The following is a 267,264-nucleotide window of genomic DNA, read 5'->3' as shown; positions in this document are numbered from 1 at the left end:
GACGCCGCACGGGATATCCGCAGATTAAAATAAATGTTTGTTCAGATGAGGGTTCAAGAAAAGCTGACTTACGTATGAGGTCAACAAGTTTGTGCCCAGTGAATGCGGTGTTTGGGGGACAAAGGCTGTGTCTGGTGGATATAATTGTCCAGAAATAAAGTGAAACCATGATGTAAGAACAATAAGAATTCAAAGTGTTCTCTCCTTGCATGGGTGAAATCCACAGCTTTCCAAAACAGCACATTTCAAAAAAAAAAAAAAAAGGATACTAAATCCAGACAAGGGCAAGGAGGTGGGGCAGGAGAAAGAATCTCATCTCCTAGGAGAATTTAGGTATAACTCTGGAAGAAAGAGACAGGGAGAGAAGATTCCAGAAGGATGAGGATCTAGGTGGACATAACTGAAGGGCTGTCATATGGAGAGGGCTTAATTGCATTCTAATTACAGAAAGCAGAAGGCAGCAGTAACGGGGCAAAGTAGCAAGAAGAAAGTTTCTGCAGAGTGTCCCGCACAACTGCTTTGGGAAGTAGCTAGTGATTTCCCAAGACGGGAGGTGATTCAAATCCAGGGGTATGTGGTAGAAGGATTCCTGCCCCGCCAAGGGAGAACAGCAAAATGATCTTGATGATGTGTCCTTTCCAGTGATAAAACCTGTATATTTGTTCATTTACAGGATTCCATTGGTGCAAAAAGGGCAATTATTTCACTCAAGGGCCAGAAGTAAGTTCGTGTCACCATTAAGCTCTTAAATTACACAGCTGATAGGACTCTACAAGATTTTTATTGGAAATATTGTAATAAATATATAGGTGCCAGGTGGGTACTTGAAAGATTGGGGAGACCACTTTCTAAAGTATATAATCGTCTAACCACTATGCTGTACACCTAAAACTTATACAAAATAATATTGAATGTAAACTGTAACTGGAAAATAATAATAAAGATGATTTTTCAAATAATTTTTTTAAAAAAATGGAAAGTGGTGCATTGTATTGCTCACTTAGCTACGCTCAAAGCACAAGTAGCATATTAAGAAATCTGAGACATCCTTCAATAATAAAATCTCCTTTTCTTTCTTTAATCAGAATTTCAAATTTTTGTTTCCAGGAATCAAGCCAGAAAATCAGATGTTTGCTGAGCGAACTGGTGAGGGCAGAACTTCTTCGGCAGCATGATGCTGGAGGCAGAGCCCTAGGAGAATGTTCAGTTTCACCGTGAGCAAAGAGAAATCACAAACTCAAAACAATAACAAGGGTAGTGAGGGCTTTGCCCTGAGAAACTGCACCATTCAGTGCCTGTTGTGTGGAACCAGAAGCATCCAAAAGAGGATTTGTGAAACATGAACAAAAGAAATGAAATTAGATTATGACTGAATATACAGTATTTTTTATCTGCTTCTCAGTGAGAAGGGTTTGATACTTATGTATTTACTAGAGGGGGGTCCCTCAGCCTGGCCTGCCCCCTCTCACAGTCTGGGAGCCCTCGGGGGTGGGAGGTGACCCAGCAATCAGGGGAAGGGGAGCCCCATCACACCTCTGTTGCTGCCGCTGCTGCCGGCAGTGCAAGCCTCAGCTGGCCCTGGTTACCTGAGCCCCGGGTGGCCCTGGGCGGCTGGGCAGCCACCATCCGAGGCTTGTCTGCACCTCAGGTCAGCCCTAGGCAGCTGGGGGCCTGAGGGGAGGGGGACTCCGGAGGCAGTCACGTGGGGCGGGCCCAGCCTTGCCATGCACCTGCGTCAATTAGCATATTCCCTCCTTATTGGCTGCAGGTGCCACCATCTTTGAGGGCAAAACTTAATCTGGGATATTTACATAATATAAATATCTGTGTTTTCCAACGGTCTTAGGTGACCCTGCTAGTGGTTCTCACCCTGTGGGTCACGACCCACAGGGTGAGAACCGCTGCTGTAGAGCCTAAGACCATCGGAAAACACAGATATTTACATTACGATTCATTAACAGTAGCAAAATTACAGTTATGAAGTAGCAATGAAAATAATTTTATGGTTGGGGGTCACCACAACATGAGGAACTGTATTAAAGGGTCGTGGCATTAGAAAGATTGAGAACCACTGATTTAGGGACTAGAGGCCCGGTACACGAAATTTGTGCACTGGGGGGGGGGGGGGGAGGGAGGGGTGTATCCCTCAGCCCAGCCTGCACCCTCTCCAATCTGGGACCCCTCAAGGGATGTCCGACTGTGGTTTAGGCCCCATCCCGGATTGGGCCTAAACCAGCAGTCAGACATCCCTCTAACAATCCAGGACTGCTGGTTCCCAACCACTCGCCTGCCTGCCTGCCTGATTGACACTAACCGCTTCTGCCTGCCAGCCTGATCACCCCCTAACCACTCCCCTGCCGGCCCGGTCCCCCCCATCTGCCCTCCCCTGCAGGCCCAGTCGCCCCCAACTCCCCTCCCCTGCAGGCCTGGTTGCCCCCAACTGCCCTCCCCTGCAGGCCTGGTCGTCCTCAACTGCCCTCTCCTGCCGGCCATCTTGTGGTGGCCATCTTTGACCACATGGGGCGGCCATCTTGTGTGAAGGCATGAGGGTCAATTTGCATATTACCTCTTTATTATATAGGACAGTGGTCAGCAAACTCATTAGTCAACAGAGCCAAATGATTGAAATTTCTTTTGAGAGCCAAATTTTTTTAAACTTAAACTTCTTCTAACGCCACTTCTTTAAAATAGACTCACCCAGGCCATGGTATTTTGTGGAAGAGCCACACTCAAGGGGCCAAAGAGCCACATGCAGTTTGCCGACCACGGATATAGGATATTCATATACCCTGCTAGCTTCTGATTGGTCCCTTCAAAGAATTCTGGCAATATCCAATTATTTCAAAGCTCAGGTTCCCACCTAGCTGGGTCTAGTTCTAGGTCCTCTGTTTGTCTCCACGTCTGCAAAGCTCTACTTCCCTTCTCCTCTGTCCCCCTCCCCTTGGTCCCTGCCCCTGACTGACTGGTCCTTGTCCCTGACTGACTGCCTGGCCCTCTTTTTCTATCTCCTCAAATAGAAAGGGCATTTAATCTCAAATGTTACCTTTTCTAATAGCTTCCAACGTTTCTCAATCCAAATCTTTTGTTACTATTGCAAATATGAAGCAAATTGGCCTCTTAAACTTTCCCATGCATTCAATTCCTGTGGAAGGACTAATAAGTAAATCTACAAGGTGGCATGTCTCTTACCTTCTTCCTCTTCCTTTCCCTTTTCTCCCTTCCAGTCCTAAAGCCCTTAGCGGGGGCATGGCACAACAAATATATCTGTGCAGAGGGCATCAGAGTGGCCCAATGAAGGGTGTTGGATTCTGAACCAGGGAAGAAGGCTATCCAAGTAAGAGGGAAACTTAATCCAGGCAGTTACAGACCAAGCAGGGTGACAAAGGTGTACAGATTGTGGGAGGGAACATGGAAAACCACCCCTACATTCCTAATGAGGTAAGACTGTGTGCATGCACCCCAGCACAGAATGTCAGCACCCACCTGTGACAAGGGGAGCACACTTCCCCGCCTGGTTCGTCAGACCTCAAGCTGGAGGAAGAGGGAGTCCCTGCAAAGCAAAGCTTTGATGTGGAGTGAAGACTGGAGGGCATCCATGAGTCCAGAGTGAAGAGAGACAGCCTGGTGTGAAGAGTCAGGCATCCCTGTGAGGTGGTGACTCTGCACAGAATAGACAAGGGTGAGGAGGAAGACCCTGCTGAGGTACCCGAGTCTGGTCAGTGCGCATCATAGCAACCGGTACAGGGAGGAGGACATCTGTCCAGGAGGAGGGTGTGATAGCGAGATTTAAATAGGAAATAGACATTTGGTCTTCATGCAGTTGCTGGCACACAGCTAACACCCTTGGAATTTCCTAAGTGAAAAAAGAGTTAAAAGGTGTCTCTTGTCATGTTAATGAGGTGACTTTTGGACAGATCAGAGGATGGGAGCTGGAAAACCAACCACGCAATTAGAGGGTTAGAAATGTCAGTCCCATTCTCCCACCCCCAGCCCTCCAGCCTGGCCTCGGGAACGAAAGAGGGGCTGGAGGTTAACTAACTCACCAATGGCAAATGTTTCAACCAGCCACGCCCGTGTAACAAAGCCTCCATGAAAACCCAAAGAAGAGTATGTGCAGAGATTCTCGGAGAGCAATCAGAGAATCCATGGAACTCCATGCTTTTTCACCATACCTTGTCCTGGGCACCTCCTCCATCTGGCTATTCCTCAGTCACATCCTTTTATAATAAACCAGAGATATAGTATAAGTAAAGTGTTTCTCTTGGTTCTGTGCATCGTTGGAATCTCCCATCTATAATCAACCAGTCAGAAGCATAAGTGACAGCCTGGACCTTGTGGCTGGCGTTTGAAGGGAAAGGCCGCCTTTCTTGGGGGACTGAACCCTTGAACTGGGATCTGATGCTACCTCCAGAGGGGCAGTTTCAGAACCGAGTTCAACTGGAGGACAGCCAGCTGGTGTGTGAGACTTGCCTTATGCATGTGGAAACCTCCCCACATATTGAAATCTGGGTGCAGAAAAAAATGAGTATCAGCAGCCAAGGAGGAGAAAGGGGGAATCAAGGCAGAAGGAGATGGGATCAAAACTAGATGTGCTTTACACAGGGGATTCATTAAATACATAAATATATTCTAGATAATAGTAGTCAGTTTTCTCACGGTCTGGGAAGGTTATCGCAAACATGGAGAGGGAGAAACGAACTAGAAAACTAGAATGAACTCATGGTGTTAGGTTGGAATTGGTGATATCAGTGTAAGTACGTGGTTTTCTGTATATTAACTGATAAAAATAAATATAGCTATAAATAATCCCAGCACTGTCCACTGGGAGGGCCTGGGAACAGCGAGACCCTAACAACAATGAGCATACGAAGGGCCCTGAGTTTGGCTTCCAAAAACTATTCCCCACTAAGAACCAGGGCTCCTTAGAGAAAAGGTTGATCCCAGGACTGGGCAGACAAAGAACAAGATGAACCTGGAAACTCTTGTGCCTGAAAGCAAGAAAGTGATCAAAGAATGAAGGGAATACATATTAAAATATGCTAAGATAATGGGGCATCAGAGCAGAAACTTACCCTCAAACGGTTCCAAGGAAAGGTCTTTGTTCTGTGCATCTCTTCTGTAAGTTTGTAATTGCTTCAAATTTTAAAAAAATAAAACATTGAGTTTTAATAAAAGAGAAAGTTCTGGCAACAAATTACATGGAAATTAAAAATAAAATTTTGCTAAAATTTCAACCTATTTTTAACTTTCGGGTCACAGTCCATGCTGTCAGGGAATACTCATGTGAGAAGATGGATTTCATTTTACCATTAAGAAGCTTGTAGTTGAGGTTAGAAGTGGGATGGTTGCTATAATGAAGATTTTAAAGGAGCACCTATGTCTGCAGAAGATGCTGAGAAATTAATTGACAGAGCAGGTAACCCTTGAGCTTGAAGGATAACTAGGAGTTTGACAGAAAGACACATTCCAGGATGAGAAATAATAAAAAAATAATAAAAATAAAATCCTGGGAGACCTGGAAGAGCGAGAACTACAACAGGGTCTTTGGAACTGGAGAGTCTGGAGCAGGTAGGCAGAATCTGACAGAATGAAAAACAATCTCAAAGTTCTATAACTGGACAACCAAGGGGTCTGGGCTGCCTGTCACTACTTGAGCCAATTAAGCAGAGACAGGGTTGAATCATTTATGAGTGCTCATTCCAATACTGCTGGCAGTATGGGAGAGCAGCAGGTCACCCACAAAAATCTGCTCTGCCTCTCCCTATAAGCCAGCTGCTTATATTGGGTAGAAGAGCAAAGATTATGTGGGAAAGTAGGAATTACAGGCACGGGAAAGTAGGCAAGGTATAATGGCTACAGGCAATAGGGGCTGGGGGTTGCAAAGGGCAGGTGCCTCCAGGACTAGATTATTTCAGCCTCGAAGTTGTACATCTTTCCATAATGATAGGCAGTTCTTGGGAAAGGAGGATGGACTGCATTCCAATGTTATCTCCCATGTCCCAAGGTGTACAACTCCCAGCCAGGTTAGAATGTGCTTTCTCTAATCAGAACAGAACCATCACAGTTAGCAGAGCATGATTAATATTTCTTATAATTGTAGCTGGTCCCCAGTATTCTATTTCTGCCCCTAACAGTTCCACTGGATCAAAAATATCTTTATCTAGCGATGTGCCAGAAGATTCTTTATGTTCATCTGCGGTAAAAATCTCCTTGGTGAATTTAAACCTCCTTTTTCCTGTATTACAAATACCAACTAATATTCATTCCTTATTATTACAAATATGCCACACATAAAACTCTCAAATAAGAGCAAGATGGTGACTCTATCCAAATCATATATGTCTATTCAGCCATCAATGCTACAGATGATGCCGGTAGGAATCACATTTGTGCAAGTCCACACTGTACTTAATCCCTAATCTATAAAATGGGGATTAAAGTAATATCTGCTCAATCGACAGAGCTGAAAAACTAAAAATCAGATGTGATAAGGTGTGTGAAAAGTCTTTATAACCTGGAAAACAGAAGGGCAGTATTATAAGCTAAAATGGTAGGGTAATGTGACCTGTGTAATCAGCCTAGTGAACTGCCATTGAGCAATGACAAGAACAACCAAGAATGCCCTGGGACAAAGACTACTTTATGCCTAACAACATTCTTGAGGTTGTTGTCCAGGAAATTAAAACAGACATGGGAAAAACTGAAGATATCATCGAGTCTAATCTAGTCATTTTTGAGTAAGGAAAGGAAAGCTCAGGGGAGTTTAGTGAAGTACACATTAAAGTACACATTTAGACTGGAACAAGATGAACCTGGAAACTCTTGGATCTGCCTCTTTCCATTATACCAGCAAAAACAATACCTGGTCAATGTTTTGAGAACAATAGTATGTGACTTTAATTGGATTGAGTAAATCAAACTGGAAACTACATTAGCCCATGTTCTTCTGAGGGCTTTTTCCTCCTTTCTTGTTAGCACTTTTCTAATGCACCCATATCCCCAGGTCTTTTGCTCCCATTCAGCTCAGCACACCCAGCATGACCTCACTATGGTTTCTGTGCTTCATAATTCCATACATTTTTTAACATATTCTTAGAATTTTTGTAAAATGTAGATGTCTAACATGGAAAGATGTTAAATAAATTAATGAAAAAAAGTAACAGCAGACTATGCTGTAAGACTACATAAACAACATGCATGCACCCATATGCGCACACTTAACATGAACACATTTTAATGGGGGAATATGCACCAAGCTATCTACATTGTTTTCCTCCTAAGGAAATGTATGTTTTTCTTTACACATTTATTTGGCATTTGAATTTTTCAAAAGGTGTGTCTTACTTTTATAATTAAAGGAATAAAAACTTACCAAAATGTAGAAGTCTGGGCAGCTCTAAAATGGGGAGTTAGAATCAGTCAGTGTGTCTTCATGTGCTCAGTGATGAGAATCCGGTGTGTCTGGCATGATTCTGTATCGGAAAGCTAACAAAAATAGCATAGGTTTATTAAAATAGCCCTGAAAGGCATCTAACTCCTCTCACTCTGTTGAATCTTGACTAACCAGAGTCTTTGATGGCCAAGGGGCTAAGTGGGGCAACCAGCATAAACACTTCTCCTTTAAAGTGTACTTGCCATATCTCAACTCTCCCAACACTTGAGGGTAGAGTCCCAGTGCTTGAGTGAAATTGACCAGCTGGGAAATATAATTATGTGAGAACAAGAAAGAATTTTGTTTTCAAGGTAAGAGCTTAGCAACAAAGCCAAGCCTTAGACAAATAAGTGGAATGAAAATATGACAAGAAGTTCTTTTCAGGGTTCTCAACTCCTCAGTACCTGGGACCCACATTGCTTCCCTTGCCTTCCCTTCCTGTTTTTAGTTTTTTCATTATTAACAGTTAAAAAGCAAAACAGAGCAAGTGTTTTCTCCTCAGTGCCTGCAGGATTAGGAGTTTAAATCTCCATATGAATTCTCTTGACCAGATTCACGTCTAGTCCTTTTCATGCACACCATATTCTTGAGGCAGGAGTACTCTCCCTACAGTGAGAGGAGGCAGTCGCCTGGGACTCCTGGGAAGTAAGGAGCCCTGTTTGAAAGAGCTGCCAGGTCTCTAAGGAATGCAGCATAGACTGACTCCTCCAAGCCCAGTCTCCTGGCAGCACAGCACAGAGGAAAGAACGATGGGATGGGCATCAGAAGACTCGAGTTCTCCTTCTAACTGAAGGTATGTAAACAGTTTTGTCATATTTGTAGTTTCAATCCCTTAGCTTTTCCATGTATCTCATGGGGTTGTTATGAGAGGTCAAAGAGACAACACAAATTAAAGTATTTTATAACTGCAAAGCCAAGGAAAACTAACACTTCAAACTAGTCAAACCAGATCTTGATGTCATTTTGAGCCTGGTTTACGCACTGTGACACTACTTGTCTGTCGGGCACACAGAACATCAAACAGGTGAGGTAGCCATTTCTGGCTCAGAAACTGACTTCTCTGTTGGGCTGAACCTAATCCAGAGAGGCCGCTTTAGAAAATGCTGCTTGCTTTCTTTCTTTCTTCTTTTTTTTAAATTTAGATGGAATTTGTAATTTTGTTGAAACTGTAACATTTTCTAGTTCTATTTCTTGTTCGGATGCCTGTGTTGGGTATGTCTCAGAAGGAGGAAAATTATTCTTGGCACACACACCTGAAAAAAACAAACTTTAGTACCTGTGCCTTTACGCATGGGAAGGTCTTAATGTAGATAAATGTACTTGGAGTAAAATATGACTTACTCAAAAATAATATAAAAGCAGGGTAAATATGGGAACCAAGGGGTCCAGGCTGCCTGTCACTACTTGAGCCAATTAAGCAGAGACAGGGTTGAATCATATATGAATGTTTATTCCAATAATGCCGGCAGCATGGGAGAGCAGCAGGTCACCCACGAAAATCTGCTCTACCATTCCCCATAAACCAGCTGCTTATATGGGGTACAAGGACAAAGATTACATGGGGAAGTAGACAGAAGGAATAAGAATGGGTATGCAAAATAAAAATGGGTATGCAAGCATGGGGAGGCAGGCAAAAAGGAATAAACATAGGTATAATGTTTACAAATTACAGGCAATGGGGACTTGGGGCTTGCAAAGGGCTGGTGCCTCTGGTTTCAGAAACAAGGTTGTTAATCTTTCCATGATAATAGGCAGCTCCCTGATGAGGAGGATGCGCTGAATTTCCAGGTAAGCTCCCAGGTCCCTCGTACAACTCCCAGCCAGGTTAGAATGTGCTTTTTTTTTTTTTTTAATAAGAAAAAAAATCACTGTTAACAGAGCATGATTAATATTTCCCATAATTATAGCTAGTCCTCAATATTCTATTTCTGCCCCTAACAATATTACAGGGAAAGACAATGATTTGAATACACAGGAAACTTACTTCCCCAAATAACATATCCTAACACCCTAAGAACTGTAGGGAAGAGTTCAACGTGTATTTGTGATAGAGGAAAGATTCCTTAGACATCAAGTCTGGTGACACTAAGAAAATAACAGATTTACAAATGTCCAGGATATTTTATGTTCCAAGCACAATTTCTAGAAATGCCTTATCTGTTAGATGTGTATTTCTCCAAGTTTGTGGACAACGAATGAGCCCTGGTTGTCTTCAGGGGATCCTGTAACATAGTTCTCAATTCAAATGACCTAAAACATGTTTGTTCTTTTTTGCAAGTGAAAATATATTTTCCATTGCAGTTTGGGAGCCAAAATCTATATGAAAAAATTTTCATGTTAAAAGAAGCCCAAATATTTATGCAAACAAAAGCACCAGGGGTCTTTTCAAGGTTGATATAAGCAAAAGAAAGTAAATGCTTTATTCCAATGTCCCATAACTGTCACCTAGATTTCTAAAAGAAGAATTGCTATAATGAGATTAATTCAGAAAAATACTGAATACATATAGATTCCTTTTCAATCTTTTATTATCTATCATTTGTGACCTTGAGGCAAGGAGGACGAAGGATGGGAGAAGTAAATGGTATGGTTTTGATAACGTGATAAGACAGGATTTGGGGACTGGAACATGTGGTGTTCCCCTGGGCAGGATGGCTTCCCTGGATTCTTCGTCCGTTGGAGTCAAAGAATGAAACCACGGATGGAAGGTGGGATAGCAAAGGTGGAAATTTATTGAAGATCAAGCACAGACTCCCACGTGGGGCGGGAGAAAGAATCTCACAGCACAGACTCCCATTTGGAGAGGGGGAAAGAGTCCCACCAAGTTTCTTTTACCCCAGTTTATAAAGGCTGCAGTTTTTGTGCCTTGATATCCCCTCTGATTGGCCACTATTCTCCTTTGATTTGGTCACTATAGCAACTCCTGAACTCAAAGGTCAAACCTCACATGGACCCTGTGAGACCCTCCTTCTTTATTTTGTAAATATAGACCTTTGGCTACTCCCAGTTCCCTTATCTTAAGGAAATGTAACTTCTGCTGGCTCCCTGCTCCCTTGTCTTATGGAAATGTACCCTTTTGCAACTCTGTAGCCCTGTGTTTTTTTCCCCATGAACCCCCAAGTCTAAAAATTCCCTAAACCTGCCTATTTCACCCCTAAAAATTCCTATTTCAGTGAGTTTCACATGTTAAGTGTTTATTTCGTTTCATATTTTTCAATTAGTTTTATTCTTTAAGATGGAATTGAATCTCCAAACTGTAATTTTTACATTGTTTTATTTTCAAACTAATGTTAGGGTTTATCATATATTTGAGCTCTCATCCTACTACAGTTGTCCTTTCAATACAGTTTTCATTATTTTAAATGTCATAGGAAAGTGTTGCTGATATAATCTTAATTTTTTTAAATGAGCTTGAATTCATTTTTGTATGAAATGTGCTTAGAGAAAAAGAATTGAGTGCACAAAATTATCAATGCTGATCATATCCGAATGTGGAAATGTAAACATTTTTTTCTGATTTTTTATATTTTCTAAACTTCTGTAAAAATTATTTCACAATTAAGTTTTTAGTATTAATTTTAAAATAGCAACAACAATGAAGTAAAAATGTTAGAGAGTTAAGTAGAATAAACACCTTTTTATTGAAAAGCCAGTGTTGAGCGTGGAGAAACTTTCCCATTCTGGATTTCATGTGATTTTCTTTAATTTGAGGAAAGAACCCTGCTTTCTCCTGTCTACGGGGTGAATTACAGATTCACATTAAGAACAAGGACTGAGTCTGCAAATAATATTTAGCAAGGAAAAATACCCCAAGGCCAGAATTTTATGCTTCATAAGGCTTTCCAACTATAACTGTACCCTCCCACATGTAAAGGAAAAGACAGACTGAAACTTTAAAATCCAAATGATTAAAATACAATAGAGGGTCCAATAAATTCCAGGTAGCTACCACTGTGTCAGCTTTGATCTAAAATATTGGATAGGAATAATAATTACTTCAGAGAGTTTTCATGTAAAATATAACTATCTAAACATTAAAACATCTAAAGAAAACTAAAAATTTAATCAAAAATAGAATAATCTAAAATATTTTACTCAAAATAAGTGTAACCTCTCTAAGTTGTTTCTTCCTACTTAATCTATTAAAAGTCAACTCAGCCCTAATCAGTTTGGCTCAGTGGATAGAGCGTCTGCCTGCGGACTGAAGGGTTCCACTTTCCATTCCAGTCAAGGGCATGTACCTTGGTTGCGGGGATGTGCAGGAGGCAGCTGATCGATGTTTCTCTCTCATTGATGTTTCTAACTCTCTATCCCTCTCCCTTCCTCTCTGGAAAAATCAATAAAATATTTTTTTAAAAAGTCAACTCAAAGCAAGTTTTTAGCAATATTATATTCAAGTTTTTGATCTTTATAATGCAAAGTCATCTCTATTAGATCACTGCCTATCTTATTCTCCATCATTTTTTAATTCTAAGATTTGAATTTTTAAAGACCTCAGAAAAATCTTGGAATAAACTTGGAGCCAAAATAAATTTGTCATCCAGATAATGTAGAATGAAAATTAAAGCTCATAAGCTTTACTGTCCTTTATGCTTTTTATCTTGAAAAGGGTTCTTCATGCTCCATCTTGGCCAAGGCTGGAGAGTAAGATTAGCAAAATGACTGGATCAGACAAGGAAGAGGTATGCATAGCATTAGTGTCTGCATGCACTGTGCATGGGCTCTGCTGTAGCTATAGCACCAAAGACTGGGGTTGGGTGCCCTCAGAGACCAGATCATATCAAAATCTTTTGTAGAGTAGGTATAGAGATGTCTGGCTTTTATTCATTTATTTTTAAATATGTTTTCCATTGATTTTTAGAGAGAAAGAGAAAAGGAGAGGGAGAGAGAAAAAAAATCCATCAGCTACCTCCTGCACACCCCCTACTGGGGATCAAGCTGAAACCCAGGCATATACCCTGATCAGGAATTGAACCTGTGACCTCTCTGGGAGTGGGATGACCCTCAACCTACTGAGCCACACCGGCCAGGGCCAGAGATGCCTGACTTTTAATATAATTAGAGAATATTTATATTCCTGTCATTTTTTTATTCATCTACGCTCCTGCTGACATTATAGAAGTCAATATTTATGACTATAGCTCCAATTCCATCAACAAAAATAATATCTCTACACTCTAATCTATAGCTAGTATGAAAACATAATCTGGGACAATTTGGTCTATGGGGCAGGTCTGATCGAAGCCTACACTGAAGATAACAGTGTTTTCACTATATCATCCAGATTCACATGTAGTTGGCTAAATGCCATCATGTCCTTACAGATGTTATTTGTGTCATATAACCTTTGCTTGAATTATTATCTGACATTTAAATTCTAGTGTGTGAACATTTGGAAAATCAACTCATTGCCTTAACCAGACAAGAACGCTTCACATATAATTTATATTCTTAAATGTTAGGAGTGATGTTAAGTCAAAGATAGCCAAAATACAGAAAAGTAAATTGGTTTTAAACGTTGACTCATTTAGAAGACCAACAATAAAGAGCAGTATACATTTCAAATTCCTAAACTTCTGTTGATATAAAGATTGATAAGCATGGAAAAGACCTCTGCTAACAAACTGATCTGTGCTTGAAAAGTAAAAACAAAGAGACAATGCTTTCTGAGGGGGCTGTGCGCAAAGAAGCCTCCCTAAAGTACAAAGGGCCATTGGTGTTTGATCAGCTGGTGAAGTTGGTCACTGCAAAACCAAAAGTCTCAGTGCATTTGTACTTGCCGCCTTTTAACAGCTGTTTAAATGGGTTTTGTTTGGGGGTGGGGGTTTTTTTGGGGGGGAGTAGCATTTCTTTTCTTGGCCTGGATTCTTTTAACAAGTAATTATTATCCAAAATACATAATAAAAAAACTAATATGAAGGTCCCTAAAGGTTTAAATGACAAGAGATTTTTTGTTTCGTTGTTTTAGGCTACTTGGTTTCTTTCTTTTATAGCACATGACTCATATTGATAAGCAGTGATATTAATAAGATGATTTGTTTCTTGGTAAATAGTTACTAATTGATTTTTAATCTATACCTTAAATATTTCTTTAAAAATATTTTTTTAAACTCTATTCTTCTCAGCTTTGTACTGACTAATCACAAAGTTCAAAGTGTTGGTGGTGAGAATGGGACCAGGTGTTAGACCAGTGAAGTCAAACCTGACCTTGGTTCAGCAACCTCAGTACTTGAGTTGTGGTTAAGAAAGAATTCAGAGTCAAAACTCTTTTTATTTTTTTAATATATTTTATTGATTTCAGAGAGAAATGGAGAGGGAGAGGGAGAGAGAAACATCAATAATGAGATCGAGTCATTGATCGGCTGCCTCCTTCACACCCCACACTGGGCATGTGCCTTGATGGGGATTTGAACTGTGACCTCCTGGTTCATAGGTCGAAGCTCCACCACTGAACCACACTAGCTGGGCAAGACTCTTTTTTTCTTTTACCTTTCAGTTTATACTTTAATATGTATGTTTGAAAACATTTAAGATAACCACTAAAAAGTGATAGACAAATATGTAACTTTAAAACCAACAGGAAGAAAAAGAAAGATGATTTTAAAAATAACAATTTCGTAAAAGGCAGGGTAAATAAAGTTTGTCGGTTCAAAGCACAAAATAGTGAAAATATATACAAATACAAGACTCACACTACAAGAGGAAGTTTGTTTAGAAGGTCACAGAGGTAGAGGTAGTCAACTGTAGAAGAAACAGGTTCAGGAAACAAGTTAGAGAGGCAAAAGAAGGGCCCTTGGAGCTTAGGAGAGAGAATGGTAAAGGTAACACACCTGGGAGAAAAAGGAGGAGAAAGCGGAAGGCTCAGGCGTGCTCCCAGGAAGGGGAACTGCCCAGGGTCCTCTGTCTTCAGGTTATCTATAAGAAGGTCTCAGGAAGGCTTTTAGCAGAATAGTCACCAGTTGTCTCTGTGTGCTCTTTCCGGGTCCTGGTCTCCACTGATTGGTCAGTACCAGGGCAGGGGGTCATTAGTCAGTGTAGCTGGTCCTGAGGTCAGCCAAGGCATCGCTTGTCCGGTTTTGCTGCTTTTCTGGGCCTGGAGCTGAAACACAACTGAGGCCTAGACGTTATCTCTAGGGTTTAATGTTTAAGGGAGTGGTCATGCAAGGGCCCCCGTGGTAGTCACATGAAGCCACTCTACAGCCCCTTGTTCCTCCTCCAAGGGGATCTACTGCATGACTAGCAACATGCCAGGGGAGGAAAGGTCAGGGGAGGGTCCAAACCACATGACCAGTGATATGGAAAGTCAGGACCAGCAATATGCTCGGGGAGGAAAGGTTTCCCTGGGGGCAAGGTCCTTGTTTTCTCAGTTTTGCCCGTTGTTAGGCACCTGGGGCTTTCTGCCCTGGTGACTTTCTGTGCCTGGCCCATCCTCCCCGCTCTGCTCAGGTCTGCCTACCTGCCTACAACCAAAGGCCCCACTGACATGGCCATGTGCTAATAGCTAAACCTCTGGACTGCTATGTGAACATTTTTAACACTGAACCCAACCATTATGGTATGTGGAGAAAAAGGTCCTTTCACCAAAAAATACCTGTGCCAAATGTTATAAAGATTAAAGTAAATAATATACTTAAAGTATCTACTATAAAGGTTTATGTGTGTTTCAAGTATACCTTCATATATTTCTTTCTTTTTCCAATATGTACCACAATTCCCTAAAACAATATTAATTGTGATGATAACATTGATCTGAGTTTCAAATCAGAAACATTTGTTTCTTTTTTCACTGAGGAAATATAAACACTCAGAAGAGAAATTATTTTTTCCACCATCAAATCTACAGCCCACCCTTATCTTAACTCTTAAACCCTGCCTTCTCTCCTGTTATTGCAAATAAACTTTTCAAGCTTTTTTTCCCCAAGACCACTGGTATAATGCATTTCTCTTGTTCATCCAAGGTCTTTGTTCCCATGATTATACCTTCTCTCTCTCACTATATCATCAGTTTTCCCCTCTGCCCTAGATCATTCCCGTGAGCAGAAAACATTGTCTGTTAGACTTACAAGTTCCTATCACCCTACCCATCTCTCAAGCTATCACTGTATATGTTATGGAATGAATTGTGTCCCTAAAAAGACTATATGTTGGATTTCTAGCCCTCAGTAACTGAGAATGTGACCTGGTTTGGAAATAAAGTTGTTACAGATTGAATTAGTTGGGATGAGATCATAGGGTGGGCTTCTGATCCAATGTGACGAGTGTCCTTACAGAAAATGGACTTGTGGAGACAGAGACACTCAGGGAGAACATCGTGGAACAGAAATTGGAGCTATGCAGCTCCAAGCCAAGGAATACCAAAGATTGCTGGCAAACCACCAGAAACCAGGAAGATGCAAGGCAGGACTCCCCTACAGGTTCCAGCGGAAGTATGACCCTGCCAACAACTTGATTTCAGACTTCTAGCCTCCAGAATTGTGTGTGAGACAGTATATTTCTGTTGTTCTAAGCCATCAAGTGTGGCACTTCATTATGTCAGCCCTACGAAACTAATAAATTATTTCACTCTGTACTACATTATTCCCATGAGCAGAAAACATTCTCTCTTAGAAGTTCCTTTGATCTGCCCTGGGAAGTGTGACTCATTTGTAACTGGAACCCAAGTTTCGCTGCCTATCACCACAAAAACCAAACTCATGAGACAGAAGCTGGTGAAAAGGAAAAGTGGTTTCTTCAAGTGCCGGATACCTGAAAGATGGGGACTCCAATCGCAAAGTCCATCTCAACATCTCAGTGCAGACAGGTTTTTAAAGGAGGGAGACATTCAGCAGAACAAAGAAGTCAAGGGGAGGGAGTTGAAAAGTTCTCCACATGCAGTCCAGCACAGGCCATTCTAATAAAGATCTTGAAACTGGTCAAGTGATCATTTGGTGTGTGTCATCCTGGTCTTCGTCATCCTCTTTCTAAGTCATCCCAGTTCTATGGTTTTATAGTTCCGGGAGTCAGCAAATCTCCTGGAACTATAAAACCTCAATATAAGGGCCTAATTTGAGTGAGGGGGTGTCCATTAACCCTTTGCACTCGCTTGCTTTTTTCTCGATTCCTTTATTCTACTCAGGATTTAATTTTTTAAATACCCCAGATTTTACAAAGCACGGCAGTAGAATAAAAAACTGGAGTTTCGCCGAAACCGGTTTGGCTCAGTGGATAGAGCGTCGGCCTGCAGACTCAAGGGTCCCGGGTTCGATTCCGGTCAAGGGCATGTACCTTGGTTGCAGGCACATCCCCAGTAGGGGGTGTGCAGGAGGCAGCTGATGGATGTTTCTCTCTCATCGATGTTTCTAACTTTCTATCCCTCTCTCTTCCTCTCTGTAAAAAATCAATAAAATATATTTTAAAAAAAACAAAAAAAAACTGGAGTTTCTTTTCATACAAACTTATTTATTTGGATTTTTTTATATTTCAAATTATTGATACATTCAAAGAGTATAAAAAGAGCTGCTACCAATGCTAACCGTGTCGAGTCACACTCGACATCCGAGTGCAAAAGGTTAAAGCTGGACATCCTATATAATAAAATAGTAATATGTAAATTAGCCATCACTCTGCTACAAAATGGCGGCGCCCATAGCAGACGCTGGAGGCATCGCTCCGGCAACGGGATCCCAGCATTTGCTCGTTGGCCGTGAAGGGGTCTCTGGCCAGAGGACTGGGAGCTCATGTCTGCGCCATGGCTGTGCTGCGGCAGAGAAGGGGCCTCTGGGGCAGCGAGCCCATGTCCCCGCCCCCGGCCGGCCGTGCGGCGGGAGTGAACGGGCCTGTGGGGCCCAGAGCTCAGCATCCGCGCGGCAGGGGAGGAACCAGAAAAATGGATCTTTCCAATTCCTGATGCTGACAGCCCTATGGGTGCCGGGGTCCTCCACCTGCAGCCCCCAGTCGCAGCCCATCAGCCCAGGTCACAGACTGGAAGCCCCCTGCCAGCAGTCCAGACGGGACCAGTGTGGCGCCGCGGTGGTGGGTGTCAGCGGGCGTGCTACAGACATCAAATCACTGCCACCGAGGCCATCCCCACACACACACTCACAAGTAGTATGGTCCAAGGGGGTGACTCCTAAGGCAAGGCTCCCATGGCAGCTGATGCTCACCATGCCAGGTGAGGAAGCCAGACCTGAAAGCCCAAGCCCCCGAGTACCCGAGCTGCATGGCATCGTGGGCCAGGGCCCTGAGGAGGCCCCAGGACAAGCATCTTCCCAGAGGCTGTGCAGAAGGAGGGGAGGAACCTCTGGCTAGAGGCTGGGGTGAGGGATGCTGGCATCTTTGCAGGCCAAGACAGGGCTGAGGGACAACCCTCCCCCCCCCCACCGCTGCACCCCCATGCATGAATTTCGTGCACTGGGCCTCTAGTCCATATATAATAAAATAGTTTTTTCAAATGTGTATGTTAAAAAATTGACTAATTAGTTAACCTGTTTTTATTGTGTAGACACATTTGTGTAATTAAAATGAAGTATGGCCCAGCCAATGTGGCTCAGTTGGTTGAGCATTATCCCTTGCACCAGGGGGTTGCCAGTTCGATTCTTGGTGAGGGCACATGCCCTGGTTGTGGGATCAATCCCCAGTATGGAGTGTACAGAAGGCGGCTGGTCCATGTTTCTCTCTCATTGATATTTCTCTCTCATCAATGTTTCTATCTCTCCCTTTCCCTTCTCTCTGAAATCAATAAAAACATATTTAAAAAATTAAGTATGTATGAAAAGTTTGATGTCACATAAACGTTTTCTATTTGAATTACAGTAATTTTAAATTTATACCGAATAGGTCTAGTAAATGCGTGCATTCACCAGTCATTGCAAGTAAACTAATGCACATGGTTGAGCATGACTTAGAGCACATCAGAACATCAGCCCACACCATAAAAAACTGCTGCAGAAAGTCACACCATGCGACAACAGAAACAATTACCACTCACCATGCAGTGAGATAAAATGCTAGGCATTTGCCAAACATTGTTTATAAGCTGTGACTCTTGGATTCAAATATGTAGACTATAGTTGCAGATATGTAATATTTGTTTATGTTGGTGATATTAATACAGTAGTTTTTCCAACATATGACCTATTTGCTAACATTTGTTTAAAAAACAGTGAAGTAAAAACAAGAAAAATAACCTGTTAATTTAATTATAAGCAAATCTTGGTTAAAAGCATTTTTAAATTAATAGGGTGTTAATTTTAACATATGAGATTATTATATTATAGACCAGAAATTTTGTCCATTAAATCTGAAGTCCATTAAATAGAGGTCTGAAAAATCGAGGTTTTACTGAATCTTCTGATTAGTTCCTATGATTCTTATATAAACACTAGAGGCCTGGTGCACAAAATTCACGCATGGGTAAGGTCCCTAGACCTGACCAGTGATCAGGGCAGATCGGGGCCTTCCGGCTACCGGCTGGGGCCTCCCTTCATTCCACGCCACCCCCTGGTGGTCAGTGCACGTCATAGCGAGCAACCAAACACCCATTCTCTGGGTCAATATGCATATTAGGCTTTTATACATATAGATGTTGTTTATAAGCTACATATTAGTCAGAGTTAGCATTTACAGAAACATGTTAGAAGAAGGGTGGGATGGGTTGCAATCCCCACTGTTATAGGTTGAGCATGGTCCCAGGCACCAAAAGGTCACCAGTTCAACTCCCAGTCAGGAAACATACCTATGTTGCAGGTTCCACAAGCCAGAGAGACACTAATCTGGGCATGAAGGCCCAGTCTCTAGACTTCCAAGGGACACTTCTGGGGGGCTTGCAACGTGGTTCCTCAGAGGATATCCCACAAGATTGTGCCCGAGTTTTGTACAGCAATAAACAGCTCAGCAATGCACAATGATTGGGTTTTCTTCTTCCTTAAACTGGCTTTCCTCCTTTCCTGACTCATTCCCTTCATTCCCTCATTCTTACTTCCTGGGGTCACCTCTAAAACAAACCTCTTGAACCACAGTCCTTTTCTCAGACTTGCCTTTAGGGGGAACCCAGACTCAGATAGTTAATGTCATTCTCTCTATCCTTTATCCATTTTACCTGGCCATTTATTATTCCACCATGGCTTTCAAATTAATCTACTCTCTCCAAGATCACTGTCTCTATCCTGGATTTAGGCCACCATCAACTCTTACTTGGACCATGCTACAGTCTTCTAACTGATCTGCTTGCCTTGTAAATTGCCCCTCACCAAATTGTTCTCCACAGGGAAGTCAGTGTGTGCTTTCTAAATCAACTGTCTGATCTTACTTTCTCACTCATAAAAACCTTCAAGTATTCCTCATTGTTTCAGGTACAACTTCCTTCACATGATTTGCAAGGTCTTTTAGACATAGTTTTCCTCCCCAACATTATCTCTTTCTTCTTACTTGATAGACTGGTCATACTAAGCTGCTTTCAGCCACACAATCTCTTACCTCAGGGTCTTTGCCCAAATTAATAAATAAAGTAAAAATTGTTAATAATGTTACTAAAATTTTTTAACAACAAAAAAGTGCCAAATAAGTTTTCAAATCATATAGAAAGTGTTGAAGCAAAACAGAAGGAAGATTAATAAATAGAAACTCTATAAAAATCTAGGACAAAATTCTATCTTCAGAAATCTTTGATATCATTATGAGGTAACCATCGATACAGCCCACTCAGATGTTTTAAAAATCCATTACTTAGAAAGCAATTTTTTAAATATATTTTATTAATTTCAGAGAGGAAGGAAGAGGGAGAGATAGATCAAAACATCAATGATGAGAGAGAATCATTGATTGGCTGCCTCCTGCACACCCCACACTGGGGATCGAGCCTGCAACCTGGGCATGTGCCCTTGACCGGAATCAAACCTGGGACTCTTTAGTCCTCAGGTCAACACTCTGTCCACTGAGCCAAACCGGCTAGTTCAAGAAAGCAATTGTTTTCAAGTTTGTAATACAAAGAAGGCATTTTTAAATGGAAAATTAAATCAATACCATAAATTAGCAAATTTCTTAAGTAACTTTTTAATGAAATGCATCTGCCCTACCCAGTTTGACTGAAATTTTTACCTCATTCAATGGGATAAGATGCTGACTAGGATTAACCTTTGAGTAAGACTGAGCTATAAGTAAAATCTGTTCCAGGCTTTTCACTCCATAACTTCTCATTCAGACAGTGCTCTTTCCCCTCTCCTGCCTCCACCCCAGGTCCTTGCTCTAAAATCCGAGGCTCCCTATGTCTGCCCACTGCCATGGGGAACTTATCTTCCCGCCACCAGCCATCTAAGCAGCATGTAGTCACCGCCACTCCTCATGTGGCACTTGGTTGGACACAAACAAATGCCAGCACTTGAGTGCACAATTGGGAACTTCATGTCAGCTAAGGTTGAGAACGAGGTTGATTTCCGGGGCCACCTACAGAGACTGTGTGGAGGCATAGCCTCGAAGAATCACACCAGTTGCTCTAAGTGGTTCCCATCCAGGAATCCTGGAGAAGTTCTTCCTAGCAGGGACCCTATCATCAGGATGTCACTGCCACCAGGTAAACTTGTTTCCAGTGTAATCCAGATAATGTTGCTCTGCCCCAGACAAAGCTCTTCTAGTAACCCTCACCAGCCTCTTAGCCATCATTCTCAAGAGAAGGAGCCGGACAGGCAGCATGTCACTGCAAAATTCTCGAGTGGTAGAGCTATTCTCATCACTGGCTCTGTGAGAAAGCCACTGCAGGAACCCGTTCCTTAAAAGCACTGCATTTGCCCTCGCCGGTTTGGCTCAGTGGATAGACCGTAGGCCTGAGTTGGACTCCGGTCAAGGGCACATATCTCAGTTGCAGGCTCCTCCCCAACCCCAGCCCTAGTCAAGGCACGTGCAGGAGGCAACCAATCGATATGTTTCTCTCACATCGATGTTTCTCTCTTTCCCTCCCTCTTTCATCTTTCTCTAAAAATCAATGGAAAAATATCCTCGGGTGAAGATTAAAAAAAGAAGAAGAAGAAGCACTGCATTTGAAGACTTGGTCCTCAAGTTAGCAGGCAATAACTTTCACCACAAGTAAGTTCTGTGTTGATTCTAAGGAGTAGCTAAGGAAATCATACATATTTCAAAAATACAACTTTGTCATTTATTCAACAAATGTTTTTGGAGAGCTTGTTATGTGCCAGCCAGGCACTCTTCTATGTACTAAAGGATCATCAGTGATCAAAACAGACTAATATCCTTGCCTTCTTAGAGATTGTATTTCAGTAGTAGTAGAATGAAAAAATATGCACAGTGCATTTTTTAAAACATTATACAATGAACCACTGTATAATTTTTAAATATCACCTTCCCAAATAATTAAATTTAAATATTTGAAAATATGTACACAATGTTAAGTGTGAGAAACTAGGATATAAAATATTATATTTTACACATACAGGATATATAAGTATGATATAACTATATATGTATGATTTCCAAACTTATAAAAATAAATTGGTGCATGTGTACACATAGATATAGCTTCCAGACTGATATAACTAGATATAAATTTAGGGGGAAAAAAGAAATTATAGATACACATTCACAGTTACTAGTGTTATCTTTGAAGTGAGATTGTTAATAATATTTCTTTTCTTTTTTATGTTTCTTGTACTTTCTAAAATTTTATAATGAATATCCTTTCAAGAGTAGCAGAAGAATACTACATTGTGTATTTTTAACTGTAAAAAGAAGGCTAAGATGAAACTTTATTCATAATTGCCAAAAGTTGGAGACATCTAAGAGGTCTGATGATAGGTAAACAAACTGACAATGAAATATTGTTCAGTGATTTAAAAGAAAGGAGCTATCAAGCCACAAAAGACACGGAAGAGACTTAAGTACAAATGATAAGTGAAAAAAGCCAATGTGAAAAGGCTACATATTGTATGACTCCAACTATATGATATTCTGGAAAGGATAAAACTATGGAAACAGTGGTTGTCAGGGTTTTGGGCAGAGGAAAGGAGGAATAGGCAGAACAGGGAGGATTTTTAGAGCAATAAAACCAAACTGGGTGATACTCTAATGGTGGGTACATGTCATTATATATATTGTCAAAACCCATAGACTGTCCAACACAAAGAGTGAACCCTAATGTAAACTATGGGCTTTAGTTAATAATAACATATCAATGTTGGCTCATCAATTGTAACATTATACCACACACTAAGGCAAGACGTTAATAATAGTGAAAATGGGAAATAGGAGGGAGTTCATGAAAATTTTCTGTACTTTCCAATGGTTTTTCTGTAAACCTAAAGTTGTTCTAAAATAAGTTTATTTTTATAATAAATAGGCTAAAATGAACTCTATTTTTTTGACCTTCTGGTGGTATAGTATCCAAACCACTATACAAAATAGTGGCTCCCTGATCTTGAAATTTCAGGGACTAGTAAATTTCCCAAAGAGTCAGAAAAAGACAAAGTGTTTTTTACTTTTTCTTTGTGGAGTAAGTACGTTAAATATACACATGTGTACACACATAAACACACACATATACGCACTTACTCTCTCCATTGTTTTAAAAAGGAAGGGCATTGTATCAACTAAAATGTAAAAGCATAAAATAGTAAGTCCTTTAAAGGCAATACACTTGGCCTTACAAAAAACCTACCCCAATTTGTCACTTGACTCATTTCACTATGCCCTGTGAACACCTGGACTTGTAGGGTGGGAATCACCGGTACGTGGCCCAGTGTTTTAACCAGCTGCAGCCCAGGAATGAGAAGAATGTGTTACAAAAGACAGGACTCTTCAGCCTGATCTCACACAGGTTGGAGAGGCAATCTCCTGAGGTTAGCCGTTCTTGAGCAGTTGGATGGTTGCATGTTCCACACTCTTCTTTATTACTTATCACTAGAGGCCCAGTGCATGAAACTCGTGCACTGGAGTGGGGCCAAGAGGGTCCCTCAGCCCAGCCTGCCCCCTCTCACAGTCCGGGAGCCCTCGGGATGTCCTACTGATGGCTTAGGCCCATTCCCTTGGGCTAAGCCACAGTCTGGCCTCCCTCTGTGGGAGGTGACCAAGCTGATCAGGGGAAGGCACCACCCCCATCACTCCACTGCTGCTGCCACTGCCAGCCGCCGCAGCCGCCAAGGTGTTTTCATCAACATGGACTCCAGTCCCTTCATCACAAAAAAATTACAACTTTCTTTAGGCATTTTCAAGATGTGTCTTTCATAGGATATCACATTTATTTATTTATTTATTTATTTATTTATTTATTTATTTATTTATTCCTCACCTGAGGATATTTTTCCATTGATTTTTAGAGAGTGTGGAAGAGAGAGGGAAAGACAGAGGAAAACATCAATGTGAGAGGGACACTTCAATTAGTTGCCTCCTGCATGAGCCCTGACCTGGGCCCTGGCCAGGGAGGAGCCTGCAACCTAGGTACATGCCCTTGATCAGAATCAAACCCAGATCCTGTGGTCTGCAGGCCGAGGCTCTATCCACTGAGCCAAACCGGCTAGGGAAGGATATGACATTTCTTAGCCCCTCCAGAGCGAACCTTCATTTTTCCCTCCAGGAGTGAAGTGGAAAACCCTAAATCACCTTCTTGGATTCTTATTACCCAAGTTACCGAGAACACTGTGAGTGGCATACAGGGAGCTTAGCCAATGAGCAGTCAGAAAAGGTGTTTCCTCTGCAGCTCACACACAGAGGTGGGACTGCTGGTGCACCACAGTGTGTCCGCTCTGGGCCTGCTCCAGCCATGCCACAGCGACTGGGGCAGGCCCCCTTATGTGTGTGTGTGTCCGCTCCGGGCCTGTTCCATCCGCGCCGTGGTGGCTGGGGCGGACCCCCTGTGTGTGTGTCTGCTCCGGGCCTGCACAGGTGTGTGTCTGCTTCAGGCCTGCACCCTCTGTGGCTTGCCTCACCGTGCATGCAGACGCCTCCTGCCCATCTGTGCGCGCAGCCTCCTCCTGAGCCGGTCGTGACTATTACAGCATCCCAACTAATTTGCATATTACCTCTTTATATATATACTAGAGGCCAAAATTCATGCACGGAGGGGGTGTCCCTCAGCCCAGCCTGCACCCTTTCCAATCTGGGACCCCTTGAAGAATGTCCTACTGCTGGTTTACAGGGATTGGGCCTCAACCGGTGGTCGGACATCCCTCTCGCAATCTGGGACTGCTGGATCCTAACTGCTCACCTGACTGCCTGCCTACCTGATTACCCCTAACCACTCTGTCTGCCAGCTTGTTCGCCCCCAAAATGCCCCCCCCTCCAGCCTGATCACCCACAACTGCTATCCCATCCTGGCCTGATCACCCATCACTGCCCTCCCCTCTTGGCCTCTAACCACCTCTACCTCGGCCCTGCCACCATGGCTTTGTCCAGAATAATGTCCAGAAGGTCTCCTAGAAGGTATCCCAGTGTAATTAGCATATTACCCTTTTATTAATATAGATAGAGGCCTGGTGCCCAGGTGGGGGCCAGCTGGTTTGCCCTGAAGGGTGTCCCGGATCAGGGTGGGGGTTCCCTTGGGGTGTGGGGCAGCCTGGGCAAGGGGCCTGTGGTGGTTTGAAGGCTGGCCACGACCCCATAGGGTAAGAGTCCTCACAGGGGGGGCATGGCCAGCCTGGGTGAGAGGCTGATGGCTGTTTGAAGGCTGGCCACAGCCCCTTCAGGGTGGGGTGTCCCGCTGGGGTGCCTGGCCAGCCTGGGTGAGGGGCTGAGGGCTGTTTTCAGGCTGGCCACACCCCCTTCAGGGTGGGGGTCCAAACTGGGGTGCTTGGCCAGCCTAGGTGAGGGGCTGATGGCTGTTTGCAGACTGGCCAAGCCCCTCAGTGGGGACCCTCACCCCATGGGAGTGTGGTCAGCCTAGGTGAGGAGCAGAGGGCTGTTTTCAGGCTGGCCACACCCCCCAGTGATCCAGACTCCCAGCCCCTCCTTTTTTTCTTTATTTCTTTTTTTTTTTTAGCGCTTCCTTGAGCAGAGGCCAGGGTTGGCTGGAAGCAGGTAACTGGGATATTTTACCTTCTATAATTGAAACTTTGTAGCCTTGAGCAGAGGCCAGGGCCAGCCAGGGTGGGCAGAAAGCTTGGTTTCTTCAATCACCAGGGCAACCCACACCTCCTGCTAGCTCCAGCTCTGTGGCCACCACCATATTTGTTGGGTTAATTTACATACTCGCTCCTGATTGGCTGGTGGGTGTAGAGGAGTGATGGTCAATATGCATGTTTCTCTTTTATTAGTGTAGATATATATATTATTGTGAAATCATATGAAAATGCTATCATTGTGTAGCACCTAATGTGGTCATTTTGTTTGCTTATATCCTTGAAGTTCTCAGACCTGTTCCAGTGGAACAGAACTGGAAGTATATGTTCACAGAGAAGATTCACTGGTAAAACCTTAGAGTACAGTTCACTCCAGAATCAATGAGGCGATGATCGAGTACTGAAAGAGGGGGCGGGTGTTGTTACTCACCAAGGATTTCAAATGGGTATCCCGTGCCCCTCACCTGGAAGAAGCACAGAACTTCCAGATCCAGTACTGCAGTCCATTGCTTCCTCTGCAGGCTCTGGTCTCCGCCCCAGACCTGCCGCCTTGCCAGGTGTGGCTTACACAGCATTTACCTCTTCTCTGAGAGTAGTGGAGTGAGGAGCATCTGTGTTGAGGGGCAGGGGTCACAGCCATCTGTTAGTCATGCCTTATTTTACATGATGATTGGACATGGCTAAGTTTTTTTAGGGCATAACATTCAGGGGCATTCCTGATCCTACAGCCCAACTAAATTCTCTTTCTCTGAGTGTAAGCCACGAGGGGACTCCTGCACTAATGCAGGGCTCTAATGGCAAAGTCACTGGAGGTGGGAGGGAGTCACACACACCTGTCTCTTCTTCAATCTCAGGCAGGTAAGAACAGATCCACATTCTCCCTCTCTCCACATTCTCTCTCTCTCTCTCTCTCTCTCTCTCTCTCTCTCTCTCTCTCTCTCTCTCTCTCTCCCCAGAGATTAGAAATACTTTGAACTTTGTGCTGGGCTTCTCCTCGGGTACTTGAGTGATTATTATTCTTGGAAGAAAGCAGTATGGTCATATTTTCATCTGACTCCTCTAGAAATTGATAAATAGAAAATGGGTGAACTCCTCTGGTTATTCTGGCCCCACAGAATTCCAAACAAAGGAAAAGTCTCTCTTTTTCTTGGGCCCAAAAACACTTCAAATAATGTGTAATGCCTCTATGGATTAAATAAGAGAAAAATGATCTTTCTTCTAAGGGTATTGGTTCTTCCAGAGAAAAGCAGTCTTATGCAACTGATGAGAGGTCAGGGATATGATAAAATGTAATATATACATTGTGGTGCATTTAAATTTTCTTTACTTCATATACTGAGTGCTGTTTGTGTTACATTCATACCTCAAGTTTGAGGGTGAAATTGTCATAGTCTACATACAGACCTGGTGCAAATAACCCTGCAGTGTTAGTAAGTGACACCTCTGCCCAGACAAAATCATGTTGGCCCAGAACATCCCAACATGGTGATGAAATTCAAGCTGGCCACCTGAGATGCTCACAAAAAAGGAGAAAGACCTTCTACACACACACACACACACACACACACACACACACACACACACACACACATTTTGGTATGTGCTCTTTTTCCCATATGCTTTTTTTCCCCCCAATCTATAGACCCAGTAGGAGAACAATGACTGCCTGATAATACCATTGATGACCTTTGAAGCAGTTTTCTTAATTTGTGTATTGATTTGTTTGGACAGATTATTCTAGTGGGATTGAGTTTTGGCAACAAAAGGTAAGGATCCAGACTAGGCAATTTGCCTAAACCTGAAGACCAGAGTTTATTATGGTCCATTGACACCTCTTGCTTAAAAGAGATAATCACACCACACTCCCCTCCTTTCCGGGTAATTCCAGGCCACTCCCTTCCCTGTCTTCCATCTTCCAGCAGCACTGGTTAATACCTTATCTGCAGAGTTAACAAATGATGCATGATTGCTCTGTTTCCCAATCCTGGTTTAACCTTCTTCTGGATTCATTCCTCCTCATTCAGAGAATGAACTGCTAAGGTCTTTTCTTTTTCTTCTTTACCTACCTATCTAGCTAGCTAGCTAGCTATCTGTATGTATATATGTATGTATATACACCTGTATATATACATATGTACTGTATATATACATATATATTTATTTTATTGATTTCAGAGAGGAAGGGAGAGAGAGAGTTAGAAATATTAACAATGAGAGAGAATCATTGATCTACTGCCTCCTGCACACCCCCTCCTCAGGGTCAAGCCTGAAACCTGGGCATGTGCCCTGACCGGGAATCGAACGATGACCTCCTGATTCATAGGTCACCATTCAACCACTGAGTCATGCTGGCCAGACGCTAAGGTCGTTTCTAGCAGTAAATATTCATTTTCTTTTGGGCCAGCTGTAGTTACCTTTAGGTAAAATGGTAACACTTCTCTCTCAGCACCTTTCTCACCATTGTTCCATTTCAGGCACACATTTCAGGCTCCTGCATTTCTCTATTCTCCCCTCTAACACACTGGCTTTCCAGAAAAATTAATAAATCATTGACTTTAAGGCATAATATTAGCAAAGTTGAGGCCCCTTTCCAAAGACATTTGCTTTAACAGAGAATCAAAATCTTGATTTCCAATGCTAGAAATGCAACATCAGTAAAAGGAATTGGGAAGTGATACCTTGTGATCTGTCTTAAATCATATTCCTTAGTATTCAAATTGGGGATAACTCACTTACTGAGTTAAGACCAGGTTATTTTGAAATAAAATAGAAATTGAAGGAAATAGAAATATCAAATGAAGGAAATAGAACAATCAGAGTAAAAGTAAATATTGCTTCTTAGAATTTTCAATTCTTTTATACATATACTAGTGGCCCAGTGCAAGAATTCATGCACCAGTGGGGTCCCTTGGCCTGGCCTGTGGGATTGGGCAAAAACCAGCTCTCCAACATCCTCCAAGGGGTCCCAGATTGTGAGAGGGTGCAGGCCAGGCCAAGGGACCCCACCACTGCATGATCAGGGCCAGGGAGGGATGCAGGAGGTTGTCCAGCTGGGTAAGGTTCCAGGGCATGTCCAGCCTGTTTCACTCAGTCCCGATCAGCCAGACCCCAGCAGCAAGCTAACCTACTGGTCAGAGTGTCTGCCCCCTCGTAGTCAGTGCACTTCATAGTGAGCAGTTGAGTGGCCTTAGCATATCATCAGCATATTATGCTTTGATTGGTTGAACGGTCAACCAGACACTTAGCATATTAGGTTTTTATTACATAGGATGTATTTATATATGAAATATGCAAATGCATTTTATAGTGATTATCAAAAGTTTGAGATTTGCCTATCCCTTGCCTCTAAGTCAGCAAATTCTTTTGATTCTTCTTGTATGACTTCACTAATATCCATCCCCACTTTTTATTTCCACCACTATCAACATAGCTAAGATTTTTTGTTTTAATTCTGAAGTTCTGCAATAATCTCAGAGTCTACATAACTGAAGTCTCTTTTGTTCTTCTGGGTGTTAGCAGTTTCCTCTTCAAACACATTCTTTAACTCTCACAACTTTACAGGACAAAAATCTGCGTTTCTTAGCCTGGCCCTCACCATCTAGCCCATTTTGACCTTGTCAGTACTGTCTCCTGCAGACACTCCAGGGGGTGCTGAACTTCACCATAAGGATGCAATCATAAAAGTCCAGGCTGCGAGACACATTGTATGTTAAGTGGCCCAGATTGTTCAACTGATAAACTGTAAGGCAACCCAAGTGCCCATCAACAGATGAGTTGATAAAAAGTTGTGGTATATATACACAATGGAGTACTACTCAGTCATAATAAAGAATGAAATCTTAGCTTTTGAGACAACATGGATGGTCCTAGAGGGCATTATGTAAAGTGAAATAAGTCAGCAAAAGACAAATAACATATATTTCATTTATATGTTGAATCAAAAGAACAAAATAAAAATAAAAAAATAGGAACAGGCTCATAGATACAGAGAACAGACTGCTGATTGCCAGAGAGGAAACTAGGTAAAAAGGTGAAGAGATTAAGAAGTACAAATTGGCAGTTACAAAATAATCACTGGGGTGTAAAACAGAGCATAAGGAATATAGTCAATAATATTACAATAACTAGAGACCCAGTGCACAAATTCATGCATGGGTGGGGCCCCTCTGGGTGGCCTGTGGGGATTGGGTCAAAACCCACAATCCAACACCACCTGCAGCTCCTACCTGCCACCCCCACTCATCCCAGCCCCACTGCACCTGCCACAAGCTCGCACCCAATCAATCCCGATCAGAAGAGGCTGGCATCGCAGCAGCGCTCACCAGCCATGAGCTCTGAATCAGGCGCCCTCCCAAGGGGAGTGGCCTGCGGGATCAGGTCGAAACTGGCTCTGCGATATCCCTTGAGGGATTCCGGATTGAGAGAGGGCTCAGGCCAGGCCGAGGGACCCCACCAGTGCACAATCGATCAGGGCCGGGGAGGAACCACAGGAGGACTCCAGGGTGTATCCGGCCCGTCTCGCTCAGTCCCTACTAGCCGGACCCCAGCAGCAAGCTAACTTACCAGTCAGAGTGTCTGCCCACTGGTGGTCAGTGCACATCATAGTGAGCAGTTGAGTGGCCTTAGCATATCATTAGCATATTATGCTTTGATTAGTTGAACGGATTACACTTAGCATATTAGGCTTTTATTACATAGGATTATGTATGGTGCCAGGTGGGCACTGAAAATTTGGTAAGGACCACTTTGTAAAGTATATGATTGTCTAACCATTATGCTATACACGTAAAACTAATACATAATAATATTGAATATAAGCTGTAATTAAGGAATTAACCATTTTTTAAAAAGAATGGAATGGAGGATGCCATATCAAATTTTTAAATAGACAAAATCAACTATAGTATCTAATAAAGTATATACTCAAGCAGTAAAATAATAAGAAGGAAGTGATTACCATAAAAGTCAGGGCAGTGTTTACCTTTGGAGGAGGGAATGCTCTGGTTGGGACAGGTTGCCTGGAGGGGCTTCTGGATGGCTGGCAAAACTTTATTCTTTGGCCTGGGTGATAGTAAAGAGACCATTCATCTCATAATAATTAGAAGTTATACAATTCTTTCGTGTGGCTTTTCTAAATCTGTGTTTTATTTTTTAATAGAAAAGAAAAATCTACAAGCTTCATGATTTAAAAAAAAAAGGAAAATTAATACAGCTTTGCTTGATACCTCATCATTCACATGGAAAATGCCACCGAGGCTCACGGGATTTTCTGCGTGATTTACAGGTATTACCTTCTCTAAAATGAAAAACTCTTTCCTGTAAGTAGAACTTGGATTTTAATCTCTCCCATATCTCCAAAGTACACAGCTGCAGTCAGCCCTGTGGTTATAGCATTCTGAGTCAGATATCAGCTTTACTAGCAATTAAAAATCATATGATTTTAACTTGGTATGATTACAGTAAATCAGCTTTACTAGCAATTAAAAATCATATGATTTTTAAGTTGATATGATTACAGTAAATCATACAATTTTGTTGTACATTTACAGAGATATAACGAACACATAGATTCTGGCTATAGGCTATGACAATATACTGGCTTCCTGGCTTAGTATATTATTCCTGTCCCCTTAACAATCTTCAGATAACAACCAGAATGATTGTGTTTAAAAACTAACTAAGGACGATACATGCACTTTAGGAAAAGTCAGCTAGTTTCCTGTAAAACAAAACTTACCTATTTTATGACCCATTAATTCTACTCCAGATATTTGCCTAAGAGAAACAAAAAGTATATGTTACTAAAAGATTTGTGCAACAATTCTAATCACAGCTTTAATGGTAATTGCCACACACTGCAGACAGCCAAGATGTTCATTGTAAAATGAATAAACTATAAAATGAATACAATGGAATACTACTCCACAACAAAAAGGAATAAATTATGGATGCTTATTCAACACATGGGTGAATTTCAAAAGGAATGTCTTGAGTGAAAGACACTTGACACAAAAGAGCACACGCTATATGAATAGTATATTTATATGAAGTTTTCCAACAGGTTTCATTAATCTATGGTGGAAATAAATGAGTATAGTAGTGGCTTCTGGGGCAGTGATTATTATTAACTGGGAAAAAGCACAAGGTTTCTAGTGTGATGGTAATGGTCTATATTTCAATAGGGTTTGTTTTGCACAGGTGGAAATATTTATAGAATGTCATCAATTTACACATTGTTATGTAAATTTTTCATCAAAATAAAAAGAACCACCCAAAACTTTAGGTAACAATATATATAACTGAATTAATTAGAGGTAAATGTACTGGGGTCTATAAATCATAAAATACATAAAAATCTGATAGATTAATGGATGGATAGGTGAATAGGGATAAGGATAAAACAAGTTTGATAAAATGATAATAGTAGAATTGATTTGTCGTGTTCACTGTAAAATTCATCCAACTTTGTTGTATGTTTAAAATTATCATAATAAAATATTGGTCAGGGGAGCAAATGAGATCATTGCATTCCTTATTTAGAAACCTAAGGAAGATTACCAGCTCATCCTATCTAATAAAAGAGTAATATGCAAATTGACCATCACTCCAACACACAATATGGCTGCCCCCATGTGGTCAAAGATGGATGCCACAAGATGGCCAGCAGAGGAGGGCAGTTGGGAGGGACCAGGCCTGCAAGGGAGGGCAGTTGGGGGCGATCAAGCCTGCAGGGGAGGGCAGTTAGGGGTGACCAGGCTGCAGAGGAGGGAAGTTGGGGGCGACTGGGCCTGCAAGGAAGGGCAGTTGGGAGGATCCAGGCCTGCAGGGGAGGGCAGTTAGGGGTGACCAGGCCTGTAGGGGAGGGCAGTTAGGGACAAACAGGCTGGCAGGGGAAGTTAGTCATCAATCAGGCTGGCAGAGGAGTGGTTAGGGGGTGATCAGGCTGGCAGGCAGAAGTGGTTAGGGGCAATCAGGAAGGCAGGCAGGCGAGCAGTTGGGAGCCAGTAGTCCTGGATTGTGAGAGGGATGTCCAACTGCCCGTTTAGGCCCGATCCCAGTAGGGATCTTGGATCGGGCCTAAACGGGCAGTTGGACATCCCTCGAGGGGTCCCAGATTGGAGCAGGTGCAGGCTGGGCTGAGGGACACCCCCCCATGCATGAATTTCATGCACCAGGCCTCTAGTTCAGAATAAAAGACAAACTCCTAATGCATAGTTTACAAGACCCTGTATAATCTGGGCTCTACCTATCTCTCTGTTCTCACCCAGTATCTCTCCAGCACTCCATCATCCGGCTCCAATGACCTTGGCCTTCTGCCTATTCTTCAAGTATATACCAAGCATATTTGTCCTCATCTTCCAGATCTGCTCATTGTTGCTCTTTCTTAGTTTACTCTCCCCTCCACTGAACCAGTTGATGCTAGCATACCAAACATTCCTGTATTCACACTATCACATCAGCCTGATTTATTTTTTGCATACCATTTGCCTTCCCTAAAATTATTTATTCATTGGGAACTGCCTAAGATCTAGTGTTTTTTCCAGACAAATAGCTGATACACCCAGAGAAATACTAGCTAATTGCCTACACAACTAATCACATAAGAAATACAACCAACATAAAAGAAAAAAATCAAAATGAGAATAACCTACCACATGAAGAGAATTTTAAAGTAATCGTAATACATTTCTTCAATGACATACAGAGGATGTTAATAATATGAATGGGGGAAAAGAAATCTTTGAATTTGAATATAATTGAACTAAGACATAATAAATTAGATAAATAGGTTGGATACTACTGAAGAATAAATCAATAAACTGGAAGATAAATTGAAGGAACCTCTTTTAGAAAGTATCAAAAAGGTTTAAGGGAATAAAAACAAATCTAAGAGACACAGGAACAGAAGTAGAAATACCAACATCTTGAAAATACAATCCCAGAAAGAGAGAAAATAAGAATTGCAGGTGAGAAATTATTTCCCTAGAAAAATAATTTTCAGACTCTATGAGAAAACATTTTAAAAGATCTGAATAAATGAAGCAATATTCTATGCTATTGGATGAGACAACCTAGTTTTATATAGTTGTCAATTTTCATCAAATTAATCTATGATGTCAAAATTATGCCAATAACAATGCCAACCAGATTTTATTAGGGACTGTGTGAAGTAATTATAAAACTTATATGGAAAGAATAAATGCCCCCAAATAATTAAAACAACTTTGGAAAAAAAGAGCTAATGAGAGGATCTTCTTGCCAGTTATTAAAATATATTATCATGGAAGAAAATACACTATTGTGCAAGAATAGAAAGTGGAACAATGTATCAGAACAGACAACTCAGTAACATGTCATTACTTACATGGGGATTTAATATACAAATAAAACACCACAAATTAAGGGGACAAGAAGAACTATTGCAGTGGTATCTGTGGAAAAGTGAGTCACTGTGGATAGAAGATCTAACACCACATGCAACATGAAATTATAGATGAATTAAAGGCCCAAAAGTGAATAACAAAATGATATACTTTAGAAAGGCTTATATAAGAGTGTTTCTTCATGAGAAAAAAAGGACTTCTTAAGTAAAATTCCAATAGCACAAACCATAAAATAAAATTTGATTAATTTAATTAAATCAAAAATAAAAATGTCTTTCCAGCAAATGACAATGTTGACAGAGTAAGCAAATGTGAGGCAGACTGAGAGAAAAATGTAAAATTTACAAGGCTCTAACATCTGGAATGAACAAGGGTTCTTTCAAAAACAAAAAGAATACAAGGCTTAAGTTATGAACAGCCTATTCAAAGAAGAAACCAATGTTTCCCCCAATGAATTTAATTTTTAAAAAATGATGTGGTTTACCATGGAAGATCTAACTTGTTAAATAATAATTTTCACCACTTAGAAACTTCACATAGGTGAAATCAGGGTTATTTAATTAGGAAAAAAAGGCTTGCTTTTCTTCTTGATAGATCAGGCTTTCAACAAATGCTCCTCAGTCCCTTCTCCTGTACCAAAGTACTAAGGAAGAACTCCTTGACGTCATCTCGGCTTTGACTGACTGACAGTTTTAGAGATAGAGATTTTAACTGGGACCAAATGACTCTTTTGGTTTCGAGGAGCAAAAGCCCAATTCAAATTGTCTTAAGCGAACAAAAGAATGTAATGGATCAAACAGTGATGAAGTTCAGGAATGCAACACGATTTCAAGCAAAAATTGATCTGGGCGTGAGGATGTCATCAGGAAGCTCTCTTCATCTCTTGACTACATGGATAGGCAGCCTTTTCCTAAACTGTAATAAAGGCCATCTTTGGGGGCATTTGGCCACGGCAGTGCCACATTTAAATCCTACTAGTTTAGCAGCCCCAGCAGAGAGAACCTCTTTCCTGAGGCTCCATGGATGCCCAGTGGCTCTCATTAGCCAGGCCTGAGTCCAGGCCCACCCTGGAGTCAGAGAGTAAAGTTAGCCCCACAACTGGTGATGGTCAGAGACAAATAACAGTGCAATGGGGCCTCTCCCAAAAGGAAGAAATAGTACAGGCAGTCCTGGGGTTGCTTCAGACTCATTGTACATCGTTTCATGGTTACGTCGCCATCTCCCATTTATTTATTTAAAAAAAAAAAAAGTTCCATCACTTCGATAAATGTTCATATGTGCTTTATTTTTTTCTTATTTACTGTATTTACCAAAAGTAAAGGTCAGGGATTGTTATCTTTCTTCTAAATTTTTTTACTGTTTCACTTCATTACTGCTGTGTGTGTGCTCCAAGTGAGTGACGTAGGTGCTTATGTAGGTGGGTTCCGACTTACGGGGAAAATCGCGTTACGTCGCTGTAGGAACGGATCTCCGACGGAACCCAAGGACCTACAGTACTAGTCATCGGGCCCGGAGGGCCAGCTTTCTGCCTCATTCATAGGGAACACCCTTCCTTGAGGACAGGGACCTTCTTGCTGCCATCCAGAGTCTGGACCACAGGAAGGTGGGGCGTTTGTGTCCTCTTGTGACCCTCCTCCACATTCAGGTGGCCCCACTGCCTTACCCACAGGACCAGTTCTGGCTGGTCACCTGGCACCACCCCCCTGTTCACTTAAGCACTTCCGGCTGTTCACCTGGACCCTGTTTACCTGACCACTTCCGACAGGTCACCTGGGCCAGCCCTCTTTTTCCCGAGACCCTGCCCCCTTGTTAACCTGACCACTGAGCCACACTGGACGGGCTGCTTGCTCCTCACGCAGAGGGTGGGCTTCCCAATCTCTGGAAGTTGGGTTAAGTGCCTAACACCCACAGCCCCAGATCACCTTGTGGTCATAGGCTGCCCCACTACCCAGCGTAGAAGGCACAAGACAGGGGACGCCAAGCCCCTTTAAGATAGCCGTGGGGGTCCGTGAGCCTAGAGACCACAAATAGCCCCCACCATGGGGGCATCTCACAATGGACTGTCCTGTGACCCTGACAGCCCTGCCGGTGTGCTTTGAAATCAGGGAAAGAACTGTGTTAAGACCCTGAAAACCAATTTGATTCTGGGAGCTCCCTCTCCCTGCCCCCCACTCCCCCCCCACCCCCGCCAGAGTTACTTACTAGTCGTTGGGCCCTGAGGGCCAGCTTTCGGCCTCAATCACCGGAAATGCCCTTCCTTAAAGATAGGGACTTCTTGCTGCCATCCAGAGTCTGGACCACAGGAAGGTGTGGCGTTTGCGTCCTCTTGTGACCCTCCTCTGCATTCAGGTGGCCCCACTGCCTCACACAGAGGGATGGATTTCCCAATCTCTGGAAGTTGGGTTAAGTGCTTAATACCCACAGCCCCAGATCACCTTCTGGTCCTAGGCTGCCTCCTAACCATTGGTGAGGGCGGCAAGATGGGGACGCCAAGCCCCTTTAAGACAGCCATGGGGGTCCATGAGCCTAGAGACCACACATAGTCTCCACCATGGGGGAATCTCACCCTGACAGCCCTGCCTGTGGGCTTTGAAATCAGGGAAAGAGGTGTTTTAAGCCCTGAAAACCCATTCCATTCTGGGAGCTCTGCCCTGCACCCTCCATAGTCACTTACAAGCAGTCCTTGGGTTACTTTGGACTCATTGTATGTCTTTTCATGGTTACATCGCCATCTTCCATTTATTTATTTTAAAAAAAAAAAGTTCCGTCATTTCGACGTACGTACATATGTACTTTATGTTTTTTATTATTTATTTACCACAAGTAAAGGTCAGGAATTGTCATCTTTCTTTTAAATTTTTTTTTTTTACTGTTTCACTTCATTACTGCTGTGTATGTGCTCCATGTGAGTGACGTAGGTGCTTATGTAGGTGGGTTCCGACTCACAGTGAAAATCGGATCTTCTACATAACCTGAGGACCTACTGTATACTGAGGAAGCCAAAACAACAAATATCCTATCTAATAAAAGAGTAATATGCAAATTGACCATCACTCCAACACACAAGATGGCTGCCCCCATGTGGTCAAAGATAGCTGCCCCCATGTGGACACAAGATGGCCACCACAAGATGGCCAGCAGGGGAAGGCAGTTAGGAGGGACCAGGCCTTCAAGGGAGGGGAGTTGGGGGTGATCAAGCCTGCAGGGGAGGGCAGTTAGGGGTGACCAGGCTGGCAGAGGAGGGAAGTTGGGGGCAACCAGGCCTGCAGGGAAGGGCAGTTAGGGGTAACCAGGCCTGCAGGGGAGGGCAGTTAGGGGTAACCAGGCCTGCAGGGGAGGGCAGTTAGGGGTGACCAGGCCTGCAGGGGAGGGCAGTTAGGGGCAGTCAGGCTGGCAGGGGAGCAGTTAGGCATCAATCAGGCTGGCAGGGGAGTGGTTAGGGGGTGATCAGGCTGGCAGGCAGAAGTGGATAGGGGCAATCAGGAAGGCAGGCAGGTGAGCAGTTGGGAGCCAGCAGTCCTGGACTGTGAGAGGGATGTCCAACTGCCTGTTTAGGCCCGATCCTCGACATCCCTCAAGGGGTCCCAGATTGGAGAGGGTGCAGGCTGGGCTGAGGGACACACACCTCCGTGCACGAATTTTGTGCACTGGACCTCTAGTCCATTATAATATGGATATTACATGTGATACTTTATAAAACAAACAAACTATTTTCAATGCACCAGAATGATTTGATGAAGGCAGACTTTTAGGGACTTAGATATCTTGACTTCTTATTCAGCGTATAGCTTCTAATTAGTCATATGACTTTTCCAAATAACATCCTTTCAGAACATGTATTTCATATATGTTAAATAAGAGAATTTGACTAGAAACTCTAACTTTTTCTTCAGGCCTCAATGCAATGATTCCATAGTAATGGCTATAAAGTAACACAATCTATACTTGAGTTTCTAAAACAACAAGACAATATAAACGGCTTTTTAAAATATCATTAGCACTGATCGTTTTTCTTCAGGTTCCATCCTTTCTGATTTCCTTCATCCTCTGGGCTGGCCAGGGCCCACACGAGGGTCCCAGAAAGCAGTCTAGCAGAGTTCCAAGTCCATACAAGAAGGACGTCTGAGTAGGACGGGGCCCATGCAAGGAGAGTGTCCCAATGGGGTGGCAGCCTATTGAAGTCAAGAGGTTAATGATATTCAGAGAGATTGAGAAAATGAACAAACATGCTGAGGGTGATGGGAGCAACTCTTTCTCAATGTCAGAAAAGAAATATAAAAATGTTTTAAAAGGAGGAAAGCTAGAATATATCTCATGGTACTGAACTGAAATGGGAGGCATTAATGTGAACTCATGTCTTTCAATATATAGAGATAGTCATAGAAATAAATATAGATGTAAATGTGTATATATATGTTTTTTTCTGATACTGTCCACTGAAAGAGTGTGGAGAAACAATATCTCAGTAGCAATAAGCACACCTATCACCCAGATCTTTGGCTTTTGTATATCACTTTTCACTAAATGGAACTGAGATACCTGGAAAAAGTGGCTAATTCCAGGATTTGAACAGGGAAAGAACAAGATGAGCTAGAAGATATTAAATAAATGATAGGAACAAGTCAAACAGACTCAAAAGACCAGTTTGAAAAGCTCTTACTAGACATAACTTGAACAATTTGAGCATCAAAATAAGTAATAATAGTAATGAATCATAACATGTTTATTAAAACCAGGGACAATGGATATTAATAAATATATGAGTAAAAATGGGAGAAAAGAGAATTCCTTTTTTATAGTAGAACACCAACTCATCAATGTAAAATGAATGTTGAAATTAGAAAATCACAATCTGGCAATCATCATAGTAATAATTTTTACAGCTATAATCAATAGATGCTAAAACTGATGGGGGAAGATAGGATGGAACAAAATTTGCCTCATCTCAAGGTGTCTCCTCACAAATATTTATTAATTGGGATGAAAAGAAAACTTCACAGCAGAAAAAACATGTAGTCACATCTTGATAAAGTAATCCATATTAACTCCACTGGTAATGGGACAAATGTCATAGTGTGTTCCTGATAGGATACAAGGGGAAGAACACAGAATTACTTCTGTGAAATTCTGCAAAAATGCAAAACATGGCTCTAAATCATGAGGATACGGTGGGAAAATCCAGATGAAAGAAATCTACAAAGTTATGTGCAAGAACATCAAGGACTTCAAAGTGAAGAACATATCAAGGAGTTGTTCTAGATTGAAGTAGACTAGAGAGATGACACTGAGTACAATGCATGGTCCTGAATAGGACCCTTTTGCTGTGAAAGCTACTGTTATGATAACGGGTAACTTACATGGGGTATCTGGACAAAAGTATATGCACGTTCTTTGTAATATTGTAGCAACTTTTCTGTAAATTTAAAATTACTTCAAAATTATGATAGATAGGTACTTCTTCAGACTGTTTTACCTTGCTTAAGCATCATTCATTTCTGTACATGATTAGTATTGGGTATAAATGTGTCTACTTATTGAACATTTTGAAGCTTAAAAATAAATTAATAAGTAAGTGACATTTGAATTTTTCTTACTATAAAAGTAATATAGGGGATTCCATGGTGGCTGCAGAGTAGCTGGAAGTTGCGCCCACTTGCTCCCAGCCCTAAATGGAATTTACAGCTAAATTACAGAGCAATCAACCTGAAAAGCCAACTGAAGCCCGGCTGATCTGAAACATTATACCAAGGAGTACAGAAGCAGCCACAGAGCCTGCTAAGGACTGAGAAGAAAGGGAGAGCCCCTCACACAAGCTGGAGGGATACCGTGGCTGCAGCACTCCCTCCCCCTAGGACTGTGGGCGTCTCAACTCCACTCAGGGATCCCCAACCCAGAGCAACAGAGATGGGAAAGGAGCCCGCATGGTCTCTGGCAGTGGGAGTCAGTGAGGACTGGGCCCACCTGGGAGTCTCGGATGGCACCCTCCCAGGAAAGAGCACTCCTAAAGTGACGGCCCCAGCCGGGGGAGTTCACTCCGGACTCCGACTGTGGTAGAGGCCATGCTGCCCTAGTCAGTCCTACACAGGGATCTGCTGGCTACAGGGGCCCTCTAGGGAGGCTTTTTTAAAAAATATTTTTTTTATTGATTTCAGAGAGGAAGGGAGAGAGGAGAGAGAGAGAGATTCATCTGTTACAGAATTTGCCAGGCGACCGAAAAATACATAGGGAGTACTCGGAGATCCAGGATAAACCCATTTGTTTTCAGATGTTTCAGATGTACTAGTACAGTGACTCAGGGGGTCATTTCTCCAAATCCCTGAGTGAGTCAATATGGAGGAAGCTTGTCCTTTATACCCTTTGGTTTCTTTGTTTTCTGTCTGTTTCCTAACTACCAGGCTTCTGTGGCGGGCTTCCACAGCCCCTCCTGAGTCAGAATGGGGAAGTTAGATTGTATCTACATAAACGCCTGGTCTGGGTGGTGCTAGTGACCTCCCCTGTAGCTAAGCTGTTACCTTCTTTGTTTATGGCCCCTTTGTAAATTGGGAGTAATTAGGTAAACAGGTCTTGTAAGACCAGATTGTGGAGAAAGGGGCAGTGACTTAATTATAGGCTATCAAGAATGTACATTAGGTTACTGGCACAGATTCAGATTACTATCCCCCCAAAAATGTCTTATACTAGTACTAGTGTAATTCATGCACAGGGGGTTCCCTCAGCCCAGCCTGTACCCTCTCCAATCGGGGACCCTTTGCGGGATGTCCTACTGACAGCTTAGGGGAGCAGGGAGCGGGCCTAAGCCGCAGTCTGGCCTCCCTCTGCGGGAGGTGACCGGTGGGCCCATCAGGATGGTGTGGGCAGCAAGCGGCCAGCCCCACCCCCAATTGCGCCACGGCCACTGGTGGCCTCCCTCTGTGGGAGTCAACCCCAGCAGGCCTATCTGGGGATGGTGCTTGGTGGCCCTGCCCCAAATCGCCCCACCGCTGCTACCCCCCATGGCCTCCCTCTGTGGGAGGCGACCAGTTGGGGGATCAAGGGGTGATGCCAGCCACCATCACCCCACCGCAGCTGGTTGCTGCCAACCCCCTCCCACACCCACCCCATCGCCGTCCCCTCCTTCTGCCTGCTGGCATGAGCCTTGGCTGGCCTGGCGACCCCTGCTCACCAGCCCCGCCCCCCACTGACCGGTTGTTCTGCTGTTCAGTTGATTTGCATATTACACTTTTATTATATAGGATTGCTTTACTTGGAGGGAGATTTATCCACCAAAATGAGCTCTAGAAGGAGTGTTTTTCAAGGTGTGGTCCTACATTTTAACAGGCAACCCAGATGAGTGTTATGCATTGTATTATTTGAGAGGATCTCCTTTGAAGTGTGACACTTCAGTAAAGAGACATTGGCTCATTAAAATTATGCCTCTGGCCAAAACCGGTTTGGCTCAGTGGATAGAGCGTCGGTCCGCGGACTGAAAGGTCCCAGGTTCGATTCCGGTCAAGGGCATGTACCTTGGTTGTGGGCACATCCCCAGTGGGGGATGTGCAGGAGGCAGCTGGTCGATGTTTCTCTCTCATCGACATTTCTAACTCTCTATCCCTCTCCCTTCCTCTCTGTAAAAAATCAATAAAATATATATTAAAAAAAAAATTATGCCTCTGGCATAACCACATTCAGTATCTGATTTTTATTGTTAAAAACTGAGCACCCAATATCTCTTCATCAATCTACATAGGCTCATAATGTTTCCACATCTTGAAAGTCCCCATACTCACAGAGCATTGAATGACTTTGATAAGTATTTTTAAGGGATCATGCAGGAAAGCTAATTTAGGTGATAGGAATGTGTAGTAGATAGATAATATCCTAGATTAGGAGAAAAGATGGCACATTAGCCTTACATGGTGGTGGCTGAAGGCAGAAAAACAAACGTTGCAGCAAAAAAAGAGCACTAAGTCTGTCTTCTGTCCTAATTGTTTGGCTATTGCTGAACTAAGCCAGCTCCCTTACACTGTTCCTTTTCCTCGATACCTTCTCCCAATTATTAGAATCACCCATTCAACCTGGGCTAATACCATTTGCTTTGTCTGCTTTCATCCCTGTGTAATCAGCCAAATAGTTCCATCAGGTTTCCTCATAAATATGTCTCTGATCCACTGCCTCTGTCTAGTCCTAGTTCCCAACATCAGTCTCTCTTTTTCTTGGGCCCAAAAACACTGCAGCTGTCTAAACTGATCCTTCCCACAGCCACCAGAATGGTTCACTTAAAATGAAAGCAAGACCAGGATGCTTCCATGCTCGACATTCTTCACTTTTCCTCCTTCTGTGGAATAAAATCTAAGCTCCCTGCTATGGTATATAAGACCCTCAGTGGTCTGTCCTCTGCCTACTTCTCAGGCCGCGCAGAAGTCAGGCCTGACTGGCGCCACGGGCGGCTGGGACCCAGGTATTGACTTGCACAGCGCCAGCTGCCGGGGACCCGGGCCTGACTACCACTGCTGACACCCGGGCCTGACTTCCACCCCAGGCCTTCCCTGCCCCCTGCCTGTGTCCACTCAGGCAGGCCCCCCCGTCTCTGTCTCTGTCTCCTCTCTGGGCCTCATCTGCACATGCAACCTCCTCCTGACTGGTCATGACAGTTATGGTGTCCTGGCCTAATTTGCATATTACCTCTTTATATATATAGATTCCTCATCACATCAAGGATAAGAGAGAATCATTGATTGCTGCCTCCTGCCCCCTACTGGGTATCAAGACTGTAACCTGGGCATTTGGCCTCACCAGGAATCAAACTATGACCTCCTGGTTCATAGGTTGACACTAAACCACTGAGCCACGCCAGTGGAGCTGAGGAGGCTTTAGATGAAGACCCTGGCAGTGACTAAACTGCATGGCTTGGGAAGAAGGAACCATCTCCCCCACCTCAAGCGCACAGCCGGCATCCCTCTCCCAACCTGTTAGGCTGCTCAGCCTGCCCATCCTGCTGGGTTTGGTGGTGCAGGGAAGCCAGACTTTTGTCCACGTCTTGTTGAGACCAGCCGTATGGAAAGATCAGAGTGTCATGCAAGTCTGACCTTCCGCTTGTCCTGCTTGGTTCAGTGGCACAGGATTGGGGAGAAGGAAAGAGGGCGGTGTCGGGAGCTGCACAGAGCTGGGAGTTCTGGACTGTGTCTCTAGGACAGGATTCTGTGTAGGAGCCAGATGGGCAGGAGTGGGGGGCTGTGTGGCTGCATTGCGGGAAGGCAAATCCAGGCTCCCCTGCAAGCTCAGCCTGCACTACCCAGGGAAAGAGAAGAAGTGCCCGCCCCTCTCCTTCATGCTGCAGGCACCACCCTCAATGGGAGACTGTTTGGATCAGCCCTGCCAGGTCCTGGATACCACCACTGGCACAGCTCCATAGGGAAAAGGGAGACAGGCTCAGAGCAGAGAGCTCAAAGTGTGAGACCCTCAGAGGCCATTGTCTGGGACCTGGAGGAAGTTCTTAGCCCCCTCCTGGGGACTGGGCTAGCATCATTCTCCATGGGAGACTCTTTTGATCTAGGCCCTGAGCCCAGGGTGGCTGAGCTTGCTCCTGCAGAGGGGATGGTTGGCTGTACAAATGCAGAATGGTGCAAACAGTGTGGCGTTTCCTCAGAAAATTAAAAATGGAACTGTCTTTGACCCAGTGATCCCACTTCTGGGAATATATCTTAAGAATCCTGAAACACCAATCAGAAAGAACGTATGCACCCCTATGTTCACAGCAGCATTATTTACAATAGCCAAGATCTGGAAACAGCCCATCACTAGATGAGTGGACAAAAAGGTATGGCACATTTACGCAATGGGTTACTACATGGCTGTAAAAAAGAAGGAACTCTTAACTTTTGTGACAACATGGATGGCCCTGGAGATTATTATGCTAACTCAAATAAGCCAGTCAGAGAAAGACAAATACCACATGACCTCACCTGTATGTGGAATCCAATGAACAAAATAAACTAATGGACAAAATAGAACCAAAAGCATGGATACGCGGAACAGATTGATAGATTTCCGAGGGAAGGGGGACTTGACGAAAGAAGGTAAGGGGATTAGCCAAAGAACATACGTGCATGACCCATAGACACAGACAACTGTGAGGTGATGGCCAGAGGGAAGGTGAGGGTGGAGTGGGGGCTGGGTGGAGGTGGGCAAAGGGTGCAGGGGAAATGGAGACATCTGTAATAGTGTCAAATAAAAATAAAGTTTAAAAACGGTTAATAATGTAAGTTTTATGTGTATTTTACCACAATTAAAAGAAGTAATATATGGTTTTATAGAAAATACATATAAGCATCAAGAAAAAAATGATAGCCCAGCTGGTGTGGCTCAGTGGTTGAGCGTCAATCATAGGGAAATGGTTCAATTCCCAGTCAGGGCTCAATCCCCAGTGTGGGTCGTGCAGGAGGCAGCCGATTGATGATTCTTGATTCTCTCTCATCATTGATGTTTCTAAGTCTTTCTCCTTCTCCCTTCCTCTCTGAGATCAATAAAAATATATTTTTTAAAAAAAGAAGAAAATAATCACCAAAGCTCTCTCTCTCTCCTCTCTCTCTCTCTCTCTCTCTCTCTCTCTCTCTCTCTCGCTCTCTCTCTCTCTCCCTCTCTCTCTCTCCCTCCCTACCCTACACATATACCACAGAATATTAAATTGGAAGTCTCTATTAAAGACCCAAGGTAAAAAATCTATCAGCTATAAAATTGAGTTCTGAGACAGACCACCAAGATACAAATTTTAAAGGGAATATTCAAGCACTGGCCCCCTTCCTGGATCACAAGGTGCAGCGTTTGAGAGCAAGCTGTGAGGAAGGTTGTTTTGGAGAGAGTTCCTCAGACAAGAGGCCACAGTGAGCCCAGGTACAAGGGCGGGTGCTCAGAGCCCTGGCCGGCATCACTCACTCCTGCTTCAGGCATGTTGAAGGCCCACAGAGGAATTACGACCTGTAATTATAGCCCCAATCCCGAACCCCTGGATTTAGTGCCTTCTTTAATTGAAGAGCGTGTCTGGGCCAGCCTAAAAAACGGCCACAGCTTCACAGTGACAGCTATTCAGACACTCATTGTGTCCTGAGTTCAGCCTCTATCATCCTTCATCCCCACAGAGGTAAATTGCTCATGTCTGGTGTGGGGTTTTGCTTTTGTCAGTTGTGTTTTATTTGTTCCTGTTTGGGGTTTTGTGGTGGTGGTGCACTGTGAAGAAGAGAGAGACTTGTCAACCCCATCTGCTCTTTCCTTGATTAGTAGATTGACCACTGGCAAGCTCAGAGCTGGGTCCCACGGTAATGTGCTAGGTAGGTGATTGCAGTAGCTTGTACTGTACAGAACTCAGCCGTCACCGTGGCTATCTTTGCTAGTGCACTATTTTCTCCATTTGGTAAAAATGAGAATAGATGCTTTCTCCTGCAGGAAGCAAAGAAAGAAGCAAGAGTCTTTATTGAAAACTTCTCCAGGAAGGTTCAGATTCCAGTTCACTCCATGGTGTAAGTTCCTGGCAAATACTTGTGACACATTTATCTACTCTGCAGCCTAATACTGGGACTCATTACCTGCCTTGCTTTTCTTTGACTATTGATTGTTTTCCCTAGTTTGAAGCTATAGTTCAAAACTCTCTTCAAAGAGAATATCAGTCAACACACAAGTTCAAAATTGACAGAGCTAGTCTATTAGATGGATATAGTCAAAGGCCCTTTAGAGATTAGATACAGATCATACTTATTGGATTCCTAAGTCACCACTGACCCTGAGGAATCTGGCCTTACTACCAGTTCCCTAGAAGGTATGTCCTTTTTTCAAATTAAAAGTCTTGCTGCACCATAAGATTCTGGCTTACAAGTTTGCAGTCCTCAGGATGGAACTTTTATCTCACAGCAGCCTGTTGAGCTCTTGTCCAGAAATACTCACTTCATTCTTAACTCCTCACATTAGCCACTTTCTACCTCATCCTGAAACCCACTAAAGAGGCCCCTGGCCTGCCTCCTTGTATAGTGTACATGGTGTCACTCTACATTTTAAGCATGTATTGTCCCCTAACCCCCAATTTTAGGCCTCCTCTTATATCTATGCCCAAAATACAATAATAAAAATAAAACCTATTGTCTCTTAAATAAATGAAAATTAAATGATCCAGAGCTGAACATCTTTTTCATGATTAATTATTGTGATACTGCACCTACATTTGCATTTTATTACACACAAACACATTTCTTGAAGAAGGAGATAATTTTGATATGGGCAGAGTCTGGGCACTTGAAGTAAAGGACAAGGAAATCAACATTTGAAAAATGCTACTGTGTGCCAGCTTTATAAATGGCGTGCTTACTCTTCAGTCCTCACGGCAGCAGTGTGTGGCAGACAGAGCAGTGTTACCGAGGCCTGGCATACAGTGGAACAACAACCGGCTGTTAAGTCCAGAAGGCCTGGCTTAGCCACTCACTCATTATGATTTCAGGTGTATTATTTAATCATTTTGTACTAATTTCCTCCTCTATTACATAGAAAATAGTTCTTGATCTGGCCAGATAGCTCAGTTGGTTGGAGTATCGTCCCCATATGCCAAAGTTGAAGGTTCAACCCAAGGTCAGAGCACATACAAGAACACAGGAGTCAACCAAGGAATGCATAGATGGGTGGAGCAGCAGATTGATGTTTCTCTCTCTCTCTCCCTTTCTCTCTCTCTAAATTAATTTATTTTTTGAAGAAGGATAATTGCCAAGTTGGGAGGGGCACTTGGCAATGCATCCTTCAGAGAAAACAGTTCTTAGTTTATAAGGTTGTTTGAAGAACAAAAATAATAAATGTGAAACACCTGGCACATGCCCAATAAGGCATAGCTATTATTGTCTTCATTTTACAGAGAAGGAAACTGAGGCTTAAAAGAATATAAACTGAGGCCATATGAATCCTTAATTTAAAATACAGTTATTCGACATGCAGTCACCTTTTGATTGATACACCTGTGCTTGATTTTGCTTTTTGAAGCAAGATATTCCAAGTACGGTGTTTCAGGGGTCAGGATAGGCCAGGCCATAGGCCAGGAAAAATATTGTCTGGATTAGGAGATAGTTGTCTTTAATACCTCCCATTTCTCATCATCTTCCTCTATTCTCCTCTCTCCTGGAGCTAAAACACCCTTCACAGTTACAAAATTTGTAGCCCAGTTACCACTATGTACTTTGCTCTTAATTCACTTACTTGGAGTCTCTCAAGTCTTCTACACTGCCTATTTTAAATGTATCACTGGATATAGGTAAGGATAAACAATGTCCATTTAACAAGATATCACTCCAATAAAAATGATTTATAAGCCCTGGCCAGCTAGCTCAGTTAGTTAGAGTATCATCCTGATATGTCAAGGTTGTGGGTTTGATCCCAGTCAGGGCACATACAAGAAGCAACCAATGGATGCATAAATGAGTGGAACAACAAATCTCTCTCTCTCTCTCTCTCTCTCTCTCTCTCTCTCTCTCTCTCTCTCTCTCTAATAAATTTTAATAAAAGAATTAATTTATACCTAATAGTGGGGTGGGTGTAAGGAAATCACGTTTCTAAGTCACTAATGTTCATTTCAGATCATCTTTGAATAAAACAGCACTTACTGAAAGTCTTATGATAAAGGACTTTTCTATCTTTCATCAATTGGTTCTTTCTTCTTGTAAGGTGTTTTTTTTCTTCTTCTTCTTCAGTCATCTCAGTTTTGGGAAATATAATAGGTGTTGTCGGAAAATGCCTGGATCAGATTCAGAACTTGTGCAAGCTTCAAAATACTTAGTTTATCCAGGATGTGGAGTTTCCTCTATTGCTTAATATTCTTTTCAAATTCCTTAGAGATCTGCAAATCTGAAACCAATCAGAGATGGTTAATTTATTTTGTTCAGTCCCAAGTGCCAAAAATTTCTTTTTCCTTCTTGGAAAATTCAAGCTCTCTTATACTCCAAGCCAGGTCAACGCATAATCGACACCCCCACACTCACGCTTTATGGGCATCTGTAGCCTTCCTCCCTTCTTTACCAGAAATGGCCCTGCTTCCTCCTGAGCTCCAGGAAGTCTGCACAGAAGCTATGACATCTACCTCCTCAAAACACAAAAAACGCCACTTGGAAAAAAATAACAGAAGCCTGACTTTACTTAGTGAGACATTAACAGAAAAGATCCATAGATGTTTAATATAGATCTCAACGGGAGGACAGATGTGACAATAAAAACACGAAGAATGTCACAAAGGTCCCTAGTCCTCACAGTTCTCAATACCTGTCCCTCTCCCTCTCCACCACCTCCCTTTCCTCTTTTGCACACACAGCCCCTCCACTTTACGCCCACATAGAGGTAGGAACCAAATCAGGAAAGCAATTCTAGCTAAAGTGCTTTCTAGATTCATGGAGTACAAGACACATAGAGGTAAAGGGAGCTGCCCAAGGTCAAGTAAGAAGGTGGTTGAAGAATCAATATTTAAACCCTGACTGGCCTGACTTCAAATCTTAGACTTTTTCTATAAGACACTGATGAGAAATGTGATAAGAAGGAAGGACCAAGAAGTCAGCTCGTGTCTGGACATGGTGTAGTTCCAAAGTTAAAGAAGCAAGTGCTGTTTACTTACAAACCTCAGCAAAGCAGCCATGCTCTTCTCAGATCCTCCTGTATTAGATCTGGACCCTGGAGGTGCAAAAACTTCACCCACCCACCAGCCAACAATTATAAGCAAAAATAATTGCTTCATAGTTGAGGTGAGTCTTAAAAATGAGTCAACATCTATCAGACAGAGGGGAAAGAATGTTTCAGACATAGCACCTTCAGTTAATAGAGGACTTTCTGAATATTACTGCCTTTAATACCCCCCCAAAAAAAAAGCAAAAGAAAAGAAAGCCAGTTGTGAGATAGGTGGGACTGTTATTATACCCAATTTAAAGATTAAGAAACTGAGGATCAGGTAGGCTGAGTTAGCAAACTTTACATCCTCAGTAGCTTACATAGAACATATTGGAGAGGAAAACTTTTTGGTGTGTGCATAGTGCTAAACATGACTAAAAAGGACAATTTGGGTAATGCAAATTTTACTTAACACTTCATAAAGCAGGCAGTCTCCATATCCTAGGACTCAGAGAGCTGCAAAATGGGGTGGAAAGTAGGAAGCTTTTATAGGATGAAAAATAAGGAACAAGAAAAAGAAAAACAGAAAATGAATAAGAAACAAGGAAGTAAGTATGGAGCCCAGAGTTGGCTTGGCATTAGGAATTGGTTAACTGAATATACTATGTTTCTGGTGAAGCGAAATGTTTACTGGGACATGAAAGTTGTCTACGTTTAAGTGTACTGACTTGGCTCTCTAGTCAGGAGGGGCTCCATCTTAGGCCTAGAAATTTATTTCAACAATGAGGTCTGAAGCGGGGTATTCCCTAAGCTGATAGGACTGATGTTCCTATAAGAAGAGGGAGAGAGACACCAGGGATGCAGAGAAAATGTCATATGAAGATACAAAAATTCAGCTATCTATAAGCCAGGAAGAGAGCTCTCACCAGAAACCAACCCTGACAGCACCTTGATCTTGGGCTTCAGCCTCCACAACTATGAAAAATAAATTTCTGTTGTTGAAGCCATCCAGTCTGTGATATTTAATGATGGCTTCCCTAGCAGACTAAGACACTGTCTAGTTGAATATCCAAAGCTAGCCTAGGATATGGAGCAACAGATCAATTATGGTTGCATGATCCAAAGAGAAATCAGATCATAAAACAGTGATTGCTCTTGGCCTTGCATTTAAGGTATGGTACTATTCCTGGAGCTTCTACCATAACTTTGGAAGGCACTTGGTGAGGAAAATTGAGCCCAGTTATTTAACTTGTACTTATTGAGCTCCCACAATGAGCTAGATGTGGGGAAGGTAGAGTATAATTGAACAAGATGTACCTGTTAACAAAGAAATGTGATGCCAGACAACAAGGGCTTAAATGAAGGCAGAGATGACAGAACATGGAATTGAAACCAGGTTAATCTGTCTTTGAATTACAGCTCTACTATTTACTCTAACATCATGAACTGGGGCAAATCACCTAGCCTCTTTCTCCAAGCCTTGATTTTTTTAAAATGAATTGGATACATACAACCCATAAAACTGTTGTGAGAATACATGAGCTGTTTTTCTGTAAAGCAAATTTAAAGTATATTGCACATAGTAGATATTCAATAAAGTGTGTATATTGTCATTATTGTCATTATGTACAGAGTCTATCAAGGGCAATCATAAAAGATCTATCACCTCAACATGGAAATATCAAAGAAGACTTCCCAGAATCTTTAAAATGAGTAAAAGTTTACCTGGCTGGTCAAGAAAATGTATTTGAAAATACAGTTCAGGTACAGGGAACAGCATGGGTAAAGGTAAGAAGACTTAAAAAATACATTGCAAGTTCAACGAACTGAATTTAATTCAATATGGTTGACCAAGAAGTTGGGGGTGGGGAGAGGGGTGGTGGTATATGGCACAGGCTTTATATGACAGAGACACAAAGTAGTAGTGGCTTAAATTTGATAGTTTATTCCTCTCTCACATAAAAATCGAAACAGGTATGTTACCTCTGCTATATAGAATCATCAAGGTCTCTGGTTTCTTTTATCTTTGTCTTCATCCACATGGTCCAAGCTAGCTCACCATCACCTCTACAATCATCCAGTGGGAAGAAAGACTCAGGGAAGAGGAGGGAAGCCCCATTCTTTTCCAGAACAGAAGCTGGAAGTTGTATACATATCTTCTATTCACATCCTCTTCACCAGAAATGAATTACATGGACACGCCAAGCTGCAATGGAGTCAAGAAAACACAGTGTGGCCCTAACTGGTTTGGCTCAGTGGATAGAGCGTCAGCCTGCAGACTGAAGGGTCCCAGGTTCAATTCCGGTCAAGGGCATGTACCTTGGTTGCGGGCACATCCCCGGTAGGGGGTGTGCAGGAGGCAGCTGATCGATGTTTCTCTCTCATCGATGTTTCTAACTCTCTATCCCTCTCCCTTCCTCCCTGTAAAAAATCAATAAAATAAATTTTTTTAAAAAAAGAAAAAGAAAACACAGTGTGAAGATGCCATTTTCTGATGTCAACATCTTACTCGCAGATTGTTACATTTGTTCTGAAACTGTGAAACGTTCACTGTAAGAACTATGTTTGATCAGTAGTATTTCTGATGAGGTTGGCTACCTTCAATACACCACAAAGTGTATCACTAATTACTGGTTCCCCAAAAACTAACTGGAGCTGGACTCTGATCTGTGCACTCAGCAGTCTGCCCCTGTGTGTGTGCTCTCTAATCTCATGCTTACTGTCAGGACAGGAGAATTGTATCTCATTTTAACTTGAGTAAGAAGAGAAATTTCCAGATTGTGTGTCTGAACAGAAGTGAATTCCTTATTGAAGAGAAACACAATAATATAATAAATGACCTTTTCAAATGTTCTTCCTAGGTCAGGAGTTTATTGTGTGACAGTTTCATATCTACTCTATGGGAGTTGCAATTATAATTTAAAGCCTATGAAGTATGTTAAAATAGGTAATTTACATGTGTCATAATCCTATATAATAAAAAGGCTAATGTGCAAATCGACTGAACAAGCAGAACGACCGGTCACTATGATGTGCACTGACCACCAGGGGGCAGATGCTCAATGCCAGAGCTGCCTCCTAGTGGTCAGTGCACTCCCACAGGGGGAGCATCGCTCAGCCAGAAGCCAGGCTCATGGCTGGCGAGTGAAGCAGTGGTGGCGGGAACCTCTCCCACTTCCACAGCAGCACTAAGGAGCAGCGAGCAAGTGGGTGGTAAGGAGCAAGGGGTCCCGAACTGTGAGAGGGATGTCCTACTGCTGGCTTAGGAGAGCAGGCCTAAGCTGGCAGGTGGACATCCCCTGAGGGAGTCCCAGACTGCGAGAGGGTGAGCTGAGGGACCCCCTGGCCCCCGTGCATGAATTGCGTTAATTTATAAAACTACCTAACTAAAACTAGGAGAAGCTGATAAGAAAAAGAAATCAGGTTTTCAAAGTCAAAATGGGATTTTGCCCATAAAAAGATGAATTAGATTTCAGCAAGTAAAATCAAGAATCCAAAATGTATAAAGCTAAATATAGAAACAACTAAATCCATTATGTCTCAGAAAAAGACCCCTTTTTAATTTGGGAAAGAAATTCAATTAATAAATGAAAGAATTGTCTCAATTTAATTGACACAGAATATCACCCATGATATTGAACTAGGTGATTGAGCCAAATGATAAGTCCATTCATTAAAGAAATATTTAATCTAGCATATTCAAGACTCAGTGCCCAGTGATAGATGTTATGCGGAATAATAGGGGGGGGGACGTATATGACTATTTTTCTCTTCTGTGTGCCAAGAAAATTCTGTTGTTGTTTTTTTCTTATTATAGAACTTAACACAATGTAAGTCTATCTGCCTAACTCAGTGGTTCTCAATCTGTTTGCCCAATGGAATCACCTTGAAAGCTCTAATATATATATATATATATATATATATATATATATATATATACACACACACACACACATATATGTATATATACATATATATACACATATATATATGCATATATATATGATATATATGCCAATATATATAATATATATATAATATATATATACTAATAATAGAGAAATATGCAAATTATCCATTATAGTGTCACATCATGACTGGATCAGCAGGCTGTGTCCCCACCCTCTGCTCAGGCAGCTGCAAGGCCCAGGGCAGGATAGGATATGCTAGAAGGGGATAAGAAAGGAGAGGGAGAGGGAGGCAGACCTGCATGCAGACAGGCCCAGAGGAGAAACAGAAATACAGAAAGGGAAGAAGAAAAAGACACAGGAATGGAAAAGGGAAGGAAACGCGGGGCTGCACTTGGGAGGGGCGGGGCCGGAGCCCCGCCAAGATGCAGGATGAGGGCGGTGGCCCCTGGCACAAGCCGTTGGCGGGGAGGCGCCCACGGGTCCGGGACAGAGTGGTGGATGGTCTGAGTCCTTCTGGATGGAGGCGCTCCTGCTTCGGGGCAGCAGCAGTGCCCCAGCTGCGCGCGCGCTCGGCCTCAGCCACCCTCACTGGGCCAGGTGTCTCTGGCAGGGAATGGGAGCAGGATGGCAGCAGGGAGGCTGGGGAAGGGGGAGTGGTGAACACCTGGCCAGGGCTGAGCCCTGGGCTGGGGGTTAACGCCCCCCACCAATGGAAGCTTTAAGAAGGGAGGGAGGGAAGAACTTTATAAAGGAGTCGGTAGAGAGCAGAGTTAAAAAAGGGAAGAGGATGTATGAGTGAACTGTAGGAGCTATAATGAAAATCAAGTATAGTTGTGTACTGGGGAAATATTTTAAAAGTAGGAGACAGAAAAGAAAAAAGATAAATGATAGTGAATAATTAAGCAAGTAGATAGATAGATATTAAAACAGTAGAAGTAAGTAGAGAAGAGTGTATGGGAAAGGTAGGATGAGAGAGAAAGAGGGAGGGAAGAAAAGTTTTAAAGGGGAGCCAGTAGAGCTTAAAAGGAGAATGGGAAGAAGGAAGAAATGGGGGAGGGAGCAAAGCAGGTCCGAGGGAGGAAGTGAAGAAAAAAATTAAGGTGGGAAGGAAGAAAAAGAGGAGGGAGGGCAGGGTAAAGATAAAGGAAAGAAGGAATGTGGGGAGAGAGGGAGGGTAGGAGAAAGATGGGAAGAAGGATGATGGAACAAAAGTAGGAAATAAGGAGGAAAGAATAGTTTATAAATGATGAGTCAGCAGGAAAAAGTGTTACATAAAAGAGAGAGAAAAATTGTGTGAGAGGGAGAAGCCAATAAGGAAGTCAAATACAATTGTGTGTGAAGGGGATAAGATTTTTTTAAAAAAAGTTAATAGAGGCAACCAGGCCGGCAGGGGAGGGCAGTTAGGGGGATCAGGCCGTCAGGGGAGGGCAGTTAGGGGGATCAGGCAGGCAGGCAGAGTGGTTAGGGCAGGCAGGCAGGTGAGCGGTTAGGAGCCAGAGGTCCCAGATTGCGAGAGGGATGTCCAACTGCCAGTTTAGGCCCTATCCCAGGCCTAAACTGGCAGTTGGACATCTCCCGAGGGCTCCCAGATTGGAGAGGGTGCAGGTCGGGCTGAGGGACCCCCCCCCCTCCCCGTGCACGAATTTTGTGCACCAATACCCAGACCACACTCTACTACAATGAGAACAGACTTCCTGAAAGTGGAGCCAGCAACTCAGGTGATTATTATATGCAGCCACAGCTGGGAACCTCTGGTCTAACTGAACTAAAAGATCTTTGAGAGAAAGGCTATATCATGTTCATTCCAAAGTTCATCACAGTGCCTGACACATAGATGCTCAAATGTCCAATAAGTAGATGATGAACAAATGGATGGATGGACAGAGGGATGAAAAGCTAGTGTTTCCTGCTCTCGAGGTACTTATTATCAGGTAAGAAAAATACAACTTGTACACAGCTGAGTAGATACAAATCAGTAGAGGTTGCGTGATTGCCACTGGATTTCACAAAAGAGATTCTGATCTGAAAGAAACCCTAGTTAAATGCATATAATGGAGTGCTTTCATTTATAAGCCAAACAGGAAAGGCTTCAATTACACTGCTGATGAACACCTGATTTTAAAAAGAAAGAAGGAGTCATCACATAGATTGTATCGCTTGAAAGGAATAAAAAATGAAAATGCTATTAACAATGAAGGGGAGCAGAGACTAAATCTTGGAAGTGAATTTCGGGCCCCCTTAAACTGTGTCCCAATATCACCTTCTCTAGGGCAAACTAAGTGTTTGGTTTCACTTGGCTTGGTTTATTTCATGGTGACTTTCTTCCCTGTTATGATTATTTACAGGTCACCTGGCTACTACTCTCTTCTAATATACAAGCAGTGCTTTCATTCAGCTTTATAATCTGGTCTTTGGATATTAATCCTTGTAGGGCACTCAGCCAGCATCACTCAACCTAACCCACCACACCCCAGTAAGTGTCCCTTAGCATCTAGACTGGGCCCAGATCCTTTGATACCAAGCACTGCTCACAAGGGACTGTGCAAATTAAATGACTCATTTTAAACTATTGGAATTTATAATTAATACTAGAGGCCTGGTGCATGAAATTTGTGCATTGGGGGGGGGGGTCCCCTCAGGCCAGCCTGCACCCTCTCCAATCTGGGGCCCCTCGAGGGATGTCTGACTGCCCGTTTAGGCCCGATCCTACCGAGGACTGCTGACTCCCAACTGGTTGCCTGCCTGCCTTCCTGATTGCTCCTAACTGCTTCTGCCTGCCAGCCTGATCACCCCCTAACCACTCCCCTGCCAGCCTGATTGCCCCTAACTGCCCTCCCCTGCAGGCCTGGTCCCCCCAACTGCCCTTCCCTGCAGGCCCAGTTGCCCCCAATTTCCCTCCTCTGCCAACCTGGTCACCCCTAACTGCCCTCCCCTGCAGGCTTGATTGCCCCCAACTGCCCTCCCTTACAGGCCTGGTCCCTCCCAACTGCTCTCCCCTGCTGGCCTGATTGCCCACAACTGCCCTCCCTTGGCGTGTGAGGTGGCCTGGGTGAGGGGCCTGTGGTGGTTTGCAGGCCAGCCACACCCCCCAGCAACCCAAGCGGAGGCCCTGGTATCTGGGATTTATTTATCTTCTATACTTGAAACTTTGTAGCTTTGAGTGGAGGCCAGAGCAGGCCAGGGCAGGCAGAAAGCTTGGCTTCCTCCATCGCCGGGGAAACCCAAACCTCCTGCTAGCTCCATGGCTGCAGCCATTTTTGTTGGGATTTATTTATCTTCTATAATTGAAACTTTGTAGCCTTGAGTGGAGTCCTGGGTGTTCAAGAAGCTTGGCTTCCTCCATTGCTGGGGAAACCCAAGCCTCCTGCTCACTCTGTGGCCGCAGCATCTTGGTTGGGTTAATTTTCATACTCACTCCTGATTGGCTGGTGGGCATGGCTTGTGGGTGTGGCAGAGGTACTGTCAATTTTCATATTACTCTTTTATTAGATAGGATATTTCCCAATGTAAATTAAATGAATAAACAATGAAAACAAATGACATTCGGACAAAAATCTCCTCTCAGGCCAGCTTGTGTTACGTTTGATGAGGAAAGATAATATTCTTTTTTTTTTTTTAATATATCTCTATTGATTTCAGAGAGGAAGAGAGAGGGAGAGAAAGATAGAAACATCCATGATGAGAGAGAATCATGGATAGGCTGCCTCCATCATGCCCCACACTGGGGATGGAGCCCACAATCCTGGGCATGTGCCCTTGACTGGAATTGAACCTGGGACCCATCGGTCCGTAGGCCAACGCTCTATCCACTGAACCACACTGACCAGGGCGAAAGATAATATTCTTATCATTTTCTTGGCGAAGAGGTTATTAGAACAACCTGAAATATTTTTTATCACAAAATTATATAACTTGTCTACTCAAAAGCATCTTTAAACAACAGAAAATAAAAAGTGATATTCAACCAAATGCATCGGGCAAATGAAATTCAGGCACAGAAATAGGAAAATAGGCTTAAAGCTAAAACTAAAGTGCTGTTATCTCCTAAGATGCAGAGATGATGTCTCCCAGGTTTTTCAACTCTTGGTAAGTGACGAATCAAGTTTCTAGAGTACTCTTTTTCTTGGAAGTGAGACCAATATGGGAAGTGCTCTAACTTCATTCTGACTCCTGGCTGGCAAGAACTAAAGGGAGGGCCAGAACCCACACAGGACATCACCTCTGGTGCAACCATCAGTGGCAGAAAGGCTGACAGCTGACCTTCCCTCGTCTTTGTCAACACTTGCCTCAGATACTCATAGAACTTTGGTCAAAAACAAAGTAACACTCCTCATCTATTTGACCTCTCCTCTACTGTAGGAGACTAATTTTGCTGGTTCTTTTCCTGCTTCACTGATTCTTAATCTTTGTTGACTTTTTTCTCCTCATTTCTCAAATATGTGTTTAATTTTCTGTCAATTTGCCTATTTCATGATCTCCAAATATGGGTCTCTGGTCCATCATCTCTCCCTTTTTAAATTCAGATCAAAGTCTCCAACTGCCTTCTGCTTGTCTTCACTTGGATAAGGATGTATCCGAAACAAAACTTGGTACCATCTTACAAAATCTGCTCCTTTCCCTTCTTTTTTTCATCTTAGATTCACAATCTTACTATCTGTCAAGAGTTCCATATTAATGAGGTGCCAAGAGTTCTTGATTCCACCTCAAAATTCTACTGCAGAACTAACCTCTGCTCTCTGCCCCCTCTTTTTCATCTCTTCAAATGGGCTTTCATTAGTTCTAATCTAGGCTGATGTGAGAGTCTCCTAACAGATCTTGTCTTTTCCTCACTCCTACGACCTTCCTCCTGAGTTTATCTTCCTAAAGAACAACAAGTCTGATTTTGTCCCAACCCTGCTTATAAATGTTTGCTGACTTTTCCCTGCCTACAGTATTAAGTCCAAACTTTATCAGAAGGGCCCTACAAGGCTTCCCAATATGACCCCAATCTACTTCTCTAACTTCACTTGCTGATATGCCTTACTACACTGTCAAATGAATCTCTCTGTCTCCCAAACTGACCACGCCATTTCTATTTTTTTGTATGTGTTATACCCTCTGTCTGAAATGTCTGATCTTCTCCACTCTTCCATCACCCCAATCTGGAAATTTTCTAATTTTTCATTTAAAAAAAAAAATAGATCAGCCCTAACCGGTTTTGCTCAGTGGATAGAGCATCGGCCTGCAGACTGAAGGGTCCCAGGTTTGATTCTGGTCAAGGGCACATCCCCAGTAGGGGGTGTTGCAGGAGGCAGCTGATCGATGTTTCCCTCTCATTGATGTTTCTAACTTTCTATCCCTCTCCCTTCCTCTCTGTAAAAAATCAATAAAATATATTTTTTAAAAATAGATCAAATGTCACCAGGCTAGAAAGGCTTCCCTGACTTTCTCAGGGTTGAAACCACCCCATATTTGACTAAGCCAGGAACATAATCCCAAGAGTGTAGGAGGCAATACTAAGAAGAAACTCCTTGCAACAGGTAGGAACTGTCCCTAACTGGCTCATCATTGCATCCCCAGCAGCTAATATTTTCCCCAGCATATAGTCACTGTTCTGTTTATATATATCTTAAGGAATGAATCTATTGCCCTCAGGCTTTGGAGCACAGAGACAAACAACAGGATTGAGACAGGCTATTAGGGGGAGGGGAAGTGTTAGAGAAAGAAACTAAAATCCAAGTTAGTTATTAAAGCAAAAACTCTAGGCAGAAGGGAAAACTGGGTTTGAAGTCTATCAAAGAGACAGCCTAGAAGGCCAGATAAAAGAGAAACTTCAAAGGCTCAGGTGCAACAGGGAGGGAGTAGTTACAGGTGCTAATCATGTATAAACACCCAGGCAGATCATTCCCCTCTGAGAGTATATGGCATTTACAAGTAACGTCTTGTGTTGCAATTTATCTGTTTGCATGCCTGAAAGACCCACCCGACTGTGTGTTCTTTGAAGGCAAACCACTCTGTCCATCTTTATATCTGAGCACCACCTGGCACTATGTGCCTACCACTTAGTCATGGTTTTACTGTAAACTTCTTGCTGCATCATAAAACCTTAGATATCCTTTATAATAAAAGGCTAATATGCAAATTGACTGAATGGTGGAATGACTGGTCACTATGACGTGCACCAACCACTAGGGGGCAGATGCTCAATGCAGGAGCTGCCCCCTGGTGGTCATTGCACTCCCACAGGGGGAGCACCACTCAGCCAGAAGCAGGCTCATGGCTGGCGAGTGCAGTGGCAGTGGTGGGAGCCTCTCCCACCTCCATGGCAGCGCTAAGGATGTCCGACTGCCAGCTTAGGAGAGCGGGCCTAAGCAATCAGTTGGACATCCCTCGAGAGCTCCCATACTGTGAAAGGGCGCAGGCCGGGCTGAGGGGCTTCCCCTGCTCCTGCCACCCCCTCTTCCCGCTCCCCCCCCCCCCCCCCCCCCAGTGCACGGGACCTCTAGTAATTAATAATTGTGTAGGTCCTGAGTTTTACTGTTGGAACTACTAATGAAGGCAGACTTGGAGATAAAGAATTCAACAATATCATTACGCTGAGTGCAATTATGAAAGTTCCAATCATTTGTGACACCTGAGAAGCTTGCTTTTCTCTGCTTTATTTTTAGGGCAATGACCCTGAACTTTGTGACCAGGCCTAGTTCTAACTCAGTCCCAATAAATTTTTCACCTTCAAAAGAGCTGATGAACAGCTCAAACTAAATGAAGAATTTTTGTTATGACTTAGTCAATGTCCTCTTGACAGGATGACTTTGACATTTATAATCTCTGTTGGTGCTTATTATCTCTAAGAATATGGTCTGGCCTGATTAGACTCAGAATGTAGTCGGTCTTATTTCTAAAAGAGCAACACAAAATTATTGACCTGTTACTTTTCTATATGCCGCTTAGATACAATTCAAATATGAGCTTCTCATATAAATATTTCACGTGAGGACTCTTTGGGAGTGGCCACAAATTCTGTACCTGTCCTCTCATCAAGGGGTTGAGTCCATGTGTCCATCCCTTAAATTTGGGCAGGCTTGTGACTCTTTTGACTGATAGGGTACATAGGAGGAAATACCATGTAATTTCTAAGGTGAAATCATAAAAAAATCATGCAGCTTCTGCTTTGCTCACCCGTGGAACCACTTGAGATGCCACAGAAGTCCTGAGACCACCATGCTGAAAAGGGTACAGACAGAACCTCCATGAACAATCCCAGTTGAGCTGGTTCTTCACCCATCGCAGCCTAGGAGAGATGTACAAGTGAAGAGGCTGCCTTGGAAGTAGATTTCCAGCCCCAAACATTGAAGTCACCCTCAGCCACCTGGGTCATCCTAACTAAGATCCCAGAGCTCTGTTATGCTCTGTCCAAGTTTCTTACTAAACCCATTTCAGAGCCTAGACTGTTAATAGCAACTACCTGGTGTCCATGAGAAAAAAGTGAGTCCAAGTCCAGGTAAATTGGAAGAGTGGAGAAGCAGAAATCAAGACCCAAGGTATTTCACTGTATGTGTATGTTTGTGAAGGAATGATCAGGTTGTCAACATTTGTCACTTGTAAGGACCCAGGACATGGGAAGTGGGGAGTAAGAGGGGGTAGGGAAAATTATTCATTGCCCATTTTTTTTGCTTTATCTTTGTACTATTTCACTCATTGTACTAAACTCACATTTCCTTTACATTTTTTAAGAGAAATTAAAGGGAGAAAGTTATTTTTATGTTTTTAAGCCTTAGACCATGTCAACTTTCTTTTTCCTTCTCCCACCCCCACCACCCCCCAGTTATATTTGTTGATCTACTCCTAGAATTCTACATGCCATGCCATATGAGTTAGAATTTGAAATGTTAAATAAAGAAGATGTGAGGGCATTGGTAGAGGACAGGAGCCATTTTTAAGTGACTGAGTTTTATTTCTTTATACACAAGTTCAGTTACTGAGAGCTCCTCTAACACGTAAAATTTTGGTCCATTGCTAGTATGTAGAAATTAAGAAGGCCTCCGAGTACTTGTTTTAATTACCCATCTTTCTTGGGCATTGTTTGTAAAATTTTAACAATTACAGTTTGTTAATAACTTGTAGACAAATATCCAGTTAAAAGCAATTTCATTAAGACTATCAGAAGCTGAAAGAAACCAATCTCAATTATATAACCCAAGTCCAATTCCCCTTGCAAGGAAGCTAAAAAGAGAACTATTTTGTGATAGTACTGGGCTCAATACACAATATTCCTACCATGTCAGAAAGAGTTCACTTAAGGTCAATAATCTATAAACACATATTCACATTTGGGGCAGATGTCCTCCAAGGTTTAATTGGTTTATAACCAGCAACTCTAAACAGCATGTCAATCATTATTAGTAGTATGGGGTACATTTCACAAGCAATTTTCCCCATAAGGTTCACTAGGAAGCTCTCAAACTCAGGCATTTCAAATGGATTTTTAAAAATTTTTATGGGTAATTCTGCTTGGAAAATTTCCAGGCTAAAACTTCCAAAGCCATCGTCTACAACATAGAACTTTGGAACCTTGTTTATTGATTTGCTCTATCCTGGAACAGACCCAGAATTGTTTTCTGAGAAAAATCTTTATAATGTCTACAGTGCTCCCCAGGCCTCCTCTATGCAGAGGTGGGCCAGTGCTTACTCAAGGCAAAGTCTATCAAGATAAACTCTAGGTTAGGCATCTTAAAATTCATAAGGGGACATTCACTTTTATTCTCTTTGCTCAGTTGATTTTTTTAAACAAGTTATTTGTTAATAACCTGTAGACAAATACCCAGTTAACAGCAATTTCATTAAGACTATCAGAAGCTGAAAAGAAACAATCTCAACTTTATAATCCATGTCCAGTTCTTCTTGCAAGGAAACCAGAAAAAGAACTATTCTGTGATAGTTTATGAGTTCTGTGAACTATTCTTTTTGAAATATACAAGTTCTAAAAATACATGTATTTCAATAGGTAAAGCCAAATAATTACTCTGAGGCATTAGTCAGATAATAAAATGCCTGTCACTATCCAGCTTTATCAAAAGTCAAAGTGCAAAAAGTAACATTCATAAATTACTAATTAAACGGTATAGAGTCCATCCAACCCAATAAATAGTTTAGATTTTTATCGCTGGATCATTCCAGACATTAAGAAAGCTTATTTCATTTTTTTGTTTTGTCTTGTTTTTCTGTTTGTACTACACACTTATAGAAAATTGTATTTATTACATTGTGGTTTGACCTTATGCCCTCAACTTACATTGAAGGGAAATAGCTACACAAAGCTAGTTATTTTGATTTAAGAATGTTGTTGCTAATATTGTTCATTCCAGGATTCTGTGTCCTGCTCTTAAGCATTGCATGTCCTATTCTTAAGCATCAAAAATATTAGATATAAGGAGAAATTTTTCTTAAATTTTATAACTAGAAAAATATTAGCTTTTGTAGTTTTATCTGCATTTATTCTTTTTAATTATTATTAATAATTGTATTATATTATTTTATTATTTATTTATTATTATTTGTTTTATCTGCATTATGATTATTGTTGTTGTTGTTACAGCATGACTCTTTATTGATAATATTGACATTTTGGCTTTGGCTAACAGAAATTTGGAACTCAGTATAAATATGTAGTTCTCTTTCAACAGCTGTGGTAGATCTTGGGGCATATATATTTCTGTGTTATTAACTTTTTCCTTCATTATATGTCACCATTCTAAATTTATTTTCTCTGTAAACAAAGTTTTTAAATTTTTGTGATGTATTATGCATGATTTAATAAGATTTCAAGTCTTTGTTAAAACAAAGTAGGCTATAACTTCATAAATGTTCATAATCCTGTGATAAGGAAGCTTCCTAGGTATTTGTACAGTGGGGAGGATTTGGTAAGAGGAAGAATAGAGAATGCTGATAAAAACTACTTCTGTGTTGATCATAATAGAAATCTCTGAAGGTATCACATGTTTCTAAATAAGTGGACAAGTACTAAAAGCCATGATCTGATTTATATGAAAACAATAATATATAGTATCTTAATATTAAAAGGAAACCAATTTATAGTTTTAGGAAAATGTGTCTTATTGATATAAGAGAAAAGCAGTTAGTTACCTACAAGGGTGCACCCATATGACTGTCAGCTGATTTCTCAACAGAAACTTTGCAAGCCAGAAGGGAGTGGCAAGAATTATTTAAAGTGATGAATAGCAAGGACCTACAACCAAGATTACTCTACTCAGAAAAGCTATCATTTAGAATTGAAGGTCAAATAAACAGCTTCACAGACAAGAAAAAACTAAAGGAGTTAATCACCACCAAACCAGTATTGCATGAAATTTTGAAGTGTCTTCTTTAAGAAGAAGAAGAGGAGAAGAAGGAGGAGAAAAAGATACAAAATATGAACAATAAAATGGCAATAAATACATATCAACAACTGAATATAAAAAATCAAAATAAACTAACAAGAAATCTAAAGAATAAAATAAACTGATGAATAAAATAGAATCAGATGCATGGAAACATGGAACAGACTGACAAATCTCAGAGGGAAAGGGGAAGTGGAGAAGGAAAGAGATTAACCAAAGATCTTATATGCATACTAGAGGCCCAGTGCATGAAATTTGTGCACTCTGGGAGTGGGGGTGGGGGGGTCCCTCAGCCTGGATTGCAAGAGGGTGCAGGCCAGGCCAAGGGACCTCACCAGTGCACAATTGGGGCCGGGAAAGGACACGGGAGGTTGGGCAGCCAGGGAGGGACATCAGGAGGGCTCCAGGGCTTGTTTGGCCCATCTCGCTCAGTCCCGATTGGCCAGACCCGAGCAGCAAGCTAACCTACCGGTCAGAGCATCTGCCCTCTGGTGGTCAGTGCACGTCATAGTGACTGGTTGACCAGTCAACTTTCTGCCCCCTGGTGGTCAGTGAGCATCATAGCGACTGGTCGACTGTCTGCCCCCTGGTGGTCAGTGCACACCATAGCGAGAGGTTGAGTGGCCTTAGCATATCATTAGCATATTACACTGTGGTCGACCAGTCACTTAGCATATTAGGATTTTATTATATAGGATATGCATTACTGTGGACACCGACAATAGGGTGATGAAGGCCTGGGGTGGGGTGGCACTGAGTGGAAGGGGGCAATGAGGAGAAAAAAAGGGGACATCTGTAATACTCTCAACAATGAAGATTAAGAAAAAAAGTCCTAATTCTGGGTAAGGGAAACAGGTGCCACTTAAGATTTGTTTTACCTTAGACCTTATTATAAAAACAAAACCTGCAAAAGAACGAAACAAAAAATCCACCAAAGTTTCTTTATCTGTACCCAGTTTCAATTGTGTAACACTGACAGTTAAGTAATCTTTTCTGAAATTTTAGAAGAAAACAATGGAAAGGAAAGTGAGAGACAACAAATGTTTCTTGCTATGTAACAAGAAAAATATACCAACTTTTAACAATACTAAATTAATAATAAGGAGACAAACATCATGTTCTTTTTTTTTAACGCATTGATTTTTAAAAGCCACTTGACTTTTTATGAATAACAAAATGCCACAGGATGATACATTGTATGAACTGGAACTTCAGGAAAACATATAATCATATAGTGGTGAAAGTATTTATTACTAGGTTGCTGAGATGTAATTACAAGGATGAAATCAGCCTCAGAGAATAAATAACACTTAAAATAACTAGTAAAGCTTTAAGGAGTGCATCATGTGTCACATAAGGTAATAAGTTTTTAATGCTAAACACCAGCTCACTATACCATTTTAATTACTTTATGAGCAATTATAATGACCATTTGATCTATACATTCAAACCAAAAAATCCTATTTGTAATTAGGTATTGAGGGATTAAACATGATTCATCAAACAAAGCACTATAGAGATGTGCAGATTTCAGTTCAGAGTATGAAACCCCTCTATCCTTGTTAAAACTTTCCCATGGTTACTTTCACAATATTAATTCATAAATAAATAAGATAATCCTACAATTAGATGAAAAGACGATCAAAGAGCCCATGCTAAGTATTTTCCACAAGGTTGCAGCCTATGGTGGGAAAATAAGAAGTCATTAAAATTATACTTTTGAAGGATATTTAATAATACAATGCCTAAAAATAAGTAGACTCTACTTTGATTCCACTTTTGCTAACAATGTTTCTCTGTACATGATATATATGATATGTCTTTGAATACTCACACATACACACGTGCATATATCTGGAAAAAAAATCCCAAGATGTGTACAGTGTACATCTCTGGTTATAGGAATTATTTATAATTTTTATTCTTTTTTATTTTTAATTTCAGCATTTTTTAATATTCTGCAAAGAACATAAAATGCTTTTTAAGTGAGAGAAAAATTTATTCAAAAATAAGTGAAACACCACAACAATATCAATAAATAATATAGAGTAGTTTTCTGTAGAGGATAGAGGCACCTTAGATTCCAGCCAATGATATTTTCCTAATGAGTTACCAAAACACTTTATTGTAAAATTCCACTTTAAAAAATGTATTTTTTATTGCTATAAGAGAGGGAGAGAGAGAGATAGAAACATCAATGATGAGAAAGAATCATTGATTGGCTGCCTCCTGCATGCCCCACACTGGGGATTAAGCCTGCCAGCCAGGCTGTAAAATTTCACTTTTAACATGTGTGCCCTAATGACTTTAAGCTTTAGTTGCACTAATTGTGTAACCTCGTTTAGCCATATAGTATCCCTTTTCTTAGTTTTTTCCTCTCAAAGTGACACAATTGCGTTGCCTAATTTCTCAAGTACTTAAGTGATGTCATATCTTATGCACTGAAAGAAATATTTTAAATTTTCCATTAGCAGGACACCCCATATTACAATATTCTATATATTTATTGACGCCACAGTTCAATAAGAATTTAAATTGAAAGGAAAATGATTAAGTGCCTGGGGAAAGAGCCCATGATGTGATATCAAACTGGCTAAGATTATTAAAGTTAGCCAGCTATTTATGCCTAATTTTGGGCTAATCCTGCTGGAGTGATGTGATAGCAACACATCACAGCTGCATTCTATTGAAGCCTTTCAAATCACTTAAACACAGATTATCTCATTTGATTCTCATAATAACCCTGCTGGATAATTAAGGCAAAGATTACCATCCCCATTTTTCAGATGGAAAAACTGAAAAAAAAAATTACATGTGGCAATTAAATCTCTGGAATCCAAATTAAAAGAGTGACAAGCTATCAAGTTAAAACAGAAGACTACGTATATAACTCTACTTATTAAGCAGTTTTTATGGTTATAGTTTTTCTGTATTTCTGTTGAAGTTAAAAAAAAAAACACAGCCAAAATCCTAACCAAATGGTGAGAGTAATTTGCTGCCTATAAAGGTTAGCTTCCTATCTAATAATAGATCATACAAGCCTTGCTTTTCATATACTATAAAATGATGTTGAATTACTTGGTCAGAGGTTATGACCTGAAGAATAATGAATGAATTCAGGACAAATTTTATTTGACCTGCAGAATCTTGGCTCACAGAAAATTTTACATTAAAAAGTTAGGGATTTTCATTTTCTCTTAAAATCAGGAAAAAGGTGGCTACATTTGACCCACATTTGTGCATGGTAGCAATCACATGGGGTTGAGTTGTGGCTTCCCCATTTTGTTAGGGCATGTACTTCTCAATTTCCCATGATCAATACCACTCCCTAAACTGCTTCATTTACTTGCACTGTGGCTTGAGTCTTGTATACACTGAGTGGCCAGATTATTATGATCTCTGAATGCATAATAATCTGGCCACTCAGTGTATAGCCTATATAATAAAAGGCTAATATGCAAATTGTCCCCTCGACCAGGAGTTCGACCAGCAGGCAGGCCAGCCAACCACCCATGTTCCCTCCCCATGGCCAAGCTGGCCAGACCCCCACCCATGCACGAATTCATGCACTGGGCTCTCTAATATATATATATATAATCTGGCCACTCAGTATGATATATATAATTATCAGAGATCATTATATATATATATATATATATATATATATATATATATATATATATATATATCAGAGATCATAATAATCTGGCCACTCAGTGTATATTTGACTTGGTGACCTCTGTTTAGTATCACCTATTTCAGTTCATCCATCCATTCACTCATTCATTTTATTCAACAAGCATTTATTAAACAAAACTTATGCACACATTATACAAGGTACTTAAAAGGGCGACTAAACATAGCCCAGGAGCTCAAGAGTCTCATCATTTGGTGGGGACACAGATACATAAACAGATTATTACTACATAGGTGCTTAGGACTCCTTTGTCATTCAATCCTTTGGTACTTTTACTCAGTCTCATGTCTTTAAACAACATCTATATTCTGATGTGTATTTCTAGTCTGAGCTGCTCCTGCAAATTTCAGTGTCATCTAGCCAAATACCTAATCAATAACGACATTTAGAAATCTAATAGTCACTCAAATTCCTATGTCCCAAACTAGAAAATTATTTTAGCCCATGAAACCACACTCATTCCCATCTCAAACAATGACAATCCCATTCTTATAATTGCCAAGGCCAAAACCTTGAAGTCATCTTCATTTCTTCCCTTTCTCATCTATTCCAGCAGCAAATCGTGTTAGCTCAGGGAAGGAGACCTACACATCTTCATGATGTGACATCTAAGAATAGCCAAACAAAAAAAGGAAGTAAAGTGTATTCTAGCAGAGGGGACCATATGAGCACAGGCATAAAAGTGAGAAATAACAAGGTATCTCGAGGGAACACCAAGTAATTCAGTGTAACTGAAAGGAAACTTAACAGGAAGGGAGAGGGTTGGAGAGAGGTAGGTAAGCTTTGGATCATGGAAGGCCTATCCCAATTATCTTGTCACCATACAGTGTTGTGTCATCAAAGGATTTTAGGCAGCCAGGACATCCTATATAATAAAAGCGTAATATGCTGAGTTGACTGTGAAAGAAGACCCTTAACAGAGGTATTTTAAGTATTATCCTATATAATAAAAGTCTAATATGCAAATAGACAGAACAACTGGTCACTATGACACACACTGACCACCAGGAGGCAGATGTTCAATGCAGCAATGCAGGAGCTGCCCCCTGGTGGTCAGTGCACTCTCACAGGGGGAGCACCGCTCAGCCAGAAGCCAGGCTCAGGGCTGGCGAGCGCAGCAGTGGTGGCAGGAGCCTCTCCCACCTCCGCATCAGTCGGACATCCCCCGAGGGCTCCCGGGCTTTGAGAGGGCACAGGCCAGGCTGTGGGAGCCCCCCCCCCCCCCCCCCCGCGTGCTCAAATTCTGTGCACCAGGCCTCTAGTTGTTACATAAAGCCAAGTGAAAGATGATTAGGACCTGAACTAAAGCAACAATAATTAGGATTTAAATTCAGTGGGACTAAAGATTGGTCCCACAGAGGAGAAGAAAGAAAACAATGAATATGACTCTGATAGCATGGCCCCTGAATGGAAAATACAGGAAGCATGTTTGGGAAAAGAAGATAACAATTGGTGCCCAAAATGTTGAGCTTAAGAGCCAATGGGACATCATGGAAATAGCTTATTATCTATAAACTAGTGGCCCGGTGCACAAAATTCATGCATGGGGGGGCGTGTCCCTCAGCCAGGTCTGCACCCTCTCCAATCTGGGACCCCTCGGGGGATGTCCAACTGCCTAAACCAGCAGTCGGACATCCCTCTTGCAATCCAGGACTGCTGGCTCCTAACTGCTCACCTGCCTACCTGCCTGATCACCCCTAACAACTCTGCCTGCCGGCCTGCTCACCCCCAACTGCCCCCACACCGGCCTGCTCTCCCCTAACTGCCCCCCCTGCCAACCTGCTCGTCCCCAACTGCCCCCCCTCCACCAGCCTGATCGCTCCCAACTGCCCCCCCTGCAGGCCTGCTTGCCCCCAACTGCCCTCCCCTGCTGGCCTGCTCACTCCCAACTGCCCCACCCTGCCGGCCTGATCACCCCTAACCGCCTCTGCCTCAGCCCCGCCACCATGGCTTTGTGCAGAAGGATGTCCAAAAGGTCTCCCGGTCTAATTAGCATATTACCCTTTTATTAGTATAGATATAAAGCTTGAGAGATATAAGCTGAAGATGTGAGTTTGAGAATCATCAGTGAATAAGTGGGAGTTAAAACTATGTCAATTACCTACTAATTGTGTCTCTTTAGCCAAGTTACTTAATCTTTCTATGCTTCAATTTCCTAATCTGTAAAGTGGGAATAATCATGTCAACTATACACAGCTGTTTTGAAGGTTACTTAATAAAATTATTCTATTTTCATTTAGCACTTGATATATGTGAGTTGTTTAAAACTAAATTAATTCCTAAGATCACCTTGGAAGACAACATAGAACAGTAATTACTAACTAACCTTTTTTGAAACATGAATGTCATTGAGAATATGCTGTAAACTATGGACTTTCCCACTAGAAAATTGCACATAACCCAACACCCAGAATTCTGCACACAATTCCAGGTCTGTGGATCACTAAAGAACCCATGTTTAAAAATTACTGATGCAAAATGAGAAGAGGAAAACCTTAAGAATCAAATAGGGGGGGGGGGGGGGATCAATATTTAAGAAATGAGCAGAGTAGAAGAAGATTAGGAAGAGATTACTAGAAGACTACAAAGAAGGAGGTTGTGATAAGTTCTCTCAAATTTGGCAAGTAGGTGGTGCCAGATGGGTACTTGAAATATCGGGGGACCACTCTGTAAAGTAGATGATCGTCTAACCACTATACTGTACACCTGGAAGTAATACAAAATAATATTGAATGTAAACTGTAATTAAAAATTTAAAAATTGGCAAATAGGTCCAATAAAATAGTTTAAATCATTAGCAACTTTCACAAATTGTGTCAGCCTAGTAGTGGGAGAGGAAGCTAGAGTGCAGTAAGTTGATGAGTGAGGAGTGGGTGAAAAAGTGAAAACAACGGATGGACAAAAAAGGAAGGAAACCGATGAAATTCAAGTCAAAGGGGCATTTCAGGTCAAAAAGGGCTTTTTGGTTATGAGAATTTTTTTATTGTTTTGCCGGAGTATTTTGTTTGTCTGTTTTTTAAGGATGAGAAAGACTTTGGGTTGTGAACCTAGAATCAGAGCCAATAAAAAGATTAAGTTGAAAAATCCAGAGCAGGGTGGGAATGACTGATGAAGCCACATCTGTCAAGAAGGTGAGAGCGAGAAATGGAATCAAGAGCCCCACAAGAAAATGTGGCTTTGAGCAAGAAGAGGAGCACACCATCCTCTAAGTATGAGAAAAGGAGGCAGGGAAATGCTCATATATAGTAAGTGTGGGGTAAGGCTGACAATTGACAGATCACCAAACATTCTCAGTTAAGTAAGAGTCAAGGAGTTAAAAGGTTGAGGAGAATGATGGCAATTTGGAATAGAAGCCAAAGGGGATGATAACAAAATCAAATCAAACAAGTCAAATTCTATTGCTCAGTGATAACAATGAGAACTCACTTTCAAAAGTCTTTAAAATCTTGATAATCATTACCAGAACATACCAAAGAAGTACTTTGGCAATTAGTCTTCCTATTTCAGAGGTAACAGTACTTAGACGGAATCATTATAACTGCATCATTACCAATAATATATTAGTTTTACAAAATTGCAAAAGTTTTACAAAAGTATGGGTGTATATGTAATACAATGAATATGCAGATAGATAGACAGATAAATGGATCACTACTATGTGATACTCAGTACCAAAATTTTATTTGGTGTTTTGATATGTTTAGGGTATAATGTTTCTTTTAACCAGCTGTTGTGTTTTCAAATAGCGATGCATTTTATCCTTCTCTTCCTTGTACAGCCATAAGGAAAGTAAGCTTATTAGAACAACTTCTTCAAGAATCTGCCTATTAGAGAAAATGGAATGAATTTCAGTCCCCATTGCTACTACTACCAAATGTAATGGTATCAGAAACAAAATTAAACCTGAAGTGTGCTCACAGTAAATTACAAACATTCCCATAGTAGCATTCTTGATTAATCTGGACCCAGATGTGTGTCACTTTATAATGAATGATCATCTCAGGCAGATGCTCTTATCAGGAGGTACATTTCCCCGCTAGATTTAACGCATAAAACATAAGTTATCCCACCACCACCCCACCTTCTAAATGCAAAGAGCCCCGTTCAAGTTTCATCTGAGTTACTTTTCTTTCTTCCTTTGGACTATATGGGAAACGTGTTGCCTATTTTCACTTAATGATTACAGTTATGTGGATAAAGGGGGAAAGGATGAAAGAACAAATCTAATGTTTTAAAAAACTTCAAAAATCAAGAATTCAATCTGAAGGTGCTCGGGTTTCTCCTGACTTAGGAGGGTTTAAACAGCAGTGTCAAAAAATAGGTCAGAATTCTTAGAAAATAAAACACTGAAATGGAAAACAATGTATTTGTCACATTTAACGAACGCTAATAAACAAAGATAAAAACAAGTAGTACCTAAATTGGAAGTGTGCTTTTAATGTGCCTGTCCATAGCGCCACCAAGCGGTACTATCGGTTTTACAAATATTTCTAAACACAGTAATTCAGTTATTCTAAGAGTTAGGCGCTAGGTGGCAGTAGACTTCCTTTTAAAGGGGCCCTAAGAACTTTGCTGAAGAATTGAAAACTGTTTACTGGCCTTCAAGGGCAACTACTCATCCTTTTTTTAAAGATTGGAATAGTGATAACCTAGTTCAAAAGTAAAGAAAATATACCACAAGTTTTTTTCCACAATATTCTTTGCAACATAGGCTGGTGACTTTTTTTAAATTACCTATTTCTCATGCATTTTTAAAATTTGTTGGGGTGACATTGGTTAATCAAACCATGCAGGTTTCAGGTGTACAACTCCGTAACACATCGTCTGCATACTGCAGTGTGTGCTCACCCCCAAAGTCAAGTCTCTTTCCAGCACTATTTATCCCCCTTTTGCCATCTTCCCCCTTCCCCCACTCCTCTTTCCCTCGGGTCATCACCATACTGTTGTTGTTGCCCAGTGTGTGTGTGTGTGTGTGTGTGTGTGTGTGTGTGTGTGTGTGTGTGTGTGTGTGTGTGTGTGTTTTAAGTCATCATTTAGTTCTCAAATAGAATAAAAATATGAAAATAACTATTTGTTTCCTTTATTAGTACACCCAGTCTAGGCGGCAGAATCTCCCCAATTTTCTCTCTGCTTCTATCAAAGTCCCATGATTAGCACACAAAAACCCAGCTGTATTGACTCTATATAGTTACTAATTAACAAACATTTGCTAAGTCAAGACTTAGAGGCAGAAAAGCCAATGAAAAATTTATGCAACTAGTTTATCTTACATTAATTCATATACCAAATTGAAAAGTAAAAAAGAAGTGTGGGAGTAGGGGTATCCAGTAACTATCACTCCATTTCCCTTTTATCCTGCTTCTGAGACTAAGGATTTTTCTTAATTCCCCCTGACATGCAGAAATAAATACTGTGCCACCTTGAAACATGAATTCAAGATGCATGAATTCAAGGAGGGTTCCCTCGGTGCAAACAGTGTATGCCACATAATGCATAGGAATCCAACAGAGCCAGAGTTTTTTGTGTAGAGGTGTGTTTCCTTAATTTAAATAAGATTCACGTCTTCCCAAATGGCAAAAGGATAGTAAGAGTCTGAAGCCCCATCTCTAGTTGACAGATTCATTTCTCCTTAGGGATCTCACTTCTGACACCTGCCACCACTAGGTTCGGTTAACATGAGAAGAAAGGAAATGCTTTTCACCTTTAATAGCCTGGCCAATTTTTGGACACAGACACTTTCTTTAATGTCAACATGTAAAACTTGAACAGGGCTAGCATATTTAAACAAGACTTGAATAAATAAAAAGAACAAACTATAGAAAACTTGGTGAAGACAGAGAATTTCACGAGCTCCATCGGGACGAATATGTGAAAAAAAGTGAACTGTCATTTGGTTTTTGAGTAGTCACCAGGAGGAAATTAAACCATATCTCTTCTCCATCTTTATGCTAACCCCCTATGAGACAATATTAGACCCTGGTAATCTCAAATTCTGATGAAATCCTAATGGTTTCTCTTGGAGATAGTATTATGGGGTGGAGGGTGGCGAGGAACTGACCTTTTTGGGTATTGAAACTAAAAAGAAGTAGGAATAATCTTCACTAATAATCTTCCCCTTCCCCCCCACCACCCCCCCCCCCAAAAAAAAGCCAGGCATTTTTGGGAAGGTGCATTAGGGGATTAGACTAAATTGCTCTAAAAGGGGGCTGCTACAGTGAGTGGGGGCTAAATGCCTAAGCTTGGGTAGGTAAGTGTGCCAAGAGGAGAGGGAGAACCAAGCTATATGTTCCCATAGGCCCCACACAAATTGAGAAGGAGGCCCCACCCAGACCCAGTCCCCCACATGTGACAGAGCCTTGTGCACAAACACACCATGAGAGCCTGGGTCCTGTACTTGGCCTGGGAATCCTCAATAAAGGTCGTGTCACTGAGTTTAACACAAGTTGCAAAGTCTACCCTTTTGATTATACTGTAGGATTATCCTGGGAAATGGAAAGGGATCATGACAATGTCATGGGCTGAAACTGCGACCTTCCCCAGAGTAAGACTAAGACCCAGGTTTCTTATGCAATGAACTTCTTGCCCACACTGAGGAATGGAGGGATGAGCCAGACGGACAGTAGAGATACAGGGCCTTTTTAAATATGGAGTGTACGCAGAGCCAAGTCATTCTTCACCTAGATGCTATGGCTTGCGGACTGTGGTGTGCACTCTCTGAATTTATTGGAGCCTGGGTGGACCAGGTTTCAGCATCCAAGTGATGGGCGCCGTCTTCAAACCCACCTCCTACACACGAAAGCCAGTGTCTTCTAGCGTATGGAGACCAGGAGACTAGGACCCAGAGTCAGAGGGGAATCCCTTCCTCCAACCAGTGTCAGCCCGGTTCCAGTCTGAAAACCTCCTCTTCCCAGAGTGACTGACACGGGGATTCCCACAGACAAGCGATCACCTCCACCCACAGGGGTGCGGCCTTCCAGCCTCCGCAAAGCCTCCACCAGCCTGACTAACCTCCGTGGTCCGCACAGAAGACATACAAAAACAGTGTACAAGTGTGTGTGTGCTGTTCTCTCACAAAATCCCATTGATACCGAGGGGCACCGCGCAGTAACTGGAAACTGTTTTCCTCTTCGGATGAGCACTTCCTGTTCTGACCTCTGTGCATCCGTGATGCCCGGGAACAGCTGTGAAAAGAGGAAACGAAGCTCCTCTTCCCACCCAGCATCTCCAACGCACTTTCTTTCCAAGTGGGTGAACATTCTGTGTTCTCCGTGTCGTTTCACAAAGGGCTCTTTTTCAGTTCTTGGAATGAACACCTTTTGGATTTAACAGACAAACATAGGCAAGTCTCCTGGAAACAAAGCAGGTGCCGGACGACTGACTAACCTGGGACGCTTTAGGACAAAGCCCTCTTCCCAGAGAGTGGCCTTCCCCGGGGGTGGCGGATGTTTCCTTTGGGTAGCTTGGACGCTGCGCTCCGAAGATTGGTCTGCTTTCCCCAGGAGGCAGGTCCTAAGGCCTTCTGAATCCGTGGGCAATGGTTTATCACGCCTGCGAATTCTGCCTTATTTATTACAACAATTACCTTGTTCGCCTATAGAGAATGTCCAATGGCCTCTGTCCGCTCCGTCAGCGTTTTAGGAAACACAAAGGCTTTGCCTGTGTAAGAAAGCCTGGCCTGATGAGAGGCCTTGGAGGCGCTCCTCGGCACTAATTAAAACAACAGACACTGTCACGTGGTGCGATTATTTCCCAGAGCACAGCTGACAGGGACACACTAGGCTTGGCCAAGATCCTGGCCAATTTCGCAAGAATGTTTATTCCAGACTGAGGTCATCTTTTTTTTTTTTTTAAAGTAAAAGGAGAAGACGGAGGGAATGTGGAGGAAGAGGGAGAGGAGGGAGAGGATGAGAAGGATAGAAGGAGAAAGGAGGGAAGGAGAGAAAGAGGGAGGGAAGGAGGGAAAGTGAGAGGGAGGAAGATTTATTAATGAATCAAGAGAGGCTTAAGATTTTAAAGTTATCTTTCTGCATTCTGATCAGGTACCTACCTAATCCTAAAATAAAATTTTGTTAATTACAGAAAAGAAATTTTATTACAAATAAACTTTTTTAATAGTTTAAAAAATCGGGAAAGTAGTTCAAACAGATATCAATATATTATTTATCTTAAATTCAAAATATAATGTTTTGCTATTTACATTTAAAGAAAAATGTAAATAAATTTCAAGCATATAAATTTCAAGAAGAATAATATGAAATCATGAAAATTATTACATATAGAACAAATGGTTGGGGAGATGAAGTTATTTTTTTTACCAGAGAGATTCATTAATTTAAAATATTCTCACTATAAATTCACATTGAAGAACCATAGCATTAGGTTTGTTTGTTTGTTTACAGATTTAATAATTTCCCCAATTAACATAAATGACTTTAATGACAATTAATCAAGATGAAAGTATATTCAGAAGGATCGTGGAAGGGAAAATATGAGTGAACATTACAAGTAAAGACAAGTATTTACAGAGAAGCAGAGCCCTGGTCTACTCATTCTAACTTTATAGATGTCTAGTCCACAACTGCAAATTCTCTGCTCTGCCTCAGAATAGACTACCCAGGGGTCCTCAAACTTTTTAAACAGGGGGCCAGTTCACAGTCCCTCAGACCATTGGAGGGCCGGACTATAGTTTAAAAAAAAAACTATGAACAAATTCCTATGCACACTGCACATATCTTATTTTGAAGTAAAAAAACAAAACGGCAAAAACACCCTCATGTGGCCCGCGGGCTGTAGTTTGAGGACGCCTGGACTGCACAGACACAAACAAGGCTACTCGCACATCTGAGAGCTGGGCCTTGTCAGGCAGGGAGGAAGCCAGGGCTGACCTGGTGGCCCTTTATCTTTTTTTCAGACTTAATTTGCTCCTGATTTATGAATCTTACTAAAAAGCAAGGAGGAGGGTTTTTTCCCTTCTCCTTTGATTCAGTCTGGAATTTTGACTAAAAAAAAAATATTTTTTTTTTAATTTTTGTCATTTGTCTAAGGGAGGAGGTTCATTTAGGGACTGAAATTTATTAGCTGCTAAGATTCAAGTTTAATGAAATGTTAGGATTTCTGAAAGGAAATAGCGTTTGTCACTTGCTTCAAATGTATCGTGTTCCCCAAACCATTAAGATGTATTCTCCTTTTTGCTTATCTGCATTCAGTTTTTCTAAATGTTGTTCTAGAAAAATACATTTGAATAACACTTGCTACACCCATGAATTTCTTGACATATAGTAAGCAACCCAGATAATGGCTTCACAATTCAATTTAGAAGATCATATAGTTTTAAATTTTCATATAAAGGTTGCTTTAAATGCTTATTCAACAAGCCATGTGCAAGAAATGCAGAGAGAATGATAAATAGTTGAATACAATTGTGGACTTCCTGAATTTCCCACTGTATGGGTTCTCTTTCAGAAAACTTTTCAATCAACAGGGAAGAGGTAGCACAGTCCTAACATAAAGGGATGAAGTAGGTTACAGAATAAGCTTCTCTTTTTTAAAACTGAGGTAGAATTGATATTTAATGTTATATTAATTTTATATGCACAACTTAATTATTTGATATTTATAAATATTGTGAAATAATCACCACAAGTCTAGTTAATATCCATTACCATACGTAGTTACAGATTCTTTTTCTTGTGATGAGAACTTTTACGATTTACTCTTCAGCAACTTTCTCATGTGCAATATGCTTTTCTTTTGTGAGTTTCTAAATAACAGGTCATAGTTGTTCTTGGTAACTCTCTTTAGGACTAAGCAAGATAAAATATTATCAACATCCTGGCATTTTCTCTTTGCTACATTTTTATTTCACACTAGAGACCTGGTGCACGAAATTCATGCACGAGGAGGGGGTGTGTGTCCCTTAGCCCAGCCTGCACCCTCTCCAATCTGGGACATCCCTCTCACAATCCTGGACTGCTGGCTCCCAACCGCTCACCTGCCTGCCTGCCAGCCTGATCACCCCCTAACCACTCCCCTGCCAGCCTGATCGATGCCTAACTGCTCCCCTGCCAGCCCGATTGTCCCTAACTGTCCTCCCCTGCTAGCCTGGTTACCCCCAACTGCCCTCCCCTGCAGGCCTGGTCACCCCCAACTGCCCTCCCCTGATGGCCCAGTCACCCCTAACTGCCCTCCCTTGCCAGCCTGGTCACCCCTAACTGCCTTCCCCTGCTGGCCTGGTCACCCCCCACTGCCCTCCCCTGCTGGCTTGGGTCCCCCCCCAACTGCCCTACCCTGCAGGCCTGATCGCCCCCAACTGCCCTCCCTTGCAGGCCTGGTCCCTCCCAACTGCCCTCCCCTGCTGGCTATCTTGTGTCCACATGGGGGCAGCCATCTTTGACCACATGGGGGCGGCCATCTTGTGTGTTGGAGTGATGGTCAACTTGCATATTACATCTTTATTATATAGGATGGAGATTTTGCTCATACAAACAAAAAAGGAGAAAAGAAATATTTGCATGACAGAACAGTCATGCATCACTTAAAAATGAGGATATGTTCTGAGAAATTCATCATTAGGCACTTTCACAATCTTAGATGCTATAGCCTGCTACACACCTAGGCTTTATGGTGTAGCCATTGCTACTAGACTATAAGCCTGAATACTGAAAGCAACGGTAGCAACTGAAAGTATTTGAGTACATAAATATATCTAAACATAAGAAGGTACAGTAAAAATATGGTATAAATGATAAAGCGTGTGTGTGTGTGTGTGTGTGTGTGTGTGTGTTTGTGTGTACTCAGGGAGGGCAGTGGAGGAAGGCATCCTGGGAGGAGGGTAAACCTCAGGAGGAGGGAGTGAAGAAGGGAGAGAGGAAAGGAAGAGAAAGGGAGAAAAAGGGAGAGCAGTGCTTGAAAGAGACCCAGAGAGATAAAGCCTGAGATGAGAAGTAACAAAAATGAGAGAGGGAGGAGAGACGGGGAAGGGAGGGTGGGGGTCGGGCTCCCAGGCTCCCCTCCTCTTAGCCTCATCTCTCACCAACTCAGATCCCAGCTGTGGGGTGTCTGGGCCCAAGGCAGGAGGACAGCATGCTGAACCTCCTCATCTATGTAACCCTCAGAGCTAGCACTAAACTCAGCATCATAATCAGGTCCAGACTTTTCTTTCCACAATGCACACTTTTTGCTTATAACCCATTCTAGTCTTATGAGACCACTATTGTACATGTGGTCCTTCTTAATTAAAAGGTCTTTATGTGATACATAGCTGTAGACCCTCCTTATCTGCAGGGTCACTTTTCACAGTTTCCGTTACCTATGGTCAACCACAGTCCAAAAATATTAAATGAAAAATTCCAGAAATAATTCATAAGCACACTGTCCTGAGTAGTTGATGAAATCTCGAACTGTTCTGCTCTGCCCCACCCAACTGAAATCATCCCTTTGTCCAGCATCTCCAGGCTGCTCCCACCTGTTAGTCATTTGATAGCCAACTTGGTTATCAGATCAATTGTTGAGATATCACAGTGCTTACGATCAAGTAATGCTTAGGTAACTAAATAATGGCCCAAAAGTCATTCACATAACTTTTATTACAGTATATTGCTATAATTGTTCTATTGTATTAGTTATTATAGTTAAACTTTTACTGTGCCTAATTTATGAATTAAACTTTATAATAGGTAGTATGTATGTATAGGAAAAAACATAGTATATATTGTGTGTGGCACTATTTGCAATTTTAGGCATCCACTGTGTGTCTTGGAATGTATCCTGCATGGATAAAGAGGGACCAGTGCATATTAGTTATAGTTTAAATCAATTTGACTATACTTTTATGAACCTTGTAGCTCTATTATAGTCAAAAAGAAAAAATGCTCCATGGAAATGTACTTTAGATAGAATACCTTTAAATAATAACTCTTTTATCTAAGCATCTTTTTTTATCCTGAGTGGCTGTATTTCATTAAATTTTCTAGGAAATTTTCACCTGCTTTTCTTCCCTGCAGGAAAAAAGGCTAACCCACTTATATTCTCTAAGAAAGCATTGATGAGCTCTGGCTGGTGTGGCTCAGTTGGTTGGGCATCATCCTGTGCACCAGAAGGTTGCCGGTTCGATTCCCGTCAAAAGCACACACCCAGTTGCAGGCTGGATCTCTGATAGGGGGTTTCAGGAGGCAGCTGATGTTGTGCTCTCACATCAATGTTTCTCTCTCTCCCTCTCCCTTCCTCTATCTCTAAAAAGCAATAAACTATTCTTTTAAAAGAGCATTGATGAGACTAGAAAGGATCAATATTCCAGATGCCAAATTAATATTACAGATTTGCTCCTTCAACCTAACATGTACTGAGCTTCTACTATATGCCAAATGTTCTTTTAGGTGCTGGGGATACAAATTGAATAAGATGCATGTGCCCTCACCTCAAGGAGAAGACAGCCTACTAGAAAAGATACTAAGAAATAGCTAGAAGACAATGTGATCTTTGTTATTGAAACAGCTAGAAGACAATGTGATCTTTGTTATAGTAGTTGGACGTCTTTGGTTGCAAGTGACAGAAAAAATAATTCACACTGGCTTAAGCAATAAGGAAACAAATTGGTTCACAAAATTGAAACTGAAGGAGGGAGAATGGTCCGTAGGATTGACACACAGTACATCTCAATGCAGGGATGCCAGTGATGTCACCAGGATTTATTGGTTTGTGCTCCTCTCTTAGCTCCGCCCTCCGCTGCATTGGATTTGTTCTCAAGCTCCAGCAAGTGGTCCCTGCAAACATGTAGCTTATTTTTTATTATGTATTATTTGGAGAGAGTGCCCCTTTATTACCCAATATTAACCAAAGGGGAAGACTTATAAACTTACTAATACATCATTATTTTATCTCTGTCTCTATCCTTATTGGTCTTGTACTTTTGCTTTCCAGGGACATGTTTTTAGCTAAACTTTATATATCTAAGACTTTGTCTCAAGTTCTGCTTGGAGAGACCCAGGCTAACACACTGACTCCCTAATTGCCTCTCTGACCTGTAGGAAATAGGCTCCTGTGATCCACCTTCAGCATAGTCAACTTTTAATGGAAAGAGTTACTGAATTTCCCCAGGGCAAACAGAATGTGAGGAGGAGGGAAGAGGATAAGAACAAAGAACTGTGGACATGAGCCAGCATCATGGTGGAAACCCTGAAGGCGCCCGCATCAACTAGACAGGGGGAGGGGGAGGCAACTAGAAAAGGCCTCAGCCCCCTCCCCCTTTTTTTAAAAAAAATAACCTAATAAAAGACAATGTATGAGGAAACTATTAACCCCATAGTACTCAGCCAATGAGGAACCGGAGGAGAGACTCTCACACCTTAGGGCTAAAGGGACTGTGATCAGTTCTCCATGTGTGCCTATACAACCAGACAGACACCCGCTCTCACAAGGACATAGTAAAAGTTTCATTTTCTCCATACTTCTGTCTCCAAGACCATTATTTGAATTCGAACAGGTGAGCATTTCTCACAGACCCATTACAGCGGACTTCCAACAACCATGCTTATTTCCTCTACATAGTCATGGTACCCTGTTTACAGTTGATAAAACTAGGGACAGAGCCTGGCAGACCAGCTGGGCCACTAAGAATTTTCCCCAGCAGTTGGAAATGTGTTGAAAGTTGTTTCCTCATTGTGGTAAATTGCATCTGATGAAGCTTAATGGCTCCTTTTTCCCGTAATGTACTGGAACACACTCACAAGAGCTGATGGTTAAACACTCAGGAATTTTGTCTACCAGCCTGATGGGAGCTGGAAATATGCCATGGTGAGAGCAGTTACTTTACAAAACTCAGCAACTGCTACAAATCTGGCCCACACACATACACACACACACACACACACACACACACACACAGCCAGTTTATCAGCATACCACTGTCTCCTTATCTCTGTTTTCTAAAACCTAAGAAATGCATAAGGATCCAGTTGCAGAACAAAGTGTGGGCCAGCATTATAGGTCAAGCAAAACCAAATAATCCCCAAAGAAAGAGTTTTGGTAATGTGTTGGGGAACACAATATTCAGTTGAGGCCTCTTTTGAAATGACAATCTCTCTTGGAAAGGGGACTGCTCCTGAAACAGAGACCTCGTGGCCCAGAGATCAACTCCATGGATCTACTCACCCATTAGCTGGCTTAGAACTAAACTCAGCCTGCCAGAGGCAATCCTTGGTATGGCTTAGGTATTCCCAGGAGACAAAGGATGAGTGGTGACACAGGTCCACCAATTAACTAGAGTTAATACAGACATGCCACTGTGCTGCCCACATTCTGAAGCCATGATCTCATCGCTGGTTAACAAAGCACCGTGTATAACAGTCTCCGCTCGATGTCACGAGTCAAATAACCCAATCCTCCTTATATAGGGAGAAACATGCCACAGGACATAAAGGATAGAATTATTTCCTTCAATATCACTCCCTTCTGGAGAGAAAAGGAGAAGGGTTTGCTCCTCAATGAAAATGTGAGCAGCTAGACAGAAGCCATGTTTTCTGCCATGAGGTCTGAGGAGCAGAGGAAGGCACTGTTGAGGAGAATAATACAACAAAGGATGCAAGATGGAAAACACTGCTGCTTTACGTTCCTGGTGACTGTTAGTTCCTTTTGGAGGCCCGAAAGATAATGTAGGTAATGGTACTCTATGAATGTTGGCCACATTTATTTATTAATGCCAGAATGCTGTTTCAAAGACTTTGTTTTTGCTTTTTATTTTAATACTAAAGGCCCAGTGCATGAAATTTGTGCACTCGGGGCGGGGAGGGTCCCTCAGCCTGGCCTGTGCCCCCTCGCAGTCTGGGAGACCTCAGGGCCTAAACCATCAGTCAGACATCCTTAGCGCTGCCGCAGAGGGAGAGGCTCCTGCCACTGCTGCTGTGCTTGCCAGCCGTGAGCCCAGCTCAGGGCTTCTGACTGAGCAGTGCTCCCCTTATGGGAGTGCATTGACCACCAGGGGGCAGCTCCTGCATTAAGCATCTGCCCCCTGGTGGTCAGTGTGCGTCATAGCAACTGTTCGTTCCACCGTTAGGTCGATTTGCATATTAGCCTTTTATTATACAGGATTATTATATAGGATATGTTTCTTGATTTCAGAGAGAAGGGGAGAGGAAGAGAGAAATAGAAACATCAGTGATGAGAGAAAATAATTGATTGGCTGCCTTCTGCACACCCCACTGGGGATCGAGACTGCAACCTGGGCACATGCCCTGACCAGGAATTGAACCATTACCTCCTGGTTCAAAAGTTGACACTCAACCACTGAGCAACACGGGCCAGGACAAGATTTTGTTTTTTAATTTATTCAATGTATAGGCTGTCTCTAGTTCTCTAGTCTAGCAAAGATGATAGATGATAGATAGATAGATAGATAGATAGATAGATAAAAATTATTCTGATACTTGCTAAAACAGTAAAAAAGATGTATTAAGAGCAATAGGAATCCTACCTTATAATAGAGAAACATGCAAATTGACCGCACCTCCGCTATGCCCATGATTGGGCCTGCGAGAGGCTGGGGGCGGGACTCCGGGTGGCCTATCTGGCCTTTGAGAAAACCAAGATGGCGGCGCCTAATCCTCTTAGTTCCGGGGGTCCCGGGGAGCGATGGCAACCCTAGAGGGGCGTGGCCGGGCCGAGCCAGCCGCTCCCCGGGGTTCCCGGGGCGGATCGCGACCCGGGGGGGGGCGTGGCCGGGCCCAGCCAGGCGCCTCCCGGGGGTCCCGGGCTGGATCGCGACCCGGGGGGGCGTGGACGGGCCCAGCCAGGCGCCTCCCGGGGGTCCCGGGGCCCATCGCCACCCCAGGGGGCGTGGCCGGGCCCAGCCAGGTGCCTCCCGGGGGTCCCGGGGCGGATCGCCACCCGGGGGGGTGTGGCCGGGCCCAGCCAGCCGCTCCAGGGGCGGGGGTCCCCGGGCGATCGCCACCCTGGCCTAAATGGCTGGTGCTGAGAGGGATCAATGGGGCCAGTGGAAGGAGCAGGTGGTAGTTGACCACCGAGGCCATCTGCAGCAGCCGGATGCAGAGCTGGGGTCCACGTTCTCCAGGTTGGCCTCCGTGGGGGCCCGTGTCGCACCCATAGTAGCCGAGTGGGCATGCTGGCATAGTAGCCCCAGCACGAGGCCAGCTTCCCAAGCCAGGCTGCGGAGGGAGGGAGGGCCTCTGGGCTGGGAGCACTCCCCCACCCCAGAGGACAGGGCACAGCGAGGGAGCAGCAGAGAGCTACTAGCGGTGGTGGGTGTGGTGGCCTGGCTTCCAAGAGGCTAGCTTCAGCTGCTGTGGCCTGCGCTGAGGTGGCTGGTGGTGGGGGCAACTGCGTGGGCGCATCCGAGGCTGGGGCACTGGGAGACGTGGGACTGCAGCCCAGAAAGCGAGGCTCCAGAGGACCTGGTCACCGACCCCCGGCATTGAAGCCGCCTCCTACAAGATGTATCCTAGCCTAGGTGTGTGGGAAGCAGGTTCAGGAACCTCTCCCTTTGTGGCGCCAGAGCCCAGGCCTGCCAGCACCCCAGAGGAGACCCCTGCCAGGATTGGGGTCATGGCCAGCCTTCAAACTGTGGCGGCCCCTAGCCCAAGGAGGCCTCCTGGCCGAGGACGCCTGAGTCTGTTCTTGACCTAGGGCCGGGCTCTCCCCGCAAGGGACTCAGAAGCCGCCAGAGTCTAACTGCCAGTCTCTGGGAGTGCATCCACTGTCCACCAAAAAGTAGGGCCATCAAACCATTCAGTCTCAGTGCAGGCACAGGTCCGTGGCTGACGGGGTGGAGGCCAGACCAAAACAAAACAGCAGAAACACCCTGCCCACCTGGGCGGGTACTGCTGTAGTCCACGTGGCCTGGGCAGTGTAGAAAGCGCTACCTTCTCCCAGGTCCTGTGCTGGCACCGCCGCCTCGCTCACCCTCAAGCCCCCCTGAGTCCTGACAGCAAAGTGTGTGGGGCATTCTGCAGGAGTTGTGCTGTTCTGGGTGCTTTTGCCCAAAGACACACTTTGGGATGAATTCAGAGCCACATCTCATTTCCCATGACACTGGAAGAACCATGTAAAAGGATTTTGACAAAAGCTTTCCACATTTCTGTTTATTCTTTTGAATCCATAAAACGACCTTAAAAAAAGCATCCGGGCCACCTAAGAAAGAATGCACTTTCTGGCCAGAGCACGCAGGATTCTTTTGCCCAACAGGTTAAAGGGAGCAGAGCTGGCACAGTGGGAATGGCCCTGGTGCCCTATGAGGAGACCGGGGGAATGGGGTTGCCGAAATTCCATAAGCCTCTTGCCACCTTCTCCTTTGCAAACCACACCATCCAGATCCACCAGGACTGGAGGCAACTAGGAATCACAGCCGTGATTTGGGACATGGTGAGCAAATCTTGAGGGGCCTCTGAAAACATCTGCAATTGATTATAAGACTGGTCTTTATTTAAAAAGAAATAAAAGAACAGCTTTGTTGAGATATAACCCATATACTGTACATGTCACCTAAAGTGTACAATGAACTGGTTTTTTAAAGTAAATTCAGAGTGGTACAACCATCACCATGCTCAATTTTTAAATATCTTCATGACCCATCCCCTCCAAAAAAAACTTCTACCCACTGGAATCACTTTCCTGATCATCTTCCCCAAAATAGATTGCACTTTAAAGGTGGGTAAAGGAAAGTTGAGGGAAGTTAAAACACTGCACAAAGGATATTGTAAGATGACAAAGTCCAAAGTGAAGATCATGTGTTTTCTTTAAAAAATATATATTTTTAAAATTTCAGAAAGGGAGAGGGAGAGAGAGATAGAAACATCAATGATAAGAATCACTGATCAGCTGAAACCGGTTTGACTCAGTGGATAGAGCGTCGGTCTGCCGACTGGAAGGTCCCAGGTTTGATTCCGGTTAAGGGCATGTACATTGGTTGCTGGCACATATCCCGGTGGGGGGTGTGCAGGAAGCAGCTGGTCGATGTTTCTCTCTCATCGATGTTTCTAGCTCTCTATCCCTCTCCCTTTCTCTCTGTGAAAAATCAATAAAATATATTTTTAAAAAAAAATAATCACTGATCAGCTGCCGCCCACAGGCCCCCTACTGGGGATTGAGCCCGAAACCCAGGCATGTGTGCCCCTGATCAGAATCAAACCTGGACTCTTCAGTCCACAGGCCGATGCTCTCTCCATTAAGCCAAACTGACCAGGACCATGTGTTTTCTTCAAGTTCTGCGTGGTTGTAATGGTCCCCAAATCTATACTAATAAAAGGGTAATATGCTAATTAGAGTGGTTGTCTTCCGGACATCTTTCCAGACAAAGCTGCAGTGGCTACAAAGGCCAAGGCTCAGGCAGCCATAACCAGCTGCAGTGGCAGCAGCATTGGGGTTATGGGGTTGGTGCCTCCAGAGGGAGGCCAGACTGGGGGCCAAGGCACAGGTAGTTTGGGGTGATCAGGCTGATAGGGGAGGGCAAGGTAGGGGCAATCAGGCTGGCAGGAGATCAAGGTAGGGGTGAGCAGGCAGGCAGACAGTGGGGTTAGGGACAATCAGGCAGGCAGGTGAGTGGTTAGGAGCCAGCGGTTCCGGATTGTGAGAGGGATGTCCAACTGCTGGAAGTTGGACATCCCCTGAGGGGTCCCAGATTGAAGAGGGTGCAGATTGGGCTGAGGGGCACCCCCCTTCACCCCCCCAATGCACGAATTTCGTGCACCGGGCCTCTAGTATTATAATAAAAGAGAGAGATCAGGATCAATTCTTAATACAGCAAGGACAATGGGGATTTATAGCCAAGGAGCAGCATAAGGAGGTCAATGGATTGAAAATTACTAAGAGGAGAAATCAAGGATGGGGGGATTATTACTAAAGTAGGTTATGCAGGCCCAGGGAGACAGGACAGACACTGAAAGCCAAGGTCAAGGCCTAGTGGAGAAGAGGCTCAGAGGAGCCTGATTAAAGTTTGGTCAAGGAGAAAGTCTTAGTCAAGAGAGAGAGAGAGAGAGAGAGAGAGAGAGAGAGAGAGAGAACTCTAGCTGGTTTGGCTCAGTGGATAGAGCATCAGCCTGCAGATCAAAGGGTTCTGGGTTCAATTCCAGTCAAGGGCACGGTATGGAACATATGGAACACAGGGTAGGTAGCTCATGCCATCCTGTGCATTCACAATAGATGATGACATTATACTAACATTTATCAAGTCCTTTCCATATGCTTAAGTTAAATTCATTTAATTCCATTTAAAATTAATGCAATTATCTCTAAAGCTATGAAGTGAAGATCACTGTACACATGATGACACTGAGGAATTAAGAGGTCAAGAATTCTGCCCAAGTCACAAGCAAGTAAGGAGCAGAACTAAGATTCAAACCCAAACTTGTCTGATTCCAGATACCAGGCCATTGGAAGTGTAGCTCAAGGATGAGAGAGAGATAAATAATAAAGCCAAAACTTCCTCAATGACACATTACCTAAACCTTTAAAAACACATTCAAATACTCATCCTGATTGGTCTAGGTACTTCCATTAGTTTAGAATACAAGGTCTAAAACTTTAGTTTACACTAAACTCTAAAAACTTAAATTCTTTAAATTTATAGTGGTATTTGGGATTTGCTTTAAAAGTCAGTTATACATTCTTACTAGTGGTATCACTTTGTAAGTTACATAAATGTCTCTTCACTATGCTGTACACCTGAAACTCTTATGTTATTGAATGTCAACTGTAATTGAAAAAATAATTATTTTTAAAAAGTCAGTCATACATTTTATAATTCTTAGATGTCAGGCAAATGCATTGTCAGTTTTGTCTTCTAAGATTGAAGTACCCTTATTTGCCATATGCCCTTACACAGCAGCTCCTCCCTCCCTTTCTGTGTAATTCCTGAACTCCTCCAGCATCTTTACATATTTTTGTTAGTAAGATGTGTTGACTAGCCCTAGCTGGTTTTGCTCAGTGGATAGAGCATCAGCCTGTGAACCAAAGGGTCCCAGGTTTGATTCTGGTCAAGGGCATGTACCTTGTCAACAGGTCCTTGTTAGGGCTCGTGCAGGAGTCAACCAATCAATGTGTTTCTCTTACATCGAAGTTTCTCTCTGTCTTTCTCTCTCTCTTCCACTCTCCCTAAAAACCAATGGAAAAATGTCCTCTGGTGAGGATTAACAACAACAAAAAAGATGTGTTGACTAGAGCCACAAAGAATATTATAGGTATATTAGAGGCCCAGTGCACGAATTCGTGCACAGGTGGGGTCCGGCCGGCCCAGCTCCAATCAGCAGATTGGGGCCGGGCCTGTCTGGAGGAGGAGACAGCGGGAGGTTGACCAGCCAGCCTGCCCGGATTGGGGCTGATCAAGGCCGGGCTGGCTAGGGGGGAGGGGCCACAAGATCGATTGGGGGTGGGGCCAGCCATGGGGAGAGGCTGTGGGCAGTGGGCAGGCAGGCCCTGCTTCCAAATGGGATGGAGGGGGCCTATTGGGGATCAGTGGCCTGGGAGAGGGGCCAAAGACAGTTGGCAGGCCGGCCATGCCCCTGATCGGGGTGAGGAGGCAAATCTGGGGTGGGGCTGGGTGGGGGGAGGGGCTGCAGGAGGTTGGCTGGCTGGCCCTGCCCCCTATTGGGGTGGGGGAAGCAAACATGGGTGGGGCCGGCTGGGGGGAGGGGCTGCAGGAAGTTGGCCACCCTCAATTGGGGTGGGAGAGGCTGATCAGTGGTGGGGCTGGCCGGGGGAGGGGCTGAGGGAGGGGCCAAGGAAGGTTGGCCAGCTGGCCCCAACCCTGATCAGGCCAGTTTGCTGGCTGCAGTGGGCATCATAGCAACCGGTCGTTCCAGTCATTATTGCATTTCCAGTCACTGGCTTTTTATGTATATAGATACCATAGGGCTTTGTTGAAGTACATAGGAACTTTGTGTATTTTGTTTTTACTGGCTCTCTGATGATGAATCTTCTTGACCTTTTTGGCACTTCTTGGAAATCTGTCTCCAGGATCATAATGAAACTAGAGGCCTGGTGCACAAAATTCGTGCATGGGGGGGGGTGTCTCTCAGCCCAACCTGCACCTTCTCCAATCTGGGACCCCTTGGGGGATGTCTGACTGCCTGTTTTGGGATCGGGCCTAAACAGGCAATCAGACATCCCTTTCACAATCTAGGACTGCTGGTTCCCAACTACTCGCCTGCCTGCCTTCCTGATTGCTCCTAACTGCTCTGCCTGCCAGCCTGATCACCCCCTAACCACTCCCCTTCCAGCCCGATCAATGCCTAACTGCCCTCCCTTGACACCCCGGTCACCCCCAAATGCCCTCCCTTGCATATTCCCTCTTTATTAGATAGGGTTTTTTCTTTAGCATATTGGACAGTCCTAACTGGTTTGGCTCAGTGGATGGAGCATTGGCCTGCAGAATCAAGGGTCCTAGGTTCGATTCTGGTCAAGGGCATGTACCTTGGTTGGGGGCACATACCCAGTTGGGAGTTTGCAGGAGGCAGTTGATAGATGTTTCTTTCTCATAGATGTTTCTAGCTCTCTATCCCTTTCCCTTCCTCTGTGTGAAAAATCAATAAAATATATATTATAAAAAAAGAAACATTTAAGATTCCTCCATATCTGCCTGGCTGGTGTGCCTCAATGGTTGAGACCCCAGGCTGCCACTGCTGGAGGGGTTCAGGCCCTGGCCAGGCTGAGACCCCAGCCCAAGGCTGCCATCTCAGCCTGGCTGCGGATAGCCCGGTGGGTGCCTTCCCTGGCCTGAAGATCGCGCATTGGGGGTGCACTGCGCTGCCAGCCTGACACCCTGGCCCCAAGCCCCGCGGCCCACTTCGCCCCGGATTGCGCGTGGCTCGGGGGCGACCAGCCGGACACCCTGGACTGCCGCCACTGGGCAGGGATTGCTGTGTGTGGGGCGTGCGCCTCCCAGCTAGACACCCTGGACTGCCACTGCTGGGCAGACTTGGGGACTCTGCTGGGGCTCGGGGCTAAGAGGACTGGGCGCTGCCATCTTATGGCCATAGGTGCCGCCATTTTGTCACGGAGTGATGGTTAATTTGCATATTACCCTTTTATTAGATAGGATGTCTAGAATTGTGGTGTAGTAGAAAGAACCCTAGCCTAGGTGGGCAACTCATGTCCATTTCCCTGCTTTAGCAATTTACAGAAGTGTGATTATGGGGAAACTATTTAAAAACTCAACTTCCTCACTCACAAAATGGGGAAATTGATGAGCAACTTTATTATGGTGGTTAAGAGCACAGTTACTGGAGCCAAACCGCATGGTTCAAAACCTACCTTGATTCTCTATGAATGTTACTTTTGCAGCTTACTTCACCCTTTTGTGCCTTAGTTTCCTCAACTGCTAATAAAAATAATAACACAAATACCTACCTTTAAGAATCAAATGATTGTTACAAGCATCAATGGGTAAATAAATGTCAAGAACTTAGAACCTAGAACATTGTCTGGAAGGAGTCAGTGAGAAAACATGAATGTGTAGTGCCTGACCTCTTAGCAAGCCCCTAGACCAGTGATGGCGAACCTATGACACACGTGTCAGCACTGACACGCATAGCCATTTCTGATGACACGCGGCCGCTGAGGCGGCCACATGCCGAGGATGAAACATTTGCTGCTCCTGAGGATGAAACATTTGCGAAATAATGTTTTTTCCTCAAAGTGACACACTACCCGAGTTATGCTCAATTTTTTTGGCGAAGTTTGACACACCAAGCTCAAAAGGTTGCCCATCACTGCCCTAGACAGTATTTCCTTCATGTACTCATCTACATCGGGCACTTACTATACCCAAGGCAACAGAGTGAGGCCCAGGCAAATAGACTAATAAAAAGATCAACAAGTCACCTGCCCTCACTAATCACATTCTCATGAGAAAATGGAACAATAAACCAGTAAATAAATATACCACAAGATAGTAACAAGCATTTATTGGACAGCTGCTGTGGGCTTCCCATCTTCTAGGCCAAGGAAATGCACCCCTTTCGGGCAAGTCGCTGCCCTCAAGGAGCTCTCAACTTAGGAGAGGGGCCCGGCTCTTCCCATCACACCGGCCTCCAACATATCGGAGTAAACTTTTAAAAGCCATCTAAAGTTCCTAGGGGGCTCAGGGTGTCCCAGGACTTGGGTCTGTCTCACCCTAAAGTCCCTGGCTCTTTCCAGGACCCTTTACAACCTGCTAGTAAACAGATCATTTCTACAAAGAGTGACAAATACCAGAATGAGACCTGCAAATGCACTGGAAGTTTAATTTTTCCAAGTGTGCTTATTGCTCTTGTCACAGGCCCCAGGCTTGAGTATGGGCCTCTCCTCAGGCAAAGGGTGGGCGGGCCCAGGCATATCTGCAGCCAGCACCAGCACAGGCTGCCTTTCGTACCGGAGCGGACTTGGAAAACACACGCTTAAGAGAAGCAGCTCGTTAAATTAGAAAGTAAAATCATTAACAACTATGGGAGGTGGTTTGATATACCACAAATCCTAATTTTAGGCAAGTTAAAAACAACCAAAGTTGTCTTTCTAATAAAAAAAAACCTATCTGTTGATTAAGTGAAAAGCAAATAACAATTAAAAAGCACATGGATTAAGTAAGTGATCCAACTCCCTCCATAAATTTATACATGGGAAATCTCAGGGGGAAAAAAACTAAAATAAAAAAGACCTAACTGACGTCTGATAATCACTTTCTCTTTCAAGAGTTCATCATCCCCAAACCAATGTTACATGAAATGTTTAAAGGTCTTCTTCAAAAATAAGGGGGAAGCCCTAGCCGGTTTGGCTCAGTAGATAGAGTGTCAGCCTGTGAACTGAAAGGTCGGTCCCAGGTTCGATTCTGGTCAAAGGCACATGCCCAGGTTGTGGGCTTGATCCCCAGTGGGGGACTTGCAGGAGGCAGCTGATCCGTGATTCTCTCTCGTCGTGGATGTTTCTATCTCTCTCTCCCTCTTCCTTCCTCTCTGAAATCAATGAAAATATATTTTTTTAAAATATTAAAAATAAAAATAAGGGGGAAAAGATCAAAACATGAACAATAAAATGGCAATAAACACATATCTATCAACAATTGAATCTAAAAATACACAAAATAAACGAACAAGCAGAACAGAAACAGATTCATAGATACAGAGAACATTTTGATGGATGCCAGATGGGAGGGGTGTTGGGGAAATGGGTGAAAAAGGTGAAAGTATTAAGAAGTACAAATTGGCAGTCACAAAATAGTCACAGGGATATAAAGTACAGCATAGGGGAATATAGTCAATAATATTTTAATAACTATGTATGGTGTCAGATGAGTATGAGATTTATCAGGATGATCACTTAGTAAGTTACATAATATCTAATCACTGGGATACACACCTGAAACTAATCCTATATGATAAAAAGCTAATATGCAAATTGTCTCCTCGACCAGTAGTTCAACCGGGAGTTCAACCAGGGGGTGGGGCCAGCCCTGCCCCCAATCAGCCCCCCCACCCCGATTGGGGAGTGGGGCCAGCCAACCGCCCGTGGTCCCTCCCCCTGGCTGGCCTGGCCAGATTGGCCCCAATTGGGGCAGGCCAGCTGGACCCCCATCTGTGCACAAATTCGTGCACCAGGCCTCTAGTTAATAATGTATGTCAACTGTAATTGAAAAATAAAAAATGATTTTAAAAAGGCAAACATTTTTAAAACAGATATTATAAATATTTTGTGGTAGGAAGTCTTCCCTTAAATGTAGTGCCTGATCTGCACCATGCCAAATAGTCTTTTAAAGAAGAAAGCTGTGCAAACAGCAGTGTTTTAATAGCCAACCATTGGTTCATCATTTAATTTTTTTAAAAAATGGTGTGGTACATTTATTGCGTGGAATATTATATAACTTATCCTCTGAGACAGCATGGAGGGACGTGGAGAGTATTATACTAAGCGAAATAAGCTAGTCAGAGAGAGACAAGTATCAGATGATCTCACTCATATGTGGAATCTAATGAACAAAATAAACTGATGAACAAAATAGATCCAGAGACATAGAAGCATGGAACAGACTGATGAATCTCAGAGGGAAGGGGGAAGTGGGAGGTGAGGGGGTGGGGAGAGATTAACCAAAGAACTTGCATGCATACATGCATAACCCATGGACCCAGACAATAGTGTGGTGAAGGCCTGGGGGAGGGGCAGTGGAAGGGTTGAGGGGTAAATGGGGGGAAAAGGGGACATCTGTAATACTTTCAACAATGAAGATAATTTATTTAAAAAAATTTTTTCAATCAGATGGCCCCAAAGGGAGTTTCCCTTACAGAAAGCCCTCTGATTCACAGCTCAGGAGTAGGAATTCACACAGTTTCTAAGCTTGAGCAACCCTTAGAAAAGAAAGAGAGAAACAAAAATGTGAAAAATTATTCTTGCACACTCAATTAGAAAGCAGTGCAAAGTCTAGTGGAAAAATCTATAAGAGAATGGATTTGGTAGTTGCATGGCAGCTAAGGTGCTCTAAAGTAAAGCCTCTCAGACTCCAATGCGCAAAGGAATCACCTGGGAATCTTGTCAAAGTGCATATTCTGACTCCATAGGCTTGGGGTGGAGTCCGAGATGCAGCATTTCTCACAAGCTGCTGGTGGTCCCAGTAGCACACTGTGACCAGAAGCCTGTAGAGAGCATGCAGCTGCTTATTGTATGGTCATATCCATTGTTAAGTTCTAACACAATTTTGTGAATTAATATGAAGAATTCAGGCTTTTTTTTTTTTTTTACCAATAAAAGGACTAGGAATTAATAGTTCATTTAATCAATATTATTGAGTTAACCATGTGCTAGGCTTTGTGGTAGGTACTAACTATTCAACAATTACTAAATATATGAGTGCCTTTGACAAATCTACTGTTGACTGTTCCCCCAAGATAGTACATGGACTAAAGGACTTTTCATAAATCAGTAATCAATAACCATTCATAATTGACATGTCAAAATTAATCATGTTCTTTGTGTTAACTTTTTTATTTGACATAACATTTTTAGGAATCTCAACAGATTGTTTACATGTTGAAAATAATTGATAATTGAATCCAATGAACTAGCTTTGCTCTAGCTATTTTGTGTAAACTAATGATACAATTTTAAAGGTTCATACACACGGTATAGTTTACTATCAACTATATTATTGCAACTGTTGGCAGACTATATCTATTAAAATTAAAACAAATATGTATAGTCATGTAACAAGAACATTTTTACCTAAATTTGGCTGAGGATAGCCAAGTGTTTGAGATTAAAGTCATGATTCTGCCTCAAACTTCTGTGTATAGTATAAAACAATAGGACATGAGCATCAATTACTGTCCCAACAGCATATTCAATGGCAATCTATAATCTCCAACTAGGTTTTCAAATTCCATCAGGTTAGACATACTAGAAGAACAGATGACCTACCCAAGATGTTTTTGTTCTCCCATTGGCAGCCCAAACGGATGACTCTACACAGGAGAGCAAACACGGGAATGGCCATGTCTGAGTAGTGTGGTGGCAAATAGCTTGCGAAGCAAGGTCGAGTCTTCGCTTACTAGCTTTCACGTCTCCCAAAGATACCAGCAGGTGGCAGCATTCTTGCAGTTTGTGTAATTGTAGGATTGACGCCTAGGTTCTCTGAGGGAGGGCATCAGATTTGGAGGGGAGGGAGGTGACAAGAATAAGGTGAGGGCAATCTGACTAAAAGGGCATTGGGACAATATTATAATATCATTTTGGAAGAGAAACAAACCTGGTGTCATGAAGTGTTCTTTCAACAAAAATCTTGGCTAGTGGGAACAAACGGGTTATTGCAATTTTCAAAAAACAGGCAGAAGGACACAAGGAAAGCATAGATTTTAATTGAGAGACATATGACTAACGTGTAGTTCCAGAACTTTCTCCATGAACAATTCGCTTCATACATCAGATGTGTGGAGGATTTGGCATGGTGCCAATTACAGAGTAAGAAAACTTAATAAATATTCATTTTCTTTTCATGACCTATTCCCACTACTAAGGGAGATTTGCCCCAGGGCTACTGTTACTTCACCAACCCCTAGGAGTTCTATTTTTGTGCCTCATACTTTTCCTATAGAAAAATCATCAAAAATATAATAGCCATGAATGTCTAATAAAGAGCACACACACACCTGGGAGACATATAGTTAGGAATCAAGTGTGGTGTGTGCATTGTTTTTTGGGGGGGTTTTTTTCTGAGCAAGGTTCAGACTAACCATAAATCTACAGAATAATTACAAGTGATTATTTTTCTAGTTGCCACGGCCCCAGATCAATGTTCAGTGTAAAAGTCTTCCCTTCTTAATAGTAATTGGTCTTTCCGTCCCCCCCCCCCGCCCCCGCCCCATGCTGTCATACAGAAAGGTATTCACCATATGTATTCTTGTTTTAAATTATGAATAGATGAACTTAGAAAAAAGAAATTTTCTTAACTTAAAAGGAGTGACCTGTATTTATCCTGTTGACATACACTCTTAAAACTCGGATAATATACAGATTAAAAGTCCTACTATTCTTCTATTCTTACAAAATTCTACCTCATCATCATATGTAATATTATTATTGGAAACAGACATCGACATTTTAAAGGCTAAAATGTATTCTGGGGTAATGGCTTCCCTTTTTCACACCTTGTGAATGCTGCATTTTCAGTGAACTAAAAATGAACTGTGAATCATGTGTGGTGTGGAATGACTCAAAATTCTAAAGAATAGACGTGTGGATTGCTATATATTATTTCCCAGAAAAAAATGTGCTAGTTTGTGACCCAAACTGCTTTTTAAAAATCCACCAACTTCTACTTTATATACTAAGGTTTCAAAAGGGGAATTTAGAGTTAGAAGGGGTACATAAGAAATAATATAAGCCATCATTTTTACATAACAGATGAGAAAATTTAAAGAATTTAATTAAGAATATTTATATTTTTAAATTTTAAGAATGTTATTTTGAACTACTCATTGCTACATCCATATATATGATTATTATATATGTGAAAATTTTAAAGTATTTTGTTTTGAAGTCTTCCCTTTTTTTAAGCAAAATGGCTATATTGCCCATTATGCTAACTATGAATTGCATGTAGCAATATGTTTCATTCCCAGAGACTGCTGTTTCATGTGATTCTATCTGGCTCAGCCTACAGTAAGCTCAAAAATCACAATACCAACATCTATGTACTTGTGTAGTTTGAATGAAGGAGAAAATGCTTTCAGTTGTACAAGTATTTGCAAAAGCAAGAGGAAAGAGATGAAAATGGAATGCATTTTTGTAGCAACATGAAGTGCAAGCAAAACCCTCCTATGTCACATTAGAAATTAGTGGTAGAACAGTACTTCTATGTTTTGTCAGTAACTACAGAACTTTAGGAAACACGTTTGATTTGCGAAGTGGCCAGGAGAGAGCACAGTGCCTGCCTGGCTTCTCTGCAGCACCCCTGGGCAGCCCAGAGTCACAGCGCCAAGTCCCCACGCTGCGCCCCGGCCGGCCCACGGCGTCCGGCCTTGCTCACTGCATCTCAGTGTGGGGACTTGGCGCTGTGACTCAGGCGGGGGGCGAGGGGGGGCAAGGGCCCTGGGCAGCACCTGGGACCTGCCCTTCCACAGCAGACGCTCGAGCTTCAATCGCCGGCCAGGCCTAGGGACCACACCTGTGCCAGAATTTCATGCACCAGGCCTCTAGTTCACATATAAGAAACTTAACCCCCTATTCACATAAGTATATGTGGTCTACGATTTAAAATAATATGGCTATTTTTCAGATTAATTCAGGTGCTCTCTCCATCAGAACTCAGGCTGGCACTATACTATTGGCTCTCCCGAATGTCTGGCTTGAGGACTGCATCATGGGACTTCTCAGCCTTCATAATCCTATCTGCAATATTATATATATATGTATAATATTGGTTTGGTTTCTCTGAAGAACCCTGGCTAATACACCTAGTTTTATGTTTGAATTATTTCATACATATTATGTTTTTATATGCATGTTATGTCTTTTTATAGTATATCTTATACATTTTTTAATTTTTATTTACTTCACATGTTTTCAAGTAATTTTTAAACAAAAAAGCATGTGGATGATGTGTTTTCTGAGCCATTATATACATTTTTAAGTGTCCTCCTATTGTCTTTGCAAATAAGCAAAAACTTACGTAGATGTAGAATTAATGAGGCAGAGTCATATCCTTTTAAAATTTTGTAGAAAAGATTCCATTGTAAATTGATATTTACTACTGTGAAAGAAAATTGACTTTTGTTTCAGAGGTAACAAAGTAATTATTTATTTCCAAATGATTATTTTAAATTCTTTTTCTTTATCCTTAAAGTGGAAGTTTTTGTCAAGATATGCTTCTCTCTCTGCTAATTTTCTTTGTAATGTGGTCTTTTAAACCAATACAATGTTAGGGTTTCTTTTATCTGGTCAGAAAACCATTTGTTGGTTGGTTGCTTAGTTGGTTATTTTTCATTTTTAATCTTTAATTTTTGCTTCTGATTTTCTACTCTGAAAATTCATATTTTAAACATGGATCATTGTTCTCTGTCTTCTATGCCTACCATCCTCTCATCTATATTTTTTATTCTGCCCTTGTAGTGTGGAAAAGTTTTTTCAAGAAACTCTGCTATGCTATGTCATTAATTTTGTTGTTGTTGTTAAATCAAGTCTGACCTTCTGGAATGCATTGTTGATTTTAAATCTATAGATTTGTCATTTTCTTGACAACTTCCTCATCCCAGGCAGCTGATTTTATCTCCAGCATGTTTCTCTACCAGCACATTTTACACTACTGTCTCTATAAGCTAATTGGTATTCTCTTTAGAGTTATGTTACAATTTCTCTTTTTTAAATTATTGTTTGATTGATTTGAGAGAGAGAGAGAAACATCAATTTGTTGTTCCACTTGTGCATTCATTGTTGATTCTTGTATGTGCCCTGATTGAGGAGGGAACCACAACCTCGGTGTATCGGGATGATGCTTAGTCTAACCAACTGAGCTACCCAGCCAGGACTTATGTTGCAATTTTATAAAGACTATCCTTCCTGGTATTTAATGACTATGCCAAAAAGTTTTCCAAAACATTCTCCTGGTTCTAGTAGTAAATTGTTTTTAAAATATGCAATCCCTTTGAAACTTCAGACAAAAATTGGCTTCTTCTTTCCATTAAAAAGAAAACACAACTCATCATTTTTCTTTCCTCTCTGATTCCATTGAACAAGGAGAAAATTTTTCCAGTTCTTATTAATTCCAACAGTCAGAGTCTTATTTGTCCATGATCCTATCTCAGTCTCTTTTGGGAGGCAACTTGATATCTGAATATACTGGTTTCTTCTTCTTATCTCAAAGGCTTCAGTTGGAGGTCTTTGCAGTCCCAGACTGCCAATTTTTTTGACCCTTTCCTCCCACAAAGTATACAAAATCCACAGCCCAAAGCTCTCCCAATATCTATCCTAATTCCTCTTGTCTCAGAACCATATTTCTCTGTATACAATGAGCCATGTTGTTCTCACTCCCACTTGGCCTAACACAATCACCCAAAGTCCATGTATCCTGACTTGTTGTTTCTAAGTGGTTATATAAAGGTTGCAGTTTGAAAACGAATATATAAAAACAAAGTAGAACAGGAAGGAGGTTGGGATCAGAGTAAGAACAATTCTCTGAATGCCACCAAAATAATACCTGGGTTATAGTGGGACCATGCTCCTCACTTTTTATCCATTGACACAGACCTACCAGTAACTTTTTGCTTTTTGAGAGAGGAGCAGAGAGTAGCTTTCTCCACCTACTCTCAAGGTTGTAAGTTTATTCCTTTCCAAGAAGAAAAAGAACAAAAAAGAAAAATAACACCCACATTGGCCATGAATTTCGAGCATGACTGACAGGTCTGATTATTCTTTGATTAACTAATCTAAAAAGCAAAAAGCTGCCAGGCTTAGTTTTCATTGCTGTGTGTTTTCATCTTTCTCTGTGTCTTCCTAAATATGGTTGTAAGGAATTCAGTTACTGGAACAGTGCCTGCTAGCCAGATGCCATCCTATCTAATAAAAGAGTAATATGCAAATTGACCATACCTCCGCTACACCCACCAGCCACATCCACCAGCCAATCAGGAGCAAATATGCAAATAAACCCAACCAAGATGGCTGAGGCCACGGAGAGCAGGAGGGAGGCTTGGGTTTCCCCAGCGATGGAGGAAGCCAAGCTTTCCACCTGCCCTTGCCAGCCCAGGCCTCCACTTAAGGCTACAAAGTTTCAATTATAGAAGGTAAATAAATCCCAACAGAAATGGCTGCGGCCACGGAGATCGGGCCTACTAGGATCAGGCCTAAATGGGCAGTCGGACATCCCTCGAGGGGTCCCATATTGGAGAGGGTACAGGCTGGGCTGAGGGACATAGCCCCTTGTGCACGAATTTCGTGCACTGGGCCTCTAGTTTAAATTTAAGACTAGTTCAATATTTAAAGTAATGCTAAAGAATTGATTTATTTTATTTCTTTTTCTTGTTTATAGTTGTTGTAGAAAAATAATAATAGCTACCAATTGCTGAATGTTTCTTATCAGGCAGGCACTGGAGTGGGCACTTTACATAAACTTTTTCTAATTCTCATGACACTAAGAGGTAATTACTACTAATTTCACTACTCATAAAAAAAATTACGTTCAATGAGTTTAAGTAACTTGCCTAAATTATCCTGCTAATAACTTGTAACACAAAGGTTCATAATCAGATGCCTTTGGTTCCATGATGATGTGTCACCTAGCAAAGGATCCTGTCATATGAACACAACTACCGCCACTACAATTGAGCTTTCTTCTGGATGTACATTTTAGTATAACAAACATTTGTACAGTAAGCCCACACAAACTGCCAACAAATCTCAAAAGTCCATATATCCTGTCTTGTTGTTTCTAAGTGGTTATATAAAGATTGCAATTTCAAAACTAATATATAAAAACAAAACGGAACGGAAGGAGGTTGGGATCAGAGTAGGAACAATTCTCTGAATGCCTCAAAAATAATACCTGGGTTATAGTAGGACAAATATATATGGGGGAAAACAAGAGGGGAACTGATAGTACAACTAAGTCAGGTAAGTTAACACAAAGATTTTGACCCAGCATTGATGGCTGCATAGAGATATATTTGATCTAAGTCTGTGATGCTGGTTCTGATGGTAGAGATAGCATTTTTTCAATGCATCACGTCATTAAATGAGTTATTTCCTGTATTCAACTTCCTTCAGCAAGATTTAAGCTTGTTGATAAAAAAAATGCTAACTGTTTGAGGGAGTATGGCTTACTCTTCATAGTCTTTCAGTTTAAGGCCAGATTTAGAATTATTGAAAATGGAAGACTGAGTCAGTTTTGTAAAATTATGAAAGAAATTATTCTATAAAATAATTGATTTTAAAAGAATATCTCTTTAACTTTTAACTACTTCATTGTTATTCATATTTAGAAATCTAATCTCTGAATAACCTCTGTAGTATTGTTTTAAGAGTTTGAATTCCAACCTCAAAAATACCATTAGTGCTTTATAAGAGGGAGGCTGGAAATAAATATTCCACTTACAATGAGTGCCAACATATGTTTTTCATGGTCACAGTTGCTTGCAGTGTGGCAGGTGTTTAGGAATAGAAGGTGTCTTAACTGGTAAAAGCCTTTCATTTCACTCATGACAAAACTATAATCCAAAGGGGTCTAATAGATATATCAGGAAGAATATAAGGATATTACCACAGACCCTGGAAACATCAAAAGATAACAAGGGGACAACTCTATACACATAAATTTAAAAACTTAGGTACAATAGATCAATTCCATGGAAAATGTAAATTATTATAACTCACCCAGTATGAAATAGATAGTTGAATAGCCCTATAACTATTCATGAAATTCAATTCATAATATTAAAGCTTTCAAAACAGAAATCTCCATGGTCAGAGGATTTCTCTGTAGAATTACACAATTTTTTCAGAAAATAGAAGAGAAAGGAATGCTCCTTAATTCATCTTATGAAGCTAGTAATTCTCTGATGCAAAAACCAGGCAAAGACAGTACCAAAAAAGAAACTATAGATGAATATCATCAATAGAGATGTGAGAATTTTAGCAAATAGATTTAGCAATATCTAAAGAAAGTTAGACACCACTACCACGAGGGATTTACTCCTAGGATCCAAGTCTGCTTCAACATTTAAAAATTAATCAATAGTCTTGGACGGGTAGCTCAATTGGTTGAAGTGTCATCCTGATACATCAAGGTTGTGGGTTCAATCCCCAGTCAGGGCACATATAAGAATCAATGCATAAATAAGTAAAACAACAAATCTCTCTCTCTCTCTCTCTCTCTCTCTCTCTCTCTCTCTCTCTCTCTCTCTCTCTCTCTCTCTCTCTCTCTCCCTTCCCCTTCCTCTCTTTTGAAATAAATTTTAAAAATTAAAAGAAATTCAATCAATATAATTTACCAAGCAAAATTCAACATCCATTCATGCTAAAAACAAGCAAGCAAACAAACAACTCTCAGAAATAAAAGGAGTAGAGAAAAACTTAGTCAACTTAATAAAGAACATCTATTTTTAAAAACCTACAACTCCCATTATATTTAATGGTGAAAGATTAAATTATTTCTTCCTAAGAGCAGGAGCAAAGCAAGGATTGCACTCACACCACTTTTTTTCAACATAGTGCTATGAGTTCTTGCTGGTGTAGTCAAGCTAGAAAAAAAAAAAAAAAGGCCTGAAAGGCAGAAATAAAACTATCCCCATATATATAGACAACAAGATCGTTTACATAGAAAATCCCAAGAAATCTACAAAAGAACTCCTGGAACTAATAAGTGAGTTCAGCCAAGTCACAGGATACAAGATATACTTTTAAAAATTAATTGTATTTTTATATACTAGCAATGAACACTGAAATTAAAAATATAAAACCACTGGTAAACACACAAAAATAAAATACATGTAAGCCTAATAAAACATGTACAGGATGTGTATGCTTAAAACTACAAAATTCTGATGAAAGAAATCAAAGAAGAGGTAATAAATAGAAAGACACATGTGTGCATGTATTGTAAGACTCAATATAGTACACATGTCAATTCTCTTCAAATTAATACACAAGTTTAATGCAATTCCCAACAAAAGTTTTAGTAGATCTAGACAGAATTATCCTAAAATGGAATGGAATGACAAAGGAACTTGAATAGCAACCAATCAATGTGTCTCTCTCACCTTGATGTTTCATTCTTTCTCCCACTCCCTCCCTTCCACTTTCTCTAAAAATCAATGGAAAAAAAATATCCTCAGATGAGGATTAATAAAAAACAAACAAACAAAAAACAAGTTGGATTTTCCCCAAGAATACAAGGTTCATTTAACATTCAAAAATCAATCAATGTATTTCAATACAGGGGTAAACAAAAGTAGGTTGGTTTTCCTACTTTATTCTTTTTTTTCCAAAAAAAAAATTTAAGGCTTCAAATTGCAGAAGTTCTAGAAGAAATCATAGGAAAAATCTTTGTGAGTTTAAATTAGGCAAAAAGTATTTAGACCAACACTAAAAACACAATGAAATAAATATTGATAAAGTAAACTTCATCAAAATTAGAAACTTCTGGTCTTCAAGAGTATGAAAAGACAAGCTTCACAGACTGGAAGGAAATATTTATAAATTACATATTTGATAAAAGATTTTTATCCAGAATATTAAAAAAACACTAAAATTCAATAATAAATTAAACACCCTACTAAAAATGGGCAGAATATTTGAGCATATATTTCACCAAATGGCAAATAGGCATGTGAAAACAAGGTAATGCAAAAGAAATCACAGTGAGATACCACAAAACATACACATTAGTGTGATTAAAATGAAAAAGACTGCCATACCAAGTGTTGCAAAAACATGGTAGAACTAGAATTCCCATAAGCTACTGGTAGGAATATAAAAGGATACAACCTCTTTGGGAGAATAGTTTACCATTTCTTGAAAAGTTATACATGTGCTAACCATATGTTCCAGCCATTTCACTCCTGGACATTTACCCATGAGAAAAGAAAGTATATGTCTATACAAACAGTTATACACAAACATTTTAACAACTTTATTTGTATAGCCCCAAACTGGAAACAGCCCAAATGTCTACCAATAGAGGAATAAATAAATAAGTTGTAATCTATCCATATAATAGAATCCTACTTAACTGTAACAGAACTGAACTGTTGGTACATACAACATGGATGAATCTCAAAGTAATCATGCTGAATGAAAGAAGCCAGTTAAAAAGGAGCACATACGTAATGATTCCATTTACATAAAACTCTAGGAAATACAAACGAATCTGTAGTGATGGAAAGTAGATCAGAGGTTACTTAGGACTGGGCAGAGTGATAATGAAGGACTACAGAAGGTCATGAAGAAACTTTTGGGGGAAGGGAATGTGGGCATGACTCAATTCTGACTAATGAGAATCAAATAAAAGTTTGCTGAAAGCTTCTGGGAAAGTTCTTCTTTGATCTTAAAAGAGAGCCATACATAAGAAGATATCTTCCCCACCCCACTCCCCTCTTTCAAGGTCTCAATGTGAAAAAGAAAGTATGTTGTCCAGTGTACAGCTGGAAGCCATCTTTTGACCAGGGGGAAAGCCAGCATGAGAATATTGTTAACACAGAGACAGAAAAGCAAAAACAAATACCTCTGAGAGAAAGAGTCAAAGTCCTAATTGCACTGAATCTAAAGTACTCTTAATCTAAGGATTTTCAACTACATGACCTAATCTTATTCCATAATCGTTAAATCATTTTGAGTCAGAATTCTATACCTTGCAGTGAAAAACACCCTAACCAAGATAAGAATATTCTCATTTGAGAATCATATTAACAATTTATAATATGCAATCGGAATGGAATTCTATTTCTGATATTTTATTAAATTACATATTTTTTAAAAACATAGTCTATGTATATCTATAGTATATAATGTTTATAGTTGCCACAACATAGGAGACATTAGATGTATATATCCTCCAATCATCTCTTTTTTCTTCTCTGGATGATAGCACTCCAATTTTCCCCTAGCAAGCTACCTCTCTGGCACACCTTAGTTCATGTCTTTCAGATGAGACATACTCTCTGTGTCAATAAGAGTGGAATGTGATACTAAGAGCATTGTGAGGAGATGAACAACTGAGCACTGAAGTTCCCTTCCCAACCCCCTCTCCACTATTTGCCCAAACAACAAAAAAAAAAAAACGGGGCAGGGAAGTGGGGGCACCTGGGTGGGGCACTAGAGGTCATAGGCTCCAGGCTCTTCAAAAGAAAAGACACGTTGTTGCTCTCCTTCGTTTGGGGCATGCAAAAAGCAAAAATCTGAATTTCATGGTTCCCATGGAAAGCTAGTTGCAGGGAACCTATACATACCTTTAGGAAATAGCTACACTTGTTTATGTGTGTGTTTGTTTGTTTTCTAGGAGGGTTAACTTAATCCAGCTGGTGAAAGATGATAAGGAGCAAAGCAGCACCCATGGGATGAGTTGCTCCTAGCCCCTGAGGCTAGGAAAGAGCCCTCACTTGCACGCTGGGAGATTTGGGGCTGAAAAGACTTCCTTCCAAAGCTTCAGCTAGATGTTGACAGATTGCCAGTTGGCTCAGCCCTAGCTCACAGGAGTAGAAACTTTCCCCTTTACAGATCTGCCATTGCATAAAAGACCCTAACTACTTAACCTGTAATTATAGGTCAGTATATAAAGAGCCTGAGGTCTGAGCAGGAAATGGAAAATAACAACTTGCCCTCGAGTACCAGCAAGGCAGAAAGGAAAACCAAGATAAACACTTCAAACAGGTGTTCATTGAAACAGGACTGCTGGAAGAGTCAGATGAAAACTTTTTTTAGTAATAAAATTACTCAAGATATAATTAAAGTTCAAGAAACAGTTAAATATGTGGTAGATACTATAACTATAGAAAAAAATTCCATGTTTTTCTCACAGTGTGCCCTTCCTGATTAAAATGAAATAAGTGATGGAAATGATTGAAATGCTGCATAACATATTTGAAAGCTTATTGCATTGCTAAGGTTGCATGGAAGTCAAGAATTCATACATTCCTAAAACTGAAAGCAAAAATTTATATATATAAAAGCCAAGCAACCGAAACAGCGGAACCGGAACCACCTGAATGACCAGTCACTATTTCGTGCACTGCGGTGGCCAACCAGCCCAATTGGAGCCTGATCACCTCCCCCGCCCCAACAGCCCGCAGCCCCTCCCCCTGGGGGTGGGCCGGCCAGACCCCACCCATGCACAAATTTGTGCACGGTCCTCCACTAATTTAATAATGACAACTAGAGGTTGCTTGTCTAAACTTTGTCACTGTGTAAAAAGAGAAGAAACTCTCTCTTGAGAATTCATAATCACTCACACTATATGTGGAGGTCAAAATCTGTCGCGTATGGAATTTAATTTGAAGTATTCCCAAGTTAATAATGAACCCAGAGTATAGGCCAAAAGAAACATAAATATTCTTTGGAGTACTCAGTTTCAACCCAAGTTACAAAGAATTTCCAAAGATAAAGTTTTAGGAAATGTAAATAATTTATTATTTTAAATGCAGTTAATATATTAAATAGAAAATGAGATGTAAGGAAAGAATTGTAGAACTGGAAGGTAAATCTGAAAAGAGAATTAGTAAATTGGAAGATAAATTTAAAGAAATTATCCAGAATGCAACCCAAAGAGATGTTGAGACATAAAAGTTACAGTAATAACTTTTATAATAGTAATTATTATATTAGTAGTAGTAGTAATAACTAGTACTGTCTAATTAAAATTCCAGAAGAAAATACTAGAAAAAATGGAGGAGAAACAATACTGAAAAAGATAATGGACCAGAGTTTTTCCAGAATTGTTGAAGTATTTTAAATTCCGAGTTTCAGGAAGCCCTATTAGAAAAAGAATAAACTCCAACTAGGGCGTGTAAAAATAGAGCAAATCTACATTCATCACAAGAAAATCAGGATAAGAAAGAAATCAGAAAGGCAGCAACTAGGGTGGTCCAGGCTGACTTCTTAAAAGCAACAATGAAAATTAAAGAGAGCAGAATGAAATCTTTAATATGTAAACAAAAGTAACCCCAACTCTAGAATTACATAGTCAATTAGACAATTTCTTAAGAACAGCAATAAAATATAGATGCGGATAACTAAATGACACACACACAAAAAAACAACCCTCAAGTATAAGATTTACTACTTGAATATAGCCAGATTGCACTATGGGGGGGGGGGGGGGGGAAGTGACTCATAATGATGTTTCTGGGCATTACACCATTCTATGCCCCACAGCCTCTCTTTGCCCCTGTAATAATGAATTAGCTATAGAATGAGCCTACATGCACCACATAAATTGACCATTTAAATTTTTTTTTTTAAATTATAGTTATTTTCTGCCGAAACCGGTTTGGCTCAGTGGATAGAGCGTCGGCCTGCGGACTCAAGGGTCCCAGGTTCGATTCCGGTCAAGGGCATGTACCTTGGTTGCGGGCACATCCCCAGTCGGGGGTGTGCAAGAGGCAGCTGATCGATGTTTCTCTCTCATCGATGTTTCTAACTCTCTATCCCTCTCTCTTCCTCTCTGTAAAAAATCAATAAAATATATATATTTTTTAAAAATTATAGTTATTTTGGATTAACATTCTCTTCTGGATACTCTGAATTTGCTCCTCCAGGTCCACTGCCCGCTTCTCTCCATTCTGCTTTGTACCTCTGGCTTCCATTTGTGTCCTCGTACTGTGAACCACGGGAGATGTGAATGGCTGGGGGGAGAGGTTGGGTAATATATTCCATTGGCTCCCTCCTTGCCATGTGGTAAGTTGTCCATGGTAAGTTTCTCTAGCGAAGTGCCCAGCTGTTTTCTAAAACTCTTCTCCGATAGCTATGCGCTCCTTTTTGGTCCAGGCACCATTCTCCCTCCTTGGCCCTTCAGGCCTGGGAGTGGCAAAGGCTCCCTGCTCTTGCCATCCTTGAGATGCTTTGCATGCCTTATTGGTGTCTCTCAATGCTGGCCCCACTCCCCTAAATAATTCCTTCATTAAAGTCTTGTTACTGACTGTTGAGGATGCCATCTGTTTTCTGTCCACACTCTGATTCACAGAGTAAATTCAGCTAGTTTTTATTTATTAACTTTTCTTTTTATATGCTTTATTTTTTAAATGTTATGACATTGTATTTTGAAATATTTTCATTTTTATATTCAAAATTAAACACCAACTCAACTCAGCAGATCTAATGACATCTGTCAGCAACTGTGCACACACACAAACACACAGTCAGAAAAGTTTAGCTGTTAAGACTGTAAGAGCAGTTAAATCAACTTCTTTGCATGAAATGAGTATAATTTTAAACCATACTAAAACTGAAATTTTAAAAAGTTGTTGAAACAGTGTAATAATAGTCAATAGATGAACAGCATTGTTCAAATTTGTAAAAGTCCCAAAAAAGTTTTCTTAGTCTTGCTGCCAATATGATTAATGGAGATCTGCTAAAATGGTTATTATTATTACAACACGTTCTTTCAGATGTCTAATAAAAGCTTGTCAGGAGGTATATGTGTGAAAAAGCATTTTTATTCTATTAAATACATATAGATACAGGGTAGGCAAAGGTAGGTTTACTGTTGTAATACAAATGAATAATTATTAAATAATAATAAAAGAATAAACTCTGTGCATTTTTGTGTTTTTTTTAATATATTTTTATTGATTTCAGAGAGGAAGGGAGAGGGAGAGACAGAAACATCAATAATGAGAACTACTGATCAGCTGCCTCCTGCACACCCCCTACTGGGGATTGAGCCCGCAACCCGGACATGTGTCCTTGACCGAAATCAAACCTGGGACCTTTCAGTCTGCACACTGACACACTATCCACTGAGCCAAACCAGCTAGGGCAAACTCTGTGTTTTGCATACTCACAACTGCATATTTATTTTTTCCCACCTCTCTCTCTCTCTCTCTCTCTCTCTCTCTCTCTCTCCACACACAGATACAGTGTGTCCCAAAAAAATGTATACACATTTTGAATCCTATATAATAAAAGGCTAATATGCAAATTGTCCCCTCAGGAGTTCGACCACTCGCTATGATGTGCACTGACCACCAGGGGGTGGCGTAGAACGAAGGAAGGCCCTGGCTGGCAGCTAGCAGCTGGGAGAAGGAAGGCCCCGATTGGCCCTGATCACCAGCCAGGCCTAGGAAACCTACTAGTGCATGAATTTTGTGCACCGGGCCTATAGTATAATTATAAAGGCAGTGTTTGTTAAAATACATTTTATTTTCATTTAACAGCTGTCAGCTATATATGGAACCTTTCCGAAGACAGAAACACCCTCCATAAAAACAAGTAATTGGTAGCTGTCTCAATGGGATGCCTACTAACCAGTCTGATTTCAGTCAAATCAATTTTGTTGGTTTCATCTGACCTAACCAATCACCCTGGTTTACTGAGGACTGAGGGTTTCCTGAACAAAGTGATTTCTGTACTAAAATCGGAAGAGTCTTGGGTAAAATGGGATGAGTTGCTGTCTTCATGCAAATCAGTAGAAGATATGCCTGCTATGGGTTGTTTTGTGTCATCCCAAAATTCACGTGTTGAATTTCTAACCCCAGCAGCTCAGAATGCGACTATTTGAAGATCGGGTCTTTAAAGAGATTATTAAATTAAAATGAAGACATTAGAGTCATTGGCCAATATCCATAGGAGAAGGGGAGATTAGAACACAGACATGCTGGGGAACCCATGTGAAAACACAGGGAGGAGATGATTACCCACAAGCCAAGGAGAGCGGCCTCAGAAGGTATCAACCCAGCAGACACCTTGTCCGAAGACTCACAACCTCCATAATCATGAGAAAAATCAATTCCTATTGTTTAAGCCATCCAGCCTATGGTATCTTGTGGTGGCAGCCCCACCACACTAATATACTCTCTAACAGTTATTTTCAGTTTTGGTTTAGTGCATTTCAGCTGATGATGAGAACTGAATTTCCTCTTCCTCAGAGCTTTTCTTCTCTTCATTCTTCCTCCTCACTTCTCACACAGGAAGACTTTCTTCATCTAGACCAGTGGTTCTCAACCTTCCTAATGCCGCGACCCTTTAATACAGGTCCTCATGTTGTGGTGACCCCCAACCATAAAACTATTTTCGTTGCTACTTCATAACTGTAATTTTGCTACTGTTATGAATCGTAATGTAAATATCTGTGTTTTCCGATGGTCTTAGGCGACCCCTGACAGCGGTTCTCAACCTGTGGGTCAACCATCGGAAAACACAGGTATTTACATTATGATTCATAACAGTAGCAAAATTACAGTTATGAAGTAGCAACGAAAATAGTTTTATGGTTGGGGGTCACCACAACATGAGGACCTGTATTAAAGGGTCTCGGCATTAGGAAGGTTGAGAACCACTGATCTAGACTGTGACCTCCACATCCCACTTCTCTCTCCTTCTGGCACCTTGCTCCTTTGCTAATAATTCTCCTTCTCTTATTAATTCAATCAACTCATTAAACTCTCTCACCACCCTTCCAAACTTCCTTTACACCTGGCACTCCATGAATGTTAGTCAAATAAGTGAAGAATCACACCAGCTTCTCTTCCTCCCTTCTCACTCTGAACTTCCTGTGAGATTCTTTCGCATGGACTGCCTTTCCTTTTCCATTTCACATTCACTTGTCAGCCCCCTGTTATCTGGTTTTTGACTCTTACCATTATATTGAAGCTACTCCCAAAAAGTAACCTGGACCACAGCCACTGCTATCAGTGCCATTTTGAAAATGAAGAGTTTCCTTTTCTTCCAGAGAGTGAGTAGGGTGAGCAGACTGCAGAGTGACTTCTTTCCTTAGCTGCACAACCATCCCTTGCATCTATGGTTGGAATTTCATAATTCCCTAATTCAACTGTCTCTTCTCATCTGCACCTTTTAGAAATGGTTTGCCATATTTGGCACCATCAAACACACTCTAGCATTTCAAACTCTCTTTGATTTTCTAAGCCTTCCTCCTGCCTTTGATGGTACCTCAGGAGCCTTTAAGCATATCTCCCGCAACACACACACACACACACACACACACACACACACACACACACATACACCTCAAAAATAAAGTTATTCTGTCGTTGGTCCTCTTCTCTTCCAAACCATGGTCACTAATGTTTTAGAAATACCCTCATGACAACTACCACATCTTTGCAGTTATCTCTCAATTTAGATCTCTAGGCTTATGTCTCTCTGAGCATCAAGCTTGAATTTCCAATTGAACATGAGACATTGCATCTCATTGAGCCTGCCATACTTCACATGTCAAAAACTGAATACATCATATTCCCACAGATTCTTTCTCAGTTATGATGTTATCATTCTAAAAAAAAAAATCATAAACTAGAAAACTCAGAGCTAGTTATCTCTTACCCTTCCTCTCACTCAGTCTGCATTTATAAACTGTAAACATGTCCTATTGACTCTTTACCTGAGTAGTGTATTTATTTAGTATATATTTTGCTATAAAATTTTTTCATTTTGCTTAGTTATATTGTTGGTAAATTCCAAGACAATTATTGTCTAGACACAGCAAAAGAATATTATTTTGTTATTCCCATTAAGAGGAAAACAATGGATACTCCATTCTTTACTGCCTCCAAGTAAAGGACAAATTCCAGGACTTTCATACCTTCCACAAACCACAACGTATCTCCAACCACCTACATTTTAGCCTCCTGCATTTAGGGGTCAAGTTGACTTAGGTCAAATCCTGGTTCTCCCATCCCCTCTCCTTCTTCCTGAATCTTCCCATGTGTGGGATATGCTTTTATGGCCAATTCTTTGGTGAAATAATATGCATTTCCCCTCTTTCCATCAGGCCCTTAGTTTACATTTGTTTAAAAAAAGAACAATTGGTCTTTTTGAACATTGTTTTATTATTTATGGAACATATTTTAAGTGTTATGAATGGGCTTTAAAGGGGTGATATTAGACCAAAAAATGTTGGCTGGTGAGTGTCTGGACAAAAAAAGGTCTAGATTTTTTATTTTACATTAATAATTACAACATACAACTCTACTTACTAAGTCTTTTTGTTATAAATTGTTTTAAACTCAGACATCATGTATTTAATTTTCACTACCCCTTATCTGTCATTTTCTTTCTTCTGATCATTCGCCATTATATCATATTTACCATTTCAACGTCCACAAAACTCTATCTTCTTCATCACGTTTTTCCTTAGAGAAACAACAGTCTTAATAATAATAAGCAACATAAATGTGAGTTTCCTGAGCATCTGGCACCTTGGTCAGCACTTTATGCACATTATCTCATTTGCACCTCACAATTCCACTATGAAGTGGGCATAGTCAGCATCCTATTTTACAGATGAGAAAAAGAAGGCCAGCACAGTTAGGTCCCTTGTCCAGGGCCACACAGCTATCGAGGGCTGCTATAACAGAATCACACAATACGCTGGCTTATGAAGAACAGAACAGCAGTGAACTCTTTTCTGTGAAGGGCACAGTCCGGCACTGGCTTCAAATCTGACAGTAACACTTAATTTCACAATCTGGAAGCTTAGCCAGCCGCCATAATGCAAGCACTGTGGTCTCTCTCCCTACTTATGCCTAAGCATTTGGTTAAACCCCCATGAAGGCACGCTGCCCAGTACTAGAATTACATGCACTCCTTTGTGTTTTGTGAATTCTTTGAAGACAGTGATGGTAATGCATATATATTCTTTGGAACGGATAGAAAAGATGCCAGTATCTACCAGTGTAAGACGAGTGATGTCTCATTTCAGTATGTTCATTTCCCAAGGAATAAAGTTCTGGATTCTCTGTGTAATCTTAAGAGGAAGAAGACTTCTTTGACCTCTTCTGTTGGTTTTACTGTTGCTATGATCCATGGCACAGGTCGCTTTTGTCCTGGATATTATATAAGGGGTCGTTTTTTCTGGCTTTGATCTTATGAATAGAGATTACATCTTTTCTTTTGTAACTATTTATATAGGCTAAACTGAGTGCTCCCTCAATAAAAACTGCTAACTGCAAGCAGGAGACAAAATATGACAAGCACTTTAATGGGGGTGTAATGAAATACTCTACTATCAGCAAGGAGAGATGCTACAAGGATGAGTGTGTATCCCAGTGGTCAACAGTGCAAGCATTTATGTCCCTTAAAGCTATGAGGAAATTAATTTCAAGTTTTTTTCTTAGAATAACTGTTTACATTTGTATAGACCTTTGAAATTCTTTCTCTCTCATTTGCCTCAACCTTGTGAGATAAGATTGTTATAATGTAATATATATACATCATACAACATATATGTTGTTAATATATATGTATATTATAATGTCTTAATCTGCTAACCTGGGCTGCTATACCAAAATACCAGAGACCTGGTGGCTTATAAACAACAGAAATTGATTTCTCACTGTTCTGGAATCTGAAAGCCTGCGATCAGGTGCCAAATTGGTCTGGCGAGAGCCCTCTTCCAGGTTACAGACTTTTCATTGTGTCCTCATATGGTAGAGGGAAGTGCTGGCTCTCTTAAGTCTCTTTTATAAGAGCACTAATCCCAATTATGGGGGCTCAGCCTTCATGAAATAATCACCTCCCAAAAGCCCTACCTCCTAACACCATCACCTTAGGGGGGTTGGAACTCAGTATATGAATTTTGGGGGGATGGAAACACTTAGACCACAGTAATACAAAATATAAAATATAAAACATTATTTAAAGTTACTATACAGCTTATAATACAAGTTATAATGTTATGCTTATTTTATAGGCAAAGAAACTAAATTCATACAGAGTACTACATAGGGACCAATCAGAAATGAAGAGTACAATATCTGAAATAAAGATTACACTGGGAGGACTAAACATTAGATTGGTTGAAGCAGTGGATCAGATCAGTGATTTGGAAGACGAGGTAGAAAAATCACACCAAATCAGAGCAGCAAAAAGAAAAAATTATTTGGAAACATGAGGATGGTTTAAGGGAACTTTGGGAGAACATGAAATTATTTGGAAACATGAGGATGGTTTAAGGGAACTTTGGGAGAACATGAAGCATAACAACATCTGCATTATAGGGGTTCCAGGAGGAGAAGAGAGAGCAAAGGAATGAGAACCTATTTGAAGAACTAATGACTAAAAACTTTCCTTACCTGGTAAAGGAAAAAACAACACACAAGTGGAGGAAGTACAGAGATTCCCAAATAAGATGGACACAAAGAAGCCCACACCAAGACACATCATAATTAAACTTGCAAAGGTAAAGACAAAGAGAGAACCTTAAAAGCAGCAAGAGAATCACAGTTAGTTACCTACAAGGGAGCTCCCATAAGACTGTCAGCTGGTTTCTCAACAGAAACATGTCAAGCAAAAAGGGATTCTCATATAGTCAATGTGATAAAAAGCAAGAACCTACAACCAAGACTACTTTACCCAGCAAGGCTGTCATTTAAAATTGAAGGAGAAATAAAGAGCTTCCCAGGCAAGAAAAAGCTATAGAAGTTTGTTACCACCATATCAGTATTAAAAGAAATGTTAAAGGGCCTATTGGAAGAAGAAGAAGGAGAAGGAGGAGGAGAAGGAGGAGGAGAAGGAGGAGGAGAAGAAGGAGGAGAAGGAGGAGGAGGAGGAGGAGGAAGAAGAAAAACAGAAGAACAAAGCTAAAAGAATAAAATGGCAATAAATATGTACCTATCAATAATCACTTTAAGAGTAAATGGCTTAAATGCTCCAATCAAACGACATAGGATAGCTGAATGAATAAAAAAGCAAGAGCATATATAGGGTGTCCCAAAAAATGTATACACACACTTTGAATAATTATAAAGGCAGTATTTATTAAAAAACATTTCCTTTTCATTTAGCAACTATCATCTGTTAAAGTGTATATACATTTTTTGGGGACACCCTATGTATTCTGTCTACAAAAGACTTATTTCAGAATGAAAGATGCACACAGACTAAAAACAAAGTGATGGAAAAAGATATTTCATGCAAATGGAAAGGAAAAAAACTGGGGTAGCAATACTTATATCTGACAAAACACACTAAAACAAAGGCTATAATAACAGACAAAGACAGACGCTACATAATGATATAAGGAGCAATCCAACAAGAGGATATAGCCCTTGTAAACATTTATCCATCCAACATAGGAAAGGCTAAATATGTAAAGCAAATCTTAATGGGCATGAAGGGAGAGACTGACAGTAATACAGCCATAGTAGGGCCTATTAACACCTGATTGATATCAATTGGTAGATCTTCCAGAGAGAAAATCTAAGAGGAAACAGTGGCCTTAAATGGCAGACTAGATCAGACAGATTTAATTGGTATCTTCAGAGCATATTACCCCAAAGCACAGGATATACATTCTTTTCAAGTGCATCGACTACACAAAACAAGTCTCAATAAATCCCTAGGATAGACCACATGTTAGGACACAAAATAAGTCTCAATAATTTTAAGAAGTCTGATCTCATATCAAGCATCTTCTCTGACCATAATGCTATGAAACTAGGAATTAATCACAAGAGAAAAAAACCTGAAAAATACACAAAGACATGGAGGTTAAATAACATGTTACTAAACAATGAATGGGTTAATAATGAGATTAAGGAAGAAATAAAAAGATACCTTGAAACAAATGAAAATGAGAACCTAACAACCCAAAATCTATGGGACACAGCAAAAGCTGAGCTAGGAAGGAAATTCATAGCATTACAGGCCTATTCAAGAAACAAGGAAAATCTCAAATAAACAATCTACCTTTACACTTAAAGGAACAGAATAAGGAACAACAAACAAAGCCCAAAGTGAGTATAAGGAGGGAAATAATAAAATGAGAGCAGAAATAAACAAAATAGAGTGAAAAAAAGAAAAACAATGCAAAAGATCAATGAAACCAAGAGCTGGTTCTTTAAAAAGATAAACAAGATTGACAAACCTTATTCAGACTCATCAATAAAAATAAAGAGAGTGGACCCAAAGAAATAAAATAAGAAATGAAAGAGCTGAAGTAACAACTGCTTGCACAAAAATACAAAGGATTATAAGAAAATATCATGAACAATTATATGCCACCAAATTGGAAAATCTGGAAGAAATGGATAAATTCCTAGAAACATACAATCTTCCAAAACGGAATCAGAAAGAATCAGAGATTCTTAATAGACAGATTACAACTACTGAAATTGAAGCAATAATGAAAAAACTGCAAACAAACAAAAGTCCTAGACCAGATGTCTTCACAGGTTAATTTTACCAAATATTAAAAGAAGAACACACACCTATTTTTCTTAAACTATTCCAAAAAATTCAAGAGAAGAAAAGACTTCTAATCTTATTTTATGAGGCTAGCATTATCCTAATTCCAAAAACAGATGAAGACACTACAAAGAAAGAAAAGTATAGAATAATATCCCTGATGAATATAGATCAGGCCTAAGCTGGCAGTCAGACATCCCTCTGGCAGCCCAGGAGCTCTCCTACCTGGAGCGGGCCTAAGCCATCAGTTGGACATCCTTAGCACTGCTGAGGCAGGAGAGGCTCCCGCCAACACTGCTGCGCTAATCAGCCTGGCTTGTGGCTGAGCAGAGCTCCCCCTGTGGGAGGCACTGACCACCAGGGGAAGCTCCTGTGTTAAGCGTCTGCACCCTGGTGGTCAGTGCACATCATAGCAACCAGCATTCCGGTTGTTCTGCCCTTAGGGTCAATTTGCATATTACCCTTTTATTATATAGGATAATACTGGAAGTCCTAGCCACAGAATCAGACAAAAAGAAGAAATAAAAGGCATTCTTATTGGAAAGGAACAAAAACTGTCATTATTTGCAGATGACATGATACTGTATATAGAGAACCCTAAAGATTCCACCAAAAGAACTATTAGAACTGATAAGTGAATTTAGTAAAATAGCAGGATACAAAATAAATAGTCAGAAATCAGTTTCATTTTTATACACCAATCATGAACTATCAGAAAGGGAAACTAAGAACACAGTCCCATTCACAATTGCTTCAAAAAGAATAAAATACCTAGGATGGACCTGGGGAGCATTATGCTAAGTGAAATGAGCCAGTCAGAGAAAGACAAGTACCTTGTGATTTCACTCATATGTGGAATCTAATAAACAAAATGAACTAAAAAGCAAAATAGAGTCAGAGCCATAGATAGAGAGCAGGATGACAGTTGTGTGTATGTGTGGGGGTGTGCTATTGGGTAGGGGGATGGAAGTATTGAGTAAAAAAAAAAAAAAAGAGAGAGAGAGAGAAAATTTAGGGACCCTCACAACAGTGTGGTGATTGCTGGGGGGGAGGAGGTGGAGGAGGGGGTAGGGGCCATAGATGGAGGTGACAGGAGACTTGACTAAGGTGGTGAACATTACAATACAGGGTACATATGATAGATTTTAGAATTGTGCACCTGAAACCTGTATAATTTTGTTAACCAGTTTTACCCAATAAGTTCTTTAAAAGGGAAAGACAAAGAAAAGAAATTGAAGTTACACAGCTAAAAGCTGAGGAACACCAGGGATTGCTGGGAGCCACCAAAAGCTAGGAAGAGACAAGAAAGGACTCTTGCCTACAGACTTCAGAGGGAGCATGGTTATGCTGACACCTTGATGTCCAACTTCTGGTCTCTCAAAACTGTGCGAGAATCAATCCCCGTTGTTTAACACACCCAGTTTGTGGTAATTTTTCCAGGCGTCCTTAGGAAACTAAACACACCTACCTAACACCTGGTCCTCAATTTTAAGTCCATTCTATGGAATAATTTTGAATTTGAATTCTTTTCTCTTTTTTTTTAAATATATTTTATTGATTTTTTACAGAGAGGAAGAGAGAGGGATAGAGAGTTAGAAACATCGATCAGCTGCCTCTTGCACACCTCCTACTGGGGATGCAACCAAGGTACATGCCCTTGACCGGAATCGAACCTGGGACCCTTGAGTCCGCAGGCTGACGCCCTATCCACTGAGCCAAACCGGTTTCGGCTTGAATTCTTTTCAATTATTACCACTCTTTAATTGTTATTCCCAAAATGTCTATCCATTCTTTCAGCAAAGGGCTACTTACTCCCCCAACCCTGAATGAAGAGTGTGAATGCTCATAAAGAAATAAAACCTCTCCCCTAATACTTGGTTGTTTATACTCACATCAATGGCAAAAATCATTTTATATAAACCATATATTAACCTACTTAAATATAGCACTGGCACATTTCCTAACGATGTCCATACATAAGAACACAGGATTTCTAAACACCATTGTCTTCAGTCTTGACAAATCATCTGACTTCCAGCTGTTCAAACAGCCCTTGGAAGTTAAATCAAATCGCTTGAAGGTAGATTGTTGCTTGGTCCCTAGGTCACTGCGAAGACTTACCGAAGATCCAATCAAATGTGTCTACTCCTCTGCCAAACAACTCCACCAAGAAGATTCTTATAATTTTGGGAAGGGATAGGGGCAGGGAAGGGAGGAGGCATAAAAGGAAGATGGCAAAGTGGTTAGGGGAAACCCACTTCCATAGCAGCACTGCCTGGTGATTGCTTGATTACTGATGTTCTAAAGCAGCAGTTGTCGCTGAACTCAGCAGTGAGATAATGAACTTTAAAATATCAACTCAAGGATTCTCATTTCGGAGCTCATCTATATTCAAGGTATCCCCGGCCTGAGTCTAGTACAGAGCCTGACACGTATAAACGCTCAAATCCAGTGCGTGATGGTCACTGGGAGACCTGTCTGCAGGTTCTAGTAGTGGTCTTTCCAGAAAGCAAAAAACAAAACAAACAAACAAAAAAAAAATAGAGAAAAACTCTCTATTCTCTGCGGATTGAATATTTCCTTACGCCGAGCTGTGGACCAAAACCACCGCTGTAACTCCAGCCACAGCAATTGTCATAAAGGCCTCACAACGCCCTAAGCGAGTTCAACGTAAGTCATAACCAGCAGTTTAAGACCTCACCAAACCCCAGCAGATGTTCAGACTTCCCTGGGCAGAAGTCAGTTCTGATACAGAAATTCCAGCTTCATCTGTGAAGATCTGGGTGCCACTGAGACACTTTAAAGGGAACACGGAGATGAGATTTATGTTTATACACGGCGTGCTTGGCGCCAGGCCGAGCCAACCATCCCTCCCCAGGGGCTCGGGGCCGCCCGACCGCGCCGCGCGCCGCCGCCTCCGCGCAGCCCCGCACCCCGGACGACCTGACCCCGCGGGCGCTTCAGGGGGCGTCCCCGTCCGCCTGCCCTCGGGGCCCCGGGAGCGCCGCCGGGGACACGGAGCTACGCGGGGCCCCTGACGTCCTGGCCGCCGTCCGCGCCCTCTCCGGCCTCCGCCCCGCAGCGCCCGGGGGCACCGGAGCCCAGCTGGGCGCGGGGCCCGGGGCGCAGGGCGCCCCCAGAAGCGCGGGCTTTCCCCACCCCCGGCGGCGACCCCACCTCCCGCCCCCGCGGCGTGCACGCGTGTGTCCGTCCGTCTGTCTTCTCTCTCGACGTCAGTGGGAATTTCCAGCCAGGAAGTGAGAGAGTGAGCAAGAGAGAAAGACAGAGAAGTGCACCGCGGGCCGGGGCAGGAAGAGGAGGTTTCGCCACCGGAGCGCCCGGCGGCGCGCTGACAGCTTCCCCTGCCCTTCCCGGCCTTCGCGCCTCTCGCCGCCGCCGCCCTCGGCTCGCGCCCGGCCGCCGGCCCCGCTCCGAGCCCCGCGCAGCCCAGGCCAGAGCCGCCGCGGCCGGGAAGGCGGCGCCGCCGCGGCCCGGCCACCGCGCGCCCCGCGCCTCCCTCCGCCCGCGCTGCGACATGGCGCGGCGCTGACCGGCCCCGCGAGACCGCGCGCCGCCGCCCGGCCCCGAGCCGCCCGCACCCGGCCCCGCTCCGGCCCCGCCGCCGCCGCCGCCGCCGCCGCCGCCGCCCCGGCCCCAGGCCCGCGCCGCCCGGAGGGGAGCCCCAGGCGCGGGGAGGCCGCGCGCCGCCGCGCCACCAGGGTAAGCACATTCGGGCGAGAGTGGCCACGCCGGGACCTGCGGCCCGAGTCCCGCCACCTCCCGCCCCGCACCCCGCGGCCCCGCGGACTTCCTCATTCCCGCGCTAACTGCTGGGCAGCACCGTAGGAGGAGGTTGACAGGAGCGGAGAGGCGCTGGAGATTGGCGACGGAGGGCAAGGCACATCCGGACGCGGCGGGGCCGGCGACCCGAGGCCGCGGCTGCCCAGCTGTCCTTTCTCTCCACCTCCCTCCGCCGGGCGGGAGCGGGACCCAGAGGGCAACTCTCGCAAACTTTTTTTTTCCCAATTCCCACCCCCACCCCTGCTGGGGCACGGCTTGGGGGTTGAGGTGCGCTTGGGCTCGGAGGCGAGTGGGGATGGTGGTTGGTGCAGTGCTGAACCAGATTTCGCCCCAGGGCGTTCCATGAAATGAAAGCAGAAGTCACGGCAGTCCCCTGGGCTGGGAAAGCCCTCCCCAGCTCCCCAGATGGAAAGGGACAGTCTTATTCCTTCGTCTGCTACTTCAGAAAGAAGCGCCCCCCCACCCCCCACCCCCCGCCACCACCACCACACACACACACCCAGGACATAATATATTCACCTAGGATAGGTCCTGTACATTCACTTTCAACATAAGGAGGGCTTGATACTGATCCTACAGGGCCTGGCACTTAAGAGGGAAAAGAAATTACCTACTTAGAGCACTTTTTAGACGCTCTGGTTATGTAAAACCCTTGAGCAACGGTACCCTGTATTGTGCGTGACCTCTACAACTAAAGGATAGGAACAAAGCCTTGCCTAAATACAAGTTTTCTCATGGTCTTGAAAAACAAACACCGATGGAGATGCTTGCCCTGATTTATTAGTGCTGGTCTATCCTGAAACCTAAACGGGACTTCGTGATACAGGATCTGATTATCAAGATTTAAGATGTTTTTCATGGACTTGTTAAGTAGGGTTTTTCAACATTGCAGCTTATTAAATAGGCGTATTTAACCCAAAGACTTTGTTATAAAGCCCATGATCTAAGAAAATGACTGCTATTACTAAAACACTTAATAGCTGGGGCATACAAATGTTCTTCTACAAACTGGTGATCTTTGGTAAACACGTAAAACTTGGGATCAAGATGTTCAGTGCTTATTTTTCTAGCAAAATACCTTAATTGGATATTGTTTAGTACTCCTAAGTTGCACTAATGTTCGTTCAAACTTTAAAAAGGACACTTGATTAACATAAAGCCCTTCCTTGATGTATGCTGTTTTCTTGATTTCAGTATTGTGCTTTCTAGAGACTTTTACTGTTGGATGTGCTAAATCAATGATGTAAATTATTTAAAGCAAAATAGTCTTTTGAGCTTATGAACGTGAGAAGCCAGGAAATAAAAAGATTTGTGTCTTGTAGCCTTTTGCATTTAATTACGTAATGAAATCGGTAAAGTGAGAAAAACAAATGGAATCTCCTGAAATTCTTCATCCCTATGGATATGCCTGCAGCTCCTCAATTTGCTCTGGAGCTTTGTTTAAATAAAATGCCTTCCTGGGCCACAGCCTACTGGACAGATGTGAACACAAGGGAAGACTCATGGTGTGTAGATTTAACCTGTTTGCAAGACTTTTTAAAGAAGAAAAGATAATCCACTTAGGGGTGGTGGCGGTTTGAAAATTTATATTTTTCTTTTGTAATTTCGGTCTTAGCTTATGTTCTGCAGTTGGCATTCACGTGGGTTGTCTAAATGCCCCTGTTTTTCAAGCCCAGTTAGTAAATAGTGGAGTAACCATACAAAAATAGCTGTTCCCCTTTGTAAGCACTGCTTTGATCTTTGTACTTCCTTCTTCTACCTCTTCGACAAGAGCCTCTGTGATGACCGAGTTGCAGCTGGTTAAAGCTCAGTTAGTCTGGAATAGGCAGGACTTCAGATGTAGTTGATCCTATTCCTCATATTTCTCTTGTCATGTTCCCTGGAACAAATTGAAGCTAGTTTGAGAAACTAATATTTACTCAGGTTGTTTTCACTCCTGCTTTTAGACTTCCAGATAATGGACGAAGTAAGTTACAGTAAGTTAACTTGACTTTCAGGGGCTGCTCCTTGTGGTAGATAGGAGGTCTAGATAAGGAATGGGAGGTTATAGGGATCTGGGACTCTCGTTCAAGCAGCAAGACCTTATTTTTCACCTAATTTATGAGAGGTATTCCCCTGTTCAGAAGAGGTGAAAGTTCTGGCTTCTGGGGGAAGTGGTTACTTTATAACCTTCAATTAGTTTGAACTTGGGAGAAGAAAGTACAGTAGTTGACATTTTAAAACAACACATTAAAAAAATAATGTCTGAGTTTCCATATGGATTTTTATAGTCCAATATCATCTTTTTCCTTCTCCAGAACTTACTGGTAAATGTCCTGTTCTGAGCATAGAGATGAGTGCAGTAGGAAGTGTTTCTGGAAATGCAGGTAGTTTAACCAATAGAGTAAATATTGAGATTATGCCCTTCTGCAGGTTGATCATGAATCACATTAGCAGCAGTGGCTCAGAATCAATGGCTACACAAACTCCTCATTGGTTTACCTTACTTAGTAGGAAAGTTGTATTGTTTGCTAGATTGATTTTCTGTTTATAATACGAATCCTATAAGGTGGCATGATTATTATATGTTACAAGAAGAGAAGAGAGAAGGAAGCATAGAATTTAGTGCTGGAGGACACTTTTAAGTCTTCTGTTTCTACATGTCTGATTAGAGTTAATTGACAACTTCTTTCTTGGTGACCAATAAACCACACTGAGCCAGTTGACCCTGCTTTCTGGAAGTTCATCTCATTTGCACTCTTGCACTATAAATACTGAACTCACTATAGTGTTATTAGAGGTGAGCAGATAAATCATCAGAAGCATATATACCCCTTTGAGTTGACCCTGTCACTTTTTAGGAGACCCTGAGGGTTTGAAGAACTAGAGACATTCAGCCTCAGAGAGGAATGTTTGGATTTGTGGCACGGTCCTGGCTCCTTGACTATGCGAGTGGGCGGGCGTGTGTGTGTGTGTGTGTGTGTGTGTGTGCGTGCGTGCGTGCGTGTGTGTGTGTGTGTGTGTGTGTGTGTAATAAAAATAGATTAATAATTGAAACCAGCCAATTTGGTAGAGTTAATAGTTGGAGTACATAACCAAGACATTTATCTTTGTGATAGTTCATTAATGAGTGTCCAGGGCCTCACTGTTAGATTTTTTAAAAGTAGTAGTGTTTTTTTCATAATGAAATTGCTTTATGCCTTTGGTTTCTGCTGTGTTAAAGAAGGTATTCCTGAGTGCAATAGCAGTGCAACAAACTATCTTTCATATTTTCAGATGAGATTGGTAAACCTACCCTTGAAGATCAGCTAATGGTTTAGAAAATAAATTGTGAAATAAAATCTTATTGCTGCACTATGAATAATTTAACGTCAACAGCTTTACCAAAGTGTGTAATATAAGGTGTGATTTCTTAAAGATTATAAGAATCCTCAAGAGTATAGGTGATGATTGAAAATATTTGTTTTATTTAGAGTATCAATAATAAATATATTTGAAACTTTAAAAAGAAATCATTAATTATTCTCTTCTCATATTTTCTGTAGTCATTACTAGATTTAATTATCAGTAAAACAAGTTTTACCTGCTTTAATTTGTTGCCTGTTTTGAAATTAGAATAATGAAATGGGTGGTTTAATTCCCCATTACAAATTAGCTTATTTTCATTTACATTTTACCATGAGGCCAAAAATCTTATAACCAGCTTTATTATGATTCGTACTTTTAACAGATATTAATAAATTTAAACTGTCCATAGATTCAATTTCTTTAAATTATGAAAAAATTCTGACTGAGCTTTAAAGAAGACTGTAAAGATTCCATATTCTTTAAGAGCCTATGTATGAAAAAAATAATAAAAAGGAGAGGAAAAAGAGCTACCTGAGAGAATAAAAATCCTGCAGTTCCAGTTTTAAAAAGATCACATCTATACTGACAACTATCTGACACTGAACATTGTGCTTGTTGGTACACACTGAGCAATCAGTAACTATTTGTTGAATGAAGGAATGACATAAGTTTAGATTTGTTTGTTTAAAAAAGGGCAACCGTTTTCTGCAAGGAACAAGAATTATACCACTTTGCCTTGCCTTCTGGGAAAAAAGGAGCCAAAAGCTAGTTCTTACTTCTTAGATATTCCTTTCTTATCTAAAGGACACTTGAAGTTTACTAGAACAAGTAATTTATTCAAAAGTACCAGCGCCTTCCAAAAGGGAAGCATTTCATTCTGAAAGAGGAGTTTATGAACTGGAAAAAAATGGCTTTTAGTTTCAAAGTTTTAAAGGCACTCATCAAACAAGGTAATAAAGTAATTGAAATGGTAAAAGGCTCTTATGCAAGTTTTAAAAAAAAGTAACTTTTTGGCTAGGCTAGAATTCCTCTGAGCTCCATTGAAACTGTAATTTCAATGCTAGTATCTCCAGGAAAGGAAACAATGTTACAAGCACTGCCTTGTAATCCAAAGATTGTTAAAGCCTATCTAAATTAATCAAAATGTAAACACAAATATGCATTAAATACTTACCACATATAAAAACTGGGGTAGGAGGGGAGTTACTAGCTGGAAACCTCAGGAACTAGCAGACAGCAAGATTTACTGTACTTTGCACTTTTGTACTTTAATGATTTTGTGACTGTAAAACCTGGGCCTCATCATGCCAGTTTTTGTTGTTGTTGTTTTTATTATTTCTCAGTTGTAGCATTTTCAGAAAATCGTCCTCGAAACTCTGACTCTGTTTATTCTGTATGGACACAGTGTATGAAATGAAATATACCACCCAGACTAGAACAGAGCACAGTGCCAACACCCTCCCTCCTGGTGTCATTGTGCCCCCAGGGAGCGAAAGAACCATTTTATTGAAAACTGCCGACTTCAGTCCCCTCTGCTTTGCTGCCCACCTCATTCTGGTTCTGACCCTGGCCTCTCTTCCAATCACTTCTAATCCTACAGTCAAGTTTAAAAAGTTAATTTTAAAAACTGTTTACAAATACATAGATGTATAATGATTTTTGTTGTTGCCAACAAACTGAGGAAGAAACTAAATGTTTACTTATCTAACAACTGCACTGTAAAGATGTCATTGTTAAAAAGGACTCTGAAAGTGAATAACAGCAGTGCTTGTTAGTTAAAACAATAAAACACTCCAAATATTCTGACTGTAGCTTCCCTATGAGAAGAGCCCAGGGAATAATAAATTTTGCTGTGTTCTGGTACATGATCAGTGCAATCTACAGCTGCTGGGTGGGCATGAAGAGAAGTGTAAACAAAAACCCAAAGTTATAACACTGTCCTAATCTTTACCATACTAGCCATACATTTTTAAAAAATATATTTTATTGATTTTTTACAGAGAGGAAGGGAGAGGGATAGAGAGTTAGAAATATGGATCAGCTGCCTCCTGCACACTCCCCACTGGGTATGTGCCCGCAATCAAGGTACGTGCCCTTGACCAGAATCAAACCTGGGACCTCTGAGTCCGCAGGCCGACGCTCTAGCCACTGAGCCAAACTGGTTAGGGCCTAGCCATACATTTTATAGTGGAAAATAAAGCTATTGGACTTCTCTTAGATTTTAGCCTTTTGATATATGAGGCTCAAAATATAAAACTGCATAAAGTTTTAAGCACACCTTTTAATTAACATTTAAGATGTAATTTGGTCTCTATAATGAATTTTGTTTGTCAAAATAGCAATTCTTTTTAAGTTTTTATTTATTACTGCTTATCATTTGGAATAAATATATTATAGTATATTTCAATGTCAGGACATTGAAATATACTATAATACGTTCATCCTCCTTACCTCCAAAAAATCCTGACATATATTAAGCATGAAAGCAAAAAATTAAAAGTGATGACAAACTTCCTTATCAAACTACTTATCTATTGGTTCAGTGCCCAAACCTGCAATTCATTTAAATAGTTAAAATAAATTACTTAATTATCTTAGAAAATATGCCTTCCCAGACAAGAATATTAGGAATGGAGGAAATGACTATTTTTTAAATGTTTTAACATGAAATCCTGACTCATGTCTTACTGATATTTGAAGAACTTCTTTGTCTGCCAGTTCTTAACTTAGGTATAAGTTTATTTTCTAGGATTTAACCATTTATTGGTGTTTGATCATTAAGACTTGATGTATAAACTTGTGTCTTTTTCTTTTAAATGTAGGCTAGGTGTGGTGGTGAGGTCAAAGGTAAAGAGTCCCTTACAGTTTACGGCATCTAGATAATGCTGTCTGTATGCTACAAACACCTGTATGACTTATGCAGTTAAAATACAGATGTGAAAGGGTGGAAAGAGTATGGTTGGCTGTTCACATAGAGGAAATTCAAAGTAGAAAAGAAGAAACATGAAAAAGGTAAAGAATATAAATTAAACATTATATATTATAGTTCTATTGGATTTCAGGAAAGTACTTAAGGGAATACCCAAAACCATTGGTTTATATAAAATTAAAACTGAATAAAAAATATCTGGGAAGTAGGAAAGATTAGTTTTTTGAAATGTGCTCACACTGATGATTTTCAAGGCAACCAAGACAGTATGGGAAATACTTTATGTAGGAGATGGATTAAAATGAGCCAAAAATATAGCTAGTCCCATACTGTATTCATTTAATTCATTTATTTTTTATGCTAATATATAGTAAGGTATGTAAGTTAAGTGTTATGTGTGTGTGTTTCAAACCTATGAGTCTTGAAAATTTGGCCAAAACAAAAGATAATGAAAGCACAGATAAAAGTTTAGGGGGAAAGTTCTCTATAAAATTAGATCTTGAACTTTACTATTGACTTGAATGTGAAAAAGAAAATAATGTAGAAAGTGAATCAGAATTCAGAGAAAAGGGTAAATTCTGTATATCATAGATGAGAATGGGAGGATCATAATGAAAGAAGCAGAAGGAGATTGCCCTTGAAAAGAAGGTTTGTACAGACATTTCACTGTGAATTATCCTATTTTTAATTAATTAAAAACAATGGTCATTTCCCCCACATTCTGAGAACACTTTAGAAGTGATTAAGCAAACCTCAGAATACCTGGGAAATTGAAATCAGAATCATGGTATGTGACAACAATTAAGTGTACTTCCTTGCTCTCATGCAAATCATAGCATTCATTTGAAGTAATATCTTTATGTTTTCTCTCCATGTGTTTACCCAATTTCCTGTTTTAGACATTTAACTGAATTTAACAACCACACCTTAGACTATTTTAATATTTCCTAACTATTTTAAAACATTACCTTATTGGTCATTTACCCTGAAGTTCTTTGTCATGATGGGCAGGGACAGTATCCCATTTCTCTTAGAAAGTCCATTAGAATAGTCCATGTTGTTTAAAGAGGCAGTTTAATCCTATGTTGAAATAAATGGATGATTGGGGTGGGGGGCAGTTGTGCTATGTTTATTAAATATCTGTTACACTGAAGGAGCCCAGTCATTTTGGGCAAGCCACAGAAAATGATAATTGTATTGCTGAGGCACTTACATATCGCATAGATGTCCCCATCAGTATGCCAATATCCAATTAGTCATCCCCACGCACCAAGGTGGTACCCTAGCACACTAGGGAATGCAGTCGTTAGCCACTGTGGTCCATTTAGTAGGTGTCCCACGCCAGAAATCTGGGAACCCATTCTTCACGCATACTCACTTATCTCCTCCAGTCAAGCCCCAAGTTCTACGCTGGTATCAACTCAGCCGCCTCCTCATCTCCAGAATTCATTTCTTCCTCACTGAATTTCTAGTTTTATGTTTGCACTGCCTCCTAATACCTTATCTCCTGCTTCTATTCCATCCTTTAGTCCAGCAAAAGGGTCACATTTCTAAAGTGCAAGTCTAATCATGTCAGGATCTTTATATTTCTGAAATGGTTCTTCGTTATCTTCGCAAGCTGATGGCTGCACACCTCACCTCCCACCCTTGCTCCTCGCCCATCCCCCTCCTTCTCATATCATCCACATCAATTTTCAGTTCCTTGTCCACCATATTTTCTCACTTTGAGTGCCTCTACATACACGCTTCTTTCTTAGCCATAGTGCTAACTGCACAATCTTCAGGCATGACTCAGGCATCCCCATTTCTCTCTCCTTCTATTCATTCTCCCTGACCGACCCTTAACGAACAATGTGCCCCCCACCCATGTTCTCTTGACTTCTTATGCAATCCAGGCAGAAAATATGTTCAGGGCAGGGACTTTGTCTTACTTTTTATTTGCACAGTCTATTGATATTTTGTCTAGTTATTTACATATTCATTTCAGCAAACTTACTGGGTGTTGTGCAAATAAAAAGTAAAAAAAAAAAATGAGAGTTGAATTAAATGAGTATCTACCTCCAAAATTGTTTATTTAATGTAAGAGTGTTATTTGGAAGATTTCAGATTTTCTTACCATATTGAGATAGATAGATCAACTTAAGAAAAATGCAAGTTACAAAGACGATTTTTGATTACCAATGTGATAAATATAAGGAACTCTCCGTGCACCGGGCCTCTAGTATAATATAAGAACTGGACAATACTATGCTTCCATTTGTCTTCTTCCATTCCAATGTGCTGTTTATTATACATTTTACTTATGTATATGTTATAAACCCCCAAATAGATTGTATTTTTTTAATAGCAAACAAGAAAAAAAGTGTTATACTCACCTACATATTCATAATCTTTGGCGTTTTTCATTCTTTCATGTAGGTCCAAGTTTCTATCTGGTATCATGTCCCTTTAGCGTGAAGAACTTTCTTTTTAACATGTGTTTTAGCAGGCCTGCTAATGGCGAATTCTCTCAGCTCTTGGATATTTGAAAAATGATAATTTAACCTTTATTTTTAAAGGATATTTTTTCTAAGTATAGAATCATACACTGATCTTTTTTATTCCCTTCAGCACTTGCATTATTGTTTCCAATAAGAAGTTAGCCGTTATAATTATCTTAATTCCCCCTATCCCTTGGTGCTTTTAGGATTTTTTTCTTTAGCATTAGTTTTTAACAGTTTGGCTGTAATGGGATCAAGCATGGTTTTATTTGTCTTTATCCAACATGGGGATCTTTGAGATTCTTGTATTTATGGTTTGATTTTTTAAAAATCAAATAAAGAAAATTTCTGATGATTATTTCTTCAGCATTTGTCTCTTCTCTCTCTTTGTAGGACTCTAACTTGCAGGCTACTTGATATTGTCTCATAGGTCACTGAAGGGGTTTAATTCTTTCTGCCTTTTTTCTCCATGTTTCAGTTTGGATACATTTTATTGGCCATTCTTTAAGTTTATTGATCCTTTATTCTACAATGTTCAATATGCTGATAAGTCCACTTAGTGAAATTTCATTTTGGTCTAGAATTTTTCATTGGATCTTTTTATTTTTAAGAGTTTTAATTTCTCTGCTGAGATTTCCTATCTGTTCATTCATTATGTCCACTTTTTCCTTTACATTCTCAAACATATTGCTATTAGTAATTTAAAAGTCATTGGTTGTGCCCTGACTGGTGTGGCTCAGTTGACTGGGCATCATCCCATGTACCAAACGATAGCTGGTTCCATTCCCAGTCGGGGTACATGCCTGGGCATGTGGGCTCAATCCCCAGTAGGGGGTGTGCAGGAGGCAGCCAGTCAATGCTTTGTTCTCATATTTATGTTTTTCTCTCTCCCTCTCCCTAAAAATTAATAAAGATATTTTAAAAATAAAGTCATTGGTTGCTAATTCTAGCATTTGTGTCATTTTTTGAGTCATATTTTCCTACTTCTCTACATGTTTTGGTATTTTTTTTGTACATTGTACAGAGTATAGATTTTTGTCTTTTTAAAAGAGCATTGAGTTTTCTTGTAACAAGCAAAAAATTTACTGGTGAATCACCTGGTTTTATTAAAATGGATTTAGAGTGGCCCTTATTGTAGGGTATATCCCTTAATCCCATTGCATAGTCCTTCTGGAATCCCAACTGAATGCTCAGATTGTTCATTGATGTCTCTTCACCTTGGATATTTGGAACTTCGGTGTCTCTCAGAAGTTCCAGGAACTTCTGGAATTTTTATTCAGCTCTTAGATCCCAAGAATCTGTTTTCTAGTAGGTTTTGCAGAGTCTTGTCCTACACAAGCATGGCTTAATATTTGGCTAAGGACTAGAGGATTCCCCTCTGCAAATTTCTAAGCCTCTTTTTCTATGTGAATCCTTCCTTTCTGATACCCTGCCTAGTGAGATTGTTTCTCTCTTGGTGCTCTACTTCCTTGTGTCATGGTTTGGAACATTCTGTCAATCAAAAGTGAATTTGAAGCTCACCTCAAGTGTTTCCATTATCTTATGTTGTTCATCCCTATGCTGTTTTTGTCCTCTGTCGTAGATTATTGCTTCAATTATTTTGTATAGTTTTATGGTTGAGTATGGCTAAAAGGCAAGTTCATTAACTGTTACTCTGACATGACTAAAACCAGAAGTTCACATTTTGACAAATAAGAAGTTGCAGTATTTCTTGTTATTCATGCAATATTAATTAAAAAGTACTTAATGTTGCCTTGGCTGGATTGCTCAGTTGGTTAGAGCACTGTCCCAGTACGACAAGGTTGTGGGTAATCTCTATTTAGTCACATACAAGAAGCAACCAATGAATGCATAAAGAGGTGGAACAACAAATCAGTGTTTTTTCTTTCTCTTTCTTCCTCTCTCTCTCTCTCTGAAATAAATTTAAACAATTTTAAAAATAAAATTAAACAAGCAACAACTGTTTAAAAAGTACTTAATGCTTACTGATTTGGAAATACAAAAAAAGAAACCATCATGTCTACTCTTAGACATTTATATCCACTTAAGAAGATGTTAATATAGAGATTAAAGTTAAATTTCTGTAAAACAGTATCTTGTCAACTGTAAAATCCCCAATATACTTAAGTGTGATAGCCTTTCGGTGGACTACAGAGCTATAGGTTATAGGGGAAATATAGGGTTTCTTGGCAGAGGTCGGATTTGAGTAGAGGCTTGAGGAACCAGTAGTATTTAAGTAGGAAATACGGCATTTCAGGATGTAGGACATACTTTCAACAAATATACAAGATGGAAATGACCAAGGTGTTTTTGAATGACCAGTCTGCTTATAGTAGAGGGTTTGGTTGCTGTATAATTATAGGAGATGCTTATAACATGATTTAATATAGTAATATGCTGAATGGTTTTGAGCTTTTGATTATCTTGTAAGTAGTACGGCAATAATGTAAAAGAATTTTAAGGAAAAAGTAACACCACAGTAAGGGAGAACAGTAGGGAGATTATTATTGTCATTCAGAGGTGAGACAATGAAGGTTTAAGTAGGATGAAACAGTGGAAATGGAACAGAGAGGGAAATACAAGAAATAATACACCCCACCCCCCAATATCAGCAGAAATTGATTATTGACTGGATATGAGTGAGGAAAAAGAAAAAAAAAAGGTGACTGAAATTTTGAACTTGAGTACCTGACAGAATGATTGATATAATGGCAGAAATTGGGAAGGCAAGAATAGGGTCTGTTGCTGCAGGAATGATGAATTTGGTTTTAGATATTGGAGAATTGGAGGGTTTGAAAAGATGATTAACTTGTTTATAATGGTATCACTACTTAAAGCTAACAGGTATTATTAATATTGACATTTTAAAGGTTTTTTTTTAACCAATTTTATTTCTGTTTATACCACAGGTTTTTGCGTTGTTGTTTTTTTGTTTGTTTGTTTTGTTTTGTTTTTACTAATGTAGTTGTTTCTTTTGTTCATTTGGAACTGAATAAGCCAATAGAGTAAAAAGGACAGTAAAACTTTTGATGTCTCAATTTCTTTTCCCACTTTATTATAAACATATTGTTTACTATGCTATCTGAATAGGACCCTAACAAAGAAAGTGTAATTACTGAGTTACCAAGATAACTAACCCATGCCACACATATCCTCCATTTCCCACAACACACACCAGGTTGCATTGAGTTTGCCTCTTTGTCTTTCTGCTTACTCAGCTTAATGCCTATTCACATTAGTTATCTTCTGCTGCTTATAAAAAATCACTACATAGTTCATTAAAACACAAACATTTGTATTTCTCCCCATGCGGTGGGCTATCTAGGTAGTCTGGGCTGCCTCTGCTGATCTCTGAAATATTTTGGCTGCTCAGTAGGTGTTGTTTGGTCTAAGGGAGCCTCAGCTAGGATTTTCCCTCTCTGCTCCACGTGGTCTCTCGTCCTCCAGTGGGCTAGCCCAGGCTTGTTCACCAAGATTCAAGGCATGGAGACATAGATTTTACCTTTCGTGGAGTGGAGTTGCAAAGAATTTTGTCCATTGCTTTCAATCTACCACAACTATAAGCTTTGTGAGTACAGGGACTGTGTCACTCTGTTTACTTTGGTGTCTTTGCTGACACACAGTAAGCCTCGTAAGCCCAAGTATTTTTATTTATTTTATTTATTTTGTTTTTTTAAATATATTACTTTATTGATTTCAGAGAGGAAGGGAGAAGGAGAGAGAGATAGAAACATCAATGAAGAGAGAAAATCATTGATCGGCTGCCTCCTGCACACCCCCTACTGGGGATCAAGCCCGCAACCCAGGCATGTGCCCTTGGCCGGAATCGAACCTTCAGTCCGGAGGCTGACGCTCTATCCACTGAGCCAAGCCGGCTAGGGCCCACGTATTTTTTTAAAAAAATGAATGACTAAGTTAATGAAGTATTCAAGGAGCATTTAAATATATCTTATTTTTAAATATGGACATACTTTGATTATACCATTAGTGAAGATGGTGTTTTCTATGGATATGTTTCTGTGTTTCAGGAAAACCTCTTTATCCTCCTTCTGTACTCTGACGTTGGCCAAAGGATATAAGTAAAACAAAACAGAAAGCTGAGTTAAATTGTTTGGTATTTTTACCTTCACATTTGATTGTCTGAGGAAGACTTCAGTTGAGTTTTGTGTATTGTCACAGTTCCCTTTTGCTTTTCAGGCCATGCTGTGGGTAGACTAGCTCAAACCTGAACATTCAGGAGACTTGGAGCAAGACACTGTATTAAAATAAATAAATTTGTAAGTCAAGGAGGAAAATCACTTCTGCCTCTTAGACAGATGAACAAACCATAGTCTATGGAGTCAGATTCACCAGCATTACTCTGTCAACCTAAGCAAATGACTTACTCTCTCTAAACCTGAGTCTTTTCATCTGGGACAGTATTTCTCAGGATTATAGTGAGAATTAAGTGAAATACGTAAAGCATGGGAGGTAGTCAATCAAGTTTAGTTCTTTCTCCATGTGAACCCAAGCACTTGACATGAAGCAATGGCATTCATCAGGGTTTCTCATTCTTCACATTGACATTTGGATCGGATATTTCTTTATTGTGAGGCACTGTCTATGCATTATAGAATGTTTAGCAATATTCCTAACCGCTACACATTAGATGCCGTTAGGACCACCCACCCAGCTGTGATAGCTAACAATGTCTCCAGACATTGCCAAATGTCCCTGGAGGAAAAATGCAAACATTTTACTCAGCAGTGATAAGGATAGGAATAAAGAGGGAATGTGGCGATATACCCATAACTATAGGATGGAAAAGAAATAAAAATACTTTATTTTTCTCAGAATGCCAAAAACTTTTACTATCTCAATTGCTCTTCCCAATCTATATATATAAAAGGCTAATATGCTAAGTGTCCCTCCATCTTACCAGTCACTATGACATGCACTGATCACCAGGGGGCAGATTCCCAATGCAGGAGCTGCTGAGCTGCAGTGACTTGGCAGCAGCAGTTCTTGGGTGACACACCCTGAAACCAGAGAGTAGAGAGCCCAGTTCCTCGCAGGGCTGCACGATTCCACCCTCGGCTGTGGGTTATATGTTGCTGGGACACTGTTGGCCTGAATCTGGTTTACTGCACACTTGAGTTTGCGTTCCACACCCTGTATGACAGCAACTTTGCAGAGTACCCTCTCACACTCCAGGACCCCTCGGGGGATGTCAGCCAGTTTCGGCCTGATCCCCACAGGCCAGGCTGAGGGACCCCACCTGCCGGAGGGACCCTGTGCACTGCACAGGAGCCTCTCGAGCCATGGTGCCACCCCAGGTTCGCTCCAGGGCGTGTTCAGCCCGTCTTGCCCAGTCCTGCCCCACCGGCAACCTTCTAATTAATTTTCTTTCAATGTGCACGAATTCGTGCACCGGGCCACTAGTTTGTTATAAACATTATTATGCCAACTAATAAAATGGCTAACATATGCTCTGTATCACTAACTGACATCAAGGCCAGCATAAGGAGTCCTTAGTGATGACAGCAAGACCAAGGCCACATGGTTGGACCATTAAGCTTGAATGAATTAATGGTTGAATGTTGTATATATATATCTGCCATCCCTATTAGACTGACATTAAATTGTGAACAGGGACCTTATCTTATATCAACTCCAAGCACAATGTGTTTGAACTCACTAGGTAGCTATTCTAGATGTTAGTTGGTCACATTGCACCCAAATGAAACACCAGAGAGCTGGAAGTAGATGGAAGAATGGAAAAATATGGAAAATGAGTTTATAAAAAGCTGTATATGGTGGGACACAAATATTTATTCTTTTTCAAAAACTTTAAAAATCAGCTGTTGTGAGAAAAGTAACTAAACCCACCATTAACTTTTCTGCCGTCTTCACTAAGCCAATATATCATCAGAAAGATGTAAAAAAGCACATTTAGAGCTGAATTTTTTTCTATTACATTTATTACAAAGAGGATATCAATAGTGCTTATAAATGTTTGTCTCATTCCATATTTCATGTAGTATTCACCATATGTCATCAATTGTTTAAAATGTCGGGCTTAAACTTTAAAATTCAGAATAGGACTCGATTTTCTCTTTTTTTCTATTATAATGTATATTTCCAATTACATAAATGAGTTAAAAGAGTAAGCATAGAAATGTTAACTTAGGGAGTAAAAGTCTCCATGTTATTATATAAAGATCTGAATTGCTATTTTTAACAATTACATAATATTTATGAATATAGCATAATTATGAACAATCTGCTATCAAAAGACATTTATATTTTTATTTTTTTGCTGCAGTGAATATCCTTGTACTTATGTCCTTTCACACTTGCTCATATAATTTTTGGAAGTAGAGTTGCAAAGTCAAAAGATACTGAGTGTTTTCACATTATGTGTAGTACATGTCTTGTACCTTACAGCACATTCTCTCAAAAAAAAATTTCTTCTATAAAAAGAGGCTCTGGCATATTCTTTCTCTTTATAATTTGCTAGAGGCCCAATGCCAAAAATAGGGACTTTTTTAAAACGCCGTGGGACGCGGGACAAATTGTTAAAAATCGGGACTGTCCCGCCAAAAGTGGGACAATCTGGTCACCTTACCCTAACCACTTCTGCCTGCCAGCCTAATCACCCCTAACCACTCCCCTGCCAGCCTGATTGATGCCTAACTGCTCCCCTGCCAGCCTGTTTGCCCCTAACTGCCCTCCCCTGCAGGCCTAGTCACCCCTAACTGCCCTCCCCTGCAGGCCTGGTCACCCCCAACTGCCCTCCCCTGCAGGCCTGGTCCTCCCCCCCCCCCAACTTCCCTCCCCTGCAGGCTTGATCGCCCCCAACTGCGCTCCCTTGCATGCTTGGTTCCTCCCAGCTGCCCTTGCCTGCTGGCCTGATTGCCCACAACTGCCCTCCCTTGCAGGCCTGGTCCCTCCCAACTACCCTCCTGCTGGCCATCTTGTGGTGACCATCTTGTGTCCACATTAGGGCAGTCATCTTTGACCACATGGGGGCAGCCATCTTGTGTGTTGGAGTGATGGTCAATTTGCATATTATTCTTTTATTATATAGGATTAGATAGGATAGAGGTCTGGTGCATGGGTGGGGGCCAGCTGGTTTGCCCTGAACATTGTCCCGGATCAGGGTAGGGATTCCCTTGGGGCGTGGGGTGGCCTGGGTGAAGAGCCTGTGGTGGTTTGCAGGCCAGCCACACCCCCCAGCAACCCAAGCGGAGGCCCTGGTATCTGGGATTTATTTATCTTCTATAATTGAAACTTTGTAGCCTTGAGTGGAGCCAAGCCTCCTGCTTGCTCTGTGGCCTCAGCCATTTTTGTTGGGATTTATTTATCTTCTACCATTGAAACTTTGTAGCTGGAGTGGAGGCCTGGGTGAGTGGAAAGCTTGGCTTCCTCCATCTCCGGGGGCAACCCTAGCCTCCTGCTCTCTCCAGCTCCATGGCTGCCACCATTTCTGTTAGGATTTATTTATCTTCTATCATTGAAACTTTGTAGCCTAGAGTGGAGGCTTGGGCTGGCAAGGGCAGGCGGAAAGTTTGGCTTCCTCCATTGCCGGGGAAACCCAAGCCTCCCTCCTGCTCTCTGTGGCCGCAGCCATCTTGGTGGGGTTTATTTGCATATTTGCTCCTGATTGGCTGGTGGGCATGGCTTGTGGGTGTAGCGGAGGTACAGTCAATTTGCATATTACTCTTTTATTAGATAGGATTATTCAGAAGAGAAATGTTGAAAATTCACTCTTTTGCTTAAAATTTTATCCTCTTTGCTATCCAAGATGAGGTGTTAAAATTACACCTAAGCAGCGGTATCTGTTGTGGCTGTATATAATCTTAAAAATAGAGAAACTTTCTCGCTCTGATTCCTACCTGCACACTGGATGGCACCTCAGATTCTGTTTTCAAACTTTAGATTGTGACCCATTAGTGGATCTTGAGATCATTTACTGGGTTTAAAACATGTTAGGATTTTTTAAAAAGGAAATCTAGTAGAATAAAAAGAATATATTTTGTTATAGTGGGTCCTGCTTAAAAATTTTGAATATAGTGCCTCCAACTCCAACCTTAATGGTCTACCCCTATGGTCTTGGTCTTGCTGCCTCCACTAAGACGTCCTCCTGCTGGCCTTTGATGTCAGACATGGGGTTGTCACATGTGCAGTGACAACATGTGCAGAAAATAATTCATTAGACACTGCATATAGAACTCACCACATATTCAGAACTTAGTTATCACATATGCTTCTCACCTGGGAAATACAAGCAACTCACTGGAGAAGATGTTTTATTTATTTGCTAGGCAGCTACATTTTCTATTTTTCTTTCCATGGTGTGAAAATTTTTCTTCAAACCTCACCGTTGCGAGGGAGGGGGGGCGGCGGGGGGGCGATGCAGAGTTTAGGAGTGTCTTCTCAGCAGCCCACCCAGTCCCTCCCTTTCTGCTTCAAGGTCCTTCCTCAAAAGCACAGAACTGTGCGAAGGAAAAGTGAGAGGAAGGGCTGGGGAGCGGGGTGCAGAAGGGGCTTTCCCTGGCCTTTCCTAACCCCTGAGTTCCAAGGGCTTGTTGTAGGCTCAAATTTTTGAAATAAAACCTGCTTTTGCAATTAATGCAAATATTACTCAGTGATTCATCCTTTCCAAATAAGTCTTGGTTTCTTTTGACATTTGGTTTTGAATTATGAATTAACATTGACATCACTCTAGGGTTACTGTTACCTCAGCTCTTCACGGTGAACTTAAACTGTCTTACAAAGTGTGTAAAAGTTTAGATTTAACCATCGCCCAAGTATCTTTGGGGCTGCGGTTGGGCTTTTAAAATTGTGATCTTTTGGCACACATTTGTGCATGGGGAGTTTGTTGGAGGGAGGACTTCATTTAATTGGGCAGTTTGTCCAGTGCCTACAATTTATGTTCATTAAGGTTTTAACTACAGTTGTGATCATGATAATAGCCCTGCATCAGTTCTATAAAGTAGATTTAGTTGAGGTTTTTTTAATTAGGGTGAGGGCTGCTTCATATTGAATCCATGCATTCGCAGGCCAGGAAACCACCCACAAGTTTAAAACTATAAATATATTAAATGTACTAGAGGTACTGAATGCGTCCTGTCAGTTTAACAAGTCAACAGTCTTACCTCTGCTTTTGAAGACTGTGGGCTGAGATTGTTTGATCGGACTCAGGTGATCAGCCCAGTATAATAGAGAGCCTAAAGGCAAAAGAAAAAAGGGTTTTAATAATATTTTTGGAAATTGGCTCCTGTGGTGTTCTAAAAATAAGGATTTTTCATATGGAATGTTGTAACTGGTATTACCACTATGTTGCAATACTGTTTTCCTTGTATTCTTCATATAACTGAAAATCGTGCTGCTGATTCTTTAATATAGTTATATACCTGAATACCTTTAAAAATCCAAGTTTACAAAAAAGAGTTATGATGTAGGTGATTTGTTCTTTGAATAAACATCACTTAGCTCACTAACATTCTGAGTTCTTTTCAAAAGTCCAACCCATCAAAGTCTCTTATTTTGCAGATGAAGAGACAGATCACAGTGAGTTTAGTTGTATATCCAGTCACACCCTCAGCAATGGCAAAACTCTTGAATTTCGAATGACTTAATTCCTCTTTATTGTGTCAAGTCAATTTCCCCTCTTTTGACGGCTTGTCTTAATTGAGTACAGCTGTTTATAAATCTTCAAGCAGTAATTTCTTGTTTTAGACAAATACTTTCTTGCAAATCGGCATGGCCTTCTTGTTCTCTGGGGCTGAGCGCTGCCCTTTCCCCTGGTGTTGAAGCTGGACCCCACCCTGGATCCCACTAGGCACCCTCTCGAGGCATTCTCTCCCCTCACCGGTCACACAGGACTCTAGCCGATATCTAGAGGATTTCATTGCATGTTGGGGTCTCCTTTGGATGGTTTTTGTCCTTATTGAAGTGTTGGGCGATGTATTCATTAGGGCAGTGGTTGGCAAACCGCGGCTCGCGAGCCACATGAGGCTCTTTGGCCCCTTGAGTTTTTAGCAAAGGCCAGCTTAGGAGTATCCTAATTAAGTTAATAACCAATGTACCTACCTATATAGTTTAAGTTTAAAAAATATGGCTCTCAAAAGAAATTTCAATCGTTGTACTGTTGATATTTGGCTCTGTTGACTAATGAGTTTGCCGACCACTGCATTAGGGTGAGGGCTGAACTGTTTTAACAAGGAGATCCGTGAGTACACCGGGTTAAAGAACAAAGACGTTTTGTTCTCCCATCACCAGCGGTATTAGCCGCCTGCCATTCATCGTCACCTGTGTGGTAGAAGCTCTGTCTTCTCCGTGTCTGGTTTTATCCAACAGGAAAGAGAAAAAACAAAAACATGGAGGAAGGATGTTAAGCCCAGACCTGGCAGTGACACACAGTAGTTCTGACATTCCCCTGGTGAGCATTTCATCGGATGGCCATCCCTGACTCCCAGGAAGTGTGGGGCACGCTCCAGCTGAGCAGCCACACTTCCAGCTCCAGCTCTGTCACTGGAAAAGGAGAGAACAGATTTTGGCGGGCAGTTACCATTTCCAGCCTAGTCCCAGTGCGTTATACACTTCATTTGGGGGGTGGGGGAACTTAGCCTCAGGAATTCATATTTGCTTTCAGCCAGTGATATTTTTATCTTTTAATTTTTCATGTACTATATCTAAAATTTGAGCTTAGTAAAGTTAAATAAAATTAACCTAAATAAGGCTAATTCTTAAGTAAATAAATCCAACATGATATATGACTTTAGATACTGTTTTTATCTGGCAGTATGGTTCTTTGGTTTTCTCAGGGCCTCTGGATAATAGAAGATTGCTAGGCTTGCAATGTATCAATAGTTGGCTGCAGTTGATTAAGTTGGAGACTATAGCATTGATAATAAGGGCTCATATTTTTATGTCTTCCTTTTGAAGTTTTAATATTACAGCATTCCTATACAGTAGTCCCCTCTCACCCATGGGGGATACGTTCCAAGACCCCTAGGAAATGCCTGAAACCAAAGATAGTACCAAACCCTCAATATTACATATTTCCTATACATACATACATATGGTAAAGTTTAATGTATAAATATTACCCAGTAAGAAATTAACAACAATAACTAATAACGTCATAGAAAAAGTAGGACAATGAATTATAATAACAGTTATGTGAGTGTGATCTCTATCTCTCAAAATATCCTGTTGGGCTGTACTCGCCTTTTAACGTAAAGGAAGTACTTTATGGCTTCTTTGGGGCATATCCGAATGGCCAGCATCACTCCTTGCCCGTTGGGCCGTTATTAAGTAAGATAAGAGTCACTTGAACTCAAGCGCTGCTATCATGTGACAGTCGATCTGATCTCCTAAATGGCTACTAAGTGACTAGGCAGGTGGGTGAGGTGTCCAGCGTGGAGACACTGGACAGGGGGATGATTCACACCCCGGGTTGGATGGAGTGGGATGGAGTGGGATGGCAGGGGGGGTTCATCATGCTATTCAGAAAGGCACACATTTTAAAGTTTGTGAATTGTTTCTTTTGGGAACTTTACATTTAACATTTTTCAACTGCGGGTAACTGAAACTGCGCAAAGTGAACAGTGGATAAGGAGACGGCTGCACCGTTTTGACAGTGGCAGGAAATGGGCACAGCACACTGTAGCAGCCTCCCCTGGTGCCCTGATGCGCTGACCACGCCCTTTCGTCAGCCGGGTGACTGCCTCTTAGCTTCTCAACTGGAGCGGCATACAGAAAGCCTGGAGGCATTTCTAACACCATCACAGAGTTCACGCAGGGTTAGCAAATAAACTACGCAAAGAGCTAAGACTAAATCATTTAAGTCTACATGGTGACAAAAAAGAAAGGGCCTCTAAGAATCCAAATACGATTTTTATACGGAGGATGAAGATTAGCTATACCAAACTCCAGGACACTGTTCAGAGCCTGGCAGAAGGGTTTTTGGATTATACATAAGTGCTGATTCCTGGATTATGCAGTTTTTCTGCTGTTAGATTTAGGTCCCAAACAACTACACCATGTCCTCCTCCTTAAGTCTTTGAAAAAGAATTATGTGGGGTGTTACTGGCATAATACAGTTTACTCCTGCATGGTGGAATTGTTAAGGTGCATTTCAGGCTTACCGTTTGCTTTTGTTTTGCTTTGCTGTACAGCTCCAGAATGGCAGAAGAGGATCCATATTTGGGAGGGCATGAACAAGTAGGTATTATAATATCATCTCACCGATCATTTTCTATAAATATATTCATATTTAAAAATATACAGAAGTAACAATAGTAACAATCAGGCAAACTCTAAAATTGGTAAAACTCTCCTTTAAATTGTTTTTGCAGTTTCCCTCTCCCTCCATGGAAGGTCAGAGAGGATACGTCTTTAAAATGAGTAACTTAAACCCTGTTATCACACACACTGCTGCATAAAAACTATGTATGCTACAGGGCAAATAATAACTACTGTATTAGTGTCCTGGGGCTGCTGTAACAAATGACCACAAACCGGGTGGCTTAAAACAACAGAAATATATTCTTTCACATTTCTGGAAGCTACAAGTCTAAAGTCAAGATGATGACAGGGTTGGTTACTTCCAGAAGTTCTGAAGGAGAATCTCTCCCGTGCCACCCTCCTAGTCTCTGGTGGTGGCCAGCAACCCTGACATTCCTTAGCTTGTAACTGTATTACTCCAGCACATGGCCACCTTCCCCATGTATCTCTCATTTCTCTGTATCCAAATTTCCCTTCCTTTTCTCTCTTTTTTTAAAAAAAATATATTTTTTATTGATTTCAGAGAGGGAGAGAGAGATAGAAACATCAGTGATGAGAGAGAATCATTAATCGGTTCTCTCCTGCACGCCCCCCTCTGGGGATTGAGCCCGAAACCTGGGCATGTGCCCTTGGCCAGAATCAAACCCAGGACCATTCAGTCCTCAGGCTGACGCTCTATCCACTGAGCCAAACCATCTAGGGCCCTTCCTTTTCTCTTATAAAGGCACCAGTCATTGGATTTAGGGCCCACCCTTTAGTATGACTAGATCTCAACTTGATTACAATCTGCAAAGACACTATTTCCAAGTAAAGTCACAGGTACAAGGGGAACACACAATATTTACTCAAAACTCATCTAATGAGAAGGCAGGCTGGTATAGTGCAAAGATCTCTTAGACTTAGAAGTTGAAGGTCTTTATATAAGCGTTGGCTGCTACTAATGAGCTCTTAAAACTTGGTAAATCAGCCCTGGCTAGTTTTGCTCAATGGTTAAGAGAATTGGCCAGTGCACCGAAGGGTCATGGGTTTGATTTCCAGTCAAGGGTACATAACCTTGGTTGTGGGTTTGCTCCCCAACCCTGGTCGGGGCACTTGTGGGAGGCAATGTGTCTCTCTCACATTGATGTTTCTCTTCCCTCACGCTCTCCTTCATCCATCCTTCCATTCCCTCTGAAAAGCAATGGGGAAAATATCCTTAGGTGAGGATTAACAAAAGTTAAAAAAAAAAAAAAAAAACTTGAGAAATCATTTAGCACCCTCTGATCCTCACTTTTCTCCTTTGCAAAATAGGAATGCTAACCCCACACTAACAGGTGTGTTGAAAGACTTAATGGCAGTGACTGTGCTTTGGGAGCATAAAACGTCATTATTTTGGCAGTTATGAAGAGATGCCAGTGTCTTTTTTTTCTCTTTCTCTTAGTTTTTTACTTGGAAAAATTTGAATCCTATAGAAATGTTGAATAGTCTAACAAATCTTAGTTGATTAGTAATGATTTTCTTTTATTTATATATCTTTTAAATATTTATATCTATACTATATAGACGTTAAATGAACCATTTGAAAGCAATTTCAGACTCTAGGGTAATTACAATGGCAACATTAAAAATTTAATGATTTTAAGAATTATATAAACTACAGAGGTCTATTCATTCATCAGTTATTTATTCAGGCATTACTATGTAGCAGAACATAAGCTAAGGAGGTGGTACAAAAATAAGTGATGCATAGACCCTAACTTCAGAAGCTGCGATTCTAACAGGAGAGACAGTGACACAAATAGCTTGCTATGGTGATAAATACTGTAATCGTCTGCACAGAGCGGGGTCACTCTGTGCTGCCTCGTGCACTTTCCAAATGAAGTCTAGGTAAGCTGAGAGTTACTTGGAAGATGTAGTTAGCTAGGCTAGACACCGAGAGGGAGCACGGGCCACCAGACACCATGGGCCAAGATTCGTAATCATTTCACACTTAATATTTGGTGGCAACCACCTGAAAAGTGGATTTCCCAAATTTACACATGCAAACAATCAGTCAGAAAAATAAAACCCAAAGTGAAATACTTTCAAGGGGTCTAGGATTGCTTTTTTTAAAATATATATATTCAGCCGAAACTGGTTTGGCTCAGTGGATAGAGCGTCGGCCTGCGGACTGAAGGGTCCCAGGTTCGACTCCGGTCAAGGGCATGTACCTTGGTTGCGGGCACATCCCCGGTGGGGGGTGTGCAGGAGGCAGCTGGTCAGTGTTTCTCTCTCATCGATGTTTCTAGCTCTCTATCCTTCTCCCTTCCTCTCTGTAAAAAATCAATAATATATATATATTTTTAAATATATATATATATAAAATATATATATTCAGAGAGGAAATAAGAGGGAGAGATAGAAACATCAATGATGAGAGAGAATCATTGATCGGCTGCCTCCTGCATGCCCCCCACAGGGGACTGAGCCCACAACCTGGGCATGTGCCCTAACCAGACTCGAACCGTGACCTCCTGGTTCAACCACTGAACCACTCCTGCTGGGAGAGTTATTGCTTTTAAAAATAAAATAGACCTATCTAGCATTCATTTCTCTTGGTAATGTTCTGATTGATTTAGAAGGAACGGTATGCAGTGCTTTTCCCCATAAGATGCCCCTTTTGAACTTTATTGTAAAAATGGTGACAGAGGATAAATCCAGGTACAATTCCTTTGATTGCAGCATGAAAGACATTTGGCTACTCATATTATCAAAAACCGGTGATTTACCTTTCGTTTTTAATATGCCGTCTCTAACAATTAAAGGCAGAGTCTAACCAGCATTAAAGTTGTTTCTTCTTGGTTTTAGACCATCCTGTTTACATACAGGAAATCTTATCAACAAGAGATAGTCCTTTATGCCACACCAGAGTAAAATCTGCTGAAAACATTCATTTCGAAAGTTTGTTTTATGTGGGCATTTTTGTGATCATCAGCAATAGGAATGGGGCGTGTTCTGATATTTCAATTTTTGAGGGGAAAGTTCCTTGAAATTTGGGGTTTTTTCCCTTGTCTCAAACTTGCTGGCGTAGATTTCCTGAAGTTTCCTTGTGCTCAGTGAGATATCCTCCGTGCTGTAGCATATTCTGGAATTTGCACTCCACCTTTGACCTAATCCACACAGCAAGCTGCCGCCCAGCACAGCTGCTCCCTTCATGGAGGTGGAGTGTGTGTCTCGCTCCTCGGACGGTGTGTTTGCCCCGCTCCTCATTGCTTAGCCACCTGCAGGACCATCGCACAGACTTTTTTTCTGCTTGGTCATCTTTTCTGCTGATACTCTGCAAGCTGGGGCCTGTTTTTACAATAATTTGGTTTTTTATTCCTCTATTTCCTTTCCAGCAAATGATGAAAAGCATAGATGAACTTGACTCTTAAGCAGTGAAGTGAAGCACATTTATTATTCTTCAATTAAAAATTTGCATACCTCACAACTGATTATGAAGTGTCCTTTATTTAAACACTATTTGTGACTCTTGATTTAATACCTAGGTTCAAGAACCTAGTAATAAAAAAGGAGTAAATTGTAATTCTGGTGTGTTTTTTGTTGTTGTTGTTGTTGTTGTTGTTTTTTCAAATACCAACTCCAGCACGCTTACCAAGTAACATATCATAAAAAGTGAAATATGGTTGTTTTCTATGTTGTCCACAGACATTTCAAACAGATGACTGACTTAGGTTGAAATAGTACCAAACTAGAAATATGAATGTAAAGTCTTGAATAAACTAAGTGGAAAGAAAAAAATTTTCTTGGGATAAGTAATGACAAGTAACTTATTAAGACAGAACATAATTCCATCCAAATGTATTTCATGGTTTTCTCTTGGTGCTGTAGGAAATTACCTCACATTTAGTAGCTTCCAACAGCACAAGAGTTACTCTCTTGTCGTCTGGAGGTCAGAAGTCTGAAATGAAGGTGTTGGCAGGGCTGCTTTCCTTCCGGAAGCTTTCATTTCCTGGCCTGTATGGGCTTCGAGAGGCTGCCTGCACTCCTTGGCTTGTGACCCCTTCCATCTCACCAACCGCTCGTTTCCATTGTCACATCTCCTATTCTTCACTCCGATACCCTGCATCCCTTTATCAGGCCCATCTGGTTAATCCAGGGGAGGCTCCCCAGCTCGGCTTTCTTACTTTAATAACATCTGCAGAATCTTAATAAGTTACTAATAATTACTTATCCCAGAATCCCTTTTGCTATATGAGATAGTACTCACAGGTCTGGGGATTAGGATGTGGATGTCTTCGCGGAACCATTATGCAGCTGACGACACCCACTAAATTCCAGGTGTTTTTGCATTGCGCTAGGTAAATGAAATAAAATAAAAAAGGTGAGGGAACTCAGTGTTTAGTCCTCTGCTCCTTGGAATGTAAGTAATATCGTCTCTCTTTTTGTATATTGACCCAGGGCTGCTGTCTAATTTTTTCAGGGCTTGAAATCAAATGTCTAGAGTAGGGGGTTGTTTACCATCATAAAAGAAATCTCTAGGATTCTATTCTATGCTTATATTTCTAAGAGAGTATGAGCTTCAAGTCATTCATTCAGCAAATACCTATTAAGTATCCACTGTGTGATAAACATAGGCTGGGCCCCAATGATATAGAAGTTGAGCAAGTTCCCTCTGTGCTCTTTTAGAGCCAGGTTACTCTTTTCAAAATCCTTTGTCACGTAAACACAGTCCAGCCCCATGTAAAGTTTCATACACATGCAAATTTAGCAAGGTCTCATGAAGGTATTTTTAAAAATCTGATTTGAAATATTTTCAGATTTTTGTATTTGGCTTTAGTTTTTGTTCTTGTCATTGAGTTGTAGGTCTATTAACATCAAATGTTTAATACAGGTTGGAAAAATGATGATTGAAAATTTAAATTTTCTTTGTTACAGATGTTTCATTTGGAGCCTTTGAATCATACAATATTTAACTCAGAAATATTTCAACCAGAGATGCCAATGCCAACGGGTAAGAAAACTCACTCCCACTACCCTGTTATTTGGCTTTTACTTCTTTAAATTCAGGATTTGCTAGTGGTCTCTTTTAGAAATTCAGTGATATACCTGCAAAGGAAATGATGACTTATTTTCTAAAAAACAATCTTTTAGCCCTATCCGGTTTGGCTACTAGTATGTGGTTAGAGCGTTGGCCTGCGGAGTGAAGGGTCCCAGGTTCAATTCTGGTCAAGGGCATGTACCTCGGTTGTAGGCTTCTCCCTGACCCAGGCCCTGGTCAGGGCCCATGCAGGAGGCAACCAATCGATGTGTTTCTGTCACATCAATATTTCTCTCTCTTTCCCTCTCTCTTCTGCTCTCTCTAAAAATCAATGGAAAAATATCCTCGGTTGAGGATTAAAAAAAAAAAAAAACACAATCTTTTAATATACTTTCTAGAAATATATTTGCACAAAAAATGTTTCACCCCCATTTCCCATTGTATGACTTACAGTTGTTGCTAATATCTGCTAAGACAGCTCAGAAGGAATTTCTTCACTCAATGTAAGGATTTTCCCTTTTAGCCAATCTTACCATCTCTAAGTTATTTTTAACTCCTCTTTGTTTTGTCCCAGACTCGGGCGGTTTCAACTCCTCTGATCTATTACAAAAACACTCATTTGAGTATCTATTGTGTATGCCAGGCACTGGGGATACAAGTGTACAAAAATCATAAAAATCAGCTCAGTAGAAAAAAAATAATCTTTTAAAAAAGCTTTTAGTTTTATATTCTGCCCAGTTGGATAAAACATATGATAATCATCCTTCCTTCTAACATGACTATGTTATTCATCTCCACACACAGCTTGTTTTAATTTATTGATTTGTATGTAAGCTCTGTGTGATGGTTCTTTTTATGTGCCCCTCACATCACCAATGGTACTGAACAGACATTCACAAGCGCAGTGTGAGTCAATGATGGGAGCTGTATATAAAACAGGGCGTTTCGTAATCACCGAAGTGGACCTCAGCTCTTCGATTTAACATGGACTTGCTTGGCCTCAATGGAAGAATTTGCATCATTCTCATTTAAACAATAATAACACCTATTATTGTTATTCTGGTACTTATTTTTTAGATCAGAATGTTTTTCTACATTTTAATCTCTATTATTTCTGGGACTTCATGGGAGGATATTAATAAATCTGCTTTTCCTTCACCTTCACCATCAAAAGTTGTATTGCTGAGGTCTTGTTCTCTTTACCCCACAAAACACATTTTGTGGACTCCTGAGTTTTAAGATCTCGTGAGCTGCTGTCCAATTTGAACTCTAGGTCAGCCTACTGTGAAGAACAAGTAAATATCTTGGTAGCTTCTGTGTTTCCTATCAACTTTCAATTCTGGGGATCAAAGTGTTTTTCTTAGTATTAATGCTTTATTGAAAACATCAGAACTTGGTTCTGCCCTTAGGGGAACATAAACCTTTCCATTTAATGCCTATAGATGCCAAACAGTATCTCGAGGCAAATGCTTTCATAATGTCTTTATTTCATCAAGTTTTATGGAAATAGAAATAAGATTACCAAGAGAACTATCTTAAAAAATATTCTGTAGTCAGTTTCACATTGTAGAAATTATTTTGCCATATTAGGAAAGCTCTTAAAATTATACCAGAAAGACTTATTTCCCATTTATTACCTCTTCATTTTTATTGTTATAGTTCCTCTCTGTTGCAGTAGCATAGTTGAAGTTTTTATAATCCAAGATGTATGCTATTTTATTCATGTTTTAAAGGGCAGAAAGATCATGGATACCAATGTTGTAATTTTCACATGGACTATTTTATATGTTTCTTGAAATATAAAATCATAAGTAGTTCTATTACTTGTTGAAAACTATGAGATATAGTACAGCTGTTAAATCTATAACATTGCCCTTGCTGGTTTGCTCAGTGAATGGAGCATCAGCCTTCGGACCGAAGGGTCCTGGGTTTGATTCCGGTCAAGGGCACATGCCCAGGTTGCGGGCTCGATCCCCAGCAGGGGGCATGCAGGAGGCAGCCGATCAATGATTCTCTCTTATCATTGATGTTTGTCTCTCTCCTTCTCCCTTCCTCTCTGAAGTTAATAAATATATATATTAAAAATCTATAACATTATGCTGTTTTTTACATTTCTCTATAAAAGTGGGTTTTCACATCATTGGATAGACATGTGACCAAAAAAAATTTAGCATTAAAACAAATATTATATGGGTATCAAATCTAATTTTCTAGTTGATTTAAGTTTTGAGTGTGTTCCCTGAAAGAAAAATTGCCCCATTTCACTAACAAAATTTCCAAACCTTTAAAAATTTCAGATTTTTAAAAGAAATATCATCATTTAGCAAAAATAATAGGAAAACTTCAAGTACTATTAGAAGAATTAATAGTGAGAAACTAACATAAAATAATATTGTCAACTGTAATTGAAAAGTAAATAAATAATAATAATAATAAGTGAGAGACTTGAAGTTTAACATAAATATGCTCCAACTCTCCTATGTTTTCTATGGCTTCTAAATGCTGCTTTGTTAGAGGCCTCTCTTCCTGATGTGTTCGTTTGGCATCCTAGAGGGAATGTTTCTATGACTGTATCTGTTACACTGATATACAAATTTTATGTTAGTTGTGTGAAAATATTTCTATTTCTTATTGATTTTATTTTCTTATCAAAAATTAAATTCTAACCATGTTTTAGAATCTTAAAATTGCAATTCCTTTTCTAAAAGAAGTTGAAAATGTGCACAGATGAATTTTATACAGATAAAAGAGATAATTTACATAAATTATACTACTTTGGCCAGTCACTTCTCATATTTCCTTTTGTGTGGATGTTTTGCTTCAAATTCAGTCATTTTTCAACTGACTTTCTTGTACATTTCTTGAATAGTAACAGGGAATAATTATACCTTTGTTCCTTATAGTTCTCTAGCCTTATTCTGATTCATCATAAAACTAAAAGGATAAAAATAATTTCTCTCTTAATTTAGTTGTTTATTTTTTAGTTCAACCTGAAGGTATTTCATTCTTCTTAAATGTATTTATTTAAAGTAATAGGACTTGAATTTCTGGCCAAGGGACAGTGGAGATTGAAATGGACACAAGCATTCTCCCAGTGTTGTTTTTTTTTTTTTTTTTGGTAGTACTGAACTTTTTCATTAACATTCAAACAGGTGAGAAACAGCATATGCCTTTATTTATTGAAGAGCTATGTGTTATTATATTGTTGTCATAAAACACCCTGGGAAGCTTAGGGACTTTCTCATATTGAACAAATTTGTATTTATACTGTCAGAGTTTCCGATTTTCCTTTGAATTTCCAAAGTCAGATATAATCAGAATATGGAATAAGCGTCTAGTTTTCTTTACGTTTTTATAATAATTAACTGGCATGCACCTACCATTAATTAAGTTATTTTCAGGATTTTACAAAATGCTTCTGCTTTTTTAGATCAAAGTTTACATCAGAGCACAGTATTCAGAAATTGTATACAAACATCAAAAGCTATGGATTTATTAGAAAAGTCCATCATACCTGGTAGACCAAATTAAATTTGAGAAGGAGCGGGAACAAGCTAGCTGGTTAGGGAATGAAGGCTAGTTCTATGGATTCAATAAGGGAAAGGAGCCAGGAATGTAACATAAGGAAGAGCAGGCAGCCTGAGACCATTACCTGTGTATTTCACACATGTAGGTGTCATTTCAGTCTGGTAATGGCACAGGAAGCACATCCCCTCTGAAGGAAAGAAGTCAGTATCTAATGATGTGAAGGGAAAAAAAAAAAAGTCATAGAGTCCAGGAAGTCATTGCTGCTTTTAATTGGCATTCATGTCATTTTTAAAATGCTTTGTTAGTACACAAGATTATGAAGGCTATTGACATATTAATCTTTACCAAACACCAGGCCTTTTGTTAGGTTGTACAATGTACCATCACCATTCAAAAAATGGTTTTTTATTGTGGTTCTCTAAAGGTATAAAACTGTTAAAGTAATAATAAATTTAATATTCAAATGAGGAAGGTAAATTATATCCTTGTGGAATCTCAGCTAAAATTTTTCATTGAAAATTTTATTTTAAAACATAATTTCAGTCTTTTGCTTGCTTAATATTTTATATCAAATTTGAGAAGCCTCACATTCTTTTGGTTTTTGTCTGTTGTTTTTGTTTTTAGCAGATGGCCCATACCTTCAAATATTAGAGCAACCTAAACAGGTAAGAAGATGAAAGGAGTGGGAACTTTCTCTTTAAATGTTAGATCCATAAGTCAAATATTAATATCTCAAGCACCAAAAAATAGTAACTGAATTTTGTGAAGGAAGTAGCTGATCTAGATCAACAACTTGCCAAATTATGTAACAACTTCATTCATCCATTTGACATTTCTCTTAGTCATTCTGCAGACCATCCTGAACCTCCATACGTAGTTCCGTAAAACTTCCGTTAATTATAGATCCTTGGTATCTTGCTATCTCCACCAACTTTGCTTACCAGCCACTCCTAGGAAAGATAGGCTCTCTCCATTCATACAGAAATAATACATACATGCAGCTCACATACATGGAATTACATTCATCAGTCGTGTCCATCACATGCAGTACTTCTTAGCCTTCCTCCCACCTTTAGTAGCTCCAGCCTTTTCTGCGCTGTCTTTAGAACATGTACCCTAAGGCAGTGGTCGGCAAACTCATTCGTCAACAGAGCCAAATATCAACAGTACAACGATTGAAATTTCTTTTGAGAGCCAAATTTTTTAAACTTAAACTTCTTCTAACGCCACTTCTTCAAAATAGACTTGCCCAGGCCGTGGTATTTTGTGGAAGAGCCACACTCAAGGGGCCAAAGAGCCGCATGTGGCTCGCGAGCCGCAGTTTGCCGACCAAGGCCCTAAGGTATTAAAACCACCAGTGGGAGATGAATAGTATTAGAATGGACAGTTGAATTCTCTTCCTTCTGGTGTTAACTTTAGACTCAGCCTCTTTGTAGTCAAGAGAAGGAGTATTTTATTTCCTCATGTTCTTCCTCTTTCCACTGGATTCTGTAGAGGATCTCTGGGAATAGAAGTGGCCTCCTCACCCTGCTTCAAATCTGTCGATAATAGTGATTGGAAAGTGGGTGGAACTGGTGCTATGAAAGAAGAAGAAAGAGAATCTTTAACATCTGCCTGTAGATTTCAGTTATTAGGAGATAGAAGTGATGGTATAGTCCAGTGGTCGGCAAACTGCGGCTCTGTTGACTAATGAGTTTGCTGACCATTGGTATAGTCCTCTGCAGATTGAGGACAGTCAGTAAATCTCTGAATGGATGTGCTTACCAAACTTGTGTGAGACGGTGGGTTTGTGTACCTGGTGTCCTGCACTTATATTACCCAATACTTTTCCTAAATGTTTTTAGTAGCTCAGGTGAGTGAGTGTAGCATTTAGCAAATGCTAACTAGGTCAAGAACTTAAAGCATTTGTTGTGGTTACTATAATTGTGGCATTACATATGTATTTGGATTTTGGTCAACATTTAAAGGGTATAAATATCTTAACTATGACCAATAGACTATCGTTATAAGGCTGAACTTAGATAAACGTTTTTGGTGTGGGGACTGGAATGCCACATGAGATTTTGGGGCATTGCTCCAGTAGCTTATAGGTGACACAACCGGACTCCACAGTCTGCCAACATTACTTTCCTTTCCTTATGTCCAATTCCATAGTGGTGACTTCTCACAGCTGGTCACCAATTCGCTCAAAGACCCTCCCAGGGGAACTTTATCCCTAAAATTTTGTGCAGGGGTCTGGCCTCCTGGAAAATTTTCTAATTGGAAGATCTGGGTCATTTGTGAAAATGAGAAATCAACTAAAAGTTATTTGTCTGCATACCAAAGCATGTTTTCAAATATCTGTTTTCATAAGCAGAGCACCACAATGAGAATTTTAAATGCATTTCTTATTATGGCTCTAACAGTTATAAGGAAAAATTGGCATTTATAATTTACCTTAAGGTATTTCCAAAATTCAAAACATAATTCACTATATGTGGAGATGTAAAAGCTCATCTGAGTAAAACAATGTGTTTATTTACCAAAGTGATGTTATTTTGATGTCTGACTCCAGTGAAAGTAAGAAAGTTGTATTCAAGTCAGACTTTCTGACTGGGTAGATGTAGGTTTGGCTTTGAGGTTGATGACTCATTTTAAGCAAATGGAGATACTGAGATGAATGGCGGTGGATTCACAAACCTTTAATCTCAGAAACACAGAATCAGAAATGCATCTAGACTATGCATTTGAAGACACCCTATCTTCCTTTAAAAAAAGTAAGAAATTTCTACCCTCAGGTGAAAATTCCTTTAGAACTTTAGATACTCTTATGCAACCATGAAAAATATCTATTTTTTTAAACTTAAGCAAGCTATTAAGACACGTCTCTTTACTCATATTCTATTTGATACCACTCCCAATAAAACATAAAAGTACACATGCTATATTTTTCCAACTGTCCTAAAGGAATTTTGTGATTCAAGATAATGAATTCTTCTATTGCATTTTAAAAAATAAAAGTTAGAAAAATGTTCTTTTTTCCTTTGAGGTCTCTTTGCCACAATTCTCCCCAGTTCTGACAGAGATGAGTCATAGCATAGACTGCTAATCTTTAAAATATCCGGTTCTGTTGCATATTACTCATTGGTAATTATCTAATACTGTTTAAAAACTGAAGTTGTATTTAAATTGAGTAGCAGTCAAGTGAATTTCTGCCTTTATTCTGGAGGCTAACTGTTGCATATGCTGATGCTTTTAGAAAGCCCATTTAACTATTAAAAATAAGAAACAGCCTTTGTCTACCAAAGGTCTAGGGCTGAATTTGTATTTTTTTAGTTTTAATTTTTTGAGAGGCAAAATAGAAGAATTGCCCCTAAATGACTAACTGCACCTCAAAAGTCTTCTCTGGTATTTAGGTCCCACTTTGACAAGTTGATCACACCTCCAGACCTGTGACTTGAGAAGCTTTCCTTCACTAGAGAACTTACTTCAGGCCCTATTTGTCCCCTGAAACATGCTGTAGTGCTGAGCCTCTTTGCAAATCAGGAAGATCTCAGAGAGTATGGGGACAGAGAGTTCCAGATGCCAGAGATTTAAATTCACTCGGGACCCCTGGACCACTCAGAGACTGTTTCCCAGGACCCTACACAAGGAATAATGAAATGTAGTGCAGTCTAAGGAGGGTGGAAATTTTACATTGATTGATGAGTTCAGAGCTGTTAAAACCTTGGTGTTTGCCCGGCCAGTGTGGCTCAGTGGTTGAGCGTCAACCTATGAACCAGAAGGTCATGGTTGGATTCCCAATTGGGGCACATGCCCGGGTTGTGGGCTCGATCCCCAGTGGGGGGCCCTAATAAGGCAGCCAATCAAATGATTCTCCCTCATCATTGATGTTTCTATCGCTCCCTTCCTCTCTGAAATCAATAAAAATATATTAAAAAAACATCAGAGTTGCTATGACTGTGCAGGGTAGAAGCCCCACCAGGGAGCAGTGGGTGTGCAAGCTCCTCATGGCCTAGTGATCTAGCGCTGTTTAGATGAAGTCAGTCCCACAATAAAAATAAATGACAGGTGAGGTTATTACTTAAAGGATATTAACAAACTCTTTTCACCAAAGGGTGGATTTGAGAAATGAAAAACCATCCAGTTAGTGACTGTATAATTATAAACGACTAATGCTACCACACATTGGTTTACATCATTATAAAGTTGCATCTTTCAGGAAATAGATTGAAAGTTCCCTTAATATTAAGATTATGAGATCCATTCTCATAATGGCCCTTGTTTTACTCTTTGTATACAAATTATAATGGTTAGTTTTGTAAATCATAAAATGTTAGAACTGGGATAGACCTTAAAGGTAGTCTAGTCCAGTCTCATTTGTATAGATTATAAAAATATAGGACTTAGGGTTTTTCAGCCCACAGTAGTTCATATAGTGAAGACTTCTGGCTAACTCTACATTGATTTACAACAGTTTTCAAATTCTTGAGTTAATAATATTTGAAGAGACTGGTTTTGGACTCATTCAGGTCAGTTCATATAGAGAGTTTGAGCTTGATAATCCCAATAATCATAAAATCAAAAATCTTATCTTCTGAATTATTGAGAGAAACTGGCCAAATGTGGCATCTAGCATAGGATGTGTCTACAACACTGACATGCTATATTTAACAAGGCATTTCTGTATTCCCTGCTGAACCAACTGTAACCAGAGTAGATAAAGGAATTCCTTTAAGTAAGAGTCAAAGAAGCATAACTTGGAGTGTAATATGGCCAAGTTCAGAGCTTGGCGGCAGCAATTTGAGATGAAGAAGCTCTGGTTCAAACATGCTGTAGCATGTCCAGTCCAAGGCTTAAACTAACTCTTCAGCAGTTCACTCCCCACCTGTGCATAGCAGGAGAGTTTCTACAGGGTTAGGGACCTCACTTTAAAGCCACCAGTACACAAAATACCAATTAACCTCAATGTTCATAGTAAGATTATGGGAAAAGTGGTTTTCATTTACATAATCCTCTTTCACACATTTCTTGTTTTTTCTCTCTCATCTAATACACAAAAGAATTAAAACTTTGTATATAATTTGTCCTGGTACTTTTTAGTAAGTATGTCTCAAACGTGTTGGCTCTGTGCTCACCTTTGCAGAGAGGATTTCGTTTCCGTTATGTCTGTGAAGGCCCGTCCCATGGCGGACTCCCTGGTGCATCTAGTGAAAAGAACAAGAAGTCCTACCCTCAGGTCAAAGTAAGTTCATGATGACTTCCTATGTGGATTTTGGAAGATTTGATTTCCTAGCAGTGCAAGTAAGGAACTGCTTTACATGAATACAATTTGCTTTTACCCCTAAACTGAAATATTCACATTATTATTATAATAATTTTCAAATGGAAATGTGTCTGTTAGCAACAGAAGTGACAGATTTTTGAAACATTATTATTTCCATTCAGTAGAAAGTATTTCAATCTTAGCTAACCAACTTTTACTATTTCTTCATCACTTTAAAGGGTTTTTTAATTGTATACCTCTTGATACATTAAGAAATCTTTAAAAGAAGTGCTTGATTTCAGCTTTTTAGAGATTTAGTGAAAACTGAAACAGATGACTGAGTGTATGATTGTATAACATAGTATTTAAGATCACGCGTTCAGGTCCAGACTGTTACTATCGGCATGTCTTTGACTAGGTTATCCACTTCTAAACCTCAGTACCCTGATATGTAAAATGCAGAAATATTGATGGTATATACTTCGTAGAGTCTCTTAGGCTGTAAGTACCACAGGGTCTCTGCTTGAGCAAATGTCCACCCACACGTGGAGGTCCCTGGAATGTACCGCTTGATGATGTGCCTGTGGTGTGCTTGGTCGAGCCCTTTACACGCCTTCAGGTTCTTTCTCTGTTTGTTAATTTAAGAAGAATATCTTTGTTTTAAGTTAATTTGAGTTTTTTATTTTCATAAATGGTGCCATGACTAATAGATAATGGTTTTGCAGATAAACCTGCCAACAATTACAATTTCATTGTTTATAAAAATTCATATTGTTCAATAATTCAAGGCTTCAGCAAAAGGTTATCAACTTAGTTCCCACTAAGGTGTGTGCACCCCTTAGGATATGACACGCTTTTGGCCTCAGTTTTTGTGTTTGTTCTTGTGAATCAGTGAGGGACAGCAGGACAGGCCCTCAGGACAATCACGATGTCAAGGACATTTGTCTTCGGTTGCCAGGTTTGCATCTTGTTTCCTCCCTTTCCTCCTCCCCACTGCTAGCCCAGATCTTTCTAATTTCTTACCCCTGTTCTGAAACAAAATACAGAATACTGTGACGTCATTCTTTACCTTTTGAAGGAAACCCACCCATATTATCGAGTGTGGATTCTACCAGTCACATTGGCATTTTAAGTCTCCTAGCTCTCCTGTGGAATGAAAGATGTTTTCCTTTTTCAGGGTCATTGAGCAGGGTAAATATGATGTGTTTAGTTCACAGGAGATGACAGTCTTATGGTCACAGTCCTTTGGAATCTAGATGAGGAAAGAGGAGCAGCAGTTAAACAAGAGAATTAGCATTTATTAAGCACCTAAGATTTGCCAAGTGCTTTGCATATATTACCTCTTCTAATCCTCATAACAACCCTGGTAAATTAAAAGTGTAATGCTTATGAGGAAGTTGAGGCTCCGAGAGAAGAAATAACTTGCCTTTCTCACAAGACTGTGGCTCTTTATCCTACAGCTGACTATTGCTCATTGAACTTGCACATGGAATGTGTGCATTTGGGTTGCTGGGGGCAAGGACCGAGGGGGCAGGACATGGGAGGACAATGGTGAAATAGGGGCAGAGAATTATAACTCTGGAAAAAAGGGAGAGAGAGGCTCAGGGTCCTCAGATATTAGGGAATCAGATCCAGCACTTACCTTTTCAACATATGTATCTGTGTGCCATATACATATATATATACTGTATATAATGTGTGTGTGTGTGTGTTTATATATATATATATATATATTTATATATATATATATTTAGTATGTGTTCATGTGTGTACTTGTGATAGGATAATAGAAAGATACATGTTATCAGCATTGACACCGATTATAATTACTGAAGAATTAACATTAAGAAGGAAAAACTGAGTTTTTTCTGGCCTGGCTCTGTACAAAAATATAAATTGTAGTATTTTCATGAACGATTTACTTCTTTTGCTCTGAGTAGCCATTCTTGATACTAACAAGTATATGGCATTCATTAACTTAGCTGTGAGTGTGTTACCTAATTAAAAACTTCATTCATCCATTTATGCTCAGTCTTCATGCAGTCTTCTCACGTGGTGGTTGCTGCCTTACATTTACAAAATAATTAGAAATGAAACAACCCAGTGGTCCTTAGATGTTCTTCTCAAATTATAGTTTCTGTATCAGTGAGTTTAATTCTCAGTGGGAGATACAGATATATAAACAACTGATACTAAAGAAAGTCAAAATACACATGTGTAAATTGGTCATTATTAAACCTCAGCTAATGGCTTTATTGTTCCAGCTACCCATTTATTTTTTATTCACTAATTCCACATGTATGTATTAAGCATTAAGCATTTAATCCAGTTATAAGAAAAGGAAGAACAGTGTAGAGATCTGTGACAAGCTGGCATTGTTCTTCTAGCCTGTTCTTGTCCACTGAGAGTTTAAATGACTCTGTTGTTCGTTACAGTTAAAGGAAGTAATTTTATTTATCTTAGAAGCTCTTGAGCAGAAGGATGGGGAGGAGGAAGAGAAAGCGACAACCATGAGATATTTTTCCCAGAGCCCTTCTCCCAATATCACTTTCAGTATTCTTTTCATAATGAATAGATGAGGGTGACCTTTCAGTTTACAGGGGGATTTTAAAATCCTTTAAAAATTTGGCGGAGCAAAGACTTGCTCTCATTGTGTGTCTCCTCTCAGGAGGACCTTCACAGCTGTACCTGTGTTCTGCAGTAGGTCATGAGGCACCCACTCCGGGTGAGGCTGTGAGGAAAGCGTGGACAGACACAGCTGGACCAGGGGTTCTCAAACTCCGCTCTGTTGACATTTTGAGCCAGAAAACTCTGCCGTGAAGGGATTTCCAGTGCCTTACGGGATATTCAGCAGCATCCCTGGCTTCTGCCTACTAGATGCCAATAACATCCCTACAGCTGTGACAACCAGAAGTATCTCCAGACATTGCCACATGTCCTCTGGGAGGCAAAATCACCCTGCTTATAAACCACCCATCCAGATGCAGTGTCCAGTCAACCTTAACCTTGTCCTGTGCATGCTTTGCTACTCGAAAGCTGTGGCCATAGGTTACAGGGGATTGCCTAGGTATATTATTTGGCAAATGTACCTTTCCTGATTATTGGTAGATACTTATTTTCAAGATGATGGTCATGGTGACTATAATTTCTTCTAGAACCTCTGAACTAGCATAGGTGGATATTAAGGAGAAAGAAAAGAGAAGTAAACATACCTTAAATATTCCATATTCTATGACAACTGCATATCTGAAAGTTAACATATGAGTTCCGTTGGCTCTCGGCATAAACTGTTACAGAAGAGAAAGTGAAAGTGGAGAGGGGTTCAGTCAAGGCAGCGCCCCTGCAGAGCCTTGTGTGCGCAGTGGGAGCATCTATGGACTGGTCCTCATCCAGCCTCCGTGGAGGGAGGTATAAGGGCGAGTGCCCCACTTACACTCCAAAATCCATTCCCCAGGGACTTCAAAGGGAGGGCATTTACATTTACTGGGGGGAAGATATTTCTGAGATTTACATACACTACATATTTAATAAAGTACATTTGTCAGGCTTAACTGTAAAATGTTATGGGCTCTGCCTTTTCCTCACCTACATACTAGTACAGCCTCTTCCTCTTCTCTCCACTCCAGCCTCCCTGCCTCTTCCCATCATGCCTCTGTGAGATCACACCACTCCCTTGAGAGGCCCGTGGTTCAGCGTGTACTCAGTCATATGCAGGCAGCAGCAAAGGGTCGGGGCCACCTGAAAGCTGTGGGGACTGGCTGAGGTTGGGGGTGCGGATCCGTAACTGTGCTTTACAGACCATGTAAATATATAAACTGCTTGGCCTAGCCTCTTGCTGATTGTCCACATATTCCTCAGGTTAAGTCATTTTAAAACTAACTCTAGGAGGCTGCACCGACCCTCCTTTTTCTACTGAATTTTGTCCCGTGTTTGAAACCCTGTTTCAGAAAAGCTCGGTGTAGGCTCGGCTTAGATACTCTCTTACTCTGTCGAGATTATTTCTAGAACTCAGGCTACCGCACCACCTGGTGCTCTGCATGTTTATTTCAGGTCGGAGAACCCCAGTTAGCTTTCTAGAGTTTTGCTGTGTAAGTCGTCACATTCTCTTTTAACAACTGTTTTAATTATAAAGGATTTCAAGCATATAGAACACTTAAAAACTGTTCATTGAATAACAGACACCCGGTATCACCATCTCAATTTAATACATGTTAACGTTTTACCGTATTTGCTTCTGAGCTCTCTCCCTCTTCCTAAAATAAAACCTAGTTACAGCTAAAGCCTCACCCATTCATCCTTCTTTTTTCCTTCTTCAGGCATAGACTTCTATTCTGAGTTTTCATTCTCTGAAATATTTTCACTGGCTTCGTCCTTTTCCAGGGCAAATAAAGAGTTAAAACTGGGCTTCATTGAAGATTAGTGTTCACTTTGATCCTATTGATTCCTCTTTATCATCTAGATAAAACTTTTTCATTCACAATGTGCAGTGTATTCTGACTTTTACAGCAAATCATAATAATAATAGAGACAAAAATCTAAAGTAAATATGCAGTCTAACTCTTATGTCTTGCTTTTCTTTTTTTAAAAAAAGAAAAGCTTCCTGTTGTTAAACATTTAATAATCTATTATGCTGTCCTATAAAGTTTCCCTTTAAAGTTTCCTCAGTTCTGACTTCATCGGGAGCTCCTAATGGCAGAGGCTGGCAGAAAAGCACAGGCACCTTCCTTGAGGCCACGCTTGTCCCTGCCTGTCTTTGACTCAACAAGGAGTGCCAGGGAAGGCTCATTTCCCTCTTTTTCCCGAAAGTTATGCAGGAGATTTTTATTAATCAAACACGCTGCCTTCCTCTTCACAGAGGCGGACAGGTGCCAGCAGGAGCAGCCCCACAGGGCTTCAGAACCCTCCCTGCTTCTCTTCCCGAAAGCACCCATTCGCAGCTGAGGTGGCATCCTCTAGTGGGGCTCACCCCATGCCAAACAGAAATCAGCACCCGGAGTCTTGACTCTAAAATACAGCTAGCTTGCCCGTGGTATTCTTATTTTCTCTTTAGTTATCAGTATCAAGTGCATGGACAACAACTGGATACATAGCTGATGTAAGTGTGACTATTTTTATTTTTTTAACATTTTTTATTGATTTTTTTACAGAGAGGAAGGGAAAAGGATAGAGAGTTAGAAACATCGATGAGAGAGAAACATTGATCAGCTGCCTCCTGCACACCCCCAATGGGGATGTGCTCGCAACCGAGGTACATGCCCTTGACCGGAATCAAACCTGGGACCCTTCAGTCCGCAGGCCGACGTTGTATCCACTGAGCAAACGGGTTAGGGCAGTGTGACTATTTTTTTTTTTATTATTGACTTTTTACAGAGAGGAAGGGAGAGGGATGAAGAGTTAGAAACATCGATGAGAGAGAAACATCGATCAGCTGCATCCTGCACACTCCCCACTGGGGATGTGCCTGCAACCAAGGTACATGTCCTTGACCGGAATAGAACCTGGGACCCTTGAGTCTGCAAGCCGATGCTCTATGCACTGAGCCAAACCGGTTAGGGCAGTGTGACTATTTTAATCACACGTTTTCTGAAAGCCGATTGTCACTTATGTTTTCTTTCCTGAGTGTTTTAGGTTGAACAGGAGGCATATGGTGAAGGGTCAACAGCAGCTATTTTGTTGTCCTTCCCCACCCCCCTGCCAAAATTAATTATTTTCAAATCGATTATTGGTGCCTATCACTGAAAAATCCTAAATGCTAAGTTTCTGTCCAGGTCAAATAAAGACTGGCTGATCTGCTGTGGCATTTAAGGATATCACATATCCTTGCATAACCTTCCTTTCCTTTGTGTAGACTTGTCTGGTTTGGGAGGTTTGCCATTTTAAGGAACTAGTTGTAATACCAATTTCGAATAATGTAATCTGATTCAATTCTGAAAACAACAGGGAAGATCACCAACAATCAATTAAGAAAGCATATAGAACCTGGTCCATAGCATTTATTAAAATTTCCATCAACACTCCGAAGCTGTTCACTATTTGCATGTGTTAATAATGGAAAATCACTGTATTCCCTATGGACAGAGCCCTGTGTATATACACTGAGTAGCCAGATTATTATGATCTCTGAATTAATAATCTGGCCACTCAGTGTATATCCTATATAATAAAAGGCTAATATGCAAATTGTCCCCTCGACCAGGAGTTTGACCAGCAGGCAGGCAAGCCACCCACCCATGTCCCCTCCCCCTGGCTAGGCTGGCCGGACCCCACCCATGCACGAATTCATGCACCAGGCCTCTAACACACACACACACACACACACACACACACTGAGTGGCCAGATTATTATGCGTTCAGAGATCATAATAATGTGGCCACTCGGTGTATATTGAAGAGAAGGGCTTTGTAATCCGGATCCCTTTGGGTGGTTTCAGAAGGATTTTGGATTTCTGAATTTGTATGCAGCATTTTGTGTATGTATGTATACACTTTTCTGGGGAGATAAGTATGTCCTTTTATCAGATTTTCAAAGGGAAGGATTCAAACACAGTTAAAAACCAGTGCCATAGAGTACATGTTACTTTAGTTTTTTGACAGTAGCTAGTTAAAAAACTAATCCTATATAATAAAAGCCTAATATGCAAATTGTCCCTTCAACCAGGAGTTCGACCAGGCATTTGACCAGGGGGTGGGGCCGGCCAACCGCCCGCAGCCCCTCCCTCCTGTCCACCCCTGCCCCGGCCAGGAATTCGGGTCTCATTAACTCACATAGTGATTATTCTTCTTGTTAAGGTGAGAATATACCCAAGTACTACAGCCCCAAATGTGTAATCCCTCCTCCTTCACAGAGAAACGTTTTCAACCTGTCAGCAGGTGTAGAGGTGAGGCTGTAAACTACCCTGCAGTCGCAGTCTCCTCTCCTGGCACTCCAGGTGGATGCCAGATCAGCATCCTCTAGCCTCCATTTACCTCTCTGGGGTCTCAGGAGGGTGGACTGGAAGTGCGTGCAGACTTTCACAGACATGCCTCTCACTTTTAGGTCCTCATCTACCCAACAGAATGATTACAAGGATAGCTGGCTGTGCTTACTTACATCGTCTCATTTAATCGTGACAATAGCCCACTGATGTAGGTTCTATGGTCCTCGTTTGAAAAATGAGGAAATGGAAGCCTAGTGAATAAAAAAGCTTACCCTGGGTCTCACAGCCTTTCAGAGAGGGAGCCCAAGATTTCAGTTCAGCAGTGTGACTTAAGATTCTACACTCTTAGCCATGAATTATCATCATGTTAAGGGTCCATTTCTGCTCATGGAGGTCCTTTAAATCTGCATGTCTTGATCATGAGCGTGCATCAGGATCACCAAGAATAGTCTAACCACAGAGATGCCTGGGACCCACTCCACACATACTGTATCACAATGAGCCATTTAGCCAACCTGGGATTATATGATAATTTCTAAGGATTCATTTCTTACAATGACAAGGTACAACAACAGATGAAGGACTAGGGCAAACCATAGTATAATCAGGGATAGAATATTATGCCACAGTTTAAAAAAGTAATTATGAAGTCTCTGTACAACATGGGAAACTGCTTATGACCCAATGCTGGGCGGAGAAGGGGGCGGAGCAAGATTCCCCAAATTGCAATCATAATCACTGAAACGATTTAACTCAGTGAAAAAGTTAAAATCAAGATTACAGACAGTGGAAGAAAGAATTATCAAAATGAAAAATAAATCTGAAGTAATGTTGTGGAATGCAGCACAGAGAGGCAGGAAACTTGAAAGAAAGGGTGTGAGATGCAGGGCACAGGAGAAAGTAACCAGTGTCTAATTCAAGCGCTGGAAGGAGGTAATATAGCTGCAGTTGCGGGTCCTACACTTAGGGGCTCTAGGTCTGGGGTGAGGTTCCGGTGGCTTGTGGACCACACTTTTAGGTTTTAAAGCATTAGCTCTGACGTCAGTTAGTCGGGGCTGGGCGTGATGTTGATTCCTAGTTTTGCAACTTACCAGTGGTGTTATTTCACCTGGCCAAGCCTCAGTTTCTGCATATGTAAAGTTGAGATAAATACTATGTACTTCATATGTATATGTATAAATTGAGCTGATGGATGCATGGCACCTAGTAAATACTTAAAAATGATAGTTGCTTCTATTTTTATATGCCCGCATACATTATTTTGAGTATTGGATGGCAGCTTTGCTGATTGGTTTATGGAACATGGATCTACACAGAAGCTTCACCAGTTCCCTTTATTTTCAGTGCAACCTCTCTACTCAGTTTTGCTTCGACTCTGTTTATACCATGTCCTTCTTTTCTCTGGGGTTATTAATTATTAAGGTGGGAGATTGAATCCAGATGCTGTGCCAAAAGCTGACTTACATGTAGCACATGATTTCTTATGAAAATCTTATAGGTAGCAGGAGTCCAGAAAGGAATTTATTAAATGACTAGAGGCCCAGTGCACGGATTCGTGCACTGGTGGGGTCCAGCCGGCCCGCCTGATAACGGCTATCAGGTAGGCTGGCTGGGGTGAGGGGCCGCAGGTGGTTTGCTGGCCAGCCCCGCCCCTGATGGGGTGGGGGGACCCACTCGGGAACGGGGCCGGCCAGGGGGAGGGGCCGAGGGCGTTCTGGTCATTCTGCCATTTGGTCAATTTGCATATTACCCTTTTATTATATAGGAATGTTAGGCTCCTGAACTGTTTTCTCTTACGCACTATACATATACAAATTTGCACGAGTATTGTATTAGTTTCCTAAGGCTGCCATAACAATTTACCACAAACTGGGTGTTTTAAAGCAACAGAAACTTATGCTTTCACAGACCTGGAGGCTAGAAGTCCAAAATCAAGTTGTTACAGGGCCATGCTTCTCTGATGGTTCGGGAAGAATCCTTCCTTGCCTGTTCCTAGCTTCTGGTGGTGCTGGCGATCCGTGGCATTGCTTGGCTTCATCACTCCAATTTCTGCCTGTCTGCCCAGGGCTGACCTCTTTCTATCGCTCTGTCTGAATCTCCCTCTCCCCTCTCTTATAAAAATCCCAATCATTGTATTGAGGTCCCACCATAATCCAGTTGACCTCATCTTAATTATATCTGCAAGGACCCTGTTTTCAAATAAGGTCACATTCTGAGGTTCTGGGTGGACATTAATTTGGAAGGGGGGACACTAGTCAACCCATTACAAGTATATTATAGCATTAAGCTTAAAAACCAGTGGTCCTGAAAGTATAAGATAATGACCACTTTAGCCCACAGTGCACTGGGAAAGACATTTACATGTACCCATGATGTTCCCTTATATATCATTATATATTTAGGGAGTGGTAGAAAATGTTTCACGTTGGAAAAGTTTTCCAGTATTTTTAATAATTTATTTAAGAAAGTAATTTGTATTTTATTTTTCCTTTGACTGGATGATGGGCCTTAAATACTGTGGTGTGTTAGTAAATCTTTAATAACTGATTCTCTAGGAAACAAAATAAGCCCTGATTTGTAGCATTTGTCTATTTCCTTGATGTAAATATTCCCACCGTGGCTGATTTCAAGTTATCAGCATGAAGTTAACTGGCTTGCAAAATTTCTGAAAATTTAACAATCAACTTTTGTGAGCAGGTCAAGCCAACTCTAGCATACCACTGCAAGAGTTCAAAAGGAAAACTGATATGAGATCACAGCCTAGATATTACCCCAATGAGCAATAGTCAGATCAAGAGAAGATAATAAATTGCTTCGCATAAGGTTCTTTATTTGTGTGTTATATAATACCAGGGACTTCGCAGGATCTGAGTAAACCCAATAAGTTGCTAAAGTGGAGATATGTGTGACATAGTAGTTAAAGTGAGCTGTGGTTTAGTGAGCAAAATATCATACTTGAAAACAAGCTAGATCTTACTCAAGATTATGCCCTTACATACGGTGTGATCTTCAACAAGTCACTTAATCTCTTCCAACTTTCTTTTGCTCATTTATAAGATGAAAATAAAAATACCTACCTCACAGGAATAGCATTAGGATTAAGTGAAGGAATTGACATCAAAGCACCTAGCACCATCCCTGGCACGTCAATAGCATTAAATGTTCATTCTGGACATGTTTATGTCTTTAATTTAAAAAAAACCATGAAAAATGCCTATAAAATGATGGTTAGCTCCATGAAGGCAGGGATGATTTTTTTCTATTTTGTTTACTGCTATATCTCCAGTACTGTAATAATATCTAGGTAATCCTACATAATAAAAAGGTAATATGCAAATTGCATCACTCCGCTACACACACGATTGGGCCGGCTGGAGGCGCGGGGGGCGGGACTCAGGGTGGCCGATTGGCTGGCGGTAGGAGCAGGGGGGGGGGACTTGCGAGTCCCCGCCCCCCGCTCCTCCCGCTGGCCTAAACGGCCGACGCTGCGGAAGGACCCATGGGGCTGGCGGAAGACGCTGGTGGCGGAACTCAGGGTGGCCGATTGCGTGGCTGCCGGCACCAGTTTTCCTCCAGCACCAGTTTTCCTCTGGCCACCCGCTGATCGGAGCGCCTCCCTGATCGGAGTTCCTCTCGGGGTAGCCGATCGCGCTGGCGGGAGGCGCTCTGATCGTCGGGTGGCCAGAGGAAAACTGCTGCTGGCAGAAAACTGGTGGCTGGCAGCCAGGTGAAAGTCTATTGCACGAAACTTCGTGCAACGGGCTTCCAGTATATATATATATATATATAATACTAGAGGCCTGGTGCATGGAAATTCATGCACTGAAGGGGGGGTCCCTCAGCCTGGCCTGCCTCCTCTCATAGTCCAGGAGCCCTCAGAGGCAGGAGGCGACCGATTATCAGGGGAAGGCAATGCCCCATCACACCTCTGCTGCTGCCACTGCCGGCAGCACAAGCCTCGGCCAGCCCTGGTTACCTGAGCCTCGTGCGGCCCTGGGTGGCTGGGCAGCTGCCATCTGAGGCTTGCCTGTGCCTCAGGCCAGCCCTGGGCAGCTGGGGGTGCTGAGGGGATTGGGGGACTCTGGAGGCAGGTGCATGGAGCAGCTGTGCCCGCCTAGGGGTGGGCCCGGCCTTGCCACGCACCTGCCGCCCAGCGGGGCTGAGGGGACTGGGTGCTGCCATCTTGTGGCTGTGGGCACCACCATCTTTGAGGGCGTGGCAGTCAAGCATATTCCCTCCTTATTGGCTGTGGGTACCGCCATCTTTGTGATGGAGTGAGGGTCAATTAGCATATTCCCTCTTTATTAGGTAGGATTACCTATAGTAGATGCTGGAACCATCTTCCCCAAAGAAGCACTGATACTATCAGATATGGCTAAAGAAGAGACAAATGGCATGATCTAATAATGTAGGTTGTTATGAAAACAGTAAGAGTCTTTAAGCAGCCTTCAAGGCTCCTCCATCTACGTTCTATCTTGTTCGTCCCAGCTCACTAGCCTTCCTTTCCTTCTCCTCCCCTACCTCGCCACCTGTGTGCTAGTCCCAACGAGTTAGAACACTAGAACTTAAACCTTAAACAAGTTAGGAAACTTTTCTGAGTTTAAATGGGCTTTTTCTGCCTCAGTTTCTCTATACATTGGAATCTTTCCATGGCAGGTAAGAGAAAAAAAACAAGTAAAACTAAGCAATAATTGAAATTTATTTGTTTAAAAAGCTGAAAAGTCCAAAGGAAGAGCTAGCTGGCATCAGACGTCACTGGATTCAGAGATGGCACTAGACCATGTAGCTTCTCTCTGTCTCTCAGCCCTGACTTCTGTGGTGTAGGCTCCCATCTTCAGCTCCAGAAGGTGGCCCAGCAGCTTGTTAGGGAACCAGGTCCTGCAGCAGAGAGCCTGTGTTCCTAGATACAAAGGCTTCAGAGGTTCCAGGATGGAGGTTTCTAGGTCCTCATTGGTCTGCGTTGTTTCCTGGTCCACCCCTGGAGGTGTCACTGGGGACAGGGAATGTGCGACAGAGTGATTGTGTAACAGCCATTTCCTGGCTACACCCCTGGCTCTGGCAGTGGGTAAGCTGCACCACAAACATGTGGACTGAATGAAGGGTGGGTAGATACCCAAACAAAAAACATGAGTACTGGTAAAATTAAAAATTTCAGAATAACAAACATCAATTAATTCCTCTGCCAATGAACAGAGAAGACTTCTAGACCCCGTTCATTACTGAAATTGTGTAATCCTGTGTACTCCCTCTTTAGACCAGACTGGACAATGTCTATGTGACATTCCCATTGTTTCATTTTTTTAAAGTAAGAACTAGTTCCTTATTTGTTTAAAAGTATCAGATCCATTTAATAAACATTCAAGTAATACAAAGACATGTATAAGTGAAAAGTAAGTTTCCCTTCTATTCAAGATCCCTCTCCTCCCCAGAAAGAGGCACTATTAGGAATTTCTTGAGTAGACTTCCAAAAATACTTCATGCATATACATGCCTACATGTGTATGTTTATGGATTAGCTCATTGTACAACCTAATACATATAAAACATAAACTCTAAAGCATATGCATTTATGCACACATGCTCTGTTCATTTATAAAATACTCTCCCCTTGTGTTTTTCACTTTAATGAATTTTTTAGGACATTCCTCAGCAACAGATAGACCTATAGGGAATTGATAAAGCAAAATGATTAATAACATCTTCGAGAGCACACTACCCCTGGGTTCAAATCCAGTTCTTCCCCTTATAAGCTGTGTAACCTTGGGCATGTTGGTTAATCTCTCTGTGCCTCATTAAAAGGGGGATAAAAACAGTACCTACCTCTCAGTGTTGTTGGGAAAATTAAAATGAATTAGTGTTTGGAGAAAGCAGTGGTAAGTGCTCTGTGAGTGTCAAGTTTGGGTAGCTACCTTATTCTTTGTGAAGAGTGCATGGCATTTGGTTGCTTATATGCAGCTTCTTATTACTTCTTTTGTAAATACCATCGTTTGCAGCCTCTGAACCCATTTACTTTCCTTTTCACTATCAAAGACAAGCTCGAAAAGCCGACCTTGATAATCCTACTTGATCCCAATTTCTCATTTACACCGGGTCTCCACATTTTTAAAATGTATTTTGTCAATAAGTTATCTTTGAATAGCTATGAAGTTTTAATGTATGTTTTTCATTTCTTCTGAATTATGAGGAGGTTTCATCCTGACTTTATTTTTGGTTCCTTGGAATATAATTTCAGCTCCTTGTCTTATAATTTATTTCCTATGTAGTTTTCTGCCATATTTTTTCATCTAAGGACTCCTTTGGAAGATCTGCCCTGATTGGCTGTCATTTCAACCTAGCTGAATTAGATGGCCTTTTAGTGTTCCTGTTTAATAGGCCTGTGATATTCCTGCATATCTCTATTACGGTTCTTCGCATTGCCTCACAGTTACTTACTACACCTGTCTCATCGTCTCTAGACTTTATTTCTTGAGGGCAAGCACCATGTCTTATTTTTCATGATATATTCTCCTGCTGAATTGAACTAAATTCTTTTTCATTCTTTGGGCACTCAGTGGTTGCTCACCAATTAAAAATACAAATTTAAACTTAAACTTGTTAAGAAAGTTAACTTGTTTAACTAGTTGAAAAGTATTTAGCTAAAAATTGGCCTAGAACAATTTCTCTTTCTTCGTTTGCTCCCTTTTACTGGCTTGAAGTGGCATATATGTCATACTGATGACTTCACATTCTTTTCTCCAGCCTAGATTCCACTCTGAAACCAAAGCTCCATGCCTCAGCTGCTTCAGAGACGTTAGCATTTGGATGTCTGATAGACTTAGTGTGGCCAAATCTGAATTCCACATCTTCCCCACCAATCTGCTCCTCCTAGTATCTTTCCCTTCTCAGAAAACGGCAGCTCCATCCTTCCAGTTGCTCAGGCCAGAATCGTTGGAGTTATCCTGAACTCCGCTCGTGCTCTCGTACCCCACAGTTAATCCATCAGGAATCCTACTGGCTGTGACTTCAGTCGAATCACTCGCCACCTCCTTTACTGCTGCCACCCTAATACAAGAAACCATCCTCAGCATCTTTTACCCAAAGGTTTTTAAGATCCAGAGATGATTCTTTCCTGAATCAATTTTATTAGTAATGGATGATTATAAATTTGTGAATTTCTATTTATATCATTCCTTGTACTTTGTGTTACTTGGAATTCCTATGTTCAAAAAAGGAGTTTTCTCTTCTCCACATTCCTTTAAAAACTTTTTTAAATAACAGTATGGCTGAAACCGGTTTGGCTCAGTGGATGGAGCGTCGGCCTGCGGACTCAAGGGTCCCAGGTTCGATTCCGGTCAAGGGCATGTGCCTTGGTTGTGGGTGCATCCCCAGTAGGGGGTGTGCAGGAGGCAGCTGATCTATGTTTCTCTCTCATCGATGTTTCTAACTCTCTATCCCTCTTTCTTCCTCTCTGTGGAAAATCAATAAAATATATAAAAAAAACAGTATGTACTCACTGTTACATACTGAGTATTATTTTGTTATTCACTGTATTATAAGCCATACCTGTCATCATTTATTTTAATGCTTCAATTGTCCCCATCTTGGCCAGTGGGAGTCTATTGTTCTAGCTCCTGTTTCCTTTTGACATGTCCCTGCTTGATTTTGAACACTTCCTTATTTCTGAAATAATACTCTAGGCCAGTGATGGCGAACCTATGACACGCGTGTCAGCACTGACACGCGTAGCCGTTGCTGCTCCTGAGGATGAAACATTTGCGAAATAATGTTTTTTCCTCAAAGTGACACACTACCCGAGTTATGCTCAGTTTTTTGGCGAAGTTTGACACACCAAGCTCAAAAGGTTGCCCGTCACTGCTCTAGGCTCACCCCAGGCCTCCCCTGCCCCAGTCCTGGAATCATCTATCTCTCCAAAAAGCCCTGGTTCCTTTTGTTAGAGAAATGTCTCCTTGAATTCATTCTGATGCCTCTAACTCCAGTCCAACACAATGGCTTCTTCCTTACCTTTCTATATTTATTTTGTCTTTCTCCAATAATGAAAACCCTAGTTGCCAGTGATGTCAGTATACTTATCCATTTTGCTCAACTCTATGATACATACGTAATAGTTTCAGAATTGCTATACCAATATGAGCACTAGATACAAATTTACTAAATACAGTCAGAATTCATTTATAGTTCTTTTGACCTTTAAATATATTCAAGAGAGAGTGTTCAGTCAGAATAATGTGTTCAGAAATGTCTTGGATTAAATCCTTTTCCTTGTATATAGTTACAGTACCATTGGGATATATAGTTACTCAGTTTTTGTTTACATTCAGCTTTAGGAATTTCCCAACCTTATTGATCTTATTTTTTTTTAATATTGCTATTTATCAACCTCATAATCTTTTATTTACATTAAATTAATTCAACCCTTAGAAGTCATTATAAGTCAGGTTGTTTTATTAATTTTTAAAATAGATATCTAGACACAAAATGGATCAGTCAGAGCCTTGATTTAAATTGTGTTCTGGATTGTTAGTTTAGAAACTTGAATCCCTCTAAACCTAGAACATTCCACTTGTAGATTTCAGAGCCTTCTTGGCCTTACTTCCTTCCTCACATTCACATAGTACATATTTATCTAGTGCACACCCCACGCCAGGCGCAGTGCTGAGCTCTGTGGTCACACACCTGAATGTGATCACCTCTGCCCCCAGGGTTACCTGGAACAGCCAGGAAACAGACAGACAGACATCAATGCAGGTGTTACGCAGGATTTGCTGGTGGAATGCCTTGTCAGATGATCTGCAGTGTGTGTGTGTGTGTGTGTGTGTGTGTGTGTGTGTGTGTGTGTGTGTGTTGGGGAGAGCCAGGGGAAAATGCACTCTTACTTGAGATCATCTCTATCTGTGACAAATGATCATGGCATTTGATAGGTGTATTTCCAAACAAGAGACTGGAGAGCTGGGTATCCATCTCAGGCACCTTAGTAAGAACCAGTCACACCAAACGTACCTCACTGTCTACTTTGGGATTCTGGAATGGTGAAATAGTGAGGTGTGGAGATGTATGGTTTGGTACTTCAGGAGTTAACAGTATTTCTCATGCTGTCGATGTCAACTGGAGGGATGTTTCCAGCCCCAGGGATCTTTCTTTCCCAGCCACTTCAGTATATCTTATCAGTGCCTTCCATGGAGGCCTTACCAAATTTGCAGTGACATGAAGTGTTAGATAACAAATAATTTGAGTTTGAACTAATTTTGTAAAGCTGGGGCAAAGAACTAAATTCTTAAGCAGTGATATTTAAAAGAGATGAATGCATCCAGAAAACACATTACCCCAGTACTGGGTGGGAGGGATAGCATGCCAAGCGATCTAGACGTTTTAGTTAATGATAAACTCAACACGAGCCAGCAGTGCAGTGTGGCTGCCAGACAAGTAATTACACCTGAGGCTGCATTAATGTAAGTGCATGTGTAAGACCAAGTGGTGCTTTCACTCCCACCCTGTGTTGAACGGCCACATCAGGAATACTGTGCACACTGCTGGGCATCACCTTTGCAGAAAATAGAAGCCAACACAAAATGGATCAGTCTGAGCCTTGATTTAAATTCTGTTCTGGATTGTCAGTTTAGAAGCCTGAATCCATCTAAACCTAGAACATTCCACTTGTAGAATGTGCAGAGCAGAACTTAAACTTTCCCAAAACGGGAGTAGTCATTGAGCCTGAGAATATTTATAGCCTGCAGAATTTGGTTGTCTTCAAATACTTGAATGGCTTTCATGGGAAAGAAGGGTAAGATATATCCTGTCTTTCACAAAAGGCTGAAATAAGGAGCAGTGAGGGGAAGCCCCCAGAGAGAGAGGTATCAGTTGTCAGCTGCCTGAGGGTGGAATGTATAGCCTCAGGGTGAAGTTCACTGTCACGATACTGGTTCAAAAGTGAACTGGAAGACCACAGGGCAGGGGAACTAATGTGTTAAGATCCTTTATGATCAGTAAATTATTTTTGTTTATGCCTTTAAAAAGACTTTCTGCTTAATAAATTGTGACTTCATAGTAAGAGAAAATCAAGATTTGGGTATAGGGCCGTTAAAATTTTCTGGCAAGTCCCTAAAAATAATAGAAGTTAACAGCTTGCAGAACACTTCATCCAAGCATCACAGTTTATGATTTGTTTCATATACTTTGTTTTAGTCTACTTATACAGGCTGAACAACATTGAAGGTTTGGGGGCAGGTTAAAAGTGCTGCCATTTCCCCAAGTTACTGGCTGATGTTATCCTAGAGCGTGTAAGAAATTTTGGTGTTTCCCCCTTCCTCCTTTTGCTTACATCATAATATGTAGAAGGTACAATATGTTGGTTAACCTCAGTCTGACACTTAGGTCAGTTTTCTCTTTTGCCCTATCAGTGTCTGGGATGTAAATTAACCAACAAATGGCAACAAGAAATCAGACAAAGAAAATTTCCCAGTTCTACTCGTAATTCTCCTAATTTAGTAGGGGTTTTCCAGAGGAAATCACAGAAGAATAGTTGAAATTCTTTATCTTATGTACTTTCCTTCTGAAGAAAGGAACAGTTAATTGTTTTCTTTCCAAAGTGGTCCAAATTCTTGTATAGGCAGCTGTATTTACCATAGTACAAATTGAATGCTTCATAAAATGATGTCTCTAAATATTTTCAGTCTTTGAGAGCCAAATTATTTAATTACCTCTAACCAGTGGCTTTCAGTGAAAGTGATAGGATAGGTTTTCCAAGCAAGAAAAATATATCATGAGGATGATTGTATGCTGTTAAGAAGACAGAAATTTGTTATATTTATTTATTTATTTATTATATTTTAAAATGTTTTTATTAAATTTATTGGGGTAGCATTGGTTAATAACATTTTATAAATTTCAGGTATATGACATCATAATACATCTGTATACTCTATTGTGTATTGACCACCTAAGTCTAGTCTCCTTCTGTCACCATGTATTTGACCCCCTTTACCTCCTCATCCTTCCCCCACCTTCTTCCCCTTTGGTAACCACCATTCTGTTGTCTGTATCTATGAGTGTGTTTATGTTTTTGTTTGTTTATGTTTGTTTTGTTTGTTCATTTGTTGCTTTTTGTTTTTTTACCCACATATGAGTGAAATTATAAGGTTTTTATCCTTTTCCATCTGACCTATTTCACTTAGCATGATAGTCTCAAGACCCAAGCATGTTGTTGCAAATAGCAATAGTTCATCTTTTTAATGGCTGGGTAATATTCCATTGTATATATGTACCACTTCTTTTTTATCCAATCATCCACTGAAGGACAATGAAGTTGTTTATATTTCTTGGATATTTTGAATAATTGAACATAGAGGTACATATGTCTTTACAAATAATTGTTTTAAAATTTTTCAGATAGATACCTAGAAAAGGGATTGCTGGGTCATATGTTAGCTCTATTCTTAATTTTGTGAAGAAACTCCATACTGTTTTCCATAGTGGCTGCACTAATTTACATTCCCAGCAGTGTGCAAAGGTACCCTTTTCCACACATCCTCGACAACATTTGTTTTTGTTCTCATTGAAAATAACCGTTCTAGCTAGTGTGAGGTGGTATTTCATTGTGTTTTTAATTTGCATTTCCCTTATAGCTAGTAAATTTGAGCATCTTTTTATGCTTCTGTTGGCTATCTCTATTTTTTCCTTGGAAAGGTATCTCTCTAGGTCCTCTGCCCATTTTTTTCCAATCAAATTTTTGTTGTTGTTGTTGTTGAGTTATATGAGTTCTTTATATATTTTGGATATTAGCCCCTTATCAGAGGTATCATTTGCAAATATCTCCTCCCATTCACTTGTTTGCCTCTTTGTTGATGATTTCTTTTGCTGTGCAGAAGATTTTTAGTTTGATGTAGTCCCATTCATTTCTTTTTGCTTTTACCTCCCTCTCCTTTGGAGTCAAGTTCACAAAAAATCCCTCCAAGACCAAGGTTTATTAAGTTTATTGCCTATGTTTTCTTCTATGTATGTTATTGTTTCAGGTCTTATATTCAGTTCTTTAATCCATTTTGAGATTATTTTTGTGTCTGGCATTAGATAGCATTCTTGTTTCATTCTTTTGCATGTTGTTTTTCCAACATTTATTGAAGAGACTCCTTTCTCCATTGTATGTTTTTGGCTCCTTTATGGAAAATTAATTTGCCCATTTATGTGGATTTATTTCTGGGCTCTCAATTCTGTTCCATCAGTCTGTGTGTCTGGTTTTCTGTCAATACCATACTGTTTTGATTATTGTAACTTTGCAGTAGAATTTGAAATCAGGGAGTGTGATACCTTGGCTTTGTTCTTTTTCTCAGGATTGCTTTGGCTATTTGGGGTCTTTTGTGGTTCCATACAAATTAGATGATTTTTTTGTTGTATTTCTGTGGCAAATGCCATTGAGCTTTTTATGGGGATTGTGTTGAATCTATGGATTGCTTTTGCCACATAATATTTCAATAATGTTAGTTTTTCCAATCCATGAACATGGACTGTCTTTCTAATAAATCAGTGACATTTAATCTCAAGTAAATTTAAGTATCACAGAGGCAGAAGATATCCTTAATCTCAAATTAAGTTTGGGTCAAAAATAATATGTTGAGAGATTTTTAAACTATTTAAAAGAATGTTAAAAAGCATATTAATAATTTATGTTTGAAAGAACACATAAATCAGAAACCTAATATTTTTTATTTTGGACAACCTTCAGTCATACCTTACATGTGATCTGATTCTTCTAATTATTTTTATGTAGTTTGTAAAGATTTTTTTAAAACATTGTAGATTAAAATTTCTCATTCTGTCTTTGTTTTGCTTGTCTCCTCTATCCCCCCCCCCAGACACACACACACACACACACACACACACACACACACTTGTGTAATGGAAGCATTTCTGACATATCCCCAGTAAAGACAATTCTTCATTATCAGGGCTTAACAGCCCAGGTAAGGCCCCTCCTTGGATTTTCTGAGAATAAACACTTTGGGTACTTAATATTAGTTTTAATGATAAAAGTTGAAATCTTTGCCTAACATAAAGGTTTTTCTTTGTCTCTAAATTTTGATTTTCCATGCTATCAGAGGCCCCATTACAACAGGTAATTTGAGTGTTGATTGTATGTTTTCTCAGTATGTAATTGTGGTGAAATGTAAAATGTTTACAATTTAAAAATTAAGTTTACCTATTAGGTTTCTTCCAACTCAGAAATTCTGTGATTTTATACTTTTGTTTGTTTGTTTTCAGTTTTCCTGGTAAAGTGTGATCTTTGGGTGTTGTCCTATATGTCCTATATTGATGACTAGGAATCATAGAATTTTAGAGCTGGAAGACTCATTAAACGCTGTCTAGTGATTCTGCAAATGAGGAACTGAGAGGCCCAAACAGGTTAGGTGACTAACACAAGATCATAGCAGTAACTGGTGACTAGAACTCTCGCCATTTACTGGAGCACTACAGATTAACCCAGATGTTCTTATTTGAAAATTTGCAGATTTCAGGAGCACATTCTTCTACAAATTTAAGAATTTTGAGGCATTTATATTCAGTATAATTTTTTTTCAAATGCTATAGATTGTGTTGTTTTCTCCAAACCTAGAATCATACTTGAAAATAAATTACAACTTTGGATAGGGTAAACCTTCCTGAATTTGCACACCTGGGATATTTTTCAGTGACTTAGAGGTGAAAATTGATACTTGAAGTTAGGACTGTTTTCCAGTGGGAGGGAGAAGTATGTCTTGGGGTGCTGCTGGGAAAAGCCTTTCTGCACAGCTGCCTGGGCAAAGTCCAGGTGGGATGATAAATGAGATCAGCTGTCCAGATTACACAGCACCTGAGGCAAAGGCAGCTCCTCTGCTTCTCCCAGTCTCATTTCTGTTTTACCTGGAACCAGATTTTTAAAAATTATTATTATTATTGAATTTATTGGGCTGACACTGGTTAATAAAATTATATAGGTTTCCAGTGTACAATTCTATAATACATCATCTGCATCACCAATCACTTCCTGTTTACCCTCTGCTACCGCCCCTCACCCCCCTTTCCCTCTCATAATCACCACACTACTGTTTGTGTCTATGAGTGTTCTTTTTTCTTTGCTTAATTCCGTCAACTTTTTCACCCACCCCACCAACTCCCCTCCCCTCTGATGGCTGTCAGTCTGTTCTCTGTATCTATGAGACTGTTTCTATTTTGTTTGTTAGTTCATTTTTTTCATTAGAGTCAACATATAGGTGAAGTCACATGGTACTTCTCTTTCTCTGACTGGCTTATTTCACTTAGCAATATACTTGCCAGATCCATCCATGCTGTCGCAAAAGGTAAGATTTCCTTCTTTTTATGGCCAAGTAATATTCCATTGTGTAAATGTACTACCACTGCTTTTTTATCCACTCATCAACTGATGGGCGCTAGGGCTGCTTCCAAATCTTGACTATTGTGAATAATGTTGCAGTGAACATAGGGATGCATGTATTCTTTTGAATTAGTGTTTTAGGTTTCTTGGGATATATTCCCAGAAGTGTCATTGCTGGGTGATAAGGCAGTTCCATTTTTTATTTTTATGTTTGAGGTACGATCATACTGCTTTCCACAGTGGCTACACCAATCTGTATTCCTGTCAACAGTGAACAAGGGTTCCCTTGTCTTCATATCCTTGCCAATACTTGTTTGTTGATTTGATGATGATAGGCAATCTGACAGGTGTGATATCTCATTGTGGTTTTAATTTGCAACTCTCTTATGATTAGTGATGTTGAGCATTTTTTCATGTCTACGGGATACCTGTATGTCCTCTTTGGAGAAGTATCTATTCAGGTCCTTTCCCATTTTTTAATTGGATTGTTTGTTTTTTTGGTGTTGAGTTTTATAAGTTTTTAAAAATTGTTGTTATTTATCCCTTATCAGATGTATCATTGGCTAATATGTTCTCCCATTCAGTGGGTTGTCTTTTCATTTGGTTGATGGTTCCTTTGCTGTGTAAAAACTTTTTTGATGTAGTCCCATTTGTTTATTTTTCTTTTCCCCCCTCTTGCCTGAGGCAATATCAGAAAAAATACTGTTTTGAGAAATGTCTGAAATTTTACTGCCTATGTTTTCTTCTAGGGTTTTTATGCTTTCAAGTCTAACATTTAAGTCTTTAATTCATGTTGAGTTTATTCTTTTGTATGGTATAAGAGGTGGTCTAGTTTCATTGTTTTTCAGGTATTTGTCCACTTTTTCCAACACCACTTATTAAATAGACTATCTTTACTCATTGTGTTTTCTTGCATCCTTTGTCAAATACTAATTGAGCATAATGGCTAGGGTTGATTTCTGGGTTCTCTGTTCTGTTCCATTAATCTATATGCCTGTTCTTGTGCCAGTACCAGGCTGTTTTGACTACAGTGGCTTTGTAGTATAGCTTGATATCTGGTATTGTGATCCCGCCAACTTTGTTCTTCTTTTTCAAGATTGCTGAGACTATTCGGGGTTTTGGGGTTCCATATAAATTTTTGGAGTATTTGTTTTAGATCTGTGAAATATGCCATTGGTATTTGAATAGGAATTGCATTGAATCTATAGATTGCTTTGGGTAGTATGGATATTTTAATGATGTTAATTCTTTCTATCCATGCACACAGTATATTATTCCACTTATTTGTATTATCTTCACTTTCCTTCTTCAGTGTCTTATAATTTTCCAAGTACAGGTCTTTTGCATCCCTGGTTAAATTTATTCCTAGTAACTTATTATGCAATTGGAAATGGGATTGTTTTCTTACATTCCCTTTCTGATAGTTCATTATTGGTGTGTAAAAATTGCAACTGATTTCTGAATATATCTATTTGTACTCTGCTACATTACTGAGTTCAGTTATCAGTTCCAGTAGGTTTTTGGTGGAATCTTTATCAATATACAGTATCATGTCATCTGCAAATAAATACAGCTTTACTTGTTCATTTCCAGTTTGGATGCTTTTTATTCCTTTTTGTCTGATTGCTGTGACTAGGTCTTCCAGTACTCTGTTGAATACAAGTAGTGAAAGTGGACATCCTGTCTTGTTCCTTATCTTAAGGGAAATGCTTTGAATTTTTGCCCATTGAATATAATGTTGGCTGTGGGTTTGACATATATGGCCTTTATTATATTGAGGTATGTTCCCTCTGTTCCCACTTTCCTGAGAGTTTTATCATAAATGGGAGTTGAATTTTATCAAATGCTTCTTCTGCACCTATTGATATGATCATGTGGTTTTTATCCTTCACTTTATGTGATGTATCACATTTATTGATTTGCAGATATTGTACCAACTTTGCATCCCTGAAATAAATCCCACTTGATTGTGGTATATGATCTTTTTAATGTATTGGAGGATCTGTTTGCCAATATTTTGTTGAGGATTTTTGCATTTATGTTCATCAAGGATATTGGCCTATAATTTTCTTTCTTTGTAGTGTCTTTCTGTTTTTGAAATTAAGATAATTCTGGCCTCATTAAATGAGCTTGGTCCTCTTGAATTTTTTTGAAATAATTTAAGAACAATAGGTGTTAGTTCTTTGAATGTTTGGTAAAATTCAGCTGTGAAGCCATCCAGTTCAGGACTTTTGTTTGTTAGGTATTTTTTTATTCCTACTTCAATTTCAGCAGTTGTAATCTGTCTATTCAGAATCTCTGATTCTTCCTGATTCAATTTTGAAAGATTGTATGTTTCTAGGCATTCATTGATTTCTTCCAGATTTTCTAATTTGTTGGCACATAGTTGTTCGTAATATTTCTTACAATCTTTTGTATTTCTGGGCAGTCAGTTGTTACTTCTCCTCTTTCATTTCTTATTTTATTTATTTGGGTCCTGTTTATTTTTCTTGATGAGTCTGATTAAGGTTTGTCAATCTTGTTTATCTTTTCAAAGATTTAACTCTTGGTTTCACTGGTCTTTTGTTGTTGTTTTTTAGACTTTCATTTATTTCATCTTTATTATTTTCTTCCTTCTACTCACTTTGGGTTTTGTTTGTTGTTTCTTATTCTGTTGCTTTAAGTGAAAAGTTAGATTGATTATTTGAGATTCTTCTTGTTTCTTGAATAGACCTATAATGCTATGAATTTCCCACTTAGGACTGCTTTGCTGTGTCCCGTAGATTTTGGGTTGTTATGTTCTCATTTTCATTTGTTTCAAGGTATCTTTTGATTTCTTCCTTGATATCATTGTTAACCCACTCATTGTTTAGTAACATGTTACTTTAGCCTATGTATTTGTTTAGTAACATGTTACTTTAGCCTATGTATTTTTTTAGTAACATGTTACTTGAGCCTATGTATTTGTGTGTTTTTCAGGGTTTTTTTCTTGTGATTGATTTCTGGTTTCATAGCATTATGGTCAGAGAAGATGCTTGATAAGAATTCAATTTTCTTAAATTTATTGAGACTTGTTTTGTGTCCTAACATGTGGTCTATCCTTGAAAATGTTCCATGTGCACTTGAAAAGTATGTATATTCTATGCTTTAGAGTGAAATGCTCAGAAGATATCAATCAAATCCATCTGATCTAGTGTGTCATTTAAGGGCACCACTTCCTTTATTTTCTGTAATCCCCCGTATGACTGTATTACTATCAGTCTCTCTCTTTATGTCCATCAAGATTTGCTTTACATACTTAGGTTCTCTTATGTTGGGTGCATAAATGTTTACAAGGGTTATATTCTATTGTTTGATTAAACCCTTTATCATTATGTAGTTTTCTTCTTTGTCTCTTACTATAGCTTTGGTTTTAAAGTCTATTTTGTCAGATGTAAGTATTCTACCGGTTTTTGTTTGTTTGTTTTTCATTTCCATTAGCATGAAATATCTTTTTTCTATCCATTTACTCTTAGTCTGTGTGTATCTTTTGTTCTGTGGTGAGTCTCTTTTAGACAAAATATTCGTGGATCTTGCTTTCTTATCCATTCAGCTATCCTGTGTCTTTTGAGTGTACCATTTAAGCCATTTACATTTAAAGTGATTATTGATATGTTTGTAATTGTTGCCATTTTATTCTTTAACTGTGTTCCTCTGCCTTCCTCCTCCTCCTCCTCCTCCTCCTCCTCCTCCTCCTCCTCCTCCTCCTCCTCCTTCTCCTCCTCCTCAAGGCAGGCCCTTCAACATTTCTTGTAATGCTGGTTTGGTGGTAACAAACTTCTTTACTTTTTCTTGTCTGGTTGTCTGGGAAGCTCTTTATTTCTCCTTCAATTTTAAATGGTAGCTTTGCTGGGTAAAGTAGTCATGGTAGTAGGTCATTTCTTTTCATGACTTTGAATATTTCATGCCAGTCCCTTCCAACCTGAAATGTTTCTATTGAGAAATCAGCTGACAGTCTTATGGGAGCTCCTTTGTAGATAACTGACTTTTTCTTGCTGCTTTTAAGGTTCTCTCTTTGTCTTTAACCTTTGCCATTTTAATTATAATGTGTCTTGGTGTGGGCCTCTTTGGGTTCTTCTTTTTTGGAACTCTTGCCTTTCCTGGACTTGTGTATCTTTTTCCATCACCATGTTAAGAGGTTTTTAGTCATTTCTTCAAATAGGTTCTCGATCCCTTCTAGTACTTCCATGATGTGGATGTTGTTATGCTTCATGTTGTCCCAAAGGTCCCTTAAACTATCCTCATGTTTTTAAATTCTTTTTTCATTTTGCTGCTCTGATTAAGTTTTTCTGCTACCTTGTCTTTCAAATTGCAGCTTTGGCCCTCTGCTTTATCCAACCCACTGTTTATTTCTTTCAGTGTATTCTTCATTTCAGATATTGTATTCTTCATTTCTGACTTCGTTTTTTATGGTTTCTATGCCCTTTTTTAATGCTTGCTTTCTCTTTGTTGAAGTTCTCAGTAAGTTCCTTGAGCATCCTTATAATAAGTTTTCTTTTGAACTCTATATCTGGATTTCTTGCCTCTATTTCATTTGGCTCTTTTTTTTTTCTTTTTTCTTTTTTAAGATTTCTTCTATTCTCTCATTTGTCTCCCTTTTTTGACTACTTCTTTGTGTCTACATATTAGGTAAATCTGCTATGACTTCCAGTCTTTGGTAGAGTGGCCTTATATACTAGGTGTCCTTTGGGACCCAGTAGTGTAGTCTTCTTGATCACCTGAGCTGGGTGCTCCAGGAATATCCCTTACGTGGGTTATGTGGGCACTGCTGTTGTACTTGAGTCTTGATTTATATTGGCCTGTTTGTGCCTGGGTCGACCTGCAGACTGGCTGGCTGTAAGGAACAACCCATACCTCAGTGTTTGAGCTGCTGTGCATATGCTGACCACACAAAGCGGAATTCGCCTTAGTAGGGTCTGGTGCCTGCCAAGATCTTCCTTTAGATACACCGCTTGTGAAACTAATTGAATCCTGCTCTGATGCTGTCTGAAGCTGGCCACTGAATGTGTTGGTTCTGGAGTCTCTTGGGAGGGACTCTGGTGCAGTCCAATGTCAGATGCTGCCTGTGACTGGCCCTGGGAAACCTGCTTAGAGCAACAAAGTGATCCACAGTTTGTGGCTTCCTCTGCTGGGCCCAGATGTGCGTGGGAATGACCCAGCTGTGCACACGGCCAGCTTTTACCAGCACAGGCCCGAAAGCAGGTCAGCAAAATCCCAAGGAACCCCGAGATCTGCCTTTGCCTGTTGGCTGCCTGTTAGGCTCAGTCACTGAAATAGCCTCTGGCGGTATGCAAGTTGCATGAGGTAGGTTCTGAGTGAGTCACCAGGTCGGGGTGAGTGGTGTTCACCAGATGGATACAGGTTCAAACTTGGTGCCCGTGCTGGGTCTGAGGCCACTCCGTGAATATCCCAGCATATTCCAAGTCTAGCCGCCACCAACTGGGTGTTCACACACCTTTGTGATGGGACATGACCTCAGGGAGTCATCAGGGTGAGGCCAGCAGAATTTATCAGGCCCAAACAGACCAAGATTTGGCCGTGTGAAGGAGGGCTTTGCACTGCTCAGCTGTGTGAGGAAAAAATAGCCTCCATTGTAGAGCCACACCACTCAGTCTGTTTCAGATTCTGCCAGGAGCCTGATCTCAACAGGGTGGGGCTGCTGAGAGTAGTGAGGATGGGGTTCGTGGATCTCCCGTGAAGGGGAGGTATCCGGTGGGGCTTAAGGAAAGGAAGGGGACAGTGGGCCCCATCCCAGAGCCACCCAACTCAGTCTGTCCTGGATTCTTCCCAGACCTTGGCACTGTGAAGCCACCAGGAGTTGGGAGGGTGGGGCCACTGGGGTCCCAGAGAGTAGGGGTAGCCAGTCTCTTGTGAGGGGGAGGCTCCAGTCAGGTACATAGGAAAGGTGGGGGGGGGAATGGCCTCCACCCCAAAGCCACACAACTCAGTCACTGACACCCCCTGAGTCTGCCCAGAATTCTAAGCCCAGGTTCAGGCAGCTCACTCCTCAGGAGAATGCAAGCTCTGCAGGGTGGATCTACAGAGAGGCCAGAGGGTGAAGCTATTGCTTTTCCCTGGGCTGATGCTCTCTCCCCAGAGCCATAAATTCTAGTGTCTCCTTATGCACTCTAGTCCACTCTGCCCTCCCTCCACCAGAGCCCACAAACTGTGAATGAGATTTTGTGTATGGGCCCTTCATGAGGGTACCTGTGTCTCTAGCACACTCCTGTCTCTCCCTGGAGGACAGAATCCCTGCTGATTTTGACAGCCAGGCATATGCGTGCCTCTCCCTGGCTCTGGGGTAGGGAGCCTGGATTGGGATTAAGACCCCAGGCTTCTCAAGGAGAGCCTTTGTGGCTGAGATATCCTTCCAGAATTTCAGCCCCTGCCCATGCGAGTGGGACCAGCCCTTTTCATATCTCTCTGCCCTTCCTACCAGTCTCCTTGTGGCTTCTTCTGTAAATCCTTGGTTATAAAACTTCTCTTCATTTAGTCTTCAATTGGTTATTCAAGTTGATTGCTCTATAATTTCATTGTAATTCCAGTTTGTTTCTGGGAAGAGGTGAGTATAAATCTTGAATCTCTGGAACCAACCTTTGATGGTTGTTTTCCACCTACCTTATCACCTTGGCCAAACCCCAGCACAATGGCAAACTATATGTCAGAGTTAAATTTTACTTGTGAATTGAATTTATAAAAATTAAACATGTTTTAGCATCTCTGCACCAGTCTGTCTATAAACAAAAGCTACTTTTCTCATTGAAAAAACCTAAGGGAGTACAATTGCTTCAAAAAATAATAATAATACTCTTATAAATAAATATAGTGCCAGGGTTAGATGTTTCTAACTGTGATTTCAAGCCACGGAGTTAGTAGAATTCACAAGTTAGTTGGCTTCGTGTACTCACCTTTTCCTAGGACTTTTCCGAAACTCCTCAGATCATCCCTCATAGTTAGATTAGTGAGGTGAACCCTGTCACATGACCAGTTTAAAGAATTGCAGGGATTCTTCATGAGTTACACTCAGAGTTTGGGCTGAAATCGATAAACTAAGGCAATGAGAATAGAGGAAAGGGACATATGTCAAAGGTCGGGGGGTAGGGGTGCCACCTGGCCGACATTTGGCAACTGATTACACATAGAAGACAGCAGAGGACTCCAAGATGAAAGGAGGATTCGGGTGCAATTGCTTAGAAGATGGTGCTCCATTTAATAGGGGTTGGAGTCGTTTCAGAAGGAAGGCAATTTGTTCAGTCTTGGGCAACGTGAATTGTGAAGATGTTATGGACAGAAAGATCCCTGCGAGCAGCTGGATGTGTTACAGATGCTGCAAAGGAAATTAGTGCATGAGGTTTAAATTAAGGAGCATTTGAATGGAGTCGATAATTAAATCTTGGAGACTAAAAATAAGAGTGTCAAGAGAGTGATCATGGTGAAGATTAGAAATGAACCAAATGGATGTCTGACAAAACTCTCTGAGGAAGAACAGTGCCTCTTTGGGAGTGTCCCGTGAAGTGTCAGGGGAGAGTTGTGAGGAGGAGGAAATGGTAACACGTCCCAGGCTCCAGAGAGATTAAGATGAAGAATAAGAAATGTCTAGTAGTTTTGGAAACATGGAGTCAGCATCACCTTTGAGCATTTTTTCATTTGAGGATTAAGGGAATTAGTTACTTTGCAAAGGGATGCGGATTAAGTAGGAGTTTCAGCATCGGTGATTAGGGCTCTTCATGCATACTTGGTAAGGACAAAAAGAATGGCACTCAAGCAGGTGTAAGTATCTTTTAAGAACCTTTCTCATTAGATTATACAGAAAATTGAGTGAAAGAATGGTTCTGTAGGTCTTGGTATAGTGCCTGGCCCATAGGTTTCAGTAAATGCTAACCATTACAGTTGCCATCATCATTATCAGGAAAGTGATTGTTTAGAGTAAGGGAGAAGAGTGTAAGTGTTTTGTGGGCTAAAGAGAAGGACTTTTGGACAAGAGGAGGGTAATTCAAGGAGGTCTGGCATAAGTATGGCATTAAGGGCCAGACCAGAGTGGTTAGCCCTGGAAAAGGGAACAACTCTCCATTTCTCTGAATGAGGAGAGGATATCTGATAAAATAGGGACATTTTGAGCCTGGGTTACAGTAAGCAGAAGAGCAATTGAAGAGACTCGCATGCAATGGTTTCCGTCTTCTCATTAAAGTCAGAAGGAATCTCAACTACAAATATGTGCTTAAGGCATGAAGAGACAAGAAGCACAGTCGTTTATGTTGAACCTGCTCTGTATCAAGAACTGTACTAGACACTTGAAATTATCTCTCTTAATCCTCGTGAAAATTGGACGAGTGTGTAGTTGTATTCACATTCTACAGGTGGGAAACAAGTCAGAAAAGCGAAGCGATGTGCCCAGGAGCGCACAGCTAGCAGTGGGAGGAGCCGGCATTCAGGGCGGGGCTGTCTGACTGCAGAGGCTGTGCTCTTTTTTGTTTGTTTGTTTTTGTTTTAATTTCTTTATTGATTAAGGTGTCACATATTTGTCCTCATTCCCCCATTCCCATCCCACACCCCTCCCCCCACGGATGCCCCAACCCCCTGTTAAACTTAACCATTGGTTAGGCTCATATGCATGCACACAAGTCCTTTGGTTGATCTCTCCCCCCTCCCCCCACCCTCCTCTACCCTCCCTCTGAGGCCCGATAGTCCGATCGATGCCTCCTTGTTTCTGGTTCTGTTCTTGTTCATCAGTCTATGTTGTTCATCATTTCCCCTAGATGAGCGAGATCATGTGTCACTAGAGATATACTTATAAGAACTGAATGTGAGATGAGCAATAATAGTTATGCTGACAGGCAAATGAATCAGTCTGTAGTGAGTTTCTTTCTGGACCAACAGTTCTTTTGAGACCCAATATCAATGTCCACCAGTTCCTTATGTGTACATGTCAGCACTGACCCCTCAGCTCTGGATGGTGGACAAATGGTGGTAACGGAGGTCCGACTCCCTCTGGTTTGGTCTCAGCCAGACCCAGGGGCACAGCTTCACCCGGACTGAGGGGCACGTGGCCTCACCCTCTGCAAGGGGGCTCAGCAGTTTGCGATCTTGGAGGTGTAAATCCCTGCGCTGCTGCTGATAAGGTCCTGCAGGGGGGGTGGGGAGGGGGCATTTCTGTCAGTCACCAGAGTGAACATCAGAGAAAGTGCCTCTGGTTTGAGGAACTGTGAAATTGGGGTGAATCAGAAATGTAAATTCTAGGTCCCCCGAGGGCCATAATAAGGCAAGGAATGGAGAACATGTTTGAGTGAGGCACTAAGACTTCAGTGCAGTGGGAGAATGCCTTTGGGGCGCAGGGTGGGAAGAGGGGAAGACAGGGGGGTGTCTTGGACTTTGAGAGGTGATGATTCAAGAGTCACCTTCCCTTCACTTTCTCACAGATGCCACAATGCCTACCCCTCAGCGCCCCCACCCAGACGCCTTCTGCCAACTTAGGCTAATGTTCTGCTCGGGTATATAATAACACATCCTAATTTAAGTAGCCTACTGAGAGTCTACACTAGGATCTAGCCTTTAAAAAAAAAAAAGACAGAGTAACAAAAGAATGAATATAGTTACCTTATTTCTACCCCCTACCTAACACAACTCTTTTGAAAAATTGCCTTCCACAGATAACATTTTAATCATGACTTATTTAATCACACCTTCACTAAATAACTAATTATTGAATGCCCACAATATGGCAAATACTGCAAGTACTGGGGATATAACAGGGGAGAAATCGGTGTCCCTACTCTCTAGAGCCTCTCTTCTCCTGGGGAAGATAGGGAACAATCAACATTAGTAAAAGGTGGAGCGTTAAGCAGTAATGAACACAGGGAGAAAAATAAAGCAGGGGAAAGAGCAGAGAAGCAGGGATTGGAGCGTGGGAGGGGTGGAAGTTTAGCCGGGAGTGGGTGATCAGTGCAAGCCTCCCTGAGAGAATGGCGTTCCTGCCAAGCCCGGAGCAGGTTAGAGAACATGGAGACATCCAGGGAAAGAGGCTGCTAGGCAGAGGACTCAGCAAACGCAGAAGCCCTCAGGTGGGAGCTGAGCTGGCAAGATCCAGAACAACAAGGAGGCTGGTGTGGCTGCCTGGGATTAGCAAGAAACAAAATCGAAGAGGAAAAGGTGGGCCAGAGCGCCCAGGGCCTTGTATGCTGTGGTCAAGACTTTGGCTTTTAAGATGGAAAAGCATTGGAGGGTTTGGGGTTGTTTTTCTTTTCTTTTTTCCTTTCTTTTTTTTTAAATATATTTTTATTGATTTCAGAGAGGAAGGGAGAGGGAGAAAGAGATAGTAGCATCAATGATGAGAGAGAATCATTGATCAGCTGCCTCCTGTACACCTTCTACTGGGAATCAAGCCCACAACCCAGGCATGTGCCCTTGACTGGAATCGAACCCAGGACCCTTCAGTCCACAGGCCAATGCTCTATCCACTGAGCCAAACCGGCTAGGGCGGGGTTGTTTTCCTTTATCTTCTTATCGTGGAAGATGTTAGTCATATAGACACAGAATAATATAATGAGTCCCCTTGTACTAATCATTCAATGGGAGGACACTGAGCAGAGCAAGGAGACTGGCATGACCTGACTTGAACGGGATCACTCAGGGCTGTGGGGCAGGGGTACACACAGGAAACGTAGTTAGGAGCAAAAACTCAATTTGGGATGTCTTTTGGAGGTCTGACTAGATATCTGTTTTATGCTTTGTTCAGAAAAAAAAATTGAGAATACGCATAGATGTAGTAAGGGGGGAAAGAGATGTAGAAAAGAAATGGTACCAGAATACCACTATTTTAAACTTTATTTTCTGTTAAGCATAAACCCAAGCGTCCCGAACAAGTGGCTTATAAATAAACATGTGTAGCATGACTCCTCCATAAGTTACAAATTACCTACTCATTCCCATATTCTTTAGCAATCATAGATAACTGGGCCATGCAAAGGGTAAGGATTTATTTGTAGTTTATTAATGAGGTAATGGCACCTGTTGCGGTCCAAGTCCCCAGCAATTTTTGGAGGTACCAACAGTGGTCCTCGATTTTCTGAAAGAAACGTAATTTATAAAAAGCTATATTTTATGTAATGAAACTGAATATAGAACATCAACAAAAAAAGTAATTCCAGGTGAAAGTATGACAGAAAATTCAAACTGTCAAAGCAGAGTTATACGTACACACAGATTTTATTTGTCTTCGTTGCCTAGTTGATGAGACCCTCTTAGCCCATTTTGTTGTATTTAATGGCACAGTTTGCCCTTCTCATCCCAGCCTAACAACTGCACTGGATGTGCTGTTCGAAGAAGTAAGGGCATTAAACAAGGTGAAAGAATGGGAACGAACCAGCAGAGATCCGGGAGCACTTCTGTCAGCAGTGAGTGGGTGGCAGAGGGTATTCTCCTGTCGTGCCACCTTGCTGGGAGCACCTCCCTTCCATCCCAAGGTCCTCTGTGTCATGGCTGTCTGACCTTGTGGCTTGTCACTTGTTCATCTGTCCGAACTTCTGTTTCCTTATCTGCCACATGGGGATGATCACGCCAGCACTGTCTGCCTCACAGGGTCGTCGAGAGGCCAGGGGTGAAGCAGGCTGCTCACACATAAAAGAGAAGGAAAGAGACTGCTGCTTCCCGGGTCACGTGGTTGGCCCATGTTGTAGATGTGGGGCGTGAGGTTCAGAGAGTCCACTGAGCTGGAAAAAGAAAGAACTGGCATTTGACCCCAGGTTGGCTCAACCTGAAATCCCCTGCCTTTAAAAAAGAAAGAAAGAAAGAATTAACTTTACTGAGCATCTTCCTGCTCTGCGCCAGAGACTGTGTTAGACATGGTTCTGTACTCTCTTGTTTAATAAAAGTTATTCTGTACTTCCTGGGTGCTTAACATAGGAGAAACTATAAAATCTGACTGTTTGTTTATCCCTGAAAGAAAATAGGTTGTAACAACGTTCTTTTCTTCTATTTTCCTTTCTTCTTCTCCCTCCTCATCCCCCCTCTCACTCTTCTCTTCCGCACCCTCTCCTTCTTCCTATTATATTCTAACTTGCAGTCTAACAGAGAAGAATCCATGCGTAGTTTAATAGTGTCTGTGACACGATGCTTTTTATGAAGGAGTGATGTTCCTTGAAAGAGTGTTCTTCTGCCACCTCCCAACAATCTCCGAGACCTCTTTCTCACAACACACACCAGCAAAACCCAGAAAACAGGTTTTTCAGGAATCGCTGTCATGTACCAACACTGTGCTAGGCAAAGGAGAACTACAAAACATTGGGCAGACTGGACAGAGGGGAATAAAAGTGATCAAGCCAAGTGGTACCCAGTACAATACAAAATGTGAATGGGCTTTGGAGGTGGACACACCCGAGTTTAAAGGGCCACCCACTCACTCCAGTTATAGGAAAGATGGCGGTTCACTTGGTCTTCATGTGCCTCAGTTTCCTCGGCTGTGGACTGGGGTACCACTACAGGCATCCACAGGGCTGGTGTGAAAACTGGCTGAGTTAACATGGTCCCTTTTCTTAAAAAAAAAACAGTAAGTCAGGACATACAGATGTGTGCACTCTGGGGATTTAACAAGCAAGGGAGGTAAGACAAGAACCCTATGGTTGCCACGTGGTTTTATCATCTTCTCGTCGCAGTAAGTTGCCTGTAGTTTTCCTGTCCTGCTCTAATGATAGTCCCAAAGAAAGGGACAGAAGTGGGGTTTTGTGGACTAAAGTGGTGAGGAGTGTGTCATGGAAGACTGAGAATTAGGTCTTACCCTTGAAAAGTGGGTGGTTCTAGGTAGAAAAGAGAAGGAAGGGACACCCCCAGGGGGTAGGAACCACTGAAGGAAACTGAGAAGTGGTGGCGAGTATGACGAATAAGCAGACTTACCACAGAGCCTTTGCACGTGCTGCTCTTCCTGTCCAAATGCTGTTCCCAAGCCCCTCGGCTCCTACTCACCTCTTCCCTCGTTCCACTCCTGTTCTTCTTCCAGAGCTCAGCCCTCATTGCTCCTTCAGGAAGTTTTCTCAGACTTCCTGACCCAGTCAGATCCCTACAGTATGTCCTTTGTCAGCGCTTCACAGTTATGCATTTGCATTTATTTGTGAGATTCTCTGATTATTATTGGTCCTACTCTTTAATTCCCCCCAAAACAGGGGCTGTGTCTGTTTTGCCCTCACTCTGTATCCCTTCATTCCCTGACTTACTGCAGGGCATGAAACATACAGGGGCTTAATAAATAATCATTGAATAATTGGACACATTTTGGTTATCAGTGAGGATAGGAGAGTTGATATTTGAGATTGCTAATCCCATTAGGTTCCAAGCACTGTATCAGCTCATTTAATCCTTCAAAACAATCCTATGAAACCAAGTGTGTTATTACTTTCATATAGAGGTGGAGAAACTGATATCCAGAGATGTTAACCATCTTTCCCTGTTGACCCAGCTAATAATTGGCAGCAGATGGATTGGAGCCCAGCAGCCTGGCCTCTGAGCTCTTGGAATTAACCACATTGCTTTTGTCCTCTTCCTCTTCTTTAATTACCATCATCATCGTCACTTCATGAGGAAAACTACGCAGAAAAATAACTACTTCATGTGTCACGTCTTACCTTCATGTTGACTCTACATTCTGCCAGAGTGGCAGGGTCACATTTACTCAGCAAGCAAACTAACCACTTTGAATTCTGATTCCCAGAAAATTCTAGACTACTCTTAGTCATGTACTTTGCCAGAGCATGGCAGAGTTGTTTTAAATGAAAGGAGGTGATTTGACTAAGTTTGGTATTATCTGAGACCTTGGTTTCTACTTCTTACTCAAAAAGCAGATCTAGCCTGTGGTCATCAGGAGGTATTGAGTCATGAAGCTCCTGGAAGAAAAGTTTAATTCATCAAGGAAGCCACAGAATCCTGAGCACCCCCAAGAAGGGCAGCTGTTACTATAGTAACATAATTATTACTAGAAAATTAACGAAGCCCAATAAAATATGACACTCTGGAAAAAAGATTTACCCTAGGGACAAAAGGGGCCTTCATTCGTCATTTATACTAACCACCTGCCTTTAGACAGGATTTTTTTTAAAACATCATCTCAGGGCAGTTGTATTATTTACAGATCTCTGGGTAGAGAAGTACAATATAGTAGTAAAAAAGGTAATAGGTAACACTTGCCTACTATTGTTACTTACTGGTCAGTGTTCCAAAGACTTTACATGCATTAACATATTTAATCCTCACAACAAACCTGTAAGGTCCTGTTACTATCCCCATTTTACAGATGAGGAATTGAACACAGCCCAAGGCCACAGCTAGTAAATGGTAGACCTGTCCTTAAACCCAGCTCGTCTGCCCCTCAAGCACTTGCACTTACAATGCCCCCTTAATAGCTGATTACTCAAGTTGTCATCTGTGTCTCCTTGTCTGTAACTGAAAACTTACCTTGTGTTTGAGCCATTAGTGTTTAATTAAGAGCCTGCTATGTTCAGACTCTTTCAAAAATGATTCCACCTTTCTGGAAGATACAGTTGCTTTCTATAAACTTAACTTCCAAGGGAACTGCTATTCAAAAAAGTAAGAGGGAGGCTGAAAAAAGTACCCACATTCTCCATAAAACAAAGGCATTTCGGAATCAACTGCAAAGAGCTCTCAGCTATCCTGGCATTTTATAAAGTACATCACACCCTCCCTCTCCATCCCAGTTCACCATATAACCTGAAAATAGTATCATGTGTTTTCTGTCTCACACTTCAGCTTTCTTCTCAGTCAGTATTTTGGAAAGTCCACAAAACCCAGGGGCCTCCCTGTCCTTGCTCTGTGGTCTGTGTAAAAACCAGATGATGCCATGCCGACCTGAACTCTTTCAAATGGCTCAGCGCATTAGTCACCGGCAGATTTTTCAGGTACCTTTCCTCAGAGTCTACCCAGTTCCTCATTCTTGCCACCCTTTAATCGTGAAGTCATAGAAAGAAAAAGATGTGAGTACTTTTGGGGGACACCTCCCACCTCTTCCCTTCAGTGACTGATTCCTTCCTAGTGGTGACATGGAAGGGCCCAGATATCCAAAGTGGTTGGGCTTTCATCACTGGATTCCTTCTGTTGTCCTGCTCTGGTGGAAAGCCTGCCTGATTTCACCCAAGTGAAGCATTTCGCCATGCCTTACACTGTTGCATTTCTGTGCTTAGTGCACTTAAAAAGTGGGATTACATGATCCATCTAGCGCTGCTTCCACTGTTCATTTTCCGCTGAAGAAGCCCCTGTGGAGTGTGTCCTCATATAACAAAGAACAACTTCAGATGTCAGCACCAAACGCAAAACTGGCCTCAGCGGTCCAGGGAGTATGTAGGGACAACAGCCAACTTTGGAGCAAACCCAGTACTTTCCATCCCCTGTCCTGTCCTGAAGGGGCAAAGGCTTTCTGCCTGTTATAAAAGGTAAAGCATTAGGTTCATAATTCGTGTTATGCCCAGAGGGCTTTTTAAATGCTATGCCTGTTTAAGAAATTGTTTATTTGTGCTTTGAGGTGGTCAAACCTGACTTAATCGTAAATATTTTTTGTGATGAGCTTGGCTCTGCAAGGACGGGAGGCCACACCCACAGGTGGCCGTGGTCCTTGGGAAGGCCTGTTAGAGGATTCGGAAGCAAACTCTTGCCGCAGCTCTGAGTCAAGGTTCAGGCAGAGAAGCCCTAAGGTTTCCAGTGGAGCCACACTGTTGGTTAGAGGGTAGTCTCTCCCCCAAAACCTCCTGGGGAATAATCCCAACTCATATCAACTTCTCAATTCTCGCAATGAGAGATTGGATTGGGCAGGGGGGAGCCATGCTGAAAAATCCTAATGAAACCCTGCATCAAGGAAATCTGTTATCTGTTTGGTGATATGCTATTAGAAGCAGACTGGTTGAAAGTCTGTTTCCAAGAAATTTTATTGGCAAATGTAGGTTCTTCCTCAGGTTCACCAGATGGGATTCCTGTCCACTTGTTTGCCCACCTGAGCTCAAGGCTGCTTGTGCAGATTAAAATATTTCTAATGATTGTAGAGTTGAGAGACCCTGGATTTAGGTCATGCACTTCCTCGAAAAGAGGCAGTATGAGTTTCGGAGATAGGATGACCAACTCTTAGCTCTGAAAGTCCTGTGTGCCGGGAAACCCTCTCAGTTCTGGGCAAACTAAGATGGCTGGTCACCCTTTGAGGAGTTACAATGTATTTCTAACAGTTGGGCTGAATTTATGACAGGATTCTGATTCATAGGATTTGGGGAAGTAAAAACTAAAGCCATTGGTCTTTTCTGTTAATATGAGTTTAGTGTTGGGATTCTCTCAAAGAAGGAACCTGTGGTCTGCTCTAGGGTCTGAGGACCAACTAGAGGAGAAAGGTTGTCCAACCTCCCTTTGCTTAAAATGTAATCATCCCCTTGCTGTTTCCTTTTTAGTGGAATTGTCACTTTAATGGTATAACAGTAAAAAAGATTTATTACCTTAAATGGGAAAACCTGATTTTATGGAATAAGAGTGCAATCTGTGTCAGATATAAGGATTTGCACCTTGGAAGCGCACTTACTTGAATTGAAGAAAACTACTATGATCTGGGCATCTGTAACTCAGTTATTGGAGCTCATAGCAGAGAGTGCCAGGCTCAAGTTTCCTAACCAATCACTGCAACCCTAGTCTGTGAGCTGGGTTGTCCATTGACAACCTTCAGAGCCAGGTCCCTGGCAAGACTCTCCTGCCTATCTCATGGCAGAGACATAGGATGCACTGCGCCTGCTCGCATCACTCCTTCCCGTGATTTCCATTCTCCAGCAATCCCAGTTCCCTTCTGACAGATCTTTTACCCAGCTCTGATGACTGAAAATTGTGATGAAGGTGCAGATGAAAATGTATTCTTGGTTAGTAGGAAGAGGGTGCTTCGTGGCTACACAGCATCCTAAAGATGTGCTGTTCCACCTTCAACAGTACGGACTGTATTATATTTGGTCTGCTACCAAATAGTAGATCCTCCACACACAAAACCACCACCATTAGCATCCCATCATTTGCTCATCACATATTTTTAAAAACAGAGCCTATTTTTTATACTTACTGGCTTGTCCTAAGCATTTTCTATACTGCAATAGAGTTAGATGCACTCACTTTTATTTATTTATTTATTTTTCAAGAAATCTGGTGTTTTTGTTTGTTTGTTTGTTTGTTTTAGAATTCGGCTTGCTTTTGTTTTTTTATTTTTTTATTTCTTTATTGTGTCCTCATCCCTCCATTAACCCCCTAACCCCCTCCCCCACTCATGCCCTCACCCCCCTGGTATTCGTGTCCATTGGTTAGGCTTATATGCATGCATACAAGTCCTTTGGTTGATCTCTCCCGCTTACCCCCACCCTCCCCTACCTTCCCTCTGAGGTTTGACGGTCTGATCGATGCTTCTGTGTCTCTGGATCTGTCCCTGTTCATCAGTTTATATTGTTCATTATATTCCATAAATGAGGGAGATCATGTGGTATTTATCTTTCTCTGACTGGCTTATTTCACTTAGCATAATGATCTCCAGTTCCATCCATGCTGTTGCAAATGGTAAGAATTCCTTTTTTTACTGCAGCGTAGTATTCCATTGTGTAGATGTACCACAGTTTTTTAATCCACTCATCTGATGCACTCACTTTTAAAATGTGCTTCTTACATAGATCTGCAACTATATGGGACCTGCAAAGGTTATTGTTCAGCTGGTCACAAATGGAAAAAGCATCCACCTGCATGCACACAGCCTGGTGGGGAAGCACTGTGAGGACGGGATCTGCACCGTGACTGCTGGACCCAAGGACATGGTGGTCGGGTAAGTGAGCGGATGCGATGCCATGGAGAGCAGATAGAACATGGCACCCAAGACTTGGACTGAAAAGGCCCTCTTCATTAGGGGTCTTTCCACGACCCTCAGGCTGGGAATGAAAACGTGTGCCCTCTCTTGGATTCTGAGGCATACAGTACCCACATGCCTGGTTTCCCTGAGGCAGCCCAGTGTGCACCTGTGGTCCTGGCCTCATTACTTATAGCACCTCCTTTCCCTGTCAGAAGTGGCTGATAGATTGCATGGCCACTTGATCTTGTGCCACTTTTAGCAAATTTTTTTTTCTGGAAATAAAGATAAGAGCAAGTTAGAATAATTATACCAGAAATCAACACTTTATGAATGGTTTTATAATCTTGATGATTCCTTTAATGGAGTATTGACTCTGGATTTATAGTGTGAACATTTTGAGCATGAAGTGGATAGATAAATATTGTTTCAGTTCTGTGCTACTTAGGGAGTGTGCCACAGGTAAGAAGTCAAGGAATGCAAATTTGTTTTGGCATTAATTAGACTTGACGAAATGTAAATACCAAGTGACTTCTTCATTTAAGGTTGGTCAACCGATCAGACCAACCAGTGAAAGAAGTATTAAAATAAATTCAGTCCAATTGCAGTAAGAAATTTTATTTAATTTTTTAAAGTATTTTTCAGGGTTTCCTAATACTGGTTTAAATAGTTTGGGATATAATCCCAGTTAATCTGGACTGTTCACTCAAAAGAAAGGAATTGCTTAAGTCAACTGTAATTAAGCTGATGGTAGCATTTCAGGCTTTGAATTCCGATCAAGTTTCAAGTCAGTTGTTATTGGGGAGGCCGAGCTTTCATGTTCCTAGGCATTTCTTTGTTTGACTGTGAAAATATTCAAGTGTGAAAAACCTAGAGAGAGAGCTTTCTTTTAAGTCACTAAAATCTGATGCTTTTGATGTTAGAAAAAAAAGGACTCTAGATTGGAGGAAGAAGCTTAAATTGATTTGAAAAATTCAACTGTGCTTTATATAAACTTGTTTCAACATCCTCCTGAAAGACTGGCCTGTTTCCTGTTGTGTGTCACGGTTGGTTCATGGTCTGGGTTGGAATAGCCTTGCAGTTCCTGACTGACCTGTGAGAGCTTTGAAATGCTGGGAGACTGTCAGAGTTTCAGACGAATTGGTCACTTAGTGTTTCTGCAGATTTACTCCAATAGGCTGCTGTCCGTTTGAAGTGTTATTCTTGTTGGTCCTGTTTAATCTGTGTGATCATCATATCCTTTAGAGGAAATTATGAATGAAGTTCCCTACTTTTTTTATATTTGTTATTATAAAACTTGCAGTATGTTGTCTGTAATTTGGTGTTTCTGTGGTTTAGTTTAGTAACCTTTCAGGATTCTCGAAGGAACTAATGGCTATTTATTTGGGGACCTACAGCAGAGTCGAAGTAAATTCCGTTTCCAAGGCAAGTGAGGAAATCTTTTACTCTTTTGCAGTGCTGGAGCGTGGGGTTCAATGGTTGGGAGAACACATTCATTCACACTGCATTCATTCATTCATTCATTCAACAAACATTTTGACCATCTAAGTTCCTAAATTTGATCATCAAGGTGTCTGGTCATAGTGCTGTGGGACTTCCTAACCCTATACAATTTCCCTGAGAAATTTAATCCAGAGATGCCACTTGAGAGTTGCAATAGCCTCTTGTTCAGTGTTCTGCAAAACATTGGTACTCCCTTTGTAATTTGATTTTTAACAGAAACTTTTGCTTAAAATAGTTTCCCAAAATGCAGTATTTCCTTCATGATTCATTTCTCCCCCCCTCCCCCCACTCTAAAGTTTCCAACGTTAGAACCTGTTGCATTTTAGTTGAAAAAATATCATGCTAGTAGTTTGGAAACCAGAATTCTCTTTTCATTTCTGTCACTCTCAACAGTAGGACTGGGGATAATTTTTTTAAATATGTTTTTATTGATTTTATAAAGAGGGGAAGGGAGAGGGAGAGGGAGATAGAAACATCGATGAAAGAGAAACATCTGTCGGCTGCCTCCTGCACGCCCCCTACCGGGTATTGAGTCCACAACCCAAGGCTTGTGCCCTGACCTGAATCAAACCGTTACCTCCTGGATCATAGTTCAGTGTTCAACCACTGAGCCACCCTGGCTGTACTGAACTGGGGACAATTTGCATGACTGCTTGAGAACTTGAATTTCTTGCCTTCTAAAATATGTGTTGAGCTACCAAATTCATCTCCAGGCTTTTTACATCTCCATAATTCTAGACTAAACTGACTTTAGCTAATGTTATGGAGTAACATGAGCAGACTTGCCACATACGTATTTGTGGTATGTCATCGATTATTATTTAGTTCTAACATGTAGGTAAGAAGAGCACATAGAGAAATTTAGGAAGATAGCCAGCGTTATTCCTTAGACTTGTCAATACTAGAAATGGAAGATAACCTGTTTTCAATAATATAGCTTAGGCCAAAGGTGGATTTACAAGCAGGGCACTGATCCAACACATCAAAAAAGTTACATTAAAAGGGACACTGAGAAGATAAATAACCTTTAAATTATTAAAACCAAAAGAATTGCCTTTCTTTGGGGTAAAACTTAATTTTCAAATATATTTTATCTATATTAAAATATTCATGATTATGGGTTTGATTGCTTTAACTTGAAGGATTTGCCCTTTTAAATTTTTTTAGTTATCTTTAATTTTGCCTTTATATTTCTTATTCATTTATTTAGTTAGTCTCTAGTGCTGGTCCTCATAAATATAATCTTAGTTTGGTATTATATTTTTGACCCTGAATATCAACAATCTGGTTCAACAACATTTTGGTTCTCTGAAATTTTCAGGCAATAGAAACTGTTGTTTGACTTTGCCTTAAGCAACTATCCTCACCAATAATCACCACACCCTCCGTTTGCTTCCTGACAACCCTAATTTAGAGATGTGAAGTCTTTTTTTTTTTTAACTAAAATTTATGGCATATACCAATTAGTAAGCACTAGAAGTAGATATATAATTTTTTTAAATGCAAAAGAGGAATGTGGCCTCCCTCAAGGAGTTAGAGCAGACCATATTAAATTGTTGTTTTTGAGGGTCCAAAAACAATCAGTTATTGGCAATTTCATCTGGGTCAGCCTTAGTACACACAAAAGGAGTGTTTGGAGAAAATAGGCAAAGTATGGACTAAGATTGTAAGTATCCGACTTCCAAATTAGGGTGTGAGTTGGAGGCTGCTTTTTTTATATATAAAAAATTTTAAATTCTTGTGGGCCAAAGAAATTATATGTCAAAATGGCAAGGAACTGACAAGCTTTACACTGGAAGTCCAACAAAAATATTTATATCCAGAATATCTAAAGCAAATTACTTTACAGACACTGTTTGTAGACTTCTTTTATTTATTTATTTTAAATTTATATTTATTGTTGAAAGTATTACAGATGTCCCCTTTTTTCCCATTAATCCCGCCACCCTAATCAGGCCTTCACTACACTATTGTCTGTGTTCATGTGTTATGCATATATACATATAAGTTTTTTGGTTAATCTCTCCCCACCCCCCACCTTCCATCTGAGATTTGTCAGTCTGTTCCATACTTCTATGTCTCTGGATCTATTTTGTTCCTCAGCTTATTTTGTTCATTAGATTTCACTTATAAGTGAGATCATGTGATGCTTGTCTTTCTCTGACTGGCTTATTTCGCTTAGCATAATACTCTCTAGGTTCCTCCATGCTGTCTCAAAGAGTAAGTGTTCCTTCTTTTTTATAGCAGTATAGTATTCCATTGTGTAGATGTACCACAGTTTTCTAATCTACTTACCTACTGATGGGCACTTGGGCTGTGTCCAGGTCTTAGCTATTGCAGATTGTGCTGAATGAACATGGGGTGCATTCTTTTTGATTGGTGTTTTGGGTTTCTTATGATACATTCCTAGAAGTGGGATCACTGTATCAAATGGCAGTTCCATTTTTAATTTTTTGAGGAAAACTCCATGCTGTTTTCCATAGTGGCTGCACCAGTCTACATTCCCACCAGCAGTGTATTAGGGTTTCCTTTTCTCCACATCCTTGCCAGCACTTGTCATTTGTTGGTTTATTAATGATAGCCATTCTGACAGATTTGAGGTGATACCTCATTGTTGTTTTAATTTGCATCTTTCTGATGATTAGTGACTTTGAGCATTTTTTCATATGTCTCTTGGCCATCTGTATGTCTACTTTGGAGAAGTGTCTATTTAGGTGCTTTGCCCATTTTTCAATTGGATTGTTTGTTATCAATGAAGTCCCTATTAAAATACCAATGGCATATTTCACAGAGCTAGAACAAATACTCCAAAAATTTACATGGAACCAAAAAAGACCCTGAATAGCTACAGCAATCTTGAGAAATAAGAACAAAGTTGGATGAATCACAATATCAGATATCAAGTTATACTACAAAGCCACTATAATCAAAACAGCCTGGAACTGGCATAAGAATAGTCATATAGATCAATGAAACAGAACAGAGAATTCAGAAATAGACCCAAGCCATTACATTCAATTGATATTTGACAAAGGAGACAAGAGCATACAATGGACTCAGGACAATTGGACAGGTACATGCAAAAAAAAATGAAACTAGACCACCAACTTACACCATACACAAAAATTAACTCAAAATGGATAAAAGACTTAAATGTTAGTCATCCTACATAATAAAAGGGAAGTATGCAAATTAACCATCACTCCGCTATGCCCACGATTGGGCCAGCAGGAGGCGAGGGGGCGGGACTCGGGGTGGCCAATCGCGCTGGCAGGAGGAGCTGGGAATGGAGACTCGCGAGTGATCCCTGGCAAGCCAAGCCGGCTTGGGCTGGGGGAACTCAGGCCGCCAGGCCTCACCCCCAAGTCACACGATGGCTCGTAAGCCGCGCCGGCTTGGGCTGGGGTCTCAGGCCGCCAGGGCCACGTCCCCAAGCCGAGTTGCTTGGGCTGGGGTCTCAGACCGCCAGGGCCCCGCACCCAAGCCGCAGGATCCCCTGGCCATGAGGACAGCTTGGGCTGGGGTCTCAGACCTGCAGGGCCTGGCACCCAAGCCGCATGATCCCTGGCCGAGGCGGCTGCCTGGGCTGGGGTCTCATTCCTGCAGGGCCGGGCACCCAACTGCATGATCACCCAGCCAGCAGCAGCGGCAGGGTGGTGCACCCCCACCAAGCTATCTTCAGGCCAGTGAAGGCAGCCTGGGCTGGAGACGCACACCCCCACCGGGCTATCCACAGCCAGGCTGAGATGGCAGCCTGGGCAGGGGTCTCAGCTTGGCTGGGCTGAGGCAGCAGCCTGGGCTGGGGTCTCAGCCTGGCCAGGGCCCCATCCCCTGCCAGCGGTGGCAGCCTGGGGTCCCAACCATTGAGTCACACCAGCCAGGCAGATATGGAGGAATCTTAAATGTTTCTTTTTTTTATATAATATATATTTTATTGATTTTTTACAGAGAGGAAGGGAAAGGGATAGAGAGCTAGAAACATCTATGAGAGAGAAACATTGATCAGCTGCCTCCTGTACACTCCCCACTGGGTATGTGCCCCCAACCAAGGTACATGCCCTTGACCAGAATCGAACCTGGGACCCTTGATTCTGCAGGCCAATGCTTCATCCATCCGCTGAGCCAAAACAGTTAGGACTGTCCAATATGCTAAAGAAAAAACCCTATCTAATAAAGAGGGAATATGCAAGGGAGGGCATTTGGGGGTGACCGGGGTATCAGGGGCTGGCAGGGAAGTGGTTAGGGGGTGATCAGGCTGGCAGGCATAGCAGTTAGGGGCAATCAGAAAGGCAGGCAGGCAGGCGAGTAGTTGGGAGCCAGCAGTCCTAGATTGTGAAAGGGATGTCTGACTGCCTGTTTAGGCCCGATCTAAACAGGCAGTCGGACATCCCCCAAGGGGTCCCAGATTGGAGAGGGTGCAGGTTGGGCTGACACACACACACACACACACACACACACACACACACACACCCGTGCACGAATTTTGTGCACCAGGCCTCTAGTAAAACCATAAAAATCCTAGAAGAAATCATAGGCAGCAAAATCTCAGACATCTCTGGTAGCAATATATTTACCAATACCTTTAGGGCAAAAGAAACAAAGGAGAAAATAAACAAATGGCACTACAGCAAAATAAAAAGCTCTGCACAGCAAAAGAAACCATCAACAAAATGAAAAGGGAGCCCACTGTATGGGAGAACATACTTGCCAATGATATATCTGCTAAGGGATTAATTTCCAAAATATGTAGACTACTTTCAAATCTTATGTGAGCTCTGAAGTCAGTGTTTTGAGTCCTGAGATGAATTATGGGCAGGTAAAGGGGCAACTTTAGAATCTCAACCCAATGACACTGGGATTCAAACCTTCCCAGAGGACAGCAGCAGTCCCCAGCTGATGAGGATGCTGGGAACATCTTGCCCAGTGCAGAGGATATCAAACCTGGCTGCGAATTAAAGGCACCTTAGGTCACTTTATAAAAATACTGATGCCAGCCCTACTCCCAGAGATGCTGATCTCTTTGGTCTCACATAGTGTAGAGCAGCGGTTCTCAACCTTTAGGGTGATTGGGAATCTCCCAGAGGAGTTGTTAAAACACAAGTTGCTGAACCCCACCCTCAGAGTTTCTCATTCAGTAGGTTTGGGATAGGGCCCCCAAATTTACATTTTAATAAGTTCTTAAGTAATGCTGATACTCTGGTCTAGAGACTTCTCTTTGAAAACCACTGGTGTGGAAGAACATGGCATTTTGAGTAAGAAACAGGATTGTAGTCTTGGTCTTATTAGCTGTCACAACCTTTCTTATTTTTATTTTTGTCAGGTTTTATTGAAGTATAATTTAAAGGCTGTAATATAAACCTTTAAAGTGAACAGCTCTATGAATTTTGACAAATACTCGTATATGCACCACTGTCAAGGTATAGAACAGTTCCATCATCCCCCCAAGTCTCTGCGCGCCCCTTTGGAGTCAACCCCTGCTCCCATTCCAGGCCCTGACAACCCGTGATCTGATCTCTAGCCCTATAGTTTAGTCTTTCCAGAATGACATACAAATGGAATCATACAACATGTAGCATTTTTAAACCTGGCTTTTCACTTTGCATAATGTATTTGAGATTCCTTCAGGTTGATGTGTATATCAGTAGTTTATTCCTTCTAGTTTTTACATAGTTTTGCACTGTATCGGTATATCACAGTTTGTTTATCAATCCACCTGTTGAAAACGTTTGGTTTGTTTCTAGTTTTTTTTATGACAAAAACAGTTTTTGTGTGAACATAAGTTTTTATTTCTCTTAGGCGTGGGTAAATATTTAGTGGTATTTTAGGGATGCATTTATGTTGATAAGAAACTGCTACATTGTTTTCCAAAGTGGCTGTGCCATTTTGCATCCCATGTATTTAACATTTATGATTCTCAATTTGTTTAAGGTACGTGTGCTAATAATAGTGTCTGCTCTTCATTTTCTATTACATTTTATTATAGAAACTTTCAAACACATACAAAAGTAGAAAGAATATAATTGAGCTATTCTTTGTACCCATCACCCAACTTCAACAGTTATTACATAGCCAGCCTTAATTTAAATATACTCCTGTCTAGATAATCTTTCAGTTATTGATATCTGGTTTAGTGCCATTGTGATAAGAGAATACTTGGTATGATTTGAATCCTTTTCAATTTATTGAGACTTGTTTTATGGATCAGACTATGTTCTGACCTGGTAAATGATTCTGGGTACTTAAAAAGAATGATTAACCTGGTCAAGTTGAATCAACGTTCCATAAATGTCAGTTAGATCAAGTTGTTTGATAGTGTTGTTCAAGTCTTCCATGTCCTTACTAATTTTCTTCCTATTTGTTGTATCAATTATTGAGAGAGGGTGTTGAAATCTCTGACTATATTTATAGATATACCTAGTTCTTCTTTCAGTTCTGTAAGATTTTTGCTGCTTATATTGTGAATCTCTTTTATTAGATACATAAACATTTAGGATTCTTATGTCCTCCTAATAAATCTATCCCTTTTTCATTATGAACTGATCCTTTTTATCCCTGGTAATATTCTTTGCTCTAAAATCTACCTAAGCTGATATTAATATAGCAGTGTAACTTTCTTTTGATTAATGTTAGTTTGGAACATTTTTTTTCCATTCTTTAGTTTTAACCTATTTGTGTCTTTATGTTCAAAGTAAATATATACTGTAACAGTATATAGTTGGGTCATACTTTTTTATTCCATTTGACACTACCTTTTAATTGGGGGACTTAAATAATTTATATTTAATCCAATTACTGATATAGCTATGTTCAGATTTACCATCTCGTTGTTTGTTTTCTGATAGTCACATCTGTTTTTTGTTCCTCTTTTTCTGCCTTCTTTTAGGTTAATTATTTGTTATGATTTCATTTTACCCCCATTTGGTTTATAACTTTTTGTATTTTTAGCAGTTAGTTTATAGTATACATCTTACTAATAAACTTAATATAGTCTAACTTTAAGTACATTACATCTCTTCATGTATAGTATATGAGCAGTATACTTTCTTTTTTTGTCAAAATAAATTTCCATCCAACTGCCCTCCCCTGCTGGCCTGATCTTGCCCCCAACTGCCCTCCCCTGCCAGCCTGATCTCACCCCCAACTGCCCTCCTCTGCTGGCCAGTTTGGTTCTGATTGGTCAGTTTCTATGCCAGTCAGCATCAAAAGCTCTGCCTCCTAGGCAGCCATTGGCTCTCCTTCACCCAGATTTGGTTCTGATTGGTCAGTTTCTATGACAGTCAGCATCTCTGGGGCTATCAACAGGGCCTGATCAGAAAGGCAGGGCTGATCAGAAAGGCAGCCCCAGTGGAGGCCTGGAGGGAAATGGAGGTGCAGCTGCTGGCCAGACCCAGAGAGAAAGAGAGAGGCAAATGCTGATCAACAGCTGCCACAGAGGCTACAGATCAGACCCTGCTTCTCTCTTTAGGCCTCTCTCCAGGCCTGATTCGCAGTCCCCTCAGCAGTCAGTGCTGGGTCACCATGCCTGCAGCCTTAGCAGTCAGTGCTGGGTCACCACAGCAACCCAGCGCTGACTGCAGGTCTGACTTCTGGTTGGTCGAGCCTCCAGTCATTGTGGATGTGAGGGACCCAGGGTTTTTATATATTAGGATAATACATGTTGGTCTAAAACATATGATGCAATATATTGTTTTTATTTTTGCTTTAAATAGTCAATTATCTTTTAAATAAATTTTAAATAAGGAAAAATGTAATATATTTACTATTTGCAGTGTTCTTCATTCTGTTTCATAGTCAAGCGTCTGAGTTCATTTTCTTCTACCTGAAGCCCCTCCTTTAATTTTTCTGTAGTACTGATCTGGTACTGATAACTTCTTTCAGTTGTTGTACATCTTTAAACTCTTTGTTTCATCTTTGTTTTTCAAAGATATTTTTGAAGAGTATAGAATTCTATATTGGCAATGTTTTTCTTACATGTCCTTGATATATACTGCTCTAGGGTGTTCTAGCTGGCCTTAGTTTCCAACAAGAAATCTCTCCTCATTCTTATTTTTTTCCCTATTCACTCAGTCTATTCTTTTTTCTCTATTAGCCTTTCAGATTTTTTCTGCATTATTAGTTTTAAGCAATTTTATTATAATGGGCTTTAGTGTAGTTTCCTTCATGTATCTAGTGCCTTAGGGTTTATTAAAATTATTGGATCCCTGGTCAAAAACTTTTCAGCCATTATTTTTTAAAATATTTTTTCAATTCTTCTTTTTCCTCTTCTCTGGAACACCAATCACATGTATGGTGTCACAGCTCATTATCAGTTCTTTTAGAAATATTTTTTATTTTTTTCCTGTTTAATTTTAGATAGTTCTATTACTATGTCCTCATATTCACTAATCTTTTTACCTGTCGTGTCTAATATGTTCTTAATCTTATCTAGTGTATTTTTCTTCTCTTGACATTGTAGTTTTCATCTCTACATGTTTGTTTGTGGTGTCTTTTCTATCTTCCATAATGCTTTCTGTTTTCTTGACCACTGAGTGTATGGACCACATCTATAATAGCTATTTCAGTGTACTTGCCTACAAATTCTGTGTGCTCTCTCATTTCTATATGTGTTTCTATTAATTGATTTTTATCCTCATTATGAGTTATATTTTCCTACTTCTTTGCATGCTTGGTAGCTTTTTTATTTTGAATCTTGGATATTGCATGCTGGATTTTGTGTGTGTGTGTTTTTAAATATTTTTGAGCATTGGGATAAAGGTAAATTTGAGAACAGTTTGATTCTTTCTAGACTTACTTTTATGCTTTGTGAGGGAAACCAAAGCAGCCTTTACTCTAGGGTTAATTTGATACCATTAGTAAAGCATTTCTGAATATTCATCCTGATGATTTATGTAGTTCAAAATTTCTTGAATTATTCCAACCCTGTGTGTCCTCCAAGAATTGTCTGCCTACTCCTCTCTGGTGGTTCTTTTCCCAGCCTTGGGTCATTTCCTCACATACGTGCTCGATAGTACTCAGCGGAGCACTCAAGGTGAAGCCCCTGTATACCTCTGAGTGTCTCTCTGTATGTGATTCTTTTCTCTCTGGGGCTCTGCCTATGAATTCTAGCCTCCTTGGCCTCCTCAAATTTTTAACTCTGTCTCCTCGACTCTGGGAGATCACCGGGTCCTGTTTGGGGCCCCCCTTCCTGTGTTGCAGCCTAGAAACTCAAAGCTTTAAGCCAGCATAATTACAGGAGTCATTGTATTTGTTTCCCTTTTCTTAAGAATCACTGTCCTGTGCTGCCTATTGTCCAGTGTATGAAAACTTTTTTATGTGTTTTTGTTGTTGTTGTTTAACGTAAAAGGTTCAATCTGGTCTCTGATACTCCATCATCACTTGATGCAGAAGACTGACTTCTGTATTGTTTCATTTATCACCATAGTAAATTCACTGTTCACATAATGAATAATGAGGATGTTGCCTTTTCTACAGGGATTACATAAAATAATATACCTGAAGAGTACCCTATAGATCAGGGGTCCTCAAACTTTTTAAACAGGGGGCCAGTTCACTGTCCCTCAGACCGTTGGAGGGCCGGACTATAGTTTTAAAAAAACCATGAACAAATTCCTATGCACACTGCACATATCTTATTTTGAAGTAAAATAACAAAACAGCAAAAACACCCTCATGTGGCCCGCGGGCCGTAGTTTGAGGACGCCTGCTGTAGATGATAAAGTGTAAAGTGCTACAACGATATTTGCCATTGCCATTACCTAGGGGAGTACCTGGTTTTCCCATAGTTTTGGATGTTCTTTATAGGAATAAGGATCAAAAAATGGAGATTTTTTTTTTGAGAAATTACCTATGCCTCCATGCATGTTAGTATGCCATGTTGTATATTTTTCTGTGCTGTATTAATTCATGCATTCATTGATTCAATAGGTATTTATTAGACATCCATTGTTCTAGATACTGGATATCTCTGCCCTCAAGGAGTTCAAATTCTCTCTTAGCATATTTTCTTCTGTTTATGTCTCAGCTATCCCATTTTTTCCTATCACTGTCTGGACATGTGTCTCATTCTATCTGTGGGCCTCTGTTTGAAGGCTCATCTCATTCTGCCTTCGCTCTTATATTTTCTTACCATAGTTTATCTGGTCTTTCCACATTGTTATATTATTTGCTTCTTTCAATCCAGTTGTCATGTATTTCTATCTTCTCTGTACTTATCTTTTTTCCTTCTTTTTGGGTGAATGTCAGAGTAAAACAAAAGACCTTCCAAACACTTACCAGGCTTTAAAAGATCTGTGCCACCACTTCCCTCTTTGAACCCCTTGACCTCTTCTTCCTTTTCCTCTATCCCAGTGGTCGGCAAACTCATTAGTCAACAGAGCCAAATATCAACAGTACAACTATTGAAATTTCTTTTGAGAGCCGAAAACTGACTTCTGCGCATGGGCCATGAAGTTTTAATCACACTGTATGTGCGCGCCCACACGTGGTATTTTGTGGAAGAGCCACACTCAAGGGGCCAAAGAGTCGCATGTGGCTCACAAGCCGCGGTTTGCCGATTACTGCTCTATCCACCTTGGCCTCCTTGCCATAATTGTTTTTAGAAAACACCAGGCATGACCCTACTTTAGAGTGCTTGCACTTGCTATTCTTCCACATATCTACGTCTTCCCCTTCACTTCCTTCAAATCTTTGCTCAGTTGTCATCTTTTCAATGAGCCCTTTCTGGCCTCTCCCTATTTTAAAGTGCCATGCCTTCTACTATTTCTTCTGTTCCCTACTTTATTTTTCTTCGTAACACTTATCTTCTAAATTACACTATAAAATTTGCTTCATTTCTTCTCTGTTGTTGCACTAGCATATACATTCTATGAAACTCGGGATTTCTTTATTGCTGACAGGAGCAATAGGACACTGCCTGACGCTAATAAAGAGTTGAGTCAATATTTGTTGAATGAATGAGTCTCCTTAGTAAAGTGCTTTCTTTTTTGTTTGTTGTATTACATTTATTAAATATACTTCTTTCATATACTTTATTTAAAAAACAAATGGTTGGAGAATTTTATATATTTTCTTTAGAATCCCTTAAATTGCTTTATTTAGCTTATTAACATATTTTGTCCTGTAGGCATGTAACCTTCATGATAAAAGGTTCTCCATCCCTGATTACAGATATACCTTCAGGCATGAGCCCATGTAGAATTAGAAAACATTCTAGTAATAATGAATAATTTCAATCTTATAGATAACTTAAGAGGAGGTGGAATTCCTGGAAGGGGGACCCCAAACAGGACTTAGACTTTAAATCCCATTCAGAAACTCAAGGATAATCCAAAAACAACGAACAAACAAATTCTTTGAAATTTAATATTCCTCTTATTCTGAGAAAAAGTTAGAAAAGTTAGTACTGTATTTGAATTAAAATATTTTATACAACTCTCCTAGAAAATACTTCAAAATGAGTCCATGTAAAATTTTCTATTAGGTTATCTATACTTGTCTACCCCACTCCCTGAATCATAATTTGAAAGTCTAATACACTCTAAAAGCCAAAAGGTTTTGCTAAATTTACCACAGACTCGTTTAGTGGAAAAACCCAACCTGTTCTGAAGGTACAGCTGGTTATAATCTTTATTTCCCCACTTGGTGAGTCTACTTTATATATTTCTGGAGAAATACTAATGTGTTTGATTATGGTGTGGGCCCCAGTGATTGAGGACCTGTATGTTTGTATTTTTTTTTTAATTCTCTATGCTCAAGTGAAACCATATATTCTAGTCATTGACTGCCTAACCTTGGGTTGTTGTTGTTATTGTTGTTTTCTCCAGCTTTGCAAACCTAGGTATACTTCATGTGACAAAGAAAAAAGTATATGAAACACTGGAAGCACGGATGACAGATGCGTGCATTAGGGGCTACAATCCCGGACTTTTGGTGCATCCGGATCTTGCCTATTTGCAAGCAGAAGGTGGAGGAGACCGGCAGCTCACAGGTGAGTGTCACTCTCCCATCCTTGCTTTTTTGAGAGCTCAGGCTCTTATTTCTTGTGTGTAGACTATGTCCTCATCTGTATGCCTCAAGTTTCTCTTTCTCTCATTCTGTACCCCAAGCTGCTCCCACTCTTTTCCTGCTCAGAAACCTTTGATGACATCCTCCTACCTCTAGAATAAAATCTGTACCTCCGTAGCCTGGCAAACAAAGCCCTCCCAGTCTGGCCCCACCCACCTTTCTAGCCTCACCTTCAGTCCCACCTGCCCCCACCTCTGCCCCCTGAACATTCATGCATCTCCATTCCTTTGTATGTGTATTTCTCTCCTTAAACCCACCTTTCCCTTTTCAACCTGTCAAAACAAATTCATTATTCAAGACTTAGTTTAAAAACAACTCCTCTCTTTTATCTCCCCCAGCTCACTCACTCATAAGGAATCTTTCTTTCTTTGGATACTTCAGGCACATTATAAACTATTGTCTTTGTCATTAAAATGCTATGATTTTATGTTTTCCTGCCTTCACTCATATTTTTTTCCTTCAACCCCAAACCTTGTCCCCCCCCCCATCACCTGCACCATTTCTGCTTTTATATATTCTCCTTTAGTCTGGCCAGATGAGCTCACATTCAGATGATCCAATCACCACTAACTGTGTTCCATCTTCTGACAACCAGTCTCTAAACCTTCTCACCATCTTTGACTCCTCCCCCACCCTGTGCGGCATGTCCAGCTAGTGGTCCAGCTATGCCGTGCTGTCTCTTGTGCTCCACTCCTCACTCCATTTTTGCTGCTCTTTGTCTCTCCTCACTTCTAATCCATTTTATCCCCTACGGTCAGATGGATTCCACCACTACTTAGTGTCTCCCAAGAGCTGGCCCCCGTCTACATTCCCAACTCTATTTCCCACCATGTCCCTTCATGTCAAACTGAACTACTCCATAAGGTGCCATGGTTTCTCATTTCCTCGCCTTGCCACATTCTTCCTATACTTGAATCTTCCCTCTTTCTGGAATGCCCTTATTCACCCTCTTCGTAAGTGCAAGTTCTACCATCCTTTCAAGATTTAGAGCAAATGTCTCTTCTTCTCCAAAGCCTCTGGGTTCTCCCCTCCTTTGGAATTCCATGTCACTTCATCGGTAGCTCCTGGCGTGTCCTCATCACCTGAATTATCACCTTTTATGATATAAGATAATTATGATTATATCCATCAGCATCAAAGTTCCATCAGCGGGGAAGGAAGGAGCCAAATGCAGTTGAGTCGTTCAGTTCCTTCAAAAGTACTTTCTGAGTACCTACTATGTGCAAAGGAGGGTTTTAGGCACTGTGGAATGAACACAGTCTCTCTTCTCAAAGAGTTTGGGGATACTCAGTTTTCACATTTCACAAAACCTCCGATGCACAGTTGGCTTATTACATTCTGTCCCATCACATTGTTTGTATCCTCAACTCTTACTGTAGAGAGAAAAGGGAGAGTTCGTGGAGAGATAGGAAAGGAGAGGCACTTTGCTACATGGAGGACAGATTTTACTGTAATCCACAGGAAATGTAGGTCTTCTTTTGATGGCTTTAATTTTGGATGACATATATGGGATAAATTTTAAAATTTTATTAACAACATGAAGAATTTCTTTAAAACAACACAGTTTTCATTTCAAGCTTATGTTTTGGGGGCTTGATGAAAGCACCCTGTCTAAAATGCCCTCGCTTCACCCTTGCCCTGTGCTGGATGGTCCTAGATCGGGAAAAGGAGATCATCCGCCAGGCAGCTCTTCAGCAGACAAAGGAGATGGACCTCAGCGTGGTGCGGCTCATGTTTACAGCTTTCCTCCCCGACAGCACCGGCAGCTTCACCAGGCCCCTGGAGCCCGTGGTATCAGACGCCATCTACGACAGCAGTGAGTGCTTGACTCCTCATGGGAGGCTGCTCCGTACAATGTCAAGAACAGACTTGCAGCCTGCCCGGGCAGTTACTTACTAGCTCTGAGTCCCCGGGCAAGTAATTAATTACTTGGAGCCTCATGTTTATCATCTACAAAATGGGAATACTAAAATCTAATATAAAAAGTTGATGTCGGGGTGGAGGGGGTGAGGGGGAAAGAAAGGAGACATCTGTAATACTTTCAGCAATAAAGATAAATTAGGAAAAAAGTTGAAATGTTAAAAGGTGCTCAGTAAATGTAGTTCTCCTCTCTCAGATGTGTGTTTTAGTCTTTTACGTGTAATGCCAAATCTCATTCCTTACCAAGGCCTTGCTATGAGGGTATAGTGTTTGTGCTCTTAAATGAGAAAAGTATCTTAATTTTTTCCACTGGGAGTCCGAACAAAAGTTAATAAGAGACAACTATTTTTCTTACCCACCTAATTCTCACATTCTTGATAGCTTTATCAAGATAGAAACTTCAGCCCTGGCTGGTTTGGCTCAGTGGATAGAGCGTCGAAATGCGGACTCAAGGGTCCGGGTTCAATTCCAGTCAAGGGCACGTGTCCAGGTTGCGGGCTCGATCCCCAGTGGGGAGCGTACAGGAGATAGCCAATCAGTGATTCTCTTTCATCATTGATGTTTCTATCTCTCTCTCCCTCTCCCTTCCTCTCTGAAATCAATAAAAATATATTTTTTTATTTTTATTTTTTTATTTTTTTTACAATATAGTGTAAACATAACTTTTTTTAATTCCTTTATTGATTAAGGTATCACATATTTGTCCTCATGCCCCCATTCCCATCCCACACCCCTCCCCACACATGCCCCCACCCCCCTGTTGTCCCCAACCGCTGGTTAGGCACATATGCTTGCACACAAGTCCTTTGGTTGATCTCTCCCCTTTACCCCCTCCCTCCCCTACCCTCCCTCTGAGGCCCGACAGTCTGATCCATGCCTCCTTGTTTCTGGGTCTGTTCTTGTTCATCAGTCTATGTTGTTCATTATTTCCACTAGATGAGTGAGATCATGTGCTATTAGAAATACACTTAAAGAACCGAAAATGAGACAAGCAATAATGATTATGGTGACAGGAAATGAATCAGTCTGTAGTGAGTTTCTTTCTGGGCCAACAGTTCTTTAGAGACCCAATTACAATGTCCAACAGTTCCTTATGTGTACATGTCGGCACTGACATTACAGTACTGGATGGTGGAGAAATGGTGGTAATGCAGGTCTGACTCTCTGGTTTGGTCCTGGGCAACCTGCAGTGATGCACAGCTGCTAACTGCTAGTATGGGAAGACCACGTCAGCGTCTTCCATCTCTGGACTGCTTCTCTTCTGTCTTCATGGCTGGAGTAGTCCTGTCGATTCCTCTCTGTTGCTGGAATCCACATGGTCTCGGAGTTGTTTTCTGAAAATATACCCACACCATGGGTATAAGACAGCTCAAACAATTCTTGGAGTAAGAGGGCAGCTGTTGTCGGCCAAGTCTCTGTCAGTCACCTGGGTCCTGATCTGAGCTGGCATGGGAAGCACGAAGCAGCCATGGGGGCAGGAGACCTCCCTCAGAAGGGGATAGGGTTCAGGCCCCTGCAATGTTGCGGGGGCGGGGGGGGGTTAAAAAAAAGATAGAAACTTCAGGTTAACTGAGTGAGCAGCATAGATAGTATGTGGCTTCAAATTTCTATTTTAGTCTGTGGTTCCTAGAATTTTTAAAGAGTTTTATAATGCTCTTCAAATTTACCATACAAATTTGTGTAGTAAAGTTTTTGGCATGTGTGAGATTTATTAAACGGATATTCCCAGAAAGCCTGCAAGTGCACTACGTAGGCTCATTGACAGTTTCTAGGGTTTGGTCTAAGTAGGAAACTCCAGGCTCCAAGGACAACTAACTGATTTCTCTAATTTAAACAAGTTTGAAAGGAAGTGAAAGAGTTATAAAATGATGTAGACTGTATCAGAGATCATCTTAAAATGCAGGTGTTGGGGGAACAAGAAAAAAGGAAGCTTTATACCAGTACCACACAAAACTTTTGCCCCTAACCACACAGAATTCTAATTTAGTTTGGGGAAAAGAAATATAACATCTCCATTTTTCCTTTTCTGTAGAATAAAAATTAATAGATAGGTTAAGAAAATTGTGTTTCTCCTAAATTTACAGGACTCTTATAAATGGTATATTAGTATCATGGAAATAAGTCTTGACCTAATTGAAATTCTACCAACCCATGGCTTCGTTCCTCCCAGAACGTCAGAAGAGCTCTCTCTTTCTGTCTCAGTCTCTCTGACTGCGTTAGTGGGAGAAACCGAGACTGCTTCTCTCGGCCTCCTCTATTTGGGTGGTAATGAATGACCCATACCCAAGAGTGCTCTGCGGACTTCAAAAGGCATTTTTGTTTTATTTGTATCCTTGTTAAAACAATATGAGTGAAAGCATCTATTTTAATTTTCATGTGGTTAATCTGTGCTAAGGGCAGGGTCCCTCATAAGAGATTGGCTTATGTGGATACCGTAAACCATGTTGTTTGTGGAGCTGAGGCTAAACCAGGATGGTTTTTGTTTTTCTCCTGTGGACAGAAGCCCCCAATGCGTCCAACTTGAAAATTGTACGAATGGACAGGACAGCTGGATGCGTAACTGGAGGGGAAGAGATTTATCTTCTCTGTGACAAGGTTCAAAAAGGTAAATATATGATGTGAAATATTTTGAGTGTGTTTGTGAGTCATTTTTTGACAGTGGATATCCCTTTAAAATGTACACATTTCACCTCTTCCAACTGTATCTGTATTTCTTTAAACCCAACCAATTCATTTAAAAATTTTCAACAGAAGTAAAGAGAAATTCTAAAATGATGGTAATCAGTGACATGTCAATGTTTTTATGCTTCAAAGTTTAGTATCTGAACTTAGTTAAACTAACAGAAATGAGAAATAGTCCATGCTTCAAACACACACACACACACACAAACACACAATAATGTTTGTGTCTATTACATCCTGTGCCATTGAGTCAGCTCTGACTCCCAGCCATCCTATGAATGAGTGATGTCCACAATGTCCTGTCCTCAACAGCCCTGCTTGGCTCCTGGAGATTCATGCCTGTGGCTTCTTTTATGGAGTCAATTCATCTCTTGTTTGTTCTTCCTCTTTTCCTGCTGCCGTCTGGCTTTCCAGCATTATTGTCTTTTTCAAAGAATCTGCCTTGTCATGATGTGCCCAAGTTGTGTTGTCATTTTTGCCTCCAGTAATATTTTAGGCTTAATTTGCTGGAAGACCCACTAGTCTCCCTAAAGTTTTGCATAGTATGAAGTTGTTTCTTTTGTTTACCTTACAGTGCTTTGTTTCAACACTGAGAGGGCTTCTCCAGCTACTAAAGAAAAGAAAGAATAAGGATGATAAGGAAATTCTCAGAGCAAATTTCCTTCATAATTTTGACTTTCAGAAAAGATTCTTGACATTAATCGTGTGAAATATAGTACAAGATTAATAAATTAGCAAAAGCTTACGGAGATTTTATTATTTTCTCAAACTTCACTCATGTTTAAAATAAAATGATTGAAAGTATAGTATAATAAAGATCTGCTCACTACAAAGTGAGGAGCGTTTTTAAAATAAGCAGATACACAACTGGAAATAGAGCCTCTAAATAAATGAATTGTGGCTTTAAAAAGAAGGAAATTCTCAGTTGAGGCTAAATGCTCTGAGGTAAAAGTCTGAAAAAATAAATCAGATTTTAAGGTAAATGTATATGTCTTTATAAAAAAAAATTTACACTTTCTCTGCTTATCCTGGTTGTCAACCTTTTTTAACCCATTCTTGTCAAGTAATACACATTTCCAGATTCCTGGACAAGCCAGGGAGATGCCAGCCTGAGTTACACTGTCATATTTCTGCAAAAGTAAAATCCATGACTGAAGTGTGAAATGTAGGCATTCTAAATTTAATCTGAAGGGACTTGATGAACTTAATATTTTTAACAATTTTCCAGTAAGGATTAATATAGTATTATAGTGAGGCAGTATAGGAGAATGTTTAATAGTAAAATATTTAAGTCAGAAACTATACTGTCTGTGTTCAAATCCTGGTTTCTCCATTTACTGCTATTCAACCTTGGATAAATTACTTAACCTCTCCAGACCCTAGTTTTTCTTCTGCAAAATAAAGATATTAATAGCACACCTATAAAATTATTGTGAGGATTAAATCAATTAATATATATATATATATATAAATCATTTAGAACTGTGTCTGCCATATAATAAATTTTATAAGTTAAATATTATTATGTAAATCTTTATTGAGTTGAACCACATTTCAGGATTCTGATATTCCTCACTATCCTTCCTCTTTCTCAGAAGTGGATTGGTTTAGAGATGGAGAAGTGGGAAGGTAAAAGATTGCATAAGAGAAAACAAATTGAATAGGTAAATCTGTCATTGTAAATGAAACCTGGAGCCCATTTCTATGGTAATGAATAAAAAATTCAGTGATTTATAAAAATTTTAAATTATTAAAAAGTCAATTTCATATTAATTACTTTCAAAAATTTAAGTTCACAGCAGGTAGAATCTTGAACCAACTTTTTTCCAGCATGTTTATAAATATAATTACACTATATGAAATTATACACCTGACTGTGCCTGTTTGCAGATGACATCCAGATTCGATTTTATGAAGAGGAGGAAAATGGTGGAATCTGGGAAGGATTTGGAGATTTTTCCCCGACAGACGTTCATAGACAAGTAAGTGGATGATGATGATAAGTTTACATTTTTGCCTTGTTAAAATTTACTATTTAGTTTCCATATATGAAAAAGGAAAAATTGTAAATATTTATTTAACTTTCATAAAAGACTACTATTTTTAAGATTCTTATAGGTCGTTCAGAAAAGGTATCTACCATAAATTTATGGGAAAGGTTCTATAATAAAACACCATAGACTGGGTGGATGAAACAACAGCAATTTATTTTCTCACAGTTCTGGAGGCTAGAAGTTCCAGATCAAGATTTGACAAGGTTGGTTTCTGGTGAGAGCTCTCCTCCTGGCTTACAGATGTCTGCCTTCTCGATATGTCCTCTCAGGGTAGAGAGAGTAAGCTCTCTGGTGTCTCTTCTTATAAGGACACTAATCAGGCCCTGCCCCTATGACCTCATTTAACCTTAATTTTATCCATAAAAGGCCTTATATCCCAGTGCAGCTACATTAGACATATGAATTTGGGGAAAATGGACACAATCAGTTCATAGCAGTGTTCTACTAGAATAATTATGGTGAAGCGTGCTGCAAGGGTATTCTAATAAAAAGCGTTGGAAGGAAGAGTCTTCTAGTTGAGGCTAATGTTATCATGTGTATATGACTAAGAGATGAAAATGCTAAATCCCACCCTAGCTGGTTTGGCTCAGCGGATTGAGTGTCAGTCTGTGGACTGAAGGGTCCTGGATTCGATTCCGGTCAAGGGCACATGACCAGGTTGCGAGCTCAATCCCCAGTAGGGGGTGTGCATGAGGCAGCCGATCAATGATTCCCTCTCATCATTGATGTTTCTATCTCTCTCTCCCTTTCCCTTCCTCTCTGTAATCAATAAAAATATATTTTAAAAAAGAAAAGAAAATGCTAAATCCCACCTTAATGATTACTCTGAGTGACTAAGGAATACTGTTTTCACACACACACACAAAAAGGACACTATCCAAATATCCATCAATAAGTGGCCAATTAAATAATGTTGTATCTATGTGATGGAATATTATGCAGTTAAAAGAATGAGTACTCTATGAACTAATATGAGAAGATCTCGAAGATACAACATTAAAACATTTTAAAAGATAAATATAAAACAAAGTGTGTATTTAAAAGATTCTGTGTTTATGTTTTCACATCCATAAAGAAACTCTGGAAGAACACAAAAGAAATTAATAAATTCTCTGTGTTTACCGCTGGGGAGTGGGAGTGGGTGGCAAGAAAACAGTAAGAATTGCCTGAACGGGGGATAGGAATGGCAAGAAGAAATTTCTGTGTATGCCATTATATACCTTTTTATATTTAAAAAAAAACAACAACTTTATTTCTATGAATATATTATAGTCAAAAAGTCAAACTTAAAAAAAAAATGTAAAAATGCCAGAGGTGTTTCAGAATGCCCTGCATATGCCCTGAGCCTTGGCCAGTCTCACCTCAAAATGAACCGACCCTGTGATGATGTCTTCCTTGAAGAGTTTAGTCACCGCTCTTCATCAACATGCCTGTAGGCTGATAATAGTGCCACCTTCCTCATCTCCCTCATCCCAAAACCAGTCTTTCTGATGTTGCCGCCAATAATCTTGGAAGCTTTTAAGGCTGATTTGAAAGAGGAGAAGGTGTACGCAGTGTATTTTTTTCACATGATTATTTACAAGTGAAGACATCTGAATTATTAGATAAATGAAATAATAAAGATTTATAATACATCGGCACAACCTTGCTTCAGTTTCGCAATGGCAATTTAGTTAAAATGAATGGGTATAGAATTCTGAGTTTGTAACTTTCTCTAGGGTACTGTATTTTCTTTTGTACACTAAACATTGAGCATAAGGAATGTATTTAATAAGTAGCATCCTAACATTTGGATCTTTGTATCCTATCCTGCAGTTTGCCATCGTCTTCAAAACACCAAAGTATAAAGACGTCAATATTACCAAACCAGCCTCCGTGTTCGTCCAACTTCGGAGGAAATCTGACTTAGAAACTAGCGAACCAAAACCTTTTCTGTACTACCCTGAAATCAAAGGTAACTTGGTTGTCTATACTCTGGCTCCTGTTTCAATAAGAGGACAAGCTTATTAGCAGATATCAATTAGTCACCTCCTTGCAACAACTTCCTAGTAACTGTCCCCTGGGTCCATGGTACTTATTTTTTAGAGAAGAGAGAAGTTAATATACTAAGTTGGGGTCATGGAATTAAGTCCAGCCTTTTAAAATAATGTTATCTTCTCCAAGCTTATATGAGATTTAGACCTTTGAGAATTTGCAACTATCATTTATTGAGGAATGCAGGGTTCAGGCAGCAGAGATGACAAGATAAGTCTCCCTGTGTCGGAGAGTCAGCCTCTCTACCCACAGGCCTCAGGCAGGTGACTAGAAGACTCAGCTCCCGTGCAGTGCAGAACTATAAGAAATGAATAAATCACCGTTCTTTTCCTCACGAAAGACACACCAAGGCGGGGACAGCATAGTCCCCTTAAAAAGTTAAGATGCGAATTAATTCTTTTTATAAGTTCCAAAAGTGAAGCGTCCACAAACACATGGACTGCTGAAGAAAGAGAGCCCTTGCTTCTAAAGCCACCCAGAAGAAGCCTTCTTCAAGGTCCTTAAAATTGGGGATGTCCTTCAGTATTTGGGCGTGAAAGGAAAAAGGGGAAGGGTTCCCTAGGCTTCGGAAACTTGAGGAGCTAAAACAATTTGTATTTGTTCAGAGAAAAGTGAGCGTTATGAGCACTGAGATGGACTCCTGAGGCCAAGGAAGGCAGGACAGGAAGGCCAGGGCCAGGCTCTGAAGTGCTAGGATCGGCAGCTAAAGAATTTTGTGTTGATTCTGGAGAGGGGAACGGCCTGGCCTGTTTGAATTTGGAATGATGGCCCTGACTTCTTTATATAAACACTGGGAAAACTATCTGGGCTGCAGTGAGTCAGAAGAGGAATGCAAAAATCCAATGGTGAGAAATGGTGAGATTATTAAAGGTATGAGTGCAAAGAATGAGAGGGGAAGGTGGATTTAAAAGGCAGTTCTGTGATGGTTGTCAAAAGGACCCAGATGCTGGTTGAGTAGGACGGGAGGGAATAATTCAGAAGTCATAGATGGTCCTAGGAAGTTATGTTGTTGCAAATGTCTAATAGGCCAGTTAAAAGAGAGGAGTGGAACTCGAGAGAGCTGGGTGGGAAATTCAGTATTGAGAATGCTCTCGGAATGAGTGTAACAGGTATTTGATTTCTTTTTCTGGTGCCCACCTACCCCTAAGGGGTCCATGGATAGAAATGTGCTTTAATATAATTAGCTTTGTTGTGGTCCTTATCTAGTATTTTACATATTGAAAACTGTGATTCTAAGAAGGGATCCAAAGACTTCACAGACTGCAAACTGGGCCACGGCACAAACAAAATTGGAAACCCCTGGACTAAAGGGAAGTGAGGCCCGAGGGGGAGTTTAGTACATGATTGCCACAGGGCACCAGGTGCTGGCCGAGGTTGGAAATCACGAAGGCACCTTAGTTAGCAACGATCCACATGTGTGTCGGATCCTGTGATAGTAACATGATGGGTGATTTTAAGGAGGACTTTCCTTTCCTAGACGTCATGTTGTGGCAGGAGCATTTAGATGCTTCCTGAGTTCTTGTTTCTTTTTCTGAGGTTGTGACCTCTCCACTGATGAGTCACATTTATAGTGCGTTCCGTGACTGGTGATTTGAAAACATTGTCAGCAGAGGAGCCCTTTCCCTTCACATGAGATTCCATGCACCATCCCAGTATATAAACCTGATAGGCTCTGGCAAAACAGAAGGTGGGTTTAAAAGGCAGTTCTGTGATGGTGTCAAGAGGACCCAGATGCTGGTTGAGTAGGACGGGAGGGAATAATTCAGAAGTCATAGATGATCCTAGGAAGTTACCTTGTTGCACTTTAGAATTTTGTGTTGATTCTGGAGAGGGGAACGGCCTGGCCTGTTTGAATTTGGAATGATGGCTCTGACTTCTTTATATAAACACTGGGAAAACTATCTGGGCAGCAGTGAGTCAGAAGAGGAATGCAAAAATCCAAGTGAGAAATGGTGAGATTATTAAAGGTATGAGTGCAAAGAATGAGAGGAGAAGGTGGGTTTAAAAGGCAGTTCTGTGATGGTGTCAAGAGGACCCAGATGCTGGTTGAGTAGGACGGGAGGGAATAATTCAGAAGTCATAGATCCCAGTATGTAAACCTGATAGGCTCTGCCCACTTCACCTTTCCCGGAAGCTCTCTAGCCGTTCTTCACTTCCCCACCCAGGAGCTGCCTGGGGTCTTCTGAATGCTTCAGTCTACGTAAAATTTCAAAGTCAAATTTTAAACATCCCTCTTTAAAAGTAGACAAATTTTCTTTTTACTTTCTGAGAAAAGAAAATAGATTTCTTGTCCTTAAATGTCTTCAAAATAGTGACAATCTTTCTAACACAGAAAATTGTGTTTAAAGGGGAAACCCAGATATGTATGAGCCTAGAAATATTAAAAGCTGAGCTTGGTTTCTAGGCTGCATGTCTCCCTTTCCCAGTGGTATAGGCATCAGAAGAATATGATACAGGAGGCACATGCACAGACTATTACTTTCATGGCTACCCTATCGTGGTGGGAGCTATCTGATGATGGTGGGCTTAGAGAAGAGATGGGGTGTCTGGAAAGTTCAAAATCCCACCCAAATGCTTCCAGCACTTACCTTCCAGGCTACCATTGACTAAAAGCTCCATGCAATACAAACAATAAGAGAAGAACCATCTGGCCCTGGCCGGTTTGGCTCAGTGGATAGAGCATCGGCCTGCAGACTGAAGGGTCTCAGGTTAAGTTCCGGTCAAGGGCATGTAGCTCCATTGCAGGCTCAATCCCTGGGCCCTGGTTGGGGAACCGCATGAAGCAACCAATCAAGGTGTCTCTCTCACATTGATGTTTCTCTCTGTGTCCCTCCCCCTCCTTCCACTCTCTCTAAGAATCATTGGGAAAATATCCTCAGGTGAGGATTAACAAAACAAAATTGTTTTTAAAAGAACAATCTAGAAAAATAAGAGTTAGCAGTTGAGCTCCACAAAAAGAAGGACCAACAGACATTGAGTCATTGTGAGATAAGAACTTTATATTGAAGATAAATTACCTTAGCCTATAAAACCTTCTGGATTATAAAATCCCAAAGTGAAATAATCACAAGGAGAACCAGTCACACCAGGCATATGACTAGTCAGAAAAATAGCAGGCCAATTCACATAAGAGTAAGTGTATGAACATGATCCAAACTAGGCAACCCATTTCTCAGAAGTCATTGTACACACTTTCCACTGCCCCATCCCCTGCAGTCACTCCCTATCTCATAGTCTACATTTATATTCTTCATTATTTTTATCAGTATATAAAATTGTCTTCTCCACTAATTTATGTGTCTGTTGTCTTCTTCCTACCTTCAGCAAGAGAAATACTCTTTGGGTCACAGATTTGGCTTTTCGTGTTAATTGCTACACCTCTAGCATCTAGAACAGTATGTGTCACATAATAGATGCTCATTAAATACCTGAGAGCTGACTTATTGATTGATCATCCAAGCTTCCAACCTCATCCAAAAGGCTAATAATTTGTTGAATGCCATCACGTAGGAGATTAGATAAAGAAATATAACATATTCTTCTCATTATTCAGAATCATCCAGCCCTGAACTCTGCATCCTCTATGGTCATTGGCATGGTACTTCATAAAAACTCCATGGAGATGTTTGAGTCCAGGGGAGACAGTTAAAATAATCAAGAGATGGATGATTGGCAAGGGCAAAAAATAGGTGAGGAACAGCTATGCAAAAGCAAAGAAAGACCATGTGACTTTTCAGTCTGAAAAGATGGAGATTAGGAAGAAACAATATAATCTTTAAATTATATGTTTATGTTAAATTATGTTTCCCAACAAAAAGCAGCTCACTAAAATGAAAAGCTCACTAGACTTTGGACCTGATCTTCACTCTGCCCTGACCTCAAACAGGTCCCTTAATCATCTTAGCTTTGGTTCCTCTACTGTAAAAGAAGGGCTTATAGTGAGTGGCTTTCTAGACTTAGGTCCCTTCTAGAATTAGCTCCCTTCTAGAATTAGGTTGATGCCTCATCATGCATCCCATGGTGCCACTGTCAAAGGCAGACCACAAGGATACATGAGCCCAGTGTGAAAATCTTCATGTAATCTTCAGTTCCATGGACATTTAGACTGTAGATTTTTTTAATTAAAAAGCTTGTCACATGGAATTTTTCTGTATCAATTTCTTGTTGTTGAAATTTTAGTGGCTGTAGGGTAAATATTTTTTTAAGTTGACCCTTAAAATTTTAGAGTGAAATATAACCAGTGGACATCTGCTTTATAAGTCAAAAGAAATACATAGCAAATACAAAGTGATCTCTGTGCTAAGAAGCACATCAGTAGATATCATTTATTTCTAAAGATGAATAAGTTGCCTGTGTCCCTGTCGTGGTTCATATTCCTAATGAAATAGTATTCTCTGCGAGTGCAACAGTTTATAGGATGAGTAAATAAGTATAACGACTAGTTATCGTACAACTGGTGGAAAATGTGACAAGTCTGTCCAAACCGTTTGGTAAGGAAATCGTTGGTGTTTCTCACTTTGGGGTCATCTCTTTCTGTGGAAGCACCGTTTCTTCAGAGTTGACCCTCCTTGGCTTTTTTCTTCCTCACAAGCCTGGACATGACCAGTTTTTAAACGATGATTTCCTAAGTGCGCTTTGCTACCCTACTTCCCCCTGCTTCCGCTTTCATCTGCACTCAGATGATCGGGAGAACATCAGTAAACAGCAGCATTCTTTCTAACCCTGAGATGACGGAAACAGCTGCAGGATTAGAAAGAAGGGAAGATATTTCTGAACATAAACAGAGACCACAACTGGCATTGAAAAATCAGAACTAGGACAATTGGCTGATGATGGGGGAAAGGATACCATATTGACTGTCTATTCCATGTAAACAAAAATCTTTTTTCTTTTTAATTCCTTCAGCCCGAAAGAGAGAGGGAGGGAAAAAATTAATAGTAGGAAAATCACAGAAGAGAAAGGGAAACAGAAAGAAGAAACAAGAATGGAACAATAGACCACAAAGGCAGTGCCAGGACTCGGGGCAGTGGGGCTGGTGAGAAGCACTGATAGTGAGAAGAGAAAGAAAAATAGAGCAACTGCATGAGGACTGAGGGGAAGGTCTAACGAGGACCTAGACCTGGACAGTCACTATCCTGTAGTCCAGCAGTGGTCACAGACCTTTAGCCTTCTATATCTCACCCATCGCCCCAAGGGCGACACACCCCTCCTCCATTGTACTTTTGGGCTCCACCTATTTTCATTGCCATGGTAACCAAGGAACAGTCCCCGTCAGCTTATGTCTGCACTGTCTCTGTCTCTCACTTGGACTCTATTATTATTGATTTTAGAGAAAGGAAGGAAGAGAGAAAGAGAGAGAAACATCAATGTGAGAGAGAAACATCCATCGGTTGCCTCCCACACATGCCCCGACTGGGGATCAAACCCACAACCTGGGTATGTGCCCTGCCGCCTTTTGGTGTATGTGACGATGCTCCAACCAACCGAACCACACCTGTCAGGGCTTACTTTGACTCATTTATTTTGTCTGATATACCAGTGACAGATGAATTTCCTCCAATACCAGCGCCACACATCATTCCCCCGTTCAAAATCATTGGCTGGCTCTCCTGCCTGTAAGTTAAACCCCTTCAGTTCACCCTCAGAGTGCTCCGCAGTGTGGTCCCAATCAGGGCTGTCTCTCAAGAATTCCTCATATTAAACTTTTACTTCAGCTAAACTGCCCTACTGCTGCCCTCGTAAATACACGGTGCACACTCTCCCTTCATTACTCACCCTCTGTATCCTCTTCCCAGAACACCCTTCTGTTGCCCTCTCCTGACATAAAGTTGATTCTAGGAGACTTCTGAATTTTCCAGCCCACTGGCTCTTCCCCGGGGCCCTTCCTTGAACTCCTGGAACATTGGTTTGCACCATGCATTCAACATGTATCGCATCGTAGTGCTGTCTCTCTAAGTTTTCCCCCTGAGGCCTTAGCATCCTATCAGGGGGTTCTTGACAGCAAAGACATTATATCCTACTTCTCTGTATGCCCAAAACTTATCTCATGGGACATACATGAGTTAGCTGGTTAGCCAGAGCTGTTCTGTATGACCAAGTGAAAATGCTCAATAATGTTTTTCTTATTCAGTATCTGAATCTTTGATGGACAATTTAGTGTCTCACTAATCTGTATGGCCTCGGAGACCTAAGAGACTGTTGCAGAGGGGATTTGGGTGTGTACTGCTCTGTGGTCTCTCTCAGGCTGGTTCTCAGTCTTCTTATCACTGGAATAAACATACTGCTTCTTGAAATTTGGCATCTCTTCCTCCTTGGGTGCTTTCTGTTTCCCTTTAAGATGTTTAAAAATACCATTAGGATCAATATTCTTTCTGTGGCTAGTAGTGGAACTGCATCACTTTTTTTCTCCTTTGGTTTCTCTTCCTTTAACGACAGATAAAGAGGAAGTGCAGAGGAAGCGGCAGAAGCTCATGCCCAATTTTTCGGACAGTTTCGGAGGTGGTGGCGGTGCCGGGGCTGGAGGTGGAGGCATGTACGGCAGTGGCGGTGGAGGAGGGGGCGCTGGAACTACCGGTCCAGGTACAAACCAGGTCTATCCTTTCTAAAGCTTTTTCACGTAGGAGAGGGGATAATTTTCTTTCTCTGTATTTCCCAGCTTGTCTGTGGGTGGAGTGACATTATTGAGTGTGATACATTAAATTACAATTTCCCAACAAATATAACTTTTTCAAAGAAGTGCCATTGCATTTTACAACATGTAGATAATAGTAAAAACTCTAAAAAGAAGAAAAAGTCACCCAAATCCAGTTAGCCAAAAAAGAACTCTGTTAACATTTTTGTATAGTCCCTCTTCTTCTTCTTTCCTTTTTTTTTTTTTTTTTTTTTTTTTTTTTTTTTTTGTCATAGTTGTTTGGGTATTCTTTGGAAACACTGAAAATTATAGAAAGTCTCAAAATACATAAAATCCTACTATCCAAGGTATGACTTCTAATATTTTCTGTTCCTAGATTATAGTCTATATTTATGCATTTTCCCAAATACAGCTGTGTATATCCTTATTATGCACTGTATTTTAATCCATTTACTTGTATTATCTCTTTATTATCATCACATCATGAGTATATGTAGAGAATCCTTATGCTGCTTTTCTCTAATGGGTTTCCATAAGCATTTCCCCAAGGTAATATCAACTTCACAGAAGCATATTTTTAAGCATCAGTTTAATGACAGTAATAGTTCATCAAGTGAACAAACCATAACATAACTTTCTTGACTATTGTCACCTCTTTCTATGTAAAATGTTATACTGAACTCTTCTATCCACATTGCTTTTCTTTTATTGCAGATTTTGTAAAGATTAGATTCTTTGAAGTAAAATCACTAGGTCAGAGAGTATAGCGTCTAAGACCAGCTGCTTTCCCAAAGACTTTTACCAGTTTATGCTTCTACCAAAAATGCATGAGAATAAACAGATAGCCGTGCTTCTTTTGAGAAGTCAGTATATTTTTCTGTATTTTGTTTGGTTCAGTGCTCTCCTCCAGAGGCTATTTTCATGTCTTCTGTGTCGGCAAGTCTGCCTCTGGGTGGTGACCACTCATCGTTAGCCTCTCTCCTGCACGGGTGAGGGAGGTTTTCTCCAGCCTGTGCTGCCCTGAGCCTGGGCACTGCCTGACCTGCCCAGGTATCAATTTGCCAGAATGGAACTCTGATCATCCATGACCCCCATGATGCTTCTTGCTAACTCTCAACAGAAGCACTGTGTCAGTCAGGCAAATGCCCTCCCACACCCAAGCCTGTGCTCACCTGGATGGGGGACATTGAGGTTGCTGAGTCTTTGTAAAAAAACATAACTCATGAGGGCTCCTTTGTTTTACTTGCCATTTCAGGGTATGGCTTCCCCCACTATGGATTTCCAACATACAGTGGAATTACCTTCCACCCTGGAACCACCAAATCTAATGCTGGGATGAAGCATGGTAAGTAAGACTTTTTTTTTTTTAATACTGTGGAAGGAAGAAAAAACTTAATGCCAAACAGGATTTTTATCCTTTTCTATTATTATTTATCACAACAGCATTATCATCTTGAAAAAAATGATGAATGCAAATAAGCTAAGAAGATGCTTTTCCAAAAATATTTTTATTTCCTGAGGAAAATTCTACTCCTGATGCTATGTTTATACTTATGTATTTACTTTGTAAGTGGCATGAATGGGGGGAAGAAAAGGACATTAAAAAGGGACATCTAGAGACTTGACTATCTATAATAAAAGGGTAATATGCTAATTAGACCAGACAGCCAAACAACCTTCCGGACGTCCTTCCAGACTACCTTCCAGATGAAATCGTGGGGGCCAAGGCAGAGGAAGCCGCCGCAGCGGGCAGGTGGCCAAGGCAAAGGCAGTTAGGGGCGATCAAGCAGGCAGGCGAGCAGCTAGGGGCAATCAGGCAGGCAGGCAAGCAGTTAGGGGCAATTAGGCAGGCAGGAGAGCAGTTAGGGTGATCAGGCAGGCAGGCAAGTGGTTAGGGGCGATCAGGCATGCAGGCAGAGTGGTTAGGGGTGATCAGGCAGGCAGGCAGGCAGGTGAGTGGTTAGGAGCCAGTGGTCCCGGATTGTGAGAAGGTGCAGGCCAGGCTGAGGGACCCCCTCCTATAGTCCTATATAATAAAAGCCTAATATGCAAATCAACTGAATGGCAGAACGACCGGCCACTGTGACATGCATTGACCACCAGGGGGAGGACGCTCAATGCAGGAGCTGCCCCCTGGTGGTCAGTGTGCTCCCACAGGGGGAGCACCGCTCAGCCAGAAGCTGGGCTCATGGCTGGTGAGCGCAGCGGTGATGGCAGGAGCCTCTCTCGCCTCCGCCGCAGCGCTAAGGAGCAGTGAGCCAGCCGAGCGGTAAGGAGCAGTGAGCAGGCGGGTGGTAAGGAGCAAGGGGTCCCAGACTGCGAGAGGGTACAGGCCGGGCTGAGGGACCTCCCCTCCAAGTGCATGAATTTTGTGCACCGGACCTCTAGTTCAAACATAAAAAAGCATCAAACTTAGCTATTCTGTTTTTGTTTTTTCCCCAAACATACTTTTGTAGACATTGTGAATTTTATAGGGATGGTCTTTTCCCATCAAATGCTTCCCCTAATCAGCAGCTGTCACACCATGCATTCATAGTTTATGTTACATGTCTATTCTACTGCACCCATTGAAGACATAATACAATGAAGTCTTCCCTTCTCTGCATGCTGCTTTAACATGTTGTAAGTAATCTTCATGATTGCTCTGTAAGGAAAATATTAGCATCTCCATTTAACAGTCAGAGAACAGGTTGGGAAGTGTTTATTCACTCACTGAAAGACATATCTGTTAGTGGCAGAACCAGGATTTGAACCAGGTCTGCCCATAAAACATAGGTGCTCTGTCATTGGGCCTGTCAGACAACATAGTTGGACCATAAAGAGCAGGATCCGAAATGATGCACTGGGTCACTCCCACACTGAAGAATGTGAATTGAGATCACATCTTTACAACTTACTTGGTTAATTTAGCAATAGGAAAGAAATAAGTCCTCTACTTTAAAGAACTTTAAAAATTCTACTTTCCTACTACAATTCCTAGAAGAGCTTTATTTCATTTTGTCCCTTAAAAATAAACAGAAGAGATGTAAGTTTTTAGAAGTGCAAAAAAATGGGTTTTAACATCTTAAAAGTTCTCATCACAAGAAAAAAACATTTGTAACTGTGTATGCTGACAGATGTTAACTAGATTTATTGTAATGATCATTTTGCAATATATGCAAATATCAAATCATTATACTGTAAAATGTTTTAGAAGAGTTTAAAATAGCTACAAAGCATGTTACTTATGACCATTTTAAAAAGTATTTTAAATTATCTGACCTCCATTGAAATAGTGAATTATAATTTAACAAATAGATCTTATTGAGAAAAAGTCAGTGTTTTTTCTTTTGTTTTAGGAATCATGGACACCTCATCTAAAATTGACCCTGAAGGTTATGACGAGAGTGATGGCAGAGGGGCTGTACGTCTCTCTGGGAAAGTCACTGAAACCACAGAACCAGATAAGGGGTCGGGCCAGAGGGACGAAGAGGGTACTCTGACATATCCAGTGGGAGTACAGAAAGAGAATTCTGGGTTTCAGGGTAAGTGAGCACGCAGATGATTACACTGCATGATGGGTGAGGGGATGAGTTGGTGCGAGGTGTAAAGGTTGTTTCTAGAAAACATTTTTTTTGTTGTTGTTAATGTAAAGATGACATAGCCATGTCTAGTTCAGTGTGCTCTCCAGAGTCCTGTGTGCCTTTTGAAAAGCACCTGTCAGGTCATTGTACTCACACTGGGATGTCCGTTTTCCCAGTGTTGTCTTTGACTAGATAAAGTACTGAAATTTACATATGCATTCTCCAGTCATAATCATGCAGGTTTAGAGTATCTGAGACAGAACCTAATTCATTTCTACCACAGATAATGGAGACAAGTAGTTTCTATAAGTTTAATAGTCTCTCCCCTCTAGATTCTAGCTTGACTGTCATACTAAAGTGGAACTTTGCCTCAACATAAGAACTTGTCCTTTTACCCTGATGCCCTGTTGAAGAATCAGGATTAGGAGGGACAGTGTACTTTTGTGTGTATTTTGAACCAATGATCATTAGAGTCTATGTCAGGATTCTAGGTCATCCCAGATTATACTCATAAAGTAAAGGGAAAGACTTGGGGGCCACATATGATCTCTATCACATTTTTTACACCCCTTTAAAAATGAACCAAGCCCTTCTTAACTAGGGGCCATATAAGAACAGGCCACGCCCAGGATTTGCCCCCACGGGCCACAATGTGCCTTCCCTGACCTTCAGGAAGAAACTGTACAAAACACCAATGGCTCCTGGAAAATCTCTCTGTGTATGGCAGGGACTGTGGTTTTTGACACTTGCCCAACGAGCGAGTTGCTTAGGAGTCCAGTGGAGGATCGATTATTTCACCAGGAGATTAAGTATTTATAATGATGGCCAAATCCAATCAACTTCATTTGAAGATTGATTGTTCCTCTTTAAATAACAGACATCTCTAAACTTCTTTCTGCCTAACAAACTGTTGATAGATTTTTCAGACCAGCCTCTGTATGTGCCAGTGAGCCAGTGTCCAATTGTGCTTTTTCTAGTGAATACAACCCAGAAGCACTGAAAGGAGCATTGGTGCTGATGGTTTTGACCTCAAGCATGCCAGACCTGTAGAGCAAGTATAGGAAACTCAGTTGTGATTTTGGTCATTGCCTTGCAGATAACCTCTTTCTGGAGAAGGCTCTGGAGCTCGCCAAGCGGCATGCCAATGCCCTGTTTGACTACGCGGTGACAGGAGATGTGAAGATGCTGTTGGCTGTCCAGCGCCATCTCACTGCAGTGCAGGATGAGAATGGGGACTGGTAAGTCCAGACTTCTGTGTACAAGGTTTGTTTTAGGGCAGGGAAGAAAGCTAATCAAGGTATGCATGCTGGCTAGAGAAAAGGAGGATTGAGCAAAATGACTGGATCCTATAACTGGAATACTGTCTTTCAAGGAAAAGAATGTGTCAGTAAGGTTGAGTGGCATGATTCACTTTTCCTGCCTTGTGGCTCTCACCTCCTGGACTCTAGAATCACTGGAATACTCACCTAAGAGTACAGCATTCTGGACAAGGAAACTAAATTGTGTGTGTGTGTGTGTGTGTGTGTGTGTGTGTGTGTGTGTATCGGGGGGAGTGGGGCAGTACTTTTTTAAGAGCCTTGCTTTATTTATGGAAATAAAATTTGGAATAATATTTAGTAAATATATATGAAGAGTAATAATATTTGCTTTAATATCATTTGCTTTGGAATCCTAATATATAAAAACCCTGGGTCTGTCACATCCGCAATGACCGGAGGCTCGACCAACCAGAAGTCAGTCCTGCAGTCAGCACTGGGTTGCCTTGGTGACCCAGCACTGACTGCTATGGCTGCAGGAACAGTGACCCAGCACTGACTGCTGAGGGGGCTGCGAATCAGGCCCAGAGAGAGGCCTAAAGAGAGAAGCAGGCAGCTGCCTCTGTGGCAGCTGTTGATCAGCACTTGCCTCTCTCTTTCTTTCCTGGCCTGGTCAGCAGCTGCACCTCCATTTCTCTCCAGGCCTCCACCAGGGCTGCTGATCAGCCCCACCTTTCTGATCAGGCCCTGTTGATAGGCCCAGAGGCGCTGACTGGCATAAAAACTGACCAATCAGAACCAAATCTAGGTCAACTGTGAGGAGCCAATGGCTGCCTAGGAGGTGAAGCTTTTGACGCTGACTGGCCTAGAAACTGACCAATCAGAACCAAATCTGGGTCAACTGTGAGGAGCCAATGGCTGCCTAGGAGGTGAAGCTTTTGACGCTGACTGGCCTAGAAACCGACCAATCAGAACCAAATCTGTGTGAACTGAGAGGAACCAATGGCTGCCTAGGAGGCAGAGCTTTTGATGCTGACTGGCATAGAAAACAACCAATCATAACCAAATTGGCTGGCAGAGGAGGGAAGTTGGGGGCAAGATCAGGCCAGCAGGGGAGGGCAGTTGGGGGCAAGATCAGGCCACCAGGGGAGAGCAGTTGGAGAAGAGATCAGGTCGACAGGGGAGGGCCATTGAGGGTGAGATCAGGCCAGCAGGGGAGGGCAGTTGGGGGTCATCAGGCCGGCAGGGGAGGGCAGTTGGGGGCGACCAGGCCGGCAGAGGAAGGCAGTTGTGGGGGGACCAGGCTTGCAGGGGAGGGCAGTTGGGGGTGAGATCAGGCTGGCAGGGGAGGGCACTTGGGGGCAATCAGGCTGGCAGGGGAGGGCAGTTGGGGGTGATAAGGCTGACAGGGGAGCAGTTAGGTGTTAATCAGGCCAGCAGGGGAGAAGTTAGGGGGTGATCAGGCTGGCAGGCAGAAGCGGTTAGAGGCAATCAGGCAGGCAGGCAGGTGAGCAGTTAGGAGCCAGCAGTACTGGATTGTGACAGGGATGTCCAACTGCCGGCAGTCGGATATCCCCCGAGGGGTCCCAGATTAGAGAGGGTGCAGGCTGGGCTGAGGGACACCACCCCCCAGTGCACGAATTTCATGCACCAGACCTCTAGTAATCCTATCTAATAATAGAGTAACATGTAAATTACCATCACTCCGCTACGCCCACGATTGGGCGGCGGGAGGCTGGGGGGCGGGACTCGGGGTGGCCTATCCGGTCATTGAGAGGCACGGATCTGCTGCCACTGAGGGGGGCTACCCTGCTGTTGAGAGGCGCAGGGGGCGAGACTCCCACCCCCTGCGCCTCTCAACAGCAGGGTAGCCCCCCTCAGCGGTCGTGGACCATCAAAAGTGGGGGAGCTGGGTGCCTGTCTGCTCCGGCACCAGGCCTTTCAGAAGCTTCTGCCGCACCGGAGGCTTCTGAAAGGCCTGGTGCACCAGCAGACAGGCACCCAGCTCTACCGCGAAAAGCGAAAGCGTGTAGGGGACCCTACTGGGCCTCTAGTATAATAATAAAATGTAGTCCTACCAAATCTCTAAAGCACTTGTTATCCCAACAGTATATTTATAATGATACTCAAGAGAAAGCCCAATAAAGACATCACATCCTATGATCATACCACTCTGAGCACTCCTGATCTTGTCTGATCTGGGAAGCTTAAGCAGGGTGAGGCCTGGCTAGTACTTACTGCAGTGCAGGATGAGAATGGGGACTGGTAAGTCCAGACTTCTGTGTACAAGGTTTGTTTTAGGGCAGGGAAGACAGCCAAGAAATTCTGGGTGCTGTAGTCTTTAAAAAAAAAAAAAGACAGCATAACAGCAAAATGATTAAGACGCAAATGTCATTCTTTCCTGGTTACTGGTTCCTTCTCTACTGCCTCTGTTAATGGTCACCAGTCTGTGACTGGCTCGGGCTCATGACCGCTCTAACCCACATTGCTCGGGAGTCTAACATTCCCAACACCATGCCTCCCATTCCTGCTGTGACTGGGCTTGTATGTGCAGAGCCACCTGGCTTCTTTCTAAAACGGTTCTCTTCGTCCTCTCACTGAGACTTCTAAAATGATCTCAGCAGCCTATAAAAATAACAAGACAGCAGCCCTCAGATTCAAATCAAATGCCTTATCTAAAGCCTTCCCAAAATAGTGTTGACAGTGAAATCCTTTTCTGTGAAAGGGCTCTTGAGTGCTGCGTTTTAAACCTCCGCTTAAAAACCGAACCCAGTGCTTTAGGAAAGTGCCAATCTCAGGTTTTCAGAGACCTTTGTTCTCATTCCTTGCAGCGTAACCAAGGATGTGGTATAACCACTGGCCTTGTTATACAGTATGAGAGGAGCCGGTGCACCCTTCTTTGTGTAATGCCATGAGCAGCAGAATGTTTTTCAACTGGGTTAAGTTCTCCGATTAGCACTCAATAGCGTTTAACCACAAGAGAAAGCAGTGAGCCAAGGCAGGACAGCAGCATTTTCAGTGACATTGTTAGGGACCTGCTGAACTGATGAGCCTAAGAAAGATGAGCACATACCAGTTAAAAAGAGACCGCTGGTGTGAGAAGGAGGATTGTGGGAAGGGTACAAGGCGCATGCATTGAAGTGGGTGCATTGAGGGGGAGGCAGACACACGTGTAAGGACTCCGGGTATCTATGGAGGCGCTGAGGAGGTGGCCTTCCCTGCCCAAGCAGGAAATCAAGACTTAGGGTCCCCTCCAAGGACCCCAGACATACCCATGTAAGCAGGCTCTCAGGGGCTTGACAGAGCCAGAGGCCAGAGGGCTGAGACTTGGGGAGACCAAAGAGGAGTCCCCAAAGGAATGTAGACAAGGGATACCTTTTGGCCTTCAGAGCTTAGGTCTCTTGTTTTCACTGAGCTTGTCATATGCAGCTAACAATCTGAATCCTGTGGCTATTAGTCATCACAGAAAATACAATAAAGACACAAAGTAATAAAAACTTCTGGTATTGGGGAAATTCCCATGAGGGTGTGAGGATTTGGGGAGGAAGGGGAAGTTACTTCTGCTGTGAAGTGCTGAGCTGCACATGGAAAATTTTAGGCCGTTTTTGAAGTGTGGCCTTTTTCTTGGTATGTGTGCATCATGTCTGCGTCAGACTTCAGGCCTTTTTCAGAAGTCTCCCTCCAGCCTCTCATTTCAAGAGACAATAGTGAAACTCTGAAACCATTCATTGAAAAAAATCTCTCCCAAGTAATGGAGTCACACTTCGTTTTTGAGGCCCTCCTGTGCCAATGTCACTCCTAAGGCTGATACCCTTGCTATTGCTAAGAAAAAGGCCTGGGTGAAATGACACCTATTATCTTTATATTAGAGCAGATCCAGTCGGTGCCTCAAACCACAGACGTACTGCCACCGGGTGACACTTTGAGTGTGCTCTGCATCAGTCTGCCCACACTCTAGCGTATTCATCCTCTTCGATGTTCACCTACAACCCTTCAGAGCAATGCGCACGCGCCCCTAAAACAGGATTAAGAGATGACATTGGCGCAAGACTGACCTGAGCTTAAATCCCAGCTTCACCACTCTAGCTCTGTGACCCAGGTTGAATTGTTATACCTATGAGTCTCCGTTTCATCATCTAAAAAATGGGGATAATATTACCTATCTCGTCCGATTGTTGTTACGATAAAGGAGATAATGTCTGTCAGGTGTTTAGCAGTCTGGTAAATAGATTCTCTAAACAAAACAGTAGCCACTTTTATTGTTGTTATCAAATTAATTTTAATAATACTTGTTTTTTTTAACAATTAAAAGAAAATGGAGTGATGCTTGGCAACTGCCAACATTTTTTACCTTGTTCATGTAAGCTCCTAGGTTTCCTCTGTCATCCTTATTATAGTGCCTAAGCTATAAGGCTGTGCCCGGCCTGACAGGCTGACCCAGAGAGAACCGGCCTCCGAGGCCGGAGAGGGAGAGCCATGTAGAGAAAATTGTAGTTGTGCAGCCAAGTGGTAAACTCGAGAGGAGACAACTCTCTCTGCCTTGGAAGCTGGGGAGGTCTTCTCCAAGGAGGTCTTCTCCACTTTGAAGTGGAGTAGGAGATGGAGAGGCACCGTCCACGCAGAGAAGAGAGGAGCAAAACCATTTCAGGCCAAGGGAGTATCTGCGAGGGAGAAACACATTTGAGTGTTCCTTCAAAAGTTTGGGAAGGTTGTGTATTGATTGACCTATTGACCAGGAGGTCACGGTTTGATTCCCGGTCAGGGCACATGCCTGGGTTGTGGGCTCAATCCCATGTGGGGCGTGCAGGAGGCAGCTGATCAATGATTGTCATCATTGATGTTTCTATCTCTCTTTCCCTCTCCCTTCCTCTCTGAAATCAATGAAAATCTTTTTTCTTTTTTTTTTTAAGTTTGCCTCAAGAGTCTTCTACTCATTAAAAGCCTGACTTCATTTTCCCCTCTTAGGATTTCAGATCTTAAAAGCCACCACAGTGTACTTTGCAGGATGGCAGGGCAAGGTGAGGTAGCTACATTTTCTGAACAGATCCAAGTTCAGGCACCTTACGTGCATTGTCTACCTGTCAGGGAAAGTTAGAGGAGAAAGTGCCCTGAAGCCATAGCACAGGGGCAGAGTGGGGATTTGAACTCAGCTCTCTGCCTCGAAGCCCAGGTGCCTTTCCGCCTCAGGGGAGTATCAAACCTGGAAGCCCCCAGAGACAAGGCAGGCACCGTTAGTGAGTGTGGGAGCCCTGGGTAGGCAGAAGAGCACCCCCACCTCAGACTCAGACATGCTACCGATTCAGAACGTTTGGGAGCTAAAGAAAACTAGGTATGAGAGCCAGATGCAGTCTCCAAGTCTAATCATATCTTGGAAATCTTTTTTTTTCCCATTTACATTTTAGCTGATTGTTGCCATTATATTTTTGTTCCAGTGTCTTACACTTAGCAATCATCCACCTGCATGCTCAGCTTGTGAGGGATCTGCTGGAAGTCACGTCTGGTTTGGTTTTGGATGACATTATCAACATGAGGAATGACCTCTACCAGGTAAGCAGAACTATCAGGGATTCAAATGAAAAAGCTATGGTTTGTATATCCGTGCGCACGTGTGTGTGTGTGTGTGTGTGTGTGTGTGTGTGTGTGTGTGTGTGGTGTGTGTTATTTCTAATAATGTTAGCAGTAGCGAAACATACAACAAAACATTTTTGCAGGTAAGATCCTCAAAGCCTATCACTCAGGAATGTTCTTTAATGAATTAGGATGCTTTGATCTGGTGTACTAGCAATCACCCCACAGTGAAAGGTCGCAGCTGCTGCAGGAAGGTGAACTTTAAACTTTAGAAGCCATCAAAGAGTCCATCCATTTTAGAGGGAGAACCTAGCATAAATGCATCACGTCTGTCAAGAAAAATAAAATTGAAAAAGATTAAGCTTGCAAAGCCAATAGTTCGCGAGAATTTTGAAGTCTGCTGAAACACATTTTGACAACCCTTAAATTACATGTATATCAAACAAAAGGTGCTGATGCCATCAGAATACAAAAAGATGAAAAGGCTGCCTGAGGAAGAAAAAATGTCTTTCAAAAACAGAAAGACAGCTCAAAGTGGGCTCAGAAGCCACATGAGGAACTCCGTTAGAGAGGCCTTCAGAGCTGCAGAGAGCGGTTAGGTGGAGCCTCCTGAGGCTGCCTGCTGAGCGCATGCACATGTCAGCGAGGAATGAGTAAAACTGCTTGGGCAGAACCAAAGCCTGGGTGCTGGGTGCTGGGAGCCCCGAGACCTGGGCCAGCCTCCCTGGCTAAGGGACCTACGGACGCACTAGCATGGAGTGAGGGGGCTTCCACTTTCCAGGCTACCCCACCTCTCTCCCCTGGATGCTGTCCTGGCCCCACCAGGGTCTGTCCCAGTCTGTTGGTCTCACCCCTGCTCAGCTGTCCTGTTTCTTCCCTGCCTTCACTCAACCCACAGTGACTACCCAGTCCTTGGCCTAGATGGTGTGCTGGGATGCCTGAGTCAAGCATCTCTCTCACACTGAAAATACAGACAGCGATCACATACAAGTATTTACATGTTAAAGGGCTAGTTGTCAATTTTTAAAGCAGATGATATGAATCCTTTTTATTTCCTCAAAGCAAATGTACTAAAATGTTTACTAGTACATGTAGCTGTCAATAGATTTTTACCTGTGAATAAGTGTTTCCTGAGAAGGCAAAACCACAAGTTCCCATTGGGTATAAGGCTTCTTCAGCTGCTGGGCTTCATGTCAAAGGACAAGTGAAGCTAGGGATTCCTCACTGACTCATGATATAAAATAACCAGGGTGAGGTCTAATTTCAGATACACTACATGTGAATGATGTCTTCTTCAATATCTTCCATACCACTTGAGGGTTGTTAGTATTTGGAAAGTCATTTGGCCATAAAGCTTGATTCGCTGAGGCTTTGGAATGCCTGTTCCTTTTCGCCATCCACTTGTGCAGGTCAAACTAGGTATCGGACGTTGTCACTTTGCGGTACTCCTTTCAAAGACTGCGAACTTCGCTGCCTGTAGGTCAGATTCAGGGAATGAGTTGCTTTTCTGTTTATAAATAGGACCTGCAAAGGACACAGTACAACAGCATCCGTAGTTGGGATTTATTATGTGCTAATCTCCTTACTCGATCATTTGGTTACATATATTGAGACTCCAGTGTGCTAGAGACAAAACCCTGAAACCACCACCTGTGGCACTTCTGAACCTTTTTTTTAAAAAAATGTATTTATTTCTTATTTTTTAATATATATTTTGTATTGTTGACAGTATTACAGATGTCCCCCATCCCCCCTCTCCTTTGCCCCACTCCACCCAGCCCCAGGCTTTCTCCACACTACTGTCTTTGTCTATGGGCTAGGCATGTATCCATACAAGTTCACATAATCTCCTCCCATTCCCCGTCCTTCCCCTCTGAGATCTGTCGTTCTACATCAAACTAAAAAGCTTCTACACAGCAAAATAAATCATCATCAAAATGAGAAGGGAACCCACTGTATAGAAGAACATATTCACCAATGACACATCTAATAAAGGGTTAATTTCCAAAATCTATAAACAACTCAATAAAAGGAAGACAAACAATCCAATTATAAAATGGGCAAAGGACCTGAATAGACACTTCTCCAAAGAGGGCATACAGATGGCTAAGTGACATGAAAAAATGCTCAACCTCACTAATCATCAGAGAGATACATATTAAAATGACAATGAGGTTATCACCTCACACCTGCCAGAATGGCTACCACCAATAAATCAACAAACAAGTGCTGGCAAGGGTGTGAAGAAAAAGGGACCCTACCAGTAAGTGCATTGCTGGTAGGAATGCACACTGGTGCAGCCACCATGGAAAACAGTATGGAGTTTCCTCAAATTAAAATTGAAACTGCCATTTGACCTAGTGATCCCACTTCTGAGCCTTCTGACTCGGGAACTCTCGAGAGAATACAGGCCTGTTTTTTCCCTCCCTTCCCACTACTTTAGTTAGTGGGCAAAGATTCTGGATCCCCTGTATGCTTTCTACATCTCACACACCCACCCAACAGCAACTTCGATTTGAGAGCTAGAAACCACTGAGACTTTGGACTCTTGCTTAGCTACTGTAAAAGTTCTCTATTAACTATTCTTGATGAGAAATTGAGCAATTCTCTAAGTAATTTGGATTATTTGGCAGTCATCTTAAACATTCTCCCAAAATACCTTTCTCTAATCTTAGTACATTTCTGTGGCCATCTGTCATGATCAAATCTCTCTCCCACCCACCCTCTAGAGACACACGCAGAATAATCCAAGTCCATAGAACTAAGGTTTTTCTGAAAATATTTCTGTAATCTATTCCCTTTCAACCCTACTTCCTCCCCGCTTCCTCTCACTCCAGTGTGTTTGATGTGGGTTGTTTTATTTGCATATGTTCCTATAAAACATTAGTGGGGATTTTTGTGCCTGTATTTTTTATGTTTTCAATTATGATAAATATCCTATCTAATAATAGACAAATATGCAAATTGACCATACCTCCGACATACCCACAAGCCATGCCCATAAGCCACACCCACCATCCAATCAGACTGAGTATGCAAATTAACCCAAACCAAGATGGCTACAGCCACAAAGAGCAAGGTTTCCTAGGTAACAGAGGTAGCCAAGCTTTCCGCCTGCCCTAGCCAGGCCTAAGCCTCCACTCAGGCTACAAAGTTTCAATTATAGAAGGTAAACAAACTCAAACAAATGGCGGCAGAATGGAGCTTGAGAGAGCAGGCCAGGGTTGCCGCTGGCAACAGGGGAAGCAAAGCTTTCCGAACACCCTGGCCAGGCCCACCTGCTTAAGGCAACAAAGTTTCAATTATAACCCCAACACAAATGGCTGCCTGCCTCGGAGGGAGCCCCAGGCTTGGCTCTGCTCCAGGCTACAAAGTTTCAATTGTAGAAGGAAAATAAACTCCAGATACCAGGGCCTCTGCTTGCGTTGCCAGGGGGCGTGGCCCGCCTGCAAACCACCACAGGCCCCTTGCTCAGGCCGCCCCACGCCGCAAGGAACCCCCACCTGATCCGGGACGCCCTTCAGGGCAAACCAGCTGGCCCCCACCCCTGTACCAGGCCTCTATCCTGTCTAATAAAAGAGTACTATGCAGATTGATCATCACTGCAACACACAATATAGCTGCCCCCATGTGGTCAAAGATCCTGCCCCCATGTGGACACAAGATGGCCACCACAAGATGGCCAGCAGGAAAGGGCAGTTGGGAGGCACCCGGTCTGCAAGGGAGGGCAGTTGAGAGGGATCAGGCCTGCAAGGGAGGGCAGTTGGAGGTGATCAACCCTGCAGGAGAGGGCAGTTAGGGGTAACCAGGCCGGCAGAGGAGGGAAGTTGGGGGCAAACAGGCTGGCAGCAGAGTGGTTAGGGGGTGATCAGGCTGGCAGGCAGAAATGGTTAGGGGCAATCAGGAAGGCAGGCAGCCAAGCAGTTGGGAGCCAGCAGTCCTGGATTGTGAGAGGGATGTCCGACTGCCCGTTTAGGGATCCCAGGGATCGGGCCTAAACGGGCAGTCGGACATCCCTTCAGGGGTCCCAGATTGGAGAGGGTACAGGCTGGGCTGAGGGACAATCCTCCTCCATGCACGAATTTCGTGCACCGGGCCTCTAGTAATATATATTTATAGTTTTTAAAAAGGCACAGAAGGATGTACATTCCTTGGAGAATCCCAAGTTGCCCTCCCTGACAACATGCAAGCCTCCCAGCCCCACCCCCAAATAGAACTATTATGTTTGTAAGTATTTTCTCATGTATCAGCTACATAAACATATAAGCTTTATTTTTTTTTTATTTTTCAATTATACTTGACATATACTATTATACACCATTTTTCAATTACAGTTGACATATGTTATTATACGCTATTATAGTGACATACAATATTTCAGGTGTATAACATAGTGATTAGACATTTATAAATTTACAAAATGATCACCCTGAAAATTCTAGTACCCATCTAACACCATGCATAGTTATTACAACACTAGAGGCCTGGCACACTAAATTCATGTGTGGGTACAGTCCCTAGGCCTGGCCTGTGATCAGAGCCATCTTCCCCGGCTGCCCACAGCTGGCCCTGCCCACTGCTGCCACCCACCCCAGTTCCCTGTTCCTCATTGGGTGATCAGAGCCTGACGCTGGGGGATGGGCCCGATAAGTTGACTGTTCCCACCCACTTGCTGGCCCGCCCCTGCCGCAGGTTGCCCTCTGTGTGTGGGGCGATTGGTGGGGTGGGGGCCTTAGCCTGGCGCCACCTGCATCCCCCACCCCCCACCCTCGGTTCCCCATTTTCCATCAGGCAATCGGAGCCTGCTGGCCGGGGAAAGGGACCGAGAGGTGGTCAGTGCACCTCATAGTGACTGGTTGAGCGGTCGTCTGGTCATTCCACCCTTAGGGTCAATTTGCATATTACCCTTTTATTACCCTATTATATAGGATTTTGACTATATTCTCTATGCTGTACTTACATCCCCATGACTGTTTTTAAAACTGGAAGTTTATATAGCTTAATTCCTAATAGGTAGATATTTTAGTATATTCTCATATACAGTCTATAGTATATTATACATACGGATCCTGCTCTGCATTAACCTTTTCCTTTCATTTGTACTTGGATGTAATTATAGATTCATACGTGGCTGCAAAAAATGTACCGGAAGGTCCCATGTATCTTTCACCTAGTTTCCCCAATGGTAACATCTTGCATAACTATAGTTCAGTATCAAAACCAGGAAACTGACATAGATACAATCCACAGATCTTATTTGGGCTTCAGTTTTACATGTACTCGTGTGTGTGTGTGTGTGTGTGTGTGTGTGTGTGCGCGCGCGCGCATAGTTCTTCATGAATGTCTTTTTTTAAATACAAAATTGACTGTGCTATACATGCCCCTAGATTTCTGCCCTCTCTGTTCATGGGACTCACCCATACACCTGTGGGAAGAGCTGGTTTATTGTTTCTAGTTCCTGAGGAGAATCCCATAGTGTCCATCTTCCACCTGTAATGTACCTGTTTCCCAGCAGTGGACACTTAGCCAGCTTCTTGCTTCCTACCTCCGTACACGATACTGCGATCAGTGTCCTCACCCAGGCCCCGCTGTGGATTTGTATCTCTCAGACATACATGCAGGAGTTGGGCTGCTGGGGCATTTGTCTGCTTGGTTCGAGGAATGTTTGCATACGTCCACATGACAACAGGCATAGCATAACTTCTCTGTTTATGGGTCCCCATATTGTGTGATGGTGTAAGACATAATCCTGGGGTTTAAGATCAAGAGCCTGAAATATCACAGAAAACTTTTGGTGGGACCATGGGATAAAACTTTGAAACAAAACAACTCCTCTCTTATGGTAAAGAATTTGTATGATATGAAAAAGAATTGGTAAGGGAGACCGGGAGAAGGTCAATGGGGGGGAAAAGGAGACATATGTACTACTTTTTGTAATACTTTAAGCAATAATAAAAAAAATAGCAAAACATAAAAAAATAAAAAGAATTATATTGATACTACAGATAATCCCTAATCTCTAAATGATATAAGATCTTACCATTTCAGATCTTCTATTTTCATTCTATTTTCTTTTTCCATCTCCCCAAATAGCATTCTGATTAATGAACAGCTTTTATTTATTTACTTATTTAGTTTTCAAGAGGAAGGCTTTTAGCCAAGAGCTTACATACCTAAAGTTTTGAGGATATCATTCCATTTCAAGCCATGATATAGTCCTAAAAACCCAAAAAAGGGGGTGGGGATGGAAATTTGGCAAAATATCCTGTCTGTTTCTACTGTATTAATCAGTGTAACTGAGACTTAGACAGCTGAGATCTTCCATCCAAGTTCCCACGTGCTGTGGGCACCCACACCAGCCAGGACCTCGAGCTGGCACTGCTACAGTAGCTGCTTACTGAGAGGGAAGTTTAAGTGCATTGTCACTAGACAGGCTGGATTTCACAGGCTCCTGTGAAATAGACTGATTTGTATAAAAACATATTGCTGCCCGGCCAATGTGGCTCAGCAGTTAAACATTGACCTATGAACCAGAAGGTCACAGTTCAATTCCCGGTCTGGGTACATGCCCACGTTGCAGCTTGATCCCCAGTGGGGGGCATTCAGGAGACAGCAGATCAGTGATTCTATCTCATCATTGATGTTTCTATCTCTCCCTCCCCCTTTCTCTCTAAAATCAATAAAAATATATTTTTAAAATATATAGGTAAGTAGGTAGGTAGGTAGGTAGGTAGGTAGGTAGGTAGATTGCTATTCTCTGACCTCAGTTCTATGAAAGATACTTTTGTGATTCTGTTTGTCCTATGCATATTTAAAACACCCAGTTTTCAAAACATTTGCATTCGCTGAGGTCCTACTTATGGGCAGGGGACTTACACGGATTCTTTACCTGCCTAGTAGGTTTCAGCAGGTCAGCTTGTTTGTTCATCTGAGCTCTCTTAGTGAGGTGGTGCTGTTGTCTAAGTTATAAAGTAGATAATCCTTTGATACCTTTTATGGGGTCTAGAAAGTTCTGTTGATTGATCTCATGGAGCCAGTCCATGGAACAATATTTTTTAATTTAACAAATTTATTTCCCATATCAATATAACAGTACCTTTGTTCATTGGTTTCTGTTGAGTGGTTCATTTAAACCTCAGTAAAACTGTAGCCTTGATTTGATTTGTTAACATGTGGAATTATAAGCTGAAGATAGAATCCTAGAATTTCAAGAATATTAAATTTACTAATAGATGAGTTAATAGATCAGCAATCAGTAAGCTGGAATGAGAAACAACAAAGCTATTCAGAATGGTAAATGGAAAAAATAATCTTAATACGTGGCTAAAAGTCCAGTTTATATACTTCATTCGTATATGATAGGGGGCAGGGAGTAATTCCTTTGCAAAGGTGAGGAGATAGCTGATCTGGGAATGACAAATGACCCACTGCCTTGACGGCTGTCAAGCCCATGGGTTATAAGTGCTTGCTGCTGACAGTGTTATCTCCTGCCCCTTCTCCAACTTCCCAGACGCCCTTGCACTTGGCCGTGATCACCAAGCAGGAGGCTGTGGTGGAGGACTTGCTGAGGGCTGGGGCCGACCTGAGCCTTCTGGACCGCTTGGGAAACTCTGTTTTGCACCTTGCTGCCAAAGAAGGACAGGATAGGATTCTCGGGATTTTACTCAAGCACTGGAAGGCAGCTCCACTGATCAACCACCCCAATGGGGAAGGTAAGAGAAAACTCACACATCATGGTATAACCGTCACTATCTGCGTTCTAAACAGTTAGTCGGTGTTTGATAAATGTGGGCTATTATTTTATTTGCACCCGAAGTGCTTTTAACCTGAGTCACCTGGAGTTATCATCTCTGTGAGGACTTCGGTTGCTCACCAGAGCCGATTCCTTCAGAGATGACTTGGGAGCGTTAGTCAGGAGAAGGAATGAGCAGCGGCCCGACAATACTGGGCGTGAACTGGAGAAACATCATTTACTCCGAGAATGTTTATTTGCCCACGGTGTCTCCTGAGACCATACAAGGAGACTGTGGGTTTCCAGGCACCACCGCTGACTTACGGCGCCTGGAAAGACTGGCCGGACCAGAGGCGCCCTCAGCACCAGCCGTGCTGCCCCCCCGCCAGCCTTCCCCGCTGTGGGTCAGTCTTGTCACTTCCTTCAGCTGCAGGGAGGGCCGTCCTGGGACCGCCTTCCCGCCCCGTGACAGTCCCTGTGCTCGGGCCGCAGGTCTGAACGCCATCCACGTGGCCGTGATGAGCAGCAGCATGCCGTGCCTGCTGCTGCTGGTGGCCGCAGGGGCGGATGTCAACGCGCAGGAGCAGAAGTCCGGCCGCACCGCGCTGCACCTGGCTGTGGAGCACGACAACATCTCCTTGGCCGGCTGTCTGCTCCTGGAGGTAAAGGATGCCCTTGTTTGCCTTCGCATTAAACGCCAAGGGCGATTGAGGAAAACCTTTTCAAAAAACGGTGCTGGTGACAGCCTTTCTCCCTCCATTCCACTCTTACTTCACGTCTACGCAAGGCTTCAGAGCCGCAGCTTCAGACATTCCCGTGGGCCCTGCCCGGGAGCTCGCACTGGGGATTATTTCAGCGGCAGAGCCTGCCCCACAGGGCACCTGTGCGAGGAATACAACTCAAGGAGCCATGAGACGGGGGGTCAGGGGGGCGAGCGCACCTTCAACTCACCATTTTCTGTGCGGGCCGGGTTGTAGGGTGATGCCGACGTAGACAGCACCACCTATGATGGAACGACACCCCTGCACATAGCGGCTGGGAGAGGCTCCACCCGGATGGCGGCTCTTCTCAAAGCAGCAGGTAAGGCCGCCGGCAGTGCGCTGTGGAAAATGGTATCAGCCATGCAAACCCAGCTGCAGCCCCGCAGCCCTGTCGCCTTCCTTAAGCCACAGCCCTGCTGCTGCAAGGCGCATCTCACTGTAACGGCCACAAAGCGCGGTTCGCACTAGCAATCCTGGGCTTCGTCCCGAGCGTCGTGTCAGTTTTTACTCTCCAATGCACCCGTTCGTCGTGGGTTTGGGTTGTTTAGTGGACTTCCGTGACAACAGATCTTAAACACAAATTTAATTCCTTCTAGAATTCTGAGCAGCACAGTATCATCACATCAGGAGTCCCCAGAAGGAGAAACGTATTGGTATAAGAAATAATTTAAAGATTTCCTTTTGCAAGAAAGGGCTCTTAGAAGTTGAAGTAAGAGGAAAAAACAAACGGGACATGTATTGATAGTATATTGAGTACTATCATGTGTGAGGCACTAAAAATTAGTAGCATTTTGATTGACCTAACTCTGTACCAGGCACTGTGCTAGGCATTGCACATGCACTGTCTCGAGACAAATCCCATCAGCATTATCCCATTTCATAGCTGAGGAAACAGACTAGAGAAACTTTTTCAACTCAGTCTCAGGGTCCCAGGAACTGGCAGAGCTATGACTCACGCCTTGTCAGTCTGAACTTCCAAACTTTATTCTCCCTACTATGTTTCTCTCCCTACCGTCTCAAGGATCTGCAGGTGTTATTCCATTTAATCCTCTACTCCTATGAAGTATAGAAAAATTAGTCCTGCTCATTCTTGAATCTCTAGTACCTTGAATACTTAGAATCTCCAAGTCTGTTTAATGAAATTGGTATTTCATATCTGCCCAGATAGTTCAGATTTACTTGAGAGGTTATTAAAAATTTTTAGAAAGGAAATGCTTTATTAATTCAAGAAAACAGAGCAGATTAAATATCTTCTTAAAAAGCTGAGTCTAGAAAGATGTAGGAATTTCTTTGGGACACCACATTTTTCTGACAAGTAAAATCATATCCCAAATAAATGTGCTGGCTTCAGCAGCAAGCATCCCAGCAGCCTTTTCTATTCTTTGTCTAGTTCAACTTTCTCTTGAATAAGCTTCTAGTTTGGTAAGTCAGTGGTTGTATTTAAGAAATGCCTTCAGGCAAGAAGCTATAACCCTTTCAAAAATGCTTTATCTTGAACGCTCAGTATCCCATGGGAGGAGTTTCAAGGAGCAGTGTCTTTAGTAGATAAATGAGGAAACTCAGATGAAAAACCTGGTCCTGGACCTGGAGAGTATCATGCTAAGTGAAAGAAGTCAGTCAGAGAAAGATAAGTATCACATGATCTCACTCATATATGGAATCTAAGTAACAAAATAAACTGTTGAACAGAGTGGATCCAGAGATATGGAAGCATGGAACAGAGTGTGGACTCTCAGAGGGAAGGTGGGGGAGGGGGTAAGGTAGGGGGGGGGGAGGTAATTAACCAAGAACTTTGTATGCATATATGCATGGTCCATGGCCACAGACAATGGGGCAGTGAGGGCCTGGGGCTGGCGGAGGGGTGGGAGGGGGTCTAGAGGGAAAAGGGGGACATACATAATACTTTCAACAATGAAGAATTATTTTAAAAAAAGAAAAACTTAGTCTTGGGCTCAAAGTCATGAAGAAGGTCACTCAAGGAACCTACATAGCTCAGCTCCTCTGGTCTTTGGTCCTGTCATTGTTCATCTGAATTTCTCCATTGTTTTCATTGTCAGATGGCACTGCCTCGTACATCAGGCTAGGACTGGGATAATGAAATAAGAAATAGCATCAAGATTCTCCTTTGACTCTCAGGAGACACTCCCTATTATTTTTTTAATCTTTATTGAAAGTATTTACAGATGTCCCCTTTTTTTCCATGGACCCATTCTAGCCCTCACCAGCTCCCCCCCCCCCCCCCCGCACCCCCCTTAGGCCTTGACCACACTATTGTCTGTGTCATGGATTATGCATATATGCATACAGTTCTTTGGTTAATCACTTCCCACACCCACACCCACCCCTGCCTTCCCTCTGAGATTCGACAGTCTGTTCCATGTTTCTATGTCTCTGGATCTAGCACTCCCTATTATTACAGTTAGCACAAGTCACATGCTCTCCCAGCAAGATAAAAACAAGTTCCTCCTCCCATAAGGGTGTGCTTCACTTAATGCTGTCCTGAGACATTAAGCTAAACTCTCCTTAAGAGTTGCTAAGACTTTGAAAAATAACTTGAGCTCTAATCTTGGAGTTACTCTTGGTGGTTCTTGCTGTGGGCTAAGAAACAGACTAGATTTTCTAAGATCAGCCGTAGATTCTTCAGTCACTATCCATCCTAGCAGAGGTGTTTTTTGGTGTTTTTGTTCAGTGATCAGGGCCCTGGCATGCTGTACCCAAGAATAAAACTGAACATGTTGTCACTAGACAGCAAGCGTCTTTGTTCTTTTGAGCAACTAGGGGAGGAAGTTGAGACATGCACATAGTTGTGAACTTTAGGACTCTCATCCTGAGGGTGCGCCCAAGCACCTGTAAACTGCCTTTGTTGGTTCCTAAATTAAAGATGCATCATTCAGTCTATCCTATGGAGTTAAGTGTGAGAGTCAGAGTATTCCAAGTCTTTTTTTTTAAAGTGTCCATGGATGTATCAGATACCTTGACAATCAAAACAAATTAGAATTTAAGAGAGAGTCTCTGGATATTTCAGTAGAAATATATATATATATTTATATAATATATATATATATAAATATATATATATATATTAGAGGCCCGGTGCATGAAATCGGGCCTAAATAAGCAGTCGGACATCCCTTACACAATCCAGGACTGCTGGCTCCCAACTGCTCTCCTGCCTGCCTTCCTGATTGCCCCTAACCGCTTCTGCCTGCCAGCCTGATCACCCCCTAACTGCCCTCCCCTGCTGGCCTGATTGCCCCTAACTGCCTCTGCTCAGCCCCACCACCATGGCTTTGTCCAGAAGGACATCCGAAAGGCCGTCCAGAAGATATCCGATCTAATTAGCATATTACCCTTTTATTAGTATAGATAAGTAATGTTTTATATATGTATATAATCTGACCCCTGCAGGCAGTTGGAAGTTGAAGAGGTCTGGGTTTACTTAATGCTGTGTAACTTGACTTCGCAGGAGCAGATCCCCTGCTGGAGAACTTTGAGCCTCTCTATGACCTAGATGACTCGTGGGAAAGGGATGGAGATGATGAAGGGGTTGTGCCTGGAACCACACCTCTCGATATGGCCACCAACTGGCAGGTGAGTGTAGCCCCAGTGTTTATGGCAGCTCCGGGGGGCGGGCGGGGGTGGGAGCTGAAGGTTCAGGAATGTAAGAACAGAGGGTCTGCCTGGGTTTTTATTCTCCAAAGCCCTTGCCTTTTGTTTTTTAAGAAAGTCTCCTTATCAAGAGCTGGTTTTGTTGTGTGGAGATCTGTATGCCCCCAACAACAATCTGTGTGCTTATCTTGAAAAGCTTATCCATGAGAGATCTAGGTCAGCAGAGTTCTGAGTGTGAAGTGTATGCCTAATCTGATCCGAGTTAAGTTGTGAGAGAGGTTAGACCAGAGAAAACACAAAATTCACATTAGGAGGTACCCATTCTGAACTCACACCAGGATTGCCTCCGTCTTCATTTCTGAAGCTAGAATAAACGCTACGGTTTGCTTGAACTTTGGTAAGTGATTTCTCCAACGTAGAAGGAAACTGGGGAGTCTTCTGAGGAGTTCAATAATACGAACAGAGTAAACAGACTTAAAGCCTTCCTCAAAGCGCCACTCATCTGAGACCTGAAGGTGAAAAGCAGGTACGAGGTCCTCCTGGCCCGGTGAGAAGAACCGGAGGGAGGAGGTGGGCAGCACACAGATCTCCAACACAACGAAATCGACTTCCTCGGGAGGCGCTGCTCCACATCCAAAAACGGCTCCTGCGGCCCGCGTGCCCCGGCAGAGACCACACGGTTCTCCTTTTACATCGGCACCTGGCTTTCCCAGAAGCCTCGCCACAGAATGCAGAAAGATAACCCAGTTCAGTGACCCAAGCCTTCCTTCCCCGGGGCAGCCAGCAGCCACGTGACTGCAGAGGACACAGAAAGGCCTCCATCGCTGTGGGATTTTTTTCAGTTTTAACTTAAGACTTTCCTGGCCCCTCAGTTAGAATGTAGAGGCTAGAAGGCCTTATGAGCATTTCTGTACCTCTGTTTGAACAAGTTTATAAAACTCCTTCTCGTAAGCCTTTTCCTAGGGAGGGGGTCAGCGAGGGGACACAGCTGCACAGCTCTGAGGAAGGGCATCCCCCTCCCCCGCCCCAGCTCTAGAGGAGACCTCACTGACCAATGACTGACCACGACATGGCTGGCGTGGCCGCCTGCACTGCCTTTGGCCCTTGCTCTCTCTCAGGCTGGCTTGGGTCCTCCAACCCTTCTCAGACAGCTCCTGTGGAACAGCCTCCCGCCCCAAAGTCCCAAAGGGCCCGCGTACCCTGGGCCGTGGCACTGACTGCTCTCTCCACTTTTCCATCTACAGGGTCCTCCCAAGAAGGACACGCTGAGTTCTTAATTTAAAAAAAAAAAAAAAAATTCCCTTGTGGTCCCTTTAATGTGCAGTTGTTCCCTGTGTTTTTCTCCCACCAGGTATTTGACATATTAAATGGGAAACCATATGAGCCCGAGTTTACAGCTGATGATTTACTGGCACAAGGTGAGTTCTCTTAACCAGTGCTGTCCCCACACCGTGACTTGGGGGGGGGGGGGGGGGAGAGCTGGCATTATCTGGATGTTCTGTAAAAGGCACAGTGGTTATTTCTGAATCAGAAGGTCCTGGAGGTATGAAAGGGAATAGCCGGTTGTAATCTGCTAAAGCACATGCGGCTGGTGCTCAGCGGGGCTTCTGCTGACTCTCCGGGAAAGGAGCCTGGTGGCCTGCAGGGGGCACTGGAGGGTGAGCAGTGTGGCAGCCACCCCGCCCTCCGGAGTGTCCGGTTCAGCCAGGACAGCCGTGTTTCTTCTCCGTTTCCTTCAGGAGACATGAAGCAGCTGAACGAAGATGCAAAGTTGCAGCTCTACCAGTTGCTAGAATTTCCCGATCCAGACAAAAACTGGGCCACTCTGGCGCAGAAATTAGGGCTGGGGATACTGAATAACGCCTTCCGGCTGAGTCCTGCTCCTTCCAAAACTCTCATGGACAATTACGAGGTAACACATCGCCTGACCCTGCTAACCATGTGTATTTGACTTTGCTCTGTTGATGTCACTACTGAGCACAGCCCCTTCCCTCTCCCTTAATTATAAAGAAGAAAATCCATCCTTACCCATGTCCTGAGGGTGGCCCCGGCCAAGTTAAAAACCCTCCTTCCTGGAACACTATTTCCAGATACCTGGAGATTTTATGCAAAAATGACACTTAGGGCCTGGGCCAGGTAGCTCAGTGGGTGGCAGCGCCGTCCCAATGCGCCAGGGCTGCGGGTTCAGTCCCCATCCGGGCACATACAGGAGACAATGAATGCATGGATCGATAGAACAACAAACCAACGCTTCTCTCTCTCCCCCTCTCTAACATGAATTTCTTTTTAAAGGAATTTTTTGAAAATGCTACCTAGAGGGTCAGGATGGTCACAGAACGTTGATGTCCCTAAATAAACACAACAGACTGTAATCAGTATTCATGCCTTTCCTCTCCCAAGAGCATGCCTGATCCCGTATCAGGACATGGAATCCGCTTTCTGTGAGGCGACTCCTAGTGGAGCCATTACCTGGTGACGTTTCCATTTCTAAAACTAAAAGATCAAAAAACACGGGGAGAAATTATTTTCTTTGGAAAGTTGGGTTGATAGCTCCTGTTTCTCAGTGGTTTTCAGGGCCTCAGCTTCCACAGGGACACGGCACACACTTAGCTCGAGGTGGTTTCCCTGCCTCGGCCCACACACATCCCTCCCCCTCCCCCTCCCTCTCTCCCCTTCCCCCTGCCCCCCGCCCCCCATACTATAAAGCACTTCTCTGTAATTTCCTGAGTGCTTTGAGCTGAAACAGGAAACTTGACTCAGAGACGGCGTTTTTTCTTAGACGCCCTCTGCGCCGACCTCTCCAGGACCACCTGGCTCTGGTGGAGGAGGAAGCAGCTTGGAGAGGGAAGGGGTGTGGTGTGGCGTTCACCGCGCCTGGCGGTTCCCTGCACCGGTTTTCACACAAGAACATGCCCTTCCTTCCTTTCTCCCCTGCAGGTCTCTGGGGGGACAGTAAGAGAGCTGCTGGAGGCCCTGAGACAGATGGGCTACACGGAGGCCATCGAGGTGATCCAGGCAGCCTCCTGCACCGCGGGCACGGCCGCCCCCGGCCCCGCGAAGACCGCCGCGCAGGCCCACTCCCGGCCTCTCTCACCCGCCTCCACGAGACAGCAGATAGGTAAAGAGAACGAGACAGAAAAAGCAGTTGAGATATTCTCCTGCCTCTCAGGCCAGTGTGTTCGGTCGCTTGGGATACGGCCTGTCCTCCCCACCATTGTCTCCTGGATATACTGTCCCGGCGTCTGTCTCCTCCCCGCCCGCCGGGGGCTCACAGTTCTCCCTCCTGCCCTCCTGACACCGCTGCTCAGGTAAAGGGCTGTCCCCAGGAATGGTCACAGTTACATGTGAGTTACTTAGGTTCACAGCAAATCCTAAAAACAACATGTGGGTGGTTAAGGTAAATAGTATTTCTCTCATCTTTTAAATGTAAAAGAGATGGGGGAACAGCACTGGCACTGCTTCTCTTCCGCGCCCCCCTGCCCCCCACTCCTCAGCCTCCCCCACACTCAGGACATCTCATCTCCCCGCCTATCCCAGCCCCTCAACCTCCTCCACGCTCGGGACACAGACCTATCTCCCATCGCTCTTGGCTCCACCTGTCAGCCACATAAAACATGTAACGTGATGGACTCGCTCACAGCCCGACAATCCTGTATTTCCCTTTATTCTCCCACTCTCTAAGCACCCATCTAATGCCTCTTCTTTCCCACCCCCAGCATCCCTTCCCCTGCACTCCTGGTTTCTCCCTCCCACTGGATCACCTAGCAAGCATGCTGTGGTTTCCCTCATTTGTCCAAATAAAACAAAAGCACTCCTTGTATCCCACTTCCCCTTTATCCACAATCCCTCTGCTGGCCACACAGCAGAGCTGCTCAGGAGAACCTCCCAGAGGTGTTCTTTCCGCCTTCTCTCCTCCCCTTGGCCCTGCAGTCGGACCCATCCCCCCTCCACCAGGTCTGCTCACCTCATGATGCCCAGCATCTGGTCACCTGCTCACCGTCCTTCTCGTCGTCTCGTCTTCTCCACTGCTCTCAGCACACATGCCAGTTGGCCATGCCCCCTGCTTCACACAGTCTCCCCTCCTGGCTTTCCCACAGCACACACACCTCGGTGCCTCCTCCGCACGCCTCTGAAACTCAGCCCTCCAGAGCCCAGTCCTGGGCCCTCCTTACTTGCCCTACTTACAGGAGACTTGTTCCCACTTGAACGGAGTATTGGCCATGTCAGTCAGAAGCACTGCCACGCTCCAGGAGGCCCCGACAAAAGCCTAAGCGTTCCTATGAACGCGCCCTGGTCCAAACCGCCATACAGCCAGCCATCTCGTTTCTTCCTCTCTGCAGCCACCACCCTCGTCCAGTCCCCTGTCACTGCTTGTCTCCGTTCCTGCAGCAGCTCCTGATCAGTTTCCGTTTCCCTTCAGTCCATTCTTCACACAACAGGGAGTTTTAGAAATTAGTGAGAGCCCTGGCCGGTGTGGCTCAGTTGATTGAGCGTCGTCCCATGGACCAAAAGGTCACGGGTTAGATTCCCAGTCAGGGCACATGCCATGGTTGGGAGCTCGATCCCCAGGAGGGGGCATGCAGGAGGCTGCTGATCACTGTTTCTCTCTCACATCCGTGTTTTTCTCTCTCCCTCTCCCTTCCTCTCTAAAATCAATAGAAACCTATTTTTAAAACCTTAGTGAGATTGTGGTACTCCTGTTGTATACTCTCCAATTCATTCACCCATTCAACAAATCTTCACTGCACACATCCTGTGTGCTTAGCACTGTTGGAGGCTTTGAACGGTAAAGGCAAGTCCCTTCTTTTTTTTTAAAATATATTTTATTGATTTTTTACAGAGAGGAAGGGAGAGGGATAGAGAGTTAGAAACATCCATGAGAGAGAAACATCGATCAGCTGCCTCCTGCATACCCGCTACTGGGAATGTGCCCGCAACCAAGGTACATGCCCTTGACCGGAATCGAACCTGGGACTTTTCAGTCCGCAGGCCGACGCTCTATCCACTGAGCCAAACCGGTTTCGGCGGCAAGTCCCTTCTGTATCCGTTCTCTGTTTTACACGTGGCTGCCCTCTGCCCTTCCTCCCACCCCTCTGCCTGCTGCTCCGTGGTCCTTGTGCTCCCCTGGCTCACTAGCCCACCCAGTCTGAGGGCCGTGGAACCTGCTCTTCCTGCCGTCCTCCTTCTGGCCACTCAGTTTTGGCACCAGTGTCACCTTGTCAGGGGGCCCTTCCAGGGGGGTCGGGACAGGAATAATGTTACCACCAGGAAAACAACCCACATCTGCTACCTTATGACCTAATGTTCCTTCCGCACAAAGGCATGGGTACTATGTATGAAAAAGCCCTTATTAAGCCCTTGATTTGTAGTTATTATTAAAATACTTCACAGTTCCCAACGCATAAGAGAAACCCCATAAAGATTGGATGATTGGATAAGTCCGTCAGTAACAAGACAATAGCCATGTCACTGCCATTAGAGTCTTCATTTTAATATTGGAATTTAATATATAAGATGGCATTTTGATTCAGGTATATTATGCTTCTGTTCCTTTGATTACTCTCTCTGTATAGGAAATAATTCACATTGTTCATTCAGATCCATAAAGACACTTCTCAACAAGAAGATTTTGACCTAATTGTCCCGTATAGACTCATTTTCATCAAAATCACTTTATTTTTTGCTACCAAAATTTCTTTGAGTCAGTGTATAGAGCTTAATAGCGTATGAGGTCCAGAAAGGGACTCTTATTTTTAGTTCCTGCTTCTTTCACCAATTTATTTTGCTTAGTTTCAGCAGTTTCCCCTACTTCAGCTATAAAATAGGTAATACAGTGGTTGGAAAAATACACCTGATTTCTAAGAAAGAAAGGGACACATTGAGTCAAGAGAATTCAGAAAAGATTCTGATAAACATGAGACTAGGTTGTAAGAGAGACGTGAAAACATTTGGCTAGTTTTGGTATCTTCACAGTTTTGGTATCTTCACAGTTTTGGTATCTTCACAGTCTTTCTATTATTCTGGGTGCTCTTGGCCCCTCACCCCACTGTGAACGGCAGTGGCAGCAGTCGGTGTAGGTGGAATGTAGTGACTTGTAGAAGCTAATGGGCAAAAACAGCCCACATGCCTTTTCGGTCGAAACTCTGAGCTGGGCTGGAAGGAAAGGTATGAAAGGAAAGGCTGGCCGGTTCCCAGCTGCACCCTAGTGACTCCCTGCTGTTCCCCCTCAGACGAGCGCGACGACAGCATCTGTGACAGCGGCGTGGAGACGTCCTTCCGCAAACTCAGCTTCACAGACTCTCTGACCGGCGGCAGCTCACTGCTCACGCTTCACAAGATGCCCCACGATTACGGGCAGGAAGGACCTATCGAAGGCAAAATTTAGCCCGCTGGCAGTTTCCCACGCCCTGTACAGCAGAGTTCTGCAGTTCCGTTGGATTTGCCGAAAAAAGGAAGGGACAGTGCACCCGGGGTGCTTGGAGGGACACGGGCCGGCCTGGGTGGTTCTGGACTTCACCCCAGGCCTCCGAGAGAAACCTGGCTGCCTCTTTTGGTTCTTGAGTGAATTTCAGTGCGGCTCCCTGGCAGAGAGCAGCTAGCAGCCACAGCCTTGGGCGGGGCTGGTGCCTCTGGGAGGGGGCGCGCCTGTGGGCCTTACCAGCTGCTTTCCTGTCATCGCCGCTGCCCCTCTGCTGCACGCCCGCTGTCACTGAAAGGCTAACGGTCCCCACCCGGTGTTCTCTCTGGCTGCCCACGGCACAGTCGTGCTTTCAGATTAAGGATTAAGAGAATTCTTAATATTTTATCAAGGATATCTTAAATGGGGTATTTTGAAATGAGGGTCAGTGTATAATTAAAAAATGCTTCCTGCTTTTTCTAATGTGGTTTATCTCTGTGATTTGAAAAAGAACGTGTACCTGTCAATATTTAAACATGGTTACAATCAGTGCTGAAAATGGTATTTTCCCCCTTTTTCTGCATTTTGCTATTGTAAATATGTTTTTAGATCAAATACTTTAAAAGAAAAAAATGTTGGATTTATAAATGCTATTTTTTATTTTACTTTTATAATAAAAGGAAAAGCAAATGGATGGCCTCGTCTTATTGGATCTAGACAGATACTGTTCTTGTAGCCACAGGACCATTCCACAGCCTGATTTTCACATTCACATTCCCCTGGACAGTCAATATTTTGATCTAGAAATAAAATTCTCAAAAGAAGAGTGTGCTAACTGGCAATGAAAGCTTTGGGTTTGTTAAAGCCTTGCTTGGCTCATTCCATTTGGGCTGGATCGCCTCCCCTTCCCCATCTCATGCCCGAGTCTCCTCCTCACGCCCCAGGGTGTTCTCATGCCTTCGTGGTGCACAGAGGATTGGAATTGCAGCATCCCAGAGGGCCTTGGACAAGAACCTTGCAGCGCGGCGCTCTGCAGAACTGCTCTTCGCTCAAAGAACTGGAAATGAGGGAGCGGAGAAATGAGAAGTGCATGAGGTGCTGTGGTGGACCGGGGATGTGCCACCAAGATCCCTCTTTCACAGGGGACTTGTGGGCCCAGCCGCTGGGAGCACCCTTGGCAGATGGCCTCAGCTGCAGAGAGGTCACGCAGGTCACACCCACTTCCATGGCGGCTCCATATAACACTGATGGACGCGCTGGATGAAAGCCCGTCCAACCCAGGACACCACTGAAGGGCCGTTTGACCTCCAGAGCTCCCTCAAGGTGGCTGAGGTGCTGTTTGGGTCTGCATCCCAGCTTAAGGCGTCCCTCTGCCCGGCACTCGTTTTTCCCTCCTTCCCACAGGGTAGAGCCCCGGGCATTCCCAAATGAACATCCTGCGCATGGGTCTCCGCCTGAGCCGGCTTCCCCGAGAACGCAACCTGCACAGACGCGAGGAGCTAGTGCTGACCAGTTGTTCACAGCATGTGAAGTCATTGTTTGTGAGCACCCCAATGAGGTATGCAGTTACCCTCAATTTGCAGACAAGGAAATGGAGGCTTCAAGAATTGGAGTAGGCAATGGCGAAGCTGCTTCTGAGTTCACACCCAGGTCCGCTTAGCTCCAGAGCTCATGGGTTGCAGAATTATCTTGGTAGGATTAGAAAGTGGATTAAAATAATTGAGTCCAAAAGTAGACCCCAAAATATATAGGAATTTAGTATACGATAAAGTAAAATTTCAAATCAATGAGGAAAAGATGATTAATCAGTAAGTGGATGTTCCAACTCGTAAATTGCTTGGGAAAAAAAATCCATCTGAACTCCTGTGTTCCTCCTTTCATCCAAATAATTTCCAAGTCTATCAGAAATTAAACCATAGAAATACTAAAAATCATGGACAAATAACCTTGAAACAGAGAAGGCCTTTCTAAGCAAGACTATTCAATGGTGTAAAATAGTTGATTTTACAGTGTGTCCCAAATGAATGAGTTTTTTAAAAATTCTTCTATTGTCTATTACACTGCCATTTCTCCATACATCCCAATTAATTATTCCAGTTTTTGAAAGTTGTATCTTTAAATTTAAAAAAAGAAATAGATCTGACTTTAATTCTCCAACAAACCCATGCCTCCACTCCTCCACAGTTCCTCTGTGCCGGTGGTCCTTTCCCATCTGGCCACGATGAGGCCCCTGTCTCACAGGACAACGCGGACACTCCTCCCGCTGACGGAGGAGGCCCACCCCTTCCCTGTGAACCTAGGAGGACCTGTGACAAGAATAGAAGTGATTTCCAAGCTCAGGCCGGAAAATGCAACGCAACTGCTGCCTAGTCCCCCTGAGTCACTCCCTCTTGGAACCCAGTTACCATGCTCGGAGGGAGCCATGTGGCCACGTGGAGGTGTCAGCCAACAGCCTTCACTGAGGTCACAGCCAGTGCCAAATTCAACCAGCAGATGTGTGAGGCAGGGAAGAAGTAAGACGATTCCAGCCTCCAGCCATTGAGTCACACCTGACTAGCCTTCATGCTACCTCAGCTGACCTTGCCCAAGTCGAGTCAGGCTGCTCAGCCCAGCCCGAGCTCAAGAGTAAATGAAGTAATGATTGATGTTTTAAGCCCTGGGTGCAGAGTCGATTGTTACCACTCTCCAGGTCTCTAACCTGGCAGTTCCCCCACCAGAAGGTCACTTTAAAGAGAAGCTGACTTCAGGAGGAACAACGAAGCAACTCATGCTGAGACTAAAAATAACATTCCCCTTTTCAATAGGAAGCCGCATTTCTCTTCAGTTCCAGAAGCTTCCTCTTCCTCCCCCCTGCCCCCAGATCTCAGTGCTGACCTGGGCCTCGGCATGCTGCTCTAAAGAAAAGGCTAGTGATGCCAGCTGTGCCTCTGAGGCAGGAGTTTTTCGTTTTGTACCAGCAGATGGGGATGCGTGCCAGGAGGCGCCCGGCTCAGGTGGAAAGCTGCAATGGGCTGAACTAACCCTACCCTGAAAGCTCAGTCTCTCGGCAGGAAGCCACTTAAAAATAGCTTCCTCAGAACCTCCGTCTCCTCGTGATGTCCCCGTACTCTGCAGGCCTAACCTAGGCTTTTTCAGGATCTGCCGTCTTTCTATTTTGGCAGAAGGAAAGCCTGCTGCTGCTCATTCACCCATCCGAGTGCCCTGCAGGAGTCACAGGTGGCGTGGATGTTCCCGGCCTCCAGCAGGGGGTGCAGCCCCACGGACCAGCCCTTCTGCAGCTTAGCAGTAGGAAGGGAGGGAAGGAGCCAGGCAGATTTGAGCATTTATGACATTGCTACCCCCTTTGCATGAATGATTTCTGATATTCTCAAGACAACCTTATCAGGTACATAGTAAACCCCAACTTTACCATAAAGAAACATCAATGGAATAGTAACTAACTCACCCAAGGTTCAAATCCAGATCTATCTGATTCTGCAGCTTATTCTTTAATGATGTCTGAAGTCCTTTGAAGAAAAGATGCTGCATTTAAAAGAGGAAGAAAATCCATACGAATCTGTACAAAGATGATGAACTTATACTCCAACCGAAAGGCAAAAAGAGAGTATTACTAAAAGCATATGTTGCTTACATATTAACATGACCTGCTTTTCTTCCCTAACAACAGGCTATGAATTTTTCAGAGACCGGACACCCGTGGTTTCATCCCTTTCTCCTTATTTTGTGCTTTTGGTGGAATTTTCCTTCTGATTTGTGCTTCCCCAGGTAATAGACTTGGGGAGGCACAGGAGTCAAGAGAAGATGAAACTAAAATTCTGTTTATTTTCTTAAGGATCACAGAACTTGGAGCTGGACAGGATCTCAAAGATCACCTAAATAACTCATCCCTGTGGCCATCTTGTTTAAACACCCACAATGGGAAAGCATCTCCTCATACAGCCCTCCCTACAGGCCTGCTGCCTTATTTAAACACCAGTCCCAGTGACGACAAGTTCCTGTCCACTGGTTTCCTAGGTCGTCGGTTGGCTTAGGGGTTGGGGGAGACACTGAGGAGGGGTTTAAAATTAAAGGAATGTCATTCTCCATTATTATGGATTCCAGTATGTCTACAACAGGCTGCTTCCATTACCCTGGACAAGTGACCAGTTGCACAAATTGTTGGAGCGTCTTAGAATGAGAGGGATATAGGGGCTGCTTCTCACTTCTATTAACTACCTTTTCTATGTCACTATCTCTTTTCAAAATGATTATTTCATTGAAATATCACAACAGCCCTCAAAGAACAAGATTTCTTAAGCGTCTGTTACATGTGAGGCTCTACAATGGGTGGTCATCATTCATTACTTTATACTAGAGGCCCGGTGCATGAACATTTCTGCACTGGACGGGGGGTCCCTCAGCCTGGCCTGCCCCTCTCACAGTCTAGGAGCCCTCAGGGGTGAGAGGCGACCCATCAATCAGGGGAAGGCAACGCCTCCATCACACTTCTGCTGCTGCCACTGCCAGCAGCGCAAGCCTCAGCCGGCCCTGGTTACCTGAGCCTCAGGCGGCCCTGGGTGGCTGGGCAGCTGACATCCAGAGCTTGCCTGCTCCTTGGGCCAGCCCTGGGCAGCTGGAAGGCTGAGGGGACTGGGGGACTCTGGAGGCAAGTGCGTGGAGCTGCCAGACCCGCCTGGGGGTGGGCCCGGCCGTGCTGCACGCCTGCTGCCCCAGTAGGGCTGAGGGGACTGGGCGCCGCCATCTTGTGGTTTGTGGGTGCCGCCATCTTTGTGAAGGCATGACAGTAAATTAGCATATTCCCTCTTTATTAGATAGGATTACTTATTCAAAAACCCTCTGAAGTAAGAATTTTGTCTACATATTACAGATGAGGAAACTGAGGCACACATAAACCATTTAACTGCGGGATCTACTGACACCAGTGGAACATGTGCTAATGAAGCACACTTGCAGGAAGCAACAGGGCGGATAGGGTGTCTCTCTTCCACTTCGTCATGAGGGGATCCAGGCTGACAGTCACTCTTCCTCCCACCCTTCACTCCCAAGGTCTTGCTAGAGGTCATGGTCGTAGTGAGCTGGAAGGACAAAGGAGCATAGAGGAGTACATGTAGGAGTCACTTCCTCTCGCATTGCCCTGGGGGAAAGCTTTAGTCCCAGGCCACACTAAGAGCAGGGAAGCTACAGGGGTTACTTTTGTTCCCATTATTTTTTTTTTAATATATTTTATTGATTTTTTACAGAGAGGAAGGGAAAAGGAGAGAGAGTTAGAAACATCGATGAGAGAGAAACATCAATCAGCTGCCTACTGGGGATGTGCCCGCAACCAAGGTACATGTCCTTGACTGGAATCAAACCTGGGACCCTTGAGTCCACAGGCCGAAGCTCTATCCACTGAGCCAAACTGGTTAGGGCTTGTTCCCATTATTAGAAAGAGGGTTGATTTTGGTGAACAGGTTCCAGTCTCTACACAGATCAACATTCCTTACCTGAATGATGGAGGCTGAACCTGAAGGTTCTTGCTAGTTCCAACTGGTATGCAAATATTCACTTACTCTGAAAATCGTCTGCAATCATGGTAAATGGCCCTCTCCAAAGGCAAGTTCACTTCCCAGGATTAAGAATGGAAGTTACATTGTAAGGACAAAGTCAGATTCTTGTAAGGAAATCCTCAGAGATGACCAAGGGTATCAGGCCGGGTAAAATGGGGAATTACAGTGAAGACTTGTTGCCCTGGCACTGACTTAAGGAGGACTCCTGCTCTGCAGCCTCCAAGGGACCGCCGGCTTGTTGGTGTCTAGGTTAAGGTCTGCAAGGGGCCATGGCCCTTGAGACCCTGCCCATAGGAGAGGGGCAAGCCAGTTCATCTGTGATCTGCAGAGAACGGGTAGGACTTTGATTCCCAATTTTCAGATGAATGGGAGAGGGACAGAAGTTGGTTCTTGGGGAAATACTGTTCTCCAGACCAGAAGACTCGCAGATAACACTGAATTCTATAAGCCCCTCCTCCCAGAGTTGGTGCTGAAGATGCTGCGATGGAACCTGGAGGCATACAATGCATGGGGGAGTTTCAAACTTGGGATGGTTATGTGTTGATGCTGGGTACCATTCAACCAGGTTGTTTGGTTTATTCTCTGGCAAAAAGAGAGCGAGGTTTTTTTTTATTTCAAAACTGTTTTCGTCGTTCCCCTTCCCTTTCCTTAGGTAAGCACCCACAACTTATTTTTGCTTTAAAAATTTAAATGAGAAGCTTCATGCCATGGACTTTTTTTTTTCTTTTGCAGAACACCTGTTTATCACTTTGTTCAAATATAAATGTTCCCTTTTGCTTTTGAAATAAATGTTCTTTTGTAACTTTTGATTAAAAAAACTTTTGAAAAAAACAAAACCTTTAAATATGAATATTTTCATTTACAAAATATTTCAAATCCTATATAATAAAAGCTTAATATGCTAAGTGTCCAATCAACCAATCAAAGCACAATATGCTAATGACTAGAGGCCCAGTGCATGAAATTCATGCACTAGTAGGGTCCCTAGCAGCTGCCAGCTGGGGCCTTCCTCCCTTCCCCCAGCCAGCCCACCCCCTGGTTGAACTCCTGGAACAACTCTGGTCAAGGGGATAATTTGCATACTATGCTTTTATTATATAGGACTAGAGGCCTGGTGCACAAAATTCATGTGGGGGGGAGGGGGCTGTCCCTCAGCCCAGCCTGCACCCTCTCCAATCTGGGACCCCTCGAGGGATGTCTGACTTCCCGTTTAGGCCCAATCCCGGTAGGATTGGGCTTAAATGGGCAGTCGGACATCTCTCTCACAATCCAGGACTGCTGGCTCCCAACTGCTCACCTGCCTGCCTTCCTGATTACCCCTAACCGATTCTGCCTGTCAGCCTGATCACCCCTTAACCACTCCCCTGCTAGCCTGATTGATGCCTAACTGCTTCCTTGCCAACCCAATTGCCCCTAACTGCCCTCCCCTGCCAGTCTGGTCACCCCCAACTACCCTCCCCTGCAGGCCTGGTCCCCCCCAACTGCCCTCCCCTGCCAACCCAGTCACCCCTAACTGCTCTCCCCTGCCAGCCTGGTCCCCTCAACTGCCCTCCCCTGCAGGCCTGGTCACCCCTAACTGCCCTCCCCTGCCAGCCTGGTCCCTCCCAACTGCCCTCCCCTGCAGGCCTGGTCTCCCCAAACTGCCCTCCCCTGCAGGCCTGGTCCCCTCAACTGCCCTCCCCTGCAGGCCTGGGTCCCCCCAAACTGCCCTCCCCTGCAGGCCTGGTCCCCCCCAACTGCCCTCCCCTGCCAACCCAGTCACCCCTCAACTGCCCTCCCCTGCAGGCCTGGTCACCCCTAACTGCCCTCCCCTGCCAGCCTGGTCCCCTCAACTGCCCTCCCCTGCAGGCCTGGTCTCCCCCAACTGCTCTCCCCTGCAGGCCTGGGTTCCCCCAGCTGCCCTTCCCTGCAGGCCTGGTTGCCCCCAACTTCCCTCCTCTGCCAGCTTGGTCACCCCTAACTGCCCTCCCCTGCAGGCTTGATTGCCCCCAACTGCCTTCCCTTGCAGACCTGGTCCCCCACAACTGCTCTCCCCTGCAGGTTTGGGTCCCCCCAACTTCCCTCCCTTGCAGGCCTGGTCCCTCCTAACTGCCCTCCCCTGCTGGCCATCTTGTTGTGGCCATCTTGTGTCCACATGGGAGCAGCCATTTTTGACCACATGGGGGCAGCCATCTTGTGTGTTGGAGCAATAGTCAATTTGCATATTACTCTTTTATTAGATAGGATAGAGGCCTGCTGCACGGGTGGGGGCCAGCTGGTTTGCCCTGAAGGGTGTCCCAGATCAGGGTGGGGGTTCCCTTGGGGCATGGGGCAGCCTGGGCGAGGGGCCTGTGGTGGTTTGCAGGCTGGCCACGCCCCCTGGTGACACAAGCAGAGGCCAGGGCCGGCTGGAAGCAGGTATCTGGGATTTATTTATCTTTCATAATTGAAACTTTGTAGCCTTGAGTGGAGGCCAGGGCTGGCCAGGGTGGGCAGGAAGCTTGGCTTCCTCCATTGCTAGGGGCAACCCAAGCCTCCTGCTTGCTCCAGCTCTGTGGCCACGGCCATCTTAGTTGAGTTAATTTGCATACTTGCTCTGATTGGCTGGTGGGCATAGCGGAGTGATGGTTAATTTGCATGTTTCTCTTAGATAGGATGATATGCTAAGGACAATCAACTGCTCGCTATGACATGCACTGACCACCAGAGGGCAGATAGTTGACCGGTTGACCAGCTGCTATGATGTGCACTGACCACCAGGGGGCAGACGCTCCAACCAGTAGGTTAGCTTGCTGCTGGGTCTGGCCAATAGGGATGGGCCGGACATGCCCTGGAGCCCTCCCATGGTCCCTTCCCGGCTGGCCAACCTCCTGCCTCCCTCCCCAGCCCCAATTGTGCACCGGTGGAGTCCCTCGGCTTGGCCTGCACCTCTCGCAATCCTGGACTCCTTGGGGATGTTGGAAAGCCAGTTTCAGCCTGATCCCACAGGCCAAGCTGAGGGACCCCACTGGTGCACAAATTTGTGCACCGGGCCTCTAGTATTCTCATAACAATCTGAGAACTATACAGGGAGGGGTCTTAACTCCTGCCATCATCCACGGAATGACAAGCATGTGATGTCCCCGAGGTCCCTGGGCTAGTATGAAGAGTGAGGACTGGACTCAGCCTTCAGTGCTCACCCTGTGCTCCTGAGCCTCGCTCTGCAGTCCACCACTGCACTGGAGGGGTTGGTCACACAGATGTGCCCAGGAGAGGGACTGCACAGTGGGGCCAGCACAGGTTCTGATGGCTGGCACAGCAGCAGGAAGCCAGCATCCCATCAGCAAATGGACTGAGCAGCGGGCACACGTGGCCCTGAGCACCAATCCCTGCGAGCTCCTGGGAGCAGCCCAGCGAATCGTGCTGGTTTTCCTCTTCCCACCCTTCTCCTTCCGGCCCCGCTCTCCTCCTTCTGCTTTGGGGCCCGCAGCAGCTGTTTTTCCCACATCGGCCTGGTTCTGCCCAGCAATTCAAGCCAGAGCTCCCAACCTCTCCCTGGAGTGTCAGTGCAGAGTCCTGCTCCAGTGGAAACAGCCTGGCCCAACATCACAGAACCAGAACCCACTGCACAGGAACCACCCCTCCACCTTCCCCTTCCCCCATCGCCTCCCCCTTCCCCCATCGCCTCCCCCTTCCCCCATCGCCTCTCCCTGCCCCCACCGCCTTCCCCTGCCTCCACCGCCTCCCCCTGCCTTCCCCTGCCCCCACCACCTCCCCCTTCCCCCATCGCCTCCCCCTGCCCCCACCGCCTTCCCCTTCCCCTATCACCTCCCCCTGTCCCTCAAGGGGCAGGACAGTCCCGAAGAACAGCTCCCGTCTCCTTTAGGTGCAACCCCCACCCCCCTCCTGTCACTGTCCTGGACCACAGCACCAGGGCCACTTTGCCCCCCCCCCCAGGAGGGATGGACCTGCTGAGGAGGTCCTATGTACTGGGAGGAGCGGGCACTCAGCCCGATGCCCAGGCAGCCCTTGCCGTCTGCTCCTGCCCATGCTGATCTGGGAAGGTCACAGCCAGCATCTGGCCTGACTGCCTTCCCCCCTCGCCAAAGGCAGGTCTAGAATGATGATGAGCATATGCACACAGCAGATGGGCAGGGACCATATTGGTTCTGAAAGGCAGACACTCCAGGCTTAAACCTCCGGGAAAGAACGGGTGGGCAGCGAGTCATCCACGCACCCACAGGCCAACCCTTAGAGAGAAGAGCCAGGGAGCCGCCCCCATCACGCCCTCCTCTCCCTGGGAGTCACTTCTTCCTTCAAATGGTGCCTTGACTCAACCCCAGCCCTATCGCCTCTGTTACTGCTCCTTCCAAGCGCTCATCTGACTCCTCCCGCATCAATCATCTATTCCAGAGGCTTTGTGCTGTTTCCATAGGTCCACAGTAATTAAATTAGGATTAAAAATCATTCAGATGCCACCCTTTGCCAAGGTAGCACGGAAAGGAAATGAAGTAAACGAAGGGCAGAGAGTAGAAAGTGTTGCTGTGCAGGTCCGACCCTGTGAGCAGTCAGCTGGAGGGGAAATCAGAGCTCCCTACACACCTGCTCTCCCTCCCTCCCTTCCTCTCTCCCCCCCCCCCCCTCTCCTCGTTCTCTTTCTTGTTCTCTCTGTCCCTTTCTTTTTCTCTCCTCCTGTCTTTCTCCCTTTCTCTTTCTCTTCTTTTTTTTTTTTTGTCTTCCTTTCTCTCCCGCCCGCCCTTTCAGTTTCTCTTCCTTGATGTTTCTCTCTCTCTCTCTTTCTCTCTCACCCCCTTTCTCTTTCTCTCTCTCACCCCCTTTCTCTTTCTCTCTCTCACCCCCTTTCTCTTTCTCTCTCTCACCCCCTTTCTCTTTCTCTCTCGCTCTCACCCCCTTTCTCTTTCTCTCTCTCACCCCCTTTCTCTTTCTCTCTCTCTCCCCCTTTCTCTCTCTCTCTCTCTCTCCCCCTTTCTCTTTCTCTCTCTCTCCCCCTTTCTCTTTCTCTCTCTCTCCCCCTTTCTCTTCTCTCTCTCTCCCCCTTTCTCTTTCTCTCTCTCTCCCCCTTTCTCTTCTCTCTCTCTCCCCCTTTCTCTTTCTCTCTCTTTCTCACCCCCTTTCTCTTTCTCTCTCGTACCCCCTTTCTCTCTCTCTCCCTCTCTCCCTCTTTCTCTTTCTCTTTGTCTTCCTTTCTTTCTCTCTCTTTCTATTTCTTTTGTTACCAGAGAATCAAACTTCTCCACTGCTCCTGGAAGTGGGGTTCTTAAGATAGCTTTAGAAAATGAATTTTCTGAGATTCACACGGGAGAATGGGGTGTGGTAAAAGGCTTTAATTGTGTGGGGTTCCATTCCTCAGGTTCCAAAGTCCCATGTCCCTTAACCCAGTCCTGAAAGCTGGGGTTCCAGCAGAGCCAAACGACGGGCCAGGGTTCAGAGCGCCAGTTCCATGTTGCAGGTAAAGTCCAGCATCAGGCTAAAGTCCATTAGTCCATAGTGTGGCGTCTACATGGCTGTGGGCCCCGCAGGCGAATGCAGGGGAATGTGCCCCTGCGACAGGAGACCCAGGAACCCGGTGTGCCAGAGAGAGATCGGCTCCTTCGTCCAGGAGTTTAAATGTTCAGGTTACGTGCCCCTGCAGTGGCCACACCTATTCGGGCCACTGACGCACTTCCAGGTGTGACTGACAGCTATGCATCTTCCCCAGCACCCAGACCTTACTAGGCGTGCGTCTAAGCTGCCTTGCCCAGTTCTTTCCCCCGGGGAGACCTGGAGAGTGTTAAATCAGCAAAGCTGCATAAATGGCATGCCTATGTTATCTAGTCCTCCCTTTACTCCTTCCCTGTTAAATAATAACCAGATTATTATTGCAACGGTATCATTTTCTCCCTTTCTCTTTCTCTTTGCCTCCCTTTTTCTTTCTTTCCCTTGTTCTCTCTTTCTGTTTCTTTATTCCTCTCTCTCCCTTTCTCTTTGACTTCCTCTCTCTCTCTCTCTCTCTCTCTCTCTCTCTCTCTCTCTCTCTCTCTCTCACATTCTCTGTCACTCTTCACCCCTCCCTCAGCCTTCCCTTTCTTTCAAGAAAGACTCTTGCATTCCAGCGCACTGGCACCCAGCTCTCTGAAGCCCAGAGAGGGGTGGAGTGGGGGTGGAGGCCCTGCAAGCTCTTCCTCAGACGTAGCCTCCCTGCCTCACGCTGGGGAAGCCGCCTGGACCCAGGGCCCTGGCCCGGGCAGCCCCTGCACCAGGCACCAGCCTCATTTCCTGTGCACAGGAGGCCTCTGCTGGAAGCAGCAGAACTTTACACAATCACCCAGCAGCTGGCATGCCCTGCTACTCAATTTTTTTGCTTTAATAACATTGGAAAGAGGCTTAGAAAAAAAGGGGGGAATTAGAAACTTCAGCTGTCTGCCTGAATTTTCCTCCTTCAATTCAGGTTGGCAAAGAAAATGGAAGACTCCAGGGCCTGATCATTCTAGCCACTGCCAACCTCATTCTTTGAGGAATAGTCATCATAAGCCAGCATTTACTACCCATTTACCCATCCTAGGCATTGTTCTTCCTTTATTTAATCCTGACAACCCTATGAGATAGTTACTGTCAACCCATCTTAAAGATAAGGAAATTGAGGCTTACAGACTGATTTGTCCAAGTTCTGTGAGTGTTAGAGCCAAACTTGCATATTGGAAGTTCAATGTCAGAGCATGAGTCTGTGGCCACTAGACTACATGTGGCTTTCATGTGCGCACGCACGCGCACACACACACACACACACACACACACACACACACACACACAATTGGGAACTTTGACAAAATCTAGTTCATTGTATTTGATGCCAATCACCCAATATTGACTGGTTTCCCATCTGAAGGAGCAGCATCTTCCCTCACCCACCTGGGCGAGGCAGGCCGCCGGACACACCACTGAGACAGCCAAGCTCAGTGAAGTGGACGAGCAGGCATCCCTGGGCCGAAAGAAAACCCAGGTACCACACTGCCCTCTCAAAGGCCCAGCTGAGTCTGATCTCCAAGCCCACACCTTAATCCTCTCATAGTCAGAACACCGGACTATGAGTGGATTAAACAAGTAGGAGCTTTCTTTAATTTTTTTTATTTTTTAAATATATTTTTATTGATTTCAGAGAAGAATGGAGAGGGAGAGAAGTAGAAACATCAATAATGAGAGAGAATCATTGATTGGCTGCCTCCTGCATGCCCCACACTGGGGATCAAGCCCGTAACCCAGGCATGTGCCCTTGACCAGGAACCGAACTGTGATCTCCTGGTTCATGGGTCAATGCTCAACCACTGAGCCACGCCAGCCGGGCTCTTTTTTAATATGATTATAAGAAGATCAGAGATAGTTAGATCTAGATTTTGTATGGAATCTTTCTTTTTTGATGTAAGCAAGTAATTCAACTTCTTAAAACACTGTTTCGGCCAACAGATCATCTGCTGGCCAAATATGACCTGACCCCCACTTTTCCTACAACTGCACCTTCAGGATGACCAGGCAGCGTGATGAGCCTGTGACTCTGGGAAGGAATCAACATCCTCACCTCTCCCCCTCTCATTCCCACCAGCTCCCCTAGCTGACACTGCTCCCATCGCCAGTGCCTCAGCAGGTTCCAGTTCTACCCACATCCTTGGGCATTTTTTGAAGACTTAACACAAAAGCAATGATAACTACACTAGCTAGCATTTGGTGAATAGTTATTGAGTGCTATCAGTATCTAAAAAGTATCATCTCACTTAGTGCTCACAACTAATCTATGAATTATTATTGCCCCATTTTTTAGAGATAAAGAAACCAAGGCACAGAAAGACTCAACAACTTACTAGTATATGCAATGTCCAACAGCCTACTATCGGTGAATCTGGAATGCCAACATAAGTATATCTGTTTTCAACACCCATGCCTTTTACTGCTGTATCAATTAGAGTGCTTTAGGTTATAAAATCAGAATACCTGACTACCACTGGATGACATGATAGGGCCAGAGTATCTAATCTAATAATAGACAAGTATGCAAATTGACCATACCTCCGACACACCCACAAGCCACGCCCACAAGCCACGCCCACCATCCAATCAGAGCGAGTATGCAAATTAACCCAAACCAAGATGGCTACAGCCACAGAGAGCAAGGTTTCCTAGGTAACAGAGGAGGCCAAGCTTTCCGCCTGCCATTTCCAGGCCTAAGCCTCCACTCAAGCTACAAAGTTTCAATTATAGAAGGTAAACAAATTCAAACAAATGGCGGCAGAATGGAGCTTGAGAGAGCAGGCCAGGGTTGCCGCCGGAAACAGGGGAAGCAAAGCTTTCCACACACCCTGGCGGGGCTCACCTGCTTAAGGCAACAAAGTTTCAATTATAACCCCAACACAATGGCTGCGGCCTCGGAGGGAGCCCCAGGCTTGGCTTGGCTCCGCTCCAGGCTACAAAGTTTCAATTGTAGAAGGAAAATAAATTCCAGATACCAGGGCCTCTGCTTGGGTTGCCAGGGGGCGTGGCCGGCCTGCAAACCACCACAGGCCCCTCGCTCAGGCTCCCCCATGCCCCAAGGGAAACCCCACCTGATCTGGGACGCCCTTCAGGGCAAACCAGCGGGCCCCCACCCCTGTACCAGGCCTCTATCCTATCTAATAAAAGAATAATATGCAGATTGATCATCACTGCAACACACAATATAGCTGCCCCCATGTGGTCAAAGATCCTGCCCCCATGTGGACACAAGATGGCCACCACAAGATGGCCAGCAGGAGAGGGCAGTTGGGAGGCACCCGGCCTGCAAGGGAGGGCAGTTGTGAGGGATCAGCCCTGCAAGGGAGGGCAGTTGAGAGGGACCAGGCCTGCAAGAAAGGGCAGTTGGAGGTGATCAACCCTCCAGGAGAGGGCAGTTAGGAGTGACCAGTCCGGCAGAGGAGGGAAGTTGGGGGCAAACAGGCTGACAGGGGAGCTGTTAGGCATCAATCAGGCTGGCAGCGGAGTGGTTAGGGGGTGATCAGGGTGGCAGGCAGAAGCGGTTAGGGCCAATCAGGAAGGCAGGCAGGCAAGCAGTTGGGAGCCAGCAGTCCTGGATTGTGAGAGGGATGTCCGACTGCCTGTTTAGGCCCGATCCCAGTGGGATCGGGCCTAAACAGGCAGTCGGACATCCCTCAAGGGGTCTCATATTGGAGAGGGTACAGGCTGGGCTGAGGGAGAACCCCCCTCTGTGCACGAATTTCGTGCACTGGGCCTCTAGTTTTTTATAAAAAGCCCAGTCAGATAATGACAGGGTTAGTTCAACTGTTCAACATCTCTGACATTCCTCCACTCAACAATGTTTCCTCAAGGTCTTCTGGCCCATTCTGGTCGTTTCACGATCAAAGCATGGTTCAAATTGATTATTTGTTTTCGGTAGCGATCAGTATTAACAGTTTCACCTGGTTTTAGAAGCTCATAATACACCACACCTTCCTGATCCCACAAAACGCAGAGCATTGTCTTCTTTCCGAAGCGATTTGGCCTTGCAGTCGATGTTGATGGTTGACCTGGATCAACCCATGATTTTGTGCATTTGGGATTCTCAAAATAAATCCACTTTTCATCGCCAGTCACAATTCAATGCAAAAAAGGCTTTCTTTCATGCCGTTGAAGCAACATTTTACTGATGACTTTTTGGTTTTCCATTTGTCTTTCGTTCAGTTGATGTGGCACCCATTTTCCTTCCTTTAAAATCTTTCCCATTGCTTGTAAAAGATCGGAAATTGTTTGCTGAGCAACGTTTAATCTTTCTGCAAGCTGTTTTTGAGTTTGACATGCATCCTCATCCAATAATGCTTGTAATTGTTGGTCTTCAAACTTTTTCTGTTGACCTGGACGTTCTTTGTCTTTCACATCGAAATCATCACTTTTAAAGTATTGAAACCAGCGTTCACAAGTTTCTTGAGATGGAGCATGTTCACCATAAGCTTCCCGAAGTATATGATAACTTTTTCTTCAAAATAAAGTAATGAATTAAAACTTCCCGCAAATGCTCTCTTTTTGGCACGAAATTTGATGTTTTTAAGCGTAAAAATATCTATGATGTTAACACCTTCAGAAAATTTGACATATGAAGTTTTGAAGCTTGTTGTCAATACACAAAATAGCATACATATCAAATAACATATATATCAACATATGTGTAAACCCATCTATTGAAAAAAATCTGCATTAGTAACCGGTACACCTGTTTTGAAACTTTATTTGCTATTTTTTCATATCACTTCATATTATTATTATTTTAACAATTTCTTAGTGATTTCTTCCTCAGTACTTCAACTGTCCTTTTGTTCTTTTATTTTCTCTTTCATGGATGCCATGTTCTTTTGGAAGCTTTTTAAGATCAAGTTAATGGCCTTTTAGGCTTCCTCCACATAAATAGGAGTTCACTTTTGAACAGTAAGAATTATATGTCATAGGAGGGGCATCAGGATTTTAGAGATGCTTAAGTGGGGCATGGCCAAAAAAAGGTTGGGAACCACTGCCCTAGATCAATCACTTGTGAGGCAGAATAGAATTCGTACAGCCGATTATGATTTAGTGCCTGGGGCTGGACACAGAGCCACCTCTATTAACAGAGCAGAGGAGCACATGGCTGTGGGGTGGCTGGCCAATACTGTCTGCTCCAACTGCTGGGAACATGGGAATTGTCTCCCAGGAGCGAGTAAGTTGTACAAACACCATAACCGTAACACAACAGAATAAGAAGAGAGGGTTGTTCCCACACACCTTACGAGGCAGAGATGAGTACTAGTTCTCAACCAGAAATTTCCATGATCCCGACATCCCCTTTCCCAGGAATTCTAAATCACTGGGTGTTGCTGTCATTCTTGGTACTCGCTCACTGCAGGGCATAATGTGAGAGAAGTTGGTGCTCACGTAAATCCTCTGTCAGGTCTGAGGCCTAACCTAAGGGGTTCAGCTATGTGGCTGTCACAAACATTTCTTTCGTGGCAGGATTCAGTAACCCGCGTCAACAGAGAGAAGGAGAGGTGGTGACAACACATGGCACAAGGAGGCAATGCCCTTACTTCTGCAAAGCCCATTTACTGGTTGGCCCCGAGTGAGGGCTCCAAGATGTCTTGGCAGGTTGGCCCACACGCGGTTTATTGGTCACACCTACAGGACGCGCCGCCAGCTTTAACAGGCAGTCCATGAGAGCAGGGACGGGTCAGTCTTTTTTTACTGAGAAACCCCAGGGACAGGAACAATGCCTGCTCTGAGTGGCCCTCAGTAAATGCTTGGGAAATGAATGAGCACGTCCTTAAGTTAAACAGTCTTCAGAGTCAGAACACTGGTTCTGTCTGTGACTTTTAGGGTTTTGCACAGCATCACTCCGGTTCATAGCCTCCTGTAAGTCAGTTAGAAAACAAGAATTCCCCTCCCCTCCCCACTGACTTGGAAATATTTCTAAATACCTTTTCTGCATGACCCTTCTTATTTTATGTGCTTACTGAATTGATAAGATTGCATTCACAGTCAAGGTAGACTCCAGGGATATTTTTTAATGCTTTGAATTTCCCACACAAACAATGTCTGCTTGTCTTTCTCCCTAAATCTTACCCAGTTGGGGAATAAGTTTCATATCTGAGAGCCAGAGGTAGCCCAAGAGAGTGTTCCTCCTGTCACTTCAGGAATGCTTGGGAAACATATCTTTATTTCTCCTGCTCTCCAGTTCCCTTTCATTCCAACAGAGGACAAAGCCTTCCTGTTTATTTCCAAGTGACTTCCCATGGTTTAAAAACCTCTCACAATGAAAAGTCAAGTAAGAGGAAAAAAAAAGAAGTTACAGTGAATGTGAATGAGAATATTACCATTTCTATTGTCTTCTTCATTCTAAAACCGGAAGATGTAATCCTGTGAACTAGTCTCTGTCTCTCTCTCTCTCTCTCTCTCTCTCTCTCTCTCTCTCTCTCTCCCTACCCCTCCCTCCCCCTCCCCTCCAGAATGTGCTCTGAACCCCATCTTCCCAATTGCCCTATAAATGTTTGCATAACTGCTAACAGGAAAGCCTTCTCAGAAATCCAAACCCAAGAGTAAGTACATCAGATTGTTCCAGTAAATGTGGCAAAAGGAATCTATTAACATGGCAGATATGACTAACCATGAACTGTGGGAGAATGTGCTAGATGTTACTATTCTCTTGCAGAAATAATGGGTATATAGCACCTCTCTCTCCTTTTATAAGTTGTAGCCAGCATATATTTATGCCTATTCATTAATGTATTCTTCCTTTAAAAATTCATTCTTCTCTGATATCCTTTTCCACTCTTAAAATTTTTTTAAAGACATTCGCCTTTATTCGCTTCATTTTTGCTATAGTTTCATGGACTGATTGAGTGACAATGACTATTATGTTTAAAAAGTACTACCACCATTTACTTGAAACTTATCTTGTTCCAGACTCTGTTTAGTCCTCCCTTTGATGGTTAGAGATTATTAGCTCCATTTTACAGATGAGAAAACTGAAGTCCAGAAGGTCAAGGGG

The 267,264-nt window shown here is 42.2% G+C and overlaps 1 protein-coding gene across 1 annotated transcript; it reads left to right on the top strand.

The window, feature by feature from the left end:
• Positions 1–116,994: 116,994 nt before the first annotated feature.
• NFKB1 (nuclear factor kappa B subunit 1) lies at positions 116,995–249,922 on the top strand. The gene is made up of 24 exons (XM_008156643.3): positions 116,995–117,457; positions 138,442–138,487; positions 143,447–143,522; positions 147,702–147,742; positions 152,203–152,301; positions 191,286–191,434; positions 204,781–204,944; positions 206,679–206,837; positions 209,442–209,546; positions 211,514–211,605; positions 213,493–213,631; positions 220,147–220,290; positions 221,598–221,687; positions 223,681–223,866; positions 225,002–225,143; positions 230,594–230,708; positions 238,240–238,441; positions 238,954–239,123; positions 239,439–239,541; positions 242,689–242,813; positions 244,183–244,249; positions 244,571–244,743; positions 245,769–245,949; positions 249,062–249,922. The coding sequence occupies exons 2-24, from the start codon at positions 138,449–138,451 to the stop codon at positions 249,214–249,216; spliced, it is 2,916 nt and encodes a 971-aa protein (XP_008154865.2). The 5' UTR covers positions 116,995–117,457; positions 138,442–138,448; the 3' UTR covers positions 249,217–249,922.
• The last annotated feature ends 17,342 nt before the right edge of the window (positions 249,923–267,264 follow it).

The sequence above is a fragment of the Eptesicus fuscus genome, chromosome 2 (genome assembly GCF_027574615.1).
Source record: "Eptesicus fuscus isolate TK198812 chromosome 2, DD_ASM_mEF_20220401, whole genome shotgun sequence".
NCBI lineage: Eukaryota > Metazoa > Chordata > Mammalia > Chiroptera > Vespertilionidae > Eptesicus > Eptesicus fuscus.
Note: the sequence above shows the minus strand (reverse complement) of the source record. Positions and strands in the feature narration are given on the sequence as shown.

Coding starts and splice junctions, on each gene's coding strand:
- NFKB1 (XM_008156643.3), top strand. CDS start 138,449: ATGGCAGAAGAGGATCCATATTTGGGAGGGCATGAACAA. Junction 191,435..204,780: donor CCCAAGGACATGGTGGTCGG/GTAAGTGAGCGG, acceptor TGTTTTCTCCAG/CTTTGCAAACCTAGGTATAC. Junction 220,291..221,597: donor CGCTGGAACTACCGGTCCAG/GTACAAACCAGG, acceptor TTGCCATTTCAG/GGTATGGCTTCCCCCACTAT.